The 288358-nt window shown below is 43.2% G+C and overlaps 6 protein-coding genes across 24 annotated transcripts in view; 4 read left to right on the plus strand and 2 right to left on the minus strand.

Annotated features, from left to right (window-relative positions):
* The first annotated feature begins 24180 nt into the window (after positions 1 to 24180).
* Positions 24181 to 153056, plus strand: LOC130256778 (calcium-activated potassium channel subunit beta-2). Of its 5 annotated transcripts, none has more exons than XM_056498749.1 (5): positions 24181 to 24385; positions 135832 to 135942; positions 141685 to 141834; positions 144232 to 144427; positions 150895 to 153056. In XM_056498749.1, exons 1-5 carry the CDS (start codon positions 24348 to 24350, stop codon positions 151177 to 151179), a joined length of 780 nt encoding a protein of 259 aa, XP_056354724.1. In that variant the 5' UTR covers positions 24181 to 24347; the 3' UTR covers positions 151180 to 153056. The 5 variants fall into 5 exon arrangements, with proteins under 5 accessions (XP_056354724.1, XP_056354726.1, XP_056354727.1 ...); XM_056498748.1 differs by having other exon boundaries at positions 24182 to 24385; positions 141664 to 141834; XM_056498750.1 differs by lacking the exon at positions 24181 to 24385 and adding an exon at positions 66423 to 66501 and having other exon boundaries at positions 141664 to 141834.
* Positions 153057 to 182215: 29159 nt separating this feature from the next.
* ZMAT3 (zinc finger matrin-type 3) lies at positions 182216 to 197855 on the minus strand. 6 transcript variants are annotated; one of them, XM_056498916.1, is made up of 7 exons: positions 197659 to 197855; positions 193780 to 193874; positions 192173 to 192498; positions 190557 to 190676; positions 188674 to 188840; positions 188463 to 188563; positions 182216 to 187487 (listed from the first exon to the last, which is right to left on the minus strand). In XM_056498916.1, exons 3-7 carry the CDS (start codon positions 192440 to 192442, stop codon positions 187276 to 187278), a joined length of 870 nt encoding a protein of 289 aa, XP_056354891.1. In that variant the 5' UTR covers positions 192443 to 192498; positions 193780 to 193874; positions 197659 to 197855; the 3' UTR covers positions 182216 to 187275. The 6 variants fall into 6 exon arrangements, with proteins under 6 accessions (XP_056354891.1, XP_056354888.1, XP_056354890.1 ...); XM_056498913.1 differs by lacking the exon at positions 197659 to 197855 and adding an exon at positions 196009 to 196279; XM_056498915.1 differs by lacking the exon at positions 197659 to 197855 and adding an exon at positions 196167 to 196215.
* A 116-nt stretch (positions 197856 to 197971) lies between these two features.
* On the plus strand, positions 197972 to 239782 carry PIK3CA (phosphatidylinositol-4,5-bisphosphate 3-kinase catalytic subunit alpha). 4 transcript variants are annotated; one of them, XM_056498660.1, is made up of 21 exons: positions 197972 to 198084; positions 214478 to 214891; positions 216421 to 216630; positions 217313 to 217563; positions 219022 to 219267; positions 220084 to 220169; positions 221484 to 221589; positions 222652 to 222804; positions 222908 to 223042; positions 224632 to 224756; positions 225117 to 225198; positions 225656 to 225820; positions 226373 to 226476; positions 227172 to 227343; positions 227740 to 227846; positions 228333 to 228454; positions 228985 to 229063; positions 229887 to 230057; positions 230295 to 230412; positions 230580 to 230731; positions 231892 to 239782. In XM_056498660.1, the coding sequence occupies exons 2-21, from the start codon at positions 214540 to 214542 to the stop codon at positions 232160 to 232162; spliced, it is 3207 nt and encodes a 1068-aa protein (XP_056354635.1). In that variant the 5' UTR covers positions 197972 to 198084; positions 214478 to 214539; the 3' UTR covers positions 232163 to 239782. The 4 variants fall into 4 exon arrangements, with proteins under 4 accessions (XP_056354635.1, XP_056354637.1, XP_056354634.1 ...); XM_056498662.1 differs by lacking the exon at positions 197972 to 198084 and adding an exon at positions 198264 to 198481; XM_056498659.1 differs by lacking the exon at positions 197972 to 198084 and adding an exon at positions 205438 to 205772.
* Positions 239783 to 243472: 3690 nt separating this feature from the next.
* On the plus strand, positions 243473 to 249853 carry ZNF639 (zinc finger protein 639). 4 transcript variants are annotated; one of them, XM_056498666.1, is made up of 6 exons: positions 243473 to 243966; positions 244528 to 244628; positions 245016 to 245092; positions 245626 to 245721; positions 246611 to 246751; positions 247022 to 249853. In XM_056498666.1, exons 3-6 carry the CDS (start codon positions 245035 to 245037, stop codon positions 248167 to 248169), a joined length of 1443 nt encoding a protein of 480 aa, XP_056354641.1. In that variant the 5' UTR covers positions 243473 to 243966; positions 244528 to 244628; positions 245016 to 245034; the 3' UTR covers positions 248170 to 249853. The 4 variants fall into 4 exon arrangements, with proteins under 4 accessions (XP_056354641.1, XP_056354642.1, XP_056354643.1 ...); XM_056498667.1 differs by having other exon boundaries at positions 243473 to 243910; XM_056498668.1 differs by having other exon boundaries at positions 243474 to 243966; positions 246611 to 246745.
* A 13-nt stretch (positions 249854 to 249866) lies between these two features.
* Positions 249867 to 272347, plus strand: MFN1 (mitofusin 1). 2 transcript variants are annotated; one of them, XM_056498664.1, is made up of 18 exons: positions 249867 to 251360; positions 251910 to 252031; positions 252827 to 252962; positions 253953 to 254115; positions 254738 to 254862; positions 256258 to 256366; positions 258609 to 258716; positions 259368 to 259521; positions 259650 to 259717; positions 264027 to 264148; positions 265600 to 265726; positions 265992 to 266096; positions 267127 to 267229; positions 267541 to 267770; positions 268218 to 268373; positions 268884 to 269080; positions 270239 to 270373; positions 271052 to 272347. In XM_056498664.1, exons 2-18 carry the CDS (start codon positions 251917 to 251919, stop codon positions 271119 to 271121), a joined length of 2223 nt encoding a protein of 740 aa, XP_056354639.1. In that variant the 5' UTR covers positions 249867 to 251360; positions 251910 to 251916; the 3' UTR covers positions 271122 to 272347. The 2 variants fall into 2 exon arrangements, with proteins under 2 accessions (XP_056354639.1, XP_056354640.1); XM_056498665.1 differs by having other exon boundaries at positions 249867 to 251352.
* Positions 272348 to 272523: 176 nt separating this feature from the next.
* GNB4 (G protein subunit beta 4) overlaps positions 272524 to 288358 on the minus strand; it is a 30615-nt gene continuing 14780 nt past the window's right edge. For all 3 annotated transcript variants that reach the window (XM_056498670.1, XM_056498672.1, XM_056498671.1), the window contains exons 2-10: positions 287294 to 287390; positions 282973 to 283011; positions 282172 to 282278; positions 281276 to 281339; positions 280455 to 280617; positions 280224 to 280290; positions 279896 to 280097; positions 278557 to 278773; positions 272524 to 277395 (exon numbers count right to left, since the gene is read on the minus strand). In XM_056498670.1, coding sequence (XP_056354645.1) covers positions 277289 to 277395; positions 278557 to 278773; positions 279896 to 280097; positions 280224 to 280290; positions 280455 to 280617; positions 281276 to 281339; positions 282172 to 282278; positions 282973 to 283011; positions 287294 to 287350 — 1023 coding nt within the window. In that variant the 5' untranslated portion in view covers positions 287351 to 287390 and the 3' untranslated portion in view covers positions 272524 to 277288. The remainder of the gene's footprint in view (positions 277396 to 278556; positions 278774 to 279895; positions 280098 to 280223; positions 280291 to 280454; positions 280618 to 281275; positions 281340 to 282171; positions 282279 to 282972; positions 283012 to 287293; positions 287391 to 288358) is intronic.

Below are 288358 nucleotides of genomic sequence, written 5' to 3' on the forward strand. Positions count from 1 at the left end.
CATCTTTATTGGAAAAGGCAGTCGCTGTTATAATTAGAATACCCCAATGTTTTGGGACCTGATCATAATTTAGGTAAGTGTAAAAAAATATTTGTTCAAGTGAAAACTGCAAGGCTAGGCCAATTTTTACGAACTGTGAAACCAAGGTGCTAAAACATGAGCTGTGTGTCTTGGGCAGACGAGAACATGAGGAGAGAAGCAGAAAATGAAAGAACATCCACTGAGATCCTGCAAGGAACAATATCACTGCTTTTCAAAAAGCTTCAGAAATTCCCAAGCCAGCAAGACAATTCCCATCTTAAAAATTAGGAACTTTCTTACCCATATTGAGGCTTAAATTTGCTAAGGCTAGGGATGGGATTTGGGTTAATTTAATCTAAGACAATGGGAATACAGAAACTGCGCACAGAAAACAAGGGCAGCAAGAGACAATCATAATAACAGAGTTCAAAACCCTCCAGGAGATGAACAGATGATGCCAGTCATCAGTGGAACAAAGGAAAACAAAAAGGAGATGAAATTCGAGGGGAAGATGCATCTTTACAGCTCCAGCTAAATAAAATCTCTAACTCTCCTACAGCGTGTTAATGTTTATTGAGCAACAGAAACACAAAGAAAAATGAGACAGCAAGATTACAGCCACCCACAGCTGTCCTCGGGTTATGCTTGTAGGGATAAAAGATGAAGTGCTTTAATACCTTCTAATAAGATTGAGTCATACCACCTCCTCTCATCTGTGGCCTTGGGATCAGCACAATGGGAACATCCTCACCCCAAGGATACCTACAGCCACAACTTTCCGTGGTGTGAGCAGAACTGGGAGGGAAATCAGGTATTTCTGCATCAGACACACATGTGTCTGCACTCACGAGAGGGATGGTGTGAGGTGGGAGCCTGGCACAGCACAGGACCCAGTCTGCCAAAGGAGAGGAGCCCTCCCCACCCAAAAACCCATCACAGCCAGGCTGGGGCCCTGGCTGCAGAGAGGCTTGGACAGCAGTGAGGCTGCAGCCACAAGCACAAAGGAGAATCTGCTACAAAACCAGAATCTATGATAGTCACCTCCTTTATCAAGTGGATCCCCAAACCTCAATAACACCATTTAACCACACCACTTCATGTGAGTCCTGGGGCTTGAAGCCAGCAAGAAAGGTACCTGCAGATCCCATTTTAATGCATGCTCACAAAGTCCAGAAACACCAAAGATATCACTGTTTTCACTCCATCCTGCTATGCATGGGAACATAAATTTTGTCCTTCTCTAATACATCACCATTCCTCAAGAACCCCAGCTTATTAAGTGAAAGGGGGGGAAACAATTTGCAGGAAGAGCAATTAGTCAGTGCTTTCCTTAGATATTCTCACTTGGAAAAACCTCTCAGCCTTTTCCCTCCCACCTCTCTGGAGGCTGAGCTCTGACAATAGCACTGCTTGTTTCCTTGTACACTGAACTAGAATGTGGGACATCACACAGCACCTGCATGATTCATGAGGAATACAACACACATCTTCCCTTTTATGAGCAGCAGTATATTGTTGTCATTTTACAGATGCAAAACTGAGATGCAAGGGGATTAAAAGGGGAAAAAAAAATTCCCTTTGTTCCTTGCATTTTTAGGATAATTACTTTCCACACATGAAATTATGACAGGGCCTCAGAAACTGAGCCTTTTGTTGGCTGCTGGAGGTGGCTCAGCTGAATGGGCTCCTACAGATCTGCTGTCCCTGCAGCAGGGAGGGCAGGCTCAGCACCAGAATCATTAGGGACCAGCCTCCATGGGGCTTGGGGCACATTGTCTGGCACATTCTCTGTTTGGACACATCTCCAGAAGTTCCCCCATGGCCTTCACTCAGCATGAGGGATGCTGTGAATGAGAGGTTTGGTGTTTCCATAGGTCAAGCTGTGTTGTCTTTGTATTCTGTCACTCTGTTATTGCTGCAAGGCTATCAGGACATGTTACCAGCTTCCAAGGAGCAAACCCAGTCCCTCCCTGACAGGTGACAGCACTGGAGTGAATGGCTCCTAAACCTCTGCTGTTTGAAATCTGGAGTGTAACTTCTACTTTCAGCCCAAGGGATTAAAACCTGGTGTGATTAAAAAGAGTAAAAGTTCTAAGCAGCCACACTCAGCCTCTGCCATGATGCAAAGACAGGAAAACTGAAAAATGTATGTTCCAGTTTGGGTCCTAAAACAAAGAACAATACATGGTTTGTGATTTCAAAGGGTCTGTTTGCCTCTAAGCAGGCACCTTATTCAAATTCTCACCCCTCAGTCCTACTCACTGATAAGTGGCATTGGCAGCTCCTCTGAAATTGTGTCCAGAAAAAGAGCCAGAAGCAGCAATATAAGCATGAAGATTTATTACCAGATTTTGACTTGAACTGGATTTGTCACTCTTGTCTATGACAGAGAGGATAATCTGAGACTGGCAGAAGGAAACAGATCAGAAGCAGGGAAGGATGCTTGGTAACATCTTTGGTTTTCCTTTCTCTCCTTTTTCCTTCCTCTCCTCCATGATGATATGCATCCAGAGAAGACCAGTTCCACAGCTCTCCAGACCCACAAACCCTGGCATCAGAAGAGCTCCTTTGTCTTCAGCACAGAGTTATCTGAAGTGTCTGAACTGAATGAATGTAGATACAATCATTTATGGCACATGAAGAAACATCTTGGCAATACCAGAAACTATCTGATGAAACTTCACTAAAAATCCTCAGCACTGATCAGTGCAAAATAAATTCTTAAAAGGAAGGAGAGAAGAAAATGAGACCAAAGATTTCTGATTTTTAAGTGTATCTGCATTCAGTTCAGTTGGTTTCAGAAACATGGTTATCAATAAATTAACATAGGCTCCAAGGAAAAAAAAAAAAATCTCACTAAATATGTCCAGAAAAATGTATAGTCCCTCTAGATTAATTGAACCTGGAATGTAATACAATTCTGACTGGGACAGATGGCCAGGTGATGTCAATTCTGGATTACTTCTTTCCTGAAATAGAATCTTATCTATATATACAAGTGTGTTTTCCCTGCACTTGGCCACCCTCCCCACTTTACAACAGGTTTTACAGGATTAATGATTGAAACTCCTCTTGGAAGCATATTACTCTGTGAAAACCTTGGCCTTCATATCTTCAGAAAGTAAATTTTAATCATAAGGTGGGGCACAAAAGCATGAGACCTCTAAGGTACTGAAACCCACTGAGAGATTTCAATTTACAAAGCCTACAAGCCAACTCTCTGTTTTGTGTTTTTCTGCCCAGTCTTGATTTCCTGTGCACTGCCTTCATGTTTTCCATCAGGACAAATAAAATGCATCCCCAGACTTAAGTTTTGATAGAGCAACTCATCTAAAAAACCCAAGGTCAATGTTAATAATGCCTTGTATGTTTGAAGTGCAGTGGAAACAATTGTGGCAAAACATTCCCCAGGCATGGCTGTGATTCAAACGTGAACTGGGGCAAGGCTGACTCAAAACAGATGACAGGAAACAGTGATATGTAAATAACAATAATGTGAACAGTGCTGCATGCTGTCTGCATTGACAGAAGTGTAAGCAACCAGTCCATTGTATTTTAGGAATTTTCCAAGTTTCAACCTAATGTTTTACTATCAAAGAATATTTACCATCTGTGATGTGAAAATTTTAATTGTAATGTCCCATTACAAACTGTGTTTTTGAATATGGAGTTTTTAATAATTTTAGCTGATCAATATATAGATTAACACCACAATCCTGCATTGCTAAATACATTTATATTGATATCAACAGTATGGGACTTTGGGTTTCTAACCCTTTATAACTTTATATTGCTTGATTGTCTAATTCTATAAAACAACAAACATGCAGGAAAGTTGTCATTAATTTGGAAAATAATCTGGTATCCAATTCTTTCAGACAATTTATTCCTCAAAATAATTCCCACAGCTTCAAATATTCAAAACTTCAGTGCTATATCATTCCCTGAGTGAGCTCATTTGAAGTCTTTCTTTTAAAGTAATGAATATTGGCATTGACTGCTCTGAAATTAGTTTAAGTTAGATCAGAAATAGACCTATTGCCTATAAAAGTCTTATCTACTATAGATCAGTGGTTAGCTCATGGTTACTGGAAAATATTTCTCCCTCCCTCTTTAATCCTGCTCTAATTGGTTTTTTTTCCTCCTTCTTTAGAAAACAAACACAACTCAGAAAAGTAAAACCAAGAGACAATTAAACTTCCCCACCCCTATAACTCTGCATCAGGGCAGATTTCAGATACTGTGACCCAATTCCCTCAGGCCTTAGATCCAGGAGAAAGACAATTCTTTCAACACAGGTCAAAGATCTATAAACAAAATGTTGCTGGAAGGGGCTATAACAATGTTCAAAGTCATCCAAGCTCTAATGAAAAGGAAACATTAAGGGCCAGGTTTAGGATTTTCTTTTCTGAATTTAAGGTAGATGAGAATCTGGCCCAGAATGAGCAACAAATCATTTTTTAATTTCCTTTCAAACAAGAATTGCAACATCTCACGGGTTAAATCTGTTTAAATATGATTCATTATACTTTTACTATAAAGCTATTTTCCATCACATTACTCCACATACTTCCAGTTCTGGGTCTCAGCAGATAATGAAAAATACAAAGGCTTTTTCTTTCCTAGGGTTCAGGAAGCTGGAGATGTCCTTGGCTCAGAGCACCCAGCCCTGGATTACCTGTTTCCAGCACTGGCTGGGACTCAAGCTCTGCCCTGAGCAGGGATGATGTGGATACGTGCATTGCTGTAACTGTCTTCTCAGTTGTCTTGGTGATTATTTTTTCAGATACACAATACCTGGAAATATGCTGGGTTTTCCTGATAATACATTAAAATAAATTTGCCTGCAAAAGCAGTGCTGTAGTTTCCATTCCAAGCTGATAGCAATCACATAATCTAGGCCAGAGTTTACATCTGGGGTAGGCCAGCCGAGTGCTATTTAAATCTAAAAATATATGACAATTTATATCTGAGAATCAGACCAGCTGTTTCTAATGGGGTTTCATTTAAAGCAATTAGAAAATGTAAAGTTGGAAATCCTATCATCTCGCTAGTTTTCCAAGGGCTATTATCTGGTCTGTATCGCTTCTAGAGGAGTGGAGATCTTCTCCAATTACTCATTGCTAATTCATGTGCCAGGCTCCCCGAGCTTCTCCCTCCACCACATCCCAGGACACAAAGAGAAGCTGCTGCATCACCTAGTGGCTGAATCAGAGCCTTCAGAGCAGCAAGGACGCTCCTGAGAAAGGGTTTCTTCCCCCAGTGCCTCTGCTTCTCACTTTTATAATGCACAGAATTATATAATGCATGCAGTATGTAGCATTTGTGTGGTTTGGGAGGTGCATTTTTTTTATTTGGACTATTAATATTGATGAATACCTAAATATATGAAAATAGCCCCTCAGTGGGAACTCCCTTTCCTCACAAGGTAGAAAGCACAAGTTACCACACAGAAGGTGTGTCCTACAGTCAGGCAGGTCCTTAGTGAAAGGCTTCCCCTCCTGAAGCCACCAGAGCAGGACACAAATGTTTCTCCTCTCAAGCCCACCCCAAGTGCTACTTCTGTCTCACAGGCTATTCACCTAGGTCAGAAATTGGGGTGATTTCAGTGCACATTAATCACCCTCAAATCTCAGTCTCCAAGTAAAAGCCCTACAGAAAGGGGGTTCAGCATTATTCTGGATGCAGCTGAAAGACAGAATTTTTACACCATCACAGTGGATTGGAACAGATTGTTACAACACAGGTAGAAGGAGAACTTGGCATACCAGAACTCTGAGAGCAACTACTAAAAATGAAGTTGAATTCCATATTATTATTATTATTATTATTATCATCATCATCATCATTATATATGACTGAGAGTTTTTTCCTCAAAATGATTTGCAAGGAGAAAAAAAAAAGCCAATTAAGTAAACAAACAAAAAAACCCAAAACAAACCAAAACAAACCAAAACAAAAAAAAAAATCAGATTTTCCCAGACTGGAATTTGCCTTGGGAAGTACTTGCTAGTCTCTTCTCTCTGTTTAGTACTTTGTGGAAGCTCTTAAAGGGAGTGTAGCATGCAATAGACATTGCAAAACCATCTAATCCTGCACTTGGATAGAGGCAAGAGACACCTGAACTACATTTTCCATAACATTCTCCCATAATATTGCACTGGATCTACACAAAAGTTTAAGTATTTCTATACTACAGTGCTCTTCAGAACTCCCTGTTCATAAATTTTTTCAGTATTTATTTCAGTTCAAGACAGAAACATGGCAGAACATCAGAATTTTCTATGGGTAATGATTTCCAGTGTTGGCATAGCTCAAATAATATTTCTATTTTACAGCACAGGTTTTCTGCCAGAATATTTTATGTTTCAGGATGACTCTCAGGATGACAGGACAAACATTAGAAATTTGCAGACAATTATGGTCTCCTTAATTTTGATAGCAACCCAGAGCATTGTTACTAAATACAAAGTGGGGAACACTCTACCCATTTAAAAACTTACAAGTTATCCAATAGTGGTGGTTGGCTTGGTTTCTTGTGACTGTTTTTCTGCCTCTAAGTGACAGAGAAAAGAAAAGAAAACTTCAAGGAACTGTGTATCCTAAAGGAAAATGAAATTCTGCCATGGACAGGCCACAGCATAAAATCTTTTGAGTCCCAAGAGCAGTGCCAAGGAAAGCTTTACATCTGCACATGCAGGTTGCTAATGCTTGTGGTGTTTTCAGGCCTGACACCTGGAGCTCCATGGCACATGTCAGACTTCCACAGCATCCCAGGAAAGCTGCACAGTGCAGTCTTTGTCAGACACTTCCTCTGATTCATGCTCTCTACGACATGTGCTTATATCACTGTTACTCTGGTTAATAACCTGACCCTGGAAACTGGAAATATACCACAAATCACCCCCATGGAAGAGCTCACATCTCAACTTCCTGGCTGGATTCAAAGTTCAAATGATAAACTCATCAGTGGGTGTACTGCTTTCTGTTACTGGTGCAGAGCTATTAATCTTCCAAAAAGAACTGCAGTGACTTACTCCAGATGATAACTTTGTGATGGGGAAAGCAAGAAAAATGGTATGGCAATCACTGCTGACCCCTGCCATTAAAATGCCATTTAGCAACTCTTGAAACCAGGGCTCCAAACCCAGCAGGCAGCTCGCCAGCAAGATCAAAGTCAGTGGGAGCCCTGCCCCAGTGAGTTAAGCATCAATAAGTGCCCAAACAAGGCACTTATCCAGAATGCAAATATTTCTTCCTTATTCAGCATGTGGAATTCCCATTGATGTAAATGAAAGCACCGTGTGTGCAGACAATGCAAACGATATCTACAGCGTGGATCAAGGGAAGGAATCTTGCCTGCAGTGTTACGAAATCTTAATAATTCAGCCAGCTCAAGAACCCCAGGCTGCAGGAAAAAAAATAAAATTGCACATATTCTGTGTGAGAATCACACCATCCACCATCTCAAAACCTTCTGAACTGGAATAGGGCTGTTTCTCAATTGCCTAGCTGAAGAAGTGAAGAAACTTGATGGGTTTTGCACAGTGACAGAGAATGAGGTTTATCAAATAAAATAAGCTGCTCCTTATTTGTGAATGAAAGTGTATGAAAGGATATTTTTAAATGACCTTAGCTGAGTTCTGTACCTCAGAAAGGCAGTGTTTCTAATGTTAATGTGCAGGCACACTGACTTTGGCACCACATTTATAACTCTTTGAACAAGAACACAGTACCCACCTCTGTGTCAGTCCTGGAGGACACAAATACATAATTTTAGTTCCCTTCCCTGATATGGAAATCAGGAAACTTGCTCCCCTGTGGCCAAGTTTCAGAATTAGGCTTTATTTACAAGTAAATCAAAGCTCAGACAGATTGAAAGACACATCATTCATAGACAATGATTTTGCTTGCAGACCTAATGGATCTGGACAAATGACAAACTGACTGAAACACATCTGTAACTAAATGGCTGAGATGTAATCATTATCATTCATGGAGGTCAGACTACCCAGGCTCCAGCAGTGTTCTTCTGACTGTTAATATTCTTGAAAACCTTTGCAAATGCCCCAAGTTGCATGTTGCTTTCTAGTTGTCATTCACCATTTGCTACTCCCTGTCAAAATGTTTCAGTCATTAAACCAGAGAGCAGAAAATATACCACATGCCCAGTCACACATTGTGAATAATAAGAGTAGACAATTTGTGAACAAACCCAGAATCAGAATAGAATTCATGAAAACAATTTAGCAGACATCTGAATAACAGATCTCTTTCCAGACAACAGCAGTGATTTGCAGGTTGCTTCTTAATTAAAAAGGGAACAGTTAAATCCATCAAGCTTTGTGTTTTGAAAAGTGCTATTATTGTAATCCTAATATTTCATCTATATTTCTGCTTTCAAAGTGGCTTTCAGGAGACTATTTCAATTTACCTTTTCTGACAAAAAATAACATTTATTAGGACTTCAAGTTGAAAATGATTATCGAGAACATATGACAAAATACATTACAGGAGAATATTGACTATCTCAAAACAAAGAATTCTAAGTCCAGGAAATACAAAGAAAAATGTTAAATATTACAAGAAATCCAAGTATGCAAAGATAAGGAAGAGTTTGCTGGGTTCAGCTTTAATTCTGCCTGTCACAGTTTTTAAAACACATCCTGAGAACAGACTGGAAAAAACTCACTGTTCAACATGCACTGTGCAAAGTGCTTGGAGGGTTGATCTCTCTCAGAGCCTCTTCTCTTCTCTTCTCTTCTCTTCTCTTCTCTTCTCTTCTCTTCTCTTCTCTTCTCTTCTCTTCTCTTCTCTTCTCTTCTCTTCTCTTCTCTTCTCTTCTCTTCTCTTCTCTTCTCTTCTCTTCTCTTCTCTTCTCTTCTCTTCTCTTCTCTTCTCTTCTCTTCTCTTCTCTTCTCTTCTCTTCTCTTCTCTTCTCTTCTCTTCTCTTCTCTTCTCTTCTCTTCTCTTCTCTTCTCTTCCTGAACCAGCATGAAACCATTTTGTAGCAAAGGCAGATGTGACAGTCCAGTTCTGATTTCTCCTGAATTCACACAACACAGCTAAAAAATAGCTTTTTTTTGCAGGCATTCCTAAGTCTGACTATCTGCAGAAAGTCCACCCAAAAGGAAAGTGTCTCTGGGGCACTGGTAAGTGGGGTTGATTTTGGTGTTATCATCCACACAGCTCCTGCACAAATGGAGTGAACAACCACCACACCTGGGCTCTGCTCATTGCTCAGTTTCCCATTTGTTTAAAGATTGATATTCTCATGGCTTCTCTTTGTTCTAACATCAGCACACCCCATGGAAAAACACAGCATTAGACCTTGATGGTTGTGAGTTACAAATTGCATTGCCCACATCTGTTCTGAGTACAGAGCACCCCTTCCCTGGCACAGGAGTTTTACAGATTATCAGACCCCACTTTCTGTGCTGGTGGTGCTCATTCCAGACAGAATTTGTTTCTACACAGAGGATGAGCACAAGGCTATTTAAGCCACAATTAAGCCCTCAGAAATAGGCCTTAAGTGATGCACAGGCTGCTGTCAGCTCCCTAAATTTCACCCTATGTAATTTCTGCCATCACCCACTCACATTATGTTATTGTCTATGGCTTCAGAAAATTGCTACTAGTGCATGCATAACTTCCATTCAACAAAGAGCCTCAGTGATTGTTTTCTTACACGCCCCCTGAGCTTCCCATATTGGCTCTTGTGCTTGTACAAAGACACTTCCCCAGTATGAAATTTGTCTCCCATCTTGTACGGGAAGGAGCATGATTCAGAGTTCACCCTGGAACATCTCATCAGGGAAAAAGGGTTGGCTATGCATCATTTCCATTCCTAACACTATACTGACCTCTAGAGTAAGAAGTGCTGCACACCTGACAGATCGGCTGGGCAGCTCAGAGGGAACAAGAAAGTGAAATGAGGTCTCTCATTTTTCTCTCTCAGAAGCTGTCTGCCCTCGGGACAGGTCCCAGGAGCAAAGCACTGGGACAGCACCGAGCCTGGAGGCTGAAACGGATCTGGCTGAGCTGATAATATGGATTAAGGTTCTGGCCAAGCCTTATCCTTTGTGACCAGGACTAGGAGTCTCACAACACCCCATGCAGCATTTTACATTTTGATTCATGTCCTGAGGATTAGAAAACTTCAGACTCATATAGACTGGCAATGGTTCACACAGCTTCAGCTCTTTACTCTCATTTTCACTTTTCAAACAATAGTATTTTAAGATCTGAGCATGTTCTGAGTTATATCTCCTCTAGGGAAAACAATAAAAAATATGTTCACAGTTTTCTCTAATGATACCAATTTCCTTTGCCTTGTCTTTTCCTTTTTCTAAGCACTCAACTGAAATATTGATTACAATACTCTTCAAGTATGAGTGAGCTCTTTTTAGGAAAACTTTTTAAGGCTTCAAAAGTATATTCCAAAAAGACTCAGCTTGAAAGTAGGCTTTACTTGTCCTCAACTGGATTTCTCCAGGAAACCCCTACAGACTCTTACTGGTAAAGTACTGAAATGTGAGTGGGAAAGAGCTGCTTTGCACCATATTGACTGGCCTTCTCTTAGCTATAGCCAAGAAATAGAAAAGCCTGAGAACACATTACTGAGGCTGAGAGAACCCATGGACACACATGGCTCCCATTCAGGCTCTGGACAGCCCACAGGAGAACATGGACAGCCCCTGCCAGTTCCAAGAACTGCCCACAGAATTGGCTGGCTGAGTTCCAGTGTCAGCCAAATGCCTAAAATTTCATTTTACATCCTGACTACAAAGATCTCTGGACTTTTGAAGCTGTCTCACAATCAGAGATATTTTGCTGATGGATTTGCACAGTGATTGCCTTCTACAATTTACAGTAGTTTCTCATATCCAGCAACATTTCTTTTCTTTTTTTTTCTTTTTTTTTTTTTTTTTTTCAGTTTAAGTGAGCTATTTCTGCTCTCCTGTTCCCTCAGGTGAAGTCAAACCAATCTGTTGTAAACAGGTATAGTCACAGGCAAGACCTCTGAACTTCTGCTGACTGGAAGGCAGAAAGACACTTCCTTTGATCTTCTGCATTACTGCAGCAAAGCTCAGAGTAAATTTAAAAACAGCACTAGTAAAAGTTTTTCTATTAAAAAAAAGTTTCTCTAAGAATAATGTTGATACTTAAAAAGCCCTCCCAAGATGTATGTGGTACTACAAAAAGCTTTTCCACGATTTTTAAAAATAGTCACTTCCAATGAGACTTTAAATGAAAAGAAAGCCTCATGCTTAAGATTTCAAAAGGTACACAGCTTGTGCTGATTTTCTGCATTAATTCCCTTCAGGATCAAAAGCAGCATGTACTTTCCCACAACACCATGAAAAGCTCAATTGTCAGTAAATACAGGTCAGCATTAAAGTGCTTCAAGCAGGCAGGAGCTAAGCATGAGCAGCAAGTGGAATGGGGCCACAACCAACCTGGTTAAAGCACAGGGAGCAGTCAGGCAATAGAGGGTAAAACAGCTGTCTGCAGAAAGGTTTGGGGTTTGGTTTCCTTCCCAGACTACAGCAGGTACCTGTGTGGAAGCACCTGGCAGCCTCCAGCAGAAGGGGCTCAGGGGCTCATGCTGGGAGCATTGTGCAAACACACAGGCACCCACCCCTGCAGCACAGCCAGCACCTCCACTGTGCCCACGGCCAGGGGAAGAAGGCAGCAAGGGGAATCAGATCCCTCAGGACAATCCCAATGAATAACACACCCTTTGCACCCACCAGATGCTCCTGAAGACCCTTTCAGAGCTGTAAAACCCCCTTGAGAATCTCACTGGGCAGCTAAAGATAACCCTGTCCCCACCAGATGCTCCTGAAGACCCTTTCAGAGCTGTAAAACCCCCTTGAGAATCTCACTGGGCAGCTAAAGATAACCCTGTCCCCACCAGATGCTCCTGAAGACCCTTTCAGAGCTGTAAAACCCCCTTGAGAATCTCACTGGGCAGCTAAAGACAATCCTGTCCTGGTGCTGCAGGGAGAAACTGTGGAGAGACCAGGCAGAACACTCTCTCCCACTGCAGTGGGGCTGCAGGTGCTTTGGATAATCTTAAAGACTGCAGGGAAGTTAATATCAGCCCTCCAGCTGATGGACCTTAAGCTGCATTTTTACTATTAAGGGGATCTATATCTAAAGCAATACACAGAGTTCTTCTCTGAGCCCAATTTTTGGTCTTGCTGTCACACTGTGTGACCCTCCCAGTAGTCCCAGGGTGTCTCTGTCCTTGGGTGCTGACGTTTCCCACTCCCAGCCTCAGCACACATTCAATTGTCAGTGCACAATTGGCTGATCATGGCAGGAGTGGAGCACAGAGCTCCTCAGCACGTGGATTGAAAGAAGACAAGCAGCATTGAGGGCTGGAGGTGTGTCATTGCACCCCTTTGGGGTTAAACACACACACACAAGGGTGTGATGCAAATTACACCTTCAGGGAAGGTTTACAGTGTGGGACCTGGGTTGCACAGGCTGCTGAACATTGCCATGATGAGGTATCAGCTGCAACCTGACCCAGAAGGAAGCCACCAAAGCCTGCATTTTATTTATGTTTTACATGCTACCTCCTAAAATAAAAATCAATATGTGTCAGACTAGTGATGTTTAAATGGATAATTCCCTTTTTAGTAAACTGATGCTTCCCCTTACCTGCATGATAAGCAGCTCTGGGAACATAAAGTAGGAAAAGATCTTGGAGAGAAGATGAGAGGTGCTCAAGAGACTTGAGGTTACAGGAGGAGGAGGAGGCAGAAAACCAAACTCACTATCAAGCTGCTCAAGGCCAAAAACCAAAGTGGGTTGTCAAGATGTGCTGCTTTGTTTTTCAATCCCAGAGCAAAGAGAAATAGAAGACCCAGCCCATTGTGTGCATCCTCCAGGGCAGCACTGGGAGGGGGACAAGTAGATAAATAACCAAAAGTCAACAGTCCAGAGGACAATGAGGAAAGCAAAAGGGAGAGTGAGAGGACAAGGCATGTCAAGAGGGGGAGATCATCCAGCAGGTTCCTCAGGAGCTGGAAACACTCTACAAGGGGCAAATACACAGGCCAAGGGTGAATCTCCATTCCTGCTGCCATGTGAGATGCAGTTATCTGTTTCAAAGGCACCTTGGCTGATCAGCAGCCAAGAGGAAGCCTAAAGGCTGTTTAGTAATTGGCACTATGCTGGGTTTCTTGGTTTTCCTTCTAACTGCCATGCCTTTCTATCTTTTTTATTTTACATCTCTAAATGTGTTTCAGTCTACTGCTGACCCAGAAATGAAAATAATTAACCCTGTTGCTATTATTCATTATTGATTCTCTCATTTGCTAAGTGCTTGGCATTTGAGTGAGGTGCAGAGGGCAGTGGCTGAAGTCCTGTGGGCCAAGGTTTTTACAGAAAGTTTTTACAAATATAGATAGAAAATATAAATACAGGTGATTATGCATTGGATGTTGTGTTTTGTATTTGTTAGTAAGACCCTGAGAGTGTGCTGGGTTTGTATCCATGCTCTGCCATGCTGCTCTTTATGGAATAACTTGCATGTTAAAGAGCAGTGGTGCTCCTCTCTGCAGTGGCACACACTTTGCTGCCAACCTGTGTGGTTAGATCAGGTTATGAATGTACAAGAAAATGCATCAAGTGACAGCACTGGGGACAGAGAGTGGGGCAGGACAAAACCATTTTGTGAACAGGAACATCCCAACCTGTACTGGGCAAGGGCACTATTTGATTGATTTTTTTTTTCCTGATGATAAAATTTGACCAGCATTTCCATTGGGGACAGAGAACCACTGGCCAGTGTATTGATATGATGCCACACTCAATATCCCCTGAAAATATACAGTGTATGATGCCATGGTGGGGACTACTGGTGCCACAGACCTGCCAAGGGCACTCAGGAGATCCCTTGGCCCTGCAAGGAAAAGCATCCAGCATCCACACCTCAGGGAAGTTAAAACATGTTTGACATCCAGGGCAGTCACAAACTTGTTTTGGGCATACAGCAGTTCCTCTTCAGGAATGGGTAGCAGCCATTTTACAATGTCATTTCACAATCAGATTAAATCACTTTGCACAAGCTGCCTAAAGACAAAGTCAAATTCTCTTCCAAAAACTCCCCGTGCTGCCAGCTCCTTTCTGTACCAAAACAAGCATCTGTCTGGCCAGGATTCCCCTTTGTAGTGTGAGCTTTAACCTAGATCACTTTCTTGGCCTCCTTCTCTGAAAAAGCAAGAAGGGACAGTGTAGGATGAGGGACAAGAATGGGCAGGCAGCAGCACCAGCTTCCAGAAATAGTGACAGCTTTTCATTGCTTTACATGATTGCACAATTATGGCACAAGTTGCATGATACCATTCTTGGATGAATAGCTAGAACTTCCTAAATAAGGATTACAAGTGATAAATAATTAATGAAATTGCAGATAATACACGACAGGCAGTTAATACCTTTTCTAGGAACAAACGTCAAATAATTCAATTCCTCTGCAAGACAGTGATTCATCAAGCATGTGTGTGAGCAAGAGGAGTCTGGTGTGAACATCTGAGGTGAATCAATAGTGATCATGAGTGTGGTCAAGATGCACAGTCATTGAGGACTGAAATAATGTCATGTGGACATGAGCAATGCTTTGGTGGCATTCAAACAGTCCTCTGAAGATTTTATGAAGTTGTAGTATCAGGCTCCTTTCTGACATTTGGAAACCAAGTATCTTGAAAGGTTCAGAAGGAGTAGGGGAGGTGAAGAAAGGAATTAGTGAAGAGGGGAAAATATAAAACATCATGGAAGGGCCACTTCTTTCCAGCTCAGAATCTGTTGGGTTAAAAATGAGTTTTCTCATTGTACCCTGAGGCCTTGCTGCCAGAGATGTGAGCTCTGAATCCAAGAGCAATCCTCTTTAAAACCACCCAGAGAATAGTGTGTGCTTACAGTGGCAGCCATGGGAAGGAATTTCCAGGAATACTTTGAAACATTCCTGTTTACTCCTCACTGTGTGAACAGAGAGCCTGTGAACTAAACTGCCACAGAGCCATGCTTTGAAACTGGTTTGAAATTTGTGCTTTTTGTCCTCACATAACTTCTACTAGGAGCTGAACTTTATTTCTGAGCTAGCTAGTTTGGGTCAGCTTCAAGGCCCACCAGATGAAAATTCTTTAACAAAGTCTGACTACATCAGCTCAGGGTTCAGCCTTGAGGGCAGTTTTCAAAAGGTTCCAGGGAAAAATTCAAATATTCACTGTCCCTGGCTGTCACCAGAGATGCTGAAGCACCTGGTAAGGGGACACCTGGCACCCAGGCTCACACTGTCCCTGAAGCTCAGTTAGGATTTGTCCCCTCTGCAAACCTTGCCTAGGGCAAGCAGTGCTCTGTGCAGCCTCAGAGAACAGGATTTGCCAGCTTCCAGGCTTGTCTGGGTTCCAAAGGCATTACTCATGCAAAATTCAATGAAATTAAAAATAAACAGAAGGTAAAATAAAATGAAGACACAACAATAGTCTAACAGTATTAAAACCTGACTCAAACTGTTAACAGCCCCACCATAGTTACTGCCTGTCAAACAGCATCAAGTCAGTATATAGGCAGAATTGTTTGTGATGTAAATATAGAAGGGTATCCCAGACAACTGCAGCATTCCCCATGGCAACATCCTGAGAACTCTTCAGAAAATGTAAATAAAAACATAAAGTCGTGTCATTGTGCACAAAAAATCCTGCAGAGGGGATGCCCTACAGATATAAACTCTGCAATAATCTGTCCTCCTGGAAGCCTTGATGATTTTCTTCCCATGGCTTTTTGTGTGTGTGTCTGAAAGGAGTTTCCTTCATTTAACAGCTCACATTCTGTTCTGGGGCTTGTTAGTGCAAAGGAGACAAGTCTAATTTTGCTAATCCATGCTGTGAAGAGTCAAACAGCATTTCCTACACTCGCTGCCAGTATGAAACAAAATCACACTTCTATCAGGTTCTTAATGCTATCTCACAAGATAAACCTCTGCTGCTAATAATATCTGACACTTCTATGTATGAACACACCAAAAATACTTGAGAACAAATTGATCTCTGGTGTAACTGTGTTGAATTGACTGGAATTAAACTAGAACTAGGCTGGCATGTCAGGGGGTCAAGGCAATAAGTGGGAGAGGCTCCTTTCCCTCAGGCTCACCTGGCAGCCAAGGTTAATGGTGCCAAGCAGAGCTCCAACACTGCCCTACAGCCACCAAAGGCTTGGATCAGATCACACAGCACTGAGAGGAGCTGCTTTCCTTCCTTCTGCTCCCTCTGCAGAAACCTGGGCAAGTACAGCTCCAGTCAGTGCAGTTCTCTGATTCCTCATTCCAGGCTGGCACATCTGAGTGGGGTGTGTGCCTTTCTCCTGCCTTAATTATTAATATACAAACTCCTCCTGCCTCCAATGGAGAGAATGAGAGACAGAAAACTGTCAGAAATGCTCTGAAGTTAGGAGGAATGTTTTGCAAATATAAAGTTTGCTAGTCTGACTACTTACAAAGAAATTTTTTAAAAATTAGATTCTTCTAGGATCATCTCCAGGTCCTGGAACCACCCTTGCCTGGCAGTAAGAATGGAGAGATCACCTCAATCTCCTCAATCTCCTGAGGTGTATCTGTCTGAGGCATCACTGGCTATTGAGGGAATACACTTGGTTTGCAATTTATGGCATCACCTCACAAGGATTCATGCAGCATTTCATCCTAAATGCCCTGCTCAAAGTAGACAAACCAAGGAACTGCTTCCTTTCTGGCAAGGTGTTTTACAGATTGGAAATTATAACAGCTATAACCATGTTCATTATAATCATGCTCTGCACACAAACAAAGGTTGTGTTTTATGCATCTCCTAAGTGCCAGGACAGCAGTTTACAGAATGTTCCTGCAGGCAGCACCGTGACTTCAAGAAAATATATTTACAGCACCTAAGGGAGAGGGAAAGCCCCAGTGGCCTGGAGCCTGTGTTTTGGGGCTCATAATGCAGCAAAGGTGTGAAACACATCCAGCAGTCCCAGCCAGAGACCCCAAGGGGTTTGGACGCCTGACAAGCAGCAACATGCAGCTGAGCCTGGCCCCACTGCCCACTGTGAAACTGCTGCTTTGGAGGAACCCCAGCCTAAGGACTGGTTTATGTGATTTTATTCAAGAACAAAAACACCAGACCTACACATTACAGAGAAATAGATATATAAAAGGAGGTCAATCAAGTTTTTTTTCCTGGGGCATTTCCCATGAAAATATTAATAAAGTGACATCAGCATAAGAGAACCCCAAGGTACTACAGCAATTGGTCATACACACACCTGAAAGAAGAGAAAGGCACAGAGGAGGCTGCAGATGCCTGGTTGTTTCAGTCTGACTGCACTGATAACCTTCAGTGACTGCAGGTGCTCAGACAGGCACATTGGCTCCCTTATTGTTATATTTATTTGGCAATAAATGGCAAGAATATGACCATTATCAATGAATAATACTTCCATAAAATGGCTCTCTACTAAAGCAATGACTCTGGAAGCAGATATTGCAGTGTGTATAATAATTAGAAAATATCTATTGTTGAAAAAACCTTTCTAAAAAGAACATTGCAGACCCAGGTGTCCTCTGTTGATGCTAAAGGAAATCCCTCATCACTGTCACCCCAAAGAAATAAGTGCAGTGGGAGAATTAAAGTTTGGATAAGTGCCCATGTCTTGGACATACCATATGGTAGCCATGTCTTCTCGATGCTTTGGTTGTATTAAAATGTTTTTGGCATTCACATGAGCCACATGGAACCTCTCAGTGCCATTCTCAGCCCCACAAAAGGACAATTTGGAAGTTATCCAACACAAACCACTATGGCAGTTTGAGACTGCCATTCCCCAGTGGCCAAGGCTGCAGAAAGCTGGAGCAGAGCTGTATTAACCTGCCCCAGCCCACCAGCCCTCACACCTGCACTGCTCAGATATTTCAGTCCACAGATGGAGGCTTTACAGGGAAAGCAAACAGGCAGAACCAGTGGGAACAAGGCTTAGAGGCAGCAGGGTCACGAGAAATTATACCTGGAAACTAAATGCCAGAGATGGAAGATGCACTGGGACAGCAGAGTGAAGATGAAAGCAGAGCCACAAACCTTTAAACATTTAGAACAGCAGTAGTGCAAGGGAGAAAAGCACAAAGTATCACATTCAAGACAAGGTCAGAAAAAATTAGCTTTAGGATAATAAGATAGGAGACAGCACAGGTAAAAAAACCAGGAAGAGATGACAGAAAAAAACCCCATTGCAGAAGATCTGAGCAGACCTTGGTGCACTGCAGCTCTCAGCCCCAGCACGGGGTGCCAAGAGGAGGCACATGCAATGGAAGTGCCTTGGTGGGGATGCCAGGAGGCTGACAGCAGAGCCCAGCACAGAAATTAACTGCTGGCAGCAGGGCTAAGGACAAGAACATTTCCATGTGAATAAAGGACAGCCACGGAGGTCAGGCTGAGCACAGAGACCCAAGGCAGAAAACAGGAGGATTTTTCAATGCATTCATAGTCTTTTGTTTCCTTTCCAAACTCTTACACTGGGAGCAATCACATACCCAATTGTATCTATACTAATAACCTAGAGGAACTGGGCAATAACACACAGTTATCTCAAAGGGATTTGGTCAGGTCTGCTCAGGTTTTTGCATGGTAATAGCAAGAAAAGAATCTTAAATTCTGTCCTGTTTCTCTGGGAAGGTAAATATCAAGTTTGTTTGTTTGTTCTCATATTGTAGCTGATGTTTCCTCTCATGTTTTCCCATGGTTTACTCATTCACCTCACAGACAGCTTGAGTTACAGGATTCAGTTTCCTCCCTATTAAAATGCAGCCCCTGTAGAGTAGAAATTGCAAGGAGAGACCTTGTACAGCAATGCTGATCAAAAGTTTGTGAAACAAGGTGTAAAAATTTACCTGGGTAGGTGAGTCTAAGCCATCAGGATACTGGGTTTGATTTTCCCTTGAGCAGCACACACAAAGTCACTACTAGAACCCACATTTGGGGTGGCATTGCTGTAATTTGGGATAACAGACACTACCCACACTGCTTCCCTCCCACCCTTACACTGCCAGTGTTTCCTTCCCCTGCTACCAAATGAAATCAAAATGCCACAAACAGATGAAAGCACATCAGATGTTCCCAGGATTGCCAAAGGAGAGAGCAGAGCTGGGCAGGATGTGCTGAGCAGCATCCCAGGCATTGCCCATGGGAAAAACTGACATGTCTATAGATAGATTAGATAGATAGATAGACAGATAGATAGATAGACAGACAGATAGATAGATAGATAGATAGATAGATAGATAGATAGATAGATAGATAGATAGATAGATAGATAGACAGACAGAGCTGGGAGGAAATCAGCAAGGATCCCAGTTAAAAGTTATCTGCTTTTGGGTGTAAAATCCCAGGGTGAATTTGTATCAACAAAGGGAATTTTAGTAAAGCACTGACTGGTTTTGGAAATATGCCTTCCCTTTCCCAATGTAACCCAGCAGTGTGTGAGTTTAAGAGTGTTTTTTATCCAGAGGAGGTGAAACTACATCTTAGGCCACTAAACGTTGCTCACAACCTCCCACAAAATTTGGCTGCATGAGGAACCATCCAATATCTTAGAACAGCCTTTGGGCCAATTCTTTAATCTCAGCTGTTCTAAATATTATTTCCATGAGACACATTCCTTTCATGCACCTAATCCCTGGAAATGTTTGCTTGGCTGCTTTTGCTGATCTTACATGAAACAAACTGTATTTTTAAAGTTCTGATTCTGGGTCCTGGTTTTTATGAGAAGTACTCAGGAAATGTTGCAGAAACATGTTATTTATGGAATATAATTTCTATATGCAATATTTAAATGAAATTTATATATTTATTTATGGTCCCTTTCCAGGTAATGTAGAGGTGGCCTATCCACCAGAGTCCAGACTGGTGATTTTTGTTTAATTGGTGGTTTTGATGACACATCATGTCCTCAAGTCCATTTCATTATAGGATTTTTGGGTAGGTCACATTTAAACTCCCAAGGACAGATGACCTAGAAAGCCTCCAGAGAATTCTTCTGACAGTAAATTCTCCTGTTAGGATTTTGCAGGTTCTTGCAAATCTGCATTTGGCTATCCTCACTATCTATTTAACATTTATTTTAGCAGACTGAAGATTTCCTCATTATTACATTTGTATTTTTTTTCTGTAGGATGCTTAGGACTAATAAAATATCCCTTACATTTCTAGAACTAAACAGATGGGGCTGCCCTGAAAGTTATCCCTGCAGGTAAGGTCTTCCAAGGTGTTCAGTGTTCTCATGGCTCTTCCCTCCCACAATTTCAACCTGCATTTGGATTTACTGCCAGCAGGACCTGGCAATAGGGCTTGCAAGGGGATAAACCCCTGTCCTGTGTATTCCTGTAATTCCTGTATGTCCTGTAATTCCAGCATTCCTGCCTGGAATTAGGGCATCACATCAGCCCTGGACATTTTCCACACTCATGCTTTTAATCCTGCTGTCTCAGCTAGAATTCCCTACTGACAAACCACAAAACAGGAATGGAGAAGAAGAACAAGATCACTTATTAACATGCAGAAGTCATTAATGAGGATACAGATCAAATAGAATTTAGTGGAAGGGGAAAGTAAATTAAAACTGACACCAACAGATGTTTATGAACAACGGACAGAAAAGAGACTGTAAAGATTTCCTGTGTCTCACACAACATCAACAAGAGATGCACCAGAGAAATTAAACTGCAGCAACCAGAGGAAGGGATGATAGGGAATCTTTTTTTCCCAGAACACATAATTAATTTGTGATGCATCTGCCATGAATTACTACGAGGTCAAATTAGCAGGACTCAAAAACATTCAGCTGTTTCTATCAATAAGAATATCCAGAGACTTTTAACCATGAATAAAATGTAAGAGGGAATTTCTGTAAGTGTATTATCCTCTGAAAACACAGATAGTCAAGCACCACAAAACTATCATGTAAATAGGATTTTCTTGAAGAAAAAAGTGGACTGGAGGGTGTTCTGGTCTGTCTTTTAACTTAGGTATAAATTAACCTGAAAACAGATAAGGGAAGGTAAATGGTCATACTCAAAACATCAAAAGTCAAAGGCAATCCCCAGAGGCAATGCAAAAGGTCAAGATTATTCAAAATGGTTAAAGGTCATTCCAAAATGCAGGAAATTATCAGAAAGGTCAAAGGTTACTGAAAAGGTTGAGGGTCACTGAAATCTCAAATGTCACTAAAGATATAAAAAGTCACTAACACACTAACACATAAAGGCAAAATGCCAAGGACAGGTCAAAGGTCACACAAGGGTCTCTCACAATGTCAAAGGTCATCAAAAATTCAAGGATTAGCCTGAAATATAAAGTGGTCTAAATGATCATGGGCCACAGAAAAGTCAAAGGTCATCCTGACTGTGAATTTTTTTTCCTGAAAGTCAAAAGTCACCCCAAAATTCCAAAGGTGGAAGACCAACCAGATGTCAAAAGTCATCCCAAAAGATCAAAGTTCATCTCAACAGGCCAAAGGTCATCCTGAAATGTTGAAAATCACTCAAAGGATCAAATACTCCTCCTGAGGGTGAAAGATCAGTGAGAGGTCAAAAGCAATCCCAAAATTCAAATGTCACTGAAAGGTGAAAGGCCTGTTGCTCTCTGCCTTCCTAGAGACACTAGGGAGGGAAATGGGAGGGATGGAGTGACTTTGTGCCCCTGAACCAGCACCCTGTGCAAGGGCAAGCAATGATGCAAGGGGGGTGTGTGCCCACTGAGGTGTAATTACACAATTAATTGTAATTATTTACAAAAGATAAATATGCATCCTGTTCAAATATTCATAAAATTAAAAAACACAGAATGATACAAAGAAGGGACAGCAGGACAATTTCAGTATTTTGGGTAGTAACCAGCCCCTGAATTGACTATAAACCCTGTCCTTGTTACACATAGAGCCAGGTTTGGTACCTAAGAATTTGCCCATGCTTCTGGCAGTGCTGCTTGGTAATGAGGAAGAAAATATTTTACTTCAAAGACCCTTTGAAAGCCAGTAGCTTAAATATAATTGGGCTGGAAGTGCTCCCCTGCTTTTCCTTCATGAGGTGACCAGCTTTGTGAATAGTGAGAAAGCACAAATCCATTGCTGGCAATTACTCCAAACAGTTGTACCAACCAATTTATAGCCTGGGAGGCTTGTAAATTGTGTTCTGCCATTAACCTGGCTCAATTATTCAGAGCTGACATGTCAAGCTTTCAACCAGCTACAAAGGCAGCAGGGCCAGATGCTCTTTCTGAGAGAAAATTATAAAGGAGGGAAAAATGTGCTGTCATGTCACTCCATGTTGGCCAGACCTAAAGGAACATTCTTAAAGGAATAATCCAAAAATACTAAAAACCCCAGGGTTCTATGTTCTTCTAAAGGTCTGGTTTTATTCACAGGGACTTTAGTGGTGGAAATCAATTGTTCTGTCCTTCCAAAACCAGTTCTCACCTCTTGTACAGTGTTTTCAGTCCTCAGTTTCCAAACCTTGGCCAGATGCTGCTCCAGGGTGCACAGCCACTGCACTGGAGGGGAAGATGCTCCTCCAGTCACTCTGCCCAGGGAGCAGTTCTCAGCCTGAAGACAAAGGGCTGGGCACCCTCCTGTCCCCCTGGCTCTGTGTCCCACAGCCACCCCTCACCTTGCTTGGCAGTGTGGGTGGAGAGGATTTCAGGTTTGCTCCTGGCTGAGAGGGCCTCACACAGGAAAAGCCCTTCAGAAAACAAGACTTGGAGGAGATGCAGAAAACTGCAGTTTTCAAGGAGCACCAAGGGCATGGAGCTCCTGCTCCCTTGGTCTGAGGGTTTGGGGAACCAAGTGGGCTCAGGTCTCTTCTAATATTCCAGATGGGAACCAGATGACTCCTTTCTCCCACGACTTACTTTATCACCTTATTACATGATCTGTGTGTCTCTTTACATAATTCACAACTTTGTAAAATCCACCAGCCCATGGAGATGGAAAACAGCAAAGCAAAGATGTCACAGAGCTACAGGGGCACAGGGTGGAGCTTAATATTACATTTAATAGGACAACTCCTGCAGCAGTTTTTTCACACCTCTGCTACAGCATCCAGCATTTTCTGGCTCTGTGCTCAAGGCAGACTTCATTCACCCTGGTGAATGGAACCTTAATTTCTCTCAACCTCCCTGAAGTAGTTCCATGTTCATTCTGAGGCAAGGGAAGAACCTGATACTGGCTTTTGGAAAACAACTGAATTTGCTACATGCTAGGAATTTTTACACACAACATGTCAAAAGAAGTCAAAACACACCTGTCAACATTTTTAAATTCAAACCTAATTGTTATTTCTTCCAAGCCACACATTAACATGTCAGCACAAAAGTTTCCACTCTCCCTCTGTGGGCTCACACACAGCTACCCTATGACCAAGGAACAGCCCTGGCTCTTGGAGAAGCTCAAATCCACTGAGGCAAGGATGTGAAAACACAGCTGGGAGCAGCAGCTTCTGCTGCTGCAGTAAATCCCTTTCCCCTCCACGCATCTCTCTACCCTGAAAGTCTTTAGAGGTGAAATCATGAGTTTTCCTTCTCATTGCAGTTCTGTTTTGGCACTAAAAATCCTTCTTGAGGCAAGGACAGTTTGGCATATTTTCCTTGCCTGCCCATCAAGCTCTTAAAAAATTAAGTTATTAATCATCTGAGCATTCACCTCTGCTGCACTTGCTGACCAGAAACTCCCATAGGTGGTTATTTCAAATATGACTCTGCTTCTGTTGAAGACTTCTGAATTAAAAAAAAAAAAAAAAAAAAACAACTTGAATTATGGACAAATGCACCTTGTCATAATTACTGCCTAGCAGTGTATTTTTAAAGCAGTCAGCTGAGCTTCTAGTTTATATTTCAATAATTTGCTTACTTGGTAAAAAAAAAAAAAAAACCTAAAAAAAAAAAAAAAAAAAAAACAAAAAAAAAAAAAAAAAAAACAAAACCCTGACAAACCCCACATTCATCACATAGTTTATCTGAGGTCTCCTCTATAGCAAAGCATTGCTAGCAAGGAGGAAGAAAAGTTTGCAGCTAAGCTGTTTTGTAACAGATGTATGGATGGAAAAAGTTACTAACTGGGAGTGTTCTCTCCTTGCCAGTCTGCTGTTGCTATTAGTGCTGCTCTGTAGGGTGTAGCTTTCCTCTGGGGCTTCTGTGTTTGCTTTACGTGTTGCTTTCCTCTTCCTTTTGGTCAGGAGCCTTTTTACGACCTGGCAAAATAACACTGAGCAGCAGCACCAGATCTGCAGGACAGAAATGAGCCTCTGCCTCAAATATCCCCGAGACAAATGGAGGTGAGTAGGAACCAGCCTGGGCTGGGGAATTGCTGTTGGTTTGCTGTTCAGGAGTTATTAGCATTGTTTATGGGTTATTAGTATGTTGGATTTGTTTGGGGTTTTTCCCCCTATCTTGCTGCAATGCTGGGAATTTAACTAAAGTTAAATGGAAATAAAGTGGAGTTGTAATTGCTTCCAGGCCTTGGGTAGGGATTGCAGGGTTGGCTGGGGCAGAAATCCTTAGAGCAGGGTTTCCTGGGCCTTCCTGGCAGACACAAACACATTTCCCTCCTCCTTTTCCCTGGCCTGACAGAGTGTCTGTGTTTCTGATTCCCTGTGCACACCTGATGAGGCATTTACCCTGCTCCCATCACCTCCCTGTACCTCATATATAATGCAGAGGTTGTATTTGCTCAGCTGTGTTGAATCCTGCTGTAAAGCAGGGTGCAGAGGGCAGGTTCTGGATGCACAGTGAATCTCTGTAACTAATAAAATACAGCACCTGCCCTGCTGGAAGAGTGAGTGTGAAACCAGACTTGACAGGGTAAGTGATCCCAGTTCCTAATCCTGTAATGCTGGCACAGTTTGGTGGGACTGGCAGAAAAGTGGTGCTGAGAGCTAAGCTGGGCTTTGAGATAAATTAAAAATGGTGTCTTTACAGGAAAATTACTGTCTAGGGGTTTGATGACAGATCTTTTACTCACAGGGTGTCATGCCTGGCAGTGGGGTTGGTGAGAATGATTTTGTGTTGTACAAACAAGACTCCACATGAGTCAAAAATGGGCAATTAAAGGCTAAATATTCTTGACACTCCTTCTTTCTGTTTTCTAAGTTGTCTTTTAAGAATCTTGAAATTTATTAGGATAGATATATTTTTGTTTTTTTTTTTTTTTTCTGTACTGTTCAATGAGTATTTCTAATATCAAGCTTTTAGGTTATGTCAGTTTTGCATGCTCACCTATGGTATGTTGGTTTCCTACTGTTTTTTCATGGAGTTTGGAGCCAGGTTTCCTGACTCAGCTTCCAAAAAAGAAAACACTGTTATTTCCTGTTTGCTGATAATTCAATCTTATGTCTATTTAAAAGTTTTCTAGGAAAACACTGATAGCAAACAACTGCAGGTCAGAAACCACAGGGCTAGTTCATGTATGAAACAGAATGAGCAATTTTATATTCCTAAAATATTTGTTATAATATAGAATCAACAATTCTAATAATGTAGAAACAACCAACTTTTTTAGATTAGTTTCCTCTCCAGTTCACAGAGACCAGACTCTGCTCCCTCATGTTGAAAGCAGCAGAAAGCAGAGTTGTGTTTTGGTGCATGAGGGAACTTCTGAGGGGACACTAAAACTCAGCAAGGGTGTCAGAGAGAAACAACCTCGAACTGGGGATACAAAAATTATCTTTGTCTTGGTCTGTCCCATGCAGGCCCAACGTGTGACTGGGTGTTCATACAGTGCTCTGGCTTTATTCATCCCTTTCCATGGCAGAGTTCACTGCAGCTGGTGGCAGATTTTACATGTCCACACCAGAGCTCAGGGTATGATGCTCATGGCTTCATGGAAACTCTGAGTTTAGCTGCCTTTTTGTTGGCAAACCCAAGCCCACACAGCTGAGTCACTCCACACAAAGCAGCAGCTTTGAACATTTGCTTTTCCAAAGTACAATCTCCCTCTTTCAGGACACCTTTTGCAGCAGAACTTTGTTTTTCATGTGCTAGACTGAGACAACAACACAGGCAGCCACACACTTGGTGACAAGGGAACAGAGAGAAAATTCTGTGTCACAAACAAACCCAGAATTGAGGCTTGGATTGTGTTTAAAACCTTGAACCACAGGCACAGAGAAAAGAATTAAAAATAACCTGAATAGTTATTTTCACCACCTGATTTCATGTGAGGGAGTATTTCTACAGGCTTTTCAGTTTCTCTTTTTGGACAGCTTGAAATGCTGCCCACAGCCTGTGTAAAATCTGAAGGGGCAGGTTTTAGGCACATAGAAATAACCTATTGCAGTCATCAAAGTCACATCCAGGCACTCAAGGTGATGTAGGACCAGTCACCCCTTCTCTCCTGAGCTCTCAGCTGGAGCACACCTTGGATTTCTGCTGTGAGCAATTCAAACTCACCAGTCCCTCTGCTACTGGGTCATTCTAGCTGGCTATATATTAGTTATTTAGATTATTTTAATAATTATTCTACACTGAAAAAAAAAAAAAGAAAAAAAAAAAGAAGCACGTTAATTGCAGAATTGTAGAATTGTAGAACCCAGAGACTAAGAGAAATATCATACGAGGAGGAGTACACAAAATATCCACCTGTAAAACAAAAATATGCTGGGGAGTTAGTGGAGAGTGAAGAGAAAGAAACACCAGAGCAGCCAACTAGAAAAAAAAGGCCAGCATAAGTCTTGGTAGTCACAGGAAGATCAAAAATAAAATGAAATTGTTTGAAACCTCTCAGTTGGGATACATTTCAGAAGAACCACCTAGTCTGAAAGAAAGCTGTCAGAACAGCAAATTGAAGTCAGCAGGCAAATTTGAACAGAAGATGTCTTAAAAAGAGGTGAAAAATATTCCTATAAGTAATAACTGACATGTCAGAAAGTAAAGTACTTTTAAAAGAAAAACATTGAGAATGGGCAAAAACTGAATTTGAAAATCTTCTATCCAGTGTTTTACTACTTGCTGCTGGAGATCTGACAGCCATTTAAATTATTTCTCAAGCTCAATTAAAGAAAAAAAAAAAAAAAAAAAAAAAGAGGCTTGTTTTTCCATTCCATCAATTAGAGAAAAATCATCACATCATTTTATGTTGAGAGTTAGTTGATGGATGTCGTGTCATATATCACTGCCTCTGCATCTGACAGGAATCAAAGCAGACACTTTGAAAAGCAAGAGTCTTTGAACTGCTAATTATACTTAACAAAGAAAGTGTTTCACATGTTGCTTCTTAATGAAATTTCTGCTGTTACCTAAAAGGTTTTACTCCCATCTTATTTCTGGACAGCATGAAATTATGTTGAAGCTAACAGCAATCTATTTATTTCTGATTATACTGTGATGTTTAAAAAAGTGGGGGAAATATTCTGTGTTTCTTGCATAACCAAAAAGCTTCTGGAGATTCATTGTGAAATACTGGCAAAGGTAACCCTCTGGTAGATATGTTTCTCTTCTGGATATATGGTATTAAAGATATCTGTGAATGTTCTGAATGTGAGAATAGTATTTTAGCTCAATTTCTCTACCTCCAGGAATTTCTTCTTCCTCAGCTTTCTCTTTGGAGTCTTATTCTCAGAGTATAGTAAAATACCCCAACAAAAGCTACACCCAAATAAATCTCCTCAAACAAGAGCAGTTACCAAACAGGAGGATAATTTGTATGGAGAAAAAGGCAACAAGAGCTGGGGCAGTAAGTGCTGGCACTTACATTCCACCACATTTGCATTAGGTTCAAAAAAAGAAAAGCAAATGCATAAAGAAAACAAACAAACAAACAAAAAAAAAAATCAGCAAAACCCAAAGAAATAACAAACACCCAGATTGCAGCATAACCCCTCACAGCCTCAAATCTTTTGACTTACATCCTTCTCTAATCTTAAAGCTTTGGAAGTGATGCCAAAAAGTGAAACTCTGCAAGTCCTGGGTTAGGAAGCAAGAGGTGTATGTGTGTCTGCTCTGCTTTTATCTGCCAGAGAAGAGATTGTTTTGTATGGTCAGCACCAAGCCATATCTTTCAAACTGGGAGTCTTCAGTCTAGGAAAATACTGGAATGTGGGGCTATGAAGAAAGTCCCAGTAATGTAGAGAATGTAAAATGGCAAGTCAGGAATTGGTGCTAAAACCAGCAGTACCTGATGTGAATAATTAAGTTTTATACTGTTACTCTCCATCACTGTAATCATGGATTTTCCTGCTGTTAGCCAGACCAGAATTATTTTTAAAAATTATATGTTCTGATTTATATTCCATGAAGTGAAGAAGGGATTGCAAGATTTGTGCTAGCTCCTCAAACTGTAAAAGACAATGTAAGCTCAAGAGTGTCGATTCTCATTTTCCTTAAAACTGCTTTTAAAAAGCTTTGCCTTTATGGGTGGAATAAAAATGACAGGTCTGCTAACTACTTCAGAACTGCTCCTTTCCACTGCCAGTCTGTCCCACACGTTCCTGTGAAGTATGCAGTTTTGGAAAAATGCTTAAAACATATAAATAGTACAATTCAGTCAATTGCTCTTCATCAGTAAATAAGAGAATTCAGAGGCACTGTCACACAGCAGAGCCTGGGAGTAGCTCTCAATTGCCTCTTTGTGAAATCTCCCTCTGTTTCCTCACATCCATTCACAAAGATTCTTTTTTTTCACCCACTTACAGTCCCTACAAGTGTTTAGGAGCCCAGCTAATTTGACTGGGATTTAGATGTGGACATTAGATAACAGAAGCAATTTTAAAATCCATAATGTGCTGGCAGTATCCTGGAATGCTCCTGTGGCTCTGGCACTGACTGTGTGAGCTCTGAGATGGTGCCAGTTTGACAGCACTGCTGGGATGCTGGGCTGCAGGAAGCAGGTTTGGTGCCATTCCTGGGCAGAAGTCCCTGGATTTGAAGTGTGGAGAGGCTCACCATGGAACATGGAACTTCTCCTGGTGATACTGAGCTGGGGGGTGCCTTTTGCGGGGCACGTTTATGCACTCCATAAAAATGTGCTCGAGGATGAAAAGCAAAAGGAAAAGAAAGGATGAACAAAGAGTTAGCCCCATTTTGCCCTGGGAAGGCAAAGAGAGAGAGTAACCTCAATGAGATCACTACTGAGAGCTGCTCAGGAGGTGCCTCTTCCCTTCTGCTCCAACTAAGGTCCTAAAGGCAACTGCAGAAGGGCCTTAGACCAAAACCCCATCTAGCCAAAATTCACCTATGCACATCACCAGTAACAACCTCACAGGTAAATGTTAGCCTGTTCCTTCCAGTTTCCAGTCCTAGGATTTGCATGTCCCCAGTGTGATTCCTGAAAGCACTGGCAAACCACACAGTGCATGTTGTGCATCAGATTAACATCCCAGAGAGAAGCTGCTGGCTGGACAGTTGTGCTTTTCATGAAGCACATCTTTTACCTTATACCTAGTGGAGTGGTGAGTGATTTGGGAATTTTGGAAATGATTTTGGAAAACAGGTTAGGCCAAACAGAGGGAATTGGTGCAGGTAAAGCTGAACCTGCCACGGGGCAGCAGTTGGACCAGGTGACACCTGAGAGAATTCCCAGCCCTTCTTTTCTATGATTTCTCTATGTTAATGCTTCTGTCTCACTAACTAGACAGCTGGCCTTGTATTATCCAACAAATAAAACAAATTATGGGGTATGGCTTAGATGAGGCCAGTCTGGACTGCTTTACTTGCATTCACCAGCAGCCACGAGCTAACAGACTCCATGCATGGCCAGGTGCTGTCTGGGTTTTCAGACAGCTGGAAAGCTGAAATCTCTCCCTGTGCATGCAAACACTATCTACTCCACAGCTTTTATAGAAAACACCCAGCTGCCTACCCTAGTCTGTGACACTGCTTGTGAGGCACATATTCCTCCATTGCATTAGAATTCCTGTCACAATATTGACTTTTAAGTGAGGGAACAGACTTCATCTGTATGTTTGGAGGCAGAAGTTCTAAAAACTACTATAAAAAATGTCAGTTCCTGACCTTATCCTCCAGCTGAGCCCTGAGAACTTTGGTCTCTTTAGAGAGGCTGCTATCAGTGTGCTCAAACATGAGCCAGGTTAATGCAGTTAACCCTGAATTCCTGATGCTGTCCTGGCCTTGCCTGCCTGCAGGATAATGAACTCACCAGTTTCAGGTGTTGAGGCTGCTTGGAAATGATGCAGCACTGGTCTGTGTGCTGCTGGTAGCACTGAGGAAAGGAGCAAAGGGAGAGGGAACACCATCCATTCCATCTCACCCACTCTGGGTGGAATCAGGTCCCGCTGTCTCCAGTGCCAGCTCCCCTGCATCCTACTGCACTGCATTGACTGTGCTCAGCAGCTTTCTTAAGGGATTGAAAGCCCTGGATTTAGAGCGATCACAAAGCAAATAGACTTGAAAATAAGTGTATTTGAGCAAGAAGAACCAAGTCCTCATCTGGCAAGGAAACTTTCATCTCCCCACATCAGTCTTTCTCCAATGTTCACAGGGGAAATTTAAGATTTATCTGAGTCAGAATGCACCTGCCTTTTAGATCTTCCACTGCTGAGAAATATGTACAGTTGTTCCCATTATTTCAGAAGGGTTGGTTTGTTGGTAGATTTTAACATCACCCCCTGGTGTCTTCTAATTTATTTTTTTTTAAAGGCTCTTATTTTTGGAGCTTAGGAGTCATAATGAATAAAAACCTGTGAATGCAATTCATTTCAGATCCACGTGTTGAGTCATGGGTTCCTCTCCAGTATGTGCAGGAGTCAAATCTTGCCCTTGTAAGGGGATTGGCAGTAGCTTTGGAAATATCTGTCCTCTTTCCCAGTTTGCAATCATGTGCTGTGCTTCCAACTCAGTTTTTATATAAAAGCAAATAAACATTTTATCTGCAGCCATCAGATATTGTCTTAGTAACCACCCCTGTGTCTGTGTGCAGCTGCACAGGGTGGGAAAGGAGGCTCTGAAATTTGTTATGTGGTCTGAGTGTGTCTCACACTGCTCATATTCATGCTGCTGTTAGGAGATCCTTCTCTCTCTCTCTCTCATCTTTTACTCAACCCAAGCAAAGCCAAACAAGTGCTTCCCCCATCTCTGTCATCCATCACCTACCTACTCTTTTATCATACCTCTGCAGCACTTTCAAAATCAATGCTTACATTTTGTCAGTCATTATTGAACAGTTTTTCAGTGCTCTAAATCCCTTGATTTGGAGAATGCCCAAGCTAATGATGTGAACAGAACAAAACCATTTCAGGCACTGCTGGCTCAGCTCAGCTCTGTCCCTGAGCTCTTCCTCACTTTGAAGAAGAGCTCACTTTGCCTCTTGGATATTATTTCTGACCTTTGCCTCCTTTTACCTATTTGAAGTATATGTTTTTGCCATGCAACTGCTTGGGCAGTAGTGCCTCACAGAACCAGCCAGGGACTTCTTTGTGCTGTCCTGGGGGTAAATGTCACCCTCACAGCCTCATCAGCACACCAGACAGACACAAAGCTGCATTTCCCCCATGCATTAATTAATAAGGTGAAATTTATTACACATTTTGTCAAGCCATGAGTACAACAGCAATCTCAGGCAGCACAGCTCAGTCTTGATACTGATCCTAATCTAGAGGCAAAGCTGTGCTCAGGCAGGACAAGCTTTCAGGTTTTGATGGCTGCTTGTGTTTCCAGGTTTTGGTAAAGAAAAAGTGTTGAAAACCCATTTTATAATTTATAGATGATTTATAATCTACTTTTGTGGCTCCGGATAGGTCAGATCAACATGGGAGTGAATTTGCTGAGGGAAACAAGCTGCCCTTCTGAACAGCTGGAGGTTTAGCCATCCCCAGAGCAAAGTCCATCAAACCCAGAGAAGGCAAACTGCATGTGTGTCACTTTGATGGTCACACAGGAATGCCCTCTGGGCAGGAGAGAATTCATGGTGACTCTCTGAAGCCCCAAGTGCCTCATTTCTGATCTTCCTGTGGCAGTAGATTTCTTCTTCCATTTTCACTTTGTTCTCAAAGATTCACTCTTCATTTAAACCCTCTGAGGAAACTCCTTGCAAGATAGATGTACATTACCCTTGCAGGAGAAACAGAATCTCTGTCAGAAAAATAAATACTGAAATCTGTTTGGCAATGCCCCTCATGTAGAAATCTCTCTCTCATCTTCTTTAAATATTAGTTTAGAAACCAGCTTTCATTGATAGAAATTTAATTGCCACAATCCAGATAGAATGGAATATTTCTATAGTGATGCTCTAATGTTAATTTGCAAGAATGGGAGAACATTTGCCATCCTAACAAATTCCTTTTGTCCTTGGATGAAAGAGACAGCAAAGACAGTGCCTCTGGCTAAGTGGAGACATGAGATAGATATCCACAATGCTCTATATGGGAAGTCTGGTGTTGGAGATGTTAATAATTTTCAGTTTAATTCCTACAGAATTAAAACTAAAGCTTTATACTAATTTCCAAGCAGAAATCTGCTTGGAAGTAGCCTGACTTGGTGCTTTGAAAGGTGCCAGAGATTACCTCTTCATAATGACCTTGGAGATGTGGATCCAAATAATGATGTCTGGGTGTTTATATGAATGGTTCTTCTCACAGCTGCCCATCACAGCTAATTTTGCCAAATGCACATGAAATTTATAAAACCAGAAACATCTTTTACTTATTCTGAGTCTGTCCATGAAAATGGATGAGCCCTAAACCCTAAATCCAGCAGTCTAATGTAAGACTTAAGAGCCACCATGTGAGGGACAAGATTTGGTGGACATTGATCTTAACTACAATTAAACTCAGTGCAAACCCATGTGCTGATGATAATGATAACACCAACCAGCCTAAACACTATTTCTACATCACCCTCCTCCTTTTCTAAAGCAGTGGTTTAGGGCTCAATCTGTGGGTGTAAAAAGATTTAGTTTAATTTATCAGACTTGATACAGGTGCAGGGCACAGCCACTGTGATTCCCATCCCTTACCTGGGGTTTATCCCTGTTCAATCCAGCCCTAACTGGTGTGTGTGAAGATGACAAAGACTGTCCCATGTCACACAGGGACCAGACCCACCAGAACACACTGAACTAGAGGTGCTTGGGCAGAGCTGTATCAACCCTTGGCTGCCAGGAGGAAGGTGAAATCAGGAAAAAGATTGTATAGACCAGTACAGAGTTCAAGAATTGAGTTTGTCTGCAGAGCATGGTGAGCCAGGCTGCTCAGTGGGATGCTGGGTGCATCACTCAGCTCTGCCAAGGCTCCTTCTGCACCTTGGCTTGTAGGACCAAACAAGTTCTCCTCTGCCTGGGAACCCAGAGCCCAGCAAGCACATCCAGGCCACAGTGAGAAAGCAGCACCTGCCAATGTATCTGCAAGGACTGTTGTGAGTTCTGCACAAATATTATCTGTGGGGAGCAAAAAGAGATTAGCATGTAGCCACTGGCTCTGGGTAGAGTCACCTTCAGAGCAGTCAGGCACTGTGCTGCTTAATCTGCCTGCATTTCCAGAGCACTGATCACTATGTATCTTTGCATCGTGGCCATCCATCACACCACCAGATTCTCATCTAAATACTGCCAGCAGCACTGTGAGCAGCAACATTCCCTCCTTCTCCCTCTGCATCTTATTATGGAAGTCGCTGCTGGCAAAGGAAAGGAAAGTGGCTGTGTCCACAGTGGCATTAGCAGAACTGTCAGCTTAATCAGGGCTGATCCTTTCCCCCTCATCCATGCTTCTCTGCCCCTGGTCTCCTTTTTGGGGCAGCAGAAAATCCATACAAATTCAGCAATGAGCACAGCCATCCAGAGCTCCTGTTCATGTTCCATGGAACCCTTGGTACCCTGACTGTCTCCAGCCACCCAAAGCCCCAGGCAGCACTGCAGCACTAGCAGGTAACTGCATTTCAGGAGGAGCAACTCCATCTGGGCAATAGTCCCTCCAGCTGTGGAGAGCTGCTTGTTAAACATCTCTAGATTGCACAGTAATATGAACTTAATCACCTCCTGCCTCAATTTTCAGATCTCATTGAAAACCATACCTTGTCTTCCTCTGCAGTACTGCTTCATTTCCCCTTCCACTGAGCTATTATTTAATTCACTGGCAGTAGCTGGCACTGACTGGAGCACAGTTCAGAGGATTGACCTGGGGCCACAGCCCAGGGCTGAACAGAACTGAAAGCCTGGACAAAGCACTGTGCCCCTGTTTCCTCATCTTTGACATAAGAGTAATGTTTCTGCTGCCAAGGGATGCTGGAATAATTATGCTTCAGGAATATTCAATGCTAAACACTTCTGCCAGTCTATTTATCATGTTTATAGAGTAATGGCTTTCAGGAATAAGAGATTAGAGAATATCCCTGTAGTTGCAGAGTTGGGCCTGATTCCTGGCTCTTAGGAAACAGGAGAAACCTTAGGCAAGGTTTGGGCTTCAAACTTCCCCCTTTAGGATGGAAAATACAACCTTTCCCTCTATGGAAGATAAATAATTCCTATTTGTGAGTTTTCAAACAGAACAGTGACTGTCAGTTTTTAAGTGAATTATCACCTGTACAGTTCCAGTATGGATTCAGTCTATAAATAAAGGGCAAGAAGGAATAACTGCAGTTGGGAGAGGATTTGCAGCACCTGGTCAATGTCTGATTCTTGTATTTAATGAAACCTTGCACACCAGGATTAATTCAAGGAGGGAAATGTCTCTCACAGCCAATGCTGACTTCAATAGTCATTCATGACATTGAGCAAGACAGCTATTACTTGTATCCCTTCCACAGAAAATCAGAAGCACAACATCAAACCCAATAGCTGCTGAAAAACCAGACAAAGCTGCTCAGTCTGTAAAACCAAGGGCCATGCTTTGTGAATTTCCCTTTGGCACAGTTTCCAGACAAGCCCCTCTGCCACAGCTCCAAGAGTTAAAGACATGCCACAGCTGATCTCCCATGGATGTTTTGAAGGAGAAGCCCAGCAGATGTGACGAATGCCAAGTGGTGTGAGCAAACAGAGCCCATCCTGCTGCCTGCCAGTGCCCAGCCCTCCTGCAGCCCTGCAGCTGCTCCAGCTGCAGTGAAACTCCAGGGCAGGTGCTCTCCCTGCTCCTGCCCCTGTTCCCTGAGGAAACACTCAGCTCCTCTGCTGCTCCTTAAGCAGTCAATGGACTCCATGCAGCATCTGCAGGGCCCCTCATTTGAGCAGTTCCCCCTGTGGCACACGTGTGCTCTGGCCTTATGGCCAGTGCTGGCCAGCAGGTGCAAACCAAATGCTGTGGAGTTGCACTGACACACACCAGCTGGCCACTTGCCCTTATCAATTTTCACAGGTTTGATAAAATACACACTCAATTTATTAGCATCAGTGAAGTTACTGCCAGAGCTGGTCTCTGCAGAGCAGTGTCTTGGCTTGCACAGGACATGCTTTATTTGCAATTATGCAACTTCCTCATGGAATATATTTTCTTTTAGCCCTTTTCATCTTCTCTCTAGACAAATATTTTAGATGTAGATTACAGAAAGCTTTTTCTTTTTCCCCAAAAGGTTAAGAAAAGCTGCAGGGGCAAGAATGCTCATTTGAGGATACCAGTAGATGTTGGAAAGGAAAACTTTGGATAGCACAAAGTGTACCTTGGTAACCTTGGTTAACCTTGTTAACCTCTGGTTCAAGGAGAGAAGGAGGGGTCACTGAGTAAAAACTGCCTGTCCTTCCCCTTTCCCCTCCTGCTGGGAAGGTGAGTGATCAGAAGGATCCCCAGAAATCATTTCTGGTGGTCTCCTTGTTCTCACAGAACTGGTGGGTCTGATGCAGACGGTAGGAATGGTCCGTTCTGCTTTGACCCCAAATCCTCTGGGGCACTGGGAGAACTCTGGGTCACGCTGTGCCACAGCCCTGCAGTGTTCTGGGTGCTCCCTGGGGCTGCAGCCCCTCTCCTCAGCCCCTCTGTGCAGACCCCCCTGGGCAGGGCTGTCCCTGGAATCCACCTCTAGGTGCTGCTGTACTACCAGCTATGGATTTCCCGGCAGGAAAAACGGGAAAGGACGGCACCAACAACTTCGTGTTGCAGGAGGAAACTGCAGCAGCTCCGAATCACCAAAATGTGCCTTTTTGAAAAGCATCTTGTCAATTCTTGCACAAAGCAGCACAGCTTTCCCTCCCCATCCCCTGCAGGGATTGCAGCAGAGGGGATGAGCCTGAGCATCACCTTCTGCATCATATTTTGACAGAGGGACAGCTCTAGTTTAGCTTTTCACACAAAGGAAAAAGAAGAGGTTAAACTGAGCTAGTGGCATTTCCAGGATAGGAGTTAGCCCTGCCAGGTCAAGAGCAAGGACACAAGAGATTTGTCACAGACAGCAGCAATGCACACAGGGCTGGTTCTGGAGAGGGAGGTTTAAGGCTTCAGGCATTAGCAAATTAGCATTTTGCCTAATGAGATATTGATCACTATCACAAAGCATGTCATGGCCACCGTAAGCTTACCACGGTGTGATGGACAATTAGAACATGTACCAGAAAGCACATTCATCCCTTCTCCTCCAGGAACTTTACTCAGACATTTAGCCAATCTGCAAGTCCTATCCTGCTGTTTCCTAAATGAGTGACAAATATTCCCTTGTTTCCCAAGGGCAGCCTCAGTTTTCCCCTTTACTGCCACACAATGGTTTTCACCTTGCATTAAGGTAAGGTGTTTCTCCTTTCCTGATGCCCCAACCTACACAAATTTAAGGTGCTCCATACCCAGCTGATCCCATCCCAGCTGTGACAATTGAGGAGGAGGATTTTCTCCCCACCATCCAGAGATGCTGTACTAACTGTTTTCCTGTGTGAGTCCCATGCTCTGCAGGATTTAGCATGAGTTCTTTGTGACCACCCCACAACTAGCATTACCTCTGTGTACCTGGGTAATGACAACTGTCAAAGTTCACATTGCATCCCTGATAGCACATGTAGACTTATGTAAGTGGTTTATTCTTATATGTACTGCAGAGAGAAAGAAGCAAGAAGGCTGTGCCTGTTTACCCTGGTTCAGCTGGTCTGCAGGACCTTTCTGAAAATGCCCTCAGGACACTGTATTTCCTCTGAAATCTTAATCTCAGATTAGGGCAGGGATGGGGCATGATCAGGCACAAACCTTGGAGAGCAGCTCTTTAATTTTTCTGGGAACTCTCCTTTCAACAGATGCATTTAATGCCTAATGTGATCTCTGGTGGTCTTTGCATGCTGAATGTGAGAGTTGTGTGATGCTGCTTGTAGGATGGGAAGGTCTCAGGCACTCCATGAGAATCAGTTGGGTGGCAGAGAGCTGTGTTGGGGTGCAGTGATGGGAGCAACAGCAGGTGCTCTTCTGGAGCACAGTCCAGCACAGGTGATCCTGAGACACAGGAGGCAATACCTCAGGGGAGGAAAAGTTTTTTTAACCTTGGGATGTTCAGCTCTTGCCAGTTCAGCACATAGAAATCAGTGCCTGGCAGGAATCACAGACCCAGCTGCAGCAGTGTCCAGGCAGTCCAGCAGGAATATTGATCTGTGGGCAAGAGGTCCTGGCCAGACACAGACAACAGCTCTGCATGGAGATGAACCTGTGAAAGAATAGCCCCTACCCACTGCTCTGCCTGGCCAAACCATGCCCCAAATGAGGAATGGTGCTTGGGAAGCAGCAGGAGCCAGAGGTACCTTACAGGCTGCACCACAGGCTGTGCCACCTCCTGACAGAGCTCTGGAGGGATTCCCTGCACCTGCTGGAGAGCCCGGATCTCTGCTTGTCCTTTCTCTAAGGAATGACAACGTTTGCTCTGAGCCACTCAGAGCTGTGATGGAAGCTGGGCCCTGGGAGGGGGTACCTGGCATCTCCTGGTGCCTGAGCTCAGCACAGTTTGGGAGCTGGCCCTGCTGCTCTCAGCCCTGATGCCCCATGACCCTCACTCTGCAGCCTGAGCCTTCAGTGCTGTTCAGCTCCCCCAAAGGAGCATTCTGCAGCACTTTCCCTGCAGCCTAATCCAGAGCCATGCTGCCCTGCCTTTGCCAGCCCCCTCATTCCTGTGCAGCTTCACACAGCCTGCAAACTTCTCCTCTGTGTGAACACACAGCCTGCAGGCAAAACTGTCAAAGCAAAGTGCAGCTTCCTGGTGCTAAGCAGGGAAAAGGCATCTGGGGAATCCAGACCTGATGCCAAAGGTCTTAGTGCAGAGACATTAATGCCCCCCACAATATTCTGCTGTCCCTAGATGGGCACTGCTGCCCTGGCTGACCCAGCTGCTGACTCTGCCAGGCATGAAGCCCCTCCTGATGAATAGAGAGACAGGCTTTCCAAATATTATGTTGTGTAGAATCAATCTTGACTTCTCACCTATCAGCCAAATCCTCCCTGTGTGTACACAGACATACCACAGCTTCTTTGCATTCAAAGCTGGAATGTTATTTCTATTTTTTATGGTATTTGTTGATACTGCTGCAGGTGTTTGGGGGTTGAGTGAAGAGGAGAGGAGGCAGTTTATGCTTTTCAGTACTGGAGTAGGATATGTCTGTGGGCATGCTCTGCATCTAAGGCAGTGTTACTGATATCAGGGAGGTTTTTCCTGGACAAACCCTGTCTTAAGCACTACAGGCATTATCTCTTGCTCTGTCTTGCAGTACCTCCTGTAATTAGCTTTTACATTAGAACTCAGAGTCCATTTTCTGTGTCAGACAATGCCTCAGCAAATTTTAGCTAAAGATTGAGGATTGGTATCTGTGGGAACTGAGCCAGAATTTGCAGCAGAAACACAGGTTCTATTTTTCACTGAATTATATCTTAGCAAATGTCAGCGGGTGTGATAATTACTTGCTGGATGAAATATGCTTTTTTTAATCATGTCATTTGTTCCAAAACACTGTTTCTGGTATTTTCTCCAAGGGTTGGTTATTAATGACACCTCACAAGCTGAGAAACTGGGACTTTTCCCTCCCAGCCTTTAACAGGAGGGAAGGGCTGTGTTTGGGGTCACTAACTCAGACTCACTGCAAGCTTCCCCAAAATACAATTACCTGCTTTCACTGCAGCAGATGCTAGTCCAAAACCTCCTGTGATTCTGTGTTACTTGTGGCCCACAGTGCAATCAGGGGAAGGGCTGAACAAGCCCAGGCTGTTGAGCAAACCCAGCCTGTGCTCCTCAGTGCTGCTGGCATCCCAGACCTCACACTGTGACCTGGTGGGAGCCAGCAAGGCAGAACCTGCTCTCAGCTGAGTGCAGCTTCCCTGGAGCTGGACAACACTCCAGTCAGAAGAACAATCACTGCTAAATGGATGCAGGTCAGCTTTCTCACTGCTTTCTCTCAGGCAGGACACTCAGGGATTTGTCCTAGGCTGGGAGCAGTTTCTCTGCCCAGGGTGGACAGGCAGTTTCCTTTATCAGGAGTCCCCTCATGTCACACATGTCACAGCTGTCTTTCTGGCCCCTCTGTGTTCTGCATTCTTGTATCAGCTTTACTTTTTATTGACTTGATCCTTAAAATCCTTCTCAGCATAAAAATCTAACAGTTGCCACTGTGACAGGGTGACATCTGTGTCCATCCCAGTCAGAGGCAGCTGAACCCTGCTTTAATTTCTTCCTACCCCACTCTTTTCTCCTCTCTACAACTGAGTGTAGGCTCACACAAAGAGGTTCAGTTCAGAAGAACAAAGGGAAAAAGATCAAATACACATCAGTAGTTTTTACTGTAGGTGAGGCATATATTCATATGACAAATGGCTCAATTTCTGAAAGCAGAGACTACATTCAACACGGGGGGAAATCTTCCCTGTGGACATGTAAGAGGCTGGGTACCCACCACAGACATTTTAAGCTCTCAGAGCCTGTCAGGGTCTAGCATTAACTGTGCTTGTTGGCCCAGTCTCTGAACACTGATATAAAACAGATGATGTGCCACCTCTCAGTCACAGATATTTTCTGTCAAATGCCTGAGATCCAAACATATGTAATATGGGGGCTGATTATATTTCAGCATGTTTTCTAACAAATTATTTTTTAGAAATGAAGCACTAAACAAATGAGAATTATAACAAAACAAGACAACAGTGATAATGCCATTGTATGTGTCTGGAGTAATGATGGGGCTAGATCAGATAATGAAGGTGTAAAATGGATAAACATTGGCATCTCTAATACCCATCATAAATTCTAGAACATTGAAAAACTGCATGATATCAACAAATAAACAGTTCATAACACTAACAATAACAACCTCATAGAAAAAGCAATATTTAGAATGCTAGTCATTGAAGGAAAGTGTTCCAAAATGCAGAAACCACTACAGGACCACATAAAATGGATATTTGCAGCATGAAAAATAATCAAAGCAATTCTCCTTCTATTCCTCAGCTTCTTGGCTTATGCTGGTATCTCACAAAGCACCTTTTGCTCTTTTGGTTTCATCCTCACACGTGCAGTGGGGTGACAACTGCTAAAGATAAGAGTGACACTAATTCCTATGGCCTTGGCATTAGCAAATTCTCTGCAGATCCCTCTGTCTGACAGGCAGGAAACTTTGTTATAACAAAATATGCTGCCTAAAAGTGTTTATAATGATGAGAAGAGAGGAAAGGATATTCTGTGGCAGCATCACAGGGGAGGATGTGGAGCACAGTGGATGGGGATGGCATCACTGCTGCTTTGCACACTTGGCCCTCTCTCACAGAATATGTGATGGAAGCAGCAGAGGTGACAAGGGGACAGGAAACTGCAGCACAGGTGCCTGGGGATGGCAGCCCTGCAGGGAAAGGCTCCAGAGCTGCACCCACCTCTGCTGCAGCACCACTGGGGTCACACTGGCTCAGAGAGGAAAGGGATGGATAGATCTTTCCTAAACATCCAATCCTCACCTCAGAGTTTTCTGTTTGGTCAAAATTAAACCAACCAATCTGCTGAGGTCCAACAGCCCCAGATTTAGCCATATATTGCAATAAGCTGCACCAGCTCTGCAGAGCCCCTCTGGATGTCACTGGGGATAAAGAGCAAAGCAGTGAAACCAGATATCCATCAGCATTAGCAGACTAATAACAGTGTCTCACAGGAGGCAGGGCTGTGACTTATCCCTCTCCTCCAGAGCTTCCTCCTCATTCTGCAGCCAGGGAAGCGAGGCACAGCAGTGGAGCTGGTGAAGGAGATCCCTGTAACCACGGGATCATCCTGCAGGAGCAGCTGGCCCTGCAGAGGCTGCCCAGCCCAGCCCAGCCCAGCCCAGCCCAGCCCAGTGCCCTGAGCCCAGCCCAACCCAGCCCAGCCCAGCCCAGCCCAGCCCAGGTGCTCCTGCAGGAGCAGCAGAGCACACCCTGAGCCTGCTGGGCTCGGCTCTCAGCAGATGTGCTGCCTTTGCCAGCCATAGCCGTTCCTGTCATATGCTGAAATTAACTTCTCAGACAAAAATCTGCTTTATTGGGAATGAAAATGATCAGCAGACCCATCAACACAAGCACAAGTGTGTGGCCGGCAGGACAGCAACAACATTTGTGATTAAGCAGCCTTTCCCATTGTTCCCTTCCTCCACACATGATAATTTAGTTATGGTGCCATTTTTCCAAGGCAACTAAGTGCACATATTTTTCTCTTTTTAGTTGACTGCTGCAGAGTGGCTACACTTGAGAAAATTAGTTTTTATCTTTTTAATAATCTAATTTTCATAAACCTTTTAACGCAAAAACAAAAACTACTTAATGCACAGCAAGATAATTAATATTGAAAATAGACTCTGCAGGGGAACTGTAGTACCTGCTGCCTTGCATTAGTCTTCCAGAATAATGAATTAGCCAGGAACTTTAAGTAAGTTTGTAAGAACAATATAAACAGTACCAACACCAACACCACTTTCACTTGATTTAGACAGATCACATCAAGAAGCTACTTAATATGTTGATAGCCTGACTTTGAGAATAACTTCACCAGTGTCCCTGCTGGAAATGCAGTGACTCTTAAAAAACAAAATCATTCATATTCAGAATTCCCACTCTAGAGGTGACAGCAAAAAATGTAATTACTTACATGGCCTGAAGAAGAGAATTTGCCTTTTCCCTTACCCACCAAGCCTTAATGGAGTGAGGGAAGGTTTGCAGCTGGAACACAGAATGGGCCAGACCACCTCAGCTCTGCTCCCACCCCTGGGACAACAATTGTCCAGTTTGGAGCAGGATGAGGCTCCCTGCTGCCCTAAGGGAGTGGTAAAGCTGGATATTCCCTTTCCTAGCAAACAGTAATTTTGTAAATATTACATTTTATGTTATATGTATATATTATATAATTATATAATATTTATATATATAAAATATTACAGTAAATAGTACATTTGGGTTTGTTTTTCTTTTTTTTTTTTTTTTTAGAGTGTGGGGAGAGACAGCAACTAATCCTTTCTGCTGAGCACACCTAGCCCTAAGCAATGTCACATCATTCATTAATGCTGAGAACCAGGCACTGCCAGCAGAGACTGAAAGGGCCCTTAAATGCCAAAAATAACGTGTGCACTTACAGAGCACTTAACACCTTCAAAGTACTGTACAAATATTAACTAATTATTTAAGGAAATAATTATTTAAGGAACTAATTACTGACAGCAAGAAGTTTACTGCTTTTTCTGAGCATCAGGTGTATGCCAGGGATCCTTTGAAGGACCCTGATGAATTTGCTGGGGCTGCAGCTCTCTCTGGGGGGTTAGTTGCTGATGTGTTGGGGTGGGAGCCCAGCTTTAGCTTGTCTGGCCCATGGGAGGATGCTCAGCTTAGGAGAACCCAGTGACAGTGTCCCTGTCCTGCACCCATAATTCACAAGGGACCATTTCCAGAAATATCCCCTCCAATCTCTCTGGCAGACCAGATTCACAATCTGCATGATTAATAAATGTGCACAAAAAGTTTTTTATCTGCCACAGTTGCAGTCACTTCACAAGGGATTGCTCAAAGATGTGAGGTTAAAATCCTGTGCTGGAATGGGAAATGGTGGGAGGGGAATCAAACAAGAATACAGATTTGTTTAAAGCTCATCAGGGAATGATAAGGATAGGAAAAAAATCAGAGTGAATTAATGCTGTCAAAGGGTTTAAAGGGAATATGAAAGATTCTTATTGTATGAGTATCAGGGGAAGACAAGCACAAATCCTAGACAGACGAAATGTCCATTAATTAGTAAACTAAGCTGGTATGAAAATAATGATGACTAGAATCTGTCTTTAATGAGACAGATAAAAGAAATGTGAACAATTCAGAAATGAGGAAAAGCCAATAAAATACATTTTCTTAGTGGCATATTAGAAAATACTTCAAGGAAAATGAGCTGATAACTAAATCAGCTGATACATATCAGTCTATATTATTGGGGGAAGTGGTGAAAATGCCATGCTGCAAGTGATTATTCCTCCTAATTAGCCACCAGAAGAGTAAGAATTGACTAAAGAAAAGGCTATATAGACACTTAGAATGAGAAATAAATTATCCCAAACACTATTTTCTGAATATGTGCCTAATACCCTTTCTAAACTAATCACCATTGCTCTGGAAGGCAGTGAAAGTGAGGAATACAAAAAATGGGACAGGGAATGGCATAGGGAATGGGACAGGGAATGGGAAAGGAAATGGGACATGGAATGGGAAAGGGAATGGGATAGGGAATGGGAAAGGGAATGAGACAGAGAATGGGATTGGGAATGGGACTGGGAAGTTTGCACCCCAGCTTGCTGTACAGGATCCCAGCATTTTGGGACAGAAATCACAATCCAGTATTTTCTTGCATTGGTACAATAATGACAGAACTGCCAGTTAGCTGAGCCCATAATTCTATGTAGAATTAGCATAACAGTGCCCCCCAAATACCAATTTTTGGAGGTGTTGACACATCCAGCCACCTGAGAGATAACTCTGGTCACAGGTTTTTGGCACCTGAGAGCTGGGCCCAGCAGCACAGAGCCTCTAGCAGCACTGGTTGAGCAAGAATAAATCTCAGCAGACAAACTTGATTGCTTTTCTGATAGAAACAGCAAATTAACGGATGAAGGGAATGCTGGAGCTGTAATATATTTGCATCTGAGCAGTGTATTTGATACTGTGCCTCATGAAATCTTTCTAGAAAAATTAATTTGAATCAGCTTGAAGATGAACACTGTCTTCTTAATTGAAAATGGGCTGGAAAGCCATAAAGAGAGGCTGACAGGGAGTGGCAAAGCATGGAGCTCAAGATGAGGAGACTGCAGAAGAGCCACAAAGCTTACTCTTAATTTATATTTAATTTCTTCACTGTTCATCTAGAAATGGTGAAGGAAACAACATTTTAATAAGATATGCAGATGAGATGAAACTAGGAGGAAATGGATCCTCCACAAAAGATGCAAACAGATCTAGAGAGAGAAGCAGCTGGGTCAGGACAAGATAAAATGCATTCAGGGTTAGTTACAGAGAAGGAGACTATGACCAGTTTTCCTGTTTACTGGAACAAACAGATCATTAGTTTTCATTGGTAGGAGGAAAGGAGGTTTGGGTTCATAATTTTGCATGTCTGTTTCTGTGGATGTGAGTGCTGAGAGCCTGAAGGCTTATGAAAATCCACTTCTACCCCAGCATGTACAATTTGGATATTTCCTAAGTTAGTGACATGAGGCAGGATTTGACTTCCACATGGGTGACATTTTCAGACTGCAGTCTTCAGGACAGATGTGCATACTCAATAATACTTGCTATAAAAAATCATTAAAAAATAAAAAATTAAAAATAATTTTTAGACTTTGCCTGCTAAATATCTGAAACAGAGCAGTAGGTAAATTCCATCTACTCTCTTCAAACTTGTGGGCATAATTTAGAACCCAGCTAGAAATGAGCTGTGGCAGCAAAAAGCAGTGAAGTTTGGGGCAGGACAGGTTCAGATCACCTTTGTGCTCCTCTGCTCTTTCTTCACCTGGAACATTGTGTTCAGTTCTGGGAAGCTCATTAGCAAGGAGATATTGAAAAATTGTAGTGAGTTCAGAGAAGAGTAACAAAAATTATCAAGGGGATAGGGAGATTCATTTATAATGGAAGATTAAAGGAACTAAATCAGTACTGGAAGAACTGAATCTGTAATTCACTCAGAAAAAAATGGCTACAGAGAGATGTTACAGTGCTGAAAGGTATGAATGCCAAAGACAGGGAAGAATTAAGTGGAGGGGGGTAAAAGGAAGTATGAAAATTGCAATGAGAAAGGGAAACAGATTAAATATTCAGAAAGGATTCCTGACAAGGGAACTCCCATGTGTTGCAACCCTGGAAGTTAGTGAAGAAAAAGCCAGATGTGCACTGGAGGGTGACCACCCAGTCCCCCACTGGGCCAGGGGATCACTGTGCTGCCCCCTGCCCATCCTGGGATGGGCACAAATGCCCCTCTGGGGGTGACATGAGAGCCATGAATATATGTATGAATATGTATGAGACTATTGTTCACTGTGAGCTGAGGTGACAGTATAATTTCCTTCATATAATTTCAAATTTCCTCCAGCGAGCATTTGTTCAGAATGGAGAATTTGGATTCTGGTCTCTGGGCAATTTTCCCCTTGATTATCTGAGAGATTTAATGCTTGGTGGTACTGTGGGACCAGAGACACACAGAAATTTTCTTCTCTGTGTAAAATTTCCAGTTCAATCTCCCACACTTACACTTGTCATCACTCTACAGAGGTGCCACTGAATGCTCTGTGCCAACAGCATCAAACTCAGGGCAGATATCCTTATCCTATTGCCCAAGCCAATACAGATCTCCAGGATTTCAGCCACCTAAGGATTGTGTGGCTGATGCAACACAGCAGCTTGGGTTCCTCATCTATTTTATTTTATTTCATAGGCAGTACTGCTTCCACCTCTCAAATATGGATTAAGTCAAGCCCAAGCCTTGTACTGACCAGTGCAGCACAGTTTGCATTATTGCACATGTGAGCCCACTGGTTTTGTAAAGCAGCATATGAGCTCTCTGTTTCCAGAATGAGACAATGTTTTAGCTGAGATCAGCTCTTATGTGTTCTGCATCACCTATGCTCTCTTCAGGGGTAATTTTCTGTTCATTAGAAAATGTAGTTTGGCCCTCCCCCACTCCCAATGATAGTTAATTAAACCAATTCATGTGCATAAACCACCTTCCATGAATGACTGAACAAAGGGAAAGATTGGATAGCTGCAGATCAACCTTGGATATAAGCTGATAGACCAGAGGAAAAAGTGGAGATTAATTAAATTAAGCATCTTTGGGAGTACTGTTTGCCCTCACCCAAAAAGTAGAAACCTAGGAGAAGGAAACACACTTTTAGAGCAGAGAGCTGAACCTTCTGCCTCTTGCACCAGGTGAAACTCCTAAAAAGAGCACAGGGAGCTTATCTGGAGGGGAAGCACAGACCTGCCCTATGAACCAGGGGGGTGAGCTGTGCCTGCCTTGTTCCCAGCAGCTGTCAAGTGTGAATTCCTGCTCTCTGCAGAGCCGGAGATGGAGCCAAATAAATGACTTTGTATCACTGCCATTTGTATTCTGCCTCCGGATACTTTGGTTCCTCTTGCTTTGAGTAATATTTTTTCAACCTTGTCTTCCCATTAAAATTTCCTCTTCATTAGAGAGCATTTCAATATAATTTCCTCCTGAACTGAGCTCAGGGTACAGCCCAACTAATAAGAATTGCATGATCTGCATTATTATGCACACATAATCCATTATAATTGAATCTTATTCCACTTTAATTGCACATGTTTACAAACACTGCAACAGATTATGTATTTTAGTTGATTGTGCCATTAATGATTGAAAAGTCAAAGCTATTTTGTGTTAAACTCATTTTTGGCTTGCCTAACAAGTGAAACTGCATAAAACTTCTGGAGAGTCACAAGATATATTTCTAACTTTCTCTGTTTTATTTTTTAAGTGTTGAGAAGAGTTCTCCCCAAACTGAAGCCATGCATCTTTAAAATTGCAACACTTTGTATCATCCAAACCACGCTCAGTCTTCCAGAGTTTGGCAGGGTTTTAGTTAAATGCTTGTTCTTGGTTGAATTTGGAAGCTAAAGGTACTTTAGTGACACAGACTTTGTTGTTTGCCATGATTTACAACAGCCCCACCACCCACAAGCTGAGTGCTTCTGTATTTCCAGGGAAGAGCTTTACACCCACAGCTCACCCATTTCTGAGCAGGCTGAAATTTCTGAGCATTTCTGAGCAGTCCCCCATTGCCTGAGTGGGACTTTTGCTTTTGGGCAGTGAGATAAGGTCAGCAGATGCAGAATTATTTAGGAAATGGACCTCCTGAGACTTCAGATACCAAAGAGAATTGGAGAATTTGGCAGCGCTCTGTGCTGTTTTGGTGCAAGGTCAGTTAGATAAGGTCAGGCAGGATGTTAAATCTAGCCACTGCCTACTTTGTCATCACGTTTTGTAACAGGAACAAGGAAGCCTGATAGACCAGAATCCCCAGAAGAAAAACATACAAAAAACCAAGTCAATATTTTTTACCAAGATTTATAGAAAATGTACTTCTTTTTATGTGTCTTTTCTCAGATACATTAACCCTGTCTAGCTTTAACAGAGATAGAAATGCTTTATCTGTGCTCTGTTCAGCTTTTCCTCACTTATGATTATTCTGCTGCTCTTTAAGCCTCTGTGCAGGGCATTTCCTCATCCTAAAATCTGTCCTTCAACACTCTGCTGAAGATACTGACAGGACCACCAATTTAAAGCCTCTTGCAAAGAGTCCTCAAAACTAACAGCAAATTTTTTTCTCACTGTATCACAATTCCAGTGGGTTTCCCTTGAGCCTCCCCTGATCCAGAAAGTCAGCAACTGGGAACTGACTTCATAGCCCCAAACATGAATATTATCTTGTTTAAATTACATTATAATTTGATAGAATATTACTATGCTAGTGAAGGAGAAAGGGTTTGTCCTGAATGGAAGGCAGGTTTTGGCAGAAATCAAAATGCAGGTGATGTGCTCAGCATCCTCAGGATGTGATTGTTTATGTCTTTGACAATAAATAATACATCATAGGCACTGACAAATGGAGCTTCACAAAAGTCTTGTGAAGTAAATCAGCAGCTATTATCCAGGACAGAGAAGGAGATGGGGTATAAAAAGGTTAAGGAACTTGACCAAGAGGATAAAGAAACCTGTGGCAAAGTTCAGCTGCTGGGGGTGCCCTGGTCTGTGCTGGGAACCACAAGCCCTTTCCCTCCCAACTCCCTTTTAGCTACCAACTGCAAAGAAATGGCCACTAATAATGCATTTGGATACTAAGTTGTCAGAAGGATGTGAAACCAGGAGATAACTTAATGATTTTTATGTTCTCTGATGGATTTACAGAGAATCTCAGAGGCTTTAATTTGGACAGGCTGGGTTCTGCCATGCCTTATTGTTTCAACTATTGGATTTTTGATAAATATAAACCTCTCCAGTGGGACTGGGGATCTGAAGTGCTTTAGGGTGGACTTAAGAAATATGGCATGATTCTGTGTTTATACCAGGAAGGCTTTTGTTTTGTGCTTTTAGGGATTTGGGCAGGAACCGTGCCCTTGTCATTAATTGTTGTCCATTATGACTCAGAATGAACTTGCTGCATTGTTTAAACTATTTTCCAAGCATCACAAGATGTTCAGACATTTTGTCTATGTTGAAGTGTAGGTTCTGTCCCCCTCTACACAGCTGTGTAAGATTCTGGATTGGGGGTGAGCTGATAATGCAGAGGTGGTCTTGTAGATGTTTATGTCTACTATTATTTATGGCAGTTTGCTGTGATTTGAAAATACTTTGTGCTGAACCTGGTTAATTCACATAGGCAGGATTTCATTGCTCTAACTGCCTTATCCTTTCTTCCTTCCCTCCATGGATGACATCCTGCTGCCTTAGCCATGTCCAGATCTGTACTCCACAGCTCAGTGCAAAGTGGCCAAAACCACAGTGGGAATTTCTGTCCAGGTTTGCACTCAAGCCAAGAATTCTTTTGTGCTTTTAGGGCAGAGGATGCCAGCATGCCCTCTGTAGTCAGGACCCAGTGCTGAGGAAATGCTCTGCTCTCCTGTGAGGAGAAGTGTGGCAGAAGTGAAAAGCATCACTGTTCTCCCAGCCCTTTCAAAGCAGCCCCTGTGGGAGCTGACATTTGAAGGATTCCTGCATGTGGTGGTGTCAGCCAGGGGAGCCAGGACCCAGGAACAGTGGCTCACAGGTACTTTGTGAGGAGCTAAAGCTTTTGTTTGTGGGGAGCAGCTCTGCAGAGCTCTGGAAGGAGCAGCTCTGCAGCTACAGAGGAGCTGGGACAAGGTCAGAGCCTTTAGAAAGGGCAAAGAGAAAACAAACCATGCATGCACTGCCTGTGTGCATTTGCATGCATGTGCTTATGCAAGTAGGTCCGTAGCTGTAATTAACTCCTCATTCCTGGTGCATTTGGAAAACAAAGTGTCAAGCTGCAGAATACACTCTCCTCCTTGTGTAAGCATAACTACATAAACCTCAAAAGAGGAAAGAAGAGGGATTTAAAGCGCTGCAAAAGGCTGTATTGAAGCTGAATCCCTTGCAAAATCCTTGTGCTAAATCAAACCTGCTTCAGTTAATAAGCTCATACACTCCTCCATCATACAAACTGTTAGTTTTACACTCTCAGTACTAAAATAAATGGTCAAAAGTATTATCACTGTTTTTAACCTGGCAAAGGTGTTTGCTATTGTCCTGAGGTGTGTCAGCAAGCTTCAGGGCTGAAGCAATTTTTATGCCTGAAATTTTGTACATACAAATCTCTGGGGGGCAAAAACAAAACAAAACAAAACAAAACAACCTAGTTATCTGATGAGTTGGCAAAATCTTAACTGGTGTTGAGCAGCTGGAGAATCTGGAAAGCACATCAGACTTGGAGTCTGTGGGGGAAAGAGGAAATTCTGAGGTTACCAGAGTCTTGCCATTAAAGGAACAAATTAAAGGGAGAGGTGAGCAGGCAGAGCACTTCAAAGATGGAACAGTCTGCAGACAAGAAAGTGTGTTGATAAGGCCATTAGAAGCCAGCCAGCAGAGTGATTAATGGAACAGAATTGCCTTTTGGTTCGTGGGACTAACAGTCAATTGCATCCCAACGGGATCACCAGAGATCTGAGCACACAGGCCAAGCCATCGCTGAAAATCTGCATTTATTCTCACTGTCCTCCCAAATACTTCTCCTTCCAGCAAATACTGACAAGCTGAACTTCCCAGATCTACTGGGATTTTAGTGGGCAAGCTTGGTGGAAGAGGAAAAAAAAGCAGAGAAATGTGGAATAGGATTGGTGGCATGCAGAGCTTGAAGAAAATATCTAGGAGTTCACTGAGTGGAGCCCTGGATGTGAGGACAGCTCAGGTCCCAGCCCCAGGAATTCCCTGGAGTCCTGCAGTGCAAACCCCATGGCCAGGGAGGGAGGTCCCATCTCAGCAGAAATGTTTTGTGTCCCTGCTGGGCAGTGCTGAGAGCTGTGGAGCAGCTTTGAGCTCACACCCGGAGCAAATGGAGGGGCTTTCAGGCACCACAAATACCCAACGATTAACTCAGCAGGGACTGAAATAAAAGGAGTGTCATGCATGGAAGAATATTTGGCATGTTTCCAGGTCTTAGCAAATACAAAACCCCATCAGTCTAAAGAAGCATTAGGAGTTTATGATGTGGAAATAACTGGCTGGTGTGTGACGCATTTCCAGCTTATGGTGAGCCATCTATTAGAAGAAAATGTTTTAGACATTCTGGGGCTGGACTCGAGCTCCCTGCTACAGGCCAAATGCCACGGACATGAGGTGAGTGTTTCAGAAACAGAATATCCTGCCATGTGCAGAGAGGGAAGAGATTAGGGAACATTAGGCATAATTACTTCTCAGCTGTTCAGTGCTCAGATGAGGTGAGGGGGGAAAGTCTTCTGCAATAGATGAGTTCAGGCAGCTCCTGTCTGCTTGGTGATACCTTTGCTGGCTTCCTCTCACTCTGAGATGCACAGAAACCTTTTACAATTTGACCATTTGACTTGAAGAAAGCGCTCAGAGGAAAAGGGAATCTGCCAGAATGGCAGGAGTGAGTGAACTCTTCTCAGTGCATCTATTTTAGCAGCAAGGAAAAAAAAAGGGTGACTTAGTCATGTGCAACAATCAAGGTCAGCATGACCTTGGGTTTGAGCAGCACTCCATCCTCTCCAGTGGAGTCAGGGAATGCAGAGCATTCCATGGACACCCCCTGGTTTTACAAATATCTTCAGCACCAGGAAGAATGCTTCCTGTACAAAGGAGCAAACCAAAACACAGGGAAATGCCCAAGAATCCAACAGCACATCCAGCAGTGACAGACTGTGATTGCCAGTGCTCTGTACCTGCATTCTCCTTGGGAGTAGGCTGGGAAAGAGGATCAGTATGTCACTGTCAAAGGAGGGCAATGAATCCTCCATCACCAGGGTAACTCCAAAGGTACCCACAAGCATACAGCAATTTCCTTAATGGGCACTTTCTGAAGAATGTTTCTCTAGAGAAGTTAATCACTGGAAGAAAATCTCAGGTAGTTTCAGCAGGGCAAGTCTCTTCCTTCCATGACCCTGGAGGTGCAGGAGCTGCCTCAGGGTGTCTGCATTCTTCATGGTGCTAGCAGACCCAGCAGAGCACCTCTGACTCTGAGAAATGCTGGCTTTCATATGGAGAATTCAAGAAAATGGAAGCCAAAACTCAACTCAGTCAACCTGAAAAATGGGCCTGTATCTACTTTTTTTTTTTTTTTCCTTCTTTTAAACACTAATTTTCTGTCCTCTGGGTCTTTTTAATACTTCTCTCTGCTATTTTTGTCAAAGACAAGATTTGTGCTTTTTATTTGGCACAGTCTTTTCAGTTCCTCTGGGGAAAAAGAAAAGAAAGAAAAAGAAAAAGAAGAAGCTTTGGACATATCAGCACCAGCTACAAAGGACTACAGGGAAGGTTTCTCTGCTGGAGAAACTCTATTAGGTGGCACACAGCACCAAAGGAAGGGAGGTTTGGTCCAAGCTCTTTACCTTTGGGCAGGCTTATTTTCCTATTTTTAACCCTGTGACATTAAGAACCTTCCCAGAAGTGTTCACTCTTCTCTCCTGAAGTACCAGGGCTTCTCAAATGCATGTAGGATGTGGACAGTCACACACAGACTTGTTTCCATTTCAGACAATTCCACTTGGACACAGTGCATTTACTCTTCATGGCCTTTATGAAAGGAAATGTTCAGACATTTGCAGGAACAGAGTCCCTTTTGCTTCCTGACTTGCATATCACGGTAAATTTATGGACTTTACAAGTACCTTCATGCTCAGAAGGCAGGATCTGTTGCAGGATGAGTTTTAATGCAGAATCACAGAATGTCTTAAGTTGGAGGGGACCCACAAGGACCATTGAGTCCAGTTCCTGGCCCTGCACAGGACACCCCAAGAACCACACCCTGTGCCTGAGAACATTGTCCAAATGCTCTGGGAGGTCTGCAAGCCTTGGGGCTGTGACAACTTGGCTGGGGAGCTTTAGTCACTCCTCTGAAAATGTGTCAAGAGGTATTTTCGTGGGCAGCATGACATCCTAGCCATGCCAGCTAGCCTGCTTTACATGAGCTAAAGAGACATCTACTTTGTGCCAGCAGAAGGACATTTCCCCACGAGAATGGTGTCATTCTGCTGAGAAGCATCACTGTGGCATGGAGCTGTGGCATTTTCCAGCAGATATGAGCAAGCCAAAGTACCAGGGCAGCCTCACCATGTGTCATGTCATGCAGCAGCACAGCCCTGACCTGGCATCACACCCCTGTGCATTGGTGTGACTGCAGGAGGCCAGACCTGGGCTAACACAGCCCTGCAGGGCTCATGTGGTTAGTCTGGGGCTGAAAGAGCTGCTGGCTCTCTGCAGGAGCTGTGCCTGTGAGTCCTGAGAGCACTGGGCTGTGAGCAGCACTGCAGCAGAGCAGAGCCCTGCCTGCAGCAACCCTCACTGCAACTGCACCTGGGGATGTAAAAACCCTGCCTGCAGCAATCCTCACTGCACCTGGGGATGTAAAAACCCTGCCTGCAGCAACCCTCACTGTAACTGCACCTGGGATGTAAAAACCCTGCCTGCAGCAACCCTCACTGTAACTGCACCTGGGATGTAAAAACCCTGCCTGCAGCAATCCTCACTGTAACTGTACCTGGGGATGTAAAATCCCTGCCTGCAGCAATCCTCACTGCACCTGGGGATGTAAAAACCCTGCCTGCAGCAACCCTCACTGTAACTGCACCTGGGGATGTAAAAACCCTGCCTGCAGCAACCCTCACTGTAACTGCACCTGGGGATGCACAGCCCCTCCTGCAGCAATCCTCACTGCACCTGGGGATGTAAAAACCCTGCCTGCAGCAACCCTCACTGTGCCTGGGGATGTAAAAACCCTGCCTGCAGCAACCCTCACTGTGCCTGGGGATGTAAAAACCCTGCCTGCAGCAACCCTCACTGTAACTGCACCTGGGGATGTAAAAACCCTGCCTGCAGCAACCCTCACTGCAACTGCACCTGGGGATGTAAAAACCCTGCCTGCAGCAATCCTCACTGCACCTGGGGATGTAAAAACCCTGCCTGCAGCAACCCACACTGCACCTGGCAGCAATCCTCACTGCACAGGGGGATGCACAGCCCCTCCTGCAGCAATCCTCACTGCACCTGGGGATGCACAGCCCCTCCTGCAGCAATCCTCACTGCACCTGGGGTGCACAGCCCTCCCAGGGACGTGGCTGGGGTCAGTGCTGTTCCCTGAGCAAAGCAGCAAGAGCTGAGGGTCACCCACTGAGGGACTCAGGAGGGAAAAGGAGAATTGCCAATGCTGAGCTATTGCCTGCCTGCTCCTGCTGCTGCTGTTTCCTGGGAGTTGAGGATCAGACCAGTTCTATTTTCAGGATTTAGATAAAAGTTTCAGTCACAGGTCATGACTCCCTCAGCTCCAAGGGATTCTGAGCATTTTTCCTGCGGGGTGGGAACAAGAGAGCAGCTGCTCTGCTGTGCCTGCCAAGCTCTGTCCTGCCTGGCTGGAGAGCCCAGCTCAGGGAAAGCTCTTCCCTCATCCAGAGGCCATAAAGATGCTGACACCACAAATGTGCACACCAGGATATTCATGCATGGTCTCCCAGAGCTGGCCTTCATACATATTGTCTGAAGTCTCTTTTCTGTGCCCTCCTCAGACATTGCCTTGCAAGGCACAGGATTTCACACAATTACTGCAAAACTGGAGATCTCCTGGCAGGAGCAGAAGAACAGAGGGCTGGGAGAAGGTTCTGCATCACTGAGCTCAATTGCCTGCAGTCACAAGCCAACATTTCATAGGATCCCCTTCACCCAGCACAGTTGTTATCACAAAACTGGTTTTACCTAGTTTACATAGTTTACTTTCTTTACCTCCACCTCTTTAATGCCTCATTCTTCTGATGGCTGGAAATCTTCCCCAGATTTCCAGCCTTCTACCTATTTGTTCTTGTGTCAATGCTGTTTTTGAGTTGAAATAGCTCTTCCCACCTCCAGCCTGAGCCCTCCTCCCCCCTGCACTTGCAGACAGCAATGACACCTCTCAAAGCCATGGAAGGGAAAAGCTGCATTTGCTGCACTTCTCTGCAGCTGTTTCTTGTTTCAACAGACCTTTCCTGAGTTTCTGTGCCAGGACTGGCTGCCTGGTGCTCCAGGTAAGATCTTATCAAGCCCTGGAGCAGGGATGTTCACACTGGATGTCTGGTGCATCATCATAGATGCACAAAGTCTCTTGGGGCATGCCAGAACATCTGACTTCACTTTTTCCTCTATCATTTCCAAAGGATAAGCCTCATTTCACAGAAACAGTGCAAGTCAGGATTCTCTCAGTGCCCAGCCCTGCCCTTCATGTGATCACATCCTTCTTCACACTTTCATCTTTCCTGCTGCAGCCTTCAGTCTATCCCATTTTTAAAATAGTTTTCTAAACTTCCACTATTGTGCTTATCCACCCTGATTTCATCTCAGCCACAAATTTTGAAGCATCTCCTTTTGTGCCAGGAAAATTAGAATTATAAATGAAATAAATCTCCCCCACCAACCCTCAAGGGACACCAGGGTCACCACTACACCCCAAAATTTCCAAAAATATACTCTCTGTAGTCCTCCAGACAGTTCCTGCACAATTCTACTAATCCCTGTTTTCTGCAGTTTGACTAATCTTGTCACCATGTCAAATACACTGTAGAAGTCCAGAGAGATTAGATCTACTGCACTGCTTTTGTTAAAAAAATCAATTATCCTATCAAATAAAATCATCAAATGCATTGCTTTGGTAAAGCTTTGCTGCACTCTTTCCTTTAAGAAGAGGTCCTTTCACTTCCTGAAGTTTTGTATAACTTTGAGGTCAGACAAACCAGCCTTTAGTCACATAGATCATATTTTTCCTTTAAAAATATACTGAGTACTACACAAAGGGGTGACAGGAACAGTGACAAAGGGGTGACAGGAGCAGTGCCCCATCTGGAGCCACATTCTGCACAAATTGGCTTTAGCAAAACCACAGCAGAAAAGCACCTGACCTCCATTACCAGCCTTTCTACCTCTTTTAAAAAATGTTTTGGCTTTTTTTTTTTTTTTTTTTTATTCTTTAATTCAGAAGAGGTTTGAAAGTGTGCTTTTACAGTGTCAAAATACAGACTCATGGGTTTAGGAGTCAAGCAGACCAAGTTCCAGAAAAATAATGTAAGACAGATTTTCACAAGACCCATGGAAACAAAATGCTGAATCTTCTCCTATGGCAGTGAGGAAATCTCTTCCCTAAAAGAGGCCAGAGAATTTGAAAGTGCATAGAAGCAGATGATTAGAAAGGAAAATAAAATTGTGAATATTACATGTGTTTTGTTTGGGTTTGATCCAAAGGTTTCTGGATGGTGCAGGTAATGGGCTATTAGCTGTTCACAGCCTTCTGGCTGGAGATCTAATTTTTAAGCATTTCTGTATCCTTTGGTCACCCATGAGAAAGGACCTGGGTTTGGGGACCTGGTGGGCTCCCATGTGCCAAGTTATCCATATTAACTTATTTTCTCTCCCTGTTTCCCCTCCTCCCTTCATCCTCCCCACTGAGGAACTCCTTGTTCCTGCCTCAGCCAGGGCAGCTTTTCCACTTGGCTCCCTGAAACCTAATTTGGGTGATGTTCCCCCCCGAGGATGACCAGATGTGATTGCAGTGCCAGCTTTTCACACTCTGGTCTGTGAGGAAGCCCTGAAGAGATCATGAACCCACAGAGGTTCAGATTATTGGGGGAGGAGGACAGGGCACAGCAGACCATGAGCTGGAGGGTTTCAGTGCCAGAATTGTGGGGTTTGCAGGTCAAATCACATCTTTATGATTTTTTTTCATGTCCTCCTGCCTGAGGAAGAGTCCATCAGTCACTGCTTGCTCCTCTACCCTCCTTCACTCAGCACAGCCCTTGGCTGTGCTCTGCATTTCCTCCTCTCAGTTTCAGCATCCACTGGGACTGTTCCAGTGGCTGCTGAGACAGATCTCCAAGCCAGGCTCTGCAGGTCTGCAGGAAGCTAGTTTTACTAGTTTATACTGCACACACACAATAAAGATGGCAAGTTAATGAAAATTAAGAAAAATGAAGGCATTTTACTTGAGCAGCTCTAGGACCATCTTAAACAGCCATGCATGGGTAATTTACCTTGTACTGCTATTAGGAAAAAGTAAAACGGTCAGTGACTGGAATTAGAAGAGAAAATAATGAAATTCAAACATGATTATTATCAAAGACAGGCTCTAATAGGATACTAGAGTCCAGATAAAAGTTCAGACAAATTTGAACTTAGTGGCAAAAAAATCCCCACTTAAATTTCCGTTTCACAATGCAGTTTTATGAACTTAATAAGGAAATTTTAGCAAATATGATTGTGAAAAGAAAAACTCTTGTCATAATTAATCCAACTCAGAAATTGGATGCCAGCAAAGGGGGAAATTTCCTTCTCATTTATATTCTTGTCAAACCACTGAAATCAGAAGAGCTTCAGGAAAGTTTAAGACTTCCTTTATAGAACTATATTGCTTGACAGTAACAGGGCTCATACTTACATTTAGATGGTTCTCCCATCATACCCAAATATTATTGACTGTTATTATTTAATGGATAAAAGATCTCTGGAGAAAAATCCAATGTCAGGATTGAAGTTTTTCAAAGGAAAATGCATTTGTATATCTGGAGACAGAAATTAGAGCAGACAGTACTACTTATACAGTAAAGAATATAACAGAAATATCATACCAAGTACATAAATGTAGAATCTTGATCCTCTATGTCATTAGAAATACTGATACTAAAAATTAATAGCATGAAATTCCTTCATGTCAGATATTCCAAGGAATATTCTGGTAACTAAAATATTGAGAGTTACTGAAATAAAGCACATAAATAACATTGGGCACACAATGTCTTTTTGTTCAGTGCCTGCACTGCTCTTGACACAATAGAGTTCTGGAAAGGAACTGAAAGGACTGAGCTGGTCAAAGTAATTAATGCACATGATTGTTTTCTCTGCAAAAGAGAGGACAGAAAAAGCACATCTGCTTTTGGACCCAGAATTGTGTTCCTCACTGTGGTGTGGGAGAGACATCCCTTGCAATCCATCCAGTCACACTGGGCTCACATCAATGTTCCCTCGTGCTGTCCTGCCTTCAGCCCTGCCAGATTCTGTGGCACTGGCACAGGTGGGAGCATCTCCATCCTCTGCTCTGGATTTACACAGGTGGAGATGAGAGATTAATCATGTCACCATTTCTTTCCCCCTCTGATGGGTATAATTTTGATTCCTTCTGTCTTGAAATCCTGTCTTGACAAACACTGAAGTATCTCCAAGCTCAAATGCAAATGCAGCCCCTATTTTGGTTCTGCCCTGAGTTTTCTGACAGAGACGAGACACACACAAGGGCCCTGCTCTGTCTCTAAACAGGTCAGTTGCCTGTTTGGAGCCTCTCACACAGATAATTTCAAGTCCTGCAGGCTCTGTGGAGGCAGGAGCCCATCACTGGTGTAGGGTGTGAGCCTCTCATACCCACAGTCTGGGGAAGTTCCAGAGCTCTCACAGCTGGGAAAGGCTGTGCCAGGCTCAGGAGGGAAGCCTGGCAAAACAAATCCCATCCAGGACCTTCCCTGCCATCCCCAGCACCCTGCCAGTGCTCCTCTGCAGCAGCCACACCACACAGTGCCCACACATCTGGACAGAGGAAACCAGGGCTGCACACCAGGGAGCATCTCTCACACTGGGCTGTGCCTGCACAGCCTTCACAGCTTCAGAGACCTCCCTGCTCACCTGGGCTTCCTGGCCCTTCAATCCCACTGAACCAGAGCAGAGGTTCTGTGTCAGACTGAGAGGGAATGAGGTTCTTTGCTAGTTTGGTGGATTCCCCCAGGTTAGATTTGGGGAGACATGTGAGGATCAGTTATTCACCTCTGCCCTGCAGATAGCACAGCCTGTCTGCAGAGCCAGGCAGGCACTCCAGGGAGTCACCTTTGCCTTCCTGAGGAACTCCATTGAGCTGGCTGCTGGGGGTTGAGCCCTGCTCAAGCCCACCAGGCTGGCAGGGGTTAAAGATCCAGCTGGGATACAGGGCAGCAAGCAGGAGCCAGTGAGCATGGAGGCAAAAAGTGGGGGAGTTATTTTAGTCATCTGTGCAAAAATAATAGTGATTCTGAGGGGGAAAAAATCCAGGTAAATAGACATGGTGTGTGAGATAAAGGAGACCCTGGGGATGTTTGTTCCTGCAGTACCAGATCCATCATGCTCCCTCCAAAGGGTACTGCATTTCCAGGGACTGGGGTTTTTTACCCATTTACTGCACCAAGAGGCATTTTAAATCTGAGCAGGGAAATCAAGTGAAGAAAAGCATCCTTCTTGCAGTGGCTGTGGGTGGGAGGAGAGGGGATTAGAGGAGTGAGCCAAGGGTTAGAGCCACAGGCTGTGCCTGTGTGTGCCTTTATCCTTAAACACAGCCCAAATGCATCCCCAGGGCCTGATCCTGCAGCACCCTGGCCACAGTGCAGCTGGGTCATTCTTGCAGAAGTACAGATCTCCTGGGACTGTTTTTCCAGGTCTGTTTTATTCCCACCATTAAAACATCACTGGTTTCTGTGGTGTGAAGCTCCAGCTGGGAGCTGCTGCACCAGGGGTTTGTGTATTGTTGGATATGGCCCCTCACCCCAGTAGGGATGAACTCCACAGCTTGTAATGCATCTTCTGTGCCTCTCTCAGAGGCCAAATTTCGAGTCAAGGTGACTTCTAAGACTCCGAAAATAGAGCAAGTACAGACACAAAAACTTAAATAATCTTCTTGAAACTTTTCAGGGCAGAGAAAAGGTCAGATTACATGTGTATCTGTGGACAACTTGTTCCTTTTGTTGTTGTTGTTTTAAAAACTCATGAAAGTGGAAAAATAATGAAACATTACTTCAATACCCATAATGAGTATAAAATCATTTCAAGCAGATGTAAACAAACACCATTAGGTAATTAAAACCAGAGATGACTGACTGGCTAAATTCCTCTGGAGTCCACTTCAGCTTTTGGTGATACATTGAAACTTTTGCATATGCAGAATTGAAAAATTCATCAGACAGGGTGGAAAAAAGAGATCAGTTTTATCAATGAAAAAATGTGTGTTTATGCCAGAGGAGTATCCCTGTAGCTGGTCTTAAAAGCAAAGATTTATCCTTCTGCCTGTTTCCTCTTGGAAAGTCTCTGCTTGGTTTCCAAGCCATTTTTCCTAACTAATTTATTCCTAAACACATCCTGTGCCCTCAGCTGCAGTGGTGATGGGGAAGAGGTGGCAGGTTTGTACAGGCACTGTAGGATTTTCTTTATGGGGAAGGAATAACTTTGTACAAAACCTGTATAAATGTGGGAGATGTATGTTTGGGACCAAATGTCCTCAGTGGTATAAATCCCAAACAACTCTACTTCAGTAAGTATAATCAAATCCCTCTGGTCACTCCACAGGAAAACTGAGAAGAGATTTTGAGCTTTGGTGAATATTTGGTGTTCACAAACATAAATCCTGTGCTGGTGGATTTATGTGCCACTCTAAGCACCTGCTGCAGAATATAGATCAGGAAAATTAAAAAGTGGCATCTTGTGAGGTTTCTCCTGTCCCTGCCAGCAGGCATTTTCTCCAGACAGGCTGGGTTTGAACCCAGCCCAGCAATGTCCCTCCTGCTCCCTGGCTGCACCAAACCCCTGCTTCACCCTACAAACCTCCCCCATGAGAGTCTGTGCTGTTCCCAGAACAGCCAAAGGACATCAGGCATTGTGCCTTCCTGAGTGCCTGTGGGAGATCACACAGCACCAAACACCCTGCACACTGTGGGGGCTTCTCAGGCAGTTTTAGGTTCTTGCTCTTCTGAATTTAAAGTTCATCAGCAAGACAGCAGCAATATAAGCTGAGCAGGACTGAATTTCAGTCATCCTGTTTCAGTTCTCAGGCAAAGCTCACAAAGGAATTTACAAAGGCAGAGGATTATTTAGTTTACAAGGGGGGAAACTGAGGCACAGTGGTACAAAACATCCTCCCCACAGTCCTGCTCCTGGCCTGGCCATTTACCTGTCTGCTTCTCTTATTGCTTCACTGGAAACTCCCTCAGTGGGCCAGGGCAAAACCCCTTTCCCTCCCCATTTGCACACTCTCTCCATAACTGGCTCTTTCCATCTGGATCTTTCACTCCTGGAGTGCAGAGCTCAGTGTACAGCACCAAATCATCAAAGAAACCCAAAGAGGCATCTCACTGATGCAAAGGACCTTTCAAAAGAGAGGGAACAGAAATAGAAGCATGAGCTTCATCAGACAAGTGACTATTCCACCAAAGCAAGGCAGCAGCAGCTGAGTAAAGAATAAAAAGAAGAACAGATTAAAGGAGATATTGAATCCTGAAAAAATGAGAGTTCTGCATAGCAAATGATTTGCAGGGTGGTGGCAAAAAAAAAGGCAAAAGAATTATGTAGTAATATCTTGCTAAAGTTGCTGGAGAAGTAATATTAACATAGGAATAGGAAAGTGTGGACAGAAAAAGCAATGAAGAGTTGGAGAAACAGCCAGGCACTGTGTGTAAAATCTGCCAGCATCTAAGTGGCCAATTTGGTGTTTCTGTGAAAGGTGAATTGCACAATGCTTTATCTGTCACAGAGCAGGGAAATCACAGCAGTGTCAACTGGAGCAGTGCTTCAGGAAATTATTGAACAAGCCAGAAACAACCTCTGATCATGGCATTCCAGGAGAGGAGTAAATCCACAGAATTGCACACAGGGCTTAGACCAACGTGGCCTGCAAATGTCTGAGCAGTAATCCATTGCTTAACAAATGGGAAAGCAGCAGGCAGCAATTGCTGCTCAGCAGAACTGCTCAGAGCAGGGAACCATCTCTGCCCAAGAGTCTCACCCAGTGTCAGCCTGAGGAGCACTGCTACTGAGAGCCAGGCTGAGGAGAGTAGAACTGCTGAAGTGTGAAATCCTGCTGGAATTACTCAACAATCACACTGGAGACTGGCCCCAGCAGCTGGGTGTGCATCCTCAGATACATATTTTACCAGCCTTGAAGCAGGAAACATTCCCTGGGCCCAGCAAGCAGCATTGTGTAAGCACCCTGTTTTGTTGGATTCTGGTTTGTTGCTGTTCAAACTTGCAGTCAATCTCCAGTGATTTGCTGAAGAGGATTGGGCACACTGGAAATCATTTAATTTCATCGTCTCTACCAAAAGAATTCAATAGTTTACACAACCCATTGTTGTGAAAGATGATCAGTGAGCCTGGATTTCCCCTGCAGGCAATCACAAAGGATGCCTGACCTGTATCCCTGTGGAAAGCATAATAAAATCAGTGGTGTGCCCTGTTTGCACCAGCAGAAGCAGTCTAAAGAGGAAAAAAGGTTTATTCTGGTGTCTTTGCTGATAGCTGTCTTAGATATGTTCCAACCCTGCTGCTCCTCAACACCTCAGGACTAGACCCTGTTGCAGTTTGTGAAAGCTTTGATGTTTCTGAAAATTAGCTCTGCTTTAGGATATATTTGCTTTAGGTAACATCCTGACTGGCAAGTATTAAATAATTGGCACATCTAGAAGTGCAGGAAAACTGTGAGCTCTCAAAGGTGGAATGGAAAGTTAGGGAAGGAAGAGTTAACCAGCCTTTATTTCTGCCAGTAACTCTGTTCCCCATCTGCCCCCATGAAGTATGAAATGCAGCAGATGTTTGATCCTGATCTATCAGCCTCCATATACATGAAGGCTGAATTAGTGAAGGAGAAGGCAGAGGAATGTTTGCCAGAGAAGAGCAAGAAGATTTCCGACACCTGGGCAACTTAATGGTGGCAGATGGCAAAAAGCTGAAGGCAAAGGGAGCACCAGCAGCTGGTGCACAAATGGGGAGGAGAGAGGCCTCCTCTGAAACTGCACAGGGAGAATTTAATAGCAGCAGTTCTGTAAGAATGATAGTGTGAATATACAAAGAGGAGCCTGTGTTTTAATTCAGACAACTATCGTCAAAAGTACCGATGGATTGTCAGCCAAGGAGATTTTCACAGCAAGAAGCCATCTATTTGCATCAAACACTGTCAGTCTGCAAAACAGCAGCTTCTGGGTCATTTAACACCACTCCAGATGTAGTTATTTTCTCTTAGGCAAGCGGCTCAAAAAGAGCTGTGCAGGAAAAAGGCAGAGCTGGCATATCAAGGGGGACAATCAAGCAGCATGTGGAGTGATTAGGCAGTCACTGTGATGTAACTCAGTTAAATGAACACTTGGTGTCCTGTGGTTCTCAGCACAAGGCTGCAAGGCTGTGGGCAAACACGGGGTTGCATTCACACAGGTGCTGCCTGTTCTGCCACAGGATAAAAAAGGAAACCAGGCAGAGCTGTAAGACTGGGGACTGACATCAACAGGGTTTCTTGATATTGTTTTCATTTAAATGACAGAGGTGAGATTAATGCTTGCTGCCAAGATAATTGTTAGGAATTTATCTCCTCCCACACTGGACTCATCCTTATTAGGGAACAGCTGCCCTCTGCAAAATTCAGGTCTGAGCTCCACAATGCCCAAGAGTATCTAGCTGTGTAGGGCAGAATTTGGCCTTTCTGGAGGATCCTTTTTCCTGCTAGACTAATTTTCAGTGACACTGTGATTATACATCCTGGGCACAACCTGTTTGTTACCTGTTGTGCACACCACACCTGCAGCCTGCCAGGCTAATGCTGCACTAAGCACTGACACTCTAGAGACACCCAGCAAGGAAGAGTCATCAACAGATCATTCCTCAATTCCTCTAATACACAATTCACACCAAGTATCTGTGGATTACTGAGACTGCCTGCTGCTGTTTCAAAAAGACTCAGCAAGTGGGTAGAAGGAATGCTGTCTGCTAGGTATGCAACTTCAAAATATCCTCCTACTGTTCCTAGAGAATTTGTGACCACAGGAGGAGAAAAGGTTGTTGTGTGTGCAACCTGAAGCTTCGATTATATCGTGTCCTTTCTTTTGCAAGTAGAAATGTGTATCTGTAACTGATAGTTACACTTTCTAGTTATGTATCTATCAAATTCCTGTTATGGTGAGGATGACTCATAATGCAATTATGCATTAGTTGCTCTGCTCATTATATTATTTGGCTTACTGTCAGCATGCAAACAGCAAATGTCCTGAATTCCTCCTGTCCTTCATCCTCCTTGGCCATTTCCTAAGTACATGCTGGTCAGAAACCAACAAAGGCATTTTATATTGTTGCAACTCCTTTGCAAGCAAAGGGTTTTCTCAAATAGGGTCCACTGCTGTTCAGCTGGGCAGCAATTTCCTCTCCTACAGAATAGGATTTTCCTGATGGAATGCAGAGTGAAAGCACATGTGAGCCCTCGGCTTCCCTGGACTATCCTACTGTGCAATGTTCATACAGCCCAGGAGGACAGAGAATTGGCATACCTGTGAGGAAAGGGGGAGTATGGTGGAATCTCTCCCTAAGACTGAACCATGTTAACTGATCATCCCCAGGAGATCTTTCTGGTCATTCCCTGCCTACACCTTGAACAGTTAATTCTCCCCTTCAATTACTGCCCAGTGTAAGAACCTTTCCTCTCCATTCAGCCATGCAACTCTCACAGGCAGCTGTCACCTGTTGACCCCAAGTCTGAGTGACTTTAACTTGCTGTGAAGGACTGAGGCCCTTGGGATCCCCCTGGCAGAAAGGTCCATGGAGGAAGGGGAGCTGGGGGAGCTTTTTATGAATCTTCTTATAGTCAGCATACACAGCTGGGGACCTGTGAGCATGGGTGGCACCAGCTGCTTTAACCTGGCCTTGAACATTCTTGTGTCCAGTTCAGCACTGAAAGCTCTCAGAAGATCGTCATCAGTCAGGACTCCTAGACCTGGGTGTCTCCAACCAGAATCTCATGTCTCTTGAACTGCTGTGTCATCCCACTTACAAATCAATGACACAGTGAGACCCTTACTGAAACAGAAATTTAATTCTTGGGACAATGAGAACTTTTGTTTTTTTCCCTTTTCTTTTTCTGCCTTAAGGCGAATGAAGGGCACATGAAAGATGCAAGACAGGTGACATGAAAAAAATTTCTTTAAATTATTTAGAAACCAGGTGTTGCTCAGTCAGCCCTGCTATCAGTCAGCATGTAGCTGCCCACCTTGAGATTCCTGCCTACAAAATTCAAAGTCCCCTCTGCTGCCACCGGTTCTGGGAGAAGCCTGATGTGCTAATAATGCCCCACTGTAAACTGAGAAACAAAACTGGAGCCTTGAGCCCCCCTCCAACCCAGTGACTGTGTAAGGAGCAGTGGCTAAATAGGGAAAGGGAGAATGTCCAAGAGCAACAGCAAGTGTGGCACGGGGAGGCACAGAGAGCAAAGGCAGCTCTGTTAGGAGCAGGACTGATTCAGAAGTTAACATCATGCTCATGGTCCCTCCAGATGTCCCCATCTATGGCTGGCTTGCACCAGCAACAAGCTTGCTGTCACTCAGTTTCAGTGAAGGCCAGTGCAGAAGGAGGAGAGAGCAGTGGCCCATACTGTGCACAAACACTGATTTGCAGCTTGGTGAAGCAAATGTGCCATTAGTGCTGTCCTAACCCTTTCCTTCCCAGGATGTGAGGCAGCCATAGCTGGGGTTTACTGTGATCTGCTTTCCTCCTTAGTCCCTCCCAAAACCATTCATTTCTGGGATGTCTTCTGAATGGTATTTTCACTTAGACCAAAGTGCTGTGAACCAGGTAGTACTAAAAAACCAGGCAGGAGTGGAACAAGCAGCAAAAGAATTAAGTCCCCACTTGCTCTGCCCCAGGCTGCCTTGGCTCCAGGATGCCTCTCCAGTCCCCCAGCCCCTCTGCTGCTGGCAGAGACACGTCTGTGCTGGTGGCTCTCACTTTTGTCCACTAGGGACCAGACTGAGATCAGCAACACCAGCGATAGCAGATGTTAACAAGCCTTTCTGCATCTTGACCTGGGCTGGTCCTTAACTGACCACCAAGAAGAGACTCCAAGACCTCAGCAGAACACACATGTCTCTGAGCTGGGATTTGGTGATTAGCACAGCTTCACTGAAAACAGCAGCGTCCTGTAGCATCCCTCAGCACCTCTCCTCCCCACATCGAGGCACCTCGAATGCTGTGCTTTGGTCTCATTTCTTCTGCCCACCATCATCCCAGGTGCTGCTTACTCAGAAATTCAGACTGCGAGTCCCCGCCATCTGCAAACACTGTTTTGCCATTTGAGAAGCGCGGTGTGCATCTGTGACTCCGTGCATACAAAGCACGGCGCGGTCCCTCCATCCCCCTCGTTCTCTTTATGCCACAGCTGCCTCACGGAGTTTGAAGAACTTTGAGCTTGCAGTCGCTCCTCGCAGCGAGCCCTGCGCCAGCCCGGCTGGCGGCGGGGGCGGATGCTGCTGCTCCTCTCGCTGCTCGCATCAGCCGGCGCAGCCACGGCTCCTTCCATCCCCGCCTGGGATTTTCTCCTTACTTTCAAAACAATGTGTGAAAGCCTGCTCTGCAGAAACAGCAGCCTCAGTAAGTTCAAGGATGACTGAAGCTGTTTCCTCTCGCAGGGAGGTTTGAGAACTACGGAGGGATGAATGGAGTGAGAGCTAGCGCTGCACTCCGAGCAGCCATCCTGTTACAGCCCTGAACAAAAGCAGGAATGGCAGGTCTAGCCTAGGTTAATAAACCCTACCGAGTGCATGCCTAAAAGCACCACGGAACAGCCTTAAGTCAGCTGAGAAAACTAATTTCAAGCATGGCTGTCTAGTGTGCCTGTCATTCCTATCATCCCTCCGAACTATTTCGGACATTTTGAGCAGCGAGTACAAAGCGATGAGTTAGCAGGGGTTGTGACATTAATGGTCCGAAAAGGTTTCGGCGGCGGCAGGGAACGATGACAGCACTTAGCAAGCGGCGGCACTCCGGAGGATCCCGCTGGATCTGTGTTTGCTGATAACCGGGCTTCGCCTCGGAGGAAGATGTGAAGCTCTCGGAGGTAGGACGGGAACAAAGGGAGCTGTTGCTGCTCGGTGCCTGGGAGGGGGCGCTGGCTTGGGGCAGCCGGGGTGGATTTGGGGACAGTCCTGGCTTTTATGGCAGAAATGCCTCCAGGACAGCCTGGCTCGAACCTCCTGCCTGCGGGATGTGCATTCCACGCAGTTCCTCCCGCGGAGTGAAATACACAGAGGTCATGCGAGAAAACACTTTGCTCCTTTCCTACCGAGCCAGCCGGGCTGTTTCTGAGATGGGAGAGGGGAGATCGGAAAGCTTCCCTAAAATAAAAGGGGAAGAGGAAAGCTATGGAGCCTGTAAGCTGAGGGAGACATGCTATCAATGTGTAAAATGTGTCTGGAGTGCCACCGATGTCATTTGAAAGGGGGAGAACATTGGCGGGGGAAGGTGGTGGGAGGAATTTTCCGGGTGAGAGACTCCTTAGGTTATAACCTATGGCAAAAGAAGGCGTGATGTGCCCATCCATTTTGCATAATCAAAGCTTTCTCTGCACTGTTGGCATTGTTCTGCTGGACGAGAAATGTAGTTTCAGGCAGAAAAAGGCACGATTTCCTCCCGTGTCACTGCCAGCCCCCTGACACCCTCCTCCCCTGAGAAACCAGCGTGGGGAAGGATGCACACGATGTTTAGGTGGATGCTGAAGGGACTGTGAGCAAGGGCTGGGGGGAGACTGAACACTCAGGATAACAGGAAGGCTTCCCCTTGAAAAACCTTGCTCCTCCCCAGCCAGGAGCCCAAGAGGTGATAGGAAAAGTTAGAAGCCTCGTGTACTTTTTTATGATGTGCCTATTTAGCATCACTAGGCAGGAAAATATCCGAATATCAGAGTCAGGTCTGCGTGGCCAGGCAAGGCAGTGGGGTCTGCACAGGGTCCTGGGCAGGGCTGGGCTGGGAGCTCCTTGTTTTGGGAGTGTGACCCTCGCCAGGATGAGCAGCAGGAACATAATGAATGAAAATCATATTTCCATGCATATGCAGAGCCCTTATCATTTGGTGTGCTTGATCCGAGTGTGATGTTCCCTGGGTTGATGAATTGTTTCAACTTGTTCATTAAAGTTTCATTTCCAAACAACAGAGAGACTTCAGAGTGAGTGGTATTTAGTAACAATAAAATGTTCTGCCTGTGGAAATGCTTCTCACAGGACCCATTAAAAATGCACTTAAAGAAGCTGAGAGTCATGTCTTGCAGCAAGAGGTATGGAGTCACTTGCTGTGCTAAATGTTAAAATTAAGGTTATGATACCATTTTAAATCTACTTTAATGTGGATGTCACTAAGTATGCTTTACAATACGGTTGTCAAAAGCTCACAACTTCGAGAATTCTGTTAGACTGATTGTTTTCATTAGATCTTTATCAGAAAAAGAATTTCTACATAGCAGGGACTTACCAAGTAATTTGAATTTACTCGTCCTAACTAATGTTCTCTTTAAGGAGAACTTCAGTGTGTTATGCTGCATTGTAAATTGGTTGTGATACAATTCATTTAAAAACCAAATACCAATGACAATTTAACAACAAAAGTGCTAAATGCATTTAGTCTAAGTGAATACTGGTTGTGCCAAAAAGAAGCAATATTGGATCAGGAATGGTAAGAATTGCTTTTAAGAAACATAAATATTTCCCATTTGATCCAAGCAAGAACTTTTCAGTTAACTGCATTACTTTGCATTGCAAATTTAGGGGCAAATCATTTCAACCCATGGTATGTACTCTACTGAGTACATAAAGATAACAATGAAAACTTTCTTCCAAAGAAATTGTTGCAGTAGTTTGCAATATGGATCAAAGAGTTGTTACACAGAGATATGAAATCTGTGCCAGAAATGAGCAATGCATGTGGAAATCAAGTATATGGATTTTCTTCTCCATCTCCCTTTTGTCCAGAAGCTTAGACAATTTTACTTTTTTTACTTCAGTGCCTGTCTGAGAGAAGGGTCTGAGGGGATAAAACCATGAGGAGGTGGGAGATTGCATCCAACCTGTCCCCAGGCTTTTTTGGGAGACTTGGGCAAATCCCTCAGCATCTCTGGGAAATGGGCAGTGCAACAAGGATTAGGTGGTAACAATGCAATGGAAATACAGCTCGTGGTGCTCAGGGAATGAGGCTGAACACTGGGCCCCAGACAGGGAAAAATGCAATGCAAAATTGTGTTGCAGAAGGAGGTTAATGTTTCAGCCATCTTCAACTGCAAAATATGATGCAACGCAAATCCCGTGATCCAAAACTAAATCTGCTCTCAAAACTAGCCCAGAAAAATTGCCCACTTAGAAAAACTTCTGCCAGGACCAAATACCCATTCATCTGAGAGCCTGTCAGAAGTGACTCCAAACCTCCCATCATTCCATCAACGTGCAGATAGCGAAGCAAACTGTGCTGAGGAACGATTTCCCTGTTTTCTTCTGAAGCTCAGTGAGCACTTTTTGCCACAAATCTCACTTGCCCTTCTGTTATGAATTGTCTGTGGAGATCATGCAATTTTCTAATTTATTTATTTGATATTATTTAGGGCTTTCTTCAGCAAACAACTCTTGGCTTACAGATCTTTTGGGAATGGCAAATGTTTGCAAATTCATACTGTGTTGCTTGGTTCAGTCCTGTGGTGTTCCTTGATTAGATGACTTGTGCAGCTAACAGGCAGAAAACGAATTGCAAATTTCACAACCAAGTGTGCTGTTTCATACTGGATTTCCATCACACTCTGAGCAGTCAGGTTTAAAATTCACGTCTTGCAAGTAGTCATAGGAGCAACACATAAGCACTGAAGTGCTCCCACCAGACAGATATGAGAGCCAGGTTAAACAGCTTTCAATTTCATATGAATATTCATGAAAAGTGTTTGGATTCCTGCAGCTCTGTTGAAATGAATAGTTGGCATCATCCATGGTGCACTGCATGGGCCCTTCTCTCACAGCCCTTGTCACGTCCCCATGGTCTCCCCAGCTCTCCTGTGTAACTCCACAGTGCCAGTGGAAACTGTTTGTGCAGCCAACTCAGAAGGAAAAAACACCATAATGGAAATTTCTAGTTTTTCCATATTAAAACCTCTCCTGTTGTGCCTGTCTTGCACATTCTGTGACATGAAGACAGCCAGCAGGGTGGATAGCAAAAGTGAGGCACTGAGTGCCGGAGAAAACACTGAAAGAGGGGAAAACAAGGGTGACAGGCAGAAGGAGGGTCAGTGGCACATAAAGCAGGTACAGGGGAGGTAGGAATGGGAACAGCAGGAGCACCAATATACAAGGACAATTTTTAACACTGAATCTAGTGAATTTGGGTCACTAACCTCAAGGTCTATGGCTTTACCAGGCTCAGCCCTGGAGATGTTGCTCCCAATCCCTCCCTGTGCTCACCAAAAGTGCCACCAAGCAAGGGGGTGACATGGACTACTTCTACTTTTTGTCATGCAGGGGTCTGATAACACACCATGGAGGTATGGAAGAAGAAGAAAACTAACATCTAATATATGGTTTAAAAGCAGTCAAAACCAGCTGGGTGAAGAATTTCTGTCAAACGTATTTCCTCATAGACACAAAAAAAAAATTCAGCTGTCAAAACACCAAGCTCTTTTACTCAGAAACAAATCAAGGGGAGAAGGTTATAAAATATGAATATATTTGCCTTTTGAGATATTTTTGCACTGTACTTATGTCATATAGGAGGAAACCTCATGTCTCCCACTGAGTGAGCTCTATTGTCCACGTACTTTATATAGAAAGGCTGGTGTGAGCTAAATCAACAGGGTTGCTAAGACTTCATAGAGGCAACCAGCAGTTACACCCCCATCAGATGGCCCCTTTTTACCTTTTCAATGATTTTAAAGTCCAATGATCCTAGATATCCTTTTTTTCATTCTAAAAATAGAAGTGGGCCTAAACTGCAAGTGCTGTGAGTCACACAGTGAGAGTCACTACAGGCAGCACACGTGTATTCACATTGTCAGAGCACACGTAGCACCAGGCTGATACTGCCTGGGGACAGTAAGAGAATGAGAAGAATTAGAGGAACTAAAATCAGAGCAAATACAGAGAATCTTTGCTAGCACAAAAAATTGACTCAATGTAGTCTGGAATAAAATCCCAACTTGAATTCCTCCTAGATACTGTTAAAGCTCCTATTATGTCTTCTTTTTCTTTCTTAATACAAAGCTGTCCTGCTACCCATAAATAATCTCTGCTTGTGCCAGTTGGGATGCCCAGCCATTCCCAGGTACCAGCAATTTTGCCTGAATTCAGTGCTGCTCCCACTCTGTGCCACTGCACTGTCCTGAATCAACCACTGCAAGAAGGGTTTTGAAGACCAGAGGAGCCAAAAGAGCATTTGTCCCACTTCCCCACTTCCCTTCCAGAGGATCAGAGCTCAGAGTGAACTTTCAGCTTAAGCCCAAAGTGATTCATCTCTCCAAGGTTTCCATCCTGGTGGGACCCATCCACAGAGCACTGTCCCTTTGTGCCTGTTTAGGTGTGATACCAAAGAAGGGACAAGATAATTGCTTGCCTTAAAGTGCTGCAGAAAACATCCAATATCCTTGGCTATGTTTTACTCATGGGCAAGCTATTTTCCACCTCAGCAGAGTGGTACTCCTCACTGACAGCCATTAGTTATTTGCAAATTTAGTTAGGCCTTATAAATGTCAGGCTCCCAAGTGCATAAATAATGTTTCAGAGTAGTAACCTGAAATAAGTCAAACTAGGAATGGTGAGAAGATCTGGAGTATGGTCCCTTTGGGATCTGCTACCACTTCTAATTAATATCTGGTACTTAAAGCATCACAGCCCATGGTTAAATCAAAGTCAGGGGGAATAAAGGAGTATTAAATCCTCCTGGAGACCTGTGTCCAGGTGCTCCTCAGTGCAGCTGCCAAATACCCTGACTCCCTGACCTTGGCCAGGGCTGTAAGGGCTCTTTGGGGGGACAGCTCAGGGAACCCATCAGCCAGGCTGCCCCAGGGCTGGCATTGCCATCTGGTTATTGATGAGCTCCAATGTGCAATTCCAGAGCTGCTGTGGTGGTGACAGGGAAAGAATTGATTCAGCTGTGAAAACCAGTCTTTGTGGAGCTGCTGTATGGAGGGCTGTTGTGGTTTGGCAAAGTTTACTGCTCTGGAAAAGAAGAGTTTTGGAAAGAAAGCCTGAGTGGAAAGCATCACATTAACTAGGACATCTTTTTATTTCTTCAACACAGAATATATAGTTCAAGGCTTAGGGAGCAATAACCCATGGAGGGAACAAAGGAAGTTCATTTGTAACCATAGCCTTTTATTAAGTGGGGAATATGCAAATCAAATGTCCCCTGACTCTTGGAAACCACTCTCAGTGATGCCTCAGGGTATTTAAAAAACTTCTGACAAATTCCCCCTTTTTGTTTGCTTCCATATAGCAAGTTGATCTGTGTGTCACTCTGCTCTTTAAAAGCGTTGCTGCTCTCCTAATTATTAATTGCATGAAACACACATTCCCCCATCTTGCTAAAAGCACCACAGGACAAACTCTCTGAATATGAAATATCCCAAAAAGTCCAAAGCAAAAAAATCCCTTTTGGTTGAGTTTAATTGAGATGATCCAGTATTTTGTGTGCAGCTGATTTGGAAGGATTTTGTTGCAGGTAAACATGCTTTGGGAAAAAAATCGCTTTTATCTCTCCTTGCTTGCTGCTTTAGTTATATTTCAAGTGGATTAGTATAATCTTTCCATGGCCAAACTCCACAGCTAGTCTGTTCCATCATTGTTCTAATTTTATGAAAGGAAATGACTGAAAGCAATTAATTTAAAAACTCTTCATAGATGCATATGTGGATGCGCCTGTTCACTAAAAACTCAAAAAACCCTCTCCATTTTCAAACAATTTATCTGGTGCATTAAGCATGAACAGAATGTCTTTGTTAGGTGCACCTACCCTTTGATATTTCCCCACATAAATATGCTTGTTGTGGAGAGATATCTGCAGTAACAGCTCAGTCAGGGAGCAGGTTTGAGTTTCAGGTGGGCTTTAATTTTCTTTTTTGCTGTGTGATAAAGTTGATTGATTTCAAGTGAGGAGTCTTTCCCTACTGGGACCTGAGCTGTCAAAAGCCATCACTGAACCTGCAAAATTCTGTCATAACACCAGAAGCCCAAACTCTGCTCCAGAACCATCAGAGTTCAGGGAAAATCCCCAGTAATTGACAAGTGAGGTTTTCTTAGCAAAGATATTCTGCCAGACTGAGCCATTATTTTGTGCACACACAGGCACCCACCTGGGGCCAGTGCTAACACAGGGAGTAAACTCTTATTGATATGAGTGAATTCATCACCACTGAGGTGGCTTCACACCAAAACCTTGGACTGGGCTATTCACAAACCCTTCAGATCCATCAAAAAGGCAAATTCCCACGTTGTAAAGTGTATTTGATTTATTTGGTATCTAATAAAGCATCTAAATTTCCTTGAATTTGGGGGAGGGATAAGTCAGAACTCCAGACCCCAAACTGTGCCTGCCCTTAGTAAAACACCTGAGCTGTGAGTGCAGATCAGTGCTGGCACCCAGAGCAAGGTGCAGAGGCTCTCCTGGCAGGGCAGGAAGGAGGTTCCTCTGCAGAGATGTTCCTGCTCTGTGCTCAGAGCTCATCCCCAGTCAATGCAGCAGCCCTGCTCATCTGCAGGAACACTTCCCAAGCCATTTAAACATTCCTAGGGGAGCTTCCTAGAAGATTTAACACACCCTGCTTCTTTCACTGTGAAAATTCAAAGAAAAGGTGTTTTTCCACCCTTCTTTGCTTTTCAGTTCATTCATACCCTCTTCAGCCTCCATTACAACATGCTGTTTGTTTACCCTTTCCACTCTCTGTTCTCTTGTCTCTATTTAAAACCCTCCCACACCACAGCCTGCTGGTCACTAGCCAGGTATCCAGATGGTATTTCTGCACCACATTGATAGGTGCCTTAGAAATAGCAGGGAGAGAGGGGGGAAAAATATCACTGAAGACTTCAGATGCTCTTTTTGATAAATGGCAACTGTAGATCTAATTAGCCAGGTCCATCCTTTTGAGAAGCTGGGGAAACAACAACAGTTGCAATCCCACAGAGCAAACACACCAGGACACGTCTCTCACTGTCAGGTTTTAGCTCTCCCCTCAGAGCAGTGTCAGACAATGTCCATCTGTCCATCCTTCTCCTGTGAAAGACACCAGGTTCTGCCAGGTTTGTCTCAGAGCCCATCACCCTCCTGCCTCAGCACCACTGCACTGTGTCAACTACTTTTATACAGACAACTGGTTTCCAGAATAAAGAGCAAACACTGCTCACCTTAATTGCATGAGCATCCCTCTGGCAGTAATCAGGCTAATTGCTTCAGTCAGGCCAGCAGCACTTGGCTCTAAATCAACCACCAAAATGATTATAGCATAAGTGCAGGAGTTCCTCTACAACTCCAAGGCCCACTTGTTAAACATTATTTACACCTCAGAAACATTGTTCATCTCTTCCATTCTATCAGGAGAAAGGTAGAAAGGTGCCAGAAGCACCTCTGGGACTGCGGGGCTGAGCCCACCCCAAATGCAATGACAGGGGAGGCAGCTCTCCTTCCCCTCTGCTGAAATGCCATGACAAGTGTGCCCCAGGGAATTCCCATTCCATCATGCCTGGGAATCCCAATTCCTCCCAGGAATGGCACAAAACTGCACAGAACCTGCCAAGAAGGGAACCATTGCCTGAATCTGCTGTAGCTGCATGTTTGACTTACACCTTAACACATGAGATAACACACCCTTGAAAATATTTAGCTTGCCCAATAAAATGTATAGATGCTCTCTTTACCTGTAGAAATTTCTAGGGGTTTTCTAAAATCCTATTAGGCAATTGCTGTGCATCCTGTGGTAAATATTTTAGCATAATACAGAAGTTCCAGCAGATTGATTTTAGCAGTTGGTGCTGGAGGGGACAGGGAGTGAAAATCCCTAGAGCCAGCTGGTACACTGTGCTGGACATTGCCAAACCAGGGAACCTGGGCCAGGACAGGCTTGAAATCCCATTTCCACCAAGAGGTGTGTGGGATAGAACCAGCTCTCAAGGGTGAGATCTCCAGTCTGTGTTTTAGAGAGCTGTGCCTTTTAAAATAGCATTTTGGTCCCTTTTGACTGTTTCCATGAGCTCCAGCCTCAGGAAGAGCCCAGGCTGAGCTGTGGCTTTTGTCCTGTCCCAGAGGAGAGTGTGACCCACAGCTGGAGCAGGAGCTGCCTCTCAGGTCCACAGCCCCAAGCTCTTGGATTAAACTCCCTGTGGTTTATAGATTCAGGAGCTCTGAGGGTTAGGGTGGAGGTGAGCAAGGTGATAAAGGGACCACGTTCAGCAACCTGTCCTGGTCCTGCTGAGCTGCTCAAATCTCCTAGTGCAGCTAAAGCTTTTTTCTAAGCAGTTCCAAGCCACTGCCTCCCCTCTTACAAAAATCTTTACACGTCTCTAATCATTTTTACTGTCAATCTCTGCACTCCTTTTATAACCATTTAAGACTTTATGAGATAGGATGACCAGAAATGAAAAAAGATTCTGAGGATAGAGCATGCAATTGATTTATGTTAATGGCACTGTAATAATATTTTCAGTGTTTGATTTCTTTTCCATTCTGTACACAGCTCAAATGATGATTACTTTTCTATACATCTTTCATTTATTGAACTGCCACTTACGTTGGGCTCCACAAATTTGTTCTCAGGTCTGTTTCCAAAGCAGTTAAAATATAATTAATTTAAAATCTGCCAACACATAAGAAGTTGAGGTGATTCTCTCCAATCAATCTTACTAGAATTCATCAATGAATTTCACCAGCTGTCATGCTTCTCGTGCATTTGTCTTTGTAAAGCTCCTCTGACTTCACCAGCTTTGACACACTTAACAACTGTTAATACTAAAAAAAACTCCCACTCTGTAATTTCTATTGAACCCCATCATCAGCCTTAGAAGCCCCCATGTGCATCTGAATAAATATCACAGTCACCTGTGACAGCATCTTTAATGATTTTAACATTTTTTACAGTGAGCTTTCATCTCTTATGCATTAGTCAGCGATACAAAAGTGAAGTGTGCCAGGATAAGTTGGAGTTTATAAAGGAAATCAGAGAATAAATGTTGTTGCCTAATTTTGCTTTCATAATAGATTCTGTCTTGAAATATTAGGTGTCAAATCACCTTACCCCAAAAGGATCAGAATACGAAAAGCATCTCTCAGTGAGGGAGAATAAACCCTGACTATTTTTGTGATGGAGTTTGATAACCCAGCAGAAGGGATTATACAGGACAGTGTCAACAATAGCCAGAGACTGAGCATAAACAGGATTTTAATCTTGTTTGCCAGCTAAAGATGAACAAAAAACAGCACAAAGATGATACAAAATCCAACACAAGTATTTCATCAGAGGCCTGAGAGGGCCACTTGCCTTTCTTCTATTTACCACAAGATGGTTGTGGCCATGCCTTATTCTGACTGGTAGGAGACAGAAATAAAATATCACAAATTTAAGATCTGTTGGAAGCTGGAAACATCAACAATAAGAACATGTTATCTTCAAAGAGTTGCCAAAATTAAGGGTTACATTTTTCAAAGCTGCTCATCATCAAGAATGCCTTCAGAGCTCCCTGGGAACAGAACTGAGAACAGGGGCACTGGTCTTTCATTCCCTACAAAACAACTAACAGTCTTCACACCTTCCCTGCAGGCTAGAAAACAGAGATGTGGGCAAGTGATTTTATGTTAAAGGGATTTCACAGTTGCAACTGGCCTCACACAAACCTGTTTTGTAGGTGTCACCTAATATCCAAAGTCTCTGTTTTTTGGGATGAAACAGTGGCATCCTTAACTGCTGCAGGCACAGGAGCCCATCCCAGCTGTGGGTGTGTGCCTGTGCTCAGCTCATGGGGTCATACAGCAGCTCTGTGCCTTCATGTGTGATACATAACACAGAGGAGGACCCAAATAACAAGTACAATTTTAGCTAATTGCCATATTTATTATTAATGTGGGTGACACGCTAGCCAATTAAAGCCTCGTGTTGAGCCAGGTGGAAGACAAACGTGTCCATAAAGATCAATTAAATGCATTTAGGAGGTTGCACACGAGTGCAGCATGCAGCCCAAGAACATGCTGGGCCAAAATCCAGTGGGAACAGGGGGTGCACAGACCCCAGCACCCCAACATCACACACACCCCTCCTCTGTGGCTGCCTCAGTCTCCTGGAGGCAGATTTCTGAGCTCTGGTGTGAGCAGCAGAGAGCAATGAAAGGCTGGGACAGCAGCAGCTGCAAATGAATTGCAGTATCACAGGTACTGATTGATGATTTTGCAGCTCCCAGAGGCTGGATGGGTGAGAAGTGATGCCCTGGGGTGGAGACAGGGACAGCAAAGTGGTGGGGCCAGGCAGGTGAAAGGCAGGGGGATAATTTATTAGAGACCACACCATTTTCTAGCTCTTTCTCTCTGGCAATTTTTTTTCTGGGTTGTGTGTTTACAGCATGGCAGCAGAGGGACCATCAGCTTTTCTTTCAAAGAGCTTGTTACCTGCCAGTAAATTGCAGTGTATAATAGCACAAATACAGCAGAATGACATTTTCATTCATGAGGCTTCATAGTAACTGCAGAAACAAACCTCTCCTCTCTGAAGCAGTGACTGCCTTTCAGATTCTCAAGCTCTCATTTCCCAGGATAGCACTTTTCCCCTATTTCTTGTTGTGTGTTTTTTCATATGTTCTATTTCTGGCTTTCATGTGCATATGACTAGGAAACATTGCTTATCCAAACAGAGTTCCTTTCCCTCTCTAGCTCATCTTTTTCATCTATAACTTATTTTATTGCCAGACATGAAAAAACAGCTACAAATTATATGACAACATCTCCCCAGCTCCTGAGATTTCAGATGTGTCTTGTGCTGTGGTATCCCTGTCACTAAATCTGTGTGAATAAGACAGAATATGTGTTGCAAAAGTAGCGTTTTGTCATAAATTAACCCTCATTTCTTCATTCAGATTCTAGAGATATTGTCAAATTGCTTCACCTTCTGCACTCGTGATTGTATTTACTATCTATCCTCACAATTGAAAAATCAAACTAACAGGCTGTTATATGTGAAAAGTAGTTTTTACTGTAAGAAAATGAAACATCAAAACAAATGCTGAAACCCATAAACTTCAGAAAAAGCAAAGCTACAGCTGTCATCCTTATCATCAAGAATGGCAGCAGCATCACAGCTAAAAATCAAAATCCTCAAATTCAATGTTCCACAACGCCAGGCACTGATTGTACCACCCCACAGCAAGAACTGACCCCTCCTCAATAAAGGGTGTGTGTTTCAACTGAAAAGGTGTCAGAAGAGGGGTTGCATTTTCTTACTTGAAAGCAGATGAGCAAAGGCACAAAAAAAGCCTAAAACAAAGTTAGCAGCCTCCCAAACCCCAGCACAATGACCAAACCCCAGCTGATGTCTCCTATATTCACAGAACTGTGCCCATCTCTGCTTTCTTCTCCTGGGTCAGTGCACCTGGTGGAGGAGCTGCCTCCCAAGCAAGGCAAATGCTGTGCCTGGATGCAATCCTGCCTTCAGAGCCAGCCAGCAACAGCCTTCTGAGGAAGCCACAAGAAATTCCTTAACTGGTAAACACTGGATAATCTATGCCAACAGTGGTTTTACCCTGACAGAGATTAACTTTAAGCCTCGAAGCATGAATTTTTATGGAGTTCCAAAATTTAATTTGCTAGTGCTAAATATTATTAGTCAGAGAGCTCTGGTAGCTCACAGACGTGTCCATCCCATCTCAGGAGCTGCTCCCATGCTGAACCATTCAGTTACCTGCTTAATTAGCACAATTATGTGATGGACAGCAGAGGATCACATGAAACCCAGAGATTCATCTGTTAATGAGTACCACAGGTTAATGAAGGGGGAGAATGGAGAGGAGCACACATATTTTTGATAGTCACAGTATTCACAAGTGAGATTGTAGGGGAAGGTAAATAACACTGAAATGCTGCCAGCCTTGTTTCCCTGGATTTCTGAATTGCTTCCCCTTCGCTGCTGCCATGCCAAGCTTTGAATTGCATTGTGCCCAACTTCATACAAACAAATTTGCAGAAAATTCATTTCAAAGTCTGACTTAACCCCAATACAAACAACAGCCAAACATGAAAATAGTGTGTTTGAGCAGTTGGGCTGTGGCTGCTCTTTCTGTGATCACTTAAACGTGGACGAGAAACAATAAAGCCAGATTTGCTTTTATCTCATCACAACTAAGCCCTGGATTTTGCATAAACAGATACCAAATGCACCTAAACCTCTTAATCAGCTTGCTTTTTTTTTTTTTTTTTCAAGCTCACAAAACAAAGCCTAGCTTTAGGGTAGGAAGAAAAGGAAAACTTTGTTGTGTCCTTATAGGAATATTTGAACTCTCTTTTCAAGGGTCATTTTTTCCCATTACAGCCCCCAGAAACTACACAATGCTGCAGTGGGGATGAGCTGCATCAGGCAGCTGAAGGAAATCTGTGACAACAAACCCATGTGGAAAACCCACTATCATTATATGCACATTTCTAAAGGTTTTATCAAACTAGTGGGAACCAAAACATTTGTTTTCCCCCAAGTATCTGAGTTTACAAGGGTGCCCAAAGCAATTCAGGGCTGAGCAGGGGAGGTGCAGCTGGTGCCTGGCCACAGGCAGCAGCTCCTTGGGCACCAAACCACAGCTGCTCCCAGTGGGGCCAGCCCCTCCTGGGGAGAGGTGAGCTGCCCAGAAAGCTGCAGGCAATTAGAGGTAATTAACCCAGCTGGAAATCCATCCCAGGCTGCTATTAGTGAGACACTCAGGGGAAGGAAGGAAGGAAGGGGACCATGAGTCCAGAGTTTGTGTTTCCCTGTCTTGAGTGGCTTATTTAACAGAGAATTGTCAATGGGAGGATCATTTCCCCTTCCTGCACTGGTGAAAAAGCCCCCAGGGTGGGAGTCAGCCCCCCACTGACCTCAGCTGTATTCCACTCCCTCTCCAGCTCTCTCCAAAATCTCCAGGTGATGCTTTGCCCCCTCTGCTGCCTCCATGGCCTCACCAGGAGGTTTCCTCCACCCCAAGCCCAGGCTGTGAGGGGCATTCACTGGACAAGAAGGGCATGGCCAAGACCATGAACATGCTTTCCCTCAGGTGCCTCATTAGAGACATACAGATGTAAAATAAAATGAAAAACAAGGCAAGGATTGAGGGACACCCTGTCCAGGGGAGGCAGGGACGGCTCCCAGCCACCAGATCTCACAGAGTGCAGCACTTCCCAAACCTTTTCCCTTCCACCCCCAGCATGAAACAAAGCTGGGTGTCATTTACCCCAATGTCAGCTGCAGGTTATTTGGGGACAGCCTGGTTTTTCAGATTTGCAGTTTTGCTCATGGACATTCAGCTGTTCTGTAAACAGGTAACAAGTTCAGCTCAGGCCAGGGCAGTTTCTTTCCCTCAGTAAAACTCTCAGTGAACTCAGCTTGGCCTGAAAGCAGCCTCAGCAGAGGGGCTCCAAAGGCAGTAACTCAATTATCTCTGCCCCACAAGATACACAGAACTCCCCAAAAAAAGCTTTGCTTTTCTGTTCAAGGGAGCAAAGAGGGCACAATTCCCTTCCTCACACCCTGCTCCTTCAGCCTTTGTTATCCAACCTTTTAAAAACAAGAAACCATCCAAGCAAACCCCAGCACAGCCTTTTCCAGCCTCTGCTGCACTGTCAGCAGTGTGAGCAGCAAGGGCTGGCTGAGCTCTGCTCTCCCTCTGGCTGGGATGGAGCCCAGAGAGCGGCCAGGAGCACTCACCACTTGTCACCAGCAGCTCATGGGGTTTTGCCACAGCAATTGCTCTGCTCTCCAGCAGACAGTGACTTTTGGGTAGTGCAATCCACACCTGTGCCAGCTCCTGCCTGTCCTGCTCAGCAATTGCTCTGCTCTCCAGCAGACAGTGACTTTTGGGTAGTGCAATCCACACCTGTGCCAGCTCCTGCCTGTCCTGCTCAGCAATTGCTCTGCTCTCCAGCAGACAGTGACTTTTGGGTAGTGCAATCCACACCCCTACCAGCTCCTGCCTGCCCTGCTCAGCTATAACTCACCTTGGCTTTCAGAGACAGGGGTAAAAAGCAGATCACCAGAATCACCCCTCTCTCCTTCCATCCCATTTTCCCTCATTATGTCCTTCCCCTGGCCACAGTGAGTGATCTTTAGCAGCACATGTCCCACAAAGGCAGGTGCACATTTATAGTGCTGCTCAAGATAAGTTAAGGCCTTTAATCTTTCAGAACAATTTGCCTCACCAGCTGTTCACTATCAGAGTTTGCTCCAGCTAAGACTCTTCAGCACCTAAATATCTAAAATATGTAGTGCACTTAAGACCTGTTATTTTGCTCTCATTAATCCCAGCTAGCAGTGGAATACACAAACAGCTGCAGCCCCTCCAAAGTTTCAGAGAAAAGCACAGAGCACAAGCACACAGGGTAAGCAAAGCCTAAGGACCAAAAAAACCCAAACCCCACTTTTAGTCAGTACCATGTCAATACAAACAACACAGATGCAGAAGATGGGTCTGGGCAGTTAAATATTTCCTCTTTTTTGGGCAGCAGCCTTTCTGCCCAGCCAGCACCATGGAGCTGAGCAGCAGTGAGCACAAAATGAGTCCCTAGTGCTGTCCCCACAAGAATAATTGCAAAACTGAATAGTCAGAAAATGGAGTCGACAGCATGAAAATGTCAGTTCAGAACTCAGTGGGGGAAAAAAAAAAAGTGTAAATCACTCATTTTTAAGGACATGACTAGTTTCACTAAGAAGTACATTTAAAGTTAAATTATCTTGACTACAGCAGAGAAAGGTCAGTTAATCCTTTCACTTGGAGCACATAGCTATTCCCTGGGATATATTTTTTTCTTCTTCCATGCAAGTTTTTGTATCAGAGGGGTCCTAGTCTTAACACAATTAAGAGTTACTGAATTTTCATTTGCACTGTTGCTTTGTTCTCATCTTGCTGGAGCAAAAGCAGTTTCCAGCCCCACTCCCCCACGGTATTAATTTTTCCTTTGGCTTTATGGAAGCCATCAATTTACTGCCTGGCTTTTCTCATGATTTAAAAGCATCATCTCAGTAACATTGTTATCTACCAGCCATATTTCACAGATATTGGGAAAGTGGTTTATACTGATATCTTACTTAGCATCTGGCTGACAGGACAATTGCAGGGAAATATTGCCAGAGATATAAGGCCATTTTGTGATAAATAATGAGCTTTAAAGCTTAACAGGTTGTTTTCTTCAGAAGAAATCACAGCAGTTCTCCTATGCACAAAATAGCCACTTACCATACAAAGGCTGAGATGGAAAGTGCCCCTTAATGCATTGAATAAATCCTAGAGGGTGACCAAGCAACAGCTTAGTTCTGACCTGAAGTTTTTCATGGTTTCTTGAATTATCTAATTTGCCAGAAGTAAGTGACTGCTTCTGGGAGTATATGTTAGCTAATAATGCATTCCAGAGTTATTAAGGTTTATCATGTAAATCTTTATTTGAATGCTTTTAAAATGCATATTACTTTCTTGATAAACTGTGATGGCTCCTTAGGAGCCATTAATACAAATTAGGGTGCATACCAGATGTAGTAGAAGGCCTTATGAAAAGTACTTATTCCACAAGCAGAGTAATCAGCTTTTAAATTATATTAAATACTGCAGCTGTAATGTTTTTCCCCCAGTCTCAGGCATCAGATCGCTTCTTAAAAAATATTTTGTATTAAATTTCGTTTCCTCAGATAAAAGCCCAGTTTTCAGATGTGCAGCTAGGAGGTGAGAAGTTAGAGACTGACAAATTGCAGGGAGGGGAGGACAAGATCCTTTCATTTGTACCAGTTACAATTCCCCAGATACTGTTCATAAATTTCCATAATCTAAAAAATGTGTTGCTTTTGATCAGAAATTTCCAATGTACATGCAGAGTTTCTTGGTTATTATTCTTACCTCCAGGTCCTTGTATTTGGTGCCTTTTTGCAGCATACCACAGCATACCTGCCCTGCACAGTGAGTTCACTGTGATCAATTTATTATTTACTGTGATAAATTTATTTTCCATAGTCATAGTGGGCTTAGGTTTATTCACCACACCACAGCAGCACTGCAAACATCATCCCCACGTGGAAAACCCTACCCTGCTGCATGTTAAATGAATAGATGATGGGAAGAAAAGTTGCATTGACTTCAGCTGGAGTCAGGTCAGATCACAGCATCTCACCTTGGCCTCCTTCGAGCTCCTCCAAGGCAAAATGAGGTTTTGAGCCAGGCAAGGCAAAACCAGGGCTGTGAAAACAAGTTTCTGCGGGAATGCTGTAAACTTAGCTCAGCTATAATTACAGATGGCTCATCTAAAGGAGATCTTTGCCGTGAAATAACAAAAAAGAGAAAAATCTGAGTAAAAGCCCCAGGATCTGCCCATGCTGGATGAGGTGACCTTGTACTCACTGTGAGTGGCATGTGGCCTTCAGAGACTGGTGGGCACAGGTAAAGGGAGGATGGGTTCACTTGTGTACTGTGACAGACAGAAAAGCTGGAAAAAAAATTGCTTTCATACAAGAAAAAGACCTGAGGATGGGTCCTGTTTTGTTTTTCTGGGAAGGTGCCCAGACACATGAAGTGTCCTCACAGCTCCATTCCTGCACCCTGTGCTCCCATGCCAGGCAGGGGAGGCAAGCAGCTTTCCTGCCTGGGTATGGGGCAATGTCACTTTGCAAACTCCTCAAGGGCTTGGAAAATATTGCTGGGATCAATCTAGCCATGAGAACTGGTCAAGAGAGCAACAGGGAGAGCTTCTGTAGGCACCTGGGGAGCCATGAGGTGCTGCAGCTCCTACATGGTCAGCTAAATTAACTCAGCTACAACTGGGGCTACAAACCCAGGGAGAAATCTCATTTCTGTCTGGCAAACACTGATCACCAGGCACAATTTTTGCAAGCTTCTGTAGTGTCATGAGCTGGTACCAATTATGCATTTGAAGACAACCTGCTGGAAAAAAAGCTGTTAGCATTCCCTGACATATTTCTGCTCATTAGGTTGCAACAGGTAGCAGGGGACTATGGAAAGAGGGTTTGTTTATGTGTTAAAGCTGCAGGTATCCATCTACAAAGTCCATTATTCATCAGTGATATATCATGCTGGTGTTGAGCACATCCTGTAACCACAGATATATCTTCTTGACAGACTAAGACAGGCAGGATTTGGAGAGAAATTCTGCCTTTTAAAAACAACCTCAAGCAAACTGCCCATATCAGATTCAGTTTCCCTTGTTTATGTTTTTGAGCCCCATCTCCATCATGATCACATTCCTACTGAAACCTTGTGGTTTCAGACTTTGCCAGCTCTGTTGAAAGCAAGATAATTGAAACACATTAAAACCTTTTTCAATGGCTCCTTATTTCATCATGGATCAAGTGAGACTATCTGAAGGAGTCTTTTCCTTCCCTGCAGCTCTTACTTCTATTATTTTCTTTGCTATAATGAACTTACTTGGTCTAAGTTCAAACTTTTTCCTTTTCACACCCTTTGCAGGAAACAAGTTTGGTTTTACTATGGGAACTGTGCATCAAAGGTAGGATCTTTTATCTGTCTCTAGAGATAGAGGTCTCCAAACTTGTATTCTCTCTCCTTTAAGCAAAGATTGAAATATATGTGGCAGCAAGGCTTGTAGGATCCAGTTCCCACAGCTGTTGGTGTGAATTGTTTGTGTTTATGGGAGCTTTGGACAGAGGAGGCAGATGCAGTGTCAGATTAGCTCTGCTCATCTCCCAGGTGTGGTGTGGATGGCTCTGGATGTGCTCCAGGCACAGGGGCACTCAGCAAATGCTGCCACAATAATGCTGCACTTTTATCCTCTGCACAGCTGTGTGAGGCACCAGCTCCCTTGCTGCTCCTTGCACGGTAAGAACAGCACTAGGAAAGATTGTAGTGCAATTGGGAAGTATAGAGAAGGTGATAATTTATATGATAATGTCCAATAATAATGTATGTGCATGTGTTCCCACAAATGCTGAGACAGCCTCAGAGTTTGTCACTTTCTGCACAACTGTAGTCACTACACAGTCACAGGAAGGGTTTCAGCTGCCAGCACATGTTGACATTTCTGGGTTTTTCTGTTAAACTGAGCAAGCATTTGATCAGTGTTCCATTAACCCAGGCCTAGGAGGTGTTCTGGCATAGGATGCTCCTGTTGCTGCCACAGCCAGTGGCTCCAGTCTCTGGCGTGGTGCCCATGCTCAGGGCAAGCACACTGCAGGGCTGTGAGATTAACACCTAAGTGCTGGGGAAAGCTAAAAATACTCCCTGTGTGCCCACAGCCGAATTTGGAGATGCAGATTTTGTGCCATTTCTTACCCCAGCTCCAGGCTATCTCCTGCCAGCATCTGAGCCAGCCCTGCTCAGGCACTGCCCCAGCAGCTTTGGGATGGTCACTGATGCTCCTTTTCGTGGTTCCCTCAAAGGGAGGTGGCAGATGAGCAGCACAGCCCCAAACCCGTTGGGAAGTGCCAGCCAGAGGGCTGACAGGCACTTTGCCACCTCTTTCCAGAGCCTGCAGGTGGGTCAGCAGCAGACTGAAAGCACTCGAGCCCCACTTCCACACAGCTCCAAGAGGCAGGAGCACTGGAGAGAGCAGCAGAGGGAGAATTACCCTGCCACACTTGTGAGATGATTGCCATTTAATAGATGCTGTTCTGCTAGAGAGACCCACAACTGTGTGCAATAGGCTTGGGTTCCCCTGAGAACACTTTCTTTCAAATGGATTTTGTGACTGTGGGAGGGCAGACAGGTACTCCAGGTGTATCACACTGGGACTGCTCTCAACATCAGCAGAGAGCAAAGAGAGGTACAAATTCAAGCATAAGCAGCAGGCAAAAACTAAGTTTCATACAGAACAGGGGTGTATTCAAAGAGCAGTGTGTTTGGGAAGCATTTTGTTTCCTTTCTCTGCAGTGTTGCTGTGCCTTTCATTTAAAATTTTTGAGAGGTAGAGTTAAATTTACAAGCAGCAAGGACACAGGGAAAGTTGATAATAGCCATGGGCTCAGTCTATAGGGATTGATCCTGCCAGTGATTGAGCTGCTTTCCATTAAAAGGCTGACAGCAATGCTGGGTGTTTGATTTCCCCTTCCAATATCAGGATTTTTTACCCAAACTTCCTCCCTGTGCTCTCCAGGACTGTTAGGATATCTTTCCATAGCACTTCTTTACCTTGATTACTGCAGCAATCCACAGCAACATCAGTGTGTAGCAACACACTAATCAAGCAGATGCAAAAATTTATTGGGCAGACAGTCACAGTGACCACAGTGTCCAAGGGGGATTTCTGATAAGACTATGAGGCCAAAGAGGTTTTTAACACAGTTTTAAAACTCCCAGAAATGACCTTAAGGCAGTAAAAATATTCTACAGACCAGGCACAGCAGTGCCCAGCAGCCTGCATTGATTTTCCTGAGTGGGTGAGCTTTATTTCCAGAAGAGCTCACACACAGTCAGGTTGCTGTGACAGTCCCTGAGGAGATGGTGTTTCAGGAGGGCAGAACAGCATCACTGTGTGTTGCACTCAGCTCTCCTGCACCTCTCCAGCCTGCACTCCCATCCCCAGAAAGTCTGGTCTCCTCAATCCATCTGAGACACTGCAACTTCTCTGACCTGGTACCAGCCAACTCACTAACCAAGAGTTTACAATTCACAGAATCACAGAGTATTCTGAGTTAGAAGGAACCCCCAGGGACCACCCAGCTCTTGGGTGACTGGTTTCCCCTCAAGCTAAAAACCAAAAGTTCATCAATTATTATTTGTTTTACACAAAACACCAAAATCCTGTTACAGTTGTTAAGGTTTCACAGGACCTTCTTTAAAGCTGTCACTGATATCAGAGCTGCACTCAGCCATGTCCCAAGCAGCACCAGTGTCACCCCAGCTGTCCCACATGTGCATGGTTGGGCTGGGAGAGGATCCCAACCCCAGCCAGGGCAGGATCTCACCCCAAATCTGAGCTCAAACCACACAGCCACCCCTGGTCCTGAGGGTGCAATGAGCTGCAGGCAGGCTGAAGTCACTGACTTTTGTGCAAGAACACCTCCTGCACCCACAGGTTTGCTGCAATCCCCTCTTTTATTCCACTCAGTGCAGGGAAATCATGGAAAACAGACCACTGAGGGACAAGGGATATGAAAACCATGAAAACTTTGGACCAGGTATGTCTCTGAGAAAGCCAGTGCAGAGATTAGCACTGGTAGCTCCAGCCTCGACCATCTCAGATGATCTATGGCTGAAGTCTGGCGTGCAATGCAGCCAGCCAGGAAGGGGAAAGCATTTCAGCTCAGGGTTATTTCTATTTTTAACATTTCCCTGCTTATTCCTGCCTTTCAAACAAAATGCAGTGCAGACAACTACCTGTGCACTGAATTGCAGAGGTAACTTGGGTGGTTTCAGATGCAGGAGAAGCTGCAGGAGAAATTTCTTAAGTGGGAAAATCTCGTGATAACCAAGGAAATTAAATCACTTTTACCCACCTGGTAAATCTCCCTCCAGGCAGTTCTGGGACAAATTAGCAATAGGTTATAAACCCCAGAGGTGTATTAGGAAGCCTACATTCCATCTGATGATTTTTAGGTCACCTCTTAGAGATTCACATAAGAAAATGTTTTATTAGCCAAATGTAAATATTTCTCCCTTGAATTTTTTAACTATGTTGCTCCTGACCAAGGAAGAGCTGCCAAATAAAAGAGCTACCCTTTTATCCAGGGCAGAGGGTTCACCCAGGCTCGTTACTGCAGGCAGCTACATTGTAGGGAGCAGTTAGCAGTGATGAATAATTAATGAATAAATAATGTATTTGTGTCTCAATACCCCAAGGTCTTTGGGCACCTTCACAGAAAATAATTAAAACAATAGATTACAAATAAGATGACAAGTCCCCAGGCAAGTGGATGTACATAAAGCCACAGTAATGTAAAAACAGAGAGGACGTGAAGGCAAGAGATTAAAAGTTCTTTTGCTTGTTCTACAGAGCTCACAGCTCCTGAAGGTGCACTGTGCCCTAGCCTGGGATGAGGAGAAACCAAAACCAAAAGCAAATACCAGCCCTGGCAAAAAATATTCCCAAGCCTTACTGTCAAATCCATCTAAACAGTAACAATGATAGCTAGGAAGGAAATCACAGGTTTAGAGTTTCAGAGGAGCCTGAATCCATGGGTGCAGCCTGTGTGAGAGCTCCTGGCTCCTGTGAGGACCTTGTTCAGTCAATCCTCCAGGAATGCAAATGGCCTGGGGGGCAAAGAGCAGTTCTGAGTGTTTTGTGCCTCTTACACAGTCCTGCCCATGTGCTACAGCTGCTGATGGCTGGGGCAGGCACCATCAGCAGCAGAAAGCAGCCCAGCAGCAGGTGACATACACAGGTTACATACACTGGTCTTTGGGGTAGTCAGAGCCACCCCCAAGCACAGCCTGAACTGGAATTAAAGTGAGCAGCCACTGCTCCCAGTGTACAAACACACAGACTGTTTTCAAACCCCTTTCATACCCACTTGAATAGCAAAATAGTAATAGTAATCTAAAAACACCCTTTTCCAAACAACCCAAAGAAAGGTTCCCAGCTACCATTTGAGAAGCCATAGGCATAATGTTTAAATAATTCACTGATCTGAATGGTTATGAGGAAAATGTGGAATGAGTCTGGCATTGCTGAGTCTTGGGGAGCAGAAGGGGAAAGAGGCTGTTTGCAATCTGGAACACCTCTGTCCTGTCTGTGCAGATGCTCAAAGAAATCTCTTCCCAGATTTTTATTTCTCTCTTGATGGTGCAGCAGGAAGGTCACTGGAATCTAAATCCTGATAGTAAATACTTCCAGTTATTTGTGAGCATTGTGAAACCAATATTTCCCCACTGCAGGGAGAGAGCATATTTGTCATGTGTGCCCATATATCCAACCTACAGCATCAGCCCTTTCCACATCACACTCCCAGTTGCACAGCAGCTTGGCAGTGCTGCCCCTGCACTTCATCCTGAGCAGGAGCAGAAATCCCCCACTGATTTACACTCAGTGATCCACCTGAAAACCCCACAGGTCTGAGCAGAGCCCAGCCTGCCCCTGTGAGATGGTATGGGGTGAAGAAAGTGGCAAAGCCCGCAGAGCTAGGAGATGAGACGGCTTCCTTCAGCAGGGCCCACAGTTAGTTCAGCTTCAGTTCATCAGGAAATTTCACCTTGGTTTTCATTGTTTACCTCATTCCATTCGCTATTACATTGGTAATTCTCTCAGTGAAGCTGATCATTACGTTTCTCCATTGTTTCTGCACTCCTCCCCAGGGCTCAATGCAGCCATGGGGAAAGTGTGAACAGCCTCACGAATTAACACAGCTCTTGCCAACATCAGTGCTCTCCCACACAGAGGCAGTGACTTTTATAGAGAGGACAGAGCTTGGGTGAGCACCTGAAAACCTCTGCAGAAAAATCAGGACCCAGATTTCACAATCCCACAAAACCAGCCGGGTTCATTCAGAGATGCTGGAGTGCTGGTGGGAGTGAGTTGTATGTCCCAGCCAGGATCAGCCTGGATTTGGGGTCAGACCTCCCCTGTCCCTGAGCTAAGCTCAGTGAGCAGTGTCACTCCTTCCTCCCGGGGTCACAGCTGCTGGGACAGGTTCCACATCCACCCTTTACAAAGGAAAGCAGCTGCTGGAGGTCACACTGCTCCCCTTCCTCCAGTAAAGCTCACAGTAAAGGGAAGTTGTGTCCCTAGGCACTGCTGACTCCCAAAATGAATTTATAAGACTTACTGAGCATTTAGAGATGACCTGTGAAACATCTCCAGCACCAGTAAATGTCATGGCATGGTGGGGAGCACTCTGCCATCCAAGTGAAGTTTCAGCCTCAGCTCTCCCACCTGGATGGGGGATGCTGAGTCCTGGCCACATCTCACCACCACCCAAGTGAGGATTTAGGTGCAAAGCACAGCTCCAGAAAGGTGGCCATGTCCTTACCAGAACATAAACCTGGGGTGCAATAAAGCACATGCTGTTGGCTTCAGAGGTTTTCCTTCTTCATACTGGAATGCTATAACTATTTTTTAATAACTGTTTTACGTTCGTTGCCTGGAGAATTGGGGTCAGTATGTGCTATAGCTCTGAAAGACATAAATAATTACTGCTTCAGAGTTGCTTAAACAGGCTGCCTCCAATAAGGTTTTTGGTGAGATTTTGTTGTTGTTTAATTGTTGTTGTGCTGTGCTTTGGTTGGGTTTTTCCAGTAGATTAAAGGGTTATTTCTGTTGGAAACAGACATCTTGGTAATACTGAAAATGAAATGTCCTAAATCAGAGCCCTAGGAATGCATTATTTCACACACTAGCTACTGAATGATGAATTAATAACAGTATCTGAAATACATCTTCCATCAATATGCTCATTCAGATTCCATCAGCATTTAATTAACATAAATTATATGACATTAGGAGGATTCAGGCAGTCATCAAAAAGAACACTTCTCTTGTAAGCTACTGAAATTCTTGTGGTTTCTGCAAGGCAGCAGTTTTTATTTTTATTTTCCTCTAGAAATTCATCACAAATCAAATGTTTTCACAGCAAATTTAGAGCTGACATTTTCCTGATTTTCTGAGGATGTGAGATTAGATCTCTGGCTTTGTTTCAGGTGTTCTAAGTTTTATGCCAAGGAATAGCACTTATACAAAAGAAGCAATGGCAGCATCTGACTGCAGAAGGACCTTCAGCAGTCCCTATAACTCCACAGTGAGGTTGAGCATCAGTAAACCACACAAGCAACTTTTCATTTGAACATTTAAAGTCAAGAGAAAATAGTTATGAGTGCTCTAAAAAGACTGGGTTGGTTTTTTAAAATCTCATGACAATACAAAAGGTCTTGCTGTTCTCCCTTCAGAAGTGTGCAAGGAAAAGCAAAATGAATCCAGGAATGGGAAGGTTTAGGTGCTAGAAGTGTCAGCCAAGTGGCCAGAACAACGAGGAGGAAAGAACAGCTGGAGTCCCCCATGGGGCTGAACAGCATCCAAATGCTCATTTGCAAAAAGAAGGAAACCAAGCACAAAAGGCAAGAGTGAAAGTACAAGGGCATGAAGGAGCCTGATGACAGAAGTGGAGACATAAATTTTTCTGTGTGCCTTTCTGAGGCTAAGAGAGGGAGATGCCTGCTTTAACTTGTCACAGAGAACTAAAAGCTGGCAGAGTTAAACTAATAAAAAGCTATTTGAGTAAAGTACCACTCTAAAAGCACATTTTGCTGATGTTTTTGTGGCTTGTGCTTCTGTTTAATTGTATTTTTTGTTCTTAAGTTTTATGCAGCAAAAAAAAATTTAGTCTAAAGTGATGTGACAAGCCAAAATATTTTATCCTGACAGATGTGGTTGTTCTTTAAGCTAGGGCAGGGGATTGACAAGTGTCCAGCTCCCCAGCTATTACTCCAGGATGCAGTGCACCTGCATGGATGCTGCTCTGCAGGCTGGGGTGGCAGAGCTGCATGTGCAGCTGGAAGCAGCTTTTTCCAAAGCTATGCAAAAGTTTCCTATGCAGAGTAAAGAGCAGATTCCAGCCCCAAAAATTTTTGGGGAGTTTGTAACAGTCAAACAGAGTTTGGCTCTCCTCTGCATCACATGAAAGAGAAAGAGTGGCAGTATAAATAAATGGAGTTAATGTATACTGCAAGTGGTGGGGAAAGGAGGAGCCCTGCATTCCATTACCCTGTTCTAGTCCATATAATCCACTCCAAATGACTCAATATAAAGCTCACTCTCCCTGCTATTGTTCCAAGTTCCTGTACAGTGACAGTGCTAAGCACCCTCAATTCTGCAGCAAGCAGCTGCTCCCTCTCCAAAGCATCCACAAGGGACCAAGCAGGCAAAGGGAAGATAATAACAGCACACAGTGTCCAGGATTAGGCAGCAAGTCAGTAACTGAAGCAGGAATAAAGCCCATCCCATGTCCTTCCTGCCCTTGCTGTGTGCAGTGGGCTCCATGCAATCTTTGGTTGCATTGCTCCCCTTGATGCAAGATGCTGTGTTAATAATCCAGTAGTGACAACCACAGTTTCCACTGGCATCCTGCAGGTCTGTACAGGCTGCAAATAAACCAACAAGCGTGGGATAGTGTCTGGAACAGGACAGCTCTTCCCTGAGCTGGCAGAGAATGTGTGTGCCCAAGGAAAGATCAGAGGTGCAGCTCTATTTTGGGAGCCTCTTTTCAAAGTGTGCCACTTTCATGCCCACAGTCAAAGCAGCTGTGGGTATTTGTGAAGCCTCAAAACTCTGCCCACAGAGTAAGTCACATTTGGGTTTTCCCCCCTGAAGAAAATCACTTGACATGTTTGAGCCTCAGAGCTTGGAAAGGGGAACTGCAGGACCATAATTTTTATGTTGCCATTCACTTCCATCCCATCCTTTTTCATATCCAGAATTGAAAGGCTCAAGAGGAGTTCCTCAAAAACAATAACAGTGGCCCTTATTCATCCTCCCACCTTAAGACACTATTAGTCTAGGAAAGGTAAAACTATCATCCCTCCTTCACCCACAGGGCAACACGTCCCAGCTGTGTGTCTGCAGGACCCACAGATCTGTGGGTGCACCTTCACACCCCAAAATACCCCCAGGAGCAGAGGGAACAGCACAGGCAGGGGATTGGGCACCACTAAGGCTCTGGAATTTTTACAATATTGACTGAGATTTTCAAAGCAGAAACAAACTGTCCAAATCTGATTCTTGCTCAGTGTGAATTGGACTCCCAACCTCTGAGGTCATTTTTTTAAAACATCCAGATCAGAATTAGTAACAAAAGCATTTGCCTTTTTTAATCCTCCCTTTACTTCTGCATTTCCATTACACAAGTATGAAGCAGTACTGTACTATGACAAGCAGCCACAGCTAAGCTGAAACACCACTCCTGCTATAATCCCTCTCTTTCAGTTGCTCATTTCCCTTTCTCATGACATTCTCAAGAGGATTATTAATAATAACTGGGGACAGGGAGCTCTTCTGTCTCTAACTTTGTAATGGGTAAGTTTTCCCTGGAACATATTACAGAAATTTTTTTTGCTAGACATCCCTCTGCCATGCCCCACTCCTCAGGAGCAGTGGTATTTCCAGAAATTAAGTTAGCTGCACTAACTGTGTTATACCTTCCATTCTTGACAAACCACCCTTCATTGCCTTAATGTTCCCATTATGTTTGATGTATTGCATCACTGTTCATTTATTATGGCATTTTAACTTAGGTTCAGATTATATATCACTGGTGGAACTCTCTGGGATAAAGGGCAATGAACGTTTTAATTGCCTGATAAATTATTAAGGACACTCCTTTAATTGGGTAATGTGGTGTTTACATCTTTGAAGCAAACACTTATGGAATCTGTATGGGTGCAGATTTGTCTAAACACACAGCCAGCAGCCTCTATCTCCCCTTGAGAATAATAGTTTTATCAGGCTATTAAAATAAACACCAGACAGGATAGATTGTACCAGATGCCAGGGAGATCAGCAGCTGGAACAAAGGGATGAGCCTCCATCAAAGTCAAAGGAGGTACATTGACTTACATCAGCCAGGGGACTGGTCTTCCACATCCAATGGATCTCACTCAAAGAGAGGCAAAATAGCAAAAACCTACATTTTCCACTGCTTTAGCTAACCTAGTTCGTTTGAACTGAAATGGGTCACAGTGTACCCACACAAGGAGTTCAGCAGCAAACCTGACTTCAGAGGGAGCCCAGGGAAAATGCAGCTGGGGAGAGAAAGTGCATATTGCACTGAGCATAGCCTGCTATGGCAGAAACCTGGGCTTCTGGCTGCTTTTGCATGCAGGTCAAAAATAAAATATCCCCTGGAAGGACACAGCCTAAGCAGCCCCTTCCAGCCCATAGAGAAAAGATGGAACAGTACAGCTGGGAGGAAGACAATCCTGCCTGACACCTCTCTGTTCCCAGCCTTTTCTTCTGTCTGTTCATCTCTCTACTTTGAAACTGGGATTTCTTCAAGTTTTTGCAACATCTCTTTCCTGAGCTGTGTGAATGCAAAAGTATTTGTTGCTTTCTTTCCAGACAGATGCTATGCTTCTTGCTTATTAAAATAGGGAGAAGGGAGCAGATTGTCTAGGATGAAGCTTTATACTTTTTAGAAGTGTTGAAGAAATAGGCTTTTTAGGATAAGTTAACATTTCAAAGGTGTTTCATATCTATTTGTTATCAGCTTTTGGTAACACAGAGTGCCTGAGCTCAGTCCCTGCATACAGAATAACACTGTAATGAATTGTACTTTATCTCACTCTGACTTGACCCCTGCAAGTCAAGCTCTACACAGGTTCAAGGTAAAGAGGTTCTAAGCCTGCAGGGGACAAAGCCACTTTTATTTCTGTAGCTTTGCAGGGGCTCCACTGGCAGCTGGCTTTGGAGCAGTCTCCCTGTGACTCAGGGCAGCCCATGCTGGGCTAAGTGGCAAACAGTGCACAGATCCATGGGGAGGGTGAAGACAGAGGAAACAAACCCATAGTATTGCCTGTTTTGGCAATTTGGGTACAGATAACCACTGCTTTCATTCAAGGCACTGGAACAGTCCCAGCAAGGGCAGGTGTGCTGGCACCCATCTGAGATGGGCTGGAGGATGGGCAGCACCATCACCCAGCAGATGTAATGGGGAGCCTCTCCTGTTTTCCTCTGGTGCAGTTTGGGGTCTCCTTCTCTCCACAAAAATCTTTTCACCAGAATTGCAGAGCACTGGGCCACCTGGCTGTCACTTTATCTAAGGCTTCACTCTCATTCTTCTAGGGCCAGAGAACAACAAAGCAGTTTGATAAGAAAATACATGAACACACACACATTTACATGCACATCTTAGGTACTAGCCACACTACTTTTCCTAAGAAAAGATGACACTTTAGTGCCTCCTTTCCCTGTCAAGAGGTCCCTGTGTTTTGTCGGGGTAGGAATCCACCCTTCTCTCATGCCACATGCCTGTCACACAGCTGGATTTGGGCCCCAGTTCCCACAGCATTTGAGTAAAAACACGGTTCAGATAGAAGAGCCCTCTGTCCTTCCAAGGGCTGCTGAGGAAAATGCAGCCACAAACCCACTGCTTGCTGTTGGTGAATCTCAAAAACAAAGCCAAATTATGTGAAATCCCAGTTGTTGCCTCCTTACAAAAGCTGAGGCTGAACCAGTGCATCCAGAAAAACATCTGATTCAATGCTCAGATCTTAAGAAAATCAATCCCTGTGAGCATGTACCCAAATGAAAACAAGTGTAGATGGAGAAATTCCTCAGGTTAATGTTTCCAAACAGATCAATGCACAAATGCCTGTGGATTGATTTCCTGGAGCTTCAACCCCACATTAGCTCTTCAGGACAATCCTAATCAGCATGGATCTATGAAAACAGGGATTGGAGCTATTACATTTTCCTCTCCCACCTTCTCCAAATTCTTATTCTTTTTACTTACTGCCAGACTCTGGCTGCTGGGGCACCTGCTCCAGAAAAACAGAGCAGCCCTCCCTGCTCCCTCTCCATCCTGTCCTCCCTGGAGGACACCTGGCACCAGGGCAGCAGGACAGTGGTGAGAGGAGCCCTGCAATGTGCACCCAATGTTCCTCCAGCTGAACTTTGAATTTGAAGGATCATGTTTCAGCACTAAAAGTGAGAACTTTGCAAAGGAAGCCACCTTGGACAGGCATACTGAAACTGCCAGCAGCTCTGCTTCCTTGGCATCAGAGCTGCTCTGCCAGGAGAGGCAACACTCCTGAGCACTGGAACATCCCAGCAGGGACTCCCTGCAGCAAACTCCTCCTGCAGCCAGCCCAGCTGTGCTCCCTCCCATCTCCAGCTCCAGGGTGGGCACTGGCAGCAGCAGCACCCATTTCTGGAGATCAGCACTTCCATTTGCTGAGTATCCAATACCCCTTGGAGAAAGGGACAGTTTCCAGTCTGGTGGACAAAGTAGGTCAGAGAGGAAAAATTTAGTTGCAGTTGATCCAAAAATGATGTTTTCCATGTAATTAATAAAATCCACATTTCATTTCAAGTCTGCTTTAAATATTTTAAAATACAGGGGGTTTTAAACTAAGGGACATTCTAAAACTGGAAAATTATTTCAAAACAGAGTCTAAGAGTTTAATTTAAATTCTTGAAACAGCATCTTGTGAGCTTTAAAGCAGAGAGAGAAACAGCTTTGGAAGTTCTGAACCAAAAAATTCTGCAACCAAAAACAGACTCAGGACGTTGCTGTGAAAAGTCTGAGCAACACTGAAGCAAAAAAAATCCACTTGGAAAGAGTTAGTGCCAACTTCTGCAGCCTGTTGCCCTTTCTTCCCCTCTCTGCAAGTCTTTACAATGAAAACATATCAAGAAGGGTCAGCAGCAGAAGTGTGTCACCTACACATTCTGCAGGGATTAGAAAACTGGTATGAATTATCCTTTTCATTAATTACTTGATCCTACCCAATCCCCAGTAGATGATGTTGACCTCGATAGACCAAATCTAGGTTTCTTAGCCCACACAACCCCTTCCCAGTGTTTCCTAGCTCCACTGCAGAGACACTTCCCAGCTGTGTTACCTCCTGCCTTGCTTCCACTTGCTCAGAAGTTCCATGGCAAATCCACTGTGAGCCCTGGCAGCTCCTCTGGGCAAGCCCCAGCCCTTCTGCACCACTCAGAGCCTCTGCCATACTGCCCCAAAACATTATAAACACTCCAGAAAGGACAAGGAAATGTTTGAGATGTGTCACTCTGGAAATTCAGAGAGATGCATGTAAAATCCCAAAAAGCTGTGAGCCAAACTAACACCAAAAGAACAGCATAAAACTGCAGCATGAAGAGGCTGCATTATGGATGATCCCAAGCCAGTTCTACTGTTCTGTGACATATGCAAATTGATTTTTAAGCTTAGTGGCTACTTATCTCCAATAGCAAAATTACATTCAATTAGGCTTGCTAAATAATTCATGGCAATACATTTGATGTGGCAGGAAGTTCCAGCAGTGAATCCCCAGTGTTTCACATCGTGCTGACAGTAACTTGGATTGTTTCTTACAATCAAAGACATCCTCCATTGTTTCCACCATTCACACCCAGATTCTTCTGGGGCTTGAAGCCTGAAGAATGGATATTGAGAAGAAATTCTTGACCCTGAGGAAGGTGAGGCCCTGGCACAGGTTTTCCTGGGAAGCTGTAGATGCTCCATCCCTGGAATTGTCCAAGTTGGACAGGGATTGGAGCACCATGGGCTAGTGGAAAGTGTCCCTGCATATGGCAGGGGTTGGAGCAAGATGATCTTTAAGGTCCCTTCCAACCCAAAACATTCTATGATTCTATGAAATAGAATTGTTCCAATTGCAGCTTTTAGCTTAAAGCAATTTAAGCATACATGGAAGCAGGATTTACTGCTGGATTTTTCTCAAGCAATGGAACATTTCTGAAGCTCTGCAAATCTTTTGTAATGAGGTGATGCAGAACCACTGTTTAGTCATGCAAATGAAATGAGAATTAACTGTAAAGCATTCTGAGGACCATGAACTTTTTGCCAGAATTCATAGCAAAAGGTTTTTATTGTCAATCAAAAGGCACAAACACTTCAAAACTGTCCTTTGTGTGTGTGCATTGTTGGGAGAAGGGCAAACAAACACAGAGTAAACATTTTCTGCAGTCTGCAGAATACACAGGGTATCAAATATTGCTGGAAGGATAAATAATTTTCTGAGAAACCTGTGAACAGATACATAGAATTACTACTGCAAGCTGAGAGGGGAGAAAATTTTCCATTCATCACTGGAGTACCCCAACCTTTACCAAATCCATTCTTTTGCCATCTCCTACACAAGACCAGAGCAGACTTTCAAAGAACAAGATTTCAGCAAGCAAGCTACAAAATTCACTCTGTTCTGCCTTGCAGTCTGAATTATGTTTTCTCTTGAGGGTCAGACAAACTGTTTTTCTCCCAGGGCAAACCCACTATAAGTCCACTGAAGCCTGGTGAGCAATCCCAGGCTTGGCCCAAGGTAGCCAAAATTTAGCTGGTTCTTGGTCTCAGTAACTTTCTGCTTTGGCATTTGCATTCTCATTAATTGCTTTTTAAAAGACTTTTATTTATACACAGTGAACCTAGAAACAATGGCTGGAGCTTATGTTGGATTGGAAACTAAGAACCTGCAACTGTGCCTCCTGTTAGCTGGATGGTTTTGTTTATTTGTGCCACAATGTTTTACACTCTCTCCTGCATAGGAGTGTAATTAAAGCCACCTGGAAACATGAGCAACAAAAGCCACTGACTCCAGTCCTGCATGGCAGTATATTCCTCTAACTTGCTTTTACAGTGTCTCTCAGATGCAGCCTGGCTCCATGTCCAAAGGATGGGTAATTCCATAACTATGTGGTACCTGGAAACCAGGTGCTGGGGCCAGCAGTGCCAGCCCTCAGCTCAGAGCACCCACAGCACTGCCAGGTCAGACTTTCAGATGGTTAAAGGCCAGCAGAGGAAGGGAGGAGGGGAGATCCACTCCACACTGCACTTCCCTCTGCAGCACTTCCCTCTGGCTGAAACACTTTCTAAACACAGTTTAGCAGGCTGTATATAAAATTTGAGCTCTCTATTACCCTAATCTCAGAGATTACTACAGTCTCTCACACTGCTAAGGGATCAAAGATGAATAACCATTTTAACCTGTGCTTCCACTCAACCTTTTACAACATGAGATATAATGACCAGGTGCTCAGCTGGTATAAACTGCTGCAACTTTATTTTCTCTGCTAGCCATAACAGCCAGTTCACATTATCCAATTCTTGCAAGATTCACATTAGACAAAGCTGGTGCAGGTCTCACAAACTCTAGCATTTATTCTTTTTTTTTTGTTCTTGCTGAGATCTCCACTGATGCGAAACAACTCAGTAAGATACTGTCTCTGCTGCAAACACTTTAAGTTTGTTGACACATAAGATCAGCAATAGATACTTTGGAAGAAGAAATATAAAAACCTTTCCACCACTTGCCAGAGTGCAGCTGGCACACTGGGACTAAGACCCAGTGGTCCTGCACAGCATGTGGCAAAGAAGGAGAGTGAGCACTAGTCCCAGGTACAGGCTGTTTCCAGATTCCTGCTTGTCCCTGATTTAGGGTGTGCCCCCTTCTTTACACATCAACAGCTTCTACCCAGCCAGGGAAACAAGGTCATGGTCATCATGAGGGCAAGCAAACACTCTCAGCCTCAGGGTGTGAGTGTCTCCATGAGACAGATGTGATGCTCAAGAAATACCCAACTGGCTGGGGGTGGCTCAACAAGCAGCAGCATCCTCTATAAGGAATCAACCAGTTGTACTCTGCACAGAAACCCTAAAGAATTTGGTTTATCTCCTGGTCTCCAGTTCAGTATAGAGCTACAGCTGTCCGTGAAAGACATAGAGGAATCCAGCTAAAAAGGTTTTGAAAACCACACAGGTGTTCTAAGAACAAAGTGCCACCTGGATCTCTGGTCAGGTGTCTGCAGTGGGGCTCAGCCCTGCAGTGAGAGCAGGCAACACACATCACAAAGCTCCAAACATCAGAGGTTAAAACATGCATTGCAGGAGGAGCACATGCACTACAAAAGAGTTGGTGGATTAATCACAGAGACTGGCAAAAGACAGGAAAGGCTGGGGAACACTTGAGCATGATGCCAAAAAGCACAAGGCACTGAAAGGCTCTGCTGTTCTGCAAGCTCAATGGCTATTCACACCATTAGGAGTGACAGCACTAACAAGATTTATCACACAGCATCTACTCTGGACTCAATGAAGGACTGCCCCAACAAAAACCTGCCAGCTCTGCTGATGTATATTATCTTTATTAGAAAGGCCTCTCTGATAACTGCATTCATTAGGAATTTTAGCAATTCATTTCTTAGTAAGAACTTCTGTGTGTGAATTCAGCACAGACAGATGTGAATGGGAGTGTTGGAAAGAGCATCATACTAATTCAGAGCTGTATTTGTCAGTGGGTGTAGCAGAGAAAGATTTAGTTATTTTTCTGCAAAGCACAGTAGTAAGTGAAATGATGAATTACTGAAGAGCCTGTGCTACCACCTGAATTTGTATTTAGCCCCCCACTTAATGCTAAAGTCAGATGCAACATGGGGACACTGAGGCCATTGCCCTCAGGGTGCAGGAATTAGTGATTTTCTTGACCAAAATCTACACATATTCCAAATTAGGCACAAAACCAAAAGCAAGAAACCTTCCTAATGGCAACTCAGTGAAGCAGGATGCAGCAGGATCCCACATCCCTCCCTCTGAGCTTTCCCACCAAAGCTTTTGGGAATGCCACCCCAAACATGCAGGGTAAAGCAGCACTTTCCACAGCTGCTCATTCAGCAGTCTAAAAACAGCAAAAATTTAAATCCATGCACAATTTCAGTGTTATCCCCTGGTACCACAAGATGAAGCTTTTAGCAGCAAGGTCACACAGAAACTCCCAAGTTTGCCATGCAACATCATTCCACTCCCACACAGCCTGACAGGGCTCTCAGAAAAGGAAACAGCATCTCTTGTTTAAATCTGTGTGCATTTATGAATTTCTTAGCTCTCCATATACTGAAAAGGTCACCCCATTATTTGAAGGGTCAGGAATAGGAAATGCAACAGCCTTTGACTTCTGACAGCAAGCTACCCCTTTAATCCTCACAGCAAAGACATTCCATTCACTGTAGTGCTGAGGGCCTAAAATCTACCTTGTCCTTGTCAACACCCAGCCCCTCCTTTCCCTGGACAGGTCTGAGAGATGAACATGCATGAAACAGCAGCAAGGTATGCTGAAAAATCAACATTTCAGGCCAGTAAATCCATCCTCTTTAACCTGTGAAGAAAGGGGTTTTACCTAGCGATGGTATTGACACAAATCTCATAGAATAGGCAAATAGAGACTTAATTTTAGTGGCATATTTTTATCCCTGAGTGGCCAGTCTTGCTAAATGGCATGTCTAATCCTCCAGAGGGACAAAGACCAGCAAAACTTGCAGCATGTTGTGATTGCAACAGACAGGTGAGGAAAATCACCCCACAGCCCATCCCACACAAGGGGACACAAATGATGCCAGAGGGAGCAAGTGCCACAGTGCATTTAACCAGAGCTCTGCTGGAACAGCAGGAATAAGGGCTGACAGACCTGCTCTCCTGACAAAAAGTTCATCATGGCCTCTGTGGAAATGAGGTTTCCTTCCCTGCACCAGCTGGTAAGCACAGAGACAAGGGGAGCAGATAGACCAGAATTCCAATTACATGGTGCTGGGTTGGACATGGGTGCTACATCCAACTTCCCTCTAATACTTCAAAGCCCTTCAGAGGCATTTTTAAACAAAAGGCTAAAATGCAAATCTCAGCTCTTGCCAGCTAGAGAAGAATTTTCCACAGCAGCCTCTGAAACATTGGGCATGTTATTAATAACGTGCGAGAAGTGGACATTAATTAATGCTGAATTGCAAAGAAATTCCAGAAGCATCACATATTTCACTCCTGCTGCTGCAGCAATGAGCTCATTATGAATAAAGAAATTAAAAACATATATCAGAAGGCACAATTAATGGTCTTCCACTTATTATTAACTGTGAGCAGCTTACACTACCAGGCTAGAATAAACGAGGAGGAACGTATCTCAGCTTTTGTTGCAGGATAAGATCACAGCCCAAGGCACATCCTTTGCTGAGAACAAAGTGTTTATCAAGTGACTTCAAAGATACTCACTGTGACCTTGAGCCAAACACTTAATATCTGCCAACCAGCAGGTTTTCTATCTACAGAACAGTAACAGCAAGCTCTTACCTCCTGCAAATTCAAAGTTTAGGGTGTGAGGACATCTTTGCTACTCTGTCCTTGCACGGTGCATCCCATAATGTTGTGAACATCCCTCAAGACTCCTCCAGCCACGGCAAGGGGACAGTGAAATCACAGCTCAAGGTCAGCAGGGAGGTGTTTAGGAGCAGCCCTGCTGGGGTAACCAGAGACATCTGGACACGGTGGCCGACAGCAATGGGTGGCACCCCCAGCCAGGGAAAACTGGGCTCAAAGAGTCACAGGTGAGCCAAGACCAGCTGAAGTGGGTGAAGCAGATGAACCAGGACAGGGTCAGTCGCTCAAAACTTTGTTTGGTGCTGCCAGGAGAGGGGGTGATGTTTCTTGAGCAGGTGTAGGATTGCACAATCACCCTTAAAGACAAGTGCCAAAGCCACAGCTGCAGTGAGTGACTGATGCTCCAAGGACACTGGGTAGCTGAGCTCCAGGAGCAGACCTGGCCCAGGGACACCAGCTCTGCTCTTCAGCACTTGCCCATTCCCAAGACATCTGTCACCTTGCAAATTAACCCAGGCTGACATTCAGCCAGGCACAGCTGCAGCTGCAGTGAACCTTTCCTGCAACTTCCCATGTCACATACTTATTTCTGTACTTCTTGCTTTCATCTCTCTACTATTTTTACTATTTCCATCAGTCTTTTTTTGTCTTGAACAGTTTGCCTTCGCATTATTTCCATCATTGTTCTGCCCATATCCAATAAGTGTGTCAGTGACTGCAAAATTCCATGAAGCTTAACTAAATCCATGTTTTCTGGTAAATAACAGCAGTGTGTCCCCCTGTTAAAAAAAAATTATGAGATATTTATTAATGTAGCATCAAATTAATTTCTGTTTTATGTAATTATGCATTGAATTTAAAAAGATATGTCATGCAGGCAGTCTTTAGAGTCATAATAGACAATCTGTAAGAAAGAACAAAGGGAAATAATGTTAATAAAACATTATGCCCTAAGCAAGAAATATGCTTCATATATCAAACATGAGTAAAGATAGTTATTTGATGCAAAATGGAGGTGTGACCTTGCTGCAGAAGTGTTCATTACCTAACACTGCAACAAGCAAATTAATGGATTTTGGAATGGTGCAAATAACAGTAATAATAATAGTCATTTTGGTTGCTGGCATTTGCTTGCTGACAGCCAGATTTAGCAGCAAGTGGTTTGTGTTATTTTTTTCATGAAAGGGATTGCAAACAGAATTCCACAGAACCTTAAAGGCATTACAGAAGCATGTGTCTCGTGCAAGGGTATTGATGAGTAATTTGCAAATGCTTATAAACCAGGCAGTGGGAACCCAAAACCAAAAGGCTGGCTGCCAGAAGAGAATGTGCTTTTCACAAGGACACAGGTACATGTGCTACTCCCAAATGTGCAACATCCTGACATTCCAGTCCCTACCTGGACAGGTGATTATTGTGGTTACTGTGGAAATTACACAATTTCACATGCATTTTTCACATGATAAACTGTGATAAACAATTAGTTGGTGCTGTTGGAGGGAACTGTAGCACTGCTGGGAGGTTTGGAACTTTTCTAGAACATCTTCCTCTCTGCAGAGAGTCTCTTGCTAAGTGATGAGGGTTGTCTGAATTACCTCCTCCAGCAGGTCCCAGCTCAGTTCTGGCCCTCCTGGGCTGCACAGAGCCCTGCTAGCCAGCATGGCACCACCTCAAGTTATCAGCCACAAACTTCACCTCCAGCAGCTGATGGAGGAGCTTTGCCCTTCCCACCCCCTCAGCCTGTCTGCAGAGCACCAGGAGCAGGCCACAAGAATAATGTGCTATTCCAGGCAAAGATTTACTGCAAGAGTGACTGCTGCTCCTGGAGGAGCTGGACAGATAGGGAAGAGCTGATGGCACTGCAGTGATAGAGAGAGCACTGAAGTGTGCTGCCCCAGCTGAAGGATGTGCTGCCAAAATTTACCAAAGGGAGCAGGAAAATCTGTACAGGGGGTTTTACCTCATTAAACCTCACAAAACCTGAACTGGGCCTTAGGAGCTGCTGCAACTGAGCATGTATTCTGTGTGGACCTGGCAGGATTGCCTTTATTTTTCAACAAAGATCACAAATAGATTTCTAAAACACTTTGATGTGTTTAAAACGGTGAAGTTACTAGGCAAGTAGGTACAATAAAAGAAACATCTCTGCAAATGGAAAACCCCCAGGCATATATGCCTTTCTAAATGCTATTGGAATTTTAAACTCTGATAATTGCTTTGTAATGTAAACAATTGCATTATGAGCATGAACAGCCCGTGCATCACCAGGCTGCACTTTCAGCTCTGCCTTCAGTCATTTCCCTCAAAACACACTCTGAAGGCAATAGGCTCAAATCTAACTCATGGCAAGGGCTCAAGTGAGTTCATTTAGTGGACAAACCTTGTTTCTCTGGTTATCTGTTCAAGAGCAGCAGAGGGAGGGAGACCTGCACTGTGGGGCAAGGCTGGGCACCAGCTCCAATGCTGCCAGCTGGGACCTTGTCCTGGGATGGGAAAAGGGCTCCAGCAGCATTTCCAGAGAGCACCAAATGCTTTTAGGTGTCTACAGCAGTGATTTATTAGAGACCACTAGAACAAGGCAACTTTTCTAACATAGAAAATTTCCCTCCTCAAAGTGAAACAAATTAAAATGGAGAAGGCTGAAAACAAACCTGGCTGCCCCTTTGCAAGCTGTTGTTTCTTTCAGACTTGCTCTGAATTTAGCAGCTGCAGAGGCTGCATCTACAACATGTTTAACCTGCCCTGGGTTCTGTGCATTTCTCCTTGCCCATCACACCCAGGCTGATGTGCAGCAATGGAACCCAGCTGCCCCAGGGCAGACACAAGGAGCTGCCTTCCTCCCCTCCACCTCTTCTGCAGACTAACACACAGTAAATCACAAAAAAACCCAGCTGTGCCAGGGAGGGAATGAAATGAGGAGGGAAATTGCCTGAAGGTGCAGGGAAGGCTGGATTTGGTACATAGGGACTCCCCAAAGCTGGAGTAGGATCTCCCTGGTGCTGGGCTACAGGTGACCAGCCTATTGCTGGTGGGTCCTCCCATGAGATTGCTGCTTGTGCTTTCCTCAGAATTTGGGCTGGAGTTGTGTGCTGGGTGCCTGCTGCTGAGTTTCTGGAGTGAAAGTTTCACAAAATAGCATCACAGTTTACGAGCAGTGGCCTGGAGAGGAAATGCTGTGTTTTCACTGTGTTAAGGGCTCTGAAGCATTTAATTGAAAATCTTTAGCAATGCTGTGCTTAGGAAGAGGAGCAGGGAATTTGACAGTAGGTTTTAGGAGTCAAATGTGTGCCTTATGCTATTCCTGGGGAGAAAAAAATAAAGAAATAGAAACAAGCCAAACTGGCCAAATTGTGATTCTATCCAGCTTTGCAAATACTCAGTAAAGGGCTGCTCAAACACAGGTGCCAAATTCTGCAGTCGGGCTTGCTCCCAAATGTCCTTACCCCACAGATCCCAGGAGGGGAAACTTCCTCTGCCAAGTCTTTGGGTTTGGGGACAAAAACAAAAACTCCTTCTCCCTGTGTCCATCCAGACAGGGGCTGCACTGTCCTCCCACAGACCCAGGACAGCAAGGCATCATCCACACATGGGATGGGTCTGTTTTAGCCACTCCTGTACCATGGCCCAGACCTTTTGGCCAGGCTGCAGTTGCAGCCATTATCTCTTCTGAGAGTGCTGTGATTTTCTGTACTTTCAGTTCCTCAATTACATTGATTATGACATTAAACATTCCTGGTACTACAGGAGCAAACTAAAAATAATAAGCTTGTATCTTCCTAATACAAATGAAACCCATTTGTACTACTAAAAGTGTAGCAGGTTCATTGTTTCACCGTAATGAGGCTTTCATCTCAAGAGATTCAATTCATAAAAAACACTTGCCAAGGCTTTGCACATTTTCTTTTTTTTTTTTTTTTTTAACTGCCATTAACAGTCCTTTAAGTTCATATCTTATTCAGCATTAGACCAACAATTGAAATAAAAGGGAAGAGACACAGAAAAGCAGAAAAAAACCACCATCATGTCTGATGGCAGGGACCTCACATCACCCTGAGCCAGCAGCCCAGTGCCCACCCAGGCTGAAAGCATTGTGCACCTTCCCCTGCTATAAATAGCTGCAAACACCTTTGCTCCACTTCCCAAAATAGACACATTGCAAAGGAGATAGGAAGAGCAAAACACTGTGCCTAAGCTCTGATTTTATTTCTATAAATATGAATTTGTAACCAAACCCAGGCAGGGTGGGCAATAGCCCAGCTGAGGAGATTCTCTGCAGGAATCTGCAGGGGAACCAGTGGAAGGATGCAGGCACCACGTGGGGGGTGAGGAACAAGAAGGTTTTGATGCTTTTCCACTTTCTCCCCTTGACATGGTCCAAGTCACAGCACTGCAATTAAAATGTATAACATGAAAATTGAGATCTGGCCCCTCCAGAGCAGCAAGGGGAAGGATGAGCATCCATCTCCCCTTTTCTTCCTAACTGAGGTGGAAGTCAGGCCTTGTTTATCAGAACTTTGATTATCAAAAACTCATCCCTTAACCAGAATGAGGTCGTGTTCCTGACATGTTCAATTGCATCAAAAATGGGTGTGAATATATCAGCCCTCATTTATCAGAACCAGTTTATTCCTTCATAAATGTATGCGTGAGCACTTTTGGCTTTGCTGGTATGGGCAGCACATTTACACTCAAGCTTTTTTCTTCTAAAATTAAAGACCCTGAAACCACAGGTCTGACTCTAAGCAGGGTTGGATCAGGCTTCCCTAAGCAGAGCATATGATGGTGGAACTCTCCTGCTCAGATATTAGAGGTGCCACACACCTCATGGGGGCAGAGATTTTGTCCCAAATTGCTGACATCCATGGAGCATGCTGCCAGAGCTGCACTCCAGCTGCTGCTGCTTCCCAGAGCTGGACAAGATTTCACACTGAGCTCCAAACCCTCTGCAGGAAGAGAAAATCATCCCATGGGTCTGGTGCTTTGTTGCTGTTTATTGTAATGGTTCAGAGGAACTAGTGCCATGGAACATAAGGGAAGTGAGAAAATACATAGAAGGATGTGGGTTGCCCAGTGTCTCCCTTATGAACCTGCCTTGCTCTTCATCCTCCCTCTGTTCACTTCTGCCAAGGGCTGCTGGAAGGGCTTTGCAAGAGAAATCTAGGACTGATATTAATTCCTGGTTCATCTGGTAAAAAGAATTGGAAGCACTCAGTTCCACACATTTAGATTTGGTGTCCCCCTCACTAAGCCAGGGGTCTCAGCATCACAGAGAGCCCCAGACAGAGCAGGACAGTCCTGCTGGGGCAGGCACAGCATGCACAGGGAGCTGGGGCTTCCTGGCTGTAGGTGCACCAGACATGCACAACACGAGCAGACACAGTCTGCTCCAGTCCAAAATATTCCCTCATCCCTGAGGAACCCCAGGCAACTCTCACCACAGAGCTCCCTGGCCTCTGGCATCCTTCACTTACACTGACTTTCTGAGCACAGTTCCTCACTATTTCAAACACAGAGCGTTCTTAGCCTCACCTTGGATCAACTTTTCCAGCAATACTATTCCTAAGGAAAAAAATCTTCAGTGAGCACCTTCCCTGCACCAGAGCACAGGCTGTGTGTGAGGAGGGGGTCAGGCAGCAGGGGCTCGTTTCCAGAGCCAGAAGGCAGCCAGGCAGCATCAAACACAGCAGGCACAGCTCCTGCAGAAAGTCACCCTGTCTCTGAATCTTTGTACTTGGCAATCAGTCCCACGCAGGGCCAGAATCTGCCTTATTAAAGCATGAGCTGCTGAGCCCCTTGTTAAATGCCAGCCTCATCCTCTCCTGGGGATGATTTACCCTGCAGATGGGGTTACTGACCCTGGAGCAGCAAAAGGGATTTCTAGCACAGATGAGGCAATTGGGGCACGTTTGCCACCATAGGGTAATGCCATGCTGTCTCACAGAGAGGCTGCTTCCCACACACATCAGAAAATATCCAGTATAGCTGTGTGCACACAAGGCATATGTTTCTGTATAAGGTATCTGTATAGTGTAGCTCCTCTTTCTGCTTTCCCTGTGTTTTATCTTTAAATTGGGAGAGCTTTTTAGTAGCAAATCATCAGAGAGGAACTGCTAGTTACCAAGGAGATTCTCTGATGAATCAGAGACTGACTGGTATAAGACCTAGACAGGCTGTAGCTTCTTAATTTGAGAGACCTTACATTTTAAACAGGGGAAAAAAGATCCTAGCACAACTAGCTGTGGACCTCACCAGCAAAAGCCGCTTTTCTTTTTGCCACAGAAGCAAACAAGAAGAGTGCAGAATGGGAAATCAGTGAGCAGCCGGGGATGAACGGGAGCGGCTCTCCAGCACGTTCCTGACTCAGAAAAGCAAATTCCACCCAAGGACAAAGTGGTCCGATGGAGGTGACTGAGGGAAAGGCTGGGAAGCCCCTGATCTCACAGCAGCACAGGCAGGGGCACGCAGGGATGAGCGAGCCCTGGAGAAGGAGCCGCACGGCTGCGGCTGCACAGCCCTGACGCTCCGGGGAGCAGAGGGGCAGCCTGTCCGTGTGCTGGCCACGGCACTGGCACTGCCCCAGCCCCGAGCTCTCCTTTCTGCCTGACTCCTGCTGCTTTCTCCCAAGGAGCAGGGGAGAGGGACGAGCTTTGCCAAGTGACAGAGAAGGCACCCACCCCGCCCGGAGCATCCTGCCCTGGAGGAAATGGCCAGCATGCCCCAGAGGAGCCAAGGATGTGCAGGCAGAGTGGAGCTCAAGAAGGGTTTCTATAAATGTGGGGAGGACAAGGAGCTTCGTGATATAAAGTTTGGAGAGAGAAAACTCAGCTTTTTTTGGGTTGACTTTATTCAGAGGGTCTTCACACCCACTTCCTTCTGACAGCTTGTTTCTGTGTAGTTGCTGAATTCTGGTGCTTTGCCTCTATTTAAAAACCAAAAGTAATTAAAACTTCCTGGGAACTGTGAAAGCAGCAAGAAATACTTGGACACATTGAGAGACAAGATATTTGGAAGCCTTCTGCTGGTAGATAGGCTGTTTTTCCAAAGGTGGCAGCTACAGAAGTTCGTAGATGAGAGGGAAAATCTCCCTGTCACGTCCCATTGAAATCTCCATTTTAGGCACTGCTGCTCCTCTGCTGCTCAGGTAAACCTGATCCTTATGGGGGGAAGCTGCTGGATGGGCCAAGGAATTTGGGATGGGGACAGTGGGATAACTTAGGGAAGTACTGGGGAGTGGAGAGTAAAGCCTGTATTAGAGCACATTCAGGTTCTACTGCTAAGAGCACACTGGAAAAGGATTTCCTAGAGCAATTACATCTGACAAGAGGCTGGCACCAGCCAGGCTTTAACCAAGGAGTCGAGTGAAGGACATTTTATTAGTCAAACAGTTTCAAGTGCTGCTTTGAGTTATAAATTACACTTGCTCATCTGAGGAACAAATTCACTGTTGGTAGCACTTGTGAGCTGGAGCTAGAGGCTTACAGTAATGTCTAAGTGATGCATATTGTGATGTTTCAACTTATTAGTGTACCCTGTGGACCTCATTTGGAAAGCAAAATACTCTAGAATGCTGCAACAGAGACTGAAAACAGCATATGGGGTAGGGAAGGGACACAAGAAACACTCACTGACAGCAAGCTGCTCTCAGAACCACAAAGAAAAAACTGTCAGGAGACTCCAGGCTGTGTTCCAGGGGGGAGCTCACTGTCCATTCCCCTCTAACTCACACCCAGGATTTCACTGGCAGCACTCTGCTGCTGTGTCAGGCAAACTAAAGGTGTGGGAGTAACAAATTAAAACAGGCTGCCAGCTTTAATGTACTTACTGAGGTTTTGGGTATTATTTGACTTCATATTTATGATCTTTATTTATTTTAGGGCGAACTTGAAGTCATTTATGCATTTGCATTTAAAACAGAAAAATCCTGAGGAAGCTGTAACTGCACACAGAGCACAAACTTCCACACTGTCCCCAGCTTCCAAGCATAGTGCTACAGCACAGCAGTGACATCACTCCAGCCCTGGCTGATTGGGAATATCCATATTCCTCAGAATGCATTCAGAGATCGAGTTTAAAATGTGTACAAGCAGCAGAAGCTGCTGGAACAGGAATTGTATTGTACACAGTGATTTTAATCCAAGAATAGCAAACAGGCAGGTAAGGGATTTATGAACAGAAAAACTATGGCAGCGAGCATTTAAATAATTTGGATAAAAACTTGAAGCTGAATAGAACAAGTGTCCAGATGGGGAACTTTGTAATAACAGTCTGGAAAGCCTTGGACATTGCTTGCTTGTGGTTTTTGCTGCACAGTGCAATTGGTCTGAGCACAGAGACCAGCAGCAGCAAAGCCCCTTGAGGTGATCCCTGGGCTGGAGCAGTACCTGCATTCTGCCTTTGCTTGTGCTTTTGACTGCAGTAAATGACATTGACAGTGGTCTGCACAGTGGCTTTGGGGCTGGGTTTGTCACCACAAACATTTGCCTGTTTATGGTAAGGTCAAGAAAGAGGTAGGAATTTACATTCAGGAAGAGGGTAACCTGCCAGGTGAAGGGTGGTTTCCACCCAGCAGGGGTGCTTGACAGGACATTTGGTCCCTCCTACTAACATGGGGTGGGAATGAGCAGGGATTTTGTTAGACAACACTAAAATACAGAGACTGGCAGAGCTTGCTCCAGACCTCCACACATTCTTGCATGGTGTTTCTGGGCAATCAGAGATTCTCAGCACATAGAGTGTCTGTTGCTGAGCACGGAGTCCAGGCACTGGGGAAACTTATGAAACAGCCATACAGATTAGCTCTCTGTCATAATCTACTCAGTCCCACTGGAGGAAATCCTGCCTTTCCTAGCAGGCCTTATTGCCCCACTAGAAATCTTTTTCTCCAGCAGCCCCTTGGCAGGGCAGGTGGGTTTTGCCTCACAGGGATTACCTGCACCAGACTCAGTCACTGGGTCCTCACCACCCAAAAAAAGTGGGTAGATAGATGGTATTGTCCCTGTGTCCCCAGCATGGTGTCCCAGCACTGCCCAACCTCAGCCATCACCCCAGGGGCCCCAAGGATGCAGTGGTTTCAGTCAGCCAGGTTTAGGAGCAGGACTCAGGACCAGCCCAGCACCTCCCATGCCCTGGAAGGCACAGCTCTGTGCTGGCATTCCTGGATCACTCCTGACAACCTTCTCTGAGTGACCCAGGTTGCATCAATGGGCTCTGGAGGACTCCTGCAGCCAGAGGTCTGGAGAGGGGAGGACAGGAATTACAACATGGGGCCCAAGAGAGACAAGGGAAAGGAAAGCAGAAGCTGGCAACTGCTTCTTATTTCCCTTTCTACTTTTGCTTTCAAAGGAGCTATAGAAGTCACCCTTCTCTATGCTGCTGTGCATGCCAGGGACAGACTGATGGGAGATCCCAACACTGAACCTTCCAGGGGCACTGCCTTTCAGGCTATATCCAAAATGCCAGAGGCAACCCAGACTGGAGCATTGCATGTGTCCAGAATGGGCCAACATCTCTCCCCTTTGTACTCCAGGATCATTTGGGAGGTCAGAGTGCCCTGAGCCAGATGCAGGATGTTGTGCCCACAGAGGTCAGGGATAGCAAAGCAGCCCTGGGTTTTTGCATGCTTCTTCAGAGGCTGCAAACACAGAAGTACTGATGCTTGCACACCCTGCAGGTGAAGGGCAGGCAGGGGCAGCAAAACCCAATCAGAAAAGGGGTCTGCATGAGCTTCCTGAAATAATCCTTGGGGGGACATGCCAGAAGTTCCCACTCCCACGAGACAGTCCTTTGGAGCTCTGCAGTTGCTCTTGGGCTGAGCAATCCTTTTGGCTCATGCCATCTAGTTTAAATGCAACAAGCATCCTCCCCTAGGCAGGTGCAAGCCACAAGCACCATTATTCTGGACAGATAAGCCACTTAGAGCAACACTGCCTCTCTCTTAATGGATAAGAGGCATCACAGCAGTAGCTACACCATGGACCATTAACTTACTGCCAGGCAGATTGATCCTAGACTTTAACATGCATTTAACTAGAGGTCTACAGCAGAGGTATTGCAGTGTAACTGTGGAAATGCACTTTTACAGGAACAGCTTTAGTGCTGGTTGAACTCAAGTGGCAAAGCTGCCTCTGGCTCTTGTGTAGCCAGGAACTCACTTCTGTGTGTCCAGGCACTGCCAGGTGGAATATTTGGATGCTAACAAGAAGTATAAGACAGTATAATTTCATAAAGGGTTTCACCAGAAATTAGGCAGAAAATTACTTAAATGACATTTATGTAAAACTTCCCCAGCACAGGACTGAAGATCTTTACTTCTGATGCAGCCCCACAGAGGCTGGTAACCCTTGTGCTTCAGGCACATGGATATTCCTTGCTGGGCTGCATCCAGGTGGAGTTGGCTCCACTCAGCACAGCACAGGCACATACCTGCCCAGCCATCAGCTCCCAGCTGCACTGCTGGGGTGTGCAGGAGGGATAAGAGGCCAAATTTCTATATAACACCAGTCAGTTTAATTACAGCTTGCTCAGCAGAGCCTTGCCCATTTCTAAAACAGGTCAGTTGTACCCCTCAGCTGGTAAGCTGGTCTTGCTGACTGGTATGTGTCCAGCAGCAGTTATTGTATTCCTAAAATCAATGGAGATTTCATATTGCCTTTAATTGGAGCTGTTAAAAATCCCCCTGTTTCTCAGCAATGAGCTTCTGTACTGGATTTGAGCTGAAGAGTAGCCCTCCACACTAGAAATACAACAAACTTGAAAAACTGTCCACTTTTTAATTCTGCTGTAATTGTTAACTCTGTTGTTGATGTGTAAAGGCTGGTGGGGAGATGAAATTCATCCCATGTGCAGGAAGCACAAGTGAAAAAGCTCAGAAATGTTTTAAGCCCATCCATGTCCCATCCACATGCTTACAGCTGGGTTTATTCTGCTTAAAACTGAAGTCTGATTCCTGCTGAAGACACAGTTAATTATCTCTGAGTGAAGCTGTGAGGTTTTGAGGAGCACTGGACATTCCAGAGGCAGGAGAGCCTGTTGGGAAGCACTGGAAGGTGATCCAGCACTGCAGGCTCCCCTCCAGGGACCAGCAGGTCAGCATCAGGAGGCAAAGGGTCTTCCTGGGATTTTCTGTTACCACAAGGTCCTAGTGTAAAAGGAAAGGAGTTTTCCCCCTCACCTCATCTCCAGCTCTCTCACTTCCCACTCAGCACATGTCCATCCCTCTGTGTCCCCCAGCTCTGTCCCACCCAGGCCTTATTCTACCTCCCCAGCTGTCCTCAAGCTAAGGCACTACATCTAGCACCACAAATTCCCTTAATCTCACTCTTTCCCCATCCCTCTGCTCTCCATCCCATGGCCTCCTGCCCTCCTGCATTGCCCACACACCAGCTCCAGAGCTGTCACAACATTCTTATCTGAGGGATGATCTGTGTCCAGTATCTCCAAAAAACCCTCCAGCCAAATTATTGAAACCATCTAACACCACATCTGACTGGCACAGGCATTGAACTACTTAAAATAATTGCATTTCTCACCAGTTACAGATAAAACAGAGCCTTTTTAATCATTTTTTAATCATTAAGATACGGCCTGATGTGCATTATGAGATTATTAACAGCCCCATAAGTGAAATAACAGATACAAGACCAAAAGCTAAATCATAAGTGTTCTCAGATGCCTGTAGATTAATCATTTTATATGTCCATAGGAGAATTCACCAAGGCTTTCCATTATCACAAAGTCTTAAAGCCACAAGACAGGTCTGTTCCCAGTTGCAGCTCTGCCTTTCCTACAGGAGGCAGAAGCAGGGAAGGAAGGCACTTGTTTGCCTCCAAAAATAAATTAATAAAAAATATGGGACAGGACATAGAAGTTTTGATTCCTCATTTTTCTGTTTTGCTCAGTGAAAAAGCAGTGCATTGGTGTGTCTATCCTCTACAGCAATTATAGAATTAATACTGTTCTCAAAGTGTTTTTTTTTTCCTTCAGCACTTTCCTGAAAGCACACATCCACTCCTGATCTCACAGGCTCAAACAAATACTGTTAGCATTTTTGAAATTGATTGCAGACTCTTGATTCATAAAAATAAGCAACACCAGGAGCAAAAAAAGGGCTCAGGTTCTGCTGGAAAGTGCAGTGACTGCTCAGAACCTGAGCTTGTGGTTGCAGAGCCAGGGACAGAAACCTGCAGCACAGGGGCCAATTTCCCTCATCTGGGGTTTAAGGAGATGCCTACACAGCAGAGCCTGAGCTCTGTGCACCCCTGTGGAGAGCTGCAAGTGCTGAAGAGCAGCACAGCTTGGTTTTAATTGCATAAGCACACAGCTTGTTCAAACTGCACTCGGGCCACACTCGAGGAGCTGGAGTGGTCTGTAGAGCAGTCACAGCCAGGCTGCATCAGCCTCCTCTGCATGCACATAAGGTGCTTGAAAGCTCCCATCCTTGCTGCTGGGGTACAAATCAGTGTTTCCTTTCATGCTGGTGAATCAAAAAGACCAGCAAATTACTGATGTCAGAGTGGTCAGGGAAAGCAAGACAAAGTTTGAGCAGAAAGGCTCCACCAGGATTCACTGTGAAACATCAGATGAGTTTAACCCATCTCCTTTTTATCTTTACAACCACACAAGGCAGAAGCAGTTCATTTCATCAGGAAGCCACAGCACTGCTCCCAGCCCAGTACCTGCAGGAGGGACCATCCTGTCACACACACAGACACCCATTCCAGGCTGACCATTTCTGGGTTTTTTGTTTGCACCTGACACGAGCCCCCAGCCACGCTCATAAGTCAGTCAGAGCATCTGCAGCTTCCACAGGCAAACCCATCATGTGAGACAAATGGCTCATTTGTTTTCACCATGGTTAGTGGCCATGAACTTGGAGGCTGAAATTTCAGTTCATGCCAAGGAATACAATAATCATCAATAAATTCTGTCCACAAACAACCAGAGAAATCCTGAGCTGTGCTATGGACCAAGGATGGAAAGAAGACTCATTTATGCCTCAGTTGTTTGTGATCACTCCAACACTCCCAAAACTGGCTCCCTCAGAATTACATTTAGTGAGTTATTGCTATAGCCTAGCCCAGAACAGCTCAGTGGTTTGTCACTAGATCTGCTGTCTGACACCACAGACAGCTGCTCCCACCCAAAATCGCCCATTAGAGCACATGCACTTGTTCAGCTAGAGACAGACCTTCAGAGCTTGAGCATGAGGCCAGGAACAGAGCAGCCAGGTACTCAGGCACTAGAGCCATTAAATACCCTCTAGCCAGGCTGTTTGTTTAGGGGAGGTAGCTGGGAGAAGGGAAAGCAAGTCCCTTGTCCCTGGTCAGAAGCATTTCAGACTGGAGCTCCCTTTTGTGGGACCTCGGCCAAGCTATGGCTTCTTCAAGGACCTGGCCAAAATCCAGCCCCTAAAAAGCATTATCAATGGCATGTTGTAGGTGTCCTGAGGAAGAAGATATTACAGAAATATGAGCTATCATTCATTATTGCTGCTAATTTTATAGGACAAGTGTCAGCACAACCCAGCCAAGGCCTGATGTTTCTGATGCCAGCAGGGCTCAGAGCCCTGGAAAAGCAGGACAGGCACCCTTGTGCTTGGCACCAGCTGGGGACAGGGCCACCATAGACAAGAGCTCAAATCCATGTACATTTATGTCTTTCCCAAAAGGGCTTTTTCCCTCCATCTCTAACTAAAACCCTCACTATGCTTTTCCCAGGGGGGTGACTTGGTGCCCACATCTCTCTCCTGGCTGCACCCTCGTGTTTTCCCCCAAGCTGCTCCCCCATCAGGGGTGTCCCCAGGAGCACTCAGGCTCAGTGTCATGCTGCAAACCATCTGGTACAGGCAGCATCAATCAGCTTCCCTCAGGCAAGGTCTGATTATTAACAGTGGAATTTTCCAAATATTGACTCATTTTAGCTTAAATAATCTCATTCTGTTGTCATCACCCACAAAGCTGGCTCTGCTTCACCTTCTGCAATACTTCAAAAGTGACTTAGCTGCCTCAAAGATACCTCACATGTAATAGCACCAGAAGCAGGGCAGGTTTGGTACAGTCCATCAGCTAAACTGGAGCTCCCAGACCCCCATCTGCTCCTGTCAGACAGTGATGGGCATAAATCAATACACTCATTTCTGCACTCTTTTTCCATGACTGCATGACTACAGCAGGGAGGGAAGCACATATGCTGAGCCTCATTGAACTTGAGCATAGATTACAGTGAGCACAAAGAGTGGCATCTTGATGCAATATAATGTACACATCTCACCCCAGAGGGGTGCCATACAGTGAGTAAAGATATTTTAAGGAACAACATACACTACTGCACACAGTACCTTGGAACTCCAAGAACAGTTTTCCACTTGCTTGCAGCTCCCCATTCTTTGGTCCAGCACCTCTTTAAAAAAAAAAAACAAAAACACCAAAACAACAATTTAAAAAAAAAAAAACCTCAAAATTTCTTTAAAACATCTCACAAAGAAACACCACAGAACAAAGCCCCAAGGCTCCCTCTCTCCTGGCTGAACTATTCCTCTGCTCTTCATTAGCCTTGATCATGGGCACCTGGGACCCACAAGCACCCAGCTCATGCTGGGCTGATTGCTCTGAATTGCCATGGTTTCATTAACTCCAACAGATCCCTAATGATAATCAGTGTCAGCTGAGGATGCAGGAGCTGTTTCTGCTATTTGTTTATGAGCCCAGGCAGTGTTTGGAGACAGTAGATAAAAAAAATTCATGTTATTTTTCTTATTAAGCCTGAATTCGGGAGGGCAGTAGCTAAAGTTAACTTGCTAGCAATCAAAAGGATTTGCTTTGTGATACATTGATTCTACCTCTGAAATGCAGGCATGAGGTTTGGCATCCATTTACTTAGAACAACTTCAAGGAACAGCAAGCAGGAGGTAGAAGAGGTTTTGGATGTTTTCCTGTTGCTAAGGAAACTTCCTCAGTGATGGCTCTGTGCTCACCACAGCTGGGTCACTTGGGCTTTGCTTCTCTGAGTAAGGGGTGAGTCATGGCTGGAGAGTAAATGCACCAACTTCCAAAGGAATGCCTTTATCCTGTGCCTCCACTCACATCTGAAAATAAAGATTATTAATAGTGGTTCATAATAAAAAGCTCTAGCAAATCTATATTAATACTTTCATCAGTAGTCACATGCTCTGTATTACCAATTGTATCTAAGGCTTCAAACACATAGGAAAAAATAAAATTATTTTTTTCCACAGACTTACTAAAGATCGAACAGCTTGGCATTTGAGCATCAGTGACTTTGTTTCACTGAATTTTCCCATCCACTCCCTTACCTAGATGTTACCTCCCAACACAGAGCTGCAGGGCCAGCCCTGTGTCATGAAGAGCCAACGAGCAGCATATGGTGACATTGGATAAAGACACTAAATCTTCACGTGTTGTTTGGCCACTGATTGCAGCTGTACATGGCTCAGGGAGAAAAGCTCAGAGCAAGCTCCTCTGCCCTCCTATCAATACCTGAATCATGCCTCCAGGGCAGCCAGAAAATTGAACCCAAAACCAACCTAAACTCATTTGCAAACTTCGTGCCTCTATTCTCCAAATCGTGACTTGCACTAAAGATAATTCCATTTGCTTCCAGATTGCCTTAAAAAACCTTCACCTCACTTTGACCTCAAGTCCTTCTGCTACAGTAAGGGTTGAGAGAAGATTGTTCTTTAGGACTTGTTAATACTCTTGTTAATACTCTTAAAGAGATTACTCAAGTCTCCTAAACAAACATCAGAATAGATTCTGGATTAAGCTTGGGTGCTAAAATGACCTTGCTGATAAAATCAGCAACATCAAACCTCACAGATTGAAGAGGGAAGAGGGATGTAATTTTGACTTGGGTTCATGGTAAGTTATCAGATTGCTCTGCATCTCTCTCCCCCTGTCTCTAATACTCTTGCAGTATTCCTTGGGAATCAGTACAAGGAGTGTCAGATCTTCCAGATCCTCGTGGGAAAAACAATATACTGAGACAGTCACTGGGGCTCTGCTCCACCCACTCTTCTCTTTCACTGAAGCTCTTTGCTTTTCCCAGTTTGGGTATTGAGTTGTCTGGTTGGTTCTGGTGTCAGCACAAGGCTGGTTTGTGGAACATCCCAACTCCTGTATTGTTCAAAGGGCTGTTGATCAGATGTGGATTCAGTTCTGTGATCTGGCAGGGTGGTCAGGAGTGTTGGTGTACCCTGGTCCAGCATGGACCAGCTCCTTTGCCTGCCACCTCTGAGTGATTTCCCCTGCCTGCAGACAATGCCCAGAGTTATTTATGTCCTGTGCCTGTGCAGTTTCCTTTGTGTCTCACTTGGGTTTCAGAAATAATTAGTCCTGCAAAGACTGACGGGGATTTTGGCTTTGTAACAGATATTTTTCTTAAGAACCAGGAGTGAGTTGGTGAGGTTTATGTTAAGTATTTTTGTCATTGCATTGTGGTCAGGAATGAATCCCAGAAATTTTCCCAGGAATCTGTGACAAGCATTTCACTAAATAGAGGTCATTGCATTACTTTCAACCTACATCTCTTCTGTTGCTGCTCTTTTTCATTTCTTCTCAGATTTCTGTGCAAAATCTCTAGTGTCTGTAATGGAAAAAATTTAAATCAAATAAGAATTAACAGGCTATTTGAAAAAAAAAATTCCTTAGAGGGCAAAGTCCATTACAACTGAAGCATTTACATTTACTTCCAAATCTCTTTACCCAATTTTCAGTTTAATTTAGCCATTTGCTAATCCTAATTTTCCAGCACTGTGCTTATGATATCTAACCAAATATCACTCATGTGGAAACATATTAAAATTCTTCAACAGACTGGAACTTTTGTCCTCTGAACTCTTGTGACTTTGCCTCACAACTGTCAATGTGTAGTGGTGGGTCTGACTCCCTCTCCTCACAAACATTTTAGTCACCAGTCCCTTCCTGAGCACTGTGCTCCATTTCACTGGCAGTGTTGTCTATTGTGACAAAAGCCTCACCAAATTTCGAGGACATCTAATGCAGGAGCACAGCCTTTTCAAAAAGATTTCTTCATATGCTATTATTTGGGTTTCCTCTGGTCTTAAATAATTTAATACATTTCAATGCTGACAGTGTGGTGTGTTGTACATAGAAATAGCAAATAAATACTGTGTCAAAATAGTGGGATTGGTGTGATTTGTGCACAGCAGTGAGAACTGAGAAGCTGTGTGTTGTACACCCTTGACTGCCAGGTAAAAGGATGAGGGATCAGGTTTGTTCCACCGAGGAGAGCTGCTGTTTGAACAGGGAGATCCAAAGGCTCTGACTCCCTCACATCACCCTGGTTCACCACTCCAGATGGAGCTCTGGCAAAGAACACCACACAGGGGGGCCACGGTGGAGCTGATCTCTGATCCCAGCTGGGCTCACAGGGATCAGAAATGTCTGTGAGCACCCCAAGCTGAGGCTGGAAGTGCATCTCCAGATGAGGCAGCTGAGAGACACTCTGTGCTCAGTGATGCTGGCTCCCTTCCCTCCACAGCTGCCTCATTTGCTCTCTTCAGGGGGTTAGATTTCTCTCAGCTAATTTAAGGAGAAAAGCCTTTTTAATCTGGTATCTTACCGACTCAGAGTATGTATATTTTTATACTGTGAATGAAATATGAATATTAAGCTCTTTAGGCAGGGACTTTGTCTTCTGAGATCTCTTCAAAGCCCTTAGCATGCTGCTGGTATTACAGGTGTAAATACTACAAATAATATAATACAGCTTGGATCCCAGAGATCTGTTTCACTGGGAATGGGCTCACAAAATGTATTTCTTTGTTGGACAGAAAAGGCTCAGGAAAATGAGGAGGGCTTTTCCAGAAGTTAGCCTTGACTTGGAAGAACTTGGGGTCAAGAGCCTGTTTTGATTTAGGTTTCCTCATAGCTCATGAGGCTCTTCTTGCTTTAGTTCCACCAGTTAGAAAGGGATAGCCTGCCCAAGGAACAAAAACACAGTTTAGCATGCAGAGCACTCCTTTGAGAATTGGACAAGAGCTGTTTAACCCTGCCAGGTAACAGCATGTAGTAGCTCAGGGCAGAAAGGGAGAATGAATTCCCTAACCAGATGAAGGCAAAGAGGGGGGAAAAGGACTTAAGAAAGTAAAACCTTTGTAGAAAAGAATATATTATTAACTGAAAAAGTAATTTAACAGAATTGTAATGTTCTCATACCACTGAGCAAATCTAATACCGACTCTGCAAATTTAATAACATCTCTGCAAAGGCAGAGAAGTTCAATCTGAATGCTCTCTTCTGAGGCTGAGGCCAGTGCCCATTAAGTACAATAAAAATACTTCATCAGCTTCAACACCTGCCAGATCAGGTGTCCACTGGATTTGGATTGTCAGGGGCTGTTATTGTCTCCACAGAGTAATCCACTCAGATTTGCTGTGATGACTAAAGTAACATCTAATTTCCCCAACAATACAAGCAAATTCTCAGTGTGGAATAATAACATCCTTTAGACTGGAAAAGACCTTTAAGATCATCAAGTCCAGCCACTAACCCAGCACTGCTGGGTCCACCACCACACCCTGTCCCTACATGACTCCTCTACATCTCTTTGGAACCCTTCCAGGGGTGATGACTCAACCCCTTCCATGGGCTGCTTGTTCCATGGCCTGACCACCCTTTTGGGGAAGGAACTTTTACTGACAGCCCTTCTACACCTCCCCTGGCACAACTTGTGGCCATTTGCTCTTGTTCTCTCACCTGTTACTTGGGAGAAGAGACCAACCCTCACCTTGCTAAAACCTCCTTTGAGCAGGTTATAGACAGCAATAAAATGTGCACACACACCCTGCAGCCTCCTTTTCTTCAGGCTGAGCACCCCCAGCTGCCCCAGCTGCTCCTCACTGGGCTCCAGATCCTCTCCAAGCCCTTCTCTGATGTCCTCCAGCCCCTCAATGTTTCTCTTGCACTGAAGGACCCAAACTGGACACAGCACTCACAGCACTCAGCCTCACCAGTTCTGATACAGCTGTATTGCCAGGTCCTTTTCTGCCAGGCATCTTTCCATGCCATAATCCATGTGGAATTCAGCAGGCTGCAATGTTCATGGAAAACTCTGGCCACTCACTGATATTTCACCCAGCTATCTTGGTTTATCACTTTTTGCAGGTCTCAGCAATGTCTCTAAGTTGAGTGTTCCATTAACTTTTTCACCTCTTATGTCTTAAAAAAGACAGAAGTAATCTTAATCCCCCTTATCTTGCTGCACTATAATCTTTCTGCATTCCTGGTGCCTTCCCACAGAGACTTTGTGGAATTGTGTTTTTTTGCTTAGCCCAAAATTGGCTTGGAGGGAGACTGTGTGAAGAGTTACTTGAACAAACTAGAAATATAAATTAAAGTCTTAGTTTGTTCCTGATTTTTATTCAGATCAGATTAGAGCAAAGTTTGTTTTACTGCATTTTTAGAAAAGGGTGCATTTCTCTTTTGAGGCAGGAGATTGATTCCTGTTTGAAGCTCTCTGTAGATTGTTCCCTTGGATGATGCACAAACTTGAGCTGCTGGGACCAACAATTAACCCAAACCTGTCAACTCTGGAAAAAATGTCACCATCACATCAGTGGTGTTCTTTCCCCTGGTGAACTCAGGGTGACTGTGATGGGGAAAAAAAAAAAAAAGTGTAAGATTGGAAATGTTTAAATAAAAATGACCAGGAAGAACAGGTAAAAAATCAACTTTATTTTGTATGGAATTGAAGTAATTTTGTGGATCATACATCTGTAATATCTTACTGTATTACCAAATGCAGTACAGAAGCTTTCAAGTTCAAAGCAAGTCTCACTTTATTGCTTCAGAAAGTGCAGCCCAAAAGCTACAGATGTATTTGTACAGATAAGCACCCCACAGAGTTCTCAGAATCAATGCAAACACTCAGGCTAAGATTCAATGCAAATAATAAATAAGTACAGACTTAGGAAATAGAAATGTAAGACTTAAAATTAATTGAAATGCTGACCCAAAAGATAGCTCTTTATGTGTGTTTCTTCAAATGTAATTCCAAGAAAGGGAAAAAGAGTGCAAAAATTTCAAGGTGGCAGACAAGAGAAGAGACAAGCAGAATTCAGAGTAAAGAAGATAGGCAAGGGCTAGGAAGTGCTGGAAGCAACACTGGATATTTTTTTTCAATTATTTTTAAAATATATGAACTTAAAATTACTTTGTACAAACCAGGATCTATTTTTGTACCATGTTCTTTTTTGAGTTCAAGGAGAGTTTTGACATGGAACCTCTGTGTTTTGCTGAGCCACTTTCATCTGCTTTGGTTGTCTCTGAAGCTGCCAAGTGATGGGATGGGATGGGATGGGATGGGATGGGATGGGATGGGATGGGATGGGATGGGATGGGATGGGATGGGATGGGATGGGATGGGATGGGATGGGATGGGATGGGATGGGATGGGCCACCAATTTTAGAAGTTCATATCAGCCAGTTAATCAGTTCAGGATTCCTGCTGATGACTGTATAGTAGGGTTTGGGTCATGCTAATCCTGAAATCTTGAAATTATTTAAATTCTTCAAGGCCTTATGAATTCCAGGAGCTCCAACTGGACTGTGCAGGGCACAGCAGCAGAGAAAGGCCATCCTCAGGATGGGTCTGGGAGGTCCTGGTGAGGCTGCTCAGAGCCCTCCTCACAGCTCCAGGTGGAAGAAGCAGAGGGCAGGCCCCAGGCTGATGTAATTCAGCTCCACTGAAATCACACCAGACAGTCCTGGAGGATGAGAAACCACTGAGTTTCCTACATGGCCCAAAGGAACAATTAGGGAAGGAAAACCAGATAGAGGGTCAGAATTAAAAAAAAACAAAAAAAAAAAAACAAAACAAAACAAAAAAAAACTAGATATTGTCAAAATATCAATCAGAAGCCAAGATCTGGCAAGATCTGCTCTTGTTTAACCTTCAGCATGAGATCAGGTCTCAATCTTTCTATTCTTGGTATCAGCTGATGAGTGCAGTGTAACAAGGTATTAATAAACATCTGCCCAGCTCTTAGATTAATATGGAGAAGAATTAATGGAGGTCTTAGCACGTTCATATTTTCTAATTATGGCAGATGACTTTATTTATAGAAATAATAGAGAGAATGGAAATTGTCACTGACACCATGTCAATATACATAACCAGATCCAATCATTTAATTGCATTACATTTGGCCATGGAGTCACATCAATAAAGGGCTCTCCTTAGCCAGAGCAGTTCAGTGGTCACTACATACTTTATGTTAGAAAGCTATTGGGATTAATTTTACTTTCAGTGAATCACGAGGAAAGTAAGTAACCTCAGACATACATTTCTGTGTGTCTCACCACTGCCCTTGTGTACCTGCCTGATTTTCATGCTCATTTCTGGACTCCCTTTGCTTCCAGTCCCCAGAGCACCCACAATAATGAAGCAGCACCAAATGAGGCCTGTGCTGTGTTTGCTGGCCATGGCTGAGCTCTGGTTCATGCAGTGCTCCCCTCTCTACTACGATAAAACATCCTCAGTGCCTCTGTGGGAATGATAACACACTACACCACTGGGATAAATAAAGCATAATGTTAAACCTTGATATGTTTACACCTCCTAAGAGAGGGGAAAGAGGCCTATAAAACTCCCACAAAAAGAGCCAGGGCTGTTCAGTTCATTTGCAGCTTGATAGGTAAACCCTGCAGCCTGATTTTACTGGGATGTACTGGTGCTGCTCTTAGAGAGCAGTTGGGGTTTAAGAAGGGTTTGGATTGAGTGTGGCTGATTCTTGAGGGTTTAAAGTCCATTTCATAATGTTCAATTTAGACAGGTAGCCATGGAAGTTTGGATCTTTCCTCCCAAGAGCAGGGAAAAGTAAAACAAGGCTATAATTATGGTGACAGATGGTTTGTCACACCCAGAGCATTGCTAGTAATTTTGCTCCTTACACATTGAAAGGGGTCTGGAGTGATGCTGAAAAGCTGAGAAAGTCTTCTAGTTCTCTCTTTTTCTTCCAAAATGTGTTTCCTAATCTGTTTTGGTCTTCTGAAGCTATCAGTCTGAATTAATGAAAACAGAGCAAGGGAATGGTACAATTTCTATTAATTATAGAGGCAGGTTTGTGCAATAAACAGAATTCATATCCCTACAGTGCTGCTTAAGTACCTATAATTCAGCTGCCCTGCTCAGAACTGCAACATCTTCTTCACATTGTTTTACAAATTAGCAAACCTGGAATCAGCAGCTGTGTACAGTGTGAAGACATTTAGTTTAACTGCAGGGGATCTGATCTGCTGAAATCCACGGGTGGTCTTCCAAGTGATGCTTTTTGCTGGGATTGAGTTGCATCTCCCAAATTAAGTGCTCCTAGATCAGCTAGATGTTTTCCATAGAAGTGAAAATATGGACACTTAGGAAAGAGTATCAGTTACTTATTGTGACTGCTGATACTCTTCCAGGTGCTGCCAAGCTAACATTTGGGGGATGCCCTTTCAAAGAGGAGCAGGAAGGGGGGTCAGGGCACTGCTGGAGCCAGCCTGACCTCCCAGCTCAGCCAGTTGGTTTGTATTTACAGCAGGGTACATGGAACAGGAGCCCACACATGGTATCTTTACTCAGTGACCCATACCCTGCAGGAATTCTGTGCATCAAAATCTGCAGAGCAGAACTGGGTGTGCTGTCCCTGGTCAGCCCTTCCTCTCCCACTGCCAGTGGTGAGACTGGCAGTGGCAATGGGCTGAATGAGCATCCTCTGTCCCATCAGAGCCTCAGGAGGACCTGGCTGCCAAAAGCACTGCTGCTCCAGCTGTAGTGAGGCAAGTGAGAGCTTTGGAAGTGGTGACAGACAAAAAAAATCAAAGTTCCTGGGGGCATATTAAAGCTGAAAGGTGCAGAGTGAGAGTCGTTTTTGTTCCACTCCTGCTTTCTACTTTCCAGATTCAATAAACTTCACTTATCCCTGTGCTGAGTGAGAGGAAGCCAATTTCTGCTTCCCAGTCAGCAAATGTGCTCGACAGCAGAACTCCAGCTGCGAGCCCAGAACTTTGCACCAGCAAACTGGTCTGGCTGGGGAGCACTCTGGTGGCTGAAACCCTCAGTAGCAGCATTCTCCAGCCCCTGAAATGTCCAATAGCTGAACACTTTGGGTGAAAACATGTTCTGATAGCAAATGACTCCACCAGGCTACAGAAAAAACAAAAAGCCACTTCTCTGAGCTGTAGTGCAAAAGGTTGATTTTTTTAATCGACTACTCACAGGGCTGCTGGTGTTACATTTTAAACATCTGACTCAGGCAGTCGAGTGGAAAGGTGGTAAAATCCTTGACTTTGATTGAATTTCCATTGTGGCAAAATGTAAAAATAAATGCAAACACTACGAAGAAATAAATAAATAAAAAAAAAAGCTACTATCGGACAAAATGTTCCACATCATATTTTCAAATTTGTACAGATACTGAAAAAAAACCCAAAACTCTTTTTTGCCTTTCATGAAGGTCAAAAATCAGCTTTCAAGCATTGTTTCAACAGGCATTATGTTTAAATACTGAACCTCCTGCCTGTTTAAGGAGCGTTTTCTTCAATTACATCCAACATTAGTGCAGCTGTTAGGATTTCCCAAGGGCCCCCTGCAAACTGAAAAAAGCCTTTGCTGTGGTGCTGACAGGCTCTGTGGCATTGCTCTGGCCCTTTGCTTGCTTCTGCATTCAGCTGCTGACCTCACAGGTGTAAATAAGAAGAAAATCAAGTACCCAGTCTCTTCTGAGTACATTTCAAAGAGCACTGAAATTATGGACTTCATTAAGCTTGTACAGCAGCTTAAAAAGAAAAAATTTTTAAAAGCAGTTTTAGTGTAAGGAAGAGGAGCAAGTATGGGTAATAGCTAAAATTTTCACCCTCTACAATAAAAATGCAGCTCCTGATAATATTTTCTCTAATTGAATTACTACTATGAAATCAATAAGTGATAAAAGCTCTTCAAGCACATTAGGAGGAAGAGCAGCAGCTTTTATTTACTTACTACACTGTATTAGGGGGAAAGACAGACATTTTTCAGGGATAGCTCAAGGCATGAGCAGGGCATTAGCTGACACCTCCACAAGTTACCCTACAGGTATGTCTGCTTAAATGATCCAAACTATTTGAAGATTTCAAACATCAACTTTCAGGAGCGAGGTAATATCCTGAGAATACCTCCAAATGAAAACATTTCTGGTTATACTTCCCTTAGCAGCCACAAACTCTGCTGTACAGCACCTTTAAAATGGAAATGGTCTTCAGGATTTCAAGGTCAATGTGACAACACAGCTTTTCTGCATTTTTATTCAAATGTAATTCACATGATTACTGAGGCTCAGAGATTCTCAAAAGAGATGGAAGCAGGAAGAATGTCCATAGAAACATCAATTTGGGTGAAAATTAATATCTAATTGTTAAACTGTCCTAAAGAGCAGAGAATACAGACAAAACACATATGCTCTGATTTTCAGCATCTATTTCCTTGTTTCATTAATGGCAGTATCAAATGATTAGTAAAAGCCTTTTGTTGTTTGGAAGAAGGTGGGTTGAGGCTGGCCAAATGATGGACACCTTAGAGACAAAAAGCAGGGCAGGTGAGCTGGTGCAGGCTGTGCCTGTGGCAATTATTTGAACAAATCCCATCTGTGTGGCACTGGAGGATGGGAGCCTGCTCCTGCTCCCTGGGCAGGTCTCCTGTGTGTCTTCAGGGCACATTTTAGCAGCCAGAATCTGTTTGCTGTCTCCCCTGTGACATTTGGTGGGTTAGGACAGTGATCCTGATCGTTCCTGTCACTCAGCACTGCTGGGTGTCCTGTCCAGCACCAGCAGCACAGCCCAGGGCAAAGCCAGCAGTGCCTGGGGGTGAGTGATCCCAGGGAGGTGCCAAGGGCTCTCCAGCCTGGGAGTGTCCCCAGGACAGAGGTGGGATGCTCCTCTGGCTGTGACTCCTTGTGCTGAGGAATTTTGAGCCTGCAGCACACGAACCACTTCCCAGTTTGGGAGATCCTTTGTGCTCTGAGTGCTGGTGCCCAACACACAAACGAGCTTCCCTTGAGCCTGGGAAAGGGGGTGGTCACAGAGCTGCTGGAAAACAGTGGGAGCTTTCAGCCTGAAGGAAGGTAGGACAGAACACACACCCACACACAGGGACATGTGCTGGACTCCGTGCAGGGCTGTGGGAGGTGGGTGGGAGAAACCCACCCTCACTGAGCTGCCCATGCACTCCCCAGCAGCAGTGGGGATCAGGATGGTGCTGAAACATGGGATTTGGAGAGTTTGGAGACCTGAATTAGGACCTTTCATGGACCTGCAGCCTGCACTGGTCAGCACAGCCAGGCATGTCAGGTGAACCCACCTGAGAATGAGAAGTTGTTCAGTGCCAAACCTGTCACTGACCCTCCCAGAAAGTCAATTCTCTCTGAGTATTTTGCACTGGAACTCCAGCACTGAGATGGGTGTCATCCTGAGAGCTATAACTAAATAACTTCACACAAATAGCCCAGCCACCCAGATTCTATCCCTGCATTCTGACAATTTCAGTGTGTTGCCAGCTCACACTTTGCTGCCACCAATTCCTTAAGGCAGTTTTGCCCAGCTCTGCTGAAAAGGAAAACACTCACTGTCCCCTGGGGGAAATGAAGCATGGAAGTCCTGTTATCACTGACAGAAGTTTTGTCTCTAATTCCCCATCTGCTCTTCTGAATGTTAACCTACAGTGCTGGCACATAAACTTCAATGATAAATAAGAATTCCAAGCAGGAAGTGACAAAGTATTAGTCAGATAGGATGGTGGTGTCTGCAAAAATGTGGTGTGGATGCTCATGTTTCACACAAGAGAAATTATAGACCAAAATAATATTATGTTACACTGATCAGGGGAAAATACTGTTACAAAATAAAACAAAGAAATGCTCAAAACCAGATTTATTTATCATTTTACCTTTAATACATATAGTATCCTGCATAGTTCCTCCTTCCTGTTCTTATTGTTATTTGTGTTTAGCAGCTGAGTAAAACAGCACACGAGGCAAGAAATCTGTGAGGAGAGTAATAATGTGATGCATAGTGTTAACTTGCTTGTTTTGGAAATATCAATTTATCTTGGTTAAATAGAAGCTTGGCCCAACTACTAAGCCAAGTAATCATGATTAGGGTGAGAAAAAGACATTCACCTCCTTGGAAACTCAATGCTTTTCAGCAGTAAGAGCACTGCAGTGACATTGTTCAAAGCTGGATGCTTGCAGTAATTAATATAGATTATTGTCATATGAGGATGGAAGCATCTGTGACTGCTTCTACCATTCCTTTCATTTCCAGATCAGTTATGAGACCAAAAATACATGGGGTTTTTGTTTCATGGACATGGCCCTTTCACTGTTCACTGCTGCACTCAGAGCATTCAGAGAACAGCAGAGATTTTGTTCTCTTTTTGGTTCAAAACTGCATTGGAGGCATATGCACACTCTTCTGTCTTAGACACTTTGTTTTTGTTCTTTCTCACTATCATTTTTCCTCACTCTCAAGAAAAATTGCTTTTATTCTAAAAATTATACTACAAGAACACATCTGTAAAGAGATTCATGAACTCTTGAGCTATCATTTTCCAAAGAGGCTGAGTCTGCATCTGTATCATCCAGATATATCAGATATCAGGCACTGAACTCATCTGCAGAGCAGGTGCTTTAGAGTTTGCACTGAGTTCTACCCTCGTGGCTGGTGCAGGGCTAAGCCCAGTGCATCAGCCTTGTCTCAGCAGTGAACTGACTCCTCTGCTCACCTGATTTCCTCCCATTTCCTCACACTTGTGCCTTCCATCACTACCCTGCTGCAAGGTGCTGCTATTCCTGCTCTCCCTTGAGCAGACACACCACTGTTCTCTTTTAGGATCCCTGTCTTTCTAACACTCTGCCTTCACATCACCCTCTTAGTTTCTGCCTTTCTGCCTTGCCCTGCTCACCAAGCTGGCTTTGATTGTGTCCTAACCACAGTGACTCCACTAGAAAGGCCTCCTTCTTCTTGCACTGGAAATGGTTCTCTGGGGCATGTACCTGCCCAGGAGGAATTAGGGCTTTGCAATGTTCTTCCAATCAGCCAGTTGGCTTCTGTCCCTAATATGTGGCTTGGACATCCTTGCCATCACTCCACAGACTATTACAGAAGATATCTGGTCATATATGAGCACAGGTCCCCAACTGGTAAGCACTGGCTGTGTTTAGGGGTCATTAGAAATATTATTTCCACATTATTCCCAAGAGCTCTTCTATTTTGCTATGAACAGTAGAACTACTCAATGGAGAGAAACCTCTTCAATTACTTACTCAATTACTACCTTAATATTGAGCTCATTGTTAAAACAACAGCTCCTCTCCACTAATCAGCAAAAAGCAATCAGGCAAATCAAACAGGGATCTCCAGAGGACACGTGTGAGTTCAAGGGTCCCCAGAGTTGTAGCCATGCTGCACATGACTCAGGCTCAAGAGCCAATAGACAGCTGCACTGCAGCAGTACATTTCAAAAAATAAGGACATAAAGTCTTAAATTATGTGGAAACTGTGTGAAGTGTCTGCAGAAAAAAATATGTCTGGAGCTTTTCTACAGCACTTGGGCACAAAATTTTGTTTTGTGAATCTGAGCAATTTATCATATTCAACTAAGAGGACTACAGATGGTGAAGTTTGTGTTCTGAAAGGATGACAAGCCATTGCAGAGTGCTTATGATGCCAATTTTACCCTTTTCTAATAAGACAAAGAGGAAAGATGCTCATGAGAACCAAGCTGGGTGTTTGTTTTTTACCAGAGTTGCTTATTTCACAGCTCCATGACTCAGTATCAGTAATATTGGGAATTACAACTTTCTCCATCAAGCCCTTTCCTTAGTTTCAAGGGAGACAAGGACTTTCTACCCAGTGCCTGCCATAACCAGGTTTCTAAGCTGACGTGTCAGGACTATTCACAACCTGCCTGTAGACATTCCCCTGCATTCAGAGGTTCTCCAGCAGGTCCAAGAGGCCACATCTGATGGAACACAGCTGCCAGTCAGCTGGAGATGCACACTCAGGCTCCTCCTGTTCCTCCAGACCAGCAGTCTCTGACATTTAGATCTCAACTTTCTGTTCCTTGCATATATCAGCAGATTTAATGCTACATTTTTCACTGACAGACAGAGAAATTAAACCAGCAGCACACAGTTGTCAGTAAGTTTCTTGAATTTTCAGGTCACATTGGCAGGGCTGATCCAGCACTCCCAGTCCTTTTCCCTGGTCACTTTTTTGAATCAGATTTTTAGGAACTCTCCTGCACAAACACAGTGCAGAAGTGGTTGGCTGCAACAGTGAAGGAGCTTTACCCCAATACCCAAAGCAGAGAGCCAACCTGCAGGCTGGGTGAGCAGTGCAGGCTGGAGCTCATCTGGACCAGGGATGATGCCAGGGAAGAGATCTGCAGATCATGTCCTTGCTCTGCCCTGCTCTGTGTGTCACACCTGTGCCTCTGCAGGTGTCTCTGGGTGCTGCTCCCCAGTAAAGGTGAGATGAGAGGCTGCAGCAGTGGCTTTGTGCTGGTGCTCACTGTCCCCTCTCAGCAGCACGTGGGTCTGGCCAGCTGTGCTCTGCTAGATGCTCAGAACAATTACCAAGAAGACTAAGAGCAGATGCTGTATTTTACCAGAGAAAATAAAGTCAAACAACAGCTAAAACTGGGGAGGGGAGGAGGGAAAGGGGAGCACAGAAGACAGACCAAAGGCACCAGAAGAGTTGTATTTATTTTCTAATCCTGTCTCTTTTAGTGGCTGTGATGAGCGCTGTAACTAAAGGAATCTAACTGAATTAGAATTTCAATATGTCCTGAGCAGATTGGAGCTGTTTCCATTCATGAGCAGCACGTCCCAGCTGTAATTGCCTGCTTGCTTATCCACATAGCTCTTTACAGCTAATCCAAATGCAGACTCAAAAATAAATAGTGCCAGAGTATTCACTTCCCGCTGGGCAGGAGTTTCAGCTCTCCTCTGCCTTGGCTTTGTTCTGGCTGGTGCTCTCCATGCATAGGGGCTGGCTCAAAGCAGATAAAAGATGATTGACCCACACAAGGAATTAGGTGACAGAAAAGCCACTCCTGCCATATCTGCCCTGCCTATTTGTGCTTTTCCTCTGGGTGCTGCTTTGCATCTGTTTATCCTTCTCTGCCTCACCTCCCTCCCTGCCACATCACTCATGCAATGTGCTTCTCCTTCGTGGTTTCCCTAAAAGCTGCTGGTGTCCTCTGTGTCCCCAGCAGCACACCACCCTTCCTCTCCCTGTGCTCCTACCCTCAAACACACTGCCAGTGCTTTAGTGCTGAAGTGAAACCCTCTGCAGGGACATCTAAAAACCATGTCCTTCTCAGAGCAGCTTCTCTGGAGGGGTGCAAAGCTGAGGCACAGTTGCACAAAGCTGGAAGGGGTGTCCCCATGGACAGGACTTGGCACAACCACAAAGCAAGGCTCTGCCTTTGCTCTCTGACACAGACATCTCTACATGTCTTGGCTCTCCTCCCTCCTCCCTGGAGGAAGGTGGTTGTCCACCATTCTTTAGGCTGTTTTTCAACTACAGCCACCACAGACTCCCTGGGAGCCTTTGGCCAAATCTCAGCAGCCTCTGTTCCTCTGTTCATCACCCTGATGCTTCAGACTTTGGGGTGTAAATCTCAGGTCCCTCAAATGGCAGCAGAGAAAGGACACAGGAGTTCACTTCAGCATAGCCAGAGCATTCAGCTCCCACTGTGCAACAAATTACTCTTAAAAATAGACTTATTCGTACCCAAAACAGCATTCTTTAATATCTGGTCAAGAAGGTACCCATAAAAACTCAGCTGAGGAGGTCATTCCCTCCTGATGGCCACCAAAGAGACTGACCACAGCATTAAGCAGTGTGCCTCCATCCCATCTCCTTTCTCTCTCCCCATCTCCATTTCCCACTGGGTTTGTCAGGGCATAGCCCTGAGCCACAGAGCCTCCTCACTGCCCTTATCCCACATGCTCTTATCCAGCCAGCTGGAAAAATATCCATTCTCTTCTCTGGCCCAGCTCTGGTGGTGCAGTGCAGCACCCAAGGTGATCTATCCCTCTGCAGTGGCAGGGGACTGTGTTAAGGTTTGAAGAAGAGCATCAAGTGAGGTAGTGCAGTGTTTTCACTGCCTTCCTCCTTACCCCAGGATCCTTCTCCATCAGTGTAACACTACCTGGTCTTTGGCAGAGCAGATCTCCCTCTAAAACACTCTTGGCTCAGCTGGATAGAAGCAAATTGGAGGGAGGTGACCCTGCACTTGCCCCTGCTGCACCCCCTCCCATTTTACAGGCAGATTGTGCCCTTCTCTGAAGCCAGGGAGCAGCTGAGATGATGAATAAAGTGCCTGTCCAATGTGTCGCTTGCTACGTAAATTCAAATTCAGCACGGAAAGCTAAAAATGTTTGCAGAATCCTGACAGGCAAAGTGGACAATTATGTTCAGCTGCTCTTCACAAACGTTGATCCTCACGACTGCCACGTGCCAAGACAGGCATTGCCTCGTGCTTGGATTGCAAACCAGCACCAAACCTGAGGCTGGCAGCAGGGGCTGGCTCCTCACTGCATGCTCTGCCTCCTGGAGATGGGCTGGAAGTGTCCCCAGACAGGCACAGTGGCACCAGCACTTCTCTTGTGCAGACAAGGGAACTGATGGTAATGCCAGACTGCCCCAAGGCAGCCAAAAGCTCACCAAAGAAGGGAAGTTGTGAGTCTCTTGCTTGTAGTGACAGACAGCAGCTCCCTCCTTCTTAGCTGAACTGGGGACACAGGGATTTCTTCAAATTTGCTGTTTCAATCAAGTAAATAACTGAGACTAACACAGTGTGGCCAAGGTGAGCAAAACGAGTTGTCACTGGGATAGTCATGTATAGGAAGAGACATTTGGAAAAAAAAAAAAGAAAAGAAAATTGGAGAAGGAAGTTAAAGGGAAAAGGATCACACAGAATAAAGGCTAAAAAGTCTACAGACATGTAGAGTAATCCAGGTGAGGGATTTTGTGATCTACCCTCAGAACTACATCCTTTTTTGGAGCAATTTGATGCAAATGCTGCCCTGTTGTGTTTTCTTCACACTGAAATACTCAGTCAGGTGGTTGCTGTTGGGTGGACATGTTGCTACTCCTTAGGACAGGACAGAATATTTCTAATTTTATAAGAGCTATCTCAAGTCTTCACCTTGCAATGGGTGAAAAAGTGGACATCTTGTCAGGTTTTCTAGTGAGTTCCATGAAAGCAGGTAATATTCAAGGAGAGGATGAGAACAAGAGAAGGTGGGAGTAGTGGGACAGCAATCACAGACTCATGTATTTGTACCAGACTGTGCAGTCTTTACTCTGCATTTCTGCCCTTAACCTTGAGAATTTACTCTGGGCAGACCCAGAGATGGAGAATGAATTGTGTTTTGTAAAAACCAAAGCTTGGCCTCCTTGTCTGTCTCTGTGGCAGCCATGCCAACAGTGCTGATGCCACTCTGTGAAAACAGTGAAGGAGGCAGAGATGCTCTGGCAAGGTCAGGCAGAAAGCCCAGAGTCCCACTCAGCATCCTGACTAGCAAAGTCACATCAACTACAGCAGTTTGTGGATATCCTGCCCTATAGGAAAATCCCCCACACAGTCCTGGTAGTCAGAGAAGCAGCTTGAAGCATCTCTTCTCCACTGTTTCAACAGGTATTTTTTGTGACTTTAGGTGCTCTGTCTGTTCAAGCAATCACACCATCCACTCTGAATGCAAGGCTGACATCCTGCAGCAATGAGTTTCACAGGCTGATCACTTGTTGCATGATAAAAATAAGTTGCCAGCAGCTGACTCTGAGAAGCAATGGGGGAAAAAAAAAACCCAAGAAATACAGTGTTATTTGTTTTCCCATAAAAGAGAGAGGGGGCAGTGAAGAAACATGGTTCACAGTCCTGCCTAGAGATTTACCCAGGAGGGAGGAGGGCATGGAAGTTTGTTAACTGACCTGGTGGGGCAGAGAATGCTCGTGAAGTTTCAGCTTTGGAGATTATGAATGCTCCAAAGGCCTTCAAAGCAGGGTCTTGGGGAGTTGGTGTTGTTGCTCGTGCACAATAGGTTTTTATCTACCACCTAACCCTGCCTGAAGGAACCATGGACTTCAGGCACTTGTGTTGACCTCTGGAGTAGTGTTATGATGTCATCAGTGTTACAATTTTACACAAAATTAGGTGTGCAATTGTGTGTTAAATAGTGGTAGTTAGCTTGGATTGCTCAACTAACGAAGCAGGCAGCATTAAAGCTGTCACATATGGACTGCTCCAGGGCACTGGCACTGTAAGGGAGTCTGAAATCACTCTGGCTTCACTGGGAAGAGAAGCACCCCTTTTCTTCTCTGGCATCCCCCCAGTGGGACAGACCCCCTCACCCAGCTCCCAGCCAGCAGTGCTCCTGCAGTTTGCTCTGGGGTTTGTAAATCTGCCCAGGTGTCCCTGTAGGCTCAGACAGGTGGCAGAAGCTGCTGATGACCTCTAATGTGTGCCCAAGATTTACTTAAGAAAAGGCTCTCTAATAGCATTCACCAGCATCCCCTGATGGCTCTGAGACCACTCAGGCTGTGGCAGCACAACCAGCCAGGCTTTCCTGTAAATGTGACATCCTAAAGAGTGCAGTGGCAAATACATGGTTTTATTTTCCAGCATTAAGGGGCTCAGCCTCAGGCTCAGTCCAGCTTGCAGTGTGGCCCTTGGGCAGCTGGTCTGGCCCCTCCTGCATGCCTTGGAGCAGAAGCACCAGCTGGGTTGTCACTGTGGTGCTGTCTGAGGTAGTGTGAGTAAAATCTTATCCAGCAATGTGAGGATTTGGCTCAAGGTCTTACAAGTGACATTTCTGACCAATATCACTATCAAAACACTTAGTTGTTGGCTGTATTAATTAGATCCCAGCAGATGCTACTTTACCTTCTAAGCAATAGTTATTTCAGGGAGGTTGTGCCTCATCCTGTTGATTATTCCTCAATACTTAACTACAGTGGTTGTAAGGAAAGAACAGAACTGTTCTTGGTGACCACAGAATCAGGGAAAGGGCTGGGAGAGATTCCCCTCCTTCCTCCTCCCTTCTTTTGGACCACCTTCTTGCCCAGTTTGCTGTTCACAAATATAGCCAAAAGCTTCATTAAATATTGTCACCTCTTATTTTAAGCAAGGTCCTTTGCAAGTCCAGAACCGAGCCAGCATCTGAGCAGGGCAGCAGGGTCCCAGCAGGGAGGAGGTGACAGGCACACCAGTTTGCCCAGTTTGCCCAGTTTGCCTGGCCAGCTGCCCAGCTAGGGTGTGAATTTGGCCTGGGGCTGGGTCATGACCCTGTGGTGGGGCTCTGGGCTGACTCCAGGTGGAATGCCCAGTTCCTTGGCACTCCTCAGCCTGCCTGCACACAGATGGATTTTGGCTCCTGTCCATGTCAGTCTTCCCCTGCAGCCATCTCCATGGTATTTAAGTATTCTCCTGGTTCACCACTATGCAAATATTGAAATTAGCCTTGTATGATTATGGAGACAGTGACATTAGAGACTTTCTCAGATCATGTGCCTTCTCTGCTGACAGCATCAGCCATCAGATTTATTTTTCAGTGAGGTAAAGAGTGGCCCCCAGTGTATGAAAACTTTGCAATGAAGTATTTGGTACCTGGATTTTTTTTTCTTTAAGCTTTTAACTGAATGCATTAAAAACACAATGGTGTGCTGTAAAAGAATGCAAAATGCAGCCTTTATAGGAATGGGCAATTATCAGAGACCAAGATTTTTAACTGAGGCTCACTAAAACCAGAAGAATTTAAGAGGGGCTACAAGGGGGACCACAGTCCCACTAGCAGGTCCAATATGTCCTGAGACCCTGAGAGAAGGCAACAGATCTCATAGTGAAGTGAAACAAAGGAGTCCTTGAGCAGGAGTCTTTCTGCCAAATGGCCTCAGGATAGTAATTTCTCCATGGGAAAATATATCTTTGTCATATCAATTACATTTCCACAAACTGCTGCATTTACATCTCATACTTGTGCCTCATTCAGACACCTTCCCTGAGAGCCTCACCTTACAGAGGGCAGCAGAACAACCTAAAACCTGTAAAGAGTGTGTATATGCTTAAACAATAGCCATTTTGTCCCCAGAAAATACTGCCATAAGAACATTGGACACAGCTATTACCTTTTCATAAACTACTGATGATTTCTTGCCCATGGCAGGAATCCTTGCAGCGTGGAGCAGAGCTAAGCCTGATTAGCCAGCCTCATCTTTTGCCAGTGGGGCTAATGGGATTTATTCTCCATTCTAACACACTCTCATCCCCATTATTTTGCATCTCACCTCGAGTTAACAAATGTTCCATCTTCAGAGCACACGGGGCATGGCCAAGGGGATCTGGCTGGGTGTCATGTGCTCTGCCACCCTGGATGGGCAGTGACCAGAGTTATCCCTCTTCCCCCAGGTCCTTCCATCGTCCTGCTGCAGCAAGCAGAGCCAGCCCTGGGCAGCCCTCTAAAATGTTCATTTGGACCAGTGGCCGGGGATCCACCTCCTACAGACACGATGAGAAAAGGTAAATGCACCCGTGCCAAGTGTCTCCTGGGGGTTTGGATATGTATGGATGTGGCCCCTGGCTTCTCCCAGTGGTGCACTGGGCCAGCAGGAGGGATGCAAAGGGTGTCCTGTGCTCCCTGTGCCTCACACCCCAGGAGCCCCAGGGTTACTGTGCCAAGCAGAGCAGAGGGGCAATGCCAGAGCCATGGCCAGAATCTTCCTTGTTCCAGGACACCAGCAGCCTGTGACCATCTCTGATTTGGGTTTAAAAGCACATTCATCCCCAGCCACAGCAATGCAGCCCAACCCCTGTGAACCTTCACCTTTGTGCAGGTGTCCTGCCCGCAGCCCTCAGCCACACTGTGCCCCAGGCACATCACTGCCCCACACAGCTGTTGCACATCTGGGAGATGTTGTCTGGTTGTGCAGGGCCACGTGGAGGGTGTGCAGTACCTTGCACAGTGGCTGGGGGTTGTTCAGCTGCTGAAAGTGAGCTGTGGCTCCCCTGCCCACTTGAGTGGTGCTGCTGGAGGGAACAGGATGAAGGACACAGAGGAATAAATGAGAAACTGGATCTCCCAGGGGAGCAGGGAAATGTGACAAAGAGAAGGAGAGGCAAGGAGAGGTTTGAAGTCCACAGACAAAGGCAGTGCTCAGTTGGGAATAAAAGAAGTTGAATATCAATGATGAAAGAATAATTGTCAGTAATGCTCAGACTCATCCTTCCAAAATCCCTCTCTCTTGCAGTAAGATTTGCTGGACAGCTTGTCTTGTCACAGCAAGGACACATTTGCCTTTCTTGTCTTTCCTTTGCCCCTTCCCACCTCTCCTTCAGTTCCTCTCGCAGTCACAATTGAATGTAAATCACTCAAGTGAAACTAAAACAGATATCAATGTATGTACAGTGCCAATTACCAAAACACACTCCTCAGTAATTCTAATGAGACATTACTGTTGGCATCTGCTTGGGAATATGCACTCCTGAATCCAGGCAGCAGAGCTGCCCTCAGGACCCTGACATTCTTGAATTGGCCAATTTGCTGAATGTTCCTGCAAAGGTTGCACAGATCTTTGGATTATCTGATCCCAAACAGATATTTTGAAGACAGAAAGGCCAGCTTTGCAGCATAAACTTTCATTGGACTGGTTGTCTAAATGCCTCCTGTACTTCTGCCAGTCTCTTCTTCAACTGAGTTTTCCCCAGGCTAATGTCCCCCTGCATTAGAGCCCTCTCATGGTCCAAGGTTAGGCACTAAGGAGGTATCTGCCCCCACTTTGGGCTGGCTGGAAGCTCCTGATTAGCACAGCCTGTGGCTCTCACCATGGCTTGAAGCCAGGCTTATTAACTTGGGCTGAGGGCTCAGCAGAGTCTGGTCAGAACAAACCCAGGCAGAGCTCAGCAGGAGCAGGAACAGGCAGCAGCATCTCTGTGCCTACACACCAGCCATGGTAAATTCAAGCCTTTGGGCGGGTTTATTGCCCAAGAGGTTCTGTAGAGCTGCACAGACTCCTTTGTACCTTGTGGGTGATTAATAAAATGCAGGAGGGAAAGGGAGGAAAAGAAGATGGAAATAAGAGAGTGCTGATGGCAGCAGAGGAGAGGTGTGAACACAGAGCAAGTGCTGTTAGTGGGAGAAACTCATCCTCCAGTGTCTGGCAGTGATTTTAACACATGTAAGGTCACCAGTGCCATCATTATATCAAACAGGTGGTGCCTTTTAGAAAAATGATTCACCTTAAATGACCCTTTCCCAGGAATTTTGTTCTTTCAACTTCAGAAGATTGTCATACAGATCAGCAAACTTGTCACCCAACATATGCTACAACCACAGACTTTTGAGGGGTTGCACCATAATATTAACTGGGCTGCAATGAGGCACTTGCTCTAAAGGAATCACTTTCTCCTGGCTGGAAGGTATCCCTTAGGCATCTCTTTCTGCAGGATCAGCACCAGAATATCTGTATTTCATTGCTGTTTTACCCATTGACAATTCACCAGCTGCCACTTTTTATGCTTTGGAAAACTAGTTGAGCCTTCATTCTTTCTCAGCAGTCAAAGAGTGTCTCCAGACCATTGCAACCATTGAAAAACAAAGCACTGGTATGGTTTGGTTTGATTTGGTTTGGTTTGGTTTGGTTTGGTTTGGTTTGGTTTGGTTCGGTTCTGTCCAGCCTGGTGAGGAAGAGGGGAGGAACTGAGTGAACAAATCTGTTAATATCTATAGGAATCCACCTACAACCATCACTGAGTCTATTCTGAGTGCTCCACAGAGATTTCTTGTTGCCATAGGTCTACTAGGAAAAACTGATGCAGCAAAATATACCTGCAAAGAAAACTGTAAAGAAGGTCCCATCTGAGCAGAAAAATCCCTGAGCACAGGGAATTCTGCAGATAAGATACAGGAGTAGTTTCTGACTATTGCATTCAAGGATTTCTGATATCTCACCATGAGGTGATTTGAGTGACATCTGCATAAGAACTGTGATATCAGAGAGGTGAATGTGAATCCAAGGCCACTGTGAATTATTCAGGCAGGCAGGCATCCCTGTGTGACCAGCTCCAGGCCAGTGTGGTGCAGAGGAGGCAATGCCTCCCCCAGTGCCACACCATGGGCCATTTGCAAGGGCAGGCTTTGAAGGTAGGTAATCTGTCTTTATTTGAAATAAATCAAGTAATTGCAGGTGCCTGGTTATTCTAGCTTTCCCATGAGGACACTTAGCACTCTTTACAGAGCTCTTAGCACAGCTCATTTTGGAGCAGGAGATACACAAGGATCTGCTGATACATTGCAGAGGGATCCCCTCACTGCTGCTGTGCAGGGACATGGAAACCTCTGCTCTGTCCCCAGCAGGCACAGGCACAGCTGAGACCTCTCTGGCACCTCAGCCTGGGGAGAGCAGCCAGTCTTTATCCTCTGAGCAACTGGCAGAAAGGACATGGACATTTAGCAGGGGAGAGCTGCAGTTTGGAAATGATCAAGGGCACTAAGATCTTTAGTCCTTGGGGGCTTCCTTCCTATGAAATGCCTTTGCACAGGTCAGGGAGACCCTGTGCTCTGGCAGCTGGGGCTTCTTTAAAAGCCAGGAGCCCCTTGGATGTTAGAGGGAGTGATCACAGTAATCACAGGTGTAAGGTGGAGCCACTCGAGGAGCAGGGCCTGGGGTGCAGTGAGCTGTGCTTAAACACAGCACAGCAGGCAGCTGACTGTGCCTGTGCAGCTCTGGATCCAAAATCAGCCAGCTAAGCAGGGCATTATTCCAGCTGACCCAGCAGAAGAGCCCTGAGCTGTGCCAGAAGTTCACAGGTACAGCACCCACCCTGACCCAGCTGCTGCCTGGGGAGGGAGGGGTGATTGCTGCTCATGGACAAATACTGGGCAGAACATACTGTGTTCCCCAAACCAGGGCTCTAGGGGGCAAAAACCTGAAGTTTTGTAACAGCAGAGGTTCCAGTATCACCCAAAGAGAATTGGCAGCTCCCCAGTGCAGGCACAAGCACGAGGAGGAGGATGATGATTGATGATGATGATGATGATGATGATGATGATGATGATGATGATGATGATGATGATGATTCAGGGAAAAAAGCCTTCAGTGAGGGGTACCAGGCTATCACTTGGCTGTTGTTCAGAGCTTTGAGTAACAAATATTTACAAAAGAGCAATGGAAGCAGTGCTCCAAGCCTCACTTCTGAGGCAGAGCTTTCTTTAGCTTTATTTCCTGTGGCAGGTGAGCTTGGGAGATGCACCTGGCAGGTGGTCACCAGCCACCTTTGCCAGGTAGCTCATTTTCACTACACACCCTTCAGTCCATCCTTTTTTTACCTCTGATGGCATGTTCCTTGGCACAAGGCCACATGGGAAGCACTTGTAACCAATCTCAATTAGCTGTTTGTTTTTAAATTGTCCATTTGTATCCCTTTTATGTGCTGTGGCATTAGTGAGTGATTGCACTGGGCCGGTTTTATGCCTACACGTTGACATAAGTTATGCTGTGTGATGGTTTAATGTGCTGGAACTGCATGACAATCTCTGCCTTCCTGTCTGCTTCCATTTGGGAGCAATGCAAATCCTAGTGGCAGCAGTTAAATACAGTTTGATAAATAATAATAGAAAAGTAACATTAGATTATTACTCTACATTACTTCTTTGAAGGCAATTGCATCTGCCAGTTTACAATATATTTTTTCTCTCGAACAGCAGAGAAAATCTTGACAGGCTGAATTACCATTTCATTTCCAACTAGGAAAACACTGACAAGCTTTAAAGGATGGCTTTGAAGAGAAACCATGGACACCTAAAGATGTAAACTACAGTTGGATGAAAAAAAACTCAAGGGCTCTTAGGTACAGGAGATTATTGACTGCAGTACCATCTAAGCAAGATTTTTGCTATAAAACCCCACACCATATGTGCTTTTCCTGACTATGACTCATCATCTAAATCGAAATTCAATTCCAGTCTCAGGGAGTCTATGATTAAACATATTTTTTGCTGTTGTACAAGCTGTGTTTATGTATGATTTTACATCTGTCTCATCTCTATTTCTTTATCCTTAATAGTCAATGTAAGTTCTCTGGTTGACCTGACTCAGTGATTTATATTTTTTTTTTCCACGGATGAGTGAAACTTGGTGGCTTCAGCTGAAAGGAGTGGTGGGTTTGCTAGAGCCCAAAGTGATGTTGATGTTGCTCACCTGGCATTTTGCAGACAGTAGAAGAGGAACTTCTCCCACTGTGTCCATGTCATGGTGGTGCCAGGGCTCAGAGGTGTGCGGGTGCTTCGGGTGCTGCCTGGATGATTCAAAAGAACCATAACAGAAAGCACAGGAGATTTTGACCAGCCTCAGGTCTGTAAGTACATTTTAAACCCACAAAGTTTGAGTGTGTTTGAAATGTACTCAAATATTTCCTTCTCCACCATTGTGTCCTCATGACCCATTGAATCATCAAAGGCTTGGAGATGAAAGAAGGACTTATGGTTAGAAAATGCAAAGGACTCTCTGCTGAAGGGGGAATGGTTTGTTGTATCTTCTTTTTCTTTTTCTTTTTTTTTTTTTTTTTAATCCCAGAACAAATAGCTCTGGTGGATAATTCTCTGTGAGGGCTTTTGCTGTAATGAGTAACTGGGCTTCCAAAATGCTGGTTTATGAATAAAGTAAATAAGCCCCCAACCAAAAAAAAAAAAAAAACACACACAGAAATCAATTGCACAATCCCCATAGTGTTTCATGAGCTTTGAATCACACTCAGGGTGGAAAATTGCCCAAACTCATAGCCTGTAGTAAATCAAAAGAGAGCATGGTCCTTTCAGATAATATTAATGATGACTTTCCTCAGGCTATTTCCTACATGTGGTAACATAAGACCTGGAGAAAAGACACCTCATACACCTGAACATCTTCTAGAGGCCTGAGATGGCACTGGCAGGTCAAAGCACCTCTGGGATAATTCTCCTGAGCCAAAGAGGCTGTACCAAAGTATTTACTGAGCTGGCACAAGTGTCTAATGTTTGTATTTGCTGTAAGGAGTTTTTACCTTTTCAGAAATGGCTGTAATTTATTTTGGAGATGCATAAGTTTCCACCAGGTCAGAGTGAACCCGTTGAAAAAGGATACCTGAGGACCTTTAAGCCTTTCTCTGCCAGGAGATGGGTATGGAGGTGGAACTGCCCACCCTGTAGAGTCTGCATTGGTGATTAAATGTGAACTTCACATAAGAATGTATTATTTTCAACCTCAGAAATATTTACCAAAAAATCAGGGATCACGACCTGCTGGACAAAAGGAAAACAGTCACAGCCCTAAAAGCTGGAGAAGACAGGGCCATCCTGCTGGGGCTGGCCATGATGGTGTGCTCTATCATGATGTACTTCCTGCTGGGAATCACCCTGCTGCGCTCCTACATGCAAAGGTAACTCCAGTTATCCAACTAGCCCTGCTCTCACACCCCTGCTCCACCTGGCTCCACGTGGTTTACTCTTTTGGCTCTTTTTATTAAAGTTTTATAGTTGTTATTTGGACAACATAAGCTAACTCTGCACTTGCTTGCCCCAGGATAAATTAGGCACAGGCACAGTGACAGCAGTTCAGGTAATGTTGGCATAAAGTGAGGCAAGAATTAGAGCCCTGCTTGACAAAATCTCGACCACAGGCTGCAGACCTGGCTGTTTAACACCAGTAAAATATCCATGTCAGCTGGCCTGCAGTCTGCTGAGCCTTACAGGCTTCTCAGGGGCTGCTGCTGCAAAGCCCAGACAGGACAAAAGAGCAAAAATTATTTTGCAGCCTTGAGAAACAGTCTGCTTCCAAAAGAAGGATGGAGAATTAATTTGGGAAAGAAATCAAGCTCTTTGTAGCATGTAGTTTTCCACGTTGGTTATTACTTTCATTTTAACAAGTGAAATCCTCATGAAAGATAGTAATATGCTGAAAGCCAAAGACCATCTTTCATCATTTCTGTGCTGCACTTAATTTTTCTGAGGTTTTCTCTGGTTTCCTCCTCTGCCACCGAGCAGAGAGTTTGGACTGTGATTCATTAACAACATTTGCAATCAGTTTTCAAGCATCAGCCCCATTTAAAATCCAGCTCAGATTGCAGTAAGACTGTGATGGGGTTTTTTCTGCCCTGATTGGTAGAGTTAGGAGAATGAAAAATGTGTAACTGGGGATCAAAGTATTAGTCTGCCATGCCCCAAACCACACTAAAGCAAGGGCACATACCTGGAACATTTTGGGTTGAACACCACAGGCTGCTTCTCTAGTGCAAGAAATGCCCACATTTAACTGGTGTGAGCATCCTCAATTATACTGGTGCACCTGCATGAGAATATTCCCTCTTGACCCTGCAGTGATAAGGAATACAGATGAGGATGGGCTGCACTGATTCACAGCACCTTATTTATGTGATAAAGTTATTTGTCCCTTTTTAAATCAAGGCAAAATTTCGATTTTGAAAACTGAGATCAAGATCTGTTAGGTATCCAAGGGCATTTGCTATTCCAAGTTGCTCTCCCAGATCTTTCAGCAATATCAGGGTCAATTGCAGAGGCTGCTGAGGTCAAAATCACTCACGTGGAAAGAGTTGATTTATATTATATGATATGTGAAAAAAAAATGCCAGAAGATATCAAAGCACCTCCAAAATATCAACTATTCCATCTTCACAAGTCTGTGGTGGGTAGGTGTTACTTTATTACCCCCCTGCATGAATAAAACAGCAGCCAGAAAGGTGAAAGTGAGGAGAAGACAACCCAGGAGCCTTTGCTGTCACTTTTTTTCCACACAGACAGATTTCCTCAGGGGTTATTCCCCTTTACAGAAATACCCCTCCAACAAACACTGCCTGGAAGGGGGAAAAAATCCCTTCATTCAATTTCCCCCCTGAAAACATAGCATAATTTAACATAACTGTAAAACAGAATATGCAAGCAGAATTACTGCCAAAGTAAAACAGCAATGGAATTAGTCAGGAATCTTTGATAACACTTACTATGTAAAGCCTCTCACAGGTTTTTTGAGGGGCCAGCAGACCCTCATTCCCTTCGTGGTGGGCAGCACAGCCCCACTGGGGGTGAGCTGATGGGCTGAGCAGGATTAAAGGGGTGAAACCTTCCCCAGCCCACACAGGGCTCTCTGCAGAGCCCTCACTGTGCCCTTTCCCCAAGGGAAACACAGCTGCAGATTTTCAAATACATGCCAGTGCACAGCCAGGCTCCATCGTTCCAGTTTCAGCCTCTGGTGAATGGGGGATGAGATGAAATCCTCCAGAAAAGTTACAACCACTGACTTAACTTACAGAAAACCCAGTAAGCTGCCACTAGGAAAGCTTTCCCATAGGCAGAGCTGCATGAGGACAACTTGAGGATTCCTGTGTCTTCATGCACATGAGAATCCTTACCCTGCTAATCCTAAATTGTCCTCTCAACCTTCACTTTAAATTGCCCTGGATGTTGAGCTAACCCTCAGGTCTTAGCTCAGGGTGTCTTGTGCTCTCCCCATCACAGGCTGCTCAGTTTTCTTTTCTCTGCTTTCAAATATACCTTCTCCAGGGTCAAAGTCCCAGTTCACTCTCCATTTACACACAGACATAAGTGAATAGGGCAAGTTTGTGCCAAAGGCTAAAGTTTGTGTGCTCTAGAATAAAACACTTGATGTGATGTGTGACATGAGACAGCCCAGGCTTTGCTGAACATGCAGCCTCTCCCACAAGATGCCCCCAGTATATCTCTGATGAGAATCCTGAGATGGTTTTAGTGCTTATTTGCCTATTCTTGCCATGCTCTAATGTCTCTTTTTTTTTCCTGCTCAGTGTCTGGACAGAAGAGACTCAGTGCTCGCTCCTCAATGCATCCATCACAGAAACCTTTAACTGCTCGTTTAACTGTGGTCCAGAGTGCTGGAAAATCTCTCAGTACCCCTGCCTGCAGGTGTATGTTAATCTCACCTCTTCTGGCCAGAAGCTTCTACTCTACCACACCGAGGAAACAATGAAAATTAATTCTGAGGTAGGAGCACAGAATAAAATTTGTTCCTAAATGGGTTTCTGGAGGGCTTCTCATCTCATTACATCCATTCCTCACTTTAAAGCAATATAGTGCTCCCAGCTCCTGCTCCACTGATAAATACAGAGCAGAGAAAGTAGAGATAGTGCACAAACCCAGCTCACATGTCTGGGTCTCCATCCATTCCTCACAGGGTGCTGTGCCCAAGGGCTGGAGCCCCCCTCATCCTTTCAGGGGATCACCCAGCACTTGCCACGTTGATATTCTCCTGGAACTGTGGACAGGAGTGGCTCCCTATGACAGTGAGCACCCCCAGAAATGTGCAGGGAGCATCCACATGGCAGTGAGCATGGAAATGGCCATTCTGCTGGGCCAGGCAGGGAGAGACAAGAGCCCAACTCCATCTCTGGTGACAAACTCTGTGCCTGAGAGCCCCACCGAGGGCAGCTGGGCTCCAGCCACTGCATTTACCCTGCAAGACCCTCAAAGTTTGCTGAGTGGGGAGCATAAATATAAGAGGCCTGGCTTTGGGGTGTGAATAAGACAAGGAGTTGCCCCATCTTGACAGCACAACTTGCCTGATTTCAGACAGAGAAAGGTGAGATGGGAACAGGGGACTGTCCCTCTCCTCTTCCTCTCTTCATATTGACAGCACCTCTGTCCAGCTGGAGAGCTGGGATGCAGTGCAATCATTAGACTCACAGGTGCCAGGTTTTCTTTAACTGCTTGGCTATCCAAGGTCACTGAACCCCAAACTTGGCAAAGCACACCCCAGAATAGCAGAGCCCCGGATCAGGCTGCTGACAACGTAACCTATTGTGTTTCTATTTATGGCAGCTGTTCAGTAGAACAAATTACTTCTGCATATTAAGATGAAGTGATATTAAAATTAGTCAAAGCATGGCATGGTTGCACTAGGCTGCTTATTCTGCTGGATAATTAACTCTCGTGGCTGAGACATGGAGTCCTCTGGATCTGAAGTGTGAAATGAAGATTTTCCCCTTTTTCCCCTCTGCTCTGGCATCGGTGCAGGAAGAGGCATTCACAGTCCATGAAGCCTGAGGCAGGACAGACCCCACTTCCTGCTGAGGCACAGGCAAAATCGTGATGTTCACACCTCAGTTTGATTAAAAGAGATCAGATAAATCTCTGTGCTCCACTGATTCAAATAAATTGAGAGATTCAGCATAAATCTCCACATTCTGTTATTGATCATTTTTGTTTGCTGAAATGGACTTTGAAATTCTCCCAGATGCCACCTCCTCTTAATTTAGTATAGACACAGTTAATACTTCTCCAGCCCAAGGTTGTTTTACAGGTTAAGCTCTGCTCTCAGGAGGATTCCTAGGTTTTCCTGACATGCTGCTGGCTGTGTGACCTGAATACAAAAGCAGTTCTGAGAGGAAGTTTGCAATGTCTATAAATTACCTGTCTTCTTGCTCATGGCTCAGATCAGCAGAGTTTCCAAGCTCAAATCAGCACAACCAATCTCAGCATCCCAGATGTGCTTCCCCTCTTCCCTGGCCAGAGAGCATCCCCATGCAGCAGGAAAGCAGTGCTGGGCAGTGCTGGGTGGTGATGCTCCAGATGGGTGCTAAGCTGTGTCTCTCCATCCACTTCGATCTGTGTATCTGTGTTCCCTGTCTTTACCCTTGCCAAATAAATTAAAAAAAAAAAAACCCAAACAACAACAACAAAACAAAAAAACATACACACAAAAAAACCAACCAAACAAGGAAACAAAAACAAACAAAAAAAAAACCAAACAAACAAAAAAAAAAAAAACCACCAAACTGTGCCTGGCCCACTGAGCTCTGACATTACTGGGGACAATATAGTCCTGACACTCCAAGGCTAACACCAGTGACCTTCAAGAGGTGAGCACTCCTGCACCAAGTCTCTGCTTTGCTGAGCACCCACACAGAGGCACAGCAGCACCTGGAGCCTGTCTCTCTCTTCTCCCCACCAGCCAGCATGGACAGAGCAAAATCCACTTGGATTTTAAATAATGGTTTATCCAGGAGAATTGCTGTCTAACCTGGCTGTCAGCTCAGAAGGTGGAATAAGGAGTAGGTACAATTTATACTGAGATCTACAGCATGCTGCTGCCAGTCTCTGGTGGGAATCAGTGGGAAGTCAGAGGATATCTGTCAAGCTGCTCTAGTCTTTCCAAGAAAAGAACATAAGATTTTTTTTCTGGTTTTTCATTGCTCTCCCTGTGCCTGCTTTATCTCTAGCCTTTAGGAAAAGCCCAGCCCCTTGTCAATACTACAGACTAAATAGTTTAAATGCTTCCATGGCTGTACTTTCCTTCCTCAGCTGCTAAAGGCTCCAACAGCCTCTGCAAGAGGTAAATCAGCCACAGAGCCAGGCTGTCAGCATGAGGAAGGGCTGTGGTAGTTAAAGCAATTAGAGAGGCCCCATTTTGATCTCATATTATGTAATTTTGACTCTTCTCATGTCATTGGAGCTACTGCTGATTTCTATCAGTTCTCCATTAATAGATAACAAGAAGGATTTAATCACCAAAATCAGCTGTAACTGCCTGAGACTCAGAAATGCTGTGGGCTCTCAGGGTTTCTCACTGAAGACTCAGGTATTTATAAGCCAGGAATAGTTTGCCTGGTGCAGGGAGGGGAAGCAGAGCTGCTCAGCTGTGGATTCCAGTAGACCAATTTTAGGGCTGCAACTGAGAATTCCATCTGGAGGAATCAATTCAAGCCCACCCAGACACAGAACTCCTCCTTCAACCCTTCTCCAAACTTGTTGCACTTTCCAAAAGAGAATATTTCTAACAAATATTGCCACAGCACATCCTGCCTAGGTTTCCAGGCTCAGCTGGGACACCAATCCCAGCCACAGACATATGATGAGAATTGTGTATTTCACTGCCCAGTCTGAACTGGGGGTTTTTCTGGCAGTAGCCTTTCAATGTATCTTCATTGATTTAAGGGAAATTGCCTCCAGCTCGCCTGGAGAAGTTGTGTGATCTCCATCCTTGGAGATATCCAGCCAAGTCCTGAGCAGCTCTGCACTGAGCTGGGTGTGTCCAGAGGTAGTTCAGACAGGATACCTTCCCAATCCTTTATATTAGGAAAGTAGAGATGAAAACATCTATGACAACTCCTATTTGTAACTGGTAGATCTAGCAGATAATTCTTGTGTTCAGATTGCAAGGAACACAAGAACCACCTTTCTCATGCTGTATCACAGGATCTTCACCTGAGGTAGAGCACCAGACTTTGTTCTCTTGCAGATTTCCAAGTGTTTGACAATGCCCAAGTGCGAAAAACCAGCATAGATTTCATTGTCTACATCATGGGTACAGCACAACAGTTGTGGATATAAAATTCCTTACCAGGCATTGGAGAAAACTATTGAAAATTTAAATATGGAAAACAAAGAAAACATCAATACATCCTGTTGAGTTTTCCTACTTGTTTGGCAAACACCTCTGAAACACAGCCCTGTGCTATCCCTGGGATCTCACTGGGAAAGCTGAGATGTTGAAGGAGGCCAGGAGCACCCCACAACCAAAGTTCATTGTCCTTGTGCTGAGGACCTTCTCAGAGCTAAGACCAAGATGTTTCCAGACCCCAGGAGAGCCAGAGTGAGGCAGAGAGCACAGTGAGTAAAGGGCACACACACCTTGGAGAGCACAGCCTGGAGAGAGACCATGAGGAGTCTGAATGAGAGTGAAAATAAATCAGCTTCCCTTGCACAGCTGCACCTCACAGTCTCCTGCTCCCAGGCCCTGCACCACAGGCAGCCCAACCCAGCTGGGGGCTCTGAGCCAGCAGGAACAGCTCAAGTTCTGCTACAGGTCCCCTCTGAAAAAAAAACACTTGGACAGTTCTTGGACCCACTGCACTCTTGAGTTATTTCTGCAAACTTAGAGCTCAGGAATCTTTCATCCTTCTGGCTTCTACATATATTCTGTTTTCTGTCAATGGGAAGTTGTATTTTGAAAAAGTGGCCAAGTTCTCATTTAATCACCTCATTCAGGATACTTCATAGGAATTCCAGAAACAGAAACGTATAGCAAAAATGACAAAAAAAAAAAAAAAAATTCCCCTCCAAAAAACACAACACAAGCTGATCTGAACTGGAAATATTGCTCTTATGACAGTGACAACAGATAATTTATTCAGGGAAAATGAGGAATGCTTCACTGAGAAATTTCCCCTACTTAGTAGATTATGATCTATTAAAGACTCATGGGCACTGGAAGAGGGCTTATGACTTTGGACATTTAAGACAAATTTGGTCAGAGTACAAGAGAATATCCTATAGGGAGCAGACACGCACCAGCAGAGAGATGGATGAGATATTAATGCTCTGATATTTTTCATCTCTAATTTCTAGAGCCCCATGAAATATTCATAATGGCAGTGTGGCCACGCTCCACCATTAATGCTCCACTCTGCTAACGACAGACAATCTCTCTGCCATGCTTCAAATCATATCCTGTGTTAATAACTTGCCAATGAATCAATCAGATCCTGTTATGAGGTTAATCCTTTGATCATAATTAGGACTAGAGATTTGTTGCAGTATGTTAAAAAAAGAAGTCGCAGCACGTCACGAAGAAGAACAGAAGGACATTTATAAAGTATGTACATTAAAACAGTAATAACCAAAACCCATGGGTCACATTATTTTAATCAAGACATCTTTTTTCCTTTGCAAAACTCACTTTCTCATTAAATTGTCTGGGGCTACTTTAGGTTCTCACCAGGACTGTGTCTCCCCAGCATGTCCAACAAGGAGTCAAGCAGCAGATTTCCACTCCTCCTGAAGCAGTTAATCAAAATCCTGTGCAGGTGTAGAAAACATTCAGATTTGGTGGGGTGTAAGTGCAGAGAAGAGAGAAGGAAGTGAGAAGCCCTGGGCTGCTCCCATCAATCTTTCAGAGCAGCAGGAGCAGCAGCAGGTTCAGGGGTTTCTGCTCTAGGTCAAAAGTTGTCCAGATGTGGCCTCAGTCCTTGTGTCTGCCTCCCACCTCTCCAGCCACACCAGCTCCTGGCAGGGAGTGCTCACCAGAGCCCAGGGCCACTGTCCTACCTTTCCCATGGAATATCTTCAATATGTGGTCTTATGTGGTCTCCATAAGGCAGTTTATTAAATAACTTGCCTTTAGTATTCGCTGGAAATCTAGGTTGAAACTGTGCTAGACAGAGCCACCCCCAAATCTTATTTCATTTGGTACTAAAACTGAAATTCCAGGATCATATTCAGAGAGAAGGAACTGTTGGACTTCTGCTAGGATCAAAAGCAAAAGCATCACTAAGAGCCACCCTGGAAACCAGGTCAATTTTCAGCTAAAGGCTGAATGAAAGTCCTCTGGGCTGCCACTAGGAAAACCCAGACTACATATTTGTCTCCAGCTGAGGCATTACCCCCATGAGAATATTTGTGTAAAGGTCTCTTCTCATCCCTCTCCCCTCTGAGTGAACTCCTGTGCCCACTGTGATCACTTTGATCCGAGCCAAGTGAGATCCTAAACTACAGATTTGTATTTACAGAAAGTCAATTACCCATCTAACTGTGAACATATGTGTGCCACTTAAGATGAAGAGGTACTTCATCACTTCTATTTTTGCATGTGTAAATTAGCAGTAATAATATATTCACCTATCTCACAAGGCACTGTGCAGATTAAAGCATTAATGTTTGAACAGCACTTGGAGGTTCTCCAATGGGAAATTCTGTAGATGTGCAAAATATTGAGTTTTGCTGTGATACATTTATTATTAGTGTAATAGTATTCCACTCTTGTTATGAAAAGCATAATCATCTCGAGATTTCCCCACTTGCCACCTGCAAACAGACACTGTAACAGGTGATTTACCAAAATATGAGTGCTGGTCTAATACCAATACTCAACTGTGTGATGGACAAAAGACTCTCTAACAGTTTAAATTTAGAAAGTGTGTGTTTATTCAGCGCTGGGCAGCAGCATGAGGTAATCCTCTAAAACACACTGCAAAATCACAGGTGATCACAAAGTCTATTTATTAGCAAAGGATTTTCAAACAGATACATATTCATAATAATAGCCCCTCCCATCCCAGCTTCCTATGATAATTAGCTATTAAGCATGCATGATTGGCTTCTTAAATTAAGTCTGGGGTCGTTTTCGTGGGGAGGGGTCTTAAAAGGAGGAAGTAAGGCGAGTCTTCCTCACCCTAAACTCTTGACCTTTTCTATCACTGACAATACAAATGATTTCTGGGCAAAGCCCAATTTTCCAAAGCATGGGTTTCTGGTTGCACTGTCTATGTTTCACTATTTTCATCTTTTCCCATTGTAATGGCAGCTGAGCAAACATGAAATGACAGACAATCAATTATTTAAGTTTCAGGTAACTACTCCTTTCTAACTTTTAATTATTTTCAGCAAGGTAACTAAAATCCTAATTTTCTAAGGTTGGTGTTTCACAGGTTTTTCTCCCTCTGCTTTCTCCCCAGTGCTCGTACATCCCCAAGTGCGGGAAGAACTACGAGGAGTCCATGTCGCTGGTGAACGTGGTGATGGAAAACTTCAGGAAGTACCAGCGCTTCTCCTGCTTCTACGACCCCGAGGGCGTCCAGAAGAACGTGATCCTCACCAAACTGTACAGCTCCAACGTGCTGTTCCACTCGCTGTTCTGGCCCACCTGCATGATGCTGGGCGGGGTGGCCATCGTGGCCATGGTGAAGCTGACTCAGTACCTCTCCCTGCTCTGCGAGAGGATCCAGAGGATCAGCAGATAGGAGAGGAGCCTCCTCCCAAATCTAACTGCAGCGAAAATACTGTTCTTCTCATTCTTCACCAAAGAACCTTAAGTTTGTAACGTGCAAGTCTGGTATAAGTTCCTTACTATATTCTTCTAAGTAGAGCAATAATGCAAAAGCTGTTCTATATGCAAACATGATGTTATTATTATGCAGACGACTGAAGAAGTTACTGTTTTGTGTTGACCGTCTCTATGATCTTGTTTTTGAGCTGGGATTAGTCCTTTCTTTTCTACAGCCAAGATAGGGCTCAGTGTGACCATTGGCCAGGCTTCTTGATGTTTTTGGTGTAAAAGATTCTGGGGAAATTCACTGTTGGACAAAGGGCAGCCGACCACTTGTGCATCTCACACCTGGTTCAGTCCATTCGATGGATTTGTGGCTTTGGCTTTTTTAATAGTGGCTGCAGGGAAACCATTGGTTAGGGTTTTTTATGGTAAGATGGCAAAAAAGGATGCATTTTGAGGTCAGGATAAGCATACAGTATTTTCAGCCTCAGTAGGACTTGGTGATGCTCTGTGTTTGCTCCCTCAGTTCAGAAGTCAGTTGTACCCTATGGTGTTTATAAGGTGTTTTGGAAAACACTTTGGAGTTTTATTTTGTGTAGTGCTATAATTTTCCTCTGTCTTATCAACATAACTTTTGTCACTTGCAGAAGCTGTAGCCAAAAAGCAAAAAACACCTTGTTCCATTTTGTATTCTAGTTTGAGCCCTATTGATGGAGGTGGGACCAGAACTCCTTATGTAAAGGTTTATTATTCATTTGTCTTGTATTTGCTACCATATCACTGTAAAGAAAAAAAAATAACACTATCAGCTATTTTTTCATTTTTTACTTCCAACTATTTTAGATTTTTTTACTTGATATATATACAGATATATATATATATAAAGAAAAAGCTATATTATATCTAGTTGTGTATTGAAACTTGTTTAGGGGGGTTTTTTTCTTTGTTTTTACCCACTGGAAAATGAATAGTACTCATGTATTTGTAACCTTCATCCTTGGATAATATCATAACATGGAGAAGCAGCACTGCAGGATCTTATCCAATATTCATGATGTTGTTTCAGTCAAAGGTCTCTGTTGCTGTGACATGGGAAATGACAAAAATCTCATCCAATTCTATGGCTCTATTAACTGAATTGTTAGATAATCATCATAACACATTTGGAAGTCTCTTCTGACCTTAACTCACTATGCAGTGCTGGCTGACATGAATTATGATTTACAAGACCCAGGTGCAATGATTTATTGGAAAAACTGAGAATCTGGCTAAATTGTTGTCCTATCTGTCAGATATTTACCACAGTATACTTGCCAGTCTAATTTCATACACACTGTAGTCACAATTTCTGCATAATTTATTTTTATTCCCCTGTAGAAAACATTCCTTCTTGCGTTTTAAAGACATTTCTCTCAGTTCCTCATGTTGCACCCAGCCCTGAAGAAAAAATACAAGGCACATCCTGGAAGCAATCCTGTAAACTCATTATCCAATAGCTCAAAGAAATCATATACAGGCCTACTCAAAACAAAAAAAAAACACTTTTCCCTTCAAAAAGACTGCCAATCAAGTATTCTGCCTGGTTCATCTATATATATATATATATATATATATAAGTACCTTTCCTCAACATAGCATTAAAAATTTCAAGATGTTACAAAACAAGTCATGCAAGTGTAATGTGAGCTGTAAAAAAAAAGAGAGTTCTCAGCAGTGAAAATAAACCTGCAATCTTGTAATCAGTAGTACAATTTTCCTGAGGTAATTAAATTCCTGGAGGGTGGGGGGGATAATGAAGGTTCCAAAAATATGTAATAAAAATGTTCAATTAAATCTTCCAGATTTCAGTATCTTCTGCCTTCAGATCTGGCTTGTTTCATCAAACTGCTTTCTTTTCTTCCATCACCAAGGCGAGAGGAGTGCTGGTGCACCAGGGAATTCATAAATGTTCATTGGCAAGCACTGAGTTTTGATCAATCTGTTGGAATTGCAGAAGCCAGGACTGGGAGTTTTGGGAAGCTCAGCATCAGCGGGGCTGGGCTGTGCTGCCCATCACAACTCCCAAAGCAGGAATGAGCTCTGGTGTGCTGGCTTTTCCACACCACAGCAGCACTTGTGCTGGCCATTCCCACAGTGATTGAGATGCCTTGGGATGTTCCTGGTGCCTGTGTTTGTGTATTTTTGTTTGGTGGCAGGGAAGCTGATTGTTCCTGACATTTGCACATCAAACGCTGCTTTCAACATATCGTGCCATAAAACATCTCACCAGAGCTCCTGTGGGTGAAACATCTTGCTGCTGTTGTAGGCTATAATCATTTTGTTGACATTAAGGGAGAGATCTGTGGGATAGCAAAACAACTTGAGTAATTGGATGGAGGGAGGTAAAACAATAATTTTGAAGGGAATTATCCATCTGATGCCTGGCACTGTTAACCCCCTACTGAAGTGTTAGCGCTGCAAATTGGATTTTTGACAACTCCTGCTGCCCCAAAGAGAGGTGGTGTTTCAGCAGGGATGTTAGTCTGCCCTATTTCTTTCTCTACTCTATTTTATTTTCATGGTTTCCCTTGCAAAAGGCATTGATGTTCCTATAGGCAGCTCAAATGAATGAGAAAAACAACTCATGCAATTCAGCAGCCAGGCAAACCTACCCTGTTTCTAACACAGGTTCTGACTCTTCCCAGCACAAAAATTTCAACTCTTGATGTCCCAGCTGAGCAATTGGGGCAGAAGGGAAAGATCTGTCCTGGAAAACCCTGGAAGGGAGAGGTGCAAGATTGTGCAGTGTTTCCAGGCATCAGAAGCCTATGACAAGCACCCTTGTGTGATTTAAAATGATTTAAAGCATTCATAAGTATTTCAGACACCAAATTCCCCAGGCCTTTTAGTAGTTGTTATTTTCTTAATTAGCTTGTATATGTCAAGCCTTATTCCTATTCGGGAACATCTAAATCTGAAGCTGAAGTGTGAATATCCTTGCTGAAATACTTTGAAATTTGGCACCTTGCAGCAGATTTACTAAATGTCACCAGCTAGGACAACAGAGGGTTTATTTTGATTTCGTTTTCTTCATTGAGGAGATGTCAATTTATCTCACAAAATGGACCAGTAGAAGAATACCTGTCTCCAGGGTGAGCTGGGGTGAATGCAGCGAGGAGAGAGGGTTCAGGAAACACAAAAAGAGGAGGCACATCTCAAGGAGACACAAAGACAGTGATTTCCCACCTGAAGGACAAACAGGGAATAAAGTCCCACCTTGTGACTTTATTTTTCTTCTTTTGTTCAGAGGATAGGAGTGAATTGGGTAATGAATTTTTTAATTCTGTTTTAAAAACAGGGTTGGGTTAAGGTTAGGGTTTGGGTAAGGATTAATGTGAGTTCAATGGAAGAAGTTGCTGAGAAAGAACTGGCTGGTGTTAATCTATCCCATGAGGGTTCCTGTCCCCATTTGACTGTCAAACCTCTGACCTTACAGCAGTACAAACTCAGTCATGAGTGGCATTGTCTGTTTAATACCACCTTTATAATTTTCAGCTAATCTCCCTTTTCATACAGTCATGCCAGTGTTGAATTATCTCCAAGTATTCAAGGTGTTATCCAATATCTTTTCAGCATCACAATTTTTCCATGGACTCTGAGCATCTTCTCTCCATTATCCACTGCACTGTTCATCATCCATCAGAGGTTTGGGAGAATCCCTCACTTTTCTGCTCCACTGAGCACTTGTCACTTCCCAACACTCAGTTTTGCAGAGGAAAACTACACACAGTTTTTGGAGCTTCAAAACATCTCACAACTGAATACAAACTTTGCCAAATTGTTTTTGTTGTGCAGGATAGAGTGAAAAGTGGGAGTAAACTTCAATTATTTTGTTTCGGTGTTTTGAAAACAAAATGTTCCCATTTTTCAGTTTGAACTGAGGAAGCATTTTAAAACTGAGGGATGAGGGAAACATTTTATATAGGAAATCTTGAAAAATAATAGTTAGAAATATAAAAGCTCCTCTGATGTGGAAAAAAAATCACCAATTGATCAGTTCACTGAATATTTTGAGATGGGTTTTTTTGTGAGGTTGATCAGAAAGGTTCTTTCTTTTTTATCTCCCACAGTGAAGTGCAGGATCCATCACAAAGGTGTAACCAGCAGCAGCCCCAGCCAGGGTCCAGCCACTGGGTGATGGTCATTTCATGGGATCTCCAGATGGGTAAAGCCCAGCCCAGCACCTTCTTCCAAGAGTGCAACAGCTGCAGGATTGAGCTGTTTGTGTGGCCATACTCTGTGTTTAAAGTTAAACCATGCTACCTTGGTTTTACTTTTTATTTACACAAAGCTCTGTCCTCCCCTGTGTTTGATGAATCCCAGTGAACCAGGAGGGGCTGATGCTGCCTTTGGCCACCTGCTGGTCCCCAACAAGCCTGTCCCTGCAGCTGCTAAATGTAAAACAAACTTCATTGGACACAAAATGCTTCTTCATCCTTCAGATAAGATCTAAAAAAAAAAATCAGCAATGCTGCCTTGTGAATTCACACCAAGATTTTTTAAATAAATCAAATTTCTCCACACACTGAAAAAAATGTGTTAATATTAGCAGAGCCCTCCATACAGCCTGTCTACTTTTTATAGTTCTCCATTTCCATAGAAGGAACTGGTAGGTGAGTATTTATTCTTAAAAGAACTACATTTATTTAGGTAAGAATTTAGTGTATTTCATTCCTTAGTGATCTTATTATAATATAGATGGTAAGAGATGCTCATTCTAAAATGCTTTTTAGATTCTGTTGAAACATGGCCATTTCCAGGCAGAGGCTCAGCAAATGACTCATAAAATTTGGGCAGAGATGGTGGATCAGCTCTCACTGAACAGACAGAAAAGGTTTGTTTAATTTGGAAGTTCAGGAGAAGCAGGTGAAAGTTAGAAGCCTCTCCAGAGGCAGTCAGGCAGGTCAGATTTAGGGAACCATATCAATTTATGTTCATACCCTTCAGTATAGCACAGCAGGATCAGACACTGCCATAGGTTGCCAAAAAAAAAAAAAAAAAAAAAAAAAAAAGCACAGCTTTTTTGTCCAGGAATGTGCTCAATTTTCAGTACATTTCAGGAAAAAAAAATGTTCGAAAACTGCTGGAACACTGTGACATTCAGTGCACACAAAAACTAGCTTCCTTTATAAAGATACCATTTCTACTATGCCCTTCTTTTTTTTTTTTTTTTTTTTTTTTTTGAGACTTGGAAAAAATGCAAAAGCAAAATCTGAACCTGGAGTGATCTCACCTAACCCTTTATATCGACCCAACTTGATTTTTTTTTTTTTTACGTGTCTTTCAGTCTGCAGAATGTTTTGAAGATTTTCTTCCCATTCACAGCTGAAAAAAATATAGTGGAATTGAAAACGTGCTTCCCACTCAGGCTAAAATCTCTAATCCTCCCACGATAGGTTTTCTAACATATCATATGGAAGGTGACAGGGGGTGGAACTAGATGATCTGCAAGGTCCCTTCCAAGCCAAGCCATTCTATGATTCCACCGTGTGAAAATGTAAATTAAGAAGGTGGGAGGTTTCATCTGCTCCTCCTCAAGTCTCCACCTTGGCAATTCTTTTGCATAACTGCAGGTACTGTTCTGCATTCAGTTACCAAGCACTTTTTAACACCCAGCCACCTGCACAGGTAACTGCAGACCACCAGCAAGGGCTCTGTTGTGCCAGAGGCTGCTGAGATGCTGGATCCCCAAAATCCAGGGGGCAAAAGGGAAGAACACCTTGAAACCCTTCCACAGGCAAGGCACTTGTGATTTCACTCACGGTGCACTTGAGCTCCCTGCTATATCCATCAGAAATTAAACAGGAAGCAAAGCCTGATGACTAAGCAGCAACACCTTAATCACTCCCCTCAGAAGAAGGAGTTCAAAGCCATTAATACAGCCAGACAGCTGAACAATGCAACGGGAGGCTGTGAGCACTGCAGGGGCTGCAGAACCTGCACAGAGGCAGTCTGGGGTAATTATTGTCACTCTCAGCACCATCTCCCTGTGTGCTCACAGACAGTGGGAAGGCAAGTTTGTACACCAGCAGCACGGTTTCCATCACTGGCAGCTCCCTTTCCTCCCCAGCTGGCTCCCAACCCCACACTGGAGTTCCTGGGTCTCACCTCCAAGTACGAGACAAGATCTCCCATCTTAGAGCCAAACAGAGGCCAAGAAATCTGTCCCAGAGCAGGTTTTTCCACAGCATGTGAAGTGCCACATGCAAGGTTTCTATTAAACAGCCACCAGGAAGGAAAGACAAACAGCAATCTCATGAGTAAATGAGATGTTCTGCTTTGCTCAGGAGAATTGAGGATTATCTGCTCAAACACAGCAATTTCCCAGGGCAGGAGACATTCAGGGCCCTCATTCTCTGTTGGCAGACACCTCATGTTGGGAAATAACACCCAGGTTTTCATTTCATGGCCACAACACGTCTCTGCTTCCCAAGGAAGGCCCACTGAACCAGATGCTAATGTTTTGAGTATTTCGTATCAAAACAGAAATATTCAAATGCCATCTGGACACAATCCTGAGTAATGTGCTGTGTGGGAGCTGCTAGAGCAGGGTTTTGGACATCCAAAAGTGCCCCAAGTACAGGTCTGGTCAAAGGAAAAGTAGTAGAGTCAAAAGCTGAGATGGACTTGGCTGTGAGTGGAGAAATTGGTAAACCTCATTTAAAAACCTGATTTTCTGCTAATACTCCATCACACTCCCTTTTTCACTCTTTTAACTCAAGGCATCCAGTGAAAGACACAAAAGCAGAGCTGGCAGAGCTATCCAGGAGGCTTTCCCCTGTTACAGAGCACCAAAATTAGAACTGGCATTAGAGGGAATCCAGATCCTCTGCTGTCAAAACCAGCAGTCTTTACCTGACAACCTCAACCAGAAGGGTAATCCTGAGACAGGAGAGAGGAACTGCAGCCCAGACCAGAGAAGGGCACAGGGGACACCAGGCAGCTTCAAGTGTCACATTTGCCTTGCCCTGAGCACCCTTGGCTCTGTGGACACAGCCTGTGCACAGGAATTTGGGAGGCACTCGCTGCCCTGTTTCCCCAGTGTGGTGCCATTAGCTCTGTGCCACTCAGCAGTGACCTTAAGAGACATCATCTGCAGTCCCAGATTTCCACTGCTGTCCCTGGCAGTCCTTCATCTTGAGCCAATAACACTCTGGCTGCAAACAGCAAATTAATGATCTAGGAAATCAGTGTTCCCTGGTGCCCTTTCTGAGTCCTCTCCCACCCTTCTGGCCTCTCTCCAGGTGACCAACACATGCAGGAAAGCAGGAGAGGCAAGGATGGAATCCCATCTGCTTCCCATCACCAGAGCCATGTAAACAGGTTCAGCACTAGCCCCCATTCAGATGCTTGGGCAAGGAGAGCTTGGGGACAGAACCTCTGAGTTTGGTGCTGGCCATCACCACCAGCAGCTGGTTATGGACCCATCAGCACCAGTGGCTCAAGGTCCCAAAGGAGCACCTCATGCCAGTGACACTTCTGCTGAGCTGACCCACACCCCCAGCTCCCAAACCACACTGCCCCACTCCTGAGATAACCTCAAACCTTCCACACCTCACACCAAGAGCAGGACAGGAGGTGGCAGTCAGCTCTGGGCATGCCACCATGGAACAGTAAATCCCAAATGTCACTCATTTCTTCATTTTGGTGGTGATTTATCCTTCAACATGCCCCTCCAAGGTTCACAAAGCATCCTGCCCACAGCAGACACTCTGTTAGACCCAGGGGTGGGCTTGTCCTCCTCTCCACTGTGTGCCTGGGAAATGCTCAGCTTTGTCCTTCCCTCGAGCTGCTTGGCTGCTCAATACTAGCCTGACAATTACTTCAGCCTTGGATAAAAATCTCCTGCCCTGATGCTGTTAAATTATGTAGAACAAGATTATAATTACATCCTAAAAAAAAAAAAAACAAACCTCCTAAACTCTATACTTAAAAGAACATTATTCAGGTTGCAAAAGCAGGCACTCCAAAGTTACAAAAAGCCAGAAATAGAGCTGCCTGAATAGCTTCCATTCTGCACCACTTGTATACATGATGATGACACAGGGAAATGCCATTTTCCACAGGACCCCTGACCCTGCCCTAGTGAATGACCTTTAGGCAGGGTCACAGCTGTGGTACCATACAGGCAGAGCAAGAGTGGAACAGACTTTCTCAATGGTCCTTGTTCTCTGTGACTTCATGTTTGGGGTTTTTTCAATGTTTGTTTTGAATCTGGCAAAGTTCCTGCTCAGTGAGTCCAGAATATCTCCAGCACAGGAAATATAGAGAATTAATGCAACCTCAATGCATAACACATTTGCACTGTGTAGCATCTCCAGTTTCTTGGGAAACAAATAAGTGTATGCAAGTAGCAAATACTTGAGCTTTTGAACTGAAAAAAATATTAATTATATCTACCTTCTCAATATTTCTCATTTCTATGGTGGGTGAGATAGTTTAGATGTGGGCTATGCAGCAGCTCAAGAACTTTCCTATGTCTCTTCATGACTGTGGGTTTCAATCTGGCCCTGAGCCTCACCTTCCATTCCTGACTCAAGTGGCCTTGGGGTGTCCCAGAAATACAAGCCCTGTTGCTGGATTTGTGCTTCAGAGCACTGCTGTAAAAAAATGATGCAGAAGCCCAGAAAGAATAAATCCAGAAAAATTTCTTGGGAGCCCAGGACCTTGCTTTCTTAGAACAGTGACACAGAAAACTGTCCCACAGCAAAACTTTTGTCTCTCCCACCTCACCAGTACCAGCTGCTTCCTCCCATGCCCAGTGGTGTCCACCTGGGATGTCCCACCATGGAGCTCTTTGGACACAAACACATCTTGTGCTGGTTTTACAGAGCTGAGCACAGCTGAGCCTTGTCACACACAGCTGAAACTACCTTAGTTACCAAAGTAAGCACCAGCCTCAGTGGCAACTTAATGACTGATTTTCCACTAAAACTCTAATTTAAAAAAATAAAGCATCTCTGCAGCTAGGAGCATGAGACTGCTGGGATGTCTGAACAATTTTGCCCTGGACTGCAGGGGTACAACCACAACACCCCAGTATGACCCCCAAGCCACAAGGAAGCAATTTCAACCCAAGCCAAGAGCACACCCAGAGTGCAAGAGGTTTTGTTGTCTTGCCAGGCCTGGCTGGAGTAGCATGTAGAAAAGATGTAGATATTTGCTTGGGAATTTTTTTCCTTTTCTTTTTATTTTCAGGGTTTACTTGCAATGCTATTTGTCACATCTCTGCAATCTCTTTGTACAGCTTTCATCTTCTCATCAGAGATGAAAGGCAGTGCCCTTAAGGACTTTTTTCTGGCCTTTTAATTGAGTTGTTTAACTGATAAATTCAACTGGGGAAAACTATCTGAGAAGGAGTGATGATTTTATTAAATAAAGAGAGAGCATGAGCATCTCTCAGGCCACAGCCAATCTGGAGGAGCAAGTGCTGGGACACAGAACCACTCTGCTCTCCAACTGCATTTCTAAAGATGGTGAGGAAAGTTAATGGGGGCACCAGAAATGCCTTAAATCAGCACCCTAGAGAGCTGGAGCACCACATCTGCATGTTCTGATGGTCTTTTGTAAGATGGCCTGGCAAAGGAACAGCCCTTACAAACTATAGTACATCCCCTTGCATTTACAGCCTGTAAATATATATGGTTGTACTTGCAGGTGAAATATCTCTCCAAATTTGGGGACTCACTTTCATTGCTTGAGGATGACTCAAGTAGAGAAATGCTATTCTGTCTGGCAGAAGGGGTTTACAGCTAATAAATATTACTTCCACAGGAAGGAAAAATTAGTAATGAGAAAATCCAAGCTTAGAACATAATAGTTTGAAACAAATTTTACTTTTAAAGCCTACTACAACTTCTGCCTGATATGAGTGAGTGCACCCCAGGGCTGGGTCCTGCTAAGGGGCTCACAGGCATTATCCACTCCTTCAGACACTGGCTTTGGCAGTGAATAGCTGAAACCCAAGCTTTCCAGCCTGTTCTGGAAGCCAAACCTGCTCTATTTATGTGGGACAGACATAACACTCTCCAACTCAGTTTATCTTTGAGTTTTAAATAACCACGAGTGCAAGACCCACATTAAGCCAGGCTCATGGGACCAGCTGGCAGCCTCCTGGGACCCACCAAATCCCACCTGCAACCCTTATTTTCTCTCTGGCACTTCAGCTCATTTGATGTTTTCCCCTGTAGATTTTGATCCCCTGTATTCCCTCAAGTGTTATTAAGCATTCCAGCAGTTCCCAGCCCAGATCAGATTTGCAGAGAAGTACCAGCTCCTGCAGAGCAATTCTGCCTTGCTCTAGCAGAGGAAAAATCCCTCCTGCTCCAGCCAGACCTGACACTCTCAGCAGAGGAATGCTGAAATATTGAAGCCCATGAATATCAATCAACCTGAAGCAAAAAACCGAATTCCCTGCAGGAGCAGTACACTTCCTTCCTCAGAGAGCTGCTGATTAGCAAGGTTAATTGCTACCTGCCAGCAGCAGCCAGCGTGAGCTCGCCCATGCCTTGCAAGGGACACGAGCTGATAACAGCATCCTTGCTGTCCTTGGGTGTCTGAGCACACAGCAGCAGCTACAAGCTCCACTCTGCCAGGCTGGGCTGGGAATGTGACTCAGGCAAGCCAGAAGCAGCTGTGGCTTCATGTACAACCACTGAAAGTCTTCCACAGTAATATATCTTTCTACAGGTGTCAGATATTCCTCTCAGAAGCAGAATAACCGATTTTTCAGCAAAATAGTTTTCTATTGGATATTTTTCTATCTTATCCCAAAATTTCCAAAGGTGGATTGTGATAGTATCAAAAGGATCTTATCTTAAAAGGTACAAAGAAGGCATTTGATCTCTTCAGATGAAGATTTTCTCTTTGAAATTCAAAGTAACATATTTCTTGCTTTCATTTACTCTCTATTGTAAACAAATCAGATGTCATTTTGATACTGAAATGAGATATCACCCAACTGTGGCATTTGCACTAAACTGGATCATCACATTGAGAGAAACCATAAGCCAAATCATGGTATAGAGAAATATATTCCAGGCTCCAGCTACAGCACTCAGAGCAGGTATTTCATGCTCTCTCTTAAAAAGTAAAAATTAAAACTCTCTTAAAATAAGTTTCTTTCCTGTAAAAATTCAGTTACACAGAAAAAAAAAACAAAAAAACAAAAAAATCAACACGACTCAGGAGAAAAAGAGGCTCTAAAAGAATCATCATCAATTCTTCCAAGGATGCTTCAAAACATTGCCACAGCCAAGGTAAGTGCACTGTATTCTAACATCACAAGGCAAAAAAGGTGAAATATTATGAAAGCCTTTGAGCAAATAGTGAATAGCTTCAATTCTGAGCCTGGCCTTGGCAGCACACACCCTGCACCAGCCACTGCCCCTCTCCCCCATTTTTACCCCACGTCAGGAGCCCTGTGGTCCCTGCTCACCCCACAAACTGCTGTGCAGCCCCACAGTCCCAGGGAGCTAAAGGGTTAACCTGAACATTTGGGTGTTTATTTTGAGTAGAGCATAAAACCCTGACAGTCCATAATTGCAGTGTTGATAAGCAGGGGAAGAATATTTGATGTTTCAAACATCACATGACTAACTGGTGCTGGAGCAGATGTGTGTGTGATTTGGGGGTGCTGCAGCGTGTCAGGGGCTCGAGCAGCACACCCAGGAGGAGGGGGCTCCTGGACCTGTGCCCCTTCCTCACATGGTCCAGCCCAGCCATGCATCCCCCTGACACCCCCAGCTCAGGGGGTGACCTTCCCCTCAGTGCATTGTCATGCTGAATGAATAGAAAAGTGAAGAAACAAACACCCATTTCCATTCATTGGTTATCTGCTCTGCAGAGCATTATGGACACTCCAAAAAAGTGCTGATATTTTTCAGTCACTGGGCAAGAGAGCACTCAGAGAATCCTCAGTGGATGCCCTGGGCTGTGGGGAGCAAGGTGTGAGGCAGGTTTCTGTTGTGGTATAAAACACACCCTCATTTTCACATTCAGCATACCACTTTTTTTTTTTTTTTTTTTGGAGCTAACAATAATAGCCAGGGATGTCAGTGGTCCCTGCAGCAAAGGGCTCCAGAAACACCTCAAAGCCCAGAGGGACAGGGTCACACCCTGGTGGCACTGCCAGCCTTTCTGCACCCTTCACAGTGGGTTGGTTCAAGTCACACTGAAACTCCATTGTTCCTTTTGCCCTTCAACATTTCTCCTCCCTCGGGATATCTTTCCACTCCCATCCAGCTGGGATGCTAAAAGAGTTCAGGGATTTATTTAGAAAGGAGTGAATATTTCACTGCTTTGAGTCTTCTTGTTCTCCTCCCTTTGTCTCTCCATTTCCCCCTCCAACTCTCCTTGGCAAAGGTCTCCCCACCCAGCTTCCAGAATTTCACAGGCTGCTCTACCATACATTGTTTTAGAATCACTTTTTCCTTCTGTAATCCAGAGGGAATTATGAACTATACTTAAACCAAAACTTGGTGTGATAAGAGTTTTTAATTACCAAATACAATGTGTGCACCAGGGTATGGAGTTTGACTCTTTTTAAGTCTCTTTAAGGAAGAATTAACATGTCTGAGCAAAAAACCCTGACATTCACTGGTGGGAGCTCTTTGCCAAATGAAAGGCAGAGAGTGCAAAAAAAGAGTGTAAGGGATGAGCATCTGACCCAGCCCAAGCTGGGATGGGGCCAGTGAGTTCCCACAAAAAGTCCAGTACTCACCACAGCACTTTTGCTGATGCCAGAGCCTCCCAGTACTGATCAGAGAGCCCAGTTCAGAGATAGAATTCAGAAAGAGTTTGCAATTCTCCTCCATTTGCAAGTGTGAGTCTGCTCACACATCCCAACCCATGTGCAGATGGAGTGAGTGACAGCACTGAGATGGAGTGAGCCAGCACTGGGGCACAACCCCAGTGTCACAGACACTTTAGGAGAATGTGGCCATCCATCAGCATTTCCATGCACCTACAGCTCCCCATTCTTCACAAAAACCTTTAGTGTCATGCAGGGACAGAGCTCCTCACTGTTCACAGAGCTGCCACACAGCTCCCCAGGACACAACCTCCCCATAGCAGCTGGATACAGCCAAAAACACCAAACAAAAGGGCACTGACAGGTTGTGACCCATCCATCAACAGGCAGATTTGGCATCACAAGAACCCCTGGGGTGCCTGAGCACCCACCAGGCTGGCTGGGACATCCTTATCTAGAGCCTCCAGCAGTCACTGATGGAGCCAAACCAAGAGCCCACAGCTATAAAATTTATTAATAAATCCATCTGTCCTGATGTGTTGTCAGAAGAGCTTTTCCTGCAGCAGCCTCATCTCTGGCCACAGCACCAAGAGCAGAAGCTGAAGCTCACTCAGAGCTCCAAATCCCTTCCTGCTGTCAGGTGTGGTGGGTACCTGAGGAGACCCCTGGGAGCAGCAAACAAGGCACACACGGCAGACAGGGCTGGAAACATCCAAATGTGGGGTCACGATTTCACCCCTTGCATTTTGCAAAGCTTGCTGTTTTACTGTAATTATGTTTTGGCTACAAACTGCAGAAGAGGGAAATGATTATGGGTTTTACTATCTCTTAGAATTCAGCACAAGAGCCACAGAGCAGCTGTGGCTGAAATGATGAAGTATTTATATTGCTGTTTTTCCATCACAGGTGTTTCCTAGCACAAAAAAAGATTCCCTTGCATTGCAGTAATGTGTAAGTGTACACTGATTAGAGCTACTGGCACCTGGTCTCACAGCTAAGAGAAAAACAACTTTTAGGTCATTTTCTACTCGTGTATTTATAAGCTCACAAGTTTTGTGTGTTATCATTGCTGTATCTATGGCTCATGAAACAGTAAGAGGGGTTTATTCCCCAAATAATGTTAGATCATATTTTCACCAGTGACTTGCTGTGAGGCAAATCTGGAAGTCTTCACATAGATTTAGGGAGGAAGAAGGAATTTTTACTGTTTCCTTTTTGGGGGTGGAGGGGGTGTGTGAATACATGCTGTGCTGTACTTGCTACATATTTCTTTGCATGGAGAAACAGTAAATTTTTGTAGGAACCATTCTGGAGTAAATCCACTGACCGAAGGTGGGATAATTTAGTACTTAATTTAAAATCCACTAATATGGATTTCTGAATGCTTTTCCTCCCCCAGGGCTGCACATCAGGTGAAAGACTGTCAGGGCCTGGCAGCACAGCCCTGCTATGGTCAGCATCTCTTCCAGACCTCAGCCAGGATCCACAGGATCACATCCTGAGCCCCTGGAGCCAGCATGGCTGATGTGGGCTGGGGGCTCTCCTGCACCTCCCAGCCAGGCTCTCAGACATTTCTGCAGGTCAGGGGACATCAACAAAGCAGCTGTTTGGTTCTGTTCATCCTGATCCATGGGTGTCATGGACTGGACCCAAGGACTGCATCAGCCACTGGAGCTCAGGATGTTCTTTCAGCTCCTTTTTCCTGCCTCCTCATTCACAAAATGATGTGTGAGCCCTCAAAAGCTTGAGGTGTGACTGTGCCCTCAGCTGTGCCTGTAAACTTGGAGAACCTCGGGGTGTCCTGATCTTCCTGCAGTGTGACAGCACAGGGGCTCACTGGGCTTGGCCCTCACCAAGGGACAGGTGTGCCATAACCCAGGGGGAGCACAGGGACATCCCTCAGAGCTGGGACAGGTGTGCCATAACCCAGGGGGAGCACAGGGACATCCCTCAGAGCTGAGACAGGTGTGCCATAACCCAGTGGGAGCACAGGGACATCCCTCAGAGCTGTAACAGGTGTGCCATAACCCAGTGGGAGCACAGGGACATCCCTCAGAGCTGGGACAGGTGTGCCATAAATCAGGGGGAGCACAGGGACATCCCTCAGAGCTGGGACAGGTGTGCCATAACCCAGTGGGAGCACAGGGACATCCCTCAGAGCTGGGACAGGTGTGCCATAACCCAGGGGGAGCACAGGGACATCCCTCAGAGCTGGGACAGGTGTGCCATAACCCAGGGGGAGCAGAAGGACATCCCTCAGAGCTGAGACAGGTGTGCCATAACCCAGTGGGAGCACAGGGACATCCCTCAGAGCTGGGACAGGTGTGCCATAACCCAGGGGGAGCACAGGGACATCCCTCAGAGCTGAGACAGGTGTGCCATAACCCAGTGGGAGCACAGGGACATCCCTCAGAGCTGTAACAGGTGTGCCATAACCCAGTGGGAGCACAGGGACATCCCTCAGAGCTGGGACAGGTGTGCCATAACCCAGGGGGAGCACAGGGACATCCCTCAGAGCTGGGACAGGTGTGCCATAACCCAGGGGGAGCACAGGGACATCCCTCAGAGCTGGGACAGGTGTGCCATAACCCAGGGGGAGCACAGGGACATCCCTCAGAGCTGGGACAGGTGTGCCATAAATCAGGGGGAGCACAGGGACATCCCTCAGAGCTGGTGCCCAAAGCCATGGGGAGCACAGGGACATCCCCTGGAGCCAGCCCAGGCTGGCAGAGCAAACCAAGAGCTGCTGCTCTCAGGACATGAAAGCATCTCTGGGATGCTGAGCTCTCATCTCCCCGGGCAGGGTCTGGGGATGTGCCCTGAGCTGCTCCCTCCCATCCCACTCAGAGCCACTGGCTGATTCATGGGAGTAGGCAGAAAGCAAAGAGGATCCTGTGGGAGGATTTTTCCTCAGGATTAACCTCTGTCTGAGAGGGCTGAAATCAAAGTGAAGCAAGTGGGCAGTAGGATAGCTAATATCCAAGACCTGTGGTGGTGGTGGTGAAGGAAAAAACTCAGCAAGGAGACAGAGATGACTGCTGATAGTGAAAGATTTGGGAATGCTGCAGCTCTGAAAGAATGCAGTGGGCAAAGGAGAGAGGAGTTTTCAAAGTCCAAAAACCACTCTGCCTCTGTGCATAGTTTGTGAAGCTGTTCAGACAGCAAAGAGGGCAACAGCATAGTTTGTTCAGCTATAGGTTCAAGGAGCATAATTGAATATCTAACAAGCATCCCCACTAAAAAAAGCAGAATTCATCCCAGCTTATGACCCATATTGGTGTTACTTGTTTACCCAGGCTGTTTCCCAGGTGCTGCCTTGGTTATCCCACCCCCTGCTGCCACAGGTCTCACAGAGGTTAGACTGGACTAGCAGCAAGGCTCATCCCTAGTCATGATCTAATTCATTGAAGTTTGTGCAAACTTAAGCTAAAAACTGAGCTCGTGATGGTTTAGAAAAAGCCTAGACTGGAAGCACAAAACAAGCATTTTGAAAGCAAAATGAGGTTTAACTACAGCTGATGATCCAACTTTCAAGCAGATAAATTACTTTGCAAAAAGATTGGTACAGCCAAGCCCCTTTTCATTTGCAGAGAGCTAACTCAATCAGTCCCTATTCTTTTTAGATAGATCTGCTGGGTGTAAATGAATGTATATAATATGTGGACCATTTATTTCCAAGAACAGTGCAGTGAAAGTTTCTTTATGGATTTGCTGCAAAATCCTAAGTAAAGGAAAAAAAATCAATAGAAAATATCCACCTTTCTTAAAAAGAAAAGCCATTTTTCACCCCAAAGTTTCATTTTGCTCTGGCACTTACTGACTTTGATTAAGAACCTTGCTATGTTTGTGCAGGGGCTTTCCTCCAACCTTTCTGGGAGAAGTTTCAAGTCCTTAAGCCACAGGGGTGTGGACAGAACTGGAGGGGCTTTAATGGGGTGTGGGGAGAAATCACAAAGCTGAAACTCATTTCTGCAAGTGAAGGTGACATTTGTTTTATTGTTCTTAACTGGGGGTGTCTGTGGGTGCTGTCTGCATTGCAGCATCAGCTGCAGAGGCTGCACTGCCCCAGTATGACCAGTATACACTGGGCATGACAGACTCAGGAAGATCAGACCAGCCCAGTCCAGCCTGTGGTCACCAGACCCTCTGAGCTTGCTTCACTCCATTCACATTCAAGGGCTGCCAGATGAAGCAGGTGCCTACATGTGCAACACACTTTGTAGAAGCCTGTCTCTTCTGAAAATGCTTCCTTTTCTTCCAAAGAAAATCACAAATAACTTCAGGCTGAATAAATATTTGGAGAAAAATATTTTTATTAATTTCTTAAGATTTCCTTGACTGGAAAAAAAATCCATAAACTCATTATTGAAAAGAATACATCTTACCTTTGCTAAAGCTTTTTCTCATTCTCTTTTTCTGGTGTTAAAGGAGGTCAGAAGAGAAGCACAAAGGAGCAAATTATTTCCTGAGATGATTTTCAACCCCAAATATATGACTTGAGGCACTCTAGGCATTGACTATATGGAAGTCAGTTGTCCACAAATAATATCATGTAACCAATTGTTCCTCAGCTGTTATAAATGAAGATATAATTGTGGTTTTTAGTAACATGTGTCTGGTACCTGATAGTTTCACCTATCTCTGGGGTTGGGGAGGATAGATGTCTCAGATTAATTATCAACCAGCTTGCAGATTAATGTGGGGAAATGTCTACCCTGGCCTTAAAAATGTCTGACTACTTTACATTAATTGGCAGCCAATTAAATTGTGTTAAAAAGTGCCCAGAGTGGACACACTCAGAGGAAAAGAATTCACTCTGTGTGCTGTGTATGTTAATTTAAAATCACTCTAACAGCCATTTCAAAGCAAAGTCTTTCCCAGTGTGACCGAGGATTAATCTTCATTGGCATTCTGAGGGGGATAAGTGCACTGCTGTTAAATAAAGCCATTTTTCAGTTTCCCCAGCCAAAGCAAGAGTTATGACCTTTCTGTCAGAATATGTATCATGATTTTGGGTTTTTAAGTGACCAGTCTTTGAAGTTCTCCTCTGGACACTCCCCATCAGACCTTGTGATGTAACTTGAAAACCAGACACAGAGTGAGGATTTCCCCTCATCCCCCACCTCACCTGTGGAAGGCAGGTGAGTTACTCAGGGTTAGGGAGGGGACTCACTTCTCTCTGATCAGATGGCTCCTGTGAACTGAGCACCAAGAGTTCATTTCTCCCATCTTGCTCAGAAAATCGAAAAGCTCAGCAAACAGAAAGTGTGAAATAAGAATTAAGAGCCAAACAGGGAAGTGCATGTATTTTACTGCAAGAACGTTCATAGGGACACTAGGGAGTTTGCTTCATTGCAAATTGTTATTATGAACAATATATTAATTTCTTTTAGACCATTTTCTTCTTTCTTTACCTCAAAAAAAGAGAGGCATTAACAATGCTCTCATCTATTAGAGAATCACTTTGTGCTGTCTGAAATTAATGTAAATTGAAATCAGAGCCTCGGGTGCTGAGGTGAAGTTTGAAGTTTTCTCTGATGTGAAGAAAAGAAAGCTGAAAAATCTCAAAGATACTCATAGAAATGGGCTATTTTATCTGCATGGCTTTTTCTATTTTCAGAAGGCAGGAGAGGTGAGATTATCACAGCAGTTAAGAGAAGAAACTGAAGTTTCATTGAGCTGGCACATCTAGATAAATTAAATCTGGTGGTGAGATGTAAATGAATAAAGACAGCTGAGATGGAAGGGGGAAGTTTCTCTTCTTCTGCCCCTGAGTCCCCATCTCCTGCTTTGGCAGCAGTCTGGGCTGAATGGCCACAAGAATCAGAGTGGTGTGGCTTGGAAGGGACCTTAGAGATCATTTAGTGACAGTCCCTCAGCCATGGCACTACCAGATCAGGCTCCCTGGGGCCCTGCTCAGCCTGGCCTTGAGCATTGGGGTATTTTGTGGCAGCTCACATCCTCTCTCCTGCAGCAAAACCCTGGTTCTCTCCATATTTACTGATGTGGTCACACCAGACTCTCCTCCAATGTGCAGTAAAGAGGTTAATAAATGAGACTGAGATTCCTCTCCAGGAGCAACACAGGCAAACTCCATCACACTTAGATACTTGTGCCTTTTAATTAATGCTAATAGGTTCATTCTGGTCTGGAGCAGCCTGCCTTCCCTACATGGACCAGCTGCTGGCAGCCCTTGAAAACCCTCTGGCAGAGCAGCACTAACTGCACTCCTTCTTCCAGATGCTCACTGGATCCAAGAAAGCGAAAAATATAAATTAAAAGGTCACTTTTCCACATGGACAACTGCTATCCTTGCCAAGAGGGTCTTCTATCAACTCAGATAAGGAAAATGGAGAGAGGAGGTGAAGTACAGAGCTCCAAGGGGAAATACTCCTCACTTCCAAAGAACAGGTTTCTGTCTGCCTCTCTTTCCCACATGCAGAATTAATTCAGATGTACCTCGTGGTTGTAAAACACAATAGTATAAAAAACAGTCAGGAGTTTAAATAGTGCAGTTGTAATGTAAGCTTTGGGGACAGAGGAAAATAGGTGGGAGTCTGAGTTTTCAGAGTAGAAAACAGACCTTTCCAGAGGATAATCTCTATTAGATTGAGGAGGGATGTTAGAGTAAATTGCCAGTGCTGAGCAATTTTCTGATTTAGGGGATAGGAGGTTTATAACAGCCCCATGTGCTTTGGTTTAGATCATTTAGTCTGTTTTGCTAGCAAATATCACCATGTGCTGAGCAGCTAATTTTCAGCAAACCTTGGCAGAGCCATCAGGGAACCAGGTTTGTTCTGTGCTTTAACTTCATCAAAACACTTTCGTTCTTTCCTTTTCTTATTTTTTTTTTTTTTTCTTTTATTTGACTGAAGCACTGCAAATACTCTGATCCCAACCTGAAGAAACAATCTTGCACAGCAAACACGAGCTCCAGTCCCTGGAAGCTGCATTGCCCCATCCCAGGTGCCCCTTGGCAGGGATTTTGGAGGAATCACGGTGACACATCAATCATTTCAAACTCCCTTGGTGCCTCCTCAACATCTACATCATTCCTTGATACCCAGTGCTTGGAGAAGAACAAACCCAGCACTATTTATGCTCTGGCTTCACAGCCAGTTATCCTTTGCTCCCATGTGCTGTAATTTGCCTTAGAAACCTGCATGTGTTAATTTCTGGCCCCCAGCCCAGCTCCTGGGGAAAGTTCCCTGCATGCCAAGGTCGCTCCAGCACGGAGGAAAAAAGGAGGAAAGGCTCAGTTTTTTGTGTGTAATCACAATTCTGACACTTCCAAGTTATGCATTTGATTGGAACAGGGCAATCAAGCCAGCTGAGCTGTGTCTGTTGTTTCAGAGAGCCTCCTCCTCCTCCAGCAACATTTCAGAGAGCCCATCAGTGGATGAAACCCAAATCCCTGGGGTCTGGCTCCTGCCCACGATCCCACCCAGCCCCTGTGGACCTGGCTCTCTTGGAGGAATTCAGGCAAACAACAGGGCATGGCTGTGCTGTGCCTAATTGATAGTAATGTTAAAAGACTGATTGTAATTTGAATGCTAATTAAGGAAGATAGTTATTGATTTTAATGGGAGGCAGAGCAGGCTCTTGCACATCTACCACATAATGAGGAGGTACTGGGGTTGCTGTCAGTGCTGGGAAAACAATCACAATAATAATGTGCTGGGAAAAATGCAGCTTCCTCTTGATAAACCCTTAGCAGGTGCAAGAATGGCACTAAAGAAAGGATTTTCTGTTCCCAGCCTGGGAAGTTAACTCATTTCTTTCTGTATAATTTACCACTTAAAACCCCAGCAAACACAAATATGGGTATTATGAGGCCACTAAGTTATACGAACAACTGGGGCTTTTAAGATGCTTGGGTAAAATGTCATTCTCTCCCCACTTACAGCATTCCAAATTCTCAATTTTTAGTAAAAATTTTTGATTTAAAAATTCTTTACTTTTAGTAGGTTTAGTGTGAGCTGAGGTCAGCTCAACACCCAGCATCCACAAGTCAGGACATGGTCCATGATTCCAGGGAAATTTAGAGATAACATTATTTTACTGTGACATTTGGAAGTAAGTATTTGGTTTACAAATATCCTCCCCCAAAGTTCAACACCACAAGATTTTTCCTAACTGTAATTTTTACTTCTACCAATTCATCTTTGATTTATTGCTCCCCTTTTTAATAGCAGATGGGGAGAGGAATGGTGTGTTCAGATTCCACTCTATCAGGGTCCTCACAAATAAACAAGAACTCAAAAATCCATAAAATTGGCCATTGTCTTTCAGCTGCAAAATCCAAATCCCATGCCAAGAATTACCACAACAATAAAAACTTCTCCATCTTTATTGCCACAGAGCATATGATTCATTGCAAAGTTTCCCAGGAATATTTGTATTTATGCACATGACTCCAGGTTGACCAGAGAGGATGGAAAAATCTCCAAGCTCCCTCTTTGGCCAAATTAGATTTCACAGCTGAATCGTTGAGATTGTATTTCGATTTTCAATGCTGGTGCTGGCATTTTTATGACAGTGGCTCTGGCTTATTAACAGAGCATATTGAAACCAGCTTGGTGATTTTCCCCTCCTTCTTTTCACTCTGTTATACCAAAGAACATTTATTACTTTTTGATAAAAGATGCACACCCCTCCCTTAGGAGAGGGGCACTGAAGCAGGATGAGATGGCTCCTGCCTTTGTCACTGTCTCCAGAGTAACTGGGGAAGGGCAGGAACTGGAGTGTAATCATTCAATAGAGTGACAAAATACAGGGCTGAAGGAAAAAAGCTTAGATTAAATAATTCTTCGGTGTCCCTTATGTCTTCATCTATTTCTCAAAAGGCATTATGTGCAAAGCAGAAAATGGTATTACTTTTTTGTGTTAATAGCAGAGATGAATCATCTAATGCCATTCAACAGTTGGAACTAATATCAAGATTCAGGTTTCACAGCTGGCTATAAGAGACTAGAAAAAGTTGTATAGATCAAAAGGCATTCATGTTTTGGGGAAGGTCCCCCTCCAGTCCCTGAGTCTGTGACTTCCTCTGATCTTGGAAATTGAAGGTCTCCCTTTAAAGCCTTCAAATTTACTTCTTGTTCTCCTGAATGCTAAACCTCCAGAGAGAGCATTTTCAGGACATGCCAGGAGGGCAGTTTGGGCTTGCTGCCATTCTCCAAAACCCCAACAAAACCTTTAGGAGGATGATGACAGAGTCCTGCAGGGTGTTCAAAGCAGCTTGCCAGGCCAGCAGCAACCTCCTGGCATCATCCTGAAGGCTCCAAAGAGCCAGGTGGCTGCTAAGGGTGGAGCCCAGCCTGCCAAGGAATCACTAGCCTGAGACCACCTCCCACAGCCCACCAGCCCCAGGGACCTGGCAGGCTCTCCATGCACCTCTGGGAGATTTGGAGGAAGTCTGGGGTAAAAAGTAGCACTGGAGCAAGACAGAGTAGGTCTACTGATAATGTCAGATTGTTTCCAAAGATCTGTGCTTTTTGGGAGGTGCACCCAGGGTTAGAGGCCCTATGGATGGTTCTCTCTCACCTAGGGGCTGCCTGGCCTCCACTTCAATCTATGCCCCACCACTCCCTGAATAACCACATGAAGTGGAACGAATTTGCTGGTACCAGTTGGTCTAAAAATCAAGACCATGAAGCACAGAGAAGCTGCTCCACGTGAGGTTCAGCTGTTCCTGCTACAGAGGTGGCACTCCAGGAACACACTGCCACTGCCATCTGTGCTTTATCCACCTGCATGACCTGTCAGCTTGTTTGGAAAAAGCCTGGATGGGAGTCCACTAGGACATTGTGACTAATTATGAGAGGGGAAATAGAGGGAGGAGCCCTCAAGGGGGGTATGAGCAATACTGTCTCCAGAGCAGGAAGAATTAATTGCATGCACCCCAGTTCTTTGCACATTGTGGAAGTCAGAGTGAGGGAAGGATGCTCACATCTCACAGAAGGAAGGTGTGTAAAGCCAGGGTCACCTTTCACAGCAAAACTTCATAGAAATTAGATGACAGCCCAACCGTGCTAAGAGTTTCTCCACATCAGAGGTTTTGAATTGCAGCAGAATAATTCCAGCATCTGTAATTAGCGCTTCCATTAAATCCTCGTTGCTCTCATATTAATTTCAGGAGTTTGGAACTGTCAGGAGCGTTATTAAGGGATGCTATCCTTGTCAGGAGCTGCAGATAAAATTTGAGCCTCTGATTAAAAGTTTAGGGCAGCCCTCATTATTTGCTGCATCAGAAGAGCAGTCTGTTTTGGGCTACCCTTCCAGTCAGTACTGTTTCATTATGGAGGGTCTCTAATTATTTCTGCCTTGGAGCTATTAAAAAAAAAAATTAAAAAAGACAATTTGTTTTTCACATGATCCTTGGGAAAAAATTCCCATTTGTTTTCAGAGCTGGAAGGACACAGTGGCACTGGGAAGGTGCTGGGAGAAGTCACTATTGAGTTTTCCAAATCACCTACCTGGACCAACAAAGGCACTGGGAAATGCAAGTCCCACATGAACTGGGAGTAACTGCCCCTCTCTTTAAGAGCCACATCCAGGATGGGGCATCCAGGAAACACACAATAGACTCAAGGCAAACACATCCAGGACATGGGTTTCCATGGGATTCATTACTATTATTTTGGCTTTAAAAGCAAACCAAATTTCCTGACTCTGGATCCAGCCAGCACAGCCCCAGCCACGGGGACCTGGGAGAGGGGATTTTGGGTTTTGCATGGGGAACAGGCATCATGTGGAAAATCAGGTATGGGAAATTTCCTATGGAAAACCTGGCCACCCTGTGCTACAAGGCTGCACTGCCTGTCTGCTGTTTGAGTACACTGAAAAATAGGTGTACAGGCTGAAGGCAAGGCAGGCTGGGGCTGGTGTCAAAGCAGGGCTGCTCTGGGCCTGAAATCAGGGCTAGAGCAGCTACATAGTCTTCAGCCAAATATTTGCCATGAAACAAAGATTTGCATGGACTTAACCTCATTGCAATCTCCTGTCAAACTTGTGTAATTGTTAATATTGGAAATAGAAGTTTGAAAAATCAAGATGCCTTATTTGAGAAATTACAAATGAAGGTTTCACCTCTTTCAATTAAAAAAAAATCTATGCATTTGGGGGGTGTTGAAAAACATTTACTAAACTTGATTTTTCCATGCATACAGACAGTTGACAGCATTTTTTTCCCCCATGGGCAGTAAATAAAGAAACTGACTCAATCCAGGGAGCTGTAGATGCTTTTTACTTTGTCTGAAGCTGAGCATCTCTGAAGACCGAGTTCTGTATTCCCTTGGTTACTTTTTAATTACATTGCAATAAAATTGCAAGGAATCTAATTTTGCCAGACAAAACCCAGGGACTCAGTGGAAGGTGATGGGGGTCCAGCTATTTCACACACTAATTACACCAGCACAAGCCCTGAAATACTGTGCTATTTTTATTCATTCATGAAAAAAAAAAAAAAAGCTCTCTCATCTAGATCTGAGTGACTGCTATTTCATTCTCAAAAATAGTCAATGCACTCTTCATTTCCCAAAAAACAGCTGCCCTCTTCTGTTTCCAGGGAATATTACTACCTTTCAAAATCCTAATAGGTGTGCTGTTGAAACCAAAATAAAATGCCATCGCTCTGCCTGCCTCAAAACAACAACCTAATCTCAATAAAGCACTGCCACCTTTCTTAAAACCTCTGAAAATGGGGCAACATTAAATAAGAGCTTGAAATGTGGGTCTAAGGAGGGAGCTGTTGGGGATTTCTAAAAGTATGTCTGCAGTGCCATCAGGAGGTGTGATCACAGCATAGGAAGGCTGGGCTGAGCTGGGCCAGGCTGGCTGGGGGAGGCAGGGCAGCCACCAGGATAGACAGACACATGGACACGGGGACAGCCATCCCACGTGCCCCTTTCCAGGGAGAGCAGCATCCTGAGAGCTCCAGGCACCTCCAGGAGTCACCACGAGGTGTTGCCATCGCTGTTGCACCTCTCTGGCTGCAGCCAGCACTTCGGAGCCTCGACCCTGCTGAGGACTGGTGGGAATTCTGCATCCAGGGGGCTCAAAGACATGGAAACATGCAGTCTGCTAAGGGCCTACAAGAATTTGTAATTTTTTCTCTTAATTTTCTGGAAGCCAATTAGAAAACCTCAGCCTGAATCTGCAGTGGGTGAGAGGCTGGTCAGTGCTGTCCAAGCAGGACACCACAGCCCACAGCAAAGCTGCTGGACCTGCAGGCAGGTGGCAAAATTGGAGCCTGAGAAGGTGAATACCAACTAATATGAGTTATTTTTGAGTTGTGAATTACTGTGACCCATTTCTGCCAAAATTGACCTCAGTTCTCTATTGTTCTCACCTTTCCAGTTACTAAAACCATCCCTCCAGGGAATAAAGATTAAACACTTGTTAGAGAATTTCAGGAGGGATTGCTCACTCATCTCCTCAGCCCCATAAAATGCATCATAAAAATGCCTTCTTTACTGCCTAGTAAAGGTTCAAGTGTATCACTGCATTTACATGAACATTCAGGACAGTCTGACTTGCCACTTACGTATCACACCTTGAATTTTTTTTTTGCCACCCAAAATACTGTATTTCATCACCAGTTTAGCTTCATAGCAAGAACCTCCACTGCAGCTGGTGATCTGGGTTTAGAAAGGTAATAACAGAAAGATAGAAAAAAGGGGAAAGAAGCCAGTTGGCTGCACTCCTTCTCAGCTTGGCTCTGGACTGGCACAGCCCTGGCATCTCAGAGCCCCTGTTTTGTTCTTCCTTCCATGGGCTCTCCATCCACACCACTTAACTTCCAACATTTCCCTGTCAGCAATACATTTCCATGCTTTGAGGGTGCAAACTCTTTGGAAAGAGCCTCAAAGCATACAAAGCAGATGAAGAGCTAACACTCTTTTAGCCCTTCAAAGGCCTAATTTCTGCAAGGTGACAATTTGCTTTGGTTATACAGCAAGTCTATGGAAGCAAAATGCAGCAGACAGGATTTTTTCACAGTGCTATAACCCAGCTCTACTGGGTTAAAGGCAGCACTTCCAAAATAGAAAAGCCATTTCTAATAAACAGAAATTGGAAAAGCCTCTAGCACCAAAATAATAATAAAGACTGAATCCTTCTGGGAAAGACGTGATATTTGTCTGGCAAAATTGCCACCAGCTATTCAACACTATAATTTTGTAACATTAAGTTTTATTCCAAATGCCAAGCATTAAATGGTGTTCCTGCATGATGTGACACAGCTTCACTTCCTTCTGGAGGAAATCTAGATCAACTTCAGCAGCACCTGCTGAGCACAGGGTGACCTCAACCAGTCTCCAGGAAGACACTCAAATATTTGTAGCTTGACTGTGGCACTGCAGCACTGAGATGAGCTTCAACATGGAACATGTAGCTTGAGACTGGAACCAGAAGTGTACCCTGGCAGCAACAGGGGACTGTAATCCTTAATTTTGGTGTAGGCAGTTCAGGCAGCTCTGACTCTCTGCAGGCAAATGCCCTGGAGAGTTCTAGCCAGGCTCAAAAGCTACAACTTCACCCACTGCAGTTGCACAACCACATGCTGATGACTTTTCTCTTAGGGTTAAATTCTGTAAAAGACTAACTCACTTGGGAGTTTAAGCCTTGTTTTCAAACATAACTTGCAACCAGATTTACAGAAATGCTACAGCAATTTAAAATATCTGCTGGGGTTCACGAAAACACCCAAGCAGATTAAGTTGCCAAATGTTTTAAATGTTACCCATGACCTATGCTTGTCTTGGGTCCCAGGGTTGGCAGGATCATCCAAGGGAACTTCAAATTTTCCTTTTGTTTCTATTCTTGTTTCTTCCACTGATTATTACTTTTCCTTCTGGGATGTGTATGTAATAGCCTCTTTTAAGTATGGCAGCCTGTGATCTGGACCCAAGGTGTATTTTTGGGTGCTGGTATTTCAGGGACACGTGGTCTGATTTGGAAGACCTGTGCTGAATTCACTGTGGGAATATTATGTTGTGTGCCAATGACAATAAATGCTGGCTGGCATTTTCCAGCCTCAAAGCTCTCATGAACCATTGCAGGGAGCTTGGCTGCTCATCCATTTACCACATAGTTTGTTAAGTGGGCAGCCTGACAGTGGCAGTACCACAGCTTCATTTTCTCCTAACAGCTTTAGACAGCATTTCTTAAATCAAGACAAAGCCTTTGAAGTCAGTGAGTGGAGAAGGCAGCACTGGCTTTGTTACAGCAATCAGAAATGCAAGTTGAAAGCATGTGTGCTAATTGCCAAGACTGCTGCCATATAATTAGCATATACAGTCTGTACCCAAATTAAGAAGAACTCCCTTGAAAGCTTATTATGCCCTAATATATCCTCAGTCTGTCTACACCTATAGCTGTGCTCTGCCCCACCTTTGCATCCCTCAGCAGCTGTGAGGAGCTGTGTGAAGATCAATGCTGATCCATCTGAACAAGGTGTCTGCAGAAACCTGTCCCATATGTTAGACACTGGGCAATGCATGACAGGAGTCCAGGCTGATGTAACCATCTGTCAAGAACCCTGTGAAGAGGAGAGATGCTGCTCCCTGCAGCCACCCCCACCTCCCAGCACCTTTCTCTGTGTCCTGCTCACCTGCAGCCTCCAATGCTTCAAAGCTCCAGGTATGTGGCTAAATCTTACATTTTAATAATGGCTGTCATGTCTTCCGTGCTGACACCAGGCTAACAACAGCCCACCCTAAGAACAAAGGCTTTACCCAGCCTGCTGTCTTTGGCCTTTGTGGGAGGAGAGTGCAGGGGAAGGAGCAGCCTGCTTGGCTCTGCAGAACAATCCAGAGCCTCCTGCATCCTGCCTGTCTGCAACTGCAGATCAGCCTCAAGGAAAGGGGAATTCAAATGGCCAGCAGTGCAGCTTGGATTTTATCAGACTTTATTTCAGGGGTATAATTGCAAGTATGGCATCTGAACCCTCAGAGTGTCTTGGGACTGTGGGATTGGCAACAGACAGATTGGAACTATCCACAGCTGCCTTCCACCCCTACATCCTCACTTTGTGTGCCTAAGGTCACCACAACCTTGACAATCTCTCTTATTTATATTCTTCTTCTGTTGTCCATTTTCTTTATGCTTTTCAATAATATCCACTAGAAATTGGGGTTTGCATAATAAAAATCTGTGCTTCATACAAGCAGTTAAATCGAGGTGTCCTGTTAACTGCATGTCTGTGACTGTGACAAAGATACACTGGTCAAAAACAGACCCTCAGAGACAGTCACTAAGAGAAGGCAAAATAGGAAGCTTGAGAAGCATCCAGCCCTCATTCCTGGGTACCTTGATGCCAGTTACAGAGCAGCAGAATGGATGGCAGCCCACAACCCCACCTGATATAAATAAATGCAATATCCTGCAGATGAATGGCTTTGCTCCTGTGTCAGAACTCAGACCTGCTAATCCAAACATGCTCTGAGTACCACCAGCTTTTACAAACAGGAGCCACTTACCCGAGATCTCATGTGTTGAGTGGTTTAGCCATTTCCTAATTAAGCTGCTGCTGAGATGCTGTGAAGTGTTAGAGGAAGCGGCAATAAGGAGCTACTGGAAAATGATCTTTAATAATTAGTGGACAACAACAAGGAGGAAGAGTCCTTAAAAGGACAAACAGCATACATAGGGCAGAATTTGCCCCTGGAGGCTACTGAGACCACAGCCCTGCCTTGCACAGGAGTTTCTTCCTTTGCTGAAACAACCCCCACTACACAGGCTCTCCCAGAGTAAAAGGAACTATTGTCATAAATGACACCTCAGCCCCCAAACTCTCCACTTAGCTGCAATAAGAGATTCTTGACATCATGGTGTTGTTTCTACAAGTCTCTTAATTCTGAAGTATTCTTTCCAGACTCCCCAAAATATCAGGTGTAAAAGTGTATGTCTCTATCTCTTCTGGTGCACAGGGATTTGGCCGTTTGACTTTCCTTTTTTTTTTCATACCTATGTTTCAATTTTTGTGTTTTTCACACTATTGGTCATGTTGCATTTAGTAAAGTACAAAGCTTGCTTCTTCAGGTGAATACTGAATTCCTGCACAAAATTCTACCAACACACCAAAAGAAACTTATTTTATTTCTCATGCAACTGTGCTCATTTCTTCTTAGAACCCTACACCTTGTTCTTTCACTCCCAGTACCTTTGTACCTTGATACTGCGAAACAAGCCTTAGATTAATGCTTTTAAAACATCTTTATATGTAGTGAAAACACCTGCCACATTCCCTAGTCTCAGATAATACACTGTGGATAATGTTCCTATCTCTCTTTACCCTCATGTAATTCCAGTGACTTCACACAGCTCTGCTCTGTTTCACACAGGTAGAGAGGTGAAGGAAGCCCAGTCAAGAACACATCATTCCCTGAAAGATAGGCCAATAAATCCTTGATATTATCTGTTACAGTAGCTTATTACTATTCCAAAAGAGAGAAGCAGCTTTCACTCCAAATGTTTTAGGAGAACTGGAAGTAGGAATAAAAGGACTTTATGTGAAAGGGACATAAATGAATACAGAAGAGCTTCCAAACCTGCACTTTACAAACCTGCATTCTTTACAATCCTCCTAAAACCTGTTGTTTTTCCATGTCTCCACTAAGGTTTAATGGCAGAAGCAATACTTGAAGATCTCTCTGCCAGGATTCATTATTTTCAAACCACATGCTAAAGTCCTAATGCTTTATAAAGCCAATACATGAACAATGAAAATCCAACTATTATTAATCAAATTGGTTTTAAAATCCAGTCATTTTCATCATCCTGGGAGCAGGGAGGCTGGATGGAGATGAGGCAGAGACAGCAGCTTGGTATTTAAAAGCACTGAGTTCAATGTTCCTTTTTAGCCATAGATTTCCTAGACAAATCATTTTTTCCCCCAAATTTTACTTCCTCAATTGCAAAATGTTACAGGACAACTATGTAAAATCCTTAGACACCAGGCTAACTGTAGAAGCAGATGGAGGGCTATTTATGCTTTCAAACTACAAATTTAGTCTTTAATTTTCATCTTCTCTTTATAGTACTTTATTTGCTGAGTAATTCAGCAAATGCCTGTGACTCTCAGTTAGGCTGCTCAGGTATCTGTGTGTCACTATGGTTTTTGGCTGCACCAAATTGCTATAGAATTGATATAAAATACAATTATCACATGTAAGCATTAAAAAGGCAGTGATTTATCAGAGAAATCTGATATTGGGGATGTGCTGCTTTGTAGGGATTTGTTTTCCAGGATGACCAAACACAGCCTGGATGAACATAAACAGTGAAGGGCTGGAGTGAGATTTAACATTAAACTGCCCTCACAAGTTTTTATGACTCTATTTACTATAAGTGAGAACACAAAGCCTCCAGCATTTCACTGTTAGCACAGAAGTCACCTAAGCACAGAGGCAGCTCTCATCCCAAATGGTAAATCAGGATAATTCCACCAGTGTCAGTGTTCTCTGTAAGGGCCCAATGCCTGGAGTAAGAGAGGACAGGGGAGTGCAGGGACACATCCCTGCTCACAGCTGCTTTTACACCCAGATAGATCCATGCCCCAACAGCAGCCACACCCCCAAATATCTTTGGTGTGCCCCTAGGACACTGCCCTTGAGGTCAACAGCTCACTGCATCAACAGCATGGCTGCAGCACCACAGAAGGACTGTGCTTTGCTCCTACCTGAGTTGAACTCAAAAAACCTCAGATTTTCTCTGCTTCCAAGGCTGCACTCAGAATGTCCTTTCTGTTTGGAAAGTCATTTATGCTGCACAAGCATATGTTCTTCTGGAGCCCTCAAGTAATGAAAGGGGGAAACAGCACTCTGGTAAAAAAAAAAAAATGTGCAAATGTAAGTATCAGGCTCAGCTTGTCCCCACCTTTTCATAGTCAGAGTTGAAAGTCAGTCCATGGTTCAGCCTGGGGCTGTTGCAGAGCTTGTGATGTCCACTCAAGGGGAAAGCACAGAAGGAAACAGAGCCTTTTGTGTCCCCCCTGGCTCCCATCCTGCCAGATGCTGAGTGGTCCCAAAGCCAAGACAGCTCCCAGCTGGCTTACAGTAACAACTGGAAGTACACTGACCCTCCTCCAGAGTAACAAATTCCTGAATTATACTCCTTTATCAGTGTGTGAAAACATGTTCATGTAGCTGCACTCAGTGCTGGGCTCACTCAGTCCAGCCATGAGCAGTAGGAATACATCAGGGCTGTACAATGGTAAGAGCAAGATGGTTTATTATATAATGAAGAAGAAAAAAAAATGCATTTTCATCAAGTATTCCCTCACGGGGGTCAGTACAATATAAATGAAATAAGGAAAAATGTACAAAACAACCTGACAAGAAAGCTCTAGATGAAATATGTTCAAAGCACTTGCAAATGATGTTGCTGGACAGATGCAGAAAAGGAAATTAAATCAAGTAATTTTTCCCCTGCAAAATACAAACTGAAAAACTGATTTTATTTTCAAAAATTCAATTCTGTCTTTACCTGCAGATATTTCAGGTAAGCTGACACTTTTAGCTGTGACACATTTTTCAAAGGAAGGATTCCCAGAACTACTGTTTGACCACATTTACTGCAAAGTGGATTTTATTTTCCCTTCCAACTTTATGCAGGTGGTAAGCCCAGCTCGAAATAAAAGAAGCTTAGCCACTAACTTCAAAGAAACCAGGCCCATATTTCTGCATTTTCTTTTATCCTTTGGCAACCATGGCATTTGTTTTTCCATAATTTGCAACAGATCTCCATCTCATCCAGAGCATACTTGTATATGTGGTTGTAAAATTAAAAAAAAAAAATATCACTAAACAAAAACCACGTATAAAACATCAGCAGTGAGAAACTCCTGAAGGTTTTCAAGCCTTGCTCCTAAATCAACTAAAGTCAAGGTACTTGAAACTCTTTTAGCTGGAGCAAGACCAAATCCTTACAGAATCAGATACATGGTCCTCAAAAAGCAAAACCATAAGAGTGTTGTAATCCAAATGGAGAAGTAAAAGACAAACTTAGCAATGTACCTTGCCTGGCCCCAGCCAACACAATATCTTTGCCTTGGGTATTTCATTTACTCCTGACCCAAGCAAGCTTCCCATTGGTTACAGTGAGAGCATCACTTCAGTAATGTAGCAAAAGGACATCATGCATTAGTAAGCTAAAATATGAATCCATGCTTATGGCAATAGCTTTCCCTTCTAATGCCCTATAATGGGCATCTAGGAAAGGAAATAAGCAGCTTTACAGAAAAAAATCTGCATTTTGTTACACTGGTGACCATCCTAAGCAACTCCACAGAAGTTTGCAGGGTTCCTTTCAATGTGCATGAAGAAAGAAAAAAGTCAAAAATAGACCAATGTTAGGCAAGATTATAACAGATTTACTCCTTAGTGCAGAATGCAAAACAACAGCTAAGGCTTAATACAAACAAAATAGTATCACTTTCATACTCCTCACAAATTCATGGATTCCACATGGTTTACTTCCTTGCCTTAAAAGAAATGAATGTTTAAATGAAGCATGAACTTTGTGTCGCTAAAAATAACACCCCAAGTTAGCAAAGGAATCATTTGAGGAAAAAAAATTAGAAACTGACATTTAATAAGTTGCAAGGAAATCCCCATTTTGCTTAGCATGGAAAAATCCATGGGTTGGATTTGGCTGGGAGGTTTTGGGGTGGGTTTTGCTGGGTTTTTTGCATCAAGGGAAAGAAAATAATAGCTATGTGGGAGGAAAAACATTTTCACAAATACAATAAATAATTGCTCTGATCCAAAAGCAAAGTGCGATGTAGAAATTTTCCACTTAAAAACAACCTACAGCATAATGCCTTAAATATTAACAAATCAATTAGTGGTCAGCACAGTAAAATAAATATGAACATACTGATTTACATTTTGTTTCTAGCAGCAAAAGTCATTAACCTACTGGCCAATGTGACAGCTTCACAGAAGTCCTGTTTCTTGGGTTTGGTACTTGGTTTAACATGAGAAAAAGATTAATTGGGTCTGCAAAGTGGCACTTCAGCTGTACAGTGCTCTCCCCAGCCCACCTGTGTCAAAAGGGTTTGCCCAGAATGTGTTTTCAGTATTTTTTGAACAGTGATTTGGAGAACACCTTTCACAAAAAGAAATAAAATCAGGATCTACTCAGTATCTAATGCTGACAAGTATGAGTTTGGATTGTCCTGAATCCTAAGGATAATGGGGAGGTTGGGTGTTTTCTCTTTGCAGTCAGCAGCTTCCTATGCTGAAAGGGGAGTGGGAATATCACAAGCCATTAAGCAATGCCGAAGAGGGAGAGGAAAGCTTTGGTTGCTTGCAGAAGGGCCACAAAGAGCACTGGGGCAAAGTGAGTCTCAGCTGCTTCTCCCAGCAAAACATCTTTCCTTCCATGGAGGAAATCTGTCCTACCTTGTCACTTGAGTCCCACTGCCTGCTGTAGAAGCCACCACTCTGAAATCACCACATTCACTTATACTCCCTTGAAAGGAGCAAAGCAGATTCAGGCTTCTCTGGTCTGGGGAGACTGAAGTCACCACTCCAAACCAGGCTCAGCCCCAAGCAGAGAGGAGACTGCAAGAACAGACCCCTGCACGTCCCTCACACACCCTCCCAAAAACACAAACACACAGCTGTGCTGTGTCACATCTGCACAGCTGGAGCAAACCAGGTTTTGACACCTCCAGCAGTCACTAGCAATGCCAAATGAGGAGCAGATGGCTGGGTTGGGAGTAGGAGCAGTAACCAAAGCTAAGTGGTGAACAGCTGATTTTTGGGACACATGAAAGCAAGTAAAAATGCCTCCTCATCCCTAGCAATAAGCCAGACAGCACCAGTACCTACAGCTCCTCCAGCTCATATTTCACAAAGAGTTGTTTTTCTGCTACTAAATGCAGCCTGTGGGAAATGCCACGCTTTTATTTACAGCCAGAGGGATGTTTAACCATAATGCAGGGATCACTGTGCTGAAGCACATTGTGGTAAGGCTCATCTAACTCCCTCTGTCCCTCTGGACAGTGGTGTCAGATTGGCAAACCAAAGGACAGGACACAAAGAGAAAACCAGAGTCCTTCTGTCAATACAAATGATGAGGGGAAAAGGCTGATGAGAGATTTTGGAAAGGCAAATGTTCTTCAAGGCTACACAGAGTGGGGCAGGGGCAGGACAGCACAGAAGAAACAGACTTACAAAGCTGTCAGAACTGTTCAGTGAATGTTCTACAACCTGGGCACCTGTTCTACCTTCTCATGCACTCCAAGACACAAACCCCATTTAACTGAGTTTTGCACAAAGGAGGGGAAGGAATCCCATTCATGAGGACACCCATTCCTCTGCCTCTATCTGCAGGGCAGGGAATGATCTAGGAGGTTGTTTCCAAGTACTTTGCAAGCACTCACCTTGCCTGGATTTAGGAAGGCTGCATTCAGATTGTATGGCTCCCTGATGCTCACTCAGGGAGCTGAAGAAAACAATAATCAATTTCTGAGGAGCAGCCAAGTGCAACAAACCTTTTGAAGGTAGACCAGGAAGATGAATAAAGACTATCTGGATTTTTTTGTTACTCATTCTTCACTTTTTAAGGCAAGCAGAAAGTCCTTCTGGAATGCAAGAGGCAGGATCAGAATGGCAATAAAAGGAGGCAGGGGAGCTACCTTCAACACTATGCACTAGGTACAATTTATCCCTAGTAAAATCCTACTGAAACTAATGGAGCTGCATCTAAAATTGCAGCTGCCTGAAGAGGGGTGAGAGATGAGCCATGGTGCTTCCTGGACCCTCTCTCTGCACCTGCCACTGCAGTCAGTGAGGCTACACCAGTGCACAGCCCCAGCAGCACACTGGGGGATCAGGCCCAACAAAAGCCACCTACATGCTGCACTTGCCACTAGAGACCATGTCTTAATGACACTGCACTGGACTCCAATCACAGCTCCTCACACCTACCCAAACAAGCAGAAGAATAATTGACAGCCCTACTTCTGCTCTTTATCCTCTTCTTACTTTTGCTAAGGAATATCAAAACAATCACACACACCTTTTGAGTTTGTCTACAATTAAAAAGTTGCTTAACAAGTTTCTTGAATACTTCCGTGAGGCCAAAAAGCTGTTACTCAATCATCACCCTGACATTTAAATCCTAAATAACTTTGAATTTTTGATGGTCCCTAGAACAGTCAAGTTCACTTCAAGGAATGAAATTAAAACCCATCCTGAGATGGAAAGAGAGAGGGGAAAAGTCAACCAATATTGGTAGCTGTAGTTCAAAGCTACAAGTTTCATCTTTGCTCTATAAACACCCATTAGGCTTTGCCCAGGGAATGGCATGGAAGTGGGACACACCAATATCAGCTACTCAGAATCCAGGCAGCCCTGTTCTGCCAGAGCAAGGACTGCAGGACAGAAAACAACTCTTGCTCTCTCAACATGCAAAGAAATTGCAACTGACAGCTCCTTCCATCTATTCTCAACCTGATTCAGTCTAAGGCAGAATCAGAGCACAGCACATCTCACCTGAGCAGGTTTGCTTTCCAGTTCACTTCATTAAGCCACTGAGAACCCCAGAGACACTATTCAGGGAGATGAGCTACACCCATGGTATATTAAGGTGTCCAGGCAATAATATCAAGAGTAGAAGAATATTTCTGAATGGGGCTAATCAGCTAAAATCCATGTTCAGAATGGAATCTGCATCGCAGAGGAAGCAGTAAGAGGAAAGACCCTCCAAGGAGAAGAGGTATGCACAGCCTTTCTACAAGGATGTGGAAAGAACCTACTCTGGACTGTAATGGGGGCCAGAAGCAGCAAAGTGTGGACAACTACACCACCTAATTCACACATTCACAGGCCCTACTCCTGCCGCTCTCTAACAAGCTGCTGTAGAGAGGCACTCTGGAGCACTGCTCTGTGGTGTGCCAAAAGGGGAGTGGGCTTTGCACATGGTCCACACACGTGAAAGAACCACAGAAGTTCCCAGCACTTCTTGGGCTTTGCATATTCATGCAGAAGGCCGGGGAGAAGACACAGTTCCTCCCCAGCACTCAACACAATGAAGAGCCTTAGATAATTAGCAAACAAACACCAAAAACACTTCATGTCCTGCACAGCGTCATCCTGCCGACTATGATAGAAAAAAAACCTAACCATACCAGTAAGTTTGCAGGTGTTACATGTACAGCTCAGGAGCATACTCCTACCCAATGGAGCACAAAGCAGGGCATGAGGCAAACAGCAGGCGAGAGACAAGCTGCTCTAGTTGCAAACTACGACCGAGGTTGGCGCGTCACTGGACGTAGCCCAGGTTCTCCATCTCGCTCCTGTAGCGCTGCTCGGACACTTTGCTCTTGTGCTGCTTGCTCTCCAGGTGCTGCCTGAACTCCAGCTCCTCGCTGGCGCCCGCGTTGCACATGGAGCAGTAGAACTGGCCGCTGGGCGTCACGCACATGGCCAGGTCACGGGGGATCCTCTGCCGCGAGCGCGGGTTGAAGTAGGGACCTGCGGAGCCAACACAAAAGCCTGCTTTATCTGCAAGGAATCAAAGCTTGAGGCAGCTCAGTGACAACTTCCAAGTCCAATGGACAACTGGAAAGCAGACCAAGATTTGCTTCTTCAACTGATTAGAGTCAAGCCTTACTTTCCCCACAACTGCTCTGCTGGTTTCCAGATTTACAGCTATAGGGCAGCACTTGGAATTTTATACAGTAGTAGAGTGGGCTTAATGCCCCAATCTTATTGAAAATCAGGAGTCTAATCATTTAGGTAATTAATCAATTCTTTTTTTCTTGACCATCAAATTCCAGAACTGGAAGAGTCTTTTGATTAGAATAAGCTGCCTCAGTTTAAAACTCACAAAATTATATTTAATAGAACTTACAAAGATTCATCTTTTCCACATAACAGTGACTAGAATGAAATGATTAAATCAAGATTCACCAGGAATCAGGGTTTCAGCTAATGTGTGCTTATAAAACAACTTAAAATGAATAAGAGAAATAGATGCCTAGCTGGAGACTGTAGTACACTCTTTAAATCATAGTAAAGAGGCAAAGTTAGTATCTAACACCTGAGGAAGGACTCTATGCTAGGAACAGATGGTCTTAGAGGGAGGCTAACATGCTCTCTCATTCTGGTCATGGGAGTGCAAGTACAGGTTGATGTGCCACAGCAGGAGTCAAAGCACCTGGCCACCTGCCAAGAAAATAAAGCAGGAAAACTGTCATCACTTAGAGCAGCCTTAGAGACAGGCAGATGGTAAATTAAGTTACAAACTGAGAAAAAGAACTAACAAGCAGGCTGACAAAACAAAGCAACTTTAGCAGCTGGGAAAAAAAGCCCATGCAGACATGAAGCTTGGACCAGCTCCTTTCTCAACTTGACTCTCCTAAAACAGACCTCAGGAACAGAAAAAAACAAGTCTGTTTATTATTAATTACTATTCCAACTACAGAATAGATGCAAGCTCCACGTTACCTGTGTTGTTCTGAACCGTATATGTGTTTCTTCTGTTTTGCATCATCTTATATTCATTCCCTTCTTTCCTTGCCCTTCGTTTGCCTAGTTCTGAGGCATCCCTGCAGATTAAACAAATATGAACAGCTGCAATTCAGAGTTTTCTGACAAAAGGACTGCCAGAGACACTGCCACTGCTTTCAGCCTGAGCATGAGGTTGAACAATACCTACGAGAATGAGTTATTCTGTGCCTCTGCAAGGCGCAGCCGCTTGGCGTGATTCTTCCCCTGGTAGTGAGCCTGTGCCACAGCCGGAGAGCTAAATGAGGCATCACAAAGCTTGCAGTAATCATTCTCTGTAGCCAAGATCACTCTGCCACCTGGTTTACTGGATCCCATCTAGCAGCAAAGGGAGAGACAGCATGTGAAACACAAGAAGGTTAAATTGCTGAAATATTTCAATTGCAGGGACTGAGACCACTGCTGTCTTCATCAGACAGCAGGAGAGCTGGAATTAAAGCCCATGGATTAGGACACTCAAGCTCTCCCCGAAGTGTTCTTACAAGAAATTCATTGTTCCTACTTCAGCCTCCAGGAGAGCCTGCAAATTCCTGGCCTAAGGTGGAGAGAAAAGCAATCTGAACAAATAGCTCTGCAATAGTCACAGAGCAATGATTTAACTCCTAACTGCTGGGAGCTGATGAACAATGACTTTCACACTGAGAAAGACCCACTGAAAGGCAGAGGTGCTTCTCTCTCCTATTTACAGTCCACCTAATCTCTCCACAGCACCCTGTCTTTACACAGCTCCCTGACCACAGCAAGAGGGAAAAAACCAGTAGCAAAGCTGCCAAACCTCTGATCTTTAACCTTCAGGTAGGAGGACATCTGAATCCACACTTCAAAGGAAGGACCCAGTCTCACATGAGTAGCTCCTGCTATATGAAGGACACCTTGTCTGTGCAGTCAAACCACATCCAGTGATCCAGGCAGGAACCATGCCTCCTCAGCATGTAACATCCAGGGAAAAGTGTTTTGTAAACAAGGCAGCAGCAGTGATACATGAAGCCATGTCACTGCAGCACTTGACAAGCCAACATTCTTTCATATCTCCTTTGATACTGCTCGAACTTAGGGACACACAATTCTGACTTCTGGCTTACAGCATGAACCCTCACGTGGCCCCAGAGTGTATTTTTATTGCCATGGGCATTTTCCTCCATTAAAAAACACAGCACCCTGGCAGGTACAGCAGCCATATCCCTGTGCCCAGGGCAGTAGCCCACCCCATCCCAGCTCACATCCATGAGCTGCAAAGCTAATTTACACAGGGCCAAGTCTCCCTCTGGTGGCTCCCTCTAGCCAGGAACAATCAGCCACTCTGCAAATGCTCTCTGCTTCCCTACAGACAACATGGGCTTAGGTTGTGGGGACTGACAGGCATAACTTCAATCCCTGGGGCCCAGCTGTGTTTCCCTGCACAGTCACAGGCAAAAGCCAGGTTAGCTGTCACATCTCATGACAAACCCAAGGGATGAATTCTAGAAGGAGATAGCAAAAAACCATCTCTTTTGCCTCTAATATGCCCAAACAGAATTAATCTGGATTACTGAGGGAATAGTCCATTCACTCTACACACAGGAATGAGCACTTCAAAAGGAGCAACAAAAGAGGAATTAGCTAACAGCCCTGGGCAATGGGTGTAGGAGCACCAAAGCACTTTTTCCATGTAGGCTTCCCTCACACAACAGAGGGATGATACTGCAGTGTGGATGCCACACCCTCACATCCAAATCCAATTCCAGCAATGCTATTGTATATCTGCCCTTAAACAGCTACAATCAGCAGCACATCAGACTTACCTAGGAATCAAACTATTTGCCAGGCAGAAACAGAACATTTGAAGTCCAACATTGTGCTGCAAGGGCAGATCAATATCTGCATCTTCAAAGGCAAGCAAACAGCTCACAACAGGCCATTTCCACCATCCTGTGCCATCACAAGGAAAATTCTTTCCCAACTCCTGTGGTAATCCTCAAAGCCTGAAATCTGGTTATCCTTACTGGGGGTTAGGTGAAAAGCAAGCATGATCTCAGTCCCCTTCCCATGCCTTACCTGAGCTGGAAGAGAGACAACCTGAGGTGGGGCAGGCTCAACAGAATTACTCATCCTGGCAGGTGCTGGACAGCTGTTGGCAGCATAGTAATTCCGGAGTTTCTTACTGTGGTTTTTACCCTGCAAAGACAACACAGATTAATCACTGTCCTAATAATAGTATCTTACTCTGAAAGACAAAGGATCCAGAGACTGAAATGAGAAAGTGCCCAGGAAGGTGGCAGCTCAGGTAAAGGAGCTGTCACTCAGAAAATAACAGCTCTGAATTTAAGAGATGCAGGCATTCCTCCCTTTCTCTCAACACCTATAATGACTGGGCCTCATCTTCAGCTGATTTTCTCAGCTGGAAGTTTACAACTAGTTTCTCAGTCTGTTTCCATTTCATTTAAAACCAGTATTTTGTGTTCTAGGACTATCAACTGCTTTGCACAGTTTTTTGATAAGCCTGAACAGACACAGATTTCATGAGACTGCAAGCTTGAGTTAAAACACGAGACTGAACATAAAAATCCACTTCATATTTTATTTTCTCTTGGAAAACACATACCATAGCTGCTTTTGGTGTTCTGAAACCTGATAGGACAACCTAAAGACTATGTAATGCATTGTGGTTGCATAGTAAGGAAAATGCAAGTTATGTACAAATTCACTTGTGTCCTCTCATGGCAGAAATTCTGCAAAAGTAAGATGTTAAAAGAGTAACACAAATCTAACCTACCCCTTCACTAGCAGGATACCACTTTTTAAGGGCCAATAGCAAATCTCAAATCTGCGTCTGCTGTCCTGAGGTTATGGACAACCACCCTTTTGTATTCACTATCTCCAATACTCATGCAAACACAGCACCTAGGCAGAGAGGATGTAGTAAAATAGGATAATGCAAGGCTGACATGACTAATATCTCAGCAAGAAGCATATGCAAAGAGTCCTTACCCTATTTCAGACAAGTCAGCAAGATCAGCTCAAAAAAAAAAAGTTTGATCTGAGCCAATCCAGCCAATGGGAGTGTTTGCATAAAAGGCCCCACCAGATCAGTGCTGTGCTTAGCCTCAGAAAGGATGCCCTGATAAACACATGGCAGCAGCCCCTTTCCTAATGGCACAGCTGGAGCCAGTAGAAAACACTTATCCAGACCTCACAAAACATGTCTGGAATCAGAAGGTCAATTTTACTGGACCAGTGTAGATGTGAAATACAGGTTGCATTAAACAAAGGAAAAATCACAAGAGTCTGCTTTTTCACCCATGCCATCTTGGCACCACTTCTCTGTCCCCGTGGACAGAGGTTTTGCAAAAAAGCTCCAGTAACAACACCTTAAATGAAAGCACTGCAGCATGTCTGGACAACCAGCAAATCCAGGTAGAGTGAACATATGTCTACAGTTTCAGTCCATGAGGTGATGCAGAGGTAGCTCCAGCTGAGCAACCTGAATGCTGCTGCTGGTGTGCAGCACAAAACCCCCTCGAGAAGCTGAGTTAGTCCTCCTGCATTAGCCCACACTTCCCTCTGTGCTACCACAGCAACGCTGCTGGCAGAGCTCATGCTGCCACGGGAACGTCTCCACAAGCTGCAGATGCAGCAGCCCCAAAAGCTGAGCCTCCTGCTGCTCTCCTTACCTGGTAATGAGCCTGGGCTTGCTGGGCCGAATTCAGAGTGACATTGCAAAGCTTACAGCACAGGGGCTTACATAGTTCCTCCAGCATAGGGTCCTGCTCCACCACCTTGGCAAGTTCCTCTTCTTGTGTGTGATGAAAGGAAGGCCCCAGTCCGAGAGACTTTGGTGGGGACAGTGGTGAGCTGGCTCTTGGCCTTGTAGCCACTGACATAGGAAGGGATGAAGGCTTCTCAGGATGAGGAAGAAGTCCTGCTTGCTGTAGAAGAATCATTGGCCAGGAAAACTATGGGCATGCTACTGCTGAAGGAGGAGGAGTCTTCTTCAGATCTAGACCAGAAAGACACAAATGCTGAAATAAGCAACAACAGGAACATGAAGGATCCAGGGGTAATTCCTGTAACTCCACTGCCTGTACTTCATGCCTTTTCAAAATGCCAAGCAGGATAAAGTCAGTTTGCAACACTTTACCACCCACGGGAACAGCAGCATCCCAGACAACCAGGGCCAGATTACAAGACACTTGTATAAGAAGTGGGTCCCCTGGCACCCTCCTGGCAGGTGAAGATTCCTCACACCCACAGCATCTGACAACAGCACCCTCTCCCTACTGCTCCATGCCCACAAGAAGTGGGGACATACAACATGCACAGGGGTGTGTCAGTGGCAGGATACATCCACATCCTCCTTTGGAAGCCCAAGGAAAGGCTCATTCTCCAAGACCTAAACAAATATTACAGTGGACTACTGCCATAAACATTTACAAAGAATCCAAATATTTCCAAGCAGATTTGTTGTATATAGGTAGATGCAAAATACATAATCACATCTATCCCTCAAGTACTCACAAAGACTTTCCTGAGGAAAAGCTTTTCTCCAGTAAGTCAGCATAAGAAAATGAGTGGGAATGAGCTGGAGAACACCTTGTTGTACAGTCAGCTCCCAAGGGCTCTCTCCCATGGTCTTCTTGAATGACCTTGAGCTATTTTTCATATTTCCATTACTAACTACAACCAGTGCAACATTTAAAGCTACATCTTCTTCTGCAACATGGAGAACTTATCTCATATTAAGCTTTATTCAATTATTTCTCAGTTAATTCAAGTTGTTAGAACTAGCTCCACATTTCCAACAAGAGGTTCTGAGAGATTTATTTAATTAAAATTTATAAATCACATCTACAGCCCAGATGAACATCCCTAGAATAATACAGAGAAGTCACGTTATGATTTAAGGCACAGCTACTTTTGTTAATGTCTTATTAGCTTCTTATCATAACAAATCCTGTTCAGTGCCACACTGGGATCAAGAAAAGCATTATCTTGGCCTTTGCAGATCATTCCCAGCTAGGGCTGCATTGGTACCAATCATGTTTATCCTCTGGGCTTTGCTCATTTGTTTAAGCAAATAATGAGACATATCTGCATTTTAACACAACACTTGTGGAAAATTAGGGAAACGTAAATGAAATGCCACCAAGGAATTTTGTTTCTGAGTTGCTTCTGAAAATAGGGACTTCAAAGGCATTTAGGAACCTGAAAAAGCAGATAGCATTTATCTGGGATAACTTCCGGGATTTTCAATCTGCTAAAATTAGCTGAAGACAAATACCTTCTGCACTCAAGTGATGGAAAATCCCAGTTGATGTCTGCAATTTTAGGTACTCTTATTATCTTTGGATCTCTCCTCCCAGAGAGATCTATGTTCTATAAGGAAAAATAAAACATAATTTAAATGAATGAATGGAACCAAAGCATTCAAGTGATAAAAACATTTCTGAAATGCTTCTCTCAAACCCAAACATACTCTAATACAAGACTGGAGGCAGTTCACTTATTACTAATAACTACAGGTAAGGAAAAGAAACCGAAAATTATTAAAAAAAAAAAAAAAAAAAAAAAAAAAAAAAAAAGGCCTGTATGCACTGGCTTGGGGACAATGTTTTAAGGCAATAACAGAGCTACCATAATTTTTGATGTTTATATTATTCCTCCACCACCAAGGCTCTGTAAAATTTTAGAGCTGGAATCCACCACAAAGAAGGAAGAGACACAGGAATGGTGCTGCAAATCATCCATCAGCAGTGTAAATTCTGTAGTGTTACCTAACCTCTCCTATTTTCAGCACACATGACCCTGGTTAAAAAGAACAGAAGACAACTTTTTAATCTTTATTTTCCTCAACTAGTACTCTGCAGACAGTCTAATTAATTTCTGTGGGAGTACAGATGGAACAAGTTCATATTCATGTTGGTTAAATACATCATAACACAGGCCTATCAAAGCAGTTTAAATCAACTATGCAAGCAGGTAAACATGCCAGCTAATTTCAGGATTTTATTACATGAGTATAATGGGCCTCTTACCTTAAAATGAGAGTAAATTATAGCCAAATACTTCACAGAGCAACATAAAGAGATGCACAGTAAATGGCAATTGAGATTCATCTGCTTAATTTTGCATGAGCAGTTGTTGCATCACATTTTCTTGCAACTGTCACAAATAGGATTTGTCATATACAAGAGAACACAGTACTTACAGGATCCATATCTACAGGAGAAAAGGTATAATGTAATATTCTTAGAAAATCTTTAACTGTAAGGTCATTTACTGTCTCTCAAAGTAAACAGTTGTCTGAAGATAAAAATTAAGGCTGCATGAGCAATTTCAATAGTAAGACTTCTTGATTTGGCTTATGCAATATATGTAATTCTGGTTTTCCTCTGACAGCGATTTTTATTCACTGAATTTGCTCAAGTTATGCTCATTTCTCTCTTACTGGTATTATTTATAAGAAAAAACAAATCAGCTTATTTACAGGTCCCTTTAATCCTCCACTGCTGCTTTTTACAGCTACCTTGTCCAGGAGAAGGAAAAATAGAAATTTTAACTCCTCCTTTCCCTCCACACAGGAAGCTATAAAATTGTTATCCTATGACAAAGGAACAAGGCACCTCCATCACCAGGGACCCCAAGCAGCACAGCCCAAGGCAGAGTAAGGACCTGCAGCTCTCAGGGTAAGCTGAGGAGCTGTTCTGCCCCAAGACAGCCCCTCTCAGAGCTCAGCCATGCCAGAATACACTTCCATCCCATCCCAGCTGTGCTTGAGTGGATGAAAGGGGGGCAGGTGCAGAGCCCTTCTCCCTCCTTTCAATGGGGCATCCCAAGGGCAGCACCGAAGGAGGAGATGCAGCTCCATGCCCCGAGTGCCACAGGCTGGAAACGCCACCTAAAGGGGAGTGACCTCCCCAGCTGGCAGCACAGTGCTGGGCAAGGAGCTGCTCTGGCCTCAAATCTAAGGATGGGGAACGCATGGCACGACTCTCCTTAATGAAAAGAATAAACCACAGTGAGAAATCTGCGTGTTCCCACCAGAATTGTTTTTTAAATGCAGCTGAGGAAACTAACAATAGAGATGAAAGCTGCAGAAATGGTGAACAAGCTGTGAGTTTTGCTGCTCTGTTTTCAAGACAGGAAGCGTTTCTTCTTCTCAAGTTCACTTGCCTATCAATACATGGACATCCCTTCATGTAACTGTGCCAGGAAGTTTCCAGTGGCCACGGCCCGGGCCTACACCCTTCACCCTGACAGGCAGTGTGTTTTGTAACGCTGCAGGATTGAAGGCAGCACCAAACAAACGCACAGCATGCACAGCTCGACCTTAAGGTACACCGACCCTCCCCTGATGAGGACACATTTAGCAACTCAGAACCATCCCTTACGTCAACGGGGGCATCAGAACCCAGGGTGTAAATCCCGACTCCCCTCAGGCATTCCCGCAAAGCCGCCTGCCTCGCAGCCTGGGGGATGGAGAACAATTGAAAGAAACAAGCCCTGCTACCTTACTGCCTGGGAATCACCGCAACCTCCCGGCAGCGCCGCACCGACCACAGCCGAGAGGCAGGGACAGCCACGCGCATCTCCCGAGCGGCTCGGAACCGGGCCGAGACCCCGCGGCACCGCCCCGGCCCTGGCAGACCCCGCACAGCCCGCACCTACCGCGGAGCAGGAGCAGCAGCAGGGCCGGGCCCGGCCGGGCTCGCTCTCAGCTGCGGGAAGTGACGGCGGCGGGGCCGGGCCGGGGCGGAGCCGCGCTCCGAACCGCCCGCACCGACTGGGCATCGCCGGGCCAAACACCCGCCACCAGCTGCTTCAGCCTGCACTCCTGACCCGTGCTGCTGCACAAGGGCATTTACTCCTTTTTTATTATATTTTCTTTCTATTTTTTTTATTTTTTTTTTAATTCCCACAGCAGGCATTACAATGAACCTGATTTGCATATATAAACATCTCCTTATTCATGCTGCTCGTAGCCAAAATGAGTAATGATTTCCCCTCGAGCCACCAAGGCCTCACCCGCGTGGTTGGGCCACCCTGTTTCAAAGCATATGGAGTTTCTGTTGGTTTTTCTGCCCCTTTTGTTGGAACAGGAAAGTGCTGAGAAGTCACTGCAGGCTGAAACCATCACCCAGATTTTACAGTAGCCATCAGCCAACGCACTTGGCAATCCGTTGGTTAGACACATTAGCTTGTTAGCAATTTTTGTTAGATTTTTTTTTAAAATCCATTTATCAGAATCATAGAATCAAACAGTTTGGGTTAGAAGGTCCCTTAAAGTCCATCTCATTCCAAGCCCCCTGCCATGGGCAGGGACACCTTTCACTAGCCCATGTTGCTCCAACTGTCCAACCTGGCCTCGAACAATTCCAGGGATGGGAATTCCACAGCTTCTCTGGGTAACCTGTGCCAGAGCCTCCCCACCTCACAGACAAAAATTTCTTCCTAATACCTGATCTAAATCTGCCATCTGTCAGTTTAAAGCCATTCTCCCTCGTTCTCGCACCACACGCCCTTGTCCCAAGTCCCTCTCTGGCTCTCTCGTATGTCCCTTTGGGAGCGGTGCTGCAGGTTGGAATGGGGAGCCGTGGTGATGTGGAGCAGCAGCAGCAGCAAAGGGGCAGTCTGGAATCCAAAGGGATGCTCACGGAGCCTGTTTTGCCCTGTGTTTGCTAGGTGTGCTCTGCCATGCCCAGGCTGTGCTCCCACCTCCTGCGGTGCCACCTGCAGCATCTCAGCCTGGCCACGGCTGCGAATACGGTCCCACGGTGGGGACCATACAGATCCTGGAGAACTATTCCAAGTAGGAGAATTCACCAACGCCCTCACATGTTCACACCTGGCTCCAAAACTTGCTTATGCCATCTCTCTTGTTGAAAGGCTAAATATCCCTTGACAATAGAGTGATTTGCCAAAAACGCCTTAACAATTAATAACGCAGCTCATCCCTGTTCTCCTCCCTGTCACCACCTCAGTGCCACCCTCACTTGTTGCATCTTGTTGCTCTCACCAAGGTACCCCAGCCCGGCGCTCTCATTTCACACCCTGAAAACCCACACCACTTGGGAGTGCGTATTTACAGTGTTATTTCTCTAATTTGTACGGGCATGCGCTTGGCGGGCCACTCTTTCAACAAAACACCGGACTCACGTACAGCGACTTGATGCCAGCGGCGGCTGGTTGTAAAGAAACCTGGGATCCAAGTGGGAAAAGGGTCAAGACTGGGTCAGACGCGCGGCGATGTGCAGGGCACGGGGGTGTCAGTGACTTTAGGGACACAACCGGGGCAGGACGAGCCCGCGACCCCTCCGCACACCCGCTCCCGCCGCCGGGCCCGCGCCGCCTCCCCCCGCCGCGGTTCCCGTTCCGGCGGGCGGTGCCTTCCCCATCCGGGGTCAGCCCCGCTCCCTTCCTGTTATTCCCGTGCGGGAGGCGGCGGCTGTCGGGGAGCGGCTGCCGGCGCCGCTGCCGCCCGCGCCCGGGGCACAGGCACCGGCCGAGGCGAGCGGGGCGGCCGCAGCGGCGGCAGGCGGCGGGCGCGGCCCGGGGCGCGGCCGGCCCGGGGAGGCCGCGGCGGGCGGTGAGTGAGGCGGGGGTCGTGAGGGGCCGCTCCGGGGTCGCGAGGGGCCGGGAGCCCCGGGGCGGTGAGGGGCCGTGGGGCTGCGCTCGGCCGGGAGAGCTGCCCCGCCGCATCCCGCGCTCGGGGTGCTGGCAGGGACGTGACCCGCCAGGGGAAGAATAGCGGCTTGTTGTTTTCAGCGTGGGTGCCTCCACCCCTGGAGTGGAGCTGTGTGCTGTGAGTGCTCGGGCCGTGCTGGGGATGGGGTGGTGATGCCGCTGGCAGCGGAGCTCTCCCGATGGGCGTGTGTGGATCCTGGCTGAAGCTCCCGCTTCCAGATGCACTCGCTGGCAGTAGCGCTGTCTCGTCCCTGCTACCTGTAAAACCTTCTTGCCTGTTTTATACTGCCCAGAGATCGGTTTGTACTCACGTTAAATATGAAACTGCGGTTTCTTGCCAGTATTTGTGTCTTTTCTGGTAGACTCTATATTAGCAAAACTTTGGCCAAACTAACACAAACTGCCTGTTTGTTTCTCTTTGGGGATTTTATGGCTCTTTTCAGTATTCCTTAAATTGTTAAGGTATCAGACCAATTATTTCTGTAGCTGTTATGGATATGTCTCTAATTTTTATAAATTTTTGTCTGTATTTTTCTTTTTGACTAAAGATCTGATTGAGCAAAGGTTACTTTATAAGCAGTGCCTATTCAGAACAAACAGGAGGCAAGCATACATGCTTTAAAAGTAGACAGTAGGGAGTATGATGCTTTTCTTGATTTAGTTCTGCAGCAAACTTATAAAGGAGTAATAAATTCAGTCTAGATTTTGTAGAACTTAATAGAAAAATATCTGTTATTTTCTGTTATTTTTACCTTTACATCCCTGCTTTGAGCTGTATACCAAGCATTCAAATTTATCACATTGGATAAAGTTAGAAACTTTCCCATCATGATCTGACTAATTCTTTAGTTTTTTCCACCTCACAATTAGTTTACATAGATATACTCATACTTGTTGCTTCCATGCTGCAATTCTGTAATGCAGTGTAATAATCAAAGTCCACTTCTTGTGTGTAAACTTTGTTAGTTCTTAGGAATATTCCAGTACTCAGGGTGATGGGATTTAATAGTATGTCTGCTATGAGGAACTGACTGGATAAGCTGTTCTAAAATAAAGCCCCATGTGAGCTTAAAGCTTCACAATAAATAACTTTATTCTCAAAGAATAGTGTTGGAAAACTTCTTTCAGAATTGTTACTTATTTAGAAGCATATTTTAGCCAATGTAGAGAAACCACACATCAACCAAGCTCACAATGTTCACAGAGGAATTTATGAAACCACAGAAATCCTATGGGATCCATAAAATATTCCACTTTTTCATTAGGACAATAAATGCAGCAGCTCCTGAGCTGCAGTTGGAATTTGAGTGGTGAGGTGCCCTGCATTTCCTAGGTGTTAAGTTGGTGCCATTCTTAGCAACCTGGAGACAGCATTTCGTGTTTTTTCAGGACAGGCAAAACCCAGCCTACAAATCCATGCCAAAGTGTTTTAATTGGCAGCTCCAATTTGTTATTCTGTGTCAATGACAAGTTTATTCTGCTTGTTTGTTGCATTTACTGCATAAATGGTGGCTCTGAGAGGGTTTTTTGTTTGTTTTTTCTTTTTGTTTTTCATCTTTCTGGAGTATTCTTTGGAAAAGGAGGTGTAGCTGATTTGTTTACAAAGCAATTGTGCTTTTATTGGAAGTCATAAAGTGGTTCAATACTTAGTTAACTGTTTCTCTGATAATAAGGCTATTCCTGCTTTCTGTGAGCAAATGGGGGATACTTTTTCCTGGATAACTCTTTTCTTAAAAGTTGCTCAAAGCTTTAGAATATGAATTTCTGCAACCAGCAAGGAGTTCATGCTTTACCCTCGTGCTGTCTCACAAAATGAGCTAAGTAACCTCACGGGAGGTTTCCAGTTATTGGAAGAAAAGCACACACACCTTTAAAAGGTGTTGTGGCATAAGGAATGGACTTCCTGATCCACAGATCCTCAGATTTTAGTATATGTGTGTGCTTTTTAATGGCTTGCTCATGTGTACTACAATTTGGAACAGCCTTGATGATCATCATAACTTTAATTTCTTTCTGAATTAAAAGTATCAATAAATGACTAGACAGCAAGCCTAAGGCTGACATGCAGTCTGCAAAAACTGCTTTCTTATGTTTTGTACATAAAATGTCAACTCATTATGTAATCTTTGAGATTTCTGGTGCAGATTCTCTGGGTGTCAGGAATACCCTGAACGCCTTGCAAATATCCATTTCCAAATGGAAGATTGTTGCTATTGGTTTTGTTTGCCTGTTAGGGGGAGAGGAAATTGGGATGATGATACATTAGTTCCAAATCACACAAGAAATAATAGCAGTTTTAGACTGGTATCATGTAGCTTTGCTATGCCTAGTTGAGTACATTAATGAAGTTTACAAAGATTGTTAATAGTTAATTTGGTTATGTCCTTTAGTTAATAGGACGTTTTAGGAGTGTTGTGTTTGGGTGAGGGGAAGCTAAGATACTTTAACTTCAATGCTGATGCAGAAACTGGTTTTGTTATTTATAACTGGACAAAAATAGTACAGCAAAACTCATCTTTCTAGTTTAGTCTTCAAATACCATTGTAAAACTAAGTTTTGTCTTACTACTTACTGCTTTGTAATTACTGAAAAATGAGAGACCTGGTAAATCCTCCCCACTGAGAAAAAGTGAGCCATGTCTGCATTTTTTTGTGTGTGATGGTGTTGGAGGGGTGCACTTGGAGGGAAGAATAGGAGTTTGGACTTTGGCTAACTGGAGGACAGATTTGACTTCTAGTGTGAGCTAAGGTTTGGGGTTTTTTCAGCTTTTTTATTCCATGCCATGCTTGTGGGAGTTTTGTCTCATTCTTTTAAAAAGCCAGACATCCAGCTGCTCCAAGGGGATGATGCCTGTCTGAAGCTATGACTAGAAGAGGCCACAAAAATATTTACGCTAAAACTGGATGGGAATTTTCTTTTGCTCTTGAAGTTGAATGTGTCATGGCGAAGAATTTTGTTACAAATGTCTCTTTGTGGTATCCTAATCCAAATGGGAGCAGTGGAGAGAATAGATTTGTTTCTCTCTATATTTAATTGGACAACAAATGTATATGATTTGTTTTGATTACAGAGTTGGTCAAGATAACCTCCAGAGGTTCCTCCCAACTGAATTTGTTCTACAGATCCATTTTTGAATGGTTATTGAAGTGTTAAATGAACCAGAAATAATACTCTGAGAATTAACTGCTGGGTTTTTTTCTCACTCTTGCAGCACTGCTATAGTATTAACTTTAACAAAACCCAAACAAACAAACAAAAAATCCAGCACAAAACCAAGCCATCTAATGGGTACAAGGAATTAACTGGTTTACAAAGGAAAAAGAGGCGTTTTTATAAATCCTGTATGTTAACTTGTAGTCATATGGAAATGCAGCAGACTGAGTACAGTTTATGTAATTCTAGATCTTACTTCTCAGCCTAAGCAATACTTAATGGTTTTGCAGCACATATGTTGTTTAATATGGCATGAAACTACACTTGAATTCTAGAGAAGTATTTTTCTAGTTAATTCTGGGCACAGATTTTGTGCAAGGCAGTCTAAGACTCCTGTGTATTTCAAAGAAGAAATGTGAGGGACAGTAGACATCATCACTTGTTCTCTATTTCCAGTGTTCTTAAAGCTAGCAAAGCAGGGGATAAAAGCACTTGGGCAATTGTGTCTGCTAAGAAACTCCCTGGAAATGGTGATAATCTGTCTTTGAAAAACTGTGCTCACATACCTGTGCTCCAGAAATGTAAAAACTAAATTCTGTTATCTTTATTGAGTTATATGGGACAAATGATGGAACACTGGAGAAGCTGCTGCTTGACTTGCAGCAATAGAAGTGGCTGCTTCAGTCAAGTTTAAGAGCAAACAATTGATCAAACAACTTTAGGCTCAGTGATCTCTGGTTTCATGCCCTGTTGCTTTTCACCAGTAGAGGGTTAGATAAATCCCAAAGAGTGGGCTTTGTTGTTTGGGGTTTTTGTCTACTCCTTAGTACATTTGCTTTAACTAACTTTTGTGGATGTTTATGCAGAAAAAGCTTGGCAGTTTTGCCTAACCTTCTGATTAAAGAAACATTTGCAAATGTAGCTTTTGAGGGTTGTGAACCACAAAGCATATTTGCAGGAGACTTTTTGAATTGACTGACTCTAAGTTCCCTGAAACTTTGAGACAGCTGAGTCACATTTATTGTGATAAATCTGTATATTCTGACCCTTTTCTAAGGCAAAGAAATTTAGAGAAACATTCCCTGGGTTATTTTCTCTCCAACAGGAAAGAGAGAAAGCTGGATGGTTGCCTCCTAGATTGTACAATATGTCAAAAAAACTTACCTGTCATTAAGACTTCACTGTTTTTCTTTTTTTTTACTCGTTAGTCAGTCTTTTGCCAATACTTAATCTAGCAGCTAATGGTGATGAATGTCTCTTGCCCAATATGCTCCAAGACTGTTCCTGATTTTTAACTCTTGCTGTTAAGTTGGGTCCTTCTCCTTCCAAAAATATGAATGTTCTGGTGAAATTGCATTTGTTGTCTTGGAAGTGTCCTTATCTGTCAGCTCTAGCCATGGATCCTTGCAGAGGACACTAAATTGTTGAATAAAAAATTACTCCTTGTTGCAACCTTATTCCTTCTCTTAGCTATCAGCAATCAACAAAGAAAGCAATTCTTGAACATCCTCAAAAAGCAAGAAACTCTGAACATAAGTGGAAGGGAAATATTCAAGATTCAACATTTCACCTGAGACTAATCAGCCATAAGTAGAAATACATGCCTATTCTGTGGTTTGAATCTAAGTGAACAAAATTTCCAGTACCTTGGGACTTTGACAGATGAATTGCTGGAAAAGTGAGGAGATTGATCTCTGCAAAGAGATGTGGAATGCTTGAAATTGCAAGTGCAAAAGAGGGAGAATGAACAGAGGGCTAAAGGCTTGTTTACCAGGCAAGCAGAGTGGAGAGGAATTGTTTATTTCTCAAATTTCCCTTTCAGTTCTGACAAAACTCAATAAATTTGCTTTCTGTGACAAGGAATGTTATGATCCTACTTCGGTGCTTGTGCCATTAAGATGCTTTTCATTAAATCTGGAAAACACTTTACTTGACTCTTGACTACAGGCACAGTTTGAAAGATGGAAGTTAACAGTACATAAGAAGTTTCTAGATAGAGCTAACTTCCTCTGGGAAAAGGGAAGTCAAAACTATCATTCCAAATACTCCAAAACATGCTGATGATGTCATTAAACTGCTTAGACTCTAAAACAAACTACTTAGTCTTCATTTTTTTAATTTCTATTCCCAGCTCTTTACAGAATAATCAGGAAATGCTGTGACTAGTAATAAAAGTGGAAGTGATACTAACAATGCTGAAAACTTCTCTTCTGCCTTTGTGGATGTTGAACAACCAGTTCTACTTACCAGTTTATCAAGGCAGTCTCCACTGGTGGGAGGGAAGTGATAAATATATTGTGTTTTTTCTTCTTGCAGTTTTGTGATGTCATCTCTGAAATCTTCAATTTTAAGGTGTTAATACTATAAAAGAGCGTTTGTCCCAAGAAAGGCTCTGGTGTTTAAGAGCTAATTTTTAGGCAACAACCAGACATCTGGAATAGTCTTGATTGGGGTGTACAGTTGAGGATGTGCCTGTGAGTTCACTGCCAATCTAGCAAGATTTTTGCAAAGATTGATTTGTGATAAATTGCATTTGTATTTTAGTGTAAAACGGTAATATATGAAGTTGTAATGCTGTAATAAACTTATACAGTTACATGAAGTTTTGGATAAGAAGTTGCTAGTTAAAAGGCTTAAATTGATTTTAACATTTTATTTGAGAAGGCAGAGATTAACTCTTTTGCTCGTGTTTCAGCCATGGTTTAACATCTAAAATTCTAATAACTTGCCTTCCTCTTCAGCTTACTCTGAAATGGAGGATGCAGCACTAATGTTGTTATCACTGCTCAGCAGCACTGCCTTGATCTCAGATATCCAGCTTGGAATGTTTTGACAGTTCAGGAGCGATGGCAAAAAGTACCACCAAGAGATAAAGATGAAAACAGAGGCCAATGGGCAATAAAATGGCAGAGTTTATACATGAAGAAAAGGATAGCAAAACCTATTCTTGACTATGGAAACTCTTCTTAAATATGTTGTCAAAGTGCTTTGTAATCCAGCTCTTCAAGTCTTCTTTCATCACCTCCTTTCCAGGCTTTCCATTGTACATCAGCAGATAGTTCAGTATCACAAACAGCTTCAGGGTGATATGAGAAGTGTAAGCATCATTATAGATTCCAGTCTCTTGTTGTGCTGGTATGTGGGCAGGTTATTTATTTAAACAACAGAGAAGATGCTTTGCAAGATAGATATGCTTCCCTAATTGGTGTTTTTTTTGATGGTTGGAAATTAAATCCAGAACACTCAAGCTTTTGTGGTCTTCTGTTCTATTCCACAGTTAAACTTCACCAGGCTGAAGGCTGATTTCAGTCTTTTTGAATATACACACCTACAAAAACAGTAATGAAATATTTCCAAAGAACATCCATGTGCTTAAAAAATACTTCTTTGTTTATGCAAATGTATAAAATTCTTTCAATAGCAAGGACTGATTACTACCAGTATCATTTTGGCTTTTTTAAAATAAAGACATTTCAATTTAATATATCCTTCTTACAGAGCTCTGATTGTAGTAGTAGGCTGCATGTGCCTTAGTCTCAAACCATTTAATCTGGGTATGAAAGTGACTTTCTAAACTGGGAAGCTGGTAAATCCTTAAACTACTGCAGAGATGTGACTGATAGTCACTGCTTGAATACCTATGAGCTTATGTCACTTCTTTGGGAAGTTCATGTTCACTACAAACATTATCTATTTAGACAAACACTAGTCATTTCTTTCTGGTGCATCAACCACAATTGCTGTTACGCTGACCTTGTTAGAGAAACAATTTGGGTTACAGCTTGAAGCAGAGGAAAAAGGGACACACAGCTTCATGTCTCAGTAGCCCAATGCTTACCATGCTTGTGTTGCACAACATGGTTTGCAAAGCAGATGCTGTAAGGAAAGGGGTGATAACATTTGCAGCATCTGCCTTAAACACTTGCTCAGTGGTGAAACTTGTTGCAGAGACACCAGAGCTGCCTCTGCGTGAGCCACAAAAATGAACAGTTTCCTTTCTGACCAAAGGCGATGCTTTTCACAGCAACGCTCCGTTGTGGTGAGTTAGAGAACAAGGGTGTAACTGCACCAGCCAAGGAGTGGGGTCACAAAGAGGACACTTGGTGTTGGGGGATGTGTGCCTTGTATTACTGTCAGAGCAGACCCTCAGTGACCACCAAAATAAGACCTGACCGTGTGCGTTGGTGAGACCACACCTACTCTCACCTCTCATGCTAATGAGGAACCGAAAACCACTCCCACTCTGCCTCATGCTAATGAGAATCCAGAAAACCACACTTACTCTCATGCTAACGAGGAACCAAAAGCCACTCAAGCGTCTCCTGCTAGTGAGCGATGGTTTAAAACTGCCTGGGAGTGAGCCACGTGGGACTCTACCACCTCTGTGAGAAAGCCCAGGCGCTGGAGGACCAACAGGACACCCCAGGATCCATGCTGGTGACTCTCCTGCTTGCACTCTCTCTCTCTCTCTCTCTCCCCTCTTATACACTTAATGTGGCAGAATAACGTTGATATTGTTGAACAGGCATTTGTTCTCATTTGTAGCTTTATTTGTGCAGGGAATTTTAACATCAGATCATAACAGGTGCTTCTAACAGTCATGTACAGGAATGATCAACATTTGATTAAGGACGCTGAAGAACCGTGTCCCAGTTTGCCAGAGCTGGTTTTGTGCTTCAGGCTGGAGCATGCAGGGCCTGCTGACACACACAGTCACAGTGAATCATGTTTGTTTGCACTTGTTGAACACAAATGCAAAGGTATTGATGTCTTGAGCATCACGGTTGTGGTATCCAACCTGTTCATGCAGGGAAAAGTGCTTGTTGTTCAACCAGGGTCAACAGCTACAACAAGCATAAACACTCCTTGATGTTCCAGAGAAACTTGGTTTTCTTTGTAACTTCCATGAAGCAGTCAGATAAGTTTACAAAATCGGGAGTTTAGTCTTGCAATGTTGTTTCACATAAAAGGCCTGGTTTTCCTGTGTGCTTAGGTGCAATACACCAATGTGATCTGTGACTTTTAGGAAGATGAATCCTGATAGGAGTGATTAGTGGTGCCAAATTCTTTGCAGATGAATATTATCCCCACTTGGTGTGGGGGTTAGGCAGGACAGTCTTGGTCTGTTGAAAATATTTTATGGAAAACTGTTGCTGTTTACCTTTCAGCAGGGTTATCATCTACTGCTAAATAAATATTTAGTTAATCACCATTGACTGTATCACAAACAAGTGATAGGGAGTAGGACTTCATTTCTGACTGACCCTTGAAAATCTGTGGTATTTTCCTGTTGTGATTGTAGCTCATGTGGAAGTAGACAACAGCTTCCACAGGGCAGGGTTTGCACGGAACTGGATTTGTTTGCTGCTGTCTTAGTCCATGTGTCTTTGTATAGGATAACCTGCTAAGAGCTGTGTGAGTTTCAGCTGTTTATAGCATAAGTGTAGCTGCAGAATTGATTTTTTTTATTAAGAGTGGCTGTGCTTTGTGTTAACTCTGCTGCAAACTTCCTTCACTTAACAAATGGTTTTGAAAAGGGAGCTAAGGAGTAGCTCAGTGGAGAAAGCATTGTTTTAGGTTTTCAGTTGAGGAGTTTAAACAAAGAGAAAAATAAAACAACCTACTTCCATGGCTTTTGCTGAGGCATGTGGTTCCTTACAAATCCTCTAACAAAAATGAAGTTGCAGATATCCTCTGTTTGCCAGTAAATAAAAGATAATGATTTCTGCTAACTCAATTTAGTGAGTCCATGCAGACTAAACCCATGTTCCTGTTAAATACTATTTGGCTACAGAAATCTGTAAAGATAGCATAAATGGAAAGCTAATTTATATGTGGATTACAGAACTGAAATTTTCATTTCCAGTTCATTCTTCTAGCCTTACTGTTAAAAATCTGTGAAGATGCAAGGATGGTGCTATCCACTGCCACTCCAAAAACCTTTTTTCTGGTTTTGCACACTGGTTGCTTTCTTGGTGCAGCAGAAATACTTTTATCTCAATTTAAAGTTGCTGCCAGACTGCATCCTAAGAAATGTCACATGAGAAGTAAACAAGATACTGTAAGTCAGTCTGAGTCTGATGTCTTTTTCAGCTGCTTCTTAGTAAAGAAAGGGCTCACAGGGTGACTGTTCTGAGTAAAGATGAATGTAAATTAATAATTGAATCCTCTTTGCTTGTGTTAGAGAGGCAGGTGTAGCTGTGTGAGGTCTGCAGCACCTCCGGAGTTTTATTGCAGTTCTTTCCCTGCCTTTCTGGGTAGGGACGCTTGGGAGAGGAAACCTTTCCTCTTCCTCAATGCAACTGGAGCTTCACCGTGCTGCAGCAGTTACTTCTAAAAGCCAAGGTGGCCAGTCTGGGGAATCAGCACTGGGAAAGGCCCTGGATCTGAGTTCCAGGTCTGCTGCACATCTTCTCATGTTGGGTGGGGATTCAAACTAGACTGGAGCACAGAACACCTGGATTAACTCTGCTCTGGTTCCTTGTCTGTGTGCCAGCACTTCCTGTTTTTAAAGATCCTGTTTACTGTCTGCATTCCAAATATCCCAGGAAGGTGGGAGGATGGGAAGAAACATGGAAAGAAAAGTAAACAGCATTATTTAAGATGGAATTTTTTTTTCTTTTTTTTTTAGTTATATAACCAGTATTTGCTACTTTTCAAACCTGGTTTCATTAGTTACATTCTAGACTAAGCTTTTGTTACATCATCTGGCACTAATTTCCAAAAGCAGAACTGCATGTGAAAGCTGACAATGAAACCATTAATATTTGCAGCAAGGCAGAGTGAGGTTTTGTGGTGTGCTTTGGCTTCATATTCTTCCTGAAGTTCACATAAAACAATGTTTGTCAGCCATGTGAAATGGAGTATTAAACGAAAATATGTAATTAGAGGAGAACCTTATTTCTGTGGGTACAAATGGCATGTTGCTCTGATTTTGTTGCCAAAGTTTAAAGCTTTTGATATAAACAGTTTGGAAGAATTTGGGTGCTGCTCACTGACCTTCAGAGCTCACAGCCTACTGTGGAGGAACAGCACAGAGCCAGGTGGAAAGGTAATTCTTACCCTGCTACACAGCAAGCCAAGCTAATTGCTGAAATAATGAGTAAGCAGATATGTGAAGTGTAAATAGATGGTATGTTGCTTTTCTACTTCTTTGTTGTGCTTTATGACTACTAGTCCTCTATAAATAACAAAATACTATCCTTTGAGGTAGAGCTAGAGTTGGAATTACTGAATGATTTTGGACTAAAAATGAAAATTTAATTCCCGGCTTTTCTGTGTTTAACAAAAAGTTCTGTCTTTAGCTGGAAGAAAATGTTCCAGGACAGATATTCTGCCTTTGGTATGTCATGGGATCCCTAGGGAGAAGTCACAGTCATAGTGGGAGTTCTGGAGGTCACCGGCAACTTGAAAATGCTTCTTTCTTGTGATCCTGTTTTCATGGCTCAGACAGTGAGGGAAGCTATAAACACTATGCTTGCATGGATGGGGGAGGGCAAGCAAGGGGATTTCAGAATAAGAACTCACAAAGGTCTTTGGTTCACTTGGAGAGGAAGAAAATACTCCAGCAATAGTAAATCTTTTTAAACTGATCATTTTGGATTTGTTTCAGCTGTTTGATCCTGCAGCAACATAACACACATAGTTCCTCTTGGGAAATACTTTGCAGTGAGTTCTTTTTTCAGGATGACCTCACCATTAATTTTATTCATAGTATCTGAGAGTCACTAGGAGAATATTGTGTTCTGAAAAAAAATCTGGATGTAAGATAACTTTAAAGAGAGCAGCTCTGAAATGTAGCCACCCCATATTCTCATACCTAACTAAAGTGAAAGTTCTTTTCACTAATTTCTAGTGAGCTTTTGCATTCACAGGGAAGAACGATCTTGTATTTCAGCAGTACTATTATTCTGCAGTTTTTGCCAGTAATTTTAGTGGTGTTTATCTCTGTCTAGAACAAGGCAAATGTACTCAGCACTGTTTTTAAAAGGCGGAAGAAATGGATAACTGCAAATAAAATTGGTAGTGTTTGGAAATACTTGCCTGTTTGAGAAGGAAACTAAATGCTCAGATGTTTTTGACAGTATTAAATCCTCCTGTTTGCTTCCCTTGGGCCTGTTTGTGATCAGATAAGGAGTTCCGGGTATCTGCACATTTTCTGGGAAATAAGGACGAAAGCAATACGTATGAAATAAGACACGCCTGCAACAGTCTGCTGTTTTCTATTCTGAACAAAGCAGTATTTTTACCAGTTAAATCTGTGTATAATAATGTTTTCATGGAGAACAGTTTCAGACATCTTTGTACTAGTCTTCCTGAATTCTGGAAGAGTGCCAGCTTGGCAAACAGGAAGAACAAAAGGACAGTACTGAAAATACCTTGTCTGGGGCAGTCTCACTGTCACTACACAGCAGGCTTGGACAGCAGCAAAATTAGACACAACTCTGCCCAGTTCTCTTCATGTTTTAGAGTGCCTGATCTGTCTGATGGTGAGAATAAAACATTTTGGCATTTAGAAAGATTGAAATGTCCCTTGCATTCTGAAAAGTGTTGTTCTTGTTCCAGGAAATCTTTTATTTGCGTAAACTCTCAGCTTCTGTTTTGGGGATTACACAGTACTTTATAAAGGCTTATTTGGGGTCATACTTGTAATTGATATTTCTGTCAGTATGATAGAGAATCAGGAAAATCATTTAACCTACACGTGAGTGCACAGGAAATGAGGATCATAAATTGTTTAATTGTTAAATGAATAGAAGACGGTGCTGAGTGTCTAAAGTAAACTTCTACCTGGAAAAGAAATCAAATCCAGATACAAATCCTAATGAGCAGCTCTGTGATACCAAAAATGCCACAAAATATTATAAAACATTGCTGCATCCTGTCTGTAAAAACAGTGTAATGGGATTTGTCTTGTGACTGGAAAAACTAATGGACTTCAATTAAAGTGTAGCAGTTTGCTGAATGACTCATTCAATTTCAAACGTGGGCTGATAAAATTGTATCGAGTGTTCAGTCTGTCCTTTTGAATGGGTTTTGAAACACTGCCTGATGTGTACAGCAGTGCAGATTATTCCATGCTCAGTCACTGGGATGTGTGTACCTCTCTGCATAAACGTCCCACACTTTATACTTCAGTGCAGTATTACAGCACAGGGCACTTCCTTCCTGGTATGCTTGCTACATTTCTTGCTGGTTGGTACTTCAGAGAGGGAAGAACTTCTTGCAGAGCCTCAAGAGTAGCTGTAGGTACTTGTGCTGATGACAGACAGACTTAACTATGCTAAAGTGAACAATAATATTTTTCCCCTAGGTTGCCCCCCGGTGAGTTTATCTGTGAGGCAATAAAACTGTCATAGTTTACTGGAACCAAATTTTCTAGACTTTGAATCTCATATTCTTAATAAGGAATTATATCAGCTCTATCAGATGATAGCTGATTTCTATCCTATAAGAAAATAGGTTACGTACATCAGCATTCATATGCTAAGTGTATCTGGAAGCAAGTAGGAATCTGTATTATGGAAGGGATGTTTATCTTCCTGCTGTCTTCCCTCATATATGTTTATTATTTTTGAATGGAATCTCAGAACTAGAGATTGTTTTGTGCTAGTCCAGATGTCCCAAAGCTTTTGGCAGGGAAAAATGTTTAAGGTGCTTTAGGGGGGTCAGGGATTGCAGGTATGATGAAGTGTTCATTTGAAGTGTTTACATGTCCCCTTAGTTTGATTTAAATAACATCTCTCTAGAATTCCCTTAAAATTACAGTACTTTTACTGTCGAAGAACATAATTGATTCTATTTATTCCAGGCAGCTTTCCAGATTTGAAAGTGTACACAGAAACACAAGCTGCCAGCTATACTTCAAAACTGTTTCTGTTTACATTCTTGCTTTCCAAATCCAAACCCTGGAGGCGTGCTTACATGTGCAAGTGAAATGAATGTGCACACAGAGTGACTGCATGCACCATTCCAGCAATGCTTGTATCCCAGCATGAAACAAAAGCTGCTGTCTTGGTGCAGTTGCTCTAAAAATTGTAGATTTTGGGATGTCACATTTGGACCATTTGCAAGTTTTTAAAGAAAAGGTATTGAGATGTCATTTAAGGTTTCAGTTCTTTAAGGAAGCCAAGATTGATGCTTATTTTGAAGAGATGCTTGGCTAAGAGGATTTACATTTTTGATGTCTGTGCGTCCCCCGCTCCTGCCTCTGATTCTTTGTTGTTGGTAGGGAGGGAGGAAGACTTGCAGTGGAAGGAAGCACCATCCTTGCAGCTGCTCCTGCCCAGCACTGCTGCAGTCAGGCAGCCCCCCAGTGCAGACCTGCATTAGGCTGGCTCCATGGGGATCTCAGAAGGAGCTAAAGCAACAGAAGGCAGCACAAGAAAGGGAAAGTGAGTTGTTCTCTGCCTCTCCCATCCATCTGACCTGTAACCAGTTGGCTCAGGGAGCCCCGGTGCCAGCAGGATGAGGAGTGAGAACACACGCCTTGGGCAGGGTGAAAATGGGCTCTCATGGTTCAGAAGAGCCTCAGCAGGGTGGTGGAACTGAAATTAAAAGGCTGCTGCTATAAACTCAGTCTGTGCTGTGAATATTTAATTTGGTTGCGGTCCATCTGTACTATCATTGTGTGTGTGGACAGGAAAGCTCATATGACTGCATATTCTTGTTTGTTTGGGGGCTTTGTGCTGGTTTGTGCCATAATAGTGATGAGCTTCTGCCTGTGTTTGCAGTTCAGAAATGTAAATAGGCATGTGATCCAGTGAAATGGAGAGGGAACCTCGTAAATGATCAAAAAGATGCCATTTAACTTGTGTATTTTGTTTTATCTGTGACCTGAGGATAGTTAGTGGTTTGGAGCCCTCCAAGTTACTCTGAATGGGTTATTTGGGTTCACTGGTAATGTTTTGTAATTGGTAAGCTTCCCAAGTTTGTCTCTGTAAATACACTGTGTGTGCTGGGAGCTTTCCATTTCAGCATCCGCTCACTGAGGCTATTACCATGATGAGGGAAATAAAACAGCTTCTTTAAGCCCTTTCTTAAAAAGAAGTCAGTTGCAAAGTGTTTCTAAATATGCATGAGGTGGTAGTGGAAAAGCATTTTTCTAACTCTGCAGTGGCACTTCAGTACTTTAGTGGATATTTTTAAAAGCACAAACTACGACTACAAAGGAGGGATTAAAAAAGACAACCCTATTGCTACTCAGAGTTGCTTAGGAAGGAGTAGGTTTGGGAAAACATCATTTTCATTCTAATGTTTCTTTGTGAGAGCTGAAGTGTGGAAAGAGCAGGTACTGGATGTACTTAGAAGAAAACTGTTTAGAAAAGAAATGCTAATGCAACAGGGAGGATCACTTTTTCTAACATATATAAAACGCTATATATGAATTTTATATGTACATAGTTAATATATACAGGCATACATTATTATATAAATACATCTTTTTTAAATTTGCTGAGCAAAGGGCAAGCATTGCAACCATTGCTTTTCCACAGTGAGAGCTTTCAGGAAGTTGATCCAACAGATTCAACAGAAGAGATGTGAAGCTGTTGGCTTGTGGGTTTCCCTTCCTTTCTGTTGTTAAAGAAAACTGAGATACAGAGGCAGTCCTAAGAGGGTTTGTGACTGTAGTGATAGGACAAGGAGTAAAGGGTGCAAACTAAATGAGGGTAAATTTAGGCTAGGTAGAATGTTAGGATGAAATTCTTGACTGTGAGGAAGGTGAGGTCCTAGCACAGGGTGCCCAGAGAAGCTGTGGCTGCCCCATCCCTGAAGTGTCCGATGCCAGGCTGGACTGGAGCACCCTGGGCTAGTGGAAAGTGTCCCTGCACATGGCAGGAGGGTTGGAATGAAATGGTCTTTAGGGTCCCTTCTAACCCTTAGCATTCTATGATTCTGTGATGAATCTCTCCAAAATCAAAAGCAATGAATGCACAGGGAAGCAACTTTGTTTCATTACAGAAAAATCTGGGATATTGTGTGAAAGTATCAGGATTCCAGTGAAGAAGATGAAATATTTTGTAACAGGAAGTGTTCTTCAGTCTTGTCACGGGATGTGAACAGTTTGTTCACATGTGAAAACATTCTGAACAAAGTGGATTTCTTTTGCAAGTACACAAATTTTGCCTCTGGCTAAGGAAATTAAAAATAGGTAGGGATTAGGAGTGTTTATTGGTGAAGTATCACTGTGTGCCTGCTGGGTAGTTCTACTCTCTTTTTGGCATCTCCCCTCACCCACCGGGCTATAAACATCTCTGCTCTGTTCAGATTCTGGTTTTCTCATACTCTGAACCATTCTCATTTTCTCTCTTTCTCATACTCATTTCCTTTGCTCTAAGATGGCCTGAGCAGCACAGATAGAAGGTCACATGTGTTCCCCTTCTTTCCTTTGGCTTGGCAGAGACACTCATGCAGCTGCCAAAGGGAACTGGAACTGGGCATTGGCGCTAAATAAAACAAGCTCAGCTACAAAGTGTTAGTGGGGCTCAGTTCTTCTGTCTCATTCATGGAAAAAAGGGTTTGTTGTTGGTATAAGTAGCTTATACTGGTCTGAAACAGCCATGGCCAAGTCTTGTGTGTACATGGATTCTTAAAATCAAGTTTAGAGCTTTTAGTAAATTCTTATAACTATTATGTATGCGTTGTTTGAATACATTAGAAGTTTGAGATGAGGAAAAAAATTAAATGTGGAAGATTGGTTTAGCTAAACTTAAAAGAGCTGTTGGTTTGTATAATCCAAATGATAGTAAATGCTTCACTTTCCAAATTAAAACTGTGGAGAGATTGTCTTGAGATTTGGTTAAAAATTTCTGCAATAATTTGACTATTAGATATTTCACCACCCTCCCCCCATTAGTAAAGAGTTATATTCATGAATTAAAAGTACAGATAAAAAATACAAACCTCTGTTTATAACACTATGTATATTAGCATTTTTCCAAAGTAAATGTTTTGTTTGACTAGATATTTAGATTCAAATACAAGTTCTTAGGCTTAGTTTTGTCAAGTCATTTTTATGAATGCAAAATGTAGCCATGAATAGTCACCAACAATTACAAGTGGAGTTTGAACCATTTTATCTGAAATTCCTGGTGATGCCTGTATTTTAAATCGTGACATTTAAATTTCTGATTTTCTCTCAGGTTTACACGTACGAACCACTGCTTGAAAAGCTTGAAGTACAAAGTTACCCCACGAGCTGAAGATGCCTCCGCGGCCGTCATCCGGTGAACTATGGGGCATCCACTTGATGCCCCCCAGGATCCTGGTGGAGTGTCTCCTCCCAAATGGAATGATAGTGACTCTAGAATGCCTCCGTGAGGCCACCTTACTGACTATTAAACATGAACTCTTTAAAGAAGCAAGGAAGTACCCTCTCTATCAGCTCCTTCAAGATGAGTCTTCTTACATTTTTGTAAGTGTTACACAAGAAGCGGAGAGAGAAGAGTTTTTCGATGAAACACGGAGACTTTGTGACCTGCGACTGTTTCAGCCTTTCCTAAAAGTTATTGAACCAGTAGGTAACAGAGAAGAAAAGATTCTTAATAGAGAAATAGGTGAGATTATCTTTTTTCTAGAACATAATCTGCTCAACTGATTATCCTCTCCAAAATACAAGAAATTGAAATGGGTCGTGTTTGTAACCTGTATCTGTCATGTTTCATAACTGCCAGTAGTTGCATTAAATGTCCAAAGATGCTGATCATAGTAAAGCCAATATTTATAATCAGTGAGTTAAACTTCTTTTTTCTGATCTGTTTCGTTCACCTTGGCTTTGTAAAGCATATTTGTAGTTGCCTGTGGGTTAGAGGGTATCTTTTTGCTCTTTTTTTATTAGCAGGATTTCATATTGTTACAGAGCTGTGCCTGTCCTATTATTTGGGAAGTTAGTTATAATTTATTTTGGTTTTTACAGAATTGTAAATTCTAGATTTAAATACAAATCTTAAACCACACTAATGGACACAGATTTTAATGCTGCTCTAGCTTGCTTAGAAAGTCAAATTTCAGAAATGTGGTTTTTCTACCTTTCCTCTTCCACCTTCTGACAAAAGAGCATGGGGAGACGAGGGAAAAAAACACCTGAGGCTGGAGATGAGAAGACAAGTTAAATTGTGATGTTTTGAATCATCTCTGGAGCTTATGATTTTTTATGATCCATTGAGGAAGCACAGGGAATCTGGCATTTGCTCCAGCATCTTGGTTAAGTTTTAAATTGGGGCAGTACAAACATACCCACTCCTGTTTCATTGCTAATAGATGTGTACTGCAGTGGCAGAGACTTGTCAACTGGAAATACTTGTTCTGAGGTACTACTAATTGTTAAATGATTTAATTGTGACGAATGCATAATAAGTAAATTACTTCTATTTTGTAAAGCTCAACGTGTTCAGGACTTGGGGAGAGCAGTGGTTAGGTAACCATGCAACACAACAATTGAAAGTTTCCATTTGAACACTCATGCATAAATGATGATTTATCCAAGTAATCTCATTAAAGTAAATGGAATTACATCTGAGACTGAGGATCTGAAAGAAATGCACTGTTATTATATGAATCTGTGTCAAAGAGCTTAAGTTCAGTGTCTGTTGGAGTGCTCTGTGCAGTTCTTAAATAATGTAGGTAATTTAAAAAAAAATTAATAGCTGTCATTCAGTTGTAAGCAAAGTTTATTAGGGTCCTAATAGTTACCAATAATCCTGCCAGGGTTTGAGAAAAAAAATCAGATTTCACAGCTCCTCTGGTCCCCTTAGGAAACTCTGTGCTGACCTCAAAGGAAATTGAGTCCTGGTCCTTTTCCTCCAGGAGGAATGTTGGCTGTGAGAGAAGTGATTTAAGGCTTCCAGGATCTTCAGGGAATGTACACCTGTTTTCTAACCTTTTCCGTGTCTGCTGAGTGCACTTAACTTTAGAACTGTGTAGTTCTTGAATGATATAAAAAAAAAATTATGTATGCATGTAGAAGGTGGCATGTATTTTAGGCTGTGTTTTGCTTTAAGTTGGCTTTTTTTTGTGACTGATTGAAGAAATTTTTAGCTCTATTTGTCAGTTACAATTATATCCTCATGCTGCTCCAATGCTGTAGGTTTTGCTATTGGCATGCCTGTCTGTGAGTTTGACATGGTCAAGGATCCAGAAGTACAAGACTTCAGAAGAAACATTCTCAATGTCTGTAAAGAAGCCGTGGACCTGCGGGATGCCAATGCCCCACACAGCAGAGCACTCTATGTCTACCCTCCAAATGTAGAGTCCTCAGCTGAGCTCCCCAAACACATATACAACAAGCTAGACAAAGGTAAGGGCAATATTTACAGCAGAAACATAATATATTTTCAGTGTTTGAAATCAAAGAGTACAGCTGTTGACTTAGGCAGATTGCTGGTTTATGTTCTGTATTTAGTACTCCCCAGCAATACCTTGCACCTTAAGTTCTTCAGAATAATTTTCTTGATGGGCTCTGCATTCAGAAGGATATTTAAAATTGTGCTATTCTAGCTGAATCTTTAAATATAACCCAGTAAATAGAGGTTATTTTTTTAGTAGGTGGGGACAGCTTGTTGGCTTTGCAGTTTTCTATGGCATTCAGATATCTGAAATTAAATGATGCTGAATCACTGAGTTACCTTGCTGTTCTCAAATATGAGAGAGTTACTGCTGTTTTTTGAAGGCCAAATAGTCAGTAGTATTCAGTCAGTTAGTAATAGTCAGTTAAAAATATTTTTAACCTCAGGACTAAAAGTTTGAATTTCCACTAGTCAAAAATAGCCCTAATGCATCTAGTTCCATGCAGAAATTATAAACCCTCTCTCAGTTTAGGCAATGAATCTTGTTTACATCTTCTTTTAATACTAAAAGCTAATATCTGTGTTGGGGAGGCATGGGAGTTGTATGGTTTGGGGGTTATTTTGGGTTGGTGCTTTTTGTTTGGAAACTGCATTGAAAATTATAGGCTTGACATTATTTTACATTTATTCCAGGGCAAATTATAGTGGTGATTTGGGTAATAGTCTCACCAAACAATGATAAGCAGAAATACACCCTAAAAATCAATCATGACTGTGTGCCTGAGCAAGTTATTGCTGAAGCAATTAGGAAGAAAACTCGAAGTATGTTGCTGTCATCTGAACAACTGAAACTTTGTGTCTTGGAGTACCAGGGCAAATATATTTTAAAAGTCTGTGGCTGTGATGAATACTTGCTAGAAAAATGTCCACTGAGCCAGTATAAGGTGAGTAACATAAAGGATTTCTTTTGGACTACACCAAAATAATGTGAATTTGTGGGGAGAAAATCAGTATTATGTCTGGCTTTTTCATTAGATTAATCCAAAACATAGGAAGTGACAATGTGTGTACAAATTGGATAATCCATGTGCTTCAGAAGGGAGAGGGGGGAGAAAAGGTAGTTTGAACTAGAATTTGTATCACTTGTGTAATTTTTCTTATTTGAATGTTTTCCTCTAATGTTAGTGCTAAATCAGAAATATCCTAGACTTTTGATGGCAAGAGATGAGCTATATTTGAATGTGCTGATGTAATAAAACAGGAAATTTGATGAGATTGTAAATGAAACAACCATTGCTACTGTAAATCCTGTCCTAAAGGGGTGGTAAAAGAGAAAACTATTTTTCTGTTATAACTTTATCATTATTTTAATAAGATAAAAAATGTAGACTTCCAGCACTACAGAAATCATTGTTGAGCCTTCCTTGTGTCTGTCTGCCCTTCACTGCCTGGGTTTGTTAGTACTGGGACTAGAGACAGAACATGGGACAGAAGAGCACCTGAGCAGCCCTCTCTGGAGCAGACAACACTATCCATAGATTTCCTGCCAGGCTGCTGCTGCTTCCTTTTGGAGGAATGTATTGTTGTAATAAACTGCTCCCATTCCTTTGGCTCAAATGGTTGACAGTCTGATCTTCAGAGCAGTGGAGGAGAGAAGGAGGGATCCTGAATAATGGGAAAAGTATCTCTGTACTCTGGGAGCTGGGAAACAAGTGCAGGCATACATGAATAATTTTGCAGAGTCATCTGAAGATCAAACACCAGACCTATTTGATCTAGCGTGGTTTCTTCAGAAGCATCTGGCCTGCCTTTGCTGTGCCCCAGCAGAGCTTGCTCATTAACTCCAGGCTGGACCTGTCCTAACACACTGTGTTTTGTGGTAGTGTTGCCAGATTAAATGCTCTCAGCACTCAGACCTGAATGGACAGGTGAAGTGTGTCAGGATCAGTCCTGAGCATAAGGTAATGAGCACAGCTGAACCAAGAATGAGTGTCTGCTGCTTACCTTGTTCTCCCTGCCTGGGACTGGCACTATCAGTCACCTGTGCTGCACTGCAGGCTGGTGCAGCCCTTGCTGTTCCAAAACATCTCAAGTGCTTCCAGGAGCAGCTCAAATGCATCTGCTCTGTGCTGAGGCTAAGGAGTTCTATAAGAAACTCAGCTGCTGGTTTTTTCAGCTCCCATCTCTCCAGTTCAGCCTTCCATTGGTGTAGATGTTCACATCTCCAAACCACGAGGTGTGGCTGTGTGACTCTACCCAACAACATGTTCAAGCTGCTGGATGCTGCACCTGCTATCACTATACAGGGTGTGCATGCAGGACATGACAGACTCTTTCACTCTTCCATCTCCCCAAGAGTGTAGGCTTTGAAAAGACACAGCATTTTGGTTGTTCCCTTGCAGTACATAAGGAGCTGCATCATGCTTGGCCGCATGCCCAACCTGATGCTGATGGCCAAGGAGAGCCTGTACACGCAGCTGCCCCTGGACACCTTCACCATGCCATCCTACTCCAGGCGCATCTCCACCGCCACGCCCTACATGAACGGAGAGGCCACCACCAAATCCCTCTGGACCATCAACAGTGCTCTCAGAATAAGGATCCTCTGTGCAACCTATGTAAATGTGAACATTAGAGACATAGACAAGGTATGGCATCACATGTGGCTTCTCAGCAGCTCATGGTTTACCTCCTGAGTGTTTTGTTTTGACATTGAAAAAGAGTTGTTATTTAACACGTTAGAAACTGATATCACTCTACTACTTAAGTTGGAGAACACACCCATGTTTTAGCATCTGGAAGCTTTTCTATGCTGTTTAACAAGTGTCATTTGTGGTAATTAGCTAAATATTCTGCCTGGTAGGAGCAGGACTCAAGTTTGCAGAGCACTTCAGCAGAGTATGTAATAGATAGAAAAAGAAACTCCATGTTGTTATCTGTCTTCTAAGTAGTTATGTTTAAGAATGTATTGCAGTAACTGAGAGTTCTTTTGGTGAGGACGTGCTGTCCCTGTTTATGAAAATAAAGGTGTGGGATGATAGGGGGCAAAAGGCAGATTTAGGGTTCAATTCCATTGAAGACAACCCTGACTGTCTTTCCTTGGAATTCCTTTCACAATACTTTGGCACAGGAAGTATTGAGAATAAATTCCAGCAGTGTTTTTTAGTGTTCAAGTTTGTTTTTCAAGTTTCAAGTTTTATTTGTATTTTTCAAGTTTTGCAATTAATGAGGAGAAAGACCAAAACACTTTTTCTAGAAGGATATGCTAAGAAACTGTGCTTTACACCCAACAGAGCATGAATTAATTTGGGGAGTGGTGGGGCTGTTTAGTTTTCAGTTTTGGTTTTGTTTTTCACTTGCTGAAAATGAAAGGATAATGTGTTGTAATCATGGTATGTGTTGACTGCAGTGAAAAATTTTGTTTATAGTAACATTTCAAAGACTAATATGGGTGTTGTTTCCAGATCTATGTTAGGACAGGTATCTACCATGGAGGTGAACCTTTGTGTGACAATGTGAATACTCAGAGGGTACCTTGTTCTAATCCCAGGTAAGATGAATACCTGAGTAACTGCAGAAAACTTGACGTTCAGGGCATCATAAATGATAGCACTGAAGGAGTAAAGTCTTGACATTACCTTACGTTTTTTAAAAATATATTACATAATCCTATATATGTAAAAATAGCATTAATTTAATTCTAACACAAGCATTTTGTCTTGCACATAACAGTATAGTATAGAATATATTTTCAGGATGTTTGACAAACCGTAAATATTACCTGGAAAAAATAAATCACCTGAATTTACAAGTGCAAGAATAAGTTTTATATGAGCATATATAAACATTAGAAACATCTTTTAGCCACCTGTTCTCGTAGCTTTAACTAATGAAGAGGTGTGAAATTTCAGCACCTGCTAAGATTAGATGCAAAGTATGTGTGCAGAAGTAATTCTTTGCTTGCATTTTCTGACTTCATGTCTTTAATAATAATTTTTGAAACTCTTGAGCTGATAGTTTAAGCTATTTTAGAGAAAATCTTGGAAAGGTGGTGAAGGTTATGCCTTGAAATCATGGATATGGTCACACAGATCTGCATTATATGAAATGAACATATGAAAAGTGATTAAAGCTTATCTGCCAATTTCTTTATTCTTAGAGTAGGGCTTTCACAGTTATTTCTTTGTAAAATTGCTTTCAGTAGCTACAGATACATTGAAAAATGAATGCTGTCCTTGGAAGCTGCTGTCTCTTTCAACTGAGAAAATTCTGTATGACAATCCGCTTAGGGGAAGAAACTGCATCAGAAGTTCCTCTTCAAAAGCACAGTTCTACCAACTGAGAGCTAAATTCTGCTTAGAGAAGTTCATGAAAACAAAATCAAACTATTCCTGTAGAACCAATCTGTGCTATTATTGCTATAGTAAATAGAAAAATATTTAGGAATATTGCATTGGATTTCCACGTTCTATCCCCATCTTGCAGATATCTTTTTATGTTCCAACAGTTCAAGTTTAGTTGGTTTTGAAAGCTCTTTTTCCCAGTTGCCTTTTTCCCCTGAAGGGAAAACTGTTTCATAAGCTAAACCTTACATCATTGTAGCATATATGCAAATCCATTATCTTTAGGTTGCAGGAATTGAACCTATCATGGCTTTTTAAACTGTTGGGGCTAGAAGGCCATTGGGGAAATTTCCATTCCCAGAAGCAGTGCATATGGTCAAATGCATACATGGGGACCCTTTTCCAGTAAGAGAGTGTGCTCTGTATGCAAATACACAGTTTAGGAATAGAACAAATGCCTTTTGGCTGAGTGAATGATGTCTCCTTTAACCTGGTTTAACTCTGCCTTTTGAATCCTGCAGATGGAATGAATGGCTGCTGTATGACATGTACATTCCTGATCTCCCACGTGCTGCTCGGCTCTGCCTCTCCATCTGCTCTGTTAAAGGCCGGAAGGGTGCTAAGGAGGTAAAATACCTCATGGTTTTATTGCACTAATCAGCCAAAGCTACTTAAATCGAGTTTGGGAAGATATTTGGTAAATGCTGTCTTGGCAATGAGTCTAAGTGCAATGTTTGATTTGAATCTGATTAAAATAGGGGTGTTTCTTTTCTTGTGGGTTTTTTTTTCGTGTTTGGAAATTAAATAACAAAAAAAAGCTCATCAGTTCAATCCTGTAAATCCTGCCTGTGCTGCAGTGCCAGACATGAAGATCAGTGTTAGTGTTTTGAGGTGGAAGTGCTTTTAAAATTAATTTTCAAAACCCATATTACTAAGCCATTTATTTTTAAAGGACAATATTTGTCCCTTTAGAGTTGAATTTTCAAGTAAAGAAATTTTGTATTCCTTTAGCATTTAATGCAAGATCTCAAACAGTAATTTTGAAGAATCCACATGCAACATTTAACTTTTAGCCAGCAACATCATTACATTGTGGGTTTGAGTGTGTGTCACAGGTAATATATAGATTGTTTGTCTACAAGCAGATCTGTGAACCTTACAGAATGATTTGGATTAGAAGACATCCTTAAAGATCATCCAGTTCCACCCCTCTTCCACTAGTCCAGGCTGTTCCAATCCAACCTGACCTTGAACATTTCCAGGAATGGGGCAGCCACAGCTTCTCTGGGCATCCTGTGCCAGTGTCTTGACTACCCTTATCATGTAAAACCATATTTCTTTTATCATATATAAAAATACTGGCCTCGAGTTTAAAACTGCTGCCCCTTGTTCTGTGACTACAGGACTTGGTAAAAAAATCTCTTTGTCAGAAAAACTTTCTCCATCTCCTGACTTATTCTGATGTGAGGAAGATATATGCATGTGTTTACAATTCTTTTAGTAGCATTTTGTTAAAGGGCTGCCATGACAGCCATCCATAGAAAAACATAGTACAGATTCCACAACTTGCTTTCTGCTAATCTGGGAATGTAACAACTTGATCTGGGGTAAAAATGTTATTTCTCCTGGCTTGCTCTGCAGTAATCCATAGATGACACTGAAGAAAATCATATTTTAATCTCTTTAAAGGAGCATTGTCCATTGGCTTGGGGAAATATAAACATGTTCGATTACACAGACACTCTGGTATCTGGGAAAATGGCTTTGAATCTTTGGGCAGTACCTCATGGGCTGGAGGATTTGTTGAATCCTATTGGTGTTACTGGATCAAATCCAAATAAGGTATTTGCATGCCAGCTTCCCCCTTAAGAGTACTTTTTCAAAATATGCTGTATTCTGGCTACTATCACTCAACAGAAAAGTAATTTGAATTCCCTTGACTTAGGAAACTCCATGCTTGGAGCTGGAATTTGATTGGTTTAGCAACCCTGTAAAGTTTCCAGATATGACAGTGATTGAAGAACATGCAAACTGGACAATTTCACGGGAACTGGGATTCAACTACAGCTATGCAGGGCAGGTAAGGCAAACTCCCCCTCCAGGATTAGCTATTCAAATATGAAAGTATTATTTACTACTTTTACTCAGTGCATCAAAACTTCTTTTTTTACATCCTTATTTATTGTAAAATCAAAAAATCAAATTTTTGTTGTGTGCTTGGTAAAATGGGCAATATATTCTCCTTTCTTTATATTACCAGTAAAGTGTCCTAATGCTTCACTGACCAGCCAAAACACTCCAAAGAGAAACTGTTTTACTCTGTTTTTGACATTTTTTAACCACTATTCGGGTGTTAAACTACTCAGTTTAACTTTTCAAAAGTTGCAATTATCCTTCAACAATGCTGTTTTTCTTTGTTGCAGCTTCATGTTTATAGTTAGACCTTCCTATGTAACCCAAAGGTTCTTAGAACTCTTTCCTTTCTGTTTTATGGGCTAGTTATGACCACAAGCACAGGGAATTTTAAGGGAATTGATGGACATATACATGGGTGTAGTCCTTGATTTCACTTTTTCCACAGACAGAACGGGTGCATTACAATTCACTTTTTGTGAGGTTTGGAGCTTTCTTCAAAGCACATTTTTGGATGATGAAAAGAAGTAAAAACAGAAAAGCAGTAAAGCTAAAAATGCTTTTTATTTAAAGCCAAGGCTGTGAAATTGGTTGGTGTGTTTTACATTTTCTTCTGGAGGCTGGTTCAAAGCCTTGGGTTTGCCCAAGAGAGCTCCATGGTCTGTGTGAATACCCTTTGGTGGGAGTTTGGCTGTACTGGAGAGCATGGAGGTGGCAGGGAGCTTCCAGAGTGGGAATTCTGGGGGTATTTATAGCAGTCCTGTCCCAGTGTATCCTGAACAGCAGGTTGTGGGCGTTAGATTTCTCTTGATACTCAGCAGGATGTCCATCACAGAGTAACATTTCTGCTGTTTCTGCTGTGACTAAGAGCTCTTAAAAATGCTTAAAGACAGTTGTCTTCTTGGTAAATAACATTCCCCAGCCTCTTACCTGGGCTTCTGTACTCTCAGCTCATTGTTTTGTTCCATCTGGCACAAAAAAAATATGGTGAGGAGGATAAACCCACTTCACAGACAATGTAGTTCTGTTTTCTGTGTTCTTTGGGGAATGTTGTACACTAATTGTGATTTAATGTTTTCCCTCTTCCTGTTACTCAGGTTTTCCTAAAATATTCGACCTCTTATTTACCTATTTTCATCCCTCATGTTCTGCCTTTTCAAGTTCTGAATTCTTTTCACTCCTTTCAGCATCCTTCAGCAATCTCAAGCTGGGGTCAGAAATGACCAGTCTCACTTTGTGCTGCATTGTGTCATTCATCAAATGTCAACTGCTGCTATTTCTCCACACAGCTGATTTAGTTGAAATGTGCCTCTTCCTGTGCCAGCAGTGACTAAAAGCAGTTGCAGAGATCAAAGGCCTAGTCTTTCATCTTCTTTCTAAATTTTAAGCTCTCAGTTGTAACAAGTGGATACAGCAAGATAGTACTGCATGACATAGCTGTAGTGATTGCTGTGCTGTTAAAATACTGTATTTCATGTGTGTGGTTTGGCAATAAAAGAGGTTGTGTGAGGGGCTAATGTGCCACTGTCTCTGCAGAGTAACAGAATAGCTCGGGACAGTGAATTAACAGAGAGTGACAAGGAGCAACTGCGAGCCATTTGTACCCGAGACCCTCTGTCTGAAATCACTGAGCAAGAGAAGGACTTCCTCTGGAGACACAGGTATTGCAAATCAAAAACCAAGCCAAAGGAAAACCCTTCTTGGCATAATCAAACTTCACACAATTCATTCCAAATTTGTCATGGGTTTTGCTCCCCTTTCTTCCATGCTGAGCAGTTGGTGTATTAGACAAGGCTTGTAAAGCATTCTGCATTGTGTGGTTTGGTTATAATCCTGTGGAGAAAAATAAGTTGTTGAATGAGTTCCCATTTTCCTTATTACTGCAGTTATACCTGCATGGTTGGATCCTTACAGCACCTTGCTGACACAGGAAGAGAAAGGTGCAAGGCTATGGGGACATAGTTGATGGCTATCAAAGCAAGAGTGTTATTTTGTACATACAAATTTTTCTTCTTTTGCAGACACTATTGTGTGAATACTCCAGAAATTCTACCCAAATTACTTTTGTCCGTCAAGTGGAATTCTAGAGATGAAGTGGCCCAGGTAACATAAAGCACTGAAGAAGTGTTAAGTTTTGAAGAAGCTTTAAAATATGCTATTTTAAAGAAAACTTCTGGAAGTTAAAAACATTATGTGTGGATGATACACTGAATGAATAGTTGGAGTTGCCACTATGATTGACAGGGTCTCTCATCCATAGTTCTTGTTCTTTAGCACAGTGTGGTCTTAAGGTTTCCTCTTTCTGGCATTACTTGAATTCCTGTTATGTTGCCAACTTGTCAATTACAGTTAAATGTGAGGTTTTGTTTTTATTCTTTTTAGAGTGGATAAAACAATAGTCAACTGGGAATAATACCAGATTGCTGATTGAGAGGTCCAGCAAGTAAACAGCTTCCACTCAGATGTAGTTTGTGTCTGACAGTGCCTTCTAATGGCTGAGTGTTACAGCTTCTTCCTGACCAGTGCAAAGGTGTAATGTGCTTGGCCTTCTTGCCCACAGATGTACTGTTTGGTGAAGGATTGGCCCTCAATCAAACCAGAGCAAGCCATGGAGCTCCTGGACTGCAATTACCCAGACCCCATGGTGCGAGCTTTTGCAGTTCGCTGTCTGGAGAAGTCCCTGACAGATGACAAACTGTCTCAGTACCTAATCCAGCTGGTACAGGTACTGAACATACTTTGACATGTTTGTTGTATGTATTCAGTGATCACAGAGGCTTAAAACACAGCAAAAGTTAAATTGTTGTGAAAAAGGGGTCGTCAAAAGTGTGTTTGCTTTGCGGATTATTTAGGAGATGAAATGTTAATTTTTCTGTAGTGCTGTGGTTTTGCTTGTTGGTACTAAATGTCAGAATTCTGCAGAGATGCAAAACAGTTCCACCAACTGGAACAGGCAGCTATTTCAGCTGTCCTAACATATGGGAAAGGATGAGCAGAAGCATCTTCTCAAAATTTTGAGCAAGTTGAGGCTAAAATATTTGGTAACAGTAAAGCAAGCATCAGATGGTAAGTTCCTGAAATAGAGGCAGCCAGTGCACAGTTGGCATATATTGTTCAAAGCCTAACACATGCAAATATTAATACCAAGATCAGTCATTCCAGAAAAATAATGTAAAACACGGATGGCTTTTTATTTAATTGCCTTAAATCTGTATATTGTTCATAGAAATAATAACTGCATCTGATTTTTTAACATTTTCTCTTTATCCTTAACTAGGTTCTGAAGTATGAGCAGTATTTAGATAATCAGCTTGTGAGATTTTTACTCAAGAAGGCACTGACCAATCAAAGGATAGGACACTTCTTCTTTTGGCATTTAAAGTAAGTCTGTTATCATTTTAAGGGGTGGTGGTCTTCCTGTTAGAAACAATTAGTTGTTCTAAAGGTTTGACATAATAAATGTCCTTTTTTAGAAAAATATTACCACTTAAAATAAAGATTGGGTTATATCGATTAAGAGTTTGAATACATAGTTTGGTGATGGAAATCATGCCTTGCAGTTTCAAAAGCTACTTAATAGTACTTAGACTTGTACTTCTTTTTATCTAATGCTGTTTATTCTAAAAACAAGGCAGTCTGAGACTGCTGAAAGCCGCCCATATTGTTACCTGCCTGACGCCATTTCCAGAAAACTTTACAAATATATGAGAACTAAAGAAAGTCACCCAATTCAACAAGGTAAAGCTTTGAAAAAGACTAGTAAAAACTTTATTTTACTTCCTTATTAAAGGCTCCTTACAGAGCTTGATAGCTCAGTCTGCAACATATTGGGCTGTATTTAGAGGTCACCTAAAAATTCTTTTCTAAGCTGGTGTAATCAGACCAGAAATAGAAGCAAGGTATCTTTGTTGTGCTCTCAGTTTTTTACTTGCCTTGGTGTCATCAAGGATAAGGGAGGGAATTGTTTGAGAGAATGTATTTTAGGACTGTATGAAGATGTCACAAGTACAGCTTCATTTTTGGTACCTCTAAGTAGTCTTGTCTCTAAGCTCTAACTGTTCTTCCTCCCTGTGTAGGTCTGAAATGCACAACAAAACTGTCAGTCAGAGGTTTGGTTTACTTCTGGAGTCCTACTGTCGAGCATGTGGAATGTACCTGAAGCACCTGAGCAGGCAGGTGGAGGCCATGGAGAAGTTGATTAACCTCACAGATATTCTCAAGCAGGAAAAAAAGGATGAGACCCAGAAGGTATCAAAAGCTGTCCTTATATCAAATCTGCTGCTGTTGTTCCACAGGAATTAATTAGAACTGTTCTGTTTGATCAACGAGGAAAATGTTAATGCTAATTTCAGTAGGTGGTATGTTTTCTGGGGAGTTGCAGTATTTTCTGTGCAATGCCATTGTTTAGCTCTCCAGGCAATAGAAAGTTATAATTATATATAAATATAATATATATATAGATATATAGTTATGTTATATATAAATATATAATATAAAGTTAAATGTTTAAATTTGTGTAACGTGTAGCTGGGCTGTACTTACATCAAAACTATGCAAAACCATGCTTGAAAACCAAAGCTAAAACCTGATACCTTCATTTACATGTAAAGAGTGTTCTCAGACCTGAATGTGTTTATTTATCAGGTACAGATGAAGTTTCTTGTAGAACAAATGAGACGGCCAGATTTTATGGATGCTTTGCAAGGTTTTATCTCTCCTCTTAATCCTGCACATCAGCTGGGAAACCTTCGGTACTGTATCCCTTAAGTAAATGTTTAGTAATGGTAATAATAACAGTGTTGAGGTTGACTGTTAACTTAGTAAATGTCAGCATCTTCAAAGTGCACTGAACAGAATTTGTAGCAGAGTAATCCATAAAGAGTAGAGTGATTTCAATCTAATGGTTTAACAAATCAGGGAACAACATGACCTTTAGTTGTTCCTTTAAGGTGCCAGGAACTGCAGTCCTTTTTCCAGTTGTCAGGAGCTCATATTGCCAAAGGAATATTTACAATATTCCCTTACAACACAACTCTACTGTTGGTCTTAGCAAATAGTTAACATAGCACTTACTAATTTAAGTTTGAGTCTGAAAGTAAAAATGGTGGATTGTCAGTTATCTTTGCATCTTTAATTTGGTGCTAGTTCAGATCAAAACAGGGAGAACTTGCAGTATAAGAGAAACATAGTATAAGAATCAAATTATGCCTATTTCATAGAAATCTTATCTCTTTTAGGCTTGAGGAGTGCAGGATAATGTCATCTGCAAAAAGGCCGCTGTGGTTGAACTGGGAAAACCCAGATATTATGTCTGAATTGTTATTTCAGAACAATGAGATAATATTTAAAAATGGAGATGGTAAGGAAAGATAAGTGTAATTCAAAAGCTAAATACCTCTTTATTTTCCTAACCTTTTAATTAGTGTTTTTTGTAAGCTTATAACGTTTATGTATTTTCTTTAAAAAAATCAGCTAAGTAAAGCCATTTTCTTTTCCAGAACAATTAAGCATAGACAAATAAGTATTTATCTCAGTCAAGTACAAATTTTATATGTTCTAAGATGGACAGTCTGTCAAGGTGAAATACAATACTATTTAATATTTGTTCTCTTTTTTTGTAAATGTCTTCAGGATATTACAGATTTGTAAACTGTGATTCCATTGTCCTGGTTTTAGTGTATGTTTTTAAAATCACAAGTTTATATTCATTTTTTACTATTTAAAACCTGCTTTTTGCTACTGAGGGAACAAAACCTGCACTAAACTATGCAAACCTCATTACTTTTAGGTGTATTTAGACATAGTTTTTGGGGGGGAAAAGAAAGTGAGATCTAACCAAATGTTCTAGTGTTACAAAATTTGCAAATTTAATGTGTCTGACTATTTCAGACTTGCGTCAGGACATGCTGACACTTCAGATAATTCGAATTATGGAAAACATCTGGCAAAATCAGGGTCTTGATCTTCGGTAAGCTTCAGAGGTCATTCCCAAGTAATGCTGATCTTATTGGTTTGTTCCCAGAGATTGCTTCTGCTTTCCCAAGAGTAATAAATGAAATGCTATAAATAGACATTTTTGTGCATGTTAGAGCAATATTTAATTTTTTGGTTGACTAAACTACTGGATTTTATAAACATAAGATCATATTTGAAAAATACTTAATTCTCATTCAAGTGGGTCTGAGTGAGCTACATACAAGGAATGGATACAAGAGCTAAAGCAGAGTAGTCACACTGAGGCCAAGTGATTGAGTCTGTAGGCCTGGCTTTGAACAAGGTACCAAACCCTCAGCCCTGCTGAGCAGTGACTCTTTGTAGTTGTTATCTTCACTTCAGTCCACACAGTAGATATTGCCCAGTGTGAGCTTCTCCACCTGCAGACAGTCTGTGGGTGCAGCAGCTTCTGCAGGGCATTCAGGATGAACTGTTCTGCTTCTGGAAAACCAATCCTAGTCAGTTTGCACCTTCCAGTTTGTGTTTGCTGTGTGGTACATTTTTAGGTGGGAACAAAGGAGCTGTCTGTGCACTGTCTGGAAACCCCCAGTTTTCATTTCCTTATCTAGACAAAAGGACCTGTTGGTCTGTGTTATCTCTCATGGGTCACAGTTTTGTCTCCAGTGCTGTAATAGAATTAGGCCTTTGTCCAAGAGTGGTTTGCAGAATGGATACAGTTCCCCATGTCTTAAAGAGTAGCCAGATAATCTGCAAAAATACATCCTCTCCCACCTCTTGCCACCATTCTCTATAAAGGAAAAAAAAAAAAAATTCAACAATGAGCCTTTGTCTTTCAGGATGCTGCCTTATGGCTGTTTGTCCATCGGTGACTGTGTGGGACTCATCGAGGTGGTGAGGAGCTCTCACACCATCATGCAGATTCAGTGTAAAGGAGGCTTAAAAGGAGCACTGCAGTTCAACAGCCATACATTGCACCAGTGGCTCAAGGACAAGAACAAAGGAGACATGTGAGATTCCCTATCACCTGTTTTTCTTGGCCAGATGCTTCTTTTTGATGGAAACTTCAGGAGAACTAAAGTTCATCAAGTGGGAGATTATGTCCATAATTATGTCCATCTGGTTTTGTTTTTTGTTTTCTTTTTTACCTCTCCTTCTTTGCCTGGTAGCTCTTTTGCAAAAGAAAAATGTTCACTTCTGTGTTATTAGAATACCTGAGGAAAGTGTCTCCTTTTTTGTTTGAATAGGTATGATGCAGCTATTGACCTGTTTACACGTTCTTGTGCTGGCTACTGTGTTGCCACCTTTATCCTGGGCATTGGTGACCGCCACAACAGCAACATCATGGTCAAAGATGATGGACAAGTAAGAGATGTTTTTCTAAAATCATACCCTAAGGTCATCCTCACTTTGGTATGAGTTTGTTTTGGGGGAAAAAAATCTATCTGAATTATAAGTAAATGATCAATTTTATTGTGACTTCATTTAAACACGGAATTATTAATCTTAAAATACCCTTCTGTCTTTCCAAGCTGTTTCACATTGACTTTGGGCACTTCCTCGATCACAAGAAGAAAAAATTTGGTTACAAAAGAGAGCGTGTGCCATTTGTCTTAACACAAGACTTCTTAATAGTGATTAGTAAAGGAGCCCAAGAATGTACCAAAACGAGGGAGTTTGAAAGGTGAGCTTTCTTTGAAGCATTTAACCTCCAGAGTGTTTTGTACCTAAAATGCACATTACTACTGGTGGCCTTTAATATTTAGACCTTTTAACTGAACAGTAGTATTTTAGTTTACTTGCAGTGGGTATGTTCTAGTTCTTCAGTTGAAGATCAGCCATCACTTGTAAGTCAGTGGGTAATCTTAGCACTGACATGATCTTTTGTCCATGAAATCTCACTTGAGATTTGCAGCGTTAGTATACATGTGAATAAAGATGGTAATTTTTCAAACATCTGAAATTTCTTTGACTTTACACTTAAAATACTCATGAGATGGCAGAACTGCAGCTACTGAGAATTCTGAAATGTAGGGTGTTGTGTGCATCAGAGCTTTGCTTGCCATTCAGCCATACTTCTCTCTCCTGTAGCTGCTCTGATATCAGCCTTTCAGCTCGCCTGTGTAGTTTGTGACAATGGCCAGAACCTGCTGAGCAAGAACTTTAAAATAATAACAGTAAAGAAATAAATCTGTTGCTGTAGTCATTTTTAATATCTCTTTCCAGCAGTCCAGTTTTTGAGAGGTTTCAATTTTAACCTTAATTTCAATATGTTGATGGCAATTTTGAATTGTAGTGTCAGTCTGAACACTGCAGTGAGGCTTTTTTTGCATTTTTTCCCTTAACCTGGGTATTTCTTATCCAGTGTGATATAATGAATGCCCTGTTTTCAGTGCATTCTTCAGAGTCCCTGAGGAGTAACAGCTGCTGCCCCCATAAAACTACAGGAGAAATGCAACTCTGAAGATAGCCAGGAAAACACTGATTTTAGCAGTGTATCAGGAAATGTCTTTTGAAATCTGAAATATTAGCAGCAGTGACAAAAATGGCCCTGTGAGCTCATATAAATTCGTGTTGAAAAGCTGCATAAATTGCAAATGGGGTTTAAGACTGGAAAGCCTGTCTTTGGATGTTGTGTTAGTCTGATCACTATTAATCCTTACACAAACGAAGATAAACTAAGTAGGAAAATGAATGCATCTTCTCAGCTACATTTTGGTGTTCTTACTAGACTAAGACTGCTTTTTTAATGTCTGGTTACTTGTAAAACTGTTTTGGGGCTGAAGCAGCAATATGCATTTAGCAGAGAAATACACTGAGCTTTTTTCCCCTGGTCTCTTCCAGGTTCCAGGAGATGTGTTATAAGGCTTACCTAGCAATTCGGCAGCATGCCAATCTCTTCATCAATCTTTTCTCCATGATGCTTGGCTCAGGAATGCCAGAACTGCAGTCCTTCGATGATATTGCTTACATTCGAAAGACCCTTGCATTGGACAAAACTGAGCAGGAGGCTCTTGAGTACTTCATGAAGCAAATGAATGATGCTCACCATGGTGGCTGGACAACAAAAATGGACTGGATCTTCCACACAATAAAGCAACACGCTTTGAACTGAACTAACAGCAAAGAAAACAAGAACTGATACCCCACTCGTGGGTACTGCACTGTTAATACCCGTTAGCAGCAAAGACTGGTTGCATAGGAATTGCACAAACCATGAACAACATTAGAATTTATGGCAAGAAAAGAGATGAATTGTTCGGACAGCTGTTGGAAAATAATGTAAAACAGGGTTTCAGATAGCACTAAAATTATAAACTTCAAAAATTAAGCTTTAGTACGATGTGTGCAGGGACCTCGACAAATTAGAGATGGGCAATCATCAAGTGTGTGAAGTTTAACAAGGGCAAGTGCCAGATTCTGCACCTGGAATGGGGCAATCCTGGTTGTGTGTATGGACTGGGGAGTGAGAGGCTGGGCAGCAGCTGCAGAAAGGGACCTGGGGGTCCTGGGCGATGGCAAGTTGAACATGAGCCAGCAGTGCCAGGGGGGCCATCCCTGTCCTGGTGGCATCAGGCACAGCACCACCAGCTGGGCAAGGGAGGGGATTGGCCCACTCTGTTTTGCACTGGGGCAGCCTCACCTTTAATATTGTGGGCAGTTTGGGTGCCACAATTTAAAAAAATCATTAAGCTATTAGAGAGTGTCCAAAGGAGGGCCACAAGGATGGTGAAGGGTCTGGAGGGGAAGCTGTATGAGGAGCAGCTGAGGTCACTTAGTTGGTCCAGTCTGGAGAAGAGGAAACTGAGCTCAGACCTCATTGGGCTCTGCAGCTTCTTCCTGAGGGGAAGTGGAGGGGCAGACACCAATCTCTTCTCTCTGATGACCAGTGACAGGACTTGAGGAAATGGCATGGAGCTGAGTCAGGGGAGGTTTAGGTTGGACATTAGGAAAAGGTTTTTCACCGAGAGGGTGGTTGGGCACTGAACAGGCTCCCAGGGAAGTGGTCACAGCCCCAAGCCTGACAGAGTTCAAGGAGTGTTTGGACAATGCTTTCAGGCACAGGCTGTCACTCCTGGGGTGTCCTGTGCAGGGCCAGGGGTTGGACTCAATGATCCTTGTGGGTCCCTTCCAACTGAGCACATTCTATGATTTGGGATTCATGTTATGCCTTAAGCTCAAAAAGGTGAACTTGGAAGAATGTTTGCTTTTCTCATTTGATAGGATAAATTAGAAGAAAAAATAAAATAGTGCTAGTGCAAATGTAAAAGTCCATCACATCTTACCTTAGATCTGGTACAGGGATAGAGACTGCTGGATTGGGAAGAATGGAAAGAGAATTCAAGTGATAGCAGATACTTGAATGCAGCATAGTTTAAAGGGAAGGAGTTTGAAGCTCAAAGATCTAAAAACAGTAGTGAGAGGACAGTGCCTTTTAAATGTTCTCAGAGGCATTAATATTTGTGGGGTTTGGGTGGCCCTTCGATTTCTGGGTCCGTCATCTGCACAGTTTCTGAAAGCAGTAGGAAAGAAGCCCACTCAATATGGTGTTTCTTCTGCTCAGTATTTCTAGGGGTGCAATTCATACTTTCACAAAGAAACTCCCTATCATCCCCAAAAACTGACTAACCTGGAAATTGAATGGTCAGAATTGGGTTTAGTGCAACAGAGAGCTGTAGTGTTCATCTTAGGTTTGCTTTAATCTAACTTGAACTGAATAGATTTTTTTCATACATGTTTTCCAGAACCTAAAGAAAGGTGAGTTATTAAAATTATTGAAAGATTATTTTTTTATAAAGGCTATTTATATAATAGGAACTATTATTAATATATATTCTTTATTTACATGATTTGTCCAATATTAACTCTCTTAATTTTGCAACCCAGTTCTATCTGTCCAAGATTCCCGTTTTCATTAACGTCACTAAAGGTGACCAGACATAGTCCTAGGACCAAATTCAGCCCTAGTGAAAGAGGACACAAGTACCAGTGAAGTAGTGGGAATGCACCCACTAAAGCCAGAGGTGAACTTGGCCTAAGTCTCTAAAAAATTTTGGGAATTACTCTTTACATTACTGAAGTGATATAGTGGCTGTTCCAAGAGCGCTCATTTAAACCTTCAAAATTTGGGTCTACCATTTCTCCTCTTTCTTCCTCCTTTGGAAGTGTTTGTTGAATCCAGTAAGATATATCAGAAATAGCAATTTAGATTCTCAATATGATCAATAATTAGCAGTTCAGCAGACAGATATGTTGGCTAGCTCAAAGCATGTGGAGTTACCAAGCATTTTATAGCTTTGTCTGTTTTGTGCGTGTGTGTAATATATATTTGTAAATCTAGTTGTTGTCCTTTAACACAATTACAATGTGTGCAATCAATGAAACTGGCACCATGTTTTGAGACTGTTCAGAGTACCAAGGATTTCAGATTGCCCTTATGCACAACTTCAGGTAGGACTGTTTTTCTAATTCCTAAACAGGTTTTTTTAAAGTTAGTGAAGCCCATAATAGTTCTGCGGGTGATGTTCACCCTAACATTTTAAACTTGCTAGATTGGCAGCACTTGAATTCCAAAGGTTTGGGGCTTTTGGGGGTTCAGCTTGTTCACTTGCAGACACGCACCAAGGTGCCACTCAGAAAGTGCAATACCACGTGTAATATAAAATATGCTGACAGTTGGTGTTAGATTAGAATATAAGCATATAAATAAACTGTACTTTGTGCAGGCTGTACTGATGGGGTAATGAGTGGTTGGCTTCATTCAGCAAATTGTAATATATTAAAAATGTGCAATCAATTACGTTATGAAAGACTTTGGGGATTGTAAAGCCAAGGCTTTGGTGTTTCAAGACACTTTCAAAGTCAGGATCCTGCAGCTGATTACTGCACACATGGATACTTGATGTTGTGGGGGGAAGACCTGGTTTTGTGAAAGCTATAGAAGCTCCAAGAATAGTATGGGAAATGTGAAGTTTTATTTCCTTAGTTCTATGAAATATTTTGGAGTAGTTGAATAGACTTCCCATTGCTCTTTTTATTGACTGTTACATATTCCTTTTTGTTCATATTAATATTTTAACTCCTGCTGAGCTTGGTTGTACTTTCTAGAGCAAAATTACCCTTGTATCTATAACACACAATAATGGTTTAGCTCTTAAACTGGGTTAGTTTCAGTTTAAGTTTAGTTCACAAAAATCTGAAACCCTGTTGGCTACAATTCTTAATATAACTGAGTAAAACTGTTGCACAGACATCACATTAGGTGCTATATTATCCATATTTATCTGATTTTGAAACAATGCTTTACCTCGTTTATGCAAGAAATGGTCAGCCTTTTCCAGCCTGGGTGAAAAGATCACCTCACATTTATTGGATGTTATGAGGCCAAATTTGTTTGTACTTTGCTCCTTCCTAGCCCTTCTGTAAATATGAGTGTAAATGTCTTTCAGTTCAAGCACAGTATTCTGCACCCTTTTTGCTCAGACAGAGGTATGAGGAGTCAGGCTCTGTTTCCAGCAGTTACTGCAATTAAATCTTATGCATAAGCTGCAGAAATTATTATGAGAATCACATAGTAAAAGAAAGGAAACTTCAGAGTGATACAGACATAATACAGTTCGGGGTAATTGTAGCCTTTCAACAAATTTTTTTAAAAAGCAGAAGCTCCTGGGCTTTAACCAGTTTTTTGCATAACCAGGATGGGCATTTGAAAAACATTCTGCCAGTGTTTCACAGAAAACAACAATCCTTTTCTCAGCTTCAAAGTGTAGAACCCTAATTACTGTATCCTGTCACGGCAGTTCCGTGCTGATGTAACTTCACTGAGGATAGTGGAGGCACTGTTTGCTAACCCTGGTGGAAATGAGTGGATGTCATCTGCTCTCAGTATCAGGAAGAAGATCTGCTTACAGACCATGAAAGCACTTGTAACTGAGTCCTAGATTTTTACAGAAATAGCTTGGAATTTGGCTTATTTTTAATTATTCCCACTTCACGGAGATTGGAAAATGCTTCCTTTGTTCTGGTAATCCACTGCACAAAATACTAAAGTAGTTTATTTTGGGCTTGAAGTGCATCTGGGCTCCTTGCTCCTGCAGAACTTCCTTGTAAGACTGCCAGAGCAAGGAGCCCAGTGCTGGGCCATGTGTTTTATCAAAAAGCATTAGGAAATGGTGTTTTAGCAAAATAAAATTTAAAACCAGTAACTTTTTCAGCTGTGAAACTGTGTTTGATGTAAAGACAGAACAGGCTGCTGCATATTAGTTTTACTTAGAATTACATTCATTGCTTTCCTAAACATAGCAGAAAAAGTACCTGTACTATTTATATATGCATACTTCTTTGTCTGAAAGGGTGCATTAGTAGTTTTTTCATAGGTGAAACAGACTTCCAGTATAATTTTATATTTTTTTTAAAAGGCTTTTAAATAAAACCAAAATTTTAAGTGGTTTGGCATCTTGTGGAAAAGATATGAACCTACATATTGAGGGCAATATAGAAATTACCAAGTTTGTAAGAACTTTCTTTGTGATGACCCTGCTGATGGTGGTTTGGCGAGTTGTTTGTGGGTTTTTATGCCAACTTTCCTTTTTCTGTAAAGTATTAAATGCCCTTCAGTGGTCAGTAGCCCGTGTTTGTTGACAATATGAAGGTATTGTCTTTGCTTTGTCATATAACTGGCATGTTCAAATATCTATTCTTACTAGTAATTATGAATTCCTCCTGTTTTGCATGTCTGTACAGGTTGCAGACCTGGGCTGGACCCATTCAAAAAACAAATACCAGAAAAGCCACTTGAAATTACAATTTTTATTGATGTCTTTGACATCTTGAAAATACTTCAAGTTAATGAAAGTGGTGTGGTATTACAGAAAGAATTGTAAATTGCTGCTTCCAGTTTTTTTTTTAACTTCTTTCACCTGTTTTTGTTTTACTTGAATGGAAGAACCACACTTATTTTTTAAAAACACTATATAGCTGTGGATGTTGTTGCAGATTGTTGAATCCAAATTTAATTTTGCAATACATGTTTCATACAAATAATGAATTTGCATCTTTTATTTTGTGCTGGAAGTTGTCTCAGTTTAGGAAGGGCTCTATCTGTCCAAAGCGATGTGTAGCTCACCACCCCTGCAGCTAATGTTGGTTTGGGGTTTTTCTTTGTTTAATTTTACTTTATTTTTTACAGATATTTTAATGAAGGGAAGCCAACTGGAAACTGGCTGTAGAAGTTGAAGTTCTCTATTTGCATATTCTAACCAAACCTATAGGTGCTCTGCTCTTTGAGAAATTCTGATTTCATTTTATGCTGATATAACACTTCATCAGAATTACTCTGGATTCACAACAGCATATGAAATTCCAGATTATTTATTCCTATGATTCAGTATGAAAGGTTCTTATAAGGAGAGGAATGTTTAGTAGCAGCCCAGTTAAACACTCAATAATTTTATTTTGAAATAGTCTTTATTAACAAAGTAGCCCTTTCAGATCTCCTAAAGCACAGCAATCTTGTCTACAGTTTGTTTCATCCTTGACACTTCAGTATTTTTGCTCCTTGCTAGCCTAAATGTTTCCTCTTTCTACTCTTTTGTAGCATACAGACTTGTTGAACCCACACTCAGGAATAACCATTGTTCTTCATTTGCCATACAGTGTTCTGGACTTCTGAGCTTTATGGGATAGACTCTGAAAAGTCTGAGGTCTTTCAGTGTTAGTGCTCCTGACTCTAAGCCAGAGGTGAATCCCTCTGTCCCTTCTCTTCTCTCTGCAACACCCCTCTGGGACATGCCCAGAGCATAAGAACATCATAAAATATTTGTAAGAGAAGATCAATTGAAGCAATGTTCTGCCTGTACTTTGAAGTTAGTGTCCCCACTGGTTTGTGTAAATGTGTTTTAAGTGTCCTTACTGTCACTTCTGTATGTGATGAAATACTCCTGCGGCAGAAGGAAGGCAAAAATACACTATTCTGTCTTGATTCTTTTTGAAATTCTGGTGCCTGATTCCCAGTAGTTATTAAACTGCTTCAGGAGCCATTCAGTTCAGTGTAACTGCATCCATTTATTAGACTCCTGTTCCAGTCATAGAATTAATCACAGCTAAACCTGACTTAATTGTATTGCTGAATTTCCTGAAAGCCTAATTCAGGCAGAAGCCGGTTTTTTTCAAGAATCTTTATGTCTGTTGTAGGTTAGTTAATTCCTGTGAGCCAAAATACGGATATTCATGCTTGGAATCTCATTCTGCCTTGTTTCTTTAACTGTTTTTAATCTATTTTCAGGCTTTATTAATAATATTCTATATCCTGAATTATCAACTGCCCCAGGCTTTCCAGAATTGTCTTACTGTTTCATTTGGGGCTGGCAAAACAAAATGAATAGATTAATCTTCTTGTCTTATAGCAGCTGTGGTCCAAATTCTTCATTTCTCATGTGAAGATAAATGTGTAATTTATTATCTGGGAGTATCATCCTTTCTCTTTGTCCCCTTGCACCTCTTCAAGTTTTAACTGTGAATATCCACTACACTATCAAAATCTCCTTCCTTGGTGGAGAAAAGGGCTTTAAATATATTATGTCTACAGTCTGAAGTCCTGGATTCTTGGGCTTGAAATTTTGTAAGTATTGTTGTCATTGTAAATGGCAACACAACTGCAGAATTTTCTCAGAACCATTGAGGCTGGCAAAGACCTTTGAAGTTCATTTAACTCAGGCACCCTGTTCAATGCAGGGTCAGCAGTACAACAGGATGCCCAGGACATTGTCTAGCTGGGTATAGAGTCTGTCTGAGAAAGAGGAATCCACAGTTAATTTCTTTTCATAATGTTTATATGAAATATCTTCTATGTCATTACCTGATATCCTTTCAGAGGGCACTGAGAAAAGCCCTGCCTGTCTTTATTCCTCCCTATCAAGTATTTATGTACATTGACCAGATCCCCCTGGGCTTTCTCTTTGACCAGGATACTGATCCCAGCCCTGTCAGCCTCCTCTCCTGTCCATCACCTTTAGCCTTCGTGGACCCATTCCAGTACATCCACGCCAGGTTCATACTGGGAACCCCAGTGCTCCAGGTGTGGCCTCACCAGTGCTGAGCAGAGGGCAGGGGGAGGGCTCACCTCCCTTGACCTGCTTTTCCTCAGGCAGCCCAGGATCCTGTTGGCATTTTGGGTAAATAGAGCCCAGGAGGGTGTCAGCTCTTGATGCTTCTGTGTGACTTCACTGAAGCTTGGAGTAGTTACCTGGCTGCATCAAAGGGAAAGTAAAAACCCTGCCAGTGTTTCAGTTACCTTTTAAAAATGAGACAATTACCTTTGAAATAACCACTACTGGGGCAGGGGGGATGTTGCCATGTGTGTGTCATTCTGTGATAAAGGTCTGTGGTAAACTAGGTAGAAAGCAAGACATTTTTAGTAATAATGGGCCAAAAAGTATTTAAAATGCAGCAAGATGCATGTGTTGTCATACTGAGAATACTCTTGCAGTACTTCAAATAAAAAACCTACAATCCCTTTTTTAACCCTTCTGCTGTGCTACTCAAGTAACAAAAGTTTGGCCTATGATACTTATTGTAGTTCATGTTCATGGGAAACTGTAAAAAGTCTGCTTTTTATTTATCTTCGCGGTCTGTATCATGCTGTTTATTAAAAAAACTACTTTTGTTTGGTTTTTATCACACTTTTGAGTGTTAATGTATATACTAACAACTAAATTAAAATGATATGGTTGGTACACTTGTGAATTCTGAAGCAAGAATTTAAGGAATATTCAATCTTGGTGTGAGATGTGGTGTTGCAACTCTGCCTTTGAAAAAGGCTAGAAGAAATGAAAAGGAAATTGCATATCTCAGTTAATTAGGGGGGAACAGAAATAGAATTTGCATTATTTAGGAGTGAAAAGTCCAATATGCATGTGGCATTTGTTCTTGTAAATGCTGATCCTCAAAATAAGTAATTTTATTTTAGTTTTAGACGTGGGCTGTAAAAAGCTGTGACAAGAAAGATGGTGTTATTGAAGTGTTTCAGCTGGATGGTTTACAGTCCCTGCTAAATCAATCTGGTTTTGAAAAATATGCTTCATGCTTTCATTACCAAAATTATAATTTTAAAAAGCAAGCAAACAAACAAACAAGGTTATATTTTGTATCCAATACTAATTTTGAAAGAGTGACAAACATATTTGGGGGAATTACTCACTGGCAGTATAAGAGCATGAGGCTGCAAAGGAATTCTTTCTGTGGACATGTTGGCCTACTTTGGACTCCAGTTGCTAACAAACTTGGAAGGATTTGAGTTCTCTTCTGAGGATTTGACTTTTTTTTTTTTTGAGGGATGAGGCAAGTGTCAGGGTTTTTAATCAGGCCCCTTCAAAACGTTTTCAGTCAGCTCTAAACTTTATACACTGGTCAGCTCTGTTTCAGGTCACACTGCCCAGCTTTGAGAAGGGCTGTGCTCCAGCAGGTGCTCAGTCTGTGCTGGACAAACTCTCTAATAAAAGATGGACATCATCATCCTTACATTTATTTTGAAGCTTCAACAGAGCTCTGGTCTAAAAAGTATTGCTGGGGGGGTTTGGAGCTAGCTACTTCAGTAACCTGAACTAAACAGGTTAAACTTGTGTTTATTATACATAAGGTGAGTTTTACCTTTTCCTAATAACTATGAAATGGTTGAGTGGCTACAACTATGTGTTACTTACACAGGATATTCAGGATAAGAGGATCATCAGCTCTTGTTCAAATACAAATTTTAGATTTACTGCCATTTAGTGACAGGGTGTGATTTTTTGGTAATTCTAAGTCCAAACAAAAAAAAAATCACAGAAAATTTGCAAAATAATGCTGGTGAAACAAGAAAGATTTGCAATGGGCAGTTTGGTTTAGCACAGGAATCTCAGTAAGCCCTCCTGATTTTATGCTTAGAATCACTCTGTTTTCCACCCTGCCTTGGAAAGACTCAATCTAGTCTGAACCCATGTAACAAAAGAGCAAAGAACCTGATGCTAGACAACTCAAGTAACCTCCCACATGTCCTTTTAAACACTAACAAATCTGCCTCATGAAGGTTATCCTCCTGAGCTATGCTAACTGCTTTCCTTGAAGAAAGGGTTTTCTTCATGCTTATTTTGGTCAGGATACATCCCCACTAATTGAAATGAGCATCACCTATGTTGCCCATTTAAACAAGAATGTGAATGTCACATAGGCTTTGCTGTATTTTCAGTTGGAATGTGTTCTGAGTGATTAAAACCTCACCCAAAGCTCTCTCAACATCCCCAGCACGTGCTGGTTTAGAAAACAAGACTCATTTAGGCTTTTCTGTCTAAAGCATTGATAGCTCTGTTTGATGCATGAGACTTTGAACTGGAGCTGCAGCTTCAAAGATGATTCTCCTCAGATGTTTTTCTTTCACTTGAAGCCTTGTCTTTTTTATCTCACATAAGTGGTGTTGGGCTGTGCTGCTTTGGGTGGAGAATGAATCAGTCAAAAGGTACAGAAGATGCTTTGGTCCACCTCAGTTTGCCTCGCAAGCAGGACTGAGTTCAAAGCAAAGGCTTGGGCTTGGGTTTGGCTTTTTTTTCTCTCCGTTTGCCATGTGTGGATTTTAGGTTCTCATCACTGCCCTCCGCTGGGAACTGGGGAAAGTGCTTTCCTGGAACACTTGCACGGAAAACATTTTGGTGAATAGAGGGACAAGTATGTGTGCATCCGCCCATTTGGTGGCTGTAGCCAATTTATGAGACTTTTAACACAAGCTGTCCCGGGGAAACCTCAGGAAACCTCAGCAACCATGGCTGGAATAAAAAGAGAAAAAACTGAGCTGGGAGACCAGGATCTTGTTTGATTGGCAACTCAGTGCAGGAGATTGTAGGCACACATTTATTTCATGTCTGAGGGCTCAGCAGTGTGCCAACAAAGGGACAGCTTTAGTTCTGTTTTGCTGCTTACCACCAAAACTCCTTTATAATCAGAGGATGAACTCTTTCCATCTAACTCTAAGCAAATCACATTATGCTAAAGGCACATTTCCAGCCCCAGGACAAAGGCTAAAGGTAGGATTTTATAGACAGAGTAAGTCCAGTTTCATCTGCCAGATAATTAATAAAACTAAGGCCAGAAGCAGGGTACAGTTTCTTTTTTAACTAATCTGTGGAGCAACACCTTTAGGGATACTGTGGATTCTCTGCTAACTCAAAACTTTTTTTTAGAACTAGATAAATCCAGGCTAAGCCAGAGCAAAACAATTCAATGAATCAAACACTTAGCAAAATTCCATAGGTCACTTTAAGTCATTGAAATAAGGGACTGTAGTGGCCTCCCTCATACCTTCAAAATTAATGAGGTATTTTTTAAAAATAGTAAGATGATGTTTGAAGTGCTCTGCTTTGTGAATCAACACAATTTTGGTACCTTTTCCTTTGGCATGATAAAAAGTGAAGATGAAATCAGCAAAAAGGGATGTGATTATACATTTGGAAAAGTTGCTTTTTTAAATTTTCAAACCTTATTTATACATATTTCACAGAATTGTGGAGTTGTTAGTTTTTGAAGGGACCTCTGGAGATCATGCAGTCCAAGGCATGGTCACCTGGAGCAGGTAACAGGAACAGGTCCAGGTGGGTTTGGGATGTCTCCAGAGAGGGAGAAGCCACAACTGCCCTGGGCAGCTGTCCCAGTGCTCTGCCACCCTCAGTGTGAGGAAGTTTTTCCTTGTGTTGAGGTGAAACTCCTTGTGTTTTAGTTTATGGCCATTGCTCCTCATCCTATTGCTTGAAACCACCAAAAAGAGTCTGGCACCATCTTCTGGCCCCTGCCTTTGCAATATTTATGTGCATTGACGAGATCCCCTCTCAGTTTTCTCTTCTCCAGATGAACCAGGCCAGTCCTGCAGTCTGTCCTACAAGAGATGCTCCAGACCCGTCCTCACTTTGTGCCTCCACTGGACCCTCTCCAATAACTCCTTGTCTTTCTTGTATGTATAGATTTCTTTCTTGTACTGTAGATATATTTATGATACACTTTATATTGATTCTCCTATTCAGTAGCTCTAAGGGACAGCTTCTACATTGACACAAAATGTAAAGTTGAGCTTTATCGGGTTCGGCTTTGCCATCACCCTCTCATCTGTGTAAAATCTGAGTGCTGACACTGTTCTGCAGCAGGCTTACACGCTGCCAGCTGCCTGCAGATGGAAACGCGGCTGTGTGACGGTACCGGGCACACAGAAACACGAACTAAAGGTTTATTTCGGCCCCGTCGCTATGGCGACGGGCGGGTGCGGAGGCGGCGGGGCCGGCAGGGGGCGCTGCGGGCGGCGGCCGCTCGCCGCTTTCCCGCCGCTCGCCCGCGGAGCGGCCGGGCCGGGCCGGGCCGGGCCGGGCTGGGAGCGCGGAGCGGGGCGGGCCGGGAGCGCGGGGCGGAGCGGGGCGGGGTGGAGCGGCCGGGCCCGGGAGTAGCGGAGCGGGGCGGAGCGGCTGGGCCGGGCCCGGGAGGAGCGGAGCGGAGCGGCACAGGCGGCCCGCAGGTGAGTCCCGGCCGCAGCGCCGGGGAGCCGCCCGGGGTTCACCTCCCGCCGGGTGGGTGAGCCCTGACTCACGGCCGGGCCCGCGGCTCTCCCGGTGCGGCCCCGGCCGGGCCCCGCGGCCCTGCCCGCGGCTCCGCGGTGCCTTTGCCGCGCTCCCGCCGGCGCTCCCCGTGCGGCCTCCGCGCAGGCCGCGCTCCGGGGCCCAGCGGGATCCCGATTCCCCGCGCCTGGATCCCGCTTTGCAGGGCGGGGAAAGCCGCTGGAATAGACCAACCCGCCTTGCTGCCCGCGGTCCCGTCCGTGGAGAAAAGGTTGAGCTTTTCAAGCGCCTTACCTGGGGTGAGACTTGCGGTGTCAGTGCGCTGTCGGTTCTTCCCTTGCAATCACAGAAAACGGTGAGGGTACTGATATTTCTAGATCATGATAGAACGTTAAAATCAATGATTTTTCAATCCCCTGAAATGAAATTTTACTTCAGTATAAAATACTTAATCGCAGGAGAACAAAGTTGACTGGATGAGGGCCCTTTTTTCCCTCCTTTCCCCTCTGGTGCATGGCACTGACTACAGAAGATCCCGGGCCCGCAAGTGCTCTGCAATTATGGCAGCCCACATCACATCCCTTGTTTGCAGCCTTTTCCTCTTCAAGACTGTCCCGTATTTGTGTACACAAGTATTTGTGTCTCGTTTCCAAATATTTTTCTTGCTCTCAGGAGCTGCCACGTGCAGCAAAAGCCAACTAACTTGAGACAAAAGAAAAAAAATTACACCAGTCCATCCGCCTTACTAGTATTGATTAGCTCTAAACAGAAATTAGTATCAACTTCTTATTTTGCTTTCTGGCGTCAGTTTTTATAAATTGATTCTTTGTAGTGTTTGTATCACTTGTATCTGATTCTGTACTTTTTCTGTTTTGTGTTAAAATTTTAAGTGTTTTAAAGTGCTTTCACTCCATAGGTGGAAATCTTGAGCTTATGCATCCACTACATTTGGAAGCTGTACAGCCATCAGCTTCTTAGCTGCTCTGCTTCCTGATACTGAAGAGTCTGGGATTTTTGGTAAGAGAACATGTGTTAGTATTTTAAACACTAAAACTTGTTTGTGAAGGGCTCTGCCTCAGAATGTCCTATCTCAGACAAAAAAAGTGCTGGAGAACAGGCTTGTAGATGACCCTGAGTGCTGGAGTACCTGGAGTTCTGACATATCTGTCTTTAAGTTGAACCTTCTTTTGCTCCAGAGCAGGAATGTAAAGCTGACTTCAGCAGTTGTGTGCATTTAGTGGGTTCTTAACTGTATCAAAATGGGCTGGGGGGCAAGAAGAGAGAGTAGGAGAAAGCTTTTGAATTTGATATGCAGGTTTTCAAAATGCTTGTATTGTTTCATAAGTTTCTGAATGATAAACTAGATACAAACAAGTCTAATTCTTCAATGTTTTTACTTTGCAGTTCATGTAGACTGTTCAAAATGAATGAGCATCCTAAAAAGAGGAAAAGGAAGACTCTGCATCCTTCTCGTTACTCAGGTCAGTCTAGAGCTTGAGTTATGTACACTTTAGTAAGTTAATCTTTTTTCTCAGAATAATAACTTTACAAGAAGGGACCACATGTGTCAACATGTGGAAAATCAGTGACATAGAGGGTGGGATAAGAAATCTTGGCTTGAGTGGGCAGCACCCACTCTGCAGACTCCTTTTTTGGGCCTCTTTGAACCAGTGCACCTCAACAGTTTGTTCTGTACTCCCTGCACATGGGGGAACTGGCTTTAACTGCAAATGAAGGTGATTCTGCTTCCACAGAGGGGAGGAATTCTGTAAAAGTTGGGGTGGGGGTAAAGAGAAGTGTTCAGCACTGAATGGAATGGACAATGCACTTTGTCAATGTCCTCAGTGGGAGCAGAGACTCCAAACATCAGAGCAGCAGCTGGAAGGTGTAAATCACAACAGGAATTCTTCCAAAGCAACAAAAATGTGAAAAGAATTTTGATGAGCATTAAATACATCTGTAGCTACAATAATACATGAGTACTTCAACTTTTCTTATTGATGTTTTGGTTTAGATTCTTCAGGTGCAAGCAGATACATAGACAACAGTGGAATTTTTTCTGACCACTGCTATAGCGTCTGTTCCATGAGACAGCCAGATATAAACAGAGGTAATTCTATGTTCTGGGGTCTTGTTCTGCAGTTCTTTAATGTGTCATGTTCCTATTCATAAAAGCAAATAGAATACACATTATATGGCAGGTGATTTCTGAGTGTCCTTGTGTTCTGATGGGCCTTAGACTTGTGGGAGGTTGTTCAATTGTTACAGTGGAAACGAAGTTTTCAAAATAGAAACAGTACGTAGAAAGTAGAAAACTACTAGTGGAAACAACAACAAAAAACTCCTCAATTTTCTATTTATAATGGTGATTAAACAACTTCAAATACTGCCTAAATAACAAAGATGAGTTTACATTGAAATTATGAACAGTTGTATTGAACTGGACTTGTACCTGGCAAAACAGAATGCCTTTTTATAAAACATGCAACAGTGGGTGGAAAGTTAGCAGAGTAAATGTGGTGGTGGATTTTTAGACTATTTATTTTTCTTTTCACTTTAATAATTAACCATAAAGTCTGCAGAAGTTTTAGAAAATGTCATATTTTAAAATGCAGTGTCCAGAAATATTGAAGAAATTTTTTTGAAGTTGTGCTTCTTGTATGCTTGTGAAGTTGTGCTTGAAGTTGTGTGAAACTTAAATGTAACGTTTCGTTTAAGGATTTAAAGTTTTTTTCTGTATAATAAGCTGTATTTTCTGCTGAAATCTTCTAGACAGAGTTCCTACTTTTTGAATCCTTTTTTTCTCTGCATGTATGGAAATAATTTTCAAAGTATTTATTGTTATTTTTTTTAATGTATGTTGTGATGTGCTTAGTATATAAAGATAAATTTATGCAAGTAGAATAAATAAATAGTAAGGAAGATCTATGACTAAATCCAGGAATCAGGGTGATGCTAGTGTGGATAAATGGTGACAAATGCTTCCCTTCCCTTTGCAGGGAGATTCCACAGTCCTGTGCAGAGCCTGGACACAGATGATGATGGGAGTCCAGTGCATGCTGGCAGCTCTCACTGGAGTGGGGCACACTCAAATGTTGGGATGCACTGTACAGACCCTAAAAAGAAGGATAAAGGTAAAGGTCAGTGTGTTTGCAGTTGAGGTGCTGGGAGGTTGGAAAGCACAGCTGCTGCTGGCTTTTCATGTAACTTCCTTGCTTTGACAGAAATGGTGAAGGATTTGTAGTTTCTGGTACTGCTTTGTTAGCTGAAAATACAGCATAGTCCAGCAGGAGAAAAATAACTGGTCTTTGCTTTTGAAAGCTGCTGCAGCTGACCGAAAAGTTAAAAATTGGCCCAAGTGTTTTGTAGTGGGGTTTTTTCAACCTTCCATTATGTATTTCCTCCTGCAGATAAAGGTACTAACAATGGAATGTGCAGAGACTTATGTGACTCACCTATATTCAGTGACAGCCCCACAGAAGAAGAGAAACCTCTAGATATCCAAACTGTAGAAATTTCTACAACAGAAGTGAATGCTGTAGAAGTTCATGATATAGAAACACAGACTGTGTCACCTGAGAAGCTGGAAGCTGAGGACCTTGAGGAAATCCCTCTGGAGACCTGTAAAATCTTTGAGAAGAACCAGGCTTTGAATATCACAGCTCAACAGAAATGGCCCTTGCTGAGAGCCAACAGCAGCGGCTTGTACAAGTGTGAGCTCTGTGAGTTCAACAGCAAGTACTTCTCTGATCTGAAGCAGCACATGATCCTGAAGCATAAGACATGTACAGACACTCACGTCTGTAAAGTTTGTAAAGAAAGTTTCTCCAGCAAAGTGCAGCTCATTGAACACGTGAAACTACACGAGGAGGATCCATACATCTGTAAATACTGCGATTACAAAACGGTGATTTTTGAGAATCTGAGTCAGCACATAGCAGACACTCACTTCAACGACCACCTTTACTGGTGTGAGCAGTGTGATGTGCAGTTCTCCTCCAGCAGCGAGCTGTACCTGCACTTCCAGGAGCACAGCTGTGACGAGCAGTACCTGTGTCAGTTCTGTGAGCACGAGACAAACGACCCCGAGGATCTGCACAGCCACGTGGTGAACGAGCACGCCTGCCGGCTCATCGAGCTGAGCGACAGCTACCACAGCAAGGAGCGGGGCCAGTACAGCCTCATCAACAAAATCACTTTTGACAAATGCAAAAACTTCTTTGTGTGCCAGGTGTGCGGCTTTAGGAGCAGGCTGCATACAAATGTCAACAGGCACGTAGCTATTGAGCACACCAAAATATTCCCTCATGTTTGTGATGACTGTGGGAAGGGATTTTCAGGTATGTTGGAATATTGCAAGCACCTAAGCTCTCATTTATCTGAAGGAATTTATTTGTGTCAATACTGTGAATATTCAACGGGACAGATTGAAGACCTTAAAACTCATTTGGATTTCAGGCATTCAGCAGATTTGCCTCATAAATGTACTGATTGTTTAATGAGATTTGGGAATGAAAAAGATCTTTTAAGTCATCTTCAGATACATGAGACGGTGTGATTGCTTTCTTTCCCTGTAATCAGTTTGTTAGAATTGAAATTACTTTCCAGTCACTGGAATGTGATATTAAATACAATTTTAACAGCAATTGTACATTTCTAATGTTTTCATCTTTATATCAGCAGAGCATGATGTGAATTGGTGTTGTGAATTTCCTTGTTCTAGGGGCTTCAGTAGGAATAACCACATTTACAGTGTGATGGATCAGATTTTGGGGGGAGGGACAGTGGAAGTAATTGCATGTTGTGATACCAATTCTGATGGTCATCCCACTCTTTTATGTCTAGTGTACAAGACTAGCTCTCTTGAGTTTAAAGAGGCACAAAAACAAAGCAAATACCTAATTCCATGCTTAAATAACCCAACACTGGTCTCAGTTCCACATCCAGCTCATGTTACCCTGTGTGGCAGCAGACCATTGTACAGTGTTTGACCTGCCAAAGGTAAAGGTGTTCCAAAAGTTCCCAGGCATGGACATCTCCAGATTCACATACAGCCTTCATTTCCCACCTCGTGCTCCTGATAAGCTTTTACAATTGTCCTGTTTTTGTCTTGGGGTACCTGTCTAACCTCACTGTTCACTTTGTTCTGTGTTTAGGTCCCACGTGTGAGACTGTCTAACACATGTACAGCACACTTCCACACATGATATTCCCTTTATTTACCTTCAGTTCTTGTCTTTTAATGCACTGAGGAGACACTCATTGCTTGAGTTTGGATTGGATCATGTTCTGAAGAGTAACTGCAAAAGGAATTTGCAGTGATCTTGCTGAGAATGTACAAAATTAATTTCTTGTGTAAAATCCTAATTTAGCTCTCACTGAAATTATGGATGTCACCAACCTCTGACTAGACCAAACTTACAGTAGTCTGTATTATTGTAATAATTCTGTATAATTATCTTTCCACCACTAGTAACTTGAGGAACGTTATTTTAACTCTGTAAATTTTAAACTTTCATATACAGGTTTAAAAGGCCGGTACGTTACAAAATTTTTACTAATCACTCTCAAATTATTTCCCACACGTGTTTATATTATATATAGCAGTATCCTGCCATTGTAATCACTGGAAGTGAGTTTTTACAGTACATTCTGTAGTTCTATTTCTGAGTGGATACTTGGACAGATAAAAAAGCAAGAGTGAGGTCACTTAGATTATGCTAGATACCATGGTGAAAATATCCATAAATTATTGGTGGAATTTACATTTCTTTCTTCATGGATTGTAATGTAAGATTGTCTAATGCAAGCTTTGTATAGAGATAGTTAATGTATCAAACATTTCTTGATCAGTGAGATTTGGTGTTATCAGCTTCAAGGCATGCAAGGGTCTTCAGATTTGATTTTTAAAGCTAAGGATAAAACTTGGCTCAATGTTATCAATTAATGGAAGTTCTGATTTCCAGAGAAGTATTCTTAGAAAGTCTGTGAACCACTCAGTATTTATTTTGTTGTGGGAGGGAAGACCATTTCTGTCACTTTGAAATGCTGATTTACCACTAGATCTTGTGTTTTGTCATTGAAAGGGGCAACCTGAGGGTGTCTTGCTGTATTTTATTACTCTCTTGTATAGAGAATTACAGTATCTGTGGTAGAATTGCTGATTTTTTTATTTTTAACACATTCTTCCTGCCTGGCTTAAAATGGTAGCAATAATATAGTTAAGAAAACACTAAGATGAATTATTTTCTATATGGAAAGTTTATTTTGCTCATAAATGTGAAAGGGGGAATGCTGGTTCCCTGAAAACTGCTCCTGTTGATGGCAGAGAGGTGGAATGGCACAGCTGAGCTCTGGAGAGAAAGCTGCTCTGGGACATAACGAAAAGTAGAAATTAAAAATCCCCCAAAATAAATAAAGGGGTTTAAGAAATGTGTGTATTTGTGTTGACAGCATTGTGTCCCCAGCAGGAAAGGTGGTGTCCTGTGCCAGCACAGAGCCCTGTGACACAGCAAACTTGCTTGTTGATACAAATAACTTCATGGCTGTCTTTGAGCTGGGTTATTTCTGATCTCTAAACTGGGAATCAAGGAATGTTGTGAAGCCAGGTCATTCCAAACTAAAATGTAGCATCTGAACAGGAAATGTATCCAAGGTCATCTTAGGTTGGATTTTATAAATGAGGGCCTAATGTTAGTATTTTCTTTTTAATATCTATCATGAGTAAATGGAAATGTACTTGAGTAGCATGTCTCATTTTAAAAGGGAGCACAAGTGCACTGCTGGCTTCCACACGATCTGCATGTTAAAGCAAGAAAGGTACTGAGCAGTAGGGAAAAGAGGCGATGAGTGTGCCCAGAGTGCAGAAGGCTGAGCGTGCCCAGCACAGGCTGGACATGGGGGTTATTTGGGGAAGGTGCGTGCTGTGAGCCGAGAGCAGCTGCTCTGGTACGGCCACGGGTCTGTCGCCCTGGAGAGGCAGGAATAGACTCTGGGGACCACGGCTGTGCCAGTCTATTATTTTTCTTCAAGGCAGTAAGTATCAAATTCTGGTTCACTGGTACCTGCAAGGTTCAGCTGTTTCAGGAACAGCATTCCAAGCAGAAGCTGTGCAAAATCACGACACTGCTTTTGGCAGTGTTTTGTATTTGTGAGAAATCTGTATTTGATTCTTGCTTTTCAGACTTCTGAACTTTTAGTTCCAATGTGTTCCTCGATTTTAGGGGCATTTTCCAACCTTAACAAATCTCTTTGTGTCAGATTCCTGGATCGTGTTTCTTATTGAGCAAAATACCTTTTTTAATGTGAAAGTTTGCTGACCTCAAAGTTTACATCCCAAAAATCATTGCAAGATCGTCAAATACAGCGGATTATTAATCCTCAAATAACGTGTTGTCTAGAATGAATGCCGTTGTCGCCGATTTTCATTTTGGTTTGGTGTCATCAAACGCCTGAGGTATCGGAGCTCTCTGCTGTGGGCGCAGCCTCGCCCTGAGGCCGATCGCGGTGCTGCCCGCGCTCCGCCCGCCTCCATTTCGCGACTGCCCGCGCTCAAGATGGCGGCGGCCGCCCTCAGCCCGCACTGAGCATGGCGCTGCCGGGCGCGCGGAGCGGGGTCACGCGAGAGGAAGGGGAAGTGACGCCCCCCGTCCCGGCGGCGGCGGTGACGGGCACGGACGGGGCTGGCGGGGCTCCGTGAGGGACAAGGGCCGGGACCGGGAGCTCAGCGAGAGACCAGGGGGTGCGGCGGTCAGTGAGGGACCGGGGCTGTGCCAGGGCTCCGTGAGAGAAGGGGGCTCTCGTGAGGGAGCCGGGGCTCCGTGCGGGACCGGTGCCCAGCCGGGGCTCCGTGAGGCACCGGAGTTGAGTCAGGGCTCCGTGAGGGAGGACGGCTGAGTGAGGCACCGTGAGGGGCTGGGTCCCGCGGCCCCTCGGCCTGACCCCGCCGAGCCGGGGCTGCGGAGGGAGCGGGGCCGGGCCGCGCTGGCCGGCGGGCAGCGTTGAGCTGCGGGCGGTTGGGAGGCGGTACCGTGCCTGACATGGGGAAAGGCCTCGTGTTTCCGGGACAGATAGCACCAGAACCTACCTGTCCCCGAGTGTCGCCAGCCGCTCTTGGCGCTTGTGGTGAGGAGAGAAGATCAGGGTAAACAGTGTAAACTGAGCTTACTGCCCTTTGGAGTTTAGAGCTTCGGACGGTTTTGTTTCGTTTTGTTTCTTAATGGCTGTGCAAGCAGTGTTATGAGTTTTAATTAGCTGGGCGTACCGAGTGTTTGGTCACTTTATCACCTTTCCGTGCAGCTGCAGCATGGCAGAGCCCTCTGTCTCTCCGCTGAAGCACTTTGTGCTGGCCAAAAAGACCATCACTGCCATCTTCGACCAGCTGCTGGACTATGTCACTGAGGGAGCAGCGTTTGTGGAAGGTGAGCTTTCTTTTCTCTTAAACACTAGGGCCTTGTCCTTTGTTTTGGGTATGTTTTACAGCAGCATAATGTACCTTATGTTATCTGTTACTGTGCTGTTTGTATAAACATGCACCTTCCGAAGCAGTCACATTTTTCTTTTGACACTGGGTTTTTTTCAGCTTGTCCTGGAAGGAATGCCTGGCATGGCTACATACCTGAAAAGCTGATTAAGTCACTTGTGTTGGCAGCCTGGTCTCCTTTCCATAAGGGTGAAAGCTTAACTACTCTGGCCTTCGGAAGACCTTAACTACTCTGGTTTCTTTTGCATGGAAGGAAGGACAAACAGGTTCTCCCATTTTTCGGCAGAAAGTTGCATCAGTGATGCAATGCAGGGAGCCACTGGTTACACCCTTGGAGGTTTTAGCACCGTGGAATGTGTGTGGCCACACAGAGTTGGTTGCTCTGTGGGGCACAAGAGCCCAGCTTAGCTGGTATATCCATGAGAGGCCCTGGCTTTCCTTTCTGAAGGATGCAGGTGTCCCAAGGAACATCAGGCTGTGCTCACAGGGTTAGTGGATCAGTGCTTGGACTGACGATTGATCTGACGTGATTTATGTCGTGATTTCACTCTGCTTGTGGCAGAGCTGTCAAGTGATAAGGGCTGGTATCAGTTTCTGTTGTTTTGCTTGTTTTGTTCAATCACTGTGATTAAAATTTGCAGTTGGCATGTTAAGTACTGATAACTTACACCTTGTATCACAGAACACATTCTCTACATGTGATCGCTTTTATGTTTTTCCTTTCTGTCTGTAGCCACATACAAGAACCCAGAGCTTGATCATATAGCAACAGAAGAAGAACTAGCAAAAATACAAGCATATAAAAACAAGTTGGCAGTCATTGGAGAGGTGCTTTCGCGGAGACACATGAAAGTGGCATTTTTTGGCAGGTAATGAATAAAATTTCATTTTATTCTTTAACTTAGGAAGATCAGAGGTTGTCCTGTTCTTTAGAATGGCTTTTGGGTTTTTTTAAGGTGGTGGTTTTATTTAATACATTTTTTTTCGTTCTGGACTGTTCCTGCAGAGGACTTTTTTTAAATATTTGATCAGAAGTGCTGAAGAACTAGACTTGGAGCTGTTCATGTTTCTGTCTGTAAGCAGCTGAAGAGAAACAGATGGTTGCCTGGTTGGTTGTAACATCAGTCTCATAGATCTGTGTGATGATTTTAAGGATAGCAGTGACAATGTGGTCTGCTAGTCCATTTTGCTTCAGGGAGATTGATTTTTCTGTGTTTGCATATAAGCATGTGGTTACATATTTTTGGAGTGTGAATCTTCATGGTTCTAAATATTATGTAATAGTATTGGAAAAAATGTGTACAACAGTGATCATGCCTTCATTTTGCTAAAAGTGGTTTAGTTTTTTAAAGAAAAATTATAAAAAGTTCTGGAAGAAAGAAATTACTTACATCTCAGCCTTATTATTTAAAAAAGTCCAAAGTTGAATACAAGCTGTTACTTGTGATTAAAGTTTCCCTTTTGCAAAGGGATAAAGTTCTGAGCAGGAAAAAGAGAACTCTCCCTCTGGCATTTTGAATAAATTTTGAACTGTTGTACAATGAGCACTGAACTTTTTCTGGAAGTAGCTTAAAAATTACAATCTATGTAACTTCATGCTGTTGTGTAATAGTTAAACCTCAGATATTTCTGGGTGAGGGGTGGAGGGTTAGTGTGAAGTAGGGCACTATTGAGGACTTCAAGTTGTTGCAGAAGATGGAGCTGGTGACCAATTTCTCTGAGTGAGCACTCCCCACTGTCCTGGCTGGAGAGCTTGTGCTCTGTGGGGCTGATGCACTCCAGTGGTGCACTTCAGCACAAAGGTGTGTTTAATGCTGCTGTGCTCTGCTCAAAAGTGCTTTTGTTTTCTGTCCCTCTAGAACAAGCAGTGGGAAAAGTTCAGTCATTAATGCAATGCTGTGGGATAAGGTACTTCCCAGTGGGATTGGCCATACAACAAACTGCTTCCTCAGTGTGGAAGGGACTGATGGAGATAAGGCTTATCTTATGACAGAAGGATCAGATGAAAAGAAGAGTGTTAAGGTACATTTCTTGGATAATTTCATGCCTATTTTCTCAGGAACTGATTCTCAAAGGGTCTCTTTTTTAAAAACAGTATCAAGTCCAACAAAAGTATAAGGCTCCCTCATTCTGTATTTTTAAGTTCTTATTTAAGAGGGGAGAATAAACTAATGAAAGTGCTCTGTTCTGCAGTTTTTCTTGACTGTTCTAGAGAAACAACTAATGCGTGTCTCATTGTAGCATAGCATGTGTTGAGTGATTTATAGGACTAAGTCCTGTTACTGATTAAGGATTTGGACTTCATTTGGACTTACAGTGCTCATCTTATTGAACTGCTTGCACTGATATATTAAACATCTGTGGCAAATTCGTGATAATGCTTTGTAGCACACAGTCCAGCCCTGTAGGGAACATCTGTGGCTCAAAAGAAACTTGTCTGAGTTTCAAAGCACAACTTATTCTTTAGATGCTGGTGAGTTTAAGAGCTTAAAAAAAAAAAAACCACAGCTATTCAGCAGAACAAAGTATGAACTCTGTTGCCCTCTTCAAGATACATCCTGTCCGAATTTGCTGAATTTGACTGGTTTACAGACTTGTTGGAGGTGCATATTTATGTTTGTCTTCTCTTTAATGCTCTCTCTAGACAGTCAATCAGCTGGCTCATGCACTTCACATGGATAAAGATTTGAAGGCTGGCTGTCTCGTCCATGTCTTTTGGCCCAAGTCAAAGTGTGCCCTGCTGAGAGATGATTTGGTTTTAGTGGACAGGTATCTTTACTGTTTTACTGAATATTTTTTTAAGTATATTAGCCATTATGATGTTTAGAAAAGAGATTGGTTTAGATTCAAAATTCCTGAAAGGCTTTTTTGTTTGAAAGAACAGAGTTTGTTCTTTAGTATGCTGCTTGTCATCACCCTCCTGATTCTGCTCTTGTAGCAGTTGGAACAGACAAGTGTCTTGTGACTGAGCTGAAAAGGGAATAGCTTTTGGCTGAGGATACTCTACCTTTAAAACAAGCAGTATGGAAGTGTGAATGGGGTTGTAGCAGCAACAACCTTTTGCCCATTTCCTTTCTTGAAACACTTCAGACTGATCATGTGAAGTATAAACAACGTGGACTCCATTTTTAAAAGCTTCTGATAAGAGTTGCACCAAAGTAATGGGTGACCTCAAAACGTAGTTGTGACTGTGTCAGCTGTGTGTGCCCTGTGTTAGGCTGGCATTTCCTATGTGTTGATGTGTTTAAAGAATTCTGGAAGTGGTTGCTTTGTCCATGCCAAATGCCTTTATTTCAGGCACTGCATTATAACCTGGTAGTAGAACCTTCAGGTGATCTCTGCCTGATGTGTAAATCAATAAATACTGAATTTGAGAGTAATTCACACAGGTGTCAGTGAATTTTAAAATATTATTTCTTCAAGAAAACAACACTCGGAGTATTCTAATAAATTGCAGTGGTTTTTGTCTCACCTCTGTCTTGTACTTTGAAATCATTGGGAGTTTGTTATTATTTTCTTGGCTGCATGATCTTGGATCTGCACAGCCTCTGCTGCTAAAGGTAAAAAGTAAAGGAAAAAGAAAAGAGCAAATCATCCTTTTACTGCTAAATTGAGAAAATTTGAACCAGCAGTAATTTAGATGTTGCAAACATGACTTAATGCTCATATTCCACTTAATGTTTGGATTTTTTTTAAACGGATAGCACTATAGTTTTAGCTTCATTTTGGTTTCTTCTTAAATCTATGCACAGCTTGCGTAGCATATTGCTTTAAACCTGGATTTTATTAATGAAAAAAATATTTTATGAACTACAGTCTCTTGGGATTAAAAGATCCGAGGAGGGGAACCATTGTGTGAGGCTGTCAGGGTTTCTGATGGACTGCCTGTCACTTCACTTGGCAGTTAATTAAATGTGTGTACTTACTAATCAGAAATTGCATTTTGGAATGAGTAGGTAATCTAATGATCAAGTGACTGATATATTCTAGATGGTAATTGGCTTGTGCAGTTTTTACCTTAAGTTTGAAGTAGGCATCAGCCTCAAGATACAACCTCAGTGACTTTTTGCAAGGCCCTTAGGCATTTTCACTCTATTTTTATCAGTTTATGAAAACCAACTACTTCATTGCTGTGTAAGAGTTTGTGTTTTTTGTTCTCAACAGCCCTGGCACAGATGTCACTACAGAACTGGACAGCTGGATCGACAAGTTCTGCTTAGATGCTGATGTGTTTGTCTTGGTTGCCAATTCTGAATCAACTCTCATGAACACGGTATGATGTGCAATGATTTGATGCTACTTCTTCATTTAAATATTCAGCAGTTCCATAACCAGAATAGCTGAGACCTTTACAGCATGTGAATCACTGCACTTAGATCTTGTGGATTGGATTTGGTGATGGGAGGCAAGAAATAATGTATATCCTTAACTAGGAAAAAGAAATTTAAGTTTCTTACTGGCTTGGCTTTCTCTGCCTTGAGCATCATATTTGTCCTTTCCAATTCAGTTGCATTTTTGATTAAAGGATGACAGAGTGCTTTTCTTGCCTAGCAATTTGTAGGTATTTGTTACCTGAAGACATTTGTATTATCAAATAAATTTTTGGAAGTATTTTGGAATATATATTTGAAATATTTGGAAGTATTCATATTTCTGGATATGAAATACTCCATAAGTTCAATAAAGTATACAAACTGGGTGAAGGGAGTTGAGTTCTGTCTTGTTCCTCTCAGGAGAGGCGGAATTCCCTTGACACACCTTGTGTTGAGAGCATGAGTGCTGCAGGTTCCCCTGAGTGGGCTGTGTTTCTTCTGAAGAAGGTGTTAGCAATGAGGTTCTGTGGAGAGCTGAAGATATTTGAAGGTTTTTGTTCTGTAAAGCCTTGTTTCAGGAGAGAGAAGAGTTCTCTGAATCTTGCAGCCTAAGTATTGTAGGACTTGTAAGAGGAGAACATTTAAGTGGCCAGAGGAGCTGTTGAAATATTCAAAATACAGGACCAGAAATTGGGTGTAATTTTGTAGTGATCTCCAGTTTTGACTAAACCAAGTATTGTGGATGCTGACAATAAAAGATTTCTAAGTTATTGCAAGTGTGACTGCTAGAGTGCAAAATAATGCTACTGAGAAAATTCTTGATGATTTTTATTAAGCCTACTGCAGACAAATAATGTGCTCTGGTTGTTCTGATCATAGTTCTGACCTGAAAGGTCTGAACTTTCTAACTGTTGGGACAATTTTTAATACAATAAAGAACTGAGCGTGCAAGGACAGTATTTCTTTGCATTCTGGTAGATAAGAATAGTTTGGTAGAAATCTGAGAAGAATGTAAGTTTAAAAGAATTGCATTCCATCTTCTGAGCTGAGTCCACAAAGAGTCAAATAGGAGAGATGTGATTTGGAAAAAAAAGAAAATTCTTAAAACATTCAAGGCAAAGAGGATTTGGCACCACTGTGCCAATATCTTCTCTATTATGTCATAAATTACACTTTTGGGCTTTTAGTATGGACAAAGTCTGTAAGTTGTTTACATGATGTGTATAACACAGTTGTTAGGGTCTTTTAGTTAAAGGAGAATTAAAAATTATTTCAGTGAACCTCTCATTGTAATTTATCCTGCAGATAAAGCTTTTGACAGCTATGTCCTCATCCTCCTTAAGCATTGTTCTTGCCTCTTACCATAACAGGTTTGAGGATACTTGGCATTATTCTGCCACACTACCAGAGATTTTTTTGTGAAATAATTCTACTATTCTCTAATAAATTCTCCTCAGACAAAGTTCTGATTTCTGCAGCAGTGATCTGGTTTGCACATGCTTGTTCCCAACTGATGGAGAATAATGGATCTCCAGTGCTGTGTCCAGGATATATGGTGGTGTCCTGCTGCAGTCTGGGAAAGTTTATGGCAGCCCAGAGATCTCTTCTGTTTCAGCTTTGCTGAGTGGAGACTTGCTCCATCACGACTTACCCATTATGACTCTGTAAACAGCAATAATGGGTGGTAGGTACAGGCAAGAGACCTAAATACACTTAATTTTGTTAAATTAAGACATTCATCAAAGACTTATTTTTTTCCTGTGTCTCAACCATACGTCCTTATGCAAGAACTTCTCTGTAGTTCAAGCTGATGTTGCCTAGCTGATAGTTAGGTGATGTATTATCTGGATATAAAACCAGGTTTGACAGGGTTAGCAGGAGCATCTTGATAGTTCAGGTAAGGGAGGTGTCAGTGTTTCTTTGAACTATTTTTTGGAAGCTTTCTTAATTTGTATTTTTTACCAGTTTTTAGAGAAAGTTGCAGTGTCTTTGGCTTTTAGCACTGGCATCAGTTTTAAGACTTTTGATGACTTTTGAACTACCCTAAGCCTGTTATGTCCTGAGTATCTATGGGTTTTAATATTGATGAATTCTTTACAATAAACTTTTGAAGAGCTAGATAAACTTCAGAATCTATTACAGAAGAATGCATGATTCTGGTTTGGATGTCTGGGGAATTTTATTTTTTGCTTTAATTCCCAGGAGAAACATTTTTTCCATAAAGTGAACGAACGACTTTCCAAGCCAAACATCTTCATCCTCAATAATAGATGGGATGCTTCTGCATCAGAACCAGAATACATGGAAGATGTGAGTGAATTGATGGCTCTTACATGGGTTGACAGTTAATTAATATGTATTAATATGGAAACTACAGCTTTGTCTTATTAAAAAAAGGCTAAGTTATATGGTCAGAAAATGGAAATACCCTGTTCCTCATTCTGACCAAAAAGCAACTTGCAATTCAAGTGACAATATATGCAGGCAAGTAATAAAATGGGGGACTCTTTAGAACCTTTTTCCTCCACAGTTAAGCTTGATTTTTAATCTTATTTGTATTACCTTTTGTTTCTGTAGTGATAGTGCAGCCTGAGGGCACAGTTTATACATTTATACCTGCATATATATATAGTATCTGGGAAAGTTAGATGGGAACAGTTTGGATCTTCAGATCTTCCCAACAGCAGCCAGCTTGCAGTGAGAATTATTTCTCCATGTATGGGGAATGAAGGATTTATCCCAGTAACTGGCTGAGATCTCTGACTTATGTAAATACAATTGTAGAAGGAAGTATTGTTGTGTCCAGGTCTGTTTAAAGGAGTCAAAGCAGCTGCTGCCTCTGTAGGGTTGGCAGGCATCTGCTGTCAGAGGGGTGGTTCAGCATCTGTGTCTGACTGATGTTGTGATGTGTTGATGGCTCAGTTTGTGCCTTTTTTCATGAGCTTTTTGTCTTTTCCTTAGGTGCGTAGGCAGCACATGGAGCGCTGTCTGACTTTCCTGGTCGATGAGCTCAAAGTTATTGATCCTGTAGAAGCAAGGAATCGCATCTTTTTTGTTTCAGCAAAAGAAGTTCTGTGTGCCAGGAGACAAAAGGCCCAAGGAATGCCACAGAGTGGTGTGTAGGAACTCCTGCTTTTCCTCAAATACAGAAAAACACCATAAAACCCGATAAATGTATTTAAGATGTATTTAAGTCCCTGCTATGAGGTATTGCTGTCTCGCTTATGGTCTGTTGTTTCACAGGTGAAGGACTTGCTGAAGGATTTCAAACAAGATTTCAGGAATTTCAACATTTTGAGCAGATATTTGAGGTATTTATGATAGGCTTTTTAGACTGCCTGTTTTTTATTGAAGGTAGCTTTTTTTTTATTCTTAACTTAATTATACTGAGCATTATCCATAGTAGCAAGTGGAGGAGTGTAAAGTATTTATACCATCTGCAGCTTTGCCTTTTCTGTGGATTCTGTTCATACCCTCTCACCTTGAGTACTAGGTAGCTGTTGGAAAGGAGAATTATATCAGTGAGGGAAGGGACCAATACTCTTAGCTCATGTTTTGAGATATCAAGACCAGTATAATCTATGTAAGAAGAAATTATGGTCTTGAAACATGTGTATCACTTACAGCCACATACTAATGAATGTTTGCAGTAAGAAATTCGGTTTCATCAATGTAAATCTAAATATTTACTTACATTTCTAAAGCCAGAGTTTTGAATCTATCACCATTGTGTACCTCTTAGCTTTGTTACTCTGATCATTAACACTTTCCTTTCATCCTTTGTGCTGTACAGAATCCAGTCTTCCACCTCAGTTTAGCCACATTCATAGTTGGAGTTCACAGTTTTACAGAAACCTGCCTGGCTAGACAGTTGAGTGATTTCTTTGTGACAGGATCCATTTGACTTACTAAATTTGGTAACTTTAATTAGCTAAAGTCATTCTTGGATATCTTAAGGAAGCCTCTTGAGTGTCCCTCTGTGGTTTTGTATATGAGTATTTAAAAAAAAATCAAATTGCCTCTGAAAAGTATTTGTTTTTTTTTATTTGCATTACAACAACCCCATTTAGCAAAACTGAATTATGTAATGATGTGTGTATATCAGAAGGGTTTTAAAGTAATAGCTTAATTCGGTCTTGCATAAGCAAGAAAATGTCAGACTAAATTTAATCCTTATCCACACTCATATGATAGGTGACTGAAGTATTGAAATGATGGGTTCAGGGTACTGACAGGGCCTGGCTCCATGAGACATGACACTTCTTGTGTCACTAGCTTTAGTCAAACCTGCATGGTTTTTTGCAATTTTTGTCCTCAGAACCATAGTAGGAAACTTTGAGCCAGTAGGAAAAAGTGGAAATCGAGCTTCTAAATCAATTATTGTTCTTTATTGTATTTTGCCATCTGCTGTACCCAAAGCTTTTTTTGACAAAATGTCTTACAATTACAGTTAAGCACTCAATGCTTAGAATATTTCAGTATGAAGATAGATGATGTGATGCTGTGAGTGGATCTGTAAATCAGATGTCACAGACTCAAGTTAGCCACCACAGTGAGAAGTATCTGTCACAGGATCGCAACCATGACAAGTTTCTGTGGCAGAGGCTGGGACAAGGAACAATTCTGTTGACAGCACTGCATGGCCTTAAATCAACCTTTTTTTCTTCTTTCACAATGTGTTATATTTGCTGCACACCTGACTCCAATAGGGAGAGTGGATTCTGTTGGGTTTCCCCTACTTGGCTGTTTCATCCTGAAATCATTATTAATGGCTTTGAATAGGGTTGTGATCCCATCATTTAAAGAGAATGACAGCTGTGCTCAATTAAGATTACCAAAGCAATTTAAATTTTGAGTGCTTGCTGTTGCAGCCTCTTTCACATTCGGGTTTTGTGGCAGTTTCCTGAGTTACAGTGGCAGTTTATGTGCTGTTAAAGCAAGGCTGAGATTGAAATGGTTCACCAGGTCTGAAGTCTTCAGACCTAATACTCAAATTACTGTCACCTGAGCTGATAAAGTAGATGACGTCAGCATACTGTTGTCATCAGTTCTGCTTGCCAGATCTAGGCTCTGTGTTAATGAGGAGTCTCAGACTACAGGGAGAACTTTGTGTGAAATCCTCACTGATACCGTGCCTTGTGCACTGCCAGACCAAACTCAGATGCTCTACAGCCCTGAGTACAGCCTAAGCACTTCTGCCTAAAGCACTTTGCTTTTACTCTGTTTCCTGACAGAGGAGCTGCAAGTCCCAGCATCTTGGATTACATTCCAGTGTGTGAAAAGGAAGGGATGAGAGCACAGATGCTTCTGTCTGTCCTCCTCAAACACTGACTCCTCCCCTGCCTTAGTCTGTCTTGCCTTTAGCTCCTTGTCCTGTGCAGGTGCCCTCCTCAGACTTCCCAAACATCTCTCACTTTTTTGTCTAGTTCACATCTCTCAGTAATCTGTCACCTCACAGACCTGTCCACATGTGCCTTGTTCCCCCTGGCTATATCTGCTGGGTTTGCTTCTCCTGGATTCTCTCACCCTGCTCTTGTCTTCACTGAAATTGGACAGCTTTTCCTTCTTCTCCATATGGGCTGAGGAGCTGTTACTTCTCCAGTACTTCCACATTCCTGATTTTAGTATCAGCTCCCTAGTGAGAAAGCCTGTTCATTCCAGGACTGGTATAAGCTCAGTGTAGAAAGAATTTTTTTTTTTTTTTAAATCTAAAAACAACCCACCAGTGCTAGTTACTTGTGGTGTTTGGACTATTTTTGAAAGGCTTGTAAGATTTATGTAGACTTTTGTGTGAGGGCAAAAATCATTCCAAAACTGGATGAAACATGTTTGTCTGCAAAGCACAGGGTGATTGAAGTAGCTAAAAAAAAAAATGGTGCAGGCATTACTAGAAACATGTGTAAGCAGTGGGGAAATTAAGATTTTAGAGATTCATGTAGTAGCTTTAAAAAGTGATGCCACTATGTATGTTAGCTGTATTGCAACAAAGGAGAGGAGAGAGGCAGTCTTGAAGCATTGAATTCTTGGATTAGTTCCTGAATTTTTATATTGGGGAATCATAGTGGATTTCTTGAAACTTTAGAGTGAGATACATAGAATGTCCTATTAGAACAGCAAAGAAATGCCTGAACCCTGCACTCTGTGCAGTAGTGCTTAGAGGATATCCTACATAAAACCATCCCCACCATGCCTTATATTGGGGTGCTTCTCAGGTTTCTTGTTCTGGCAGCAGAAGTGGTGTGGGAAGCAGTGGAGGAGGGAGGCAGGGTGGAAGAGTCCTGCTCTAGAGGGGAATGAAGGCAGGGCTGGAATGAGGCAGCTGCTGCAGAGCCCTTCCCCAGCCCTGCCAGGGATGGAATATGGAACACACTGGGCACTTAATGACTGTCCTGTGACACTGGCAGTGGGCTGGAAGGTAACTGGTTTTGGTTAGACTGTTGAAACACAGGTTATCTTGGTTTCAGGAAATACTTATCTACAGAGTAACAGCAAAACTGCTGCTGTCCCCCTCTTATCTTATCCCTCGTTTAACTAACCTTTGTGTTTTTCCTAGTGCTCTAACTTGGATTTTCTGATTGTGTTGTGAGTGATTGTCATCCTTTTACCTACCACATACTAACTTTGGGAAGACTCTGCTCTGTGCCTAGTCTAGCTCTTACAATGTGCTGATATTTAAGAAACTCTGGCCTTTCATTGCTGATTTCTAGATCTGCTTCGTCGAGGAACAGGGTCTATTTTACTCATTTTGTTTATTTTGTTTTCATCTATTATTTTTAGATAGCTGAAATATGTAATTACAGCAATTGCTTAGGTCATAGGTGAGTCTTCTAAAAGCAATCCAAACCTGTGCCTTGAAAGGTGAATCCACAGATGGAGAACAGTTTAAAAATTCCATTGATCTAGTTTAAGGAAATCAGCTACTTGCTTTCTTCCCCTCAAACACAAGTGCTCTTAAGTCATTGTCCTGTATTTCTGAATTACTGTTCAATATTGAAGATTGATTAGAAATTGTATTGTTAGAATATTTTCTACTGACTCATTTAAAACTTCAGTAATATGCAAATAAGCTGATATTTTAAGGACTACTTGACTTTTGTTTATCCCATAAGAAAACCATTGTTTCTTATTCCTAATTGTATATGTTGTTCCTGAATGGTCAGTATTGACATGAGAATGTCAAATTTTATTGGCAGAATTGCCTCTTGAAAGTAAGACTGTGTAGTGCAACAAAAAAAACTCAAGCCAGGCCATATTGCTAGCTTTAATATTTGATATTTGTAATTCCAAATAGATGGTTTTGAAAATTGCCTTAAGAGATAGATATATCTTAGTATTCATCCGAGTTTGTTTTTTGTTTTTTTTTTACATTATTCATTTATTTTAAAAGAATTAAAACCTATGCACATTACTGTGAACAGACACGAAGGCAGATTTGCTGCTATAGACTCATTTGAGATTTCAGTTTCTGTTGTCTTTTAATTTCTCTATACTTTCTCCTTTTTTACTTCCCACTGGTTTAAGTTCATGGTAAAATTGGCAGCATGTGCTTTCTGACAGTGAAATTCCTGGTTGTGTTGGCATGGAATTGCAGTAATGTGTTATGGCTTGGGCCCCTCGCAGGAGTGTATCTCGCAGTCAGCCGTGAAAACCAAGTTTGAAAAGCACACTATCAGAGCTAAACAGATAATAGATACTGTGAAAAACATTATGGACACCATAAACGTTGCAGCAGCAGAGAAAAGGTAGGTGGGTTGGAGGGTTGGTTGGATTTGGTTTGTCAGGATCATCTGAGGAGCCGTTTCTGTGCTGGTGATTTTCTTGGGCCATTATGGACTTTAAAATTCACAGTTTCTGCTTGGTAAGAAGCAAGACAATCTGGTTTGTCAATATGTCAGTCCTACCATTGTTCACTTGCCCACTCAGTTATGTTCTTGGTCTGTGACTTTGGTACAGGGATCATGGTTTGCTTTGTTGTTAATTACTGATTGCAATCTGTGTGTTTTCAAATCTTTTTTTTTTTTAGAAATATTTAAAATACTAAGTTTTTCTAGCAGTATCCAGCATTTCAGAGGTGATGTTTGGGCCTGCTCTATTTTTATTAACAGTTACAGTGAAGAAAAAAAACGGAAGTATGTAGATGTTTTAATTTGCAACTGATTAAAATGCTGTAAGGGATGAGGTGAGCCCAAGCTAACAGAGACTTGGCCTCTGACCCTTTCCAGATTGCATCTTTAAATATCCTTGTTCTCTCTTCACTCATGTAATCATTTAGTGCTAATGATAGCAGCTCATCTGCTCTGTCTGGTAGCTTCATGTGTCCTTTGAGGTTTGCATATGTGTGCAGTTTTTCCTCACTTTTGTTGCCACCTTGTGTCTCTTGTACACAGTGAACTTGCTGTCACGATTAATCCTTCCCATCCATCTCCTTCCTGCCTGTCAATAATGTGTCTTTGTGTTACAACAGACTTCACTGTGCTGTCAAACACACTCAGCCCCTTGAATATGTCAGTTTTTACAGACTGCCTGTTTACATACTGACTTGTCTCACGTTGTCAGATCCCATGAAAACATGCTGTGAAGTGTTTGAAAATATTCTGATATTCGACTTCTTTCTGTCAGTTGACTTAACTAAAACGCCTGTGGTGACACCTCTTAGTCTGAATTGCTATTGGATATTTCTCCTGGCCTTTCAAGATGAAAATGCTCCAGGAATTTTTAGAGATAGGTCAAGGAGTTCTAAAGAGACTTGTTTGTGACAGGGTTGCTACATCCCCTTTGCTTTGCAGGGTTATCAGACCCACATCACTGTTAAGGAGTGGTTGAGTGCTGTTTGTGAGCAGCAGTTTGATCAGATTTACCCTTTTTTAAAATCAGGGTAGATGAGTTATTAAAGGCCTCAGATTCCCCACACCTTTTTTTGTTGTAATTATGTGATAATACAGTGATAAAATTCTGACTCAAAATGCTGGTTTTGAGTTGTGTTTGCTCAGCACAGCCTTTGAATGCTTGTGCACACGGAGCTGCCACGTGCAGCCCTTCTGGAGCAATGCCTCTGCTGTGGGCAGCCAGGGTCACTCGGGATTCCCCCTGACTGCTCAGAAGTCCATCAGGATGATCCATGCCTGCTTAAGGGCTTGTTTCTTTCCTGGGGGAGTGCATGGTGGTGATGGTGATCTCCTTTCTGCTGGGTTAGAGTCCAGTCCATGGAAGAGCGAGAGGATCAGAAGGACAGGCTGGATTTCGTGAGAAATCAGCTGAACATTTTGACAGAAGACACCAAGGAAAAAATCAAACGCGTTACTGAGGAAGTCGAAAACAAAGTAAGTAAAGGCAGTGGGAACAGCTTCTCTCCTCTCTCAGGCAGCTCCATTTGGAGCCACTCATCTCAGGAAATATGTTGGAAATGTCAGAATGTTCCTTTTTCAATACAGAAAACAAAGGAAAAACAAAAGCCCTGAAAATGGCAATGTTTCGTGACTGTCAGGTGATTGAGTGATTTCTTGGGACAGCTCGTGCAGTAGTCTGTTCTCACTCTGTCTGGAAAAGGTAGCAGAAACATTTTCTGTGTTTCCTTTGTTCTTCCAGGTCTCCTCTGCCATGACTGATGAGATCTGCCGGCTTTCAGTTTTGGTTGATGAATTTTATTCTGATTTTCACCCTTCTCCTCAAGTATTGAAGCACTACAAGACAGTAAGTTTTTTGAATGGTTTGAAGCTAGGCTCTTTGTCTTTTCCTTAATTTCTACTTCTGTATTTTCATAAATTGCATAGATTTAATGTGACTTCGTCTGGGCATTGCAAGATTTTTGCTTGCTGACATATGCATATCTCCACCCAAAACTGGAAAAGGCTAAAAATATTTTCTGCTTTGTTTTTGGAAAGAATTTTATTTTTTTCAACATCTTTTTAGTAGTAGAGTGGTTCCTAATTTCAGGTCTTGACTTGCAGTAAATAAAACCTTGCATAAATAATTTTCACTACTCCTAAAATCAAATAGATCAAAAAATAAAACGAGCTTGCAAATACTCAGCACTTCTAATAAAAATGGTTTGGGTTTTTTTTAACTTTCATAAATTCGTCCTCAAACTTAGTGCTTTAAATTAAAGCATATATACCTGTGTTTGCCTCTTGTGCTCAGACTTTGCTGATAGTGATGACTGCCATAGCTCCCCCCTGGAGTCACAGAACATTCTGAGTTGGAAGGGACCCACAAGGATCACTGAGTCCAACTCTTGGACAAATGGCTCATACAGGGATGGAACCCACAACTTTGGTGTTAACAGCACCCTGCTCCAACCAGCTGAGCTCATTTCAGGCTGTTCCAGCCTGGCTGCTCGCCTGGGATCTCTGTGTTTTCAGGACAATCTGTGCTGTTTAACCTCAACAGAGTATCCTGAGCAGGCCCCCATGGGAGTTGGTGGGATGGGTTTGTCCTTGTGCAGGGCAGTAGGTAATGGTTTGCTTGTCACTGTCACAGGTTATTGAAAGTACAGACTTTTATGCATTTTAATGTTTACAGTCCTAGGGAAATCTTTCCTGCATCACTTCAGTTAGATTTTCAGTCCCAGTGTGCAGTTGGGAAGCATGGTATTTCCATGGAAACATGCTATTCTTCCCACTGTAAATAACAGTGCTTGGTGGGTAACATATTCCTGCTCCATGTAATGTAACTGATTGGCTAAATACAAACTGATGGGCTTGTGTTCTTTGTAACACTTCAGGAACTGAACAAACATATAGAAGACGGTTTGGGAAAGAACCTGGCTGAGCGCTGCTCCAGTGAAGTCAACCAGTCAATGCACCAGTCCCAGCAGGAGATTATTGGTAGGAGAAGAGAGGAGAAATGTTAACACTTCACATTTAAAGGAAGACAATCCAAGAAAATTCAGTTTTAGAAGAATTTTCCTTCTGATTATGTATAACATTGGTGCTATAAAGGAAAAGCCATGATATACCAGGACTGAGTGTTTAGCTCAGTGCCCTGTTTCTGATACTAACCAGTAACAGATGCTGGGGGAGAAGAATAATGATTTAGATTCTCTAAATTGACAAAGCTGGTCAGCAGTGCAGAGATCCTGCTTGTGAATATGCTCTTCTAATGTTAACTCACCTTTACTATTTGTTCTTATTTCCAGAAAATCTGAAACCATTGTTGCCTTCTAGTGTTCAGGATCAGCTCCACTTGCTAATTCCATGCAGGAAGTTTGACCTCAGCTATGATCTAAACTGTCATAGCCTGTGTGCAGATTTCCAAGAGGATATCATGTTCCACTTTTCTTTGGGATGGACTTCTCTTGTGAATCGTTTCTTGGGTCCTAAGCAAGCTCAGAAAGTACTCCTGGGATTAGCAGATCCAAACATACATGTGAGTTCTTCAGAGCCTGGGCTGCCTTGTTTTACCTTAATGAGAATTTTTTGATTTTTACTCTCTGCCAGTGCTAGTTGCATGCTTCCTGCTACCTTTCCCTAGATCCACTGTGTGAAATATTTTTGATGAGGATTGCTTTTATTGGATTATATTCAGGGTTAGAATGGAACTAAAGACCTCTTTTAAACTTTCTGTGGCTGTTACACAAGTTGGTTTGCCTTTGGGTTGAACCCTTTGGGTAACCTATTCCATTTGTGACCAGAACCAGCCCTGTGCTGACCCTTATTGTCTGAGGAGCCTCCACTGCTCCTCAGGAGTCTTGTTCAGATTTCTCTGCTGAAGAGTTTCCTTCAAGTGAATCAAATCCTGAATATATGAAAATAAAAGCCATGTGTGTAGTTCCCTGATGCTTTTGACTCAGGCTGCCATGTTCCCATCTCGTAGATCCCTCGTCCTTTAGCCAGCAGCCCGTCTGCCGCCAGCCTTCCCGCCGTCGCTCCCGAGAGCGGGCCCCAGGATGACTTTATGGTTCCTCTGGTGCTGGGCTTAGCCTCGCTGACATCCCGGACCTCCATGAGCGTCATCGTTGTTGGTGGAGTGGCAAGTAGCACTGGCAGCATTCCCTGTGGAGGGGATGGCAGAGGCTGAGCTGCTCTGTCCTGCCTGGGGTGTAACACAGAGCCGTGGGTGTGACACTGGGCCAGATGAGCACGTGCAGTGCCCTGGATACCTACAGTCAGTTCATTGTGAGAAACCTGGCTGATCGCTCTGAGGATAGCTGGGCATGTTCTCTGTGCCATAAATCTGTGTTCAGTGTGGGAATTAAATGATGATCTGATGGTAGCTCCTTCAGTTTGAATTTACTTAGAGCTAGCTTTGCTTCTTCATGAAAGAGCAGCAAGGCTTCTGTAACCTGCACATTCTCTGTGCCATTGGGGACCAGCTCATGTGAATGTAGCTGTATTGCTCTGCGGTAATAATATGGAAAATATTTCTTTCCTTAAACAAGTCCAGTGAAAGAGCTGTGGAGTAGATTTTTTAAAAATGGGTGGAATTAGCTTTTGTTCTATAGGGTAACTTATTTAAGCTAATGAAGATTTTGTTTTTCAGATTTGGAAAACGATAGGCTGGAAACTGATCTCATTGTCCCTGAGCATGTATGGGCTGCTGTACCTGTATGAGAGGCTGACCTGGACCACTCGGGCCAAGGAGAGAGCCTTCAAGCAGCAGTTTGTGAATTATGCCACCGAGAAGCTGCAGATGATTGTCAGCCTCACCAGCGCCAACTGCAGCCACCAGGTGCAGCAGTAAGTGTCACTGGGACAGGCCATTGTCACCGGCCCTGCATGATGGCACCTCTAGTGTCCCTTAGCACTTAGTGGGAGAGGATTGGAACAGAGTTTAAAAGGCCAGTACCTGCATCTGTGTGTGGCTGTGTGTGGTGCTCTGAGGATGGTGGCTCTTTGTCCAGCACCTTATAGTACAGACATGAGAGATCAGTCTAGTGGAGGCTGCTCTGTCCTTGGAGTCCCTGGAATGATGAGCAGAGCTTCTGCCCCCGGGGCTACTATGGGCAAGTTCTAAGCAGCCAATCCTGGCTCTTCTGCACTGCAGGTGATGAACTTTGATGGCCTTTCTGAACTATACCCTGAGCTACACAGGAGAGATGTTCTGCACCCTGGGGGCTAGAGGGCGCATTAGCAGCCCTAGTTTTCTGAAATAGTAATCCAGTCAAAACACATAGTTACAAGAAGAAGCTAAGGAAGACAAATCAGCCAAACATTACTTAGCAGAGACAGGTGGGAAAGTGTTTTGGAAAGAGAAAACAAAAAAAAAATAGTAAAAAGTTAAGCTTCAGTAGAGGAAAGAGATCCATCCCCATGTCCAGCAGCTCTGTGGAAGACATGGAAGAGCTGCACTCAAACCAGTGCTCCAGTAGAGAGGAGAGGTTCTTCATCTCCTGCATGAGAGCTTGGGTGCTGGGCCCAGGCTGGTAACTGGGTTTGTTTTCCCTTTGTGTGAGGAGGAGTCTTGGAACTGGTTGGGAGCGCGTGGCTACGGAGGGATGTAGGATGGGGTGCCTCAGTGGGCAGGTCTGGAGCACTCCTCACCCTGCACAGGGCTCACATTGCTGTGAGCAGGGCACTGAGCTTGGCAGTGTGGGGGTGCTTAGGCATCTCCTGTACAGCCAGAGCCCCATCTCAGACTTGGATCTGTTAATGTTTTATGAAAATGGCCAGGCACGATATAGGCATAGACTGAGATGCATTTGGTGTGTTGAGGGTTTCTTTTTCTAATCTAAAAAGTACCTAATTCTCCAGCTTTCTGCTGTTCTGTAATCCCATAACAGCTGGAGGCTTTGATTGCTGTGTTCTGCACATGAGATTGTGTTTCTTTTTTTTTTTTTTTTTTTTTTTTAGCATAAACTTCTCTAAATCATGACTATAACCTTGTTTTCGCTTTAGGGAAATGGCCACTACTTTTGCCCGGCTCTGTCAGCAGGTGGATATTACTGAGAAAAACCTGGAAAGAGAGATAGCTAGGCTTTCCAAAGAAATAGATCAGCTGGAGAACATACAGAGCAGTTCCAAGCAGCTGAGGTAAGTCTTGGTGGGACTGGCCACAAGCATCTCTTCACTCTGCTGACATTCAGTGTCATCAGTGCTTGCTGTTACTCTGAAGTTGAACTAGGTTAGTTCAGGTGCAGAAGGGGATGCAAAGATAACCAGCACAGCTCTGGGTAAGTTAAATAAATGTTTGCTGCTGCCTCTGTGAATCAGCTCACCTTCAGAAATATTTTCTAGATCATCTATACCCTTGTCCCTCTTTAGTGGGGGAGACAGGCCTTTGACCAGAATTTTAGTCTCCTGTTAGTAACTTGAGGGTGGCCCCCTCCCCAGAGCAGAGCAGGAGAGCAGCTGTGCTGTGCTGAGTCATCCAGTGCAGTACTGGTGCTGCCACTGGTAGGTGTTTGCAGAGGAGGAGTTTCCAGCAGTTGGTGCTTCAGGAACTTGGAAGGAGCCTTGGCTGTAGTTTCCTGTTCTTTCCACCTGCTGAGAGGGTGCCCTGGCTCTGGGCTGCTGCCTCCTGGCCTTGGGCATCCACCACCACTGTCAGGTGAACATCTGCCCCCACACACCCCTTCTAAAAACCTGCATTTACATTTGCTTAGTGCCAGGGGTGTCAGTAGAGGAATAGAAATGAAACACTGATGTAGATCCTGCCTTTGGGATGTTCAGGCACTGAAGTAAATCCCTTGCTTTTGTTTTGTTTTACAGAAATAAAGCCATTCACCTTGAGAACCAACTAGATTGCTTCACAAAACATTTTCTTCAAAAGAATAAATAAAACATCATTGTGAACCTTCCCAGTGCTCCTTTGTAGGGCAAATTTTAGAAATTTTACTGGTGCCACTTCTATTCTGTGGAGTAATTTGAAATTATTTATATTTTTAATGTTACTCTGGTTACAGTTGTAAAATTGGACTCTGGTGGTGAATCAAACTGAAGAGCTGTGGTACTCGAGTGTTTTGCTCGTTTTGCAGATTTTGGGTTAAAAATTACCTTAAACACTAAGTTTTTTGGGCACTTGACAATAAAACCCCAAATCCTCACTGTTTTTAATGAGTATGTAGCAGTGGCAAGTCTCACTTCCTGGCATCCAGGACCCGAGGCAGGAGAAGAGCTTGGCCCAGTATCCTGCTTTCAGCTGCTTAGGAGCTGTCCAGGGATGGAGGGTGCGGGTTTTCCGTGTGGATGTGATTTTGTTTAGTGGAGGGAAGTACAAACTCTGGCATGGGACAGGACTTCTGCCATGTTTGGAAAGCAGTGCCCAGGTGTTGGACAGTGGTTCCTCTTTAAAGGGCAGCAAAGATGAGGGTGAATGGTACTAAGGCAATGCAGTGGGCTCAAAGCTCCTCTGGCCACCTCCTTGAGCCAAGAGAGCCCTGGAGCTCCTGCTGCTGCATTCAGGGAGTAGGACATGGTGAAACCCCCCCATCCCTCCCTGCCCAGTCCTCTGCTGCAGACAAGGTTTCCTCTAGGTCAGAGTCCAGGCATCTGTGGAGTCCTTTACCTTTGCTCACCTCCAGCAAAGCCTCTAAAAACTTCAGCTCTTGCTGTCTGCAGTCATTCAATATCTACTTTTTTCTAACTAGACGTTTAAAAATTATTTTAAAAGAAAAGCCTTTTCAGAGTATTTATATATTTTTATGGCAGTATTAACATTGACTAAGTTAAAGATTCAGCTCTAAGGTATAGGAGTTTGCTATTTTCCAGTAACTAAGGGCTGTCTCATCAGGAAATAGATGTAAGATGTAATGCTAGAGGTGTTAAGGGAAGACAGCAGTTCCACCACTGTGTTCAGCTGTTCCTTCTGACTGTGCATGGGGAGTCCTGGGGGCTTGAGGGAAACTGTGGCATCCACCCCTGAGTAACAGCCCAGCCTTGGTGTCCATGAGGGCACAGCTGTGTATCCATGCTCTGTTTGTGGAGCATTTGTATTGACATTGTATCAAGGAAACCTGCAATGCATGTATTCTACAGTTTTATTTATTAAAGGAAGTCCTATCCCTGTTCTCTAGTAAGTTCTTTGGCAGCTCTGTACCAGGTGGAGACCTGCACATCACTCCCACAGGTAATGCAGATCCAGGACAGGTCCCAGCTGCTGCTGTGTGGCTGCTCCATCCCCATCCCAGGAACACTTTGAGGCCAGGAACTGCTCTAATACAACACTGACAGCAGAGCCAGGCTGGTTAAAAGCACTTGTTTATTGGTTACAATATCAACTCATGGCAACATCTTTCACTGAGCCACTGTACAAATACAAAGGAAAAGATCCATCGTGAAAAAAAAAAAAAAAAAAAAAGCTATAAACAAAGTTCATAGCAAGTGATTTTTTTTGTCACAGGGAAGTCTTTTTACAACAGCACTGGTAAAGAACAAATGGCACAAGTCCCTGGTTTTTTAATAGCTTAAATAAAAGCTTTAAGACTGTTTCTGAATACATACACAATCCAAAGGCAGTGCAGAATCACTTCATAATTGGTAACATTACCAAAGTTTTCCAAAGTAGTCAGCAACAAGTAAAAACAAAACAAAGCTGATGAGAGATGCTGGGAACTAAAGGCAAAGTAAAATTAAGCATGTTCAGAAGCATTTTGCTTTGGACTCCTTTGGATGTAATATGTACTACAAGTGTTCAGATGCTTTTATTTAAAAAAAAAAACAAAAAAAAAAAAAAAAAAAAAAAAAAAAAAAAAAAAAACACAAAAAAAAAACAAAACCAAAAAAAAACCAAAAAAAACCACAAAGAGAGCACCATTGTGTAAGTAAAACAAAGGCTTGAAATACCTAAGACTATTCCACCGAAGTCCATATTAGTTAAAACCTAAACATACTGTGTGGTATAAGAATGTCAGGCACATGTAATCTGTTATCAGTTATATCAATTAGTAACACTGTTCACACATTTACCATAACAACACTGCATTAACATTCTGCATGTATTTTACATAACCAGCAATTGGATAAAAGGCTCTGGTGCCTCTGAAGTGTAGGAGGAGTGTGACCAGCATGCATGCCAGAGTACTGGATACACAGTGCACCATCAACCCATGCTAAGTACTTGGACAGGAAATGCTATCTCAAAACCAGCCATTCTGCTACACAACCATTGATACCAACTAGTCCAATTAGCCAAAACTCTCACCAACATCTTAAAGCACAGCACTAAACCTAGTGGAGGTGACAGTGTCCCCAGAGAGGACAGACTACAACTCTTGGAATGTTTTCACAATGTTTTCATTCCACTTTAAAGTAATAATTGTGAACTTCATCATGGGACGAGCAGTTACACAACTGAAGGAAGGAGTCAACTACTTCCATGCCGTACATGACAGTAAGGACATGCTGGGCCCTGCTGCTGCTCCAGCTCAGCTTTGCCAAGGCAAGGCCAGGCCCTGGCCTGTGGCAGGAAAAGCCTCTGGAATGCTGGTTCCCTTTGGAGTGGTACAAATCCTGTCAACGCAGGAGCTGTCAGCTCTGCAGCCCTGCCAGGGCTCTGCAGTTCAGTTCAGCACAGCAGTGCTTGGAAGGAAGGGGCTCAGGCAGATGGAACCAGCAAACATCAGCACGAAGCTGCAGCAGCTTTCTGTGGTTTCCAGAATCTCCAACTGCTTTCTCCACCAATAAATGGCATCCAAGGCTACATGAGAACAAGCCCAGGCTGGGCACTTGCCTGAAGGGAGAACTCTCTAAGTTATATCACTTAGAAAATGCTGGCAAATTCTACCAGAATAAAATAAATTTTGTTACACCAAACACATGGTTCTGCTTCCCGAGCTGTAACAGACTGCCTTTAGAAAAGAGGCTGGGCAAGAATTACTCTGCCACTGTTTGGCACAATGCTCTTGCTTACTCCAGTTCTGTAATGACACAGCTTACTTGAAATTCAGCTAAGGATGTAGTCTGGCTATGAACTTTTGAAGCCAGTGAAGATGTGCCCACTCATGCTGCAAAGACCTGCTGCAAGCAAGTTTGCTGCCATGGTGCAGTCAAAGTCACACAGGCTGCACACCTGAGCTCGTATCAACTGCAGGCACACACCAGTTTCTTTGAAATTAAAAGCTGGGGTAAAATCCTTTAAGCAAAACCTATCCAATGTCATTTTATTACCTTCTTTTAGGAGGAGTTTGAGCTTTTACCATAAAAGCCACCTCCACTTTAGCTGGGCATCAACCTCCAGAGGTCCCTGCCAGTGAGTAAAGAAGGGAATGCCACAGCCTGAGTAGTTCTGTGGCATCACACAGTACCTGTGGTACTGGAATCTGCAGGCTTGAAAAATACCCCACAAGCTAGGGCAGTAATGGAACAGCAAACATCACCTGGGCAGGATCCATCACAGGCTTCCCACAGGCTCCAAAGATGCACCAGCCACCGATTCTCCTGTTGTGCCCAGGCCTCTCCCAGGTCTCGTGTGCTGGCACTGGAGCCCCTCAGACCTGGGCTGAGTGAGGAGCAGAGACAGGCAGAGTTCTGTGATGCTGTTGGACACCTCAGCAAGTAGATGGCATTCCTTAGTATTTATTTAAAAAGCAGCTGAATCCAAGAGGCAACAGCCATCCAACAATAACTGAAGTTATTTGCAGTAATACCTGTACAAGAGCCATTACCACTGTTACAGGCTACCTAAACTGGTAAGAAAAGTTATATACAGCTGTAAAATTGATTTTGGAGTTTCACAAGTAGAAACCAGTTTTAATACCAGAATGTAAAAATGGCACCTGTCTTGGCAAAGGTGTTGACTAGGAAATTGGTTCAAAACACACTTCTATGGAAAAAAATTTTTTAGAAAAAGAATATTTTTCTTAAAATTCCTTAGTAATAAATTTCCAGAATGATTTACTCAAGGCAGCTGTGAGTTTAAAAAAAAAAAAAAAAAAAAAAATCAAGAGTGCACCACTAAAAAATAAACGGAGTCTGCAAGATCCCAAAGAGCTGCTCACTTAAGAGAGTTACAAGAATTCCATAATAGTTCTATAAATGCAGACAGATCACAAAATAAAACACTGAGGAATTCCTGTGAGACACAATACAGTGGGATTTTGGTCCTACACCACAGGCTGCTGTTAGGAAATGTTCCTTCTCCAGTATAAGAAGCGCCTTTTTCTTATTTCAAAAGTGAATTTACCATGATTGACTGGTAGATTTATTGGCACCTTCACCATTACAGACATGGTGAGTTTACAGGCACAGTCTGGAAGTAATGAAATTTTAAAAATGTCAGAAACTTCACAAAAGTCATCTCAACCAGAAATCCATTTGGATATACTACAGGATTCTGGGCCTTTCTCATTCCTACCTGACCCAGAGACATCCAGACTCCCCATCAGTTCCAATGAACGATGACTAACATCATCTTCCAACCTGGTGATTTAAAATTCACGTTATCTTTAAAATAAGTCACTTAAGAGAAGCCAATAGACTTAATCCCCCATTTCAGGATAGCCACAGATGTTCAGATTCCCAAGGGAACATCCACTGTGAGTGCAGACATGCTGCCAGGCACCAAAAAGTTAAGCAACCTCCCTGGGCAGTTTCAAATGGGCATCAGTCACATGATTCGCCTGTCTCTGCACTGAACTGTACTTGGTGAGATCTTTAAGCAACTGACATAAAAATCAGAATCAAATCAGGACAGGAGCAGAAATGGCTATTTACAGTGTCAGAGGCTGCAGAACATCTGGCATCTCTAAACCACCACGGCACAGCCCTCAGTGAGCACACAGAACAAGCACACATCCTCAAGGTTATCTTGGGAGGTTTTCAGGGGTCACACAGGTGCAGGTAAGTTACACAACTCCTTTGGTAATTCACACTGCACACAACTGACAACCAGCACTTTTGGCTGTGGTGTGCTTTGGCAACCCCTGAATCTGGAGGGGAATTAAAGCAATTAACTGCACAGTTAAATCCTCTTTAGGAGTTTAAGCAAAGTCCTCCTGAATTTCTCAGTTGGTGTGGAAGGAGCAAGCTCTGCACACTGCTCTGGGCTCTGAGCAGCAGCCAAGTCACTGAGTGCAGATCAGCTGGAGCTTGGGAGGAGCCAAACCCACACGTTTGGCCGGGGCTGAGCTGGCCACAGCACTTGGCCACTTGGCTTCTGTACCCACAGACTGCATGGAACAACTGATGCAAAAACCTGCAGGGAGGAAGCTAGAACATCTGGATTTATTTTATTTTCCAATTATTTCTGCTGTTGGTGCAAGTCTACCTGGCATTAACTCCTTGGTGTTTGGAGGTCGTGACTGCCAGTGGATGAACCAGGAACCACTGGCTTAAAGGAAGAACCCCCTAATCAAAAATAGGCAAGCAGGTCAAGAAGTGAGTGAATAAGGCGGTAGGTATTAACTGGGAGTCTCCAGGGCCTTTAAAAAAATTCAAATGCCTTCCATTATAAAAAAACACATACATACCATTGGCTTCACTTTATCTACAGTAAATTCACAAAAACATTGAAAACAGCAATCTAGTTCACCCACTACAAAACTCAGAAGTGACATCTCGGGTTAAAAGCAAAGCTATAAATGTAGTTCCTTAAAAAAGGCAAACATATTTCTTTACATACAGACAAATGTTACATGATTGGCTGCTATAATGTGTATATTCTGTTATGTACAAAAAAAAAAGTACAAGATTAGCAGACTGAGCACAAGCAAAAACCCTTCAAGGACAATCTAACCAAACCACCAAAAACAAAAAGACTGGCTCTTAGTTTATCGGTCACCATGATAATGTGTGCTGGCCCCTTTTAAAAAGTCAGTGATTTCTTCCCCCCTCCCCTATTTCTTCACTTGATTTTTTTTTTCTAGTTTACAGAAAGCCTTTTTGTGTAATAATCAGTGAATAGAAAAACTTCACCTGCAAATACAAGGTAGAAATGTTATTTCACAGCTATAGGCTGCAGCATTGATCTCTCCAGATCTCAAATGGAGAATGTACATGTTTGGCTCCCAGTTAATTCCAGATTCTGAGAAAACTGTCCCAAGACCCTGTAGCTACAGCCATGCCGTCATCAGTAACACCTAAACAGCTGACACGGTTGTCATGGCCAGCCAGGACACCTGGAAAAGAAGAAGCAATGGAAGTTTAGTGTCTGCAAGATGTCAAGCACTTCAGTTGTTACTCTGCTGTCCCAGGTAAGTCTTAAATGTACTAAAAAGATGCTATACAAGATCTTAATTCTCCTTTTTGTCTTTACTCTGAGGAATCACATAGACTGTAACAGACTTATCAAAAAATCCAACAATAAGGTATGTAAAAATATCTATACACAATATTGCCTCCACTTTTCTCTCTGCCCTTATGACTTCTACTTCCTGTCCCATAGATTTCCTTCTCCCTAATCAGGCTCTCTGCTGGTTTTCCCGTTTTATACACTGCTATACACAATTTCAGCCATCAAGCACTTCCAAAATCCAATGTGATATCTCCTGACAAAGCCCTGCATGTATTAACTACCTTGAGTTTCCAAGTTTTGCAAACCCTAAGAATTACACATCGCCCATATATTGTGACAAATGGAAGAGCAGCACTAGCCTGCCCCTTTTCTATTTTGGTGTGTTTTCTCTCCACCTCTTCTTGCTTTTGTCTGCTCCCCCAAGGTTCCTCATCCAGGTCTAGCAGAACTAAGGAGAAGGATCTATTTTCAGTCTGAACTGAAACATCAGCAGAACTGATGTTCAGAACTGAGCCAGGCCCAGGCATTTAAGTTACTGTAAGAAGTGAGAAAGAAATAGCTGTGCTATAAACATGCTGTGTTGTCAAAAGTGACTGATTCTAGGACCAGAAATTTCCATTTTCCCTCTCTCACAACAGCAGGGAAAGCAAAGCAAAAAGATTCTTGTAGCTACACCTGAATTACTGCCACTGTGTAATTCTGCACTACTTCATTCCATATATTTCAGTGAAATACATTTTCTGTAGATGCAATTTTGGAGGGCATTCCTCAGCCTCAAGAGCTGGGATCTCCCAGCACACAGATCTGTAAAGCCCAGGAACAGGCCTGTTCTCCTGACTCATTTACTGCTCACTCCACGGGGATGGAACTGAAATGCAGTGCAACTTCTGGAAGACACAACCAGCTGCAATAAAAGGATGCCATTTCAAGAGAAAAGCATTAAAAGGAATGCAGCAGACTGCACACCGTCAGCAGCAGCCCTGGCAAGGCCCTGGCTCTGTTCTGCAGAGATTCTGGCGGAGCAGCGCCAGCAGCCGTGTCCTACCTGCGCGCTCCCCTTTGAGCGTGTCCCACACGTTGCAGTTGAAGTCGTCGTAGCCGGCGAGCAGCAGGCGGCCGCTCTTGGAGAAGGCGACGGAGGTGATGCCGCAGATGATGTTGTCGTGGGAATACATCATCAGCTCCTGGTCGGCGCGCAGGTCGAACAGGCGGCACGTGGCGTCGTCAGAGCCCGTGGCGAACGCGTGGCCGTTGGGGAAAAACTGCACGGGTGCATCGGACACCAAAACACACATGGTCATGCCTGAGCTGAACCACATCACACGATTGTTTCACCAAAGGCAGAATGGTTTATCTTAAAGTATCTGCACGGTGAAAAATTCATGTACACAGCTGTGCAAGGGAACACCTCTAGAATAGTACTGGGGACACCTGAGTGACCGAACTGTAGCCAGGCAGGGGTTGTGTGTGTGCCACTGACTCCTACAAAACCAAACAAACCCCAGCTCTGCACACCCTGGCTGAAGTGGAACACAGTGTTCCCTCCTGAGCTGGTCAGCCAGGTTGGCTCAGCCAAGACAGAAGACTGCAAACAAGCAAATCAATTTCCTAAAAAAAAAATCTACTCCAAATCTGAGTTATTCTCTCAGCAGCAATATTGATTGAAATGGGAATGGAAGAGAGCCCAGCACATCTCAGGGTCCAGGTCTAAGTATAGGAACTGCATTTTTGTACTGGTCACGTGTTTGGTATTTTCTCAGCCTTAACAATTTTTCATGTTTATCAAAAACAGATGCAGCTTCAACTTACATTTCTTTCTCTATTTACCAGAGCCTGGATCATGCAGATCAGAACATAGTGTTACTATGACAGAGGGGAAATATAATCCAGTTTCTAAATATTACCAAATTATTCCAGGGAATATTCAACATCAATACTGATTTTAATTGCCTTCCAGAATATTTCACTGAAAGCTCTTTTTGTTCAACAGAAAACATTAGGATGAGGATGCCTGGCTGCGTTGCACCCTCTCAGTATATTACACTTATCTACAATTTTCAGTTTTAATATATTGCCATGCTTCAAAAAGTTTCCCTAGTCAATTCCTTACTTCTTAAAAGTGATGTCTCAGTTACTGAATAAAAACACAGGCGAAACTATTCCAGGAACAGTGCAGTGCATCACAGATAATGGCAATAATAATTCAGCTACAAAGTAGATCGTAAGTTATTACACAACCTTCTCCATTACATACAATTTAACATTCTCTACCCTAACTAATTGATTTTAAATCAAGGTAGCTCAGTAGACTCTAAGCTGAATTCATGCAAATGTAGCCTTTTTCCTCCCCAATCTTCCCACGTGGAAACAGGAGGATCACTTACACAAACTGCATTAATATCTGACACGTGCCCCGTGAAGGACTGCCTGCACATCCCATCGCGGATATCCCAAAGCTTCGAGGAGGCATCGCAGGCGCCCGAGACAAAAGTCCTCATGTCTGGGCTCAGAGAGAGGCTCATCACATCTCCAGTGTGCCCAGTGAACGTGGTGGTCTGCTGGCCAGTTTCAATATCCCACAAAGCACTGCAGATGAAGTTAACACAAGGTCTGTCATTATTTCAGAGTTCAAGTTTTAAATAAATTAAGGCACTGGGACATAAAAAAGGAAGAAAGGGAGTGGGGGAAGGCCAACAGAGCTCAAAAACTCACCAAGTGGTGTCTCCTGAGCTAGTGACAATTTGGTTGTCATCTAGGAAGCGACAACAGGACAAGTATCCTAAAAGCAAAACAGTTGTGTAAGGTTTTACCCAGGAGTAATGGCTGAAGGTTCAAATGCAAGAACAGCACCCAGTTCTCCCCCAGCCAGTCCATGAGCAGCACAAGCACTGCCCAGCCCCAGCAGCACTGTGTCCCCTGGTGCAGGCTCAGAGCTCGCCTCACCTGTGTGCCCCGGCAGCTCGCGGCTCACGCGCACGTTGCCCTCCCTGGTTTTCAGGTTGTAGATGGAGCAGATGTTGTCCAGGCCCCCGCAGGCCACGTAGTTGCCCGAGGGAGCGTAGGCACAGGTCATCACCCAGGAGGACCTCAGGGGGATGGCATGCATCTGCAGAGAGACACAGCTCCTGTCAGAGCACAGCAGCACAGGGCAGCCCCAGTGCCAGCCCTGGGGTTACAGCAATCACATCCAACTCCCTGCACACACACACCCACACCTCCCGGTGACAGATACCTCAGGGCACACCTACAGACCTTCAGAACCTTATTTCATAGCAAAGCTATCGTAAACTGCAACATTTAGGGTTTGCTCATTCTAGTTAAGATTTCTCTGTCCAACTTTTTAACAGCTTTAAACTATGGGTTGTAAGACAGGATGGTTGTCCCTAACAGTGTTTTTTTTCCATCTCCTTCCTCTGTCCTCAAACTCAAAGCATTCTTGTAAATTCTGAGGTTGTGTATTTCTATAATTCAAAACCAATTTAATTTAATTTCTGTAATTTGAAAACCACACAGGCAGAGCTACAGCTACTGAACTAGCAAAGTAAGAGTGAAAATGTTACACATTACTATATAATTAACTATTGCTTCAGAGAGACAACCTGCAACACATCTCTAGCACTCACCTAGCCATGAAAGGAACAAAAAGATTGAATAAGAAAGACTGCTTTTGATTTTTGACTTGCAACCACAGTACGTAACAGACATAAGCCCATTCAAACACACAACTTATACATGAATTATTGAGAGGGATTATAAATAACTACCTTATTTGTTGTATAACTATCCCAAATAATTAATTTTCCATCTTGAGAAGCACTGACTAGTAGCCTAAATATGAACACAAAATAAAATATGTTAATATAAAACAAACAAACAAAAAAATCTCAAAATAGACATACATCATACATGATTATCAAATGATTCAGAAGTTTCATTTTTCTGCTTTTTCTGCTTTTCCATTTTTATTGGAAGGCTGCATTTGATGGAAAAAGTCTGCAAAGATCTAAATCTCCATATCACCTGGGGAATCCCATGGGGACTCATAATTAAAAATGAACACAAGCAAACAACTCACTGAAAACACATTTTATGAACTCTCTCCACAACTGCATTCATTATTCATATAATTACACAGTTGCACAGAAGCAAATAAGGAATTTAGGCAAAAATAAATCTTGAGAACAGATTCTAGATTAATTCCTCTCTGGAGGACATGATACAGAGCAGACCACGAGGCAGTGTTTACACTTCACCATCAGCTGCTCTGAAGGCAGCAAAACAAAATTCCAAGTTACTTTTCCCACTATGTAGAAAAGGATCTTTTTTTCAATGAAATTAGAATTTCTCAGTGAAGTGTTTAAATCCCTGCCACAGAAGTTACATAATTATTCAATATCTTGGAAAGTACAATATCCAACATTCCAAAAAATATGCCTCATTACATACTCTCTTGATTGAAGAACTTTGGTTAAAAGTGAAAGGAGAAGGCCAAATATCTAGGGCAAGAACAGGCAAAGTAGCTCTTCTCTGAGCCACCCCCCAGTGGGGGTCTGTGATGCCCTAAGGGCACCAACACCACGAGGCTCCCAGGAGCTGCCATGAAACTGAAGGTGCCAGTGTGACCTGCAGCCCCCTGGCAGCCCAGGGCTCCTGCACACACCTGGAGTCGGATCCCCAGTGCATGGCGTAGATTTTGGCTAAGTGACCTCTGAGCGTGCGCCGGGTTCGCATCTGGATCCGACCCACCGAGTCCAGGCTTGTTGTGATCTGAAAATAAACAAAACAAACCCCTGAGATACTGGGAACTATTTTTAATGCACAAGATAACAAAAATACATTTGAACTTTGATAGAGCATTATCTATCTTGGCACACAACAAAAACCATTAAAAAAATAGGATAGTGGTGTACACCCAGCAACACCGACACAAACAGATTTTACAGCAGACAGACTTCACAGTGGCTACAATGAAACTTCAGGAAGCTCTTTTAAAATACTTCTATGTTCTACTAAGATTATTTCAGATTCTTAAATCTCAGAGTTTGCAATTTACATCAATGAAAGAAAATGCTCCAGTATTTACCGTATTACTTGTTAAAGCATAGCATTACTTTAAATGCAAAATAATTGTTTCCAAAAAACTGCTAAAAGATGTTTATTTAAGTCTTTCTAAATATATTTAACACGATAAACATACACTACTTAAAAGGTAAACTGGAAGCAGGATCCATTAAGATGGTGGAGGGTTTTGACTGCTTGGGTTTTTTTGCTCTTTTGTTTATTTGGTTTTTTTGGTGGGGCTTTGTTTAGTTTTAAATAACTGTAAACACACTGTACATTTCCAAAGGCTTCTTTCACTTTATTCTTTCAGTTACTGAACAGGAACATGATAAAGTCACAAACTGATATTTTTATTTTTTTCTCTCTCAAGTAACAGTCTACACAAAGAACAGGAACATACCTGAGCAAGAGTTGTGTCACTACAGGCTTTCCTGGCATCCTGAAACAAAAAATGGAACAAGCTGAATTGGCAAGACAACACTGAGCATCAGCTGAGAAGGTCTAAAGGAAAAGTACCTCTTGAGCTAAATTTCAACACACTCAAAGCCACACACCACCACCAACTGACATGCCAATATTCCTTCTGTCACCCTAATCTGTTTTATTGTGCAAGGAATCTAAAAAGCAATGGCACACAATGAGGGGTAGTGAAGGAAGAGGGACTTAAGAAAGGTCATGCCCCAGCAGCCTTTGAATCTCCCTTTCTACAGACTATGGGATTCAAAGGCATTTGGAGCCATCCTGAAGTCCCAGTGCCTACCCTTTTCCCTGTATTCCTTCCCTGGGGTGGATGTGCTTGCTCAGGGTGTGCTGAGCACAAGGGAAGAACTGATCCACCTGGAAAAGCAACCACATATTACACAGGATTAGCAAGCTCTGTGCCACACGAGGCTCTTGCACAAATTAACCCTCCCTGCTGGTTGGGAGAGGCAGGATCTGGGGAGCAGGACAGACAGCAGGATTACCAAAGCTCAGTGATTATGTACTTGACACAAATGAAAGGGAAAGAATGGCCCAGTAACACCTTCACCCATTTCATGGAATGGGTGGTGCTCAGATCTCCACACAGACACTCCATGGTTTTTTCCTTATCTCAGACTCTATGGACATAGGACTTGTTTCCTGCATATGATTCAACCTGACCTAGAAAACAGACTTGACTTTCATTTACATAATTCAGAGTCCCAGACTGAACAGGTGAGCTCCACTGAGCCTCACCTGCAACACTGATTGTGCAAGACCTGGTTTTAGTCACAGCTGTGACTGCACTGCTCTCCTGCAGCTCCGGGCCCAGAACACAGAAACAGGCACATGGCCAGCACCTCCTTCTGAGAAAATGGTTTAAACTGGCTTGAAGTTAGACAGGACCTGTGCAGCACAAGTTAAACATGGTTTAAACTGCCTTCAAATTAGACAGGAACTGTGCAGCCCAAGTTGAAGTTAAAACTATCAACAGCCATATTGCAGGACCAGCCACAGAACCCTCTCAACTCCTGGCAATTTCTCCAACTTGTGCAACCACTGAAACAGGCACCCAAAAACCCCCCAAAAAATGGTGCCTCTTCACCAGCACTTTGTGTGTCCCTCCAAAGTTCAGTCTGTGCAGGAATGGCAACATCCCCTTTGAGAGCAGGAGCAGAAACATTTGCTCACACATTTTGGAACTGCCTCAGCACGTTCAGGCTGAGATCTTCAATTTTATTCAAGCTCTTGCTTGAGAGTTACTTGACATTGCAACTTTAACATTTCTTAAGTGCATGTTTATTTTGACCACCCTTTATAGCTCTCCTCCCAAAAAGCAAGCCTGAGAGTGGATTAAGTCATCTCAACTTATTTTTATAATGTCTGAACTGTAGAAATATTTATAAAATGTTGACGTCTGGAATCAGGAGGGGTTTAAAATACCAGAGCAGCAAATCCCTTAGCACTCAGGACTTATTTCATCTACAGGAAGAAACACACTGGATTTTAAACATGTTTGTTGATTTGTCCTGAAATAGTTGAAAATGTTCAACATAAAATGAATTCTGAATGAAGGCTGAATGAAACAAAGAATTTTTTCTCTTTAAGAGTGAGCTATTAGCAACTCCTATATTTGAGTCTGTCTAAAACTTGCCATACAATTGGCAAAATTGCAGGAAAAGGAGAGTTTCAACAGGCTATTTTAATTCTTACCTTGAAACTGTATTTCTACATATTTCATCACAACAGAATCATTAGTGTCAAAACATAAAAAAGCTCCTCTATGTAATTGCAGATTTTTCTCAGTTCATGCAGAAGACAATGCAAAGTTTGTGAGAAAAATCCAACTGCTTGATCAGTGTGCAGCCTCCAGACTCTCCTAGAACACACTTCAGATTGCAGTTTTTTCCCCAAACTACATGTATTTTTTAAAATATGGTGTGTTATTTGTCCAAAATGTCTGGTTTGAATGACACTGTGCTAAGTAAGCAACACTTCTAAAAATCATTATCCTCAATTTCAGTTCTCACAGTGAGGACACACACATCACATGGGAACTTCATTACAAACACAACTAGAAATTAACTTTAACCATCAAGTCATCTGACAGATATCTGGCAATTCATTGTTCAGTGTTCCAACTTCCTGCACTAAAAATTTCTGCAGTCTCAGGCTGTACATTGCCTGTGCACAGACCAGAGCTCCAGCTGCATGGGGAGACACAGGTGCCCACATCACCTAGATACTGCAAAAATAAAATTAGAAGTCATGAAACACTTCTAAAATATTGCAGACTGAAGTTCATCAGGGATCAACAGCTCTGCACTGCCCTTTCCACACCTCAGGACGCTGCTGGGTACAACCTTATCTGGACCTCACTTCTAGGCACAAAGCTGATCTTCTGTAATTATATTGTTAGAGGAAATATCAGACAAAACCCAAGAGCTGTCAACAACCAAGACAGCAAAATGCTAGCTATACATAAAACATCACATGCTGTTAGTGACCTCATCTCTTTTTAGGAGTGCAAAAAAAATAATTCCTGAAAATAAGCAGCCCAGTAGATATTCCTGACACATAAAAACCCTTTTTTCAGATCCTGTATCTATTCTCTTACCCATTCCAAACAAAAACTGTGCAATGATTTAATAGGCAAGATAAGTAGTCATCTCTACAAACATGAAATTAAATTATTTGGTCAGAAAGTTTCATGGACATTAAGTCATCAGGAGCATTTTTAATTGCCTTTGAGTGTGAAATTAGACTTAAGCACAAGGTATCCAAGCCTGCACTCATATGCCAAGAGGCAATCACCAATTGCCACTGCTGAGCCAAGGGACTCCAGAGGCAATATAGCCACGGTTACTCAGCTACATCTGATGGATCTAGTTACAAGTTTGGGTGGTAGAGTTACAAAGGAAATGTTACATCAACCTAAAGCCACAAAATGGAGTCATTACCCAAGAGCCAATCAGATTTTTATGCTCTAAAATTTAAAAAACAAGCAAACATTCCTGCAGCACAGTCTAAGCCCTCTGACTTGCTTGGTAGCTCTTTCTTCCCACAGTTTTGCATGAAACCAGACTCACTGATTACCAGGACTGAGCAAAGACTTAACTGTCTCCCCCAACATAACATAATGATAAAGTCTTTACACAGCATGCAGAGGAAGAACTGAAAAATTATGTACCCCTTTTAGCAGTGTAATTCTGTAATAAAGCTTAAACTGGAACAAAAAAAAAAAATCGTATTTTAAGCTAAAAATGATTTGTATCCTCTACAGAGCTGGTGGAAGGGGCACCCAGTGGCACAGCACTGACTGACCCCCACCTTGTCTTCGCACAGAATATGAAGTGAGAACAGGACACAGGGCTCTCCCTGGATGGCACTGAATGAGCAGCACTTGCCCCAGCACAGCCCTGACACATGAAGTGTGTTCAGCACAAGGCTGACACCACCCAGCAGCCTCACACCTCGCAGGAGACACCACACAACAACTGCTGCCAGCAGATGCCACGCTAAAAAAAGCCTCTGTACATGCAACATATTCCAAGAAACCTGTACTCTTCACTGATAGGAATGTTTGCAAATATAAATCAGATTTATGAATGCTCCATGCTTTGAAAATTTTGATGAAAAATAAACAGACTTTGAAGATGCTTATTATACTTTACTGAAAACTGCATCACTGACATATAAATGCACATTGCAAAAGATTCCTGGAAAACTGACTGGGCATGACAGCTCACACTTGGTTTATCTTCACTGAGTAAATACAACAAAAAAATAGCCTGTATGGGGGCATCAGCATTCAATAAAAATAAACTTAACAGGAAGCCAAGAAACAGTGTTTGTGAAATTACATCCACTCTGGAAGGCTGTCTCACACTCCCTGCTTTAACCTCAGGGGTCACTTTTAGCCCAGGACCAAGCTTTTCTAAGACCCTTCAGCCAAACTTGTCATGCCTTGGTTCTAGAACTTTGCTGCTCCCTTCTGTTTTTAAAACCCCAGAACATAAAACTTCCAGAAACACATACACCCCTAACACCAAAGCTCAAACTTCAACAGCAAACATTTTGTTTCAGAAATATTATGAATTTACTTCATTATACTAATGGCTTTTCTGATCTTTACTCAAATATTTTGAAAATATTTTAAGCTCTGCACAAGTTAATCAGGAACAACTGATAGATCTTGACAGTTTATTCCCTTAAAGGAGGAATTTCCTGATGGAAAATAAGCAATTCACAATTCTTACTCTGATTTGGTTTCGCAGCTGCTCTGCCTCCTGCCGTAACTGCTCCAGCTCACTCATCTTCAGCCTCTATTTCTCACGCTCCACTGGTGAAGAAAACCTGCCAAGAAGAGGGAGGAAAGAAATACTGAAAGTTACTTTTCTCCTCTTTAAAAAACATAACAAAACCCTAAGAATCTGTGTGTATATATTTATATATATATATTTATTCTGGTTTTAGAAGGGCTTACAAATAGACGTTCCCTTTAGTACACCGTGTTAATGAATTTGGCAAGACCCAAGTGATTTCAATTCCTGAATTACCACAAAAAGCAGAATTTAGTGAAGTCTATTCTGAATATAAAAGCAACTGTCAACAGAACCACCCACTGTACTTTATGAACCTGTTTTGTAGCAGCTCTCTGCTCCCCCGCCCAGAAATCTCTGTCAGTCTGTGCCCCGGGATGGCAACACAGAGCAGAGGCTGGAGGTGCCCCCAGCATTTAGCCCTGGGTTCAACAGGGCTGTCATTACAGGCACCTTGCACAAGACATGCAGGGCAGACTTGGTTTTAACTAAAAATTAAATTTTTGAATCCTAAACTACAGCTGAAATAACAGATTATCTCCACTTTTTTCTCCTATTTTTTCAGGCAAGGCACAGAGATCTTTTCATTTCAAAAGCACCCAGGGAGTGAGATGGGATAGCAAAGACCAAACCTAAAAGCATCCTTGTGCTGATACAGCCTCAGCTCCCTAAGGCAGTTGTCATCTGAACAAAGACTCAAAGCAAACTTAAAAAGAAGATCAATTAACAGTAAGACCACATGTGGGCACACTTTCAGGTTAGTATTTCTTTTTTTCAAATCAGATTTTTGCATTGGATTTTTTTCAATGTGTTGAACAAAGTTTCCTCAGATCAATTTTTATTTTTTTTTATCCCCAGCACAGCAGTGCAGCCAACACCACTAGAGACCTTTTAAGTCTATTCACACGCATGGAGACTTCAAAATCCTTGCAGTAAAAGCAACATCAGCAAGTAAATTGCTCACAGACAAGCTAGGCACTTATTTGTAATTTTTTCAGACAG

The sequence above is a fragment of the Oenanthe melanoleuca genome, chromosome 9, assembly GCF_029582105.1.
Source record: "Oenanthe melanoleuca isolate GR-GAL-2019-014 chromosome 9, OMel1.0, whole genome shotgun sequence".
Taxonomy (NCBI): Eukaryota; Metazoa; Chordata; class Aves; order Passeriformes; family Muscicapidae; genus Oenanthe; species Oenanthe melanoleuca.

Bases quoted from the DNA above. Each gene is read 5' to 3' on its own strand.
- ZNF639 (XM_056498666.1), top strand. From the start codon at position 245,035: ATGAATGAGCATCCTAAAAAGAGGAAAAGGAAGACTCTGCATCCTTCT. The intron at 245,093-245,625 runs GTCAGTCTAGAG...GTTTTGGTTTAG, and splicing joins GCATCCTTCTCGTTACTCAG to ATTCTTCAGGTGCAAGCAGA. The intron at 245,722-246,610 runs GTAATTCTATGT...TTCCCTTTGCAG, and splicing joins ACAGCCAGATATAAACAGAG to GGAGATTCCACAGTCCTGTG.
- LOC130256778 (XM_056498748.1), top strand. From the start codon at position 24,348: ATGAGCCTCTGCCTCAAATATCCCCGAGACAAATGGAG. The intron at 24,386-135,831 runs GTGAGTAGGAAC...CTCTTCCCCCAG, and splicing joins TATCCCCGAGACAAATGGAG to GTCCTTCCATCGTCCTGCTG. The intron at 141,835-144,231 runs GTAACTCCAGTT...TTTCCTGCTCAG, and splicing joins CTGCGCTCCTACATGCAAAG to TGTCTGGACAGAAGAGACTC.
- PIK3CA (XM_056498660.1), top strand. From the start codon at position 214,540: ATGCCTCCGCGGCCGTCATCCGGTGAACTATGGGGCATCCACTTGATG. The intron at 221,590-222,651 runs GTAAAATACCTC...ATCTCTTTAAAG, and splicing joins GCCGGAAGGGTGCTAAGGAG to GAGCATTGTCCATTGGCTTG. The intron at 230,732-231,891 runs GTGAGCTTTCTT...GGTCTCTTCCAG, and splicing joins AAAACGAGGGAGTTTGAAAG to GTTCCAGGAGATGTGTTATA.
- ZMAT3 (XM_056498912.1), bottom strand. From the start codon at position 192,442: ATGATTCTTCTACAGCAAGCAGGACTTCTTCCTCATCCTGAGAAGCCT. The intron at 190,677-192,172 runs GTAAGGAGAGCA...TTGTCTTTGCAG, and splicing joins AAGCCCAGGCTCATTACCAG to GGTAAAAACCACAGTAAGAA. The intron at 188,564-188,673 runs GTAGGTATTGTT...TTTAATCTGCAG, and splicing joins GCACAGAATAACTCATTCTC to GGATGCCTCAGAACTAGGCA.
- MFN1 (XM_056498664.1), top strand. From the start codon at position 251,917: ATGGCAGAGCCCTCTGTCTCTCCGCTGAAGCACTTTGTGCTGGCCAAA. The intron at 265,727-265,991 runs GTAAGTAAAGGC...TTGTTCTTCCAG, and splicing joins CTGAGGAAGTCGAAAACAAA to GTCTCCTCTGCCATGACTGA. The intron at 266,097-267,126 runs GTAAGTTTTTTG...GTAACACTTCAG, and splicing joins TATTGAAGCACTACAAGACA to GAACTGAACAAACATATAGA.